The 231,554-nt window shown below is 39.4% G+C and overlaps 12 protein-coding genes, 1 long non-coding RNA gene and 1 pseudogene across 17 annotated transcripts; 9 read left to right on the top strand and 5 right to left on the bottom strand.

Moving 5' to 3' along the window:
- Positions 1-7,454: 7,454 nt before the first annotated feature.
- LOC131687978 (uncharacterized) lies at positions 7,455-16,010 on the bottom strand. Its single transcript, XM_058972085.1, has 9 exons — positions 15,959-16,010; positions 12,932-13,107; positions 12,715-12,869; positions 11,145-11,244; positions 10,950-11,085; positions 8,236-8,450; positions 8,034-8,148; positions 7,838-7,962; positions 7,455-7,781 (listed from the first exon to the last, which is right to left on the bottom strand). The coding sequence occupies exons 1-9, from the start codon at positions 16,008-16,010 to the stop codon at positions 7,455-7,457; spliced, it is 1,401 nt and encodes a 466-aa protein (XP_058828068.1).
- Positions 16,011-16,376: 366 nt separating this feature from the next.
- Positions 16,377-29,283, top strand: LOC131686940 (BTB/POZ domain-containing protein 10). Its single transcript, XM_058970971.1, has 4 exons — positions 16,377-16,926; positions 23,948-24,483; positions 28,516-28,893; positions 28,952-29,283. Exons 1-4 carry the CDS (start codon positions 16,730-16,732, stop codon positions 29,113-29,115), a joined length of 1,275 nt encoding a protein of 424 aa, XP_058826954.1. The 5' UTR covers positions 16,377-16,729; the 3' UTR covers positions 29,116-29,283.
- Positions 29,284-29,343: 60 nt separating this feature from the next.
- On the bottom strand, positions 29,344-35,687 carry LOC131686939 (glycerol kinase). Its single transcript, XM_058970970.1, has 4 exons — positions 35,437-35,687; positions 34,439-35,120; positions 33,393-34,274; positions 29,344-30,158 (listed from the first exon to the last, which is right to left on the bottom strand). The coding sequence occupies exons 2-4, from the start codon at positions 34,928-34,930 to the stop codon at positions 29,979-29,981; spliced, it is 1,554 nt and encodes a 517-aa protein (XP_058826953.1). The 5' UTR covers positions 34,931-35,120; positions 35,437-35,687; the 3' UTR covers positions 29,344-29,978.
- A 1,321-nt stretch (positions 35,688-37,008) lies between these two features.
- On the bottom strand, positions 37,009-59,640 carry LOC131687976 (uncharacterized protein K02A2.6-like). The gene is made up of 3 exons (XM_058972084.1): positions 59,491-59,640; positions 38,921-41,242; positions 37,009-38,808 (listed from the first exon to the last, which is right to left on the bottom strand). The coding sequence occupies exons 1-3, from the start codon at positions 59,638-59,640 to the stop codon at positions 37,009-37,011; spliced, it is 4,272 nt and encodes a 1,423-aa protein (XP_058828067.1).
- Positions 59,641-68,752: 9,112 nt separating this feature from the next.
- LOC131688475 (uncharacterized) lies at positions 68,753-69,684 on the top strand. Its single transcript, XM_058972752.1, has 2 exons — positions 68,753-68,863; positions 68,949-69,684. The coding sequence occupies exon 2, from the start codon at positions 68,999-69,001 to the stop codon at positions 69,527-69,529; it is 531 nt and encodes a 176-aa protein (XP_058828735.1). The 5' UTR covers positions 68,753-68,863; positions 68,949-68,998; the 3' UTR covers positions 69,530-69,684.
- A 4,112-nt stretch (positions 69,685-73,796) lies between these two features.
- LOC131692507 (peroxisomal multifunctional enzyme type 2-like) lies at positions 73,797-75,204 on the top strand. The gene is made up of 2 exons (XM_058979596.1): positions 73,797-74,741; positions 74,800-75,204. The coding sequence occupies exons 1-2, from the start codon at positions 74,012-74,014 to the stop codon at positions 74,895-74,897; spliced, it is 828 nt and encodes a 275-aa protein (XP_058835579.1). The 5' UTR covers positions 73,797-74,011; the 3' UTR covers positions 74,898-75,204.
- An 84-nt stretch (positions 75,205-75,288) lies between these two features.
- Positions 75,289-77,378, bottom strand: LOC131692506 (FACT complex subunit Ssrp1-like; annotated as a pseudogene).
- A 3,134-nt stretch (positions 77,379-80,512) lies between these two features.
- Positions 80,513-99,861, top strand: LOC131692509 (acireductone dioxygenase). Its single transcript, XM_058979597.1, has 4 exons — positions 80,513-80,853; positions 81,173-81,378; positions 81,433-81,529; positions 99,573-99,861. Exons 1-4 carry the CDS (start codon positions 80,731-80,733, stop codon positions 99,699-99,701), a joined length of 555 nt encoding a protein of 184 aa, XP_058835580.1. The 5' UTR covers positions 80,513-80,730; the 3' UTR covers positions 99,702-99,861.
- Positions 81,537-85,367, top strand: LOC131692510 (uncharacterized). The gene is made up of 2 exons (XR_009305990.1): positions 81,537-84,600; positions 84,657-85,367. It is a non-coding gene; the product is annotated as an uncharacterized LOC131692510 (long non-coding RNA).
- A 17,307-nt stretch (positions 99,862-117,168) lies between the features above and the next one.
- On the top strand, positions 117,169-129,617 carry LOC131687975 (uncharacterized). The gene is made up of 4 exons (XM_058972083.1): positions 117,169-119,239; positions 125,572-127,753; positions 127,821-129,520; positions 129,580-129,617. Exons 1-4 carry the CDS (start codon positions 117,169-117,171, stop codon positions 129,615-129,617), a joined length of 5,991 nt encoding a protein of 1,996 aa, XP_058828066.1.
- Positions 129,618-132,889: 3,272 nt separating this feature from the next.
- Positions 132,890-162,797, top strand: LOC131692505 (transcriptional repressor p66-beta). Of its 5 annotated transcripts, none has more exons than XM_058979595.1 (10): positions 132,890-133,133; positions 145,799-146,474; positions 146,531-146,735; positions 146,964-147,056; positions 147,120-147,221; positions 147,442-147,676; positions 147,771-148,090; positions 152,077-152,527; positions 152,585-152,689; positions 157,868-162,797. In XM_058979595.1, the coding sequence occupies exons 2-10, from the start codon at positions 145,828-145,830 to the stop codon at positions 158,059-158,061; spliced, it is 2,352 nt and encodes a 783-aa protein (XP_058835578.1). In that variant the 5' UTR covers positions 132,890-133,133; positions 145,799-145,827; the 3' UTR covers positions 158,062-162,797. The 5 variants fall into 5 exon arrangements, with proteins under 5 accessions (XP_058835578.1, XP_058835577.1, XP_058835575.1 ...); XM_058979594.1 differs by having other exon boundaries at positions 146,958-147,056; XM_058979592.1 differs by having other exon boundaries at positions 146,904-147,056.
- Positions 162,798-175,513: 12,716 nt separating this feature from the next.
- Positions 175,514-183,181, top strand: LOC131691246 (uncharacterized). Its single transcript, XM_058977487.1, has 3 exons — positions 175,514-175,691; positions 175,760-175,949; positions 183,045-183,181. Exons 1-3 carry the CDS (start codon positions 175,617-175,619, stop codon positions 183,083-183,085), a joined length of 306 nt encoding a protein of 101 aa, XP_058833470.1. The 5' UTR covers positions 175,514-175,616; the 3' UTR covers positions 183,086-183,181.
- On the bottom strand, positions 183,118-183,866 carry LOC131691245 (NADH dehydrogenase [ubiquinone] 1 alpha subcomplex subunit 5). Its single transcript, XM_058977486.1, has 3 exons — positions 183,709-183,866; positions 183,439-183,600; positions 183,118-183,383 (listed from the first exon to the last, which is right to left on the bottom strand). Exons 1-3 carry the CDS (start codon positions 183,727-183,729, stop codon positions 183,195-183,197), a joined length of 372 nt encoding a protein of 123 aa, XP_058833469.1. The 5' UTR covers positions 183,730-183,866; the 3' UTR covers positions 183,118-183,194.
- An 11,230-nt stretch (positions 183,867-195,096) lies between these two features.
- LOC131688903 (tax1-binding protein 3 homolog) lies at positions 195,097-210,854 on the top strand. Its single transcript, XM_058973515.1, has 3 exons — positions 195,097-195,378; positions 206,972-207,100; positions 207,305-210,854. Exons 1-3 carry the CDS (start codon positions 195,325-195,327, stop codon positions 207,491-207,493), a joined length of 372 nt encoding a protein of 123 aa, XP_058829498.1. The 5' UTR covers positions 195,097-195,324; the 3' UTR covers positions 207,494-210,854.
- The last annotated feature ends 20,700 nt before the right edge of the window (positions 210,855-231,554 follow it).

Genomic DNA, 231,554 nt, shown 5'->3' with positions numbered 1-231,554 from the left:
GAAGTGATTTAGCATTGATTTTTTAAGAATGCATAACTCGTATCAAAATGACCTGGTCTTTGAAAGCTATTTAATAGAAATGATCTTTAAATTGAAATGAATATCCGATGAATTCGCACCACTGTACTAATCTATTGAATTTGAGTGGTTTCATCTTTAATTACAATTGGTACCAAAACACTAACGTCTTTAACCGATTACATTACGTTCGTAAATAGGAGCAAAAATGGATAAGTTGCATTTCCAAAGTAATGTAGAACGTACTTGTGGATAATGTATGCAATTATCTATTCTCAGGTAACATTTATAATGGGATATGCCGTAAGAAATGTGTATATAGTTGAATGTAGGATCAATCAGAAGCAATGTGCAACTCATTTCAAATGGAAGTGTTTTGCTGTTGATTTCGTAGTGCTTTGATATGATCTATTCCAATAGATTGACACATCGCATTGAAATGTTGGGCAAGTAGTGCGAAATCAACTGCAAATCACTTTCCATTAGCGTGACGATTTTTTACCGTGGGTGATCACCTACTCGTCAACTGGCACTCGGCAAACCATTCGTAATCCTAAATGGAGTCAGGATGCATCCCGTCTCAAATGCAACAACCGACTCCGAAATCGATTGGGTGGAATTGGTTGTTGCATTGAGTCCTTGTCGCCCGGTCTTACGAACACCAATGTAGCTTCTTGGTTGAAAAAACCCCATTTGATTTTCCCATCTTTGTATATTGTTTTCAATCACGTTTCGATGTAGTGTTTGTGTAATGTATCGTGTGCGCCGTATAAAAGTCTATTTGAGCTGCAATCCATACTGAATCCATTCCGAATTCCAAGCCGATTACGGAATGTGTTTAACTGCATTCCCATATGAGTGAGAACTATCAAGATCTGGTACACTGACAAAAATCCAAACGGTAATTCTATTTGCTTCAAACCACTTAAAATCCATATGAAGAAAAAATGCTAAGAGCATGTTCAGGAGTGTTTCAGTTCTAGATTCATAATTTTGACAGTTCTATTATATAAAACTGAATATTTTAAAACTAGAACTTGCTGTCCCCAGCAGCAGTTTTAGCAGATGTTCTATTCAGTTTAAAATTCATGTCTCGCCATTCCTTCAGCGTTACTGCATTCAAATTTATTTTTCCCCAGTCTATCGGGTCTAAGTGTCTGTGCTGAAAACTTTGCATGCATTTAAAACACAGTTCTAAACGGGTTTTAAAATCAGCAACAGATAGTACGGAGGCGTATAACAGTTTTAAATTTTGAAACAAAACTGTTCGAAATTATAAAACAAAACGCTCTGCTGGGGATCTGAATGTTTCAGTTCCAGTTCTACTTTAAAACTCCTATACAAAATAAAACACTCCTGAACATTCCCTAATGCTATTACGCGCACATATACCTTCTATGTGTCAACTGTATGTAACCTAGGGGCAGATCACTCTATAAATGTATAACAAATTTGCACCACATTAGAAAAAATGCATTTAATTTCTATTTTTGCATCAACTTTGCAGAAAAGTTTGTTTAACAAACGTCCTACGCTGATTCACTTTGTTCGACGTTTTGTTGAATGTAGGGTTTTGACGTCTTACCCGGTCAGCGTGGCAAGCAGAAAGTTAGCAAAAGTTGAGCAAAGCGATGAGTAATGATGCATGCAAAGTTTTTTCAGCAACCTGTCGCACATTCACCAAGCATATTTCTTGCTTTGTCCTATTCTTCCGTTCCATAGCTTACACTACTGCACCGTTCAAGCTCATCGGACAAGCTTACCGTGCCAGCTCATTGAGTTAACTCGTGCTAGCTCACTGAGCTAGCTCACCGACTTGCAAATATCACGCAAAATGCAGTCATTTGAATTACGGTGGGTGGAAACTGCTACGTCGTCATCATTGTCCGGTATACCATTTAGGGTCTTTCCGCATGTTCTAGCATATACCTGCAGTGCAATGATAACAATCGTAAAATTTCATTTCTTTTTCTGGAGTACGACGAAAGCATCCTCATTAATGACAGCAAAATGAATCGGCAGTCGAGTTTAATCGAAATCATTCGCACGAAAAATTAGTCCAAATACAGGAAAGCTGCTTGCATTCTTTTGAGTATTAACAGTTGTAAGGACAAAAATTGACCGCAAAGAGAATTTTAGAGGTTTAAAATACACTATTAAATAGTTAAATTTGAAACAATACTTTATTATTTTTTTCACCCTGGATACCTACGAAGAATACCGAACGTTCCAAAGTTTTATAAACAAACGGAAAATCAGCATGCTTTGATCAGGTAGCGTTGCCAGTTTCGTTATTTTGAGACGATTCTAATCCGTCAAGACGAATCAGATGAATTGGGTAGACTAATTCGTTTGTTCGGTGAGCCAAAAAGTGATGACTCATTTGTATGGGACCTTGGCGTATTTAATTTCTCGACAAACATATGATTACGGCCTAAAAGCCAACTGTCAAAATCCACTTTGAATGGAAATTCCAGACAAACCGTTACTAGTCGAACACAGTTCACAACAGTTTATGAAAGAGAAAACTTTTCTCTTTCGTTTACTACCAACATCTGTGATTGGCGTGTAACGGTTTGTCCGGAATTTCCATTCAAAGTGAATTGTGACAGTTGGCTTTTAGGCCGTAATCATATGTTTGTCGAGATTTGTATTTGGTTTTATATTATAGAACTGTCAAAATTATGAATCTAAAACTGAAACACTCCTGAACATGCCCTAAGTGTCTGTGCTGAAAACTTTGCATGTATTTACCACAGTTCTAAACATGTTTTAAAATCAGCAACAAATTGAACGGCGTCGTATAACAGTTTTAAATTTTAAAACAAAACTGTTCGAATTTATAAAACCAAACGCTCTGCTGGGGATGTGAATGTTTCAGTTCCAGTTTTACTTTGAAACTCCTATACAAAATAAAACGCTCCTGAACATGCCTTTAGACCCGATAGACTGGGAAAAAATAAATTTTAATGCAGTAACGCTGAAGGTATCGCGAGACATGAATTTTAAACTTAATAGAACATCCGCTAAAACTGCTGCTGGGGACAGCAAGTTCTGGTTTTAAAATTTTCAGTTTTGTATTGTAGAACTGTCCAAATTATGAACCTAGAACTGAAACACTCCTGAACATGCTCTTAGCATACTTTCTATTTCCGTCTCTTTTATTCTGCTGTGATTTTTGTGCATTTTCTAGCATATACTTCTAGTAAGCACTCAATGAGTGGATAGACCGAATATGTCCAATGCATAAAATTTACAACAGAAGAAACGAGTGGCAGATAGAAAAGTATGTGCTATCGATGCATAAATAAAATTCTGCGTATGTGCAAAATTAATAGATACTACCTAGGATAGGATCCGCCAGCTGGCTTCTTCTTATATTTTACTAATCCCTGTTGAAAACGACATACCCCACTCGACCAATGTTGCCAAAATATTTGTTTTGTTTCGGTTGTATATTTGTTCTGATTAAAATATTCTATATTATGTACCAATTTCATGCTTCTGGAAAAATCAAAGATTTAGTCTTTATATCCGCATTTAAACGATCATAACGCTTTTTTTCCATCGGCATACAGAAAAACAAAATAATCAGTTGAAAACTGTAAAATTCAACTGTATCGATAATACCAAAGGAAGAACAAGAAGCGACTTCTGGGATAACTTTCTCCCTGTTTGCTCAGTACTTCCAATTTACTCGGTACTGGAACAAAGACAATTTTTACATGAAGTTCAAAATATTGTCATACTTACGCTACACAGCCTGTTGATTTCGAAAAGCGGCATTTTTGCATTATTCCGCACACAGAACAGAATCCACGATAACCGCGCTACCGGATCTCTCGGGAACTTCAGTTCTGGATAATATGTTTGATTTCGTCTGCCAAATAATGCCTGCATTTCATAAAGCGGTATCTCGAGAAAACAAAAAAATCAACACAGTTAACAATCGTCGTTTTATGTTTGATATCACAATATGACAACACTTCCAAGCAGCCCTTTAGTACTTTTAGTTTCCAAGCCGAAGGTTTGCCTATGTCACTTTCATCCAATCACGAGCTGGTTCAAAAACAGGGGACAGAGCTGGCGGATCCTATCCTAGGATACTACAGTGATATTTTAATCAGTGTAGAAGGAGGTTGAGTAATCCAAACTGGTCACCCTACACAAAATGCCCATACGGCCCAAACTGACGTTAAAATCATTCTTCATTCATCATTCACGCTCGTAAAAAGTTACTCAAAAATGAGTTTAATCCCACCCATTTCCAGATAAAGTGGAACAACCCTTAAATTGAGTAATTCCGGAGTTACTCAAATTTGAGTAAGCCAGCATGAACCAAAAACTGAGTAATTATTACTCGGTTTTTGAGTACAATATTATCTACACTAAACCCAAAAGTGCTTCACTAGTACTCAGATTTTGAGTTCAACATTGCTCAAATTTTGAGTTCAGTACAAATTTAACAAAACCAAAAATTAAGTAATTATTACGCAGACTTTGAGTTGAACATTACTCAAATTTTGGGTTCAGTAGAACTTCAACAAAACCAAAAATTGATCGATTTTTACTCATATTATGAGCAGAAGCTTACCCAATTTTTGAGTAGACAACAAAGCCAGTTGTAATTCCTCAGTTTTTGGGTAGAATATTACCCAATTTATGAGTGCAATATTTCATTAAAACCCAGTAAAGTTCAGCCGGAAATGAGCCGGAATTCCAGCTGTTTCCAGTCAGTATTCCGGCTCCAGTGACACAACCGATTCTAGTTAGAATAGGTTGTGTCACTGGAGCCGGAATACTGACTGGAGCCAGCCGGAATTCCGGCTCATTTCTGACTGAACTTTACTAAGAAACATCCGGATTATGACTTGCAATTCTGAATGGTTTCTGTAAGAAGAAATGCAACAACCGATTCCTATTTAAATTGGTTCATGATCGATTGTCGAGATTTGTATTTGGTTTTATATTATAGAACTGTCAAAATTATGAATCTAAAACTGAAACACTCCTGAACATGCCCTAAGTGTCTGTGCTGAAAACTTTGCATGTATTTACCACAGTTCTAAACATGTTTTAAAATCAGCAACAAATTGAACGGCGTCGTATAACAGTTTTAAATTTTAAAACAAAACTGTTCGAATTTATAAAACCAAACGCTCTGCTGGGGATGTGAATGTTTCAGTTCCAGTTTTACTTTGAAACTCCTATACAAAATAAAACGCTCCTGAACATGCCTTTAGACCCGATAGACTGGGAAAAAATAAATTTTAATGCAGTAACGCTGAAGGTATCGCGAGACATGAATTTTAAACTTAATAGAACATCCGCTAAAACTGCTGCTGGGGACAGCAAGTTCTGGTTTTAAAATTTTCAGTTTTGTATTGTAGAACTGTCCAAATTATGAATCTAGAACTGAAACACTCCTGAACATGCTCTTAGCATACTTTCTATTTCCGTCTCTTTTATTCTGCTGTGATTTTTGTGCATTTTATAGCATATACTTCTAGTAAGCACTCAATGAGTGGATAGACCGAATATGTCCAATGCATAAAATTTACAACAGAAGAAACGAGTGGCAGATAGAAAAGTATGTGCTATCGATGCATAAATAAAATTCTGCGTATGTGCAAAATTAATAGATACTACCTAGGATAGGATCCGCCAGCTGGCTTCTTCTTATATTTTACTAATCCCTGTTGAAAACGACATACCCCACTCGACCAATGTTGCCAAAATATTTGTTTTGTTTCGGTCGTATATTTGTTCTGATTAAAATATTCTATATTATGTACCAATTTCATGCTTCTGGAAAAATCAAAGATTTAGTCTTTATATCCGCATTTAAACGATCATAACGCTTTTTTTCCATCGGCATACAGAAAAACAAAATAATCAGTTGAAAACTGTAAAATTCAACTGTATCGATAATACCAAAGGAAGAACAAGAAGCGACTTCTGGGATAACTTTCTCCCTGTTTGCTCAGTACTTCCAATTTACTCGGTACTGGAACAAAGACAATTTTTACATGAAGTTCAAAATATTGTCATACTTACGCTACACAGCCTGTTGATTTCGAAAAGCGGCATTTTTGCATTATTCCGCACACAGAACAGAATCCACGATAACCGCGCTACCGGATCTCTCGGGAACTTCAGTTCTGGATAATATGTTTGATTTCGTCTGCCAAATAATGCCTGCATTTCATAAAGCGGTATCTCGAGAAAACAAAAAAATCAACACAGTTAACAATCGTCGTTTTATGTTTGATATCACAATATGACAACACTTCCAAGCAGCCCTTTAGTACTTTTAGTTTCCAAGCCGAAGGTTTGCCTATGTCACTTTCATCCAATCACGAGCTGGTTCAAAAACAGGGGACAGAGCTGGCGGATCCTATCCTAGGATACTACAGTGATATTTTAATCAGTGTAGAAGGAGGTTGAGTAATCCAAACTGGTCACCCTACACAAAATGCCCATACGGCCCAAACTGACGTTAAAATCATTCTTCATTCATCATTCACGCTCGTAAAAAGTTACTCAAAAATGAGTTTAATCCCACCCATTTCCAGATAAAGTGGAACAACCCTTAAATTGAGTAATTCCGGAGTTACTCAAATTTGAGTAAGCCAGCATGAACCAAAAACTGAGTAATTATTACTCGGTTTTTGAGTACAATATTATCTACACTAAACCCAAAAGTGCTTCACTAGTACTCAGATTTTGAGTTCAACATTGCTCAAATTTTGAGTTCAGTACAAATTTAACAAAACCAAAAATTAAGTAATTATTACGCAGACTTTGAGTTGAACATTACTCAAATTTTGGGTTCAGTAGAACTTCAACAAAACCAAAAATTGATCGATTTTTACTCATATTATGAGCAGAAGCTTACCCAATTTTTGAGTAGACAACAAAGCCAGTTGTAATTCCTCAGTTTTTGGGTAGAATATTACCCAATTTATGAGTGCAATATTTCATTAAAACCCAGTAAAGTTCAGCCGGAAATGAGCCGGAATTCCAGCTGTTTCCAGTCAGTATTCCGGCTCCAGTGACACAACCGATTCTAGTTAGAATAGGTTGTGTCACTGGAGCCGGAATACTGACTGGAGCCAGCCGGAATTCCGGCTCATTTCTGACTGAACTTTACTAAGAAACATCCGGATTATGACTTGCAATTCTGAATGGTTTCTGTAAGAAGAAATGCAACAACCGATTCCTATTTAAATTGGTTCATGATCGATTGTTGCATTTGAACTGGAACTAAACCGGTTTACATCCAGTGAAGAAATTGGCCGTCAAAATTTTGTTTTGGATACAACACAATGCAGTCTTTCTTTTCTTATGGAATATTTTTACAATAATAATTAAAGAAACTTCTGTTTATTAAATTTTATGGTTTTTAGTAAGTATTGTATAAAAAAGTTGTCCTTTTATTTGTTGTCAATACGTGCGCGGGAAACTTCAATAAAAGTTTGGACGAGTCTATTCACAGTTGTCCTCTGACTGTGCGGAATTGTATTATATATGGCACATGCCAGAAAGTCCCAAAACATTCTAAAATTAGGTGGCACCTCCACTCCGAGAACTGCGTAGCATTTGAATAAAATTTCCACTGCATGAATAGAATTGTTAGTCTCGAATATAACTTTTTTCTCACAAATGACGGCATAATTTCCTCTTTTCATCGGGCTTGCTACGCACACCATGTGTAGTTTGGAATCAGTTGCGGGGGATGCCACGTATGTATCTAAGCACTCCTAATGATGATATAAAATCATTACATCTAACCTTATGTATATTATATTGCATTTACCCCAATCCAACGAATTAAAATTGAAGCCGAATGTTCTTCGCCTACAGTTGGACAGCCTACCAGCGTTCTTTTTTGTCCGCGAATTGGCATATGAGAAATTATTCTCAAGCATCCTCGAATGTGATCTGTGAATAGTTTGACAAATTTAAAATTTTATGACAGACCTTTGGGCTAAATTAAAAAAAATATATCTCACCATCTTCTACTCTAGAGAATCTGGACGGTGAATAAGATAGACACTGAGAGAAGACATCCTCGATTTTGAGACCTTCTGTTCTGTTAGGATACAATCTCTCAAACATTTGACGAATCTAGAAAAAGTGATATGATATAAATATTCATATGTTCCGTGAATACCATAAAGTGAAATAGTAAATAATAAAAAATAAACATGTTACCACCAATCCTTCATATGAACACAGGTGTGGAAACATATCCAAGATATCATTAACGGGTTTCTTTTCTTTTAATAACAGTTTGAGGACTGGAAAGCATCGGTCCATTTCATCACAAATATGTTCTGCTACTGATGCCGATGCAAGCATTACTCGGAGCAATTGAGCCCGCTCTACAAGTTCAGTTGAAACGGACTCTTCTATGTAGTAGATAAGACCTGCATAGAAAAAAATATATAAATTGAGCATACAAAAATATATTTTCATTTAATATGGCTGGCAAAAAAAAGAAAATAGTCATCTCTATTATTTGTAAACGACACGATTCGAGCATAAAGTACGAAGATGCCACCAGAATAGAACTTCAAGACGTTGTCCCGTTGTAATGTATGTGCTTTGTAAAGCGTAATTTCGAAGCTTTGGAAACGAGAGGGAGAAACTGAGCGATAAAACGACAGAGCGATAGGTGTGCGACGGTGTGGGTTGCAGTTGAACATATTTACCTAAGCGAGCTGTCCCGTGAGTAAGAGTGTGTGGCTGACGGTTTGAAATCTTATGGGAAACGAGAGGGAGAAACCGAGAGAAAAATAAAGATTGATGGATGCGAGACTGGTGGAGTGGTGGCGTGCTTTATATTGTCAACTGAGCGAAAGCTTTGTCGACGTATATGTTTTTAGTTGTGAGAGTTGGAAATGAGAGAAGGGAATAGTAAATCCTACGGTTTTGTGAGCAAGTGTGAGTGTATTGAATGTGGCAAAGAAAGTAGGCACGCGATTATTAGGCAGTTTTTCGAGCACAGCTGGTGGGTCAAGACGTTTTGGCCGGCGGTTGCAGAGAAATGATTCGCAAGGAATGCGACAATGGCGCAGTGGCTCCCCGTGACCGCGGTGCATTGCTTTACGGAGATTTTGCAGCGGCCATGTTGGTCTTTATAGAGGAATGCGTAGAGGGTTGCAGATGACAGTGATTGCTTGTGTGGTACTGCTGGAGACTGCGCTCACATTTCGTGTGGTGCTTAAAAGGATCAGCTGGCATATGGTAGGGAGATAGTGCTGTTTGTTGTGTTGTTTTTTTGGCTTTCGTGTCAAGTTGTGATAAAAAAAAAAACTTTAAATGTTTTAGTGTTTCTAAATTGATTCGCGCGGGAGGTCGTGAATTTTATTGAAAATTGTAGATTCGTGCGAGAGGACGCGAATCGGTTCGTATTTGTTTGGATTCGTGCGAGAGGACGCGAATCGGGTTGTATTTGTTTGGATTCGTGCGAGAGGACGCGAATCAGGTTTTTGACTCGTGCGAGAGGACGCGAGTCGGGTAGTATTTGTTGAGATTCGTGCGAGAGGACACGAATCTGGTTCTGTTTTGACTTGTGCGAGAGGACGCGAGTCGGGCGGTATTTGTTGAGATTCGTGCGAGAGGACGCGAATCAGGTTTTTGACTCGTGCGAGAGGACGCGAGTCGGGTAGTATTTGTTGAGATTCGTGCGAGAGGACACGAATTAAGTTTGTTTTGACTTGTGCGAGAGGACGCGAGTCGGGCGGTTTTTGTTGAGATTCGTGCGAGAGGACGCGAATCGGGTTGTATTTGTTTGGATTCGTGCGAGAGGACGCGAATCAGGTTTTTGACTCGTGCGAGAGGACGCGAGTCAAGTGGTATTTGTTGAGATTCGTGCGAGAGGACGCGAATCAGGCTTGTTTTGACTTGTGCGAGAGGACGCGAGTCGGGTAGTATTTGTTGAGATTCGTGCGAGAGGACACGAATTAAGTTTGTTTTGACTTGTGCGAGAGGACGCGAGCCGGGCGGTTTTTGTTGAGATTCGTGCGAGAGGACGCGAATCGGGTTGTATTTGTTTGGATTCGTGCGAGAGGACGCGAATCAGGTTTTTGACTCGTGCGAGAGGACGCGAGTCGAGTGGTATTTGTTGAGATTCGTGCGAGAAGACGCGAATCAGGCTTGTTTTGACTTGTGCGAGAGGACGCGAGGCGGGCGATATTTATTGAGATTCGTGCGAGAGAACGCGAATCTGGTGTGTGTATATATCAATAGAGTGGAGGTACGAAAGGATGTAGTAGATAAGACCTGCATAGAAAAAAATATATAAATTGAGCATACAAAAATATATTTTCATTTAATATGGCTGGCAAAAAAAAGAAAATAGTCATCTCTATTATTTGTAAACGACACGATTCGAGCATAAAGTACGAAGATGCCACCAGAATAGAACTTCAAGACGTTGTCCCGTTGTAATGTATGTGCTTTGTAAAGCGTAATTTCGAAGCTTTGGAAACGAGAGGGAGAAACTGAGCGATAAAACGACAGAGCGATAGGTGTGCGACGGTGTGGGTTGCAGTTGAACATATTTACCTAAGCGAGCTGTCCCGTGAGTAAGAGTGTGTGGCTGACGGTTTGAAATCTTATGGGAAACGAGAGGGAGAAACCGAGAGAAAAATAAAGATTGATGGATGCGAGACTGGTGGAGTGGTGGCGTGCTTTATATTGTCAACTGAGCGAAAGCTTTGTCGACGTATATGTTTTTAGTTGTGAGAGTTGGAAATGAGAGAAGGGAATAGTAAATCCTACGGTTTTGTGAGCAAGTGTGAGTGTATTGAATGTGGCAAAGAAAGTAGGCACGCGATTATTAGGCAGTTTTTCGAGCACAGTTGGTGGGTCAAGACGTTTTGGCCGGCGGTTGCAGAGAAATGATTCGCAAGGAATGCGACATTCTACAGGCATAGTTCCTCGATTATATTTATGTTTTCCTGCAGGTAGCTGTTTGATGACATTCCGGATGCGATGAAATATCATGCCAGTATGAGCACCCTTTTCCTTGCCTCCGTTGCGCCAAAAGAAAAATGACTAGCATGAAAATAATTATAATTATATTAGAGAAATTAAATAAGCATAGAATAACAAACCTCATCAGGACCAGTTGGTGTGACTCGCGTATTACTAAGTTGTGGAAATAATTTTACGATTTGAACAGCTGCCGCATGCTGTTGATCAACAGAAGGATACCTGCGCATTTAGAGATCATTGGTTCGTTACTCCGAAAAAGACCAAAAAGATTCCGTGAAAGATTAAGTTCTAAATTTCTTAAAAAAAATCTAAATGGTAAAAGTATGAACGGTATTTGATTCGTAATTCTTTGCATGCTGGGACACATCTATTATTTTCTGAAGAAAATCGGTCAGTTTATTACTGTTTTAAAAGTCTGTAAATGTCTGGACCAGGCATACGCAGAACTTTTTTTTAATCACCGATATCATACTTTTTGATCTGCCTCTCGTTTCTTCTGCTGCAAATTTTGTGCATTGGACGTATTCGGTCTATCCACTCATTGAATATTTACTAGAAGTATATGCTAGAAAATGCATGAAAATTCTCGACAAACATATGATTACGGCCTAAAAGCCAACTGTCAAAATCCACTTTGAATGGAAATTCCGGACAAACCGTTACACGCCAATCACAGATGTTGGTAGTAAACGAAAGAGAAAAGTTTTCTCTTTCATAAACTGTTGTGAGCTGTGTTCGACTAGTAACGGTTTGTCTGGAATTTCCATTCAAAGTGGATTTTGACGGTTGGCTTTTAGGCCGTAATCATATGTTCGTCGAGAATTACAGCAAAAGAGACGGGAATGAAAGTATGCTAATTCTGCATATTTTTGTTTCTCAGTGCAGCAAATCTGTCCACAGTCTGTAAATCTGGCATCGCTGTTGCTCGATTCAACGACATTGCGGCTTAGTTAGACCCTTTGGTCGATTTACGATTGAACTGTATATGTAAACAAATAAACACGCTCGCTATAAACAGAAATTGTATACCTTTAAATTCTGTTGGTTTAAATGTTTAAGTTATTATAATTCGTCGTCGTCGGTCGTCTTTATAATTTTGTGCCGGAACATGACGAATTACGCTTTCTAAGTACCACCGTCAAAGACGCATGTACGTTCTTATGCCGAAGTTTATAAATCGAACCAGATTGAAGATGTGTAAAGAATGGTCAATATTGAAATCAGGATGCGAAGAACTGATAACTATGTGGTTTCCTCTAGCAGTTTGTACTGTGTTTCATACATTTCTTTATATTTATAATCAGAAGTGAAGTTGTTTGGCCGTGCTTCATTACGATGTTTTTTGAAATAGAAGCTTCACAACGAAAGGCATTGCTTTTCTCTGCTCATAGACAGTGTTAGATCACCTGCATATTTGCTCGAAGGACTACTAAGGGCCGATTTCTTCATTCTCGCCTAACGTCTTAACCAGGTTTAAACGTACTGGTGAACCCGGTTTAAAATTTAAGCGAGGATAAAGAAACTGGCCGTAAGCCCTATAAATATGTATAGGCATTGCGCATTTCGCCGCAAGGTTGCTCTAGCGGAGAGACTCGTGCGGTTCAATGTAAACAATTCATTCTATCACACTTTAAGGAGTGTTCATAGTTTGATGCACTAGTAGAGTAACAAATAAAACTTTCTACTTGCCTTTGACCGTCCATTATTTGAGTCTCCATTTGCTTGCATGCGACTCGTGTAAGATGATTTAAACCGTCCTTATCTGGTACGATCCCTTGATCCAAAATTGGATACAAAATTTTCATTCGGAATTTTGCGTCATCTTCGAATGTCGAACGGTTAATCTGAAAACGTTAAATATGTATAGTACGACAAGCGCTTACAGTAATTATAGTAGAAAGTTTACCAAATTTTGAACATTAGTGGAAGTCTCATCAATTTTATCTTTGGTCGGATTAGCTTCAGAACTATAGTTTTTTATTATGTTAAGAATTGTTAGACAGGATCCTTTTTCGATTATCCCCATTTCAACTAGGTCGGCATCGTTGAGCAGAACTAGGTTCTGAGCGTTTATTTTTTGGGCTGAAAAGAGCGAATAAGTATATATAAAGGTTTAAAGTGACATCTCAAGTTGTTTGCACTACCTTCTTGATTGTTGTTTATTTTATTATAAATTTATTTCCAAGTTTATTTCCCTACTAACTATCTACATATTTCAAACTTATATAGTAGTTTTCTTCTGAATCTCCGTATATACTCCATAAGTTGTATGTTTTTTTCGTTTGCAAGTTCTTGTGTGATATGCGAATAACTTGACTGTCAGTTTTGAGTTTGTAACTGTTGTATTGTAAACAATATTCGCATTCGAGATGCTGTATTAGGCAAACAATTTGATTATCCGATTGCAATATATCTATTATCAAACCATAGGACATTTCGTTGCATACTTGGTATTTCGCTATCAGTCCCGGCCGAAAGCTTGTGTTATTTATTTTCATATGGTTTATATATTTGATTGAATCTGGTAGATCCCGGATCAGGAGTAAATTACTTAGAGATTTTTTGTGTATGTGCTTTGACGAAACGATATCTACCGTACCAATTTCGTATGAATGGTCAAGAATAGTGGTTATCTGTGCTAGATTCAGGCGCTTAGCAAAGCTGTTTGTTAAATTGATGAAATTGTTGCATGTCTTCGCTTGGGATTTCGACTCCTTGAATTTCGCTTCGAAGCGTAAGCAACTATGATTAACAACTGGCCCATCCTGACGAATTATGTAGGGATAATGAGAGATGTGATGGAATTTATTGGTAGGGTTGATGGCAGGGAAGCAGGATTTGAACAACTTGTAAAAACATTCGATTTCGTTTTCCAGATCGTTAATCTGATTCAATGTTAGCTTATTGGAGAAACTATAATAAGTTATTTTCATGAGAGCTCTAAGCAATGATGATAAATTTGAATTAAATCCGAGAATCTGGTTGAACATAAAAGGGAATGCTCGAAGGAGAAGCCAACATTGCGAAGCTGACTGAGGAATAGCATGTCCACGTGCTTTTAACTTCTCGCAAGTAAAATTAGCGGTAGGTTTATCAGCCGATTCAGTTATACCGTATTCGTAATGCTGTATAATTTGGTTGACTTGACTAATCGTTATCACTTTATGGATATTTACAGCTTCGTTCAAAACACATTTGATTACGACCATGACGACGCCTTCCAAAAGATCATGCATTGGATCAAACGTGTTATTTTCCGCTATGTTGAAATATTTAACTTCATTCAGTGCTGATTTTCGAATGATTCCGCATTGTGAAGGTGGTTTAGTTCCGCTTTGAAGTGCATTTAAATCACATTGTATGCTTTCTTCAGTGCGATGAGGGAAGGTATCACCAATGTTTCCACAATGAAGTGCAGTACGCGTCGCATAGCACATTCTACAGAATAGACTTGATTGGGGCCCCATTAACTCGAAAATTTCATGAATTGCCAGCGTGTCCCCCAAAACATGCACTAGAACTGCCCTCATCGTAAACTTTTCACTCCCATATTGTACTACAACACCATCATCTGATTCAAGCTCACGCAAATCTTGAATCAGCGGTTTCATAACGTTATTGTAGCCATATTTTTTTACATCTCTTGAGCGAACTGTAAGCGTTAGATATATCCTGTTGGAGGATGAATTAATTGCGGGGTGGAGATTCTCAATTTTAACACTGAAATTGGTAAGTTTTTTTTTTGATTTGCGTGATCCCAAAGGGTTCAGATATTCGACATCGTCCAGATGAAGCGAGAGTCGTAATGCATCGGGAAACCGTGTCAGGAATGGGTGTGTTTTGAAACGTTGACCATCTTTGAAACCGCACAAGATATCGTCATTCACTGCTTCTTCTGCTATCATCTTGCGAGCTCCGGGATTCTTCATAACCAGTGCTAAAATGCTGGTTAGTGGAATATAGTGAGCAACGTCTTTCACTATTTGTACACTTTTTCTTTTGCCTAGTTTGGTAATCGCGGGGACAGTTTTAGTGATTCTAGTTCTTCCCAAGACTTCTTCCCTAGGGTTTGGCACAGCACAACCCGCAACTCCAGACAAATATGCTAGTTTGTCTTTTGGAGAAGCTACGTCTGCAAAAATTCCATCCAAAGATGCGTCGTTTATAAATTTCAAAGCGTCGGTATCGTTTAATGGGATCGACTTCGATTCCAAAAATTCTCTGAATAGATTCAACATGTAACACTCGTAATCTTCTATAAGATTCGAGGTAACCTGTAAGAACTTTTTGATTTTTGTCTCGGGAAGAGATACATCTTTTCGCAAATCTGTGGCGAATTTACTAATTTTCTTAGTAATTTCATCCAACGACGGCGCCGTTTTAAAGAATATAGTATTCGTTATTCTCAACAGATAATCATCATCTACGAGCATATTTTCCGGATGATTATTTTGAATTTGTTCAACAGCGTCATGGTCGTATGAAATATTTGTAGAATTTTCTGGTACAGTGAACCACATTCTGAACAAAGGAAAGGTTGAGCGGCTGCTTTGCTGGTGTTCAAATTGTGTACCAACCGGAAGTGTTCCTTTAATTCATCCAATTCATCTTCCCACAATTTGGCACATGGCATGAGAAACCTGAAACCTTACACTTTTTTTCCAGTATATATATATATATATATATATATATATATATATATATATATATATATATATATATATATATATATATATATATATATATATATATATATATATATATATATATATATATATATATATATATATATATATATATATATATATATATATATATATATATATATATATATATATATATATATATATATATATATATATATATATATATATATATATATATATATATATATATATATATATATATATATATAATATAATGTGAATATTACCTCGCAACTTCATTGCAGTTTCAGCATCCACCTCTTCCGAAATCTTCTGCATGCTGGTTGTTCAAATCCACTCTTTCAATTAAAATGTATTTTACACACTACAACTCTAGCTTCAACTATTATAAATATTTGAACAAATTTTTATTTGTGAAAAAGTGATGAGCGATAACTAAACGAGCGTGTACCTATAGTATACTAATGGAAAATGGCGGATGACGCTTGGAATTTTTAACTTGGCGAGAAACGGCTTTTCCGTTTGGTAACTCCAAAACGGTTTCTTGTGTAATACCCAAAAATAGAGTCAGAGTTACTCAGAGATATTATACATGACAACTCAATTTTTGACGTTTACGAACATCATTCAAAACTGAGTTAAAAGTACTCAGAATCTGAGTAACTTTTTACGAGCGTGTTGGTAAAAAAAACAGAAATTATTGTCAGATAAATTGTAATCGCAAGAGTTTCTTTGGTAGTGTCACAAGTTTTCTCGGGTATTTGACAATATTTCGAGGCGTACATTGGTAAAAGCGATCAAAATTAGCACAAAATTTGATTGTTGAAACAAGGACGAGCCGAATCTTGAAGCTAGTTCCGAGATCGCGTAAAATGAACTAGTAGACAGTGCATTAACCTTGGACATCATTCTACAAAGGAAAAAAAATACACCTGATTTCACAGTGACTGTTTCTACTGAAGATCGCAGTGGATAGGCTTAAATCAATTGGTTCGCGATATTTTAGTCGAATTGCTGTCTGGTTTAAACGTTTGGGAATGGAATTGCAACAGCACCCACGCAAACAAACTTCGACATCCTCCTCATCCTCATCTGGTGCTTTGCCTGGAAACATAGTAGGCAGTGCGGGTACAAGCAACAAGAACGACTACGACAGCTCCCATAGTAGCAGCAACACAGAGGACTACACGGAGACTGACGAAAGGCGCCGTCGGATTATGAAGAACCGCGCTAGGTAAGTGGCGTTTCTTATGAATCTACTATATTTGTAATCTGCTGTTTTATTGGTTAAATCTGGTTAGTAGGGTAAATGAACCATTATTCATCTGATTAATCATGATGTCACACTATTGCGCTGATAACTCAGCTTAAAGTAATTGAATTGCGCTTAAATAGGGTTCTGCTGATAAATAAATTATAAATTATAAAATTATAAATAGGTTTCAACATCTTTGCTTCGTTCCTAAGAAACAGATCAATAAAAAATGTGGCTTGGACGATGTAAAATATTAGCGTTTGGGCGAAGCATAAAGCTGAGGACAACGCACCACTATTTATCCTACCATTTGAGCTAATGCGTTGGATAGAGATAGCAGACACTGCTCTAACTAATGTGTTCAAATTGGTAGTATGAATAGAGGTGCTAAGATGAACTAGGGTACAGTAACCCTATATGACCCTTAGGGATTTTTTCTGGCTCCTTAGGGAGTGCACCTACTGTCGAAAGATATGAATTTTATTTCGGCTCAATCCAGCTATACACATATGTGCTGTCACAATACTCGAGCAAATGCTCGATTGCGATATTCGCATGGAAACGTTATCCGACATTCTCGCATGTAGGATCATGGATTTGCACTAACGTTCGAACCACATACATTGTAGATAAGGCATCAAGACAACTAGGGTTCATCTTCCGGATAGCAACAAACGTTAGGGACGTATACTGTCTTCAATCACTTTATTGTGCGTTTGTCCGCTCAGCTTTTCTCTATCTTTAAATGTAACTAAACCAAGTAAACAACCTTGAGGCCAAGGGGTCTGTTGGTGTAGATACAATATAATTTATCATTTAATAAAATAATAGTACAACCTCTCTTGCCTAACACAAACCAATGTTAAACGCAGAAGACTTCTAGCTAAATCAGCATTATAGGTCGCTTTGCTTATAACTGATCATAAATGGTGTGTTAAATGAGCTACAAAAAATAACACGAGGGGCAAGTAACAGCTAAAATTTAGCAACGACTATTAGACATAGAATGTTTTGGTCTCTTGTGCAGTTTGTGTATGTGTTTTTATCGTATGTTCGCGGGATCAAAACCTGCTGACTGACAGTTCACAGCTACCTTTGCGAAGTTTGTTTTTTACCGACTTAGTACTACGTAATTCTTTATTGTTTATTTTCCTTTATTGTATTATTCATCCATATTTTCCCGATGGTTGGTGTTGCTAGCTTGTTCCTATCTCCAGTTTCGTTGACTTTCAAGCTATATTAGTACCGCTGCTCTGCTGACTGCACTCCATGTCGACACAACTCAACAACGAAACATTCTTCTCTAAGCGAGAAACTCCCAGTTGCTGCGATTCTACAGCTAACAATGACCACGTGCTCCGGTGTTTCCTCGTCATTTATACATTCTGAACAGAACGGTAGGCGGCTTTTCCGAACTGATGTAGGTACTATCTGAAATAACCATGATCGGACAGAATATGTGTTATATAATAACCGTTTTTCGGCAAACTTAATTTCTACTGCAATTTGATCGTCGTATCAGTTTTTTCCCTGACCGTAATCGACTTATAGCATTTGCTATTATTAGAATGACGTCGATAAAGATCGCTGGAATGATAATGCAGGTTGTTTTTCATGAGATGACAATGAGCCTGAACGTCCGGCTTCGTTCGACTCTGTTGTTTCCAGCGCCGTAACCCAGACAGGATCCCAAGTATCGAAGATTATTCACTAGTCAGTAGATCGCCCCTTTTGCTTGGGGCCCGGCGTAGCACAGTGATGGCTCCCCAGCTAGCACTATTGATTTCGTTTGTGATGGCGTAGTATCGACGCACCTTCTCGCCTCTTTCGATGCACCCTCTCTTCTTTCAGTAAACCGAACTGGTTCTTTGACAACCCGTGATCGCTCCCCGTAAATATCACCAGCACCTTCTTGAACATATATGTTTCTTGTTTTGACGTGAGTCTTTGTTTTTTCCGTTTTCCAAGTATTTATTGGAAACACCGATAAAAGATATGTCCTCAAGCAGGAATCGAACCTGCGATCTTCCAGTCTCTAGATGGGTGCGTTAACCCCCCCGCCATCGAGGAACAGTATCGTGATCACCACCACAGCCTCCAATACCACCTAATTGACCTATCGACCCCCAATATCTCCTATGAGCAGATCGTCTTCTCATCGATCGGGCAAAATCTCTCTCGTTATCTATTTTTAGGTCCAGTGGACTGCGCTCAAGGCTTGAGCTTTTTTACTATCACTGTTTGTCCGCTTAGCTAACTCAGTCGCCGCAAGACTTTGGCCAGTCTTCTTGAACATGCCCGGGAATGCCTGGATTGCCGTTCACAAAGCGATGTTAAGAAATTCAACAGGAATCTTATGAAATATTTCCGATTGCTGTTGAATTTCGCAACGTCGCTTACATACATTCCAAAAGTTTGTAAAGGGTGCCGGTGGTTGAGTAGTAAGCAAGACCGCTTCTCACACTATATTCAATCAAATTTAAACCTGAGAATTTTAAAATTGAAGAACCTGACCCGAAACCGGTGAATGTCGGGTCAGATCCAGATTACGGGTTCAAAAACCCTTGACCATCTCCAATGCACGTACGTGTTAGAATCGAAGTGTGTATAACTGCACGCAGAAAAATGTATTGTGAATACAACAATATTCTGGTTCAAACTCAACAATAATTATTATCTCAGGGCTAATAATATTCAACATTTCAATATTAATTCGCAAAAGGGCGAAATTGTTTTTTGTAAGCAAACTTGATTCGCTCACTAGTCTGCTGCAGAGTGGAATTTCATGAAAAATATGCGTTAATGTAAATTTTTACCCTTCGTAGAAGTAATTTCAATTGTTTTCTGCTTTGAAATTATAGTAAATTAAGAGACACCAGCAAAATAAAAGTTTGTTTACAAATCTTTTTCGCCCTTTTGCAAATTTAGTATGGATTTGTTTCAAACCGTAATATTGTTATTTCTGCAATAAATTCTGGTTTTGATATTTCTAGATTTCAATCACAATATTGGTTGTTTCAACAATATTGTTGAAACAATTAACAGTATTTTTGATTTAATAATGTGAACGTGATTACTTCAACATTATAATTTTATTGAAACAACAGAGAATAGATGTTTGTAAGAAAAATATACATTTATAAATAAAAATGGAATAAAATATTTTTTAAACAATTTATTTTTAAATTGAATTGAAAATGTTAATATGTTGCAGGGATTCTGTCACGTTCGCCCGAATGACATTCGCCCGAAAGCCATTTACCCGAAGGACATTTGCCCGAATGTCACATAAACCCGAATGTCATTCACCCGAATGCCACGAACACCCGAAAGAAATTCGCCCGAATGCAACATAAACCCGAATGCCATTCGCCCGAATTCCATATACCCGAAAAACATCGAAATGTCAATCGAAAAAAATTAATTTATTAAGATGAAATACAAATTTTATTACATTTGATGCTATGAAGAAATTAACACTAAAGCTATACCAGTCAAATAGTTAATCCAATCACCTGGTTTGTATGATTTAACTAGGGTTTCCAGTTTTAGATCGTTTCGTGAGTTCTTTTTAGACTTTTTAGCTGTTGGTACCGCTTGTAGTGTACGTAAAACGTACGTAAAATACGTACTAGGGTTTTTCTCTTCAAGCTGCAACTGCTTCAACACACCATAGAATTTCCACGGCTGAACAAACCGTTTCATTTCTTGTGTTAGTCTTCTACATTATTGATGGTTCTAGGAATCTTTGTCGATACATTTTCGAAAACTGACCACGAAGCGGGGGGCAAAGAAGGGTTATCGCAAAACTTTTTGATTAGTTTCCTTCCTACCAAAAATACAATTTTTACTAATGTAATACAAAAAATCGTCGAGAGCCTTTGGACAACTTTTCCTCAATTCTTCGAGTGCCATTGGAATACCTTGATGGGGTAAGAAAGCCAAGGCAACAACTTGTTTGTACATTAGTTGTATTCTGTGATCTTCCGAATATTTTGTCTGAAGACCAAGTTGTTTTATTTTTCTGAAAAAACTTTGGTTTAGATGGAAGAATCATCCGTGAATTAGGTGGAAGAATCATCCTGTCTCGAAATCCAATATTACGTAGAGCTATTTGGTATATAGATTCAAGAAATTGCTCTTGTTTTAAAAGAAGGAATCAACCCTTATGTTTGAGTATACCGGGCAGACGAGTGGATCAACAGTTTCTTTGCAAACTTATTTGGCATGCAGATCCAAGGATTTGTTATGTTTGAAAGAAGCAATAAACTCCTAATTGTGGGAAAAGAGCTGCTCATGTTTAAAAGAAGGAATCAATCCCTAAGTGTGAGTAAACCGGGCAAACAAGTGGATCACCGGTTTGATTGCGAGGGCTATTTGGTATACAAACTCAAAGAACTGCTCATATTTAAAGAAGGAATCAACCCCTATATTTCAGTAAACCAAGCATACCAATGGATCACAGGTTTGCCGAGTAGGGACCTCCGCTTCGGTTCCTCCACCTCGTTAATTGTCGCAAAGCCGCATCACACTAGCTTCGCCACATAACATTTATGAGCTACTATTTACTAACGGTGTTGTACCAAATGGACTTCCACCATGCAAGATATAATTATTAATTTAGTTGATTCAATTCGTTAACGGAACATCTAAATATATATTTACCTCGATCGATGGTGTTTCCGAAAGATTTCTTATTATTTTGTCCGGTTTATCACAAGATTTCACCGCTCGAGCTGACAACTGCGTCCTATATGCATCAGCACCTGAAGAGCATTTGTGGCGTTGGCAACAGAACCTCAGTGACGTCGGATAGTACACCTAAAAGCGATATCGCGTAGCCACATTGGTCAGTGTACGGTTGACTAATGTGGCTACGCCACATCGCTTTCTGGGGCACTGTCCGACTTCGCTGCCGCTCAGTCGGCTTTAAACTAGCTATAGCCCCTATGTTTGAGTAAACCGGGCAAACAAGAGGATCACAGGTTTGCTTATAACTCCGGCGACGGGTGGATCAACGCCTCGTCCAACGGAACCTCAGCGGCTTTGCGCCGCTTCGGATCCTTGGCCTCGGATATGCGGCCAAGCCGCATCAGACTAGCTCTGCTGTATAAGCTCACCTGTTATTGTTCAGTTTATCAAACTTTGGTTAAAGATTTTACATTTCCCGCTCGGATTTGGTTTATTTAGGTTAAAATACATCCTTTTGGCAAAAAACCGCATTAAAGTCGGACTTCTATCACTAAAGTCAGTAAACTAGACAATGACCCATTTTATATTATGCTTATGAGTGAATGTGGTATTCGGGTTAATGACATTCGGGCGAGTGGTCCATTCGGGTTGATGGCATTCGGGTAAATGGTCCATTCGGGTTAATGACATTCGGGTAAATGGTCCATTCTGGTAAATGGTTTTCGGGCGAACGTCATTCGGGTAAATGACTTTCGGGCGAATGTCATTCGGGCGAATGTGATAGAACCGTTGCAGGATCCCTCTAGTTTCGGCATTTTGGGTCACGTTGTTTTGGGTATGTTCTGAAAGTTTCAAAGGTTATGTTGCTTTCAATATTATATTAATGATTTTAACATGTTGGCACTTACCATAAAGTATCCTCAATGCCAGTATGATGCAATCGTGTAAGTCTGTTGAAATCCAAATTATATTAAGAAATTGGACATTGTTTCGTTTTTTGCAGTTAACGAACGGTACATAACAAACACACGAACAAATATATTCAATACACGCTGATTTGCTCCAATGAAAACTAACATAAAATAAAATTTGGTTCGAATGACAATAATATTGCTAGCTCAATAATAATACATTGTATATTTGACAATCAAAGTGTTTCAAATCAAAAACAAACTGTCAATTGAAATCAAATATGAATTTTGTTGGTTTAATCAATAGAAATTTCGCTGCGTGCAGTATAAATTCACTTTTGGCAAGAATTAGCTTTCATTTCGAACAAACACAACTTTGTACGAAGTGGTTTTATACTGGTTCAGAAAGAAAAATTTAAAAGTATGCTATATTATCCCTGTTTTACATAATAAATTTATTACCATCTTGAAGGAAATTAGCTTTTTTCCACTTCACTTTCATTTTTTTATACAACCAAAGCCAACTTTTTTAAAAATGCAAAAATTACGTAAACTTTTACGCCCAATTTCTTCACCTGGATTAAAACCGGTTTTCGTTGAAAACCGGTTTTCGTTGAAAACCGGTTTTCGGCTAATTGGTTGCCAGCAACCCGAAAACTGGTTTTCAGCGAAAACCGGATTTCGTCCAGTGCTACTGATCTGACAGTTTATTCGCAAAACATCCACCCCAAGGCACAAGGCACAAATCCCAGACTATGTACGGGGAACGTGCCATTTGAGCCAATATATTCTGATTCCCGATTTCTGCGTAAAGATGCCAATCGGTACCAAAATTTGCACAATTACTAAGGGCCATAAAGAGAATCAGTAGAGCCTGGTGGAGCTAAAAGTTAAAAATTGAACCAGTCTACTGCAATGTGGTACATATAGGTGTGGCAGAACACACGGTTTGCTAGTATTGGCAACCAAAAATATGTAAACAATCCAGAAGCACATCGGGTCGACGTCATAGCGTTCACACGATTCCATGGGAGCAGAACGAACGGTATGACGAAAGCAAGTCGATTTATTGTATGATCACTCGCACCACTCATGTAAGATTCATCTTACGAATACCAAAGTGCCCTCTTCGCCATACCTGTATATGATATTGATTCTGCTGTACACCTTTCACTTGGGTTCAGTGTTTTAGGAGAGCATATTCACCAAAACATAGCATTTTTGAAGTTGCATGCGCGCACACGTTTGTGTGGAAACTTCCTCGTAGTTCCGTAATGAGGAGACGACTTGCGGAACATCACTGTATGAAACTTTTGAATCATCCTGACATCCATTTAGATAATTATTACAGCTATTATTTTTTGTACAAATTAACTCACATTTTGTTATATTCACAGAAACAATCGTTTGATGCAGCAACAAGCGCAACAGCAGAGCACGGTTGTTTTGGTGAAACCGTCGCCTACCGCGAAAAAACACTTGGACGGAGAGGATCGCATCACTTTAATCGTAGACAATACAACGTTCTCAATAAATCCATCGTTGTTTACCGCACATCCGAACACGATGCTTGGACGTATGTTCAGCTCGGGAATGGAGTTTACTCATCCGAATGATCGCGGCGAGTATGAAGTTGCTGACGGTATTTCACACACTGTATTCAGAGCCATACTTGAATACTACCGGAACGGGGTTATCCGTTGTCCTCCCACGGTTTCAGTACAGGAGCTGCGTGAGGCATGCGATTACTTGTTAATTCCATTTACAGCCGATACCATCCGCTGTCAGAATCTGCGCGGTCTGTTGCATGAGCTGAGTAACGAGGGAGCTCGTGAACAATTTGAAGTGTTTCTCGAATCGTTGATTTTACCGCTAATGGTTGCCTCGGCAGAGCGTGGCGATCGCGAATGCCATGTAGTGGTGCTTTCAGACGGTAAGTCAAATTTTGAATTTGCTAATATAAAAAGTGCAAATGATCGAAATCGTAATATGATTTCTGTCACTTGTTTCCTATCTAGTGTAGTAATTCATTTCTTGTTATTTCGATGCATTAGAATGGTTATTTTGGCCCAACTCTTACATACATACAGAGCTTCAAATTTTCAACAGGTTGTTAAGGACTTGAAGGAGGAACAAATCTCAAATCATGCCCTACTATGTTCAATTCGCAATTGTTTGATTGCATCATTCATTCAAACAGCCGATGTGCTCAATCATTTCCCATTCATTTTCAATGACTCTGTGAATATCTCTCTACTGGGGTATTGACTGGGATTTGCAAGCTAAACACTGAAGATGTAAAATAATCCTAGTCTAGTCTAGTCTACACATACACAGCCAATACATGTAGGGATCCTGGAAAATTGCAGACGTTCGTCCACAATTTTTCTTGTCACTATTAATGTTTGTGGCACATATTGAATGACACAAGCATTAAAGCGGCCAGGCCAACTGTGCAGCGCACAAAATAAAGATGATTCAAAATTATGCGGCAATCAAATTATTCATTCAATGAATAATTTAATCAACGGATTATTTTTAACATTGAATAAGGAAGAAACGTGAACAACCGTACACAACCGTTTCAATTTGATGGGAGTTTGATAAATCGTTGGGAGTGACTTTGCTAAGAGGGTTAATGTCATTCCTTTGGTCTTTTGGGATGGGACAGAGGTATTTACACCTTGCCCTGACAAATAGGCCTAAGTTATAGCGCCTTTACTCGCCCTACTGAAGATGTAAAATAATCCTTATTATTAACTCAGGACAATTTTATCAACGTTTGTGTGCGTACAGTTGCATCACGGAGTGCCGAAAATTTTTCAGCAGAACATTAAAATTTCGTTTTTTTAAATTGTTCGATTTTTTTTGGTAAACCATGTATCGGTTGAATAGCTGGGACCTTTTAGAAGGCATTCTGATCATGAGCACTGTCAGCCATAATTTCAGAGAAAAACATCGTCGTGCGGCATCTCTCCCATGCAATTGGGAGAGATGCCGCATCAAAATTGCGTAGGTAAAATGTTTTTTTTCACCTCGGTATGTCATTAAAGGAGCATTTGCGTCAGGTATACGTTATTAATAAGGTATATCCACAAGCTAACGGACCTAACACAGTGACATATAGGAATATGTGTCTAATTATCTATACATTTAAACGGGCGATATGTATCTAATATTAGTTACATCGGCTTATTCTTTAAAGTTTCAGGCACTAATTTTAGTGAACGCATTGATTTATAGTGATGTCAATCTTGGGATAAAAATGAAAATTTCAACGAATTGATGCTTTTTAAAAATGAATCTTTCAAGAACAAACCTAAGCTGTATAAATTCATTGTTGGTAGAAACAAACCAAAAACAGCTTTTAGGGAAACCACTTTTAGATATATATCGCTCGTACAAACACATAAATAGTACCCTCAATAAAGTTACTCCAACTTAACCGTTACACAAGGTTGCAAAAGAAAAATATTTTTTAAATGTTAAATAAAAAATGTTTCTAGAAATGGTATTACCCCCTTAAGAAAAATGAAGGCCGATTTATAGGTGTAATCAAACTTCATGAAACTCAGCTGAAGATTCCTAATCACAAAAAACATCAACGATAGCAAAAAAATACTTTTGTTCACCATATTTCAGTTTGTGACCATGGTGCGGCGTCTCACCCGCACATGCGGCATCTCTCCCGCAATGACTTTTTTTTAAATGTTCATGGAAATTTGATGAATTTGTTTTCATGAAAAAAAACAATTTCACAGTATTTTAGAAACTTGTCGCAATAGATAGAAATGATTTCATCAAATATTGAATGGTTTAATTTGATGCAGTATCGATTTTAAGAAATGTGCGGCATCTCTCCCCAAATTACCCTAATTTATTATTTAGGAAACTCCCCTACCTTTCTGTGTGAAACCCGTTGCCCAGCATTGAAACGTTTAAGCATTGAAGAACAAATACTTAAAATGTTAAAGAATACATACATCATTATTTAAACCCGAACAATTTCAACTACTATTTCGTCAATATTTTTTTTACGTTCGATTGGGTCTTGTGCGACTTTTCTTTTGTCGGTCCTCGTGGTAAATAGGGACGAATCGTCTTATGTTAAGTGACATGTCGGTAGACTCGAGCGATCCACGGTAACTTTACCTTTGCTCGACTTCTGCCAGCATAAGACAGAAGATGACGTAAGATGATGATACCGTCACTTCTGGTTTTCCGATAGTATATTGCAAATCCTTGCTTTCATTACAGTATTATGGACCAAGGCTTTTCACAACTTCCCTAGTTAGTAATCTCTGGCCAGTAGAGTGCCGGGGTGAGGGAGAGAGAAGTGTTATTAATATTGAATATTAAATAAGGAGATCGGCGTAAGATATAATAGAAAAAGGATAGAAAAATATCGGATGGCCATTTTCCGTCATCATATTTTTTACGATGATTGTATCCACAAAAAGGCGTTTAAAAACTTAATTTTTATTTTCGTTGGATTTTTGATTTCTTCGGTTCTCGGAACTGTTTTGGTATTTTTGTCATTATGTTTAATACTAATTAACCGATCCCGCTAATTATCTCTATCAATGTTTCAAAGAGCGAGTAAAGGCGCTATAAGCTAGGCTCATTAGTCAGGAAAGGGCTAAATACCTCTGTCCCATCCCAGGAACCAAAGGAGTGACATTAACCCTCTTAGCAAAGTCACTCCTAACGATTTATCAAACCCCATCAAATTGTAACGGTTGTGTAGGGTTATCCACGTTTCTTCCTTATTCAAGGTTCAAAATTAAATGAATAACTTGATTGCCGTATTATTTTGAATCATCTACATTTTGTACGCTGCACAGTTGGCCTGGCCGCTTTAATGCTTGTGTCATATTCCATATGTGCCACAAATATTAATAATGACAAAAAAAATGGTGGGTGAACATCAGCAATTTTCCAGGATCCCTACATGTATTGACTGTGTATGTGTAGACTAAACTAGAAAAAAATCCAAAGGTTAATTCTATTTGCTTCAAACCACTTAAAATCCATATGAAGAAGAAACGCTAATGTTATCACGCGGACACATACCTTCTATGCATCAACTGCATAAACTATGTATGCACACACATAAGTTATATGTGCGTATTGTTATAGAATCGGGCTTTATGTGCCTTATAGTTATGAAATGTGAATGTAAGATTAATATTTCTTGTAAATACACACATTAGGTTTATGTGCCAGCAAATAGTGTCTATCTGCCTACGCTTATTGCAAAAATCTATGTGTCAAATCAATAGGCATAACGTTTACATTTTTTTGAGTGTAGACTAGAAAAATAGTCAATAGAAACAATAAATTCAGTAAAAAATGCCGGTATCATCTTGTGCATCCCAAAATTTGCAGATATACAGCTTAAAGTCTAAGTTTCAACATTACCGAAGACTGCCAATAGATCCGATTTTGCAGTAAAAAGATATTTTCATATAAATTTATGTGTTTACTCTCTCTCTCTCTCTCTCTCTCTCTCTCTCGCATATGCTTAGAAGAGGAAATTTCAGAAAAAAAAAATCGGTTAGTCTTCAAAGTTCAATAAATTAGTCAATAGTAAATCAATATGCATTTTTTTTTTTTTTTTTTTTTTTTTTATTTCAATTATAGAGGTTTTAACCTTAAGGTCATTCGCCTCTTCGGGTTAGAAAAATCTCTTAGGAAAAATTTCTAACCCTATGTGCGGGGTCGGGACCCGAACCCAGGTGCGCTGCGTACAAGGCAATCGATTTACCAATACGCTACGCCCACTCCCCAGCAATATGCATTCTTCAACAAAGCTGTTCGTTATAAAATAAACTACGCGACCATAAGTTTTGAGATATGCAAAGTTATTGATCGGGGCTTAGAATGAACAAACATTTGAAATACCGCCGCTGTTATAAATAAATAGATTGGTACTTCTGATATTGTTAACTTTTGTCACCCTCAGATGACGTTGTCGACTGGGATGAAGAATATCCTCCTCAAATGGGCGAAGAGTACTGCCAAACCGTATCTAGTACGGCCATGTATCGCTTCTTCAAGTACATAGAGAATCGTGATGTGGCTAAGCAAGTGTTGAAGGACCGGGGTCTGAAAAAAATCCGTCTTGGTATCGAGGGCTATCCGACTTACAAGGAGAAAATAAGAAAACGAGCCAGCGGCCGAGTAGAGGTGATCTACAACTATTTGCAGCGTCCGTTCATACACATGTCATGGGAAAAGGAAGAAGCCAAGAGCCGACACGTGGACTTCCAGTGCGTTAAATCTAAGTCGGTAACCAATCTGGCAGAGGCCACGGCAGATCCGGCCCTCGAATTGGATTCAGGTAAATATACTACCACGATTGCTGAAACTGAAAACAAATATTTTTTACTATTTTTTAGGTGGAAATCCTTTGCCTCAACGTCACTTTGATATTTCCAACGAACCGGACGTGGATGCTATTCGCCCAATAGTTGCCGCGGCAATTGCTATTGACGGAGAAGAAGGAGCTGTTGGTGGAATAGTTAATCCGGAGGAAATTGGTGGATCCGATGATGCGCAGTAATTTATCATTGCTGTTACTAAATTTAATTAAAAAAAACTACCAATATCTTGTTAGACTGCTATATCCGTCACTATTTGAAAACTACCACTGCATAGCTGTGCTAGAGATTAACGCATATTTCATGATTGGGCCACGTATAAAATAAAGAACATTGTCATCATTTTTAAATATTCGCTTAAGTTCTATTGTATTGGATTTTAACGGTTATTTTTGACAAATGACTAATAGAATTAAAAGTTTTGAAAAAAAACGACTAGCTATTCTAGAGCGCAAACGAATCAATTATAAAATTGTAACAGCAAACTCAAACTAAGAAGACAAAAGGCAAAGTGAACCTCAAATTTGCCGAAAATAATCTAGAAAAATCGATACAATGGATCCTATTCTCACAGTCACTTCACCTAGTGACTAGAAGAAAATTTTGTTCTCGTCACTAGGTGACGGACTGTGAGAAATGGACGCAATATAGCGCATTAGAAAAGAGCATAGTCCTTCGTAATTGAATTTTTGTTGGCTATTTCTACAATTCAAAGTCGTAGCGTTTCGAAAAATATTGAAGCAGAAAATCAATAGCAAATGAATCCTCAAATTAAAAGAAAAGCGTTTGAGATTTTGTTCATGTGAATTTACATTTGGAGTTTTCGTTTATCATATTTAACATGATTTTACAATATATAGATTAAACTACTTTTCAATGTTGTGATAAAGAATTGCGAATACAACAAAAATCCTCCTCATTTGTCCTCGATGTATTTTTTTAACTTTTGTAATCTTACTACTTCCCGCAAAGCGCAAAAAGTCAATAAAATGTGTTATTGAAAAAAATGTTCCTCTTATCATAGAAATCCAAAGCCATGTAAGCCTCATACCATTGTGTTTCCTTCCCAGCCAAACGAACGTTCTACCGCCATTTTCCACATGCTATATCTCATGTCGCGTTCGTCTTCCGTTATCTGGGGTTTAAACGAAGTGCAATTACTTTCCACAGAAACGTTATCGATGTCCCAGCACCCGACAGCGCGTCCAGCAGCCATTGCGGCACCCTGGAACATAAGAGAGAAAGGGTTTTGTGTATAGATCACCTTGTCACTATGATTTTATATGGTAAATTTGTTTATTTTTGTTTACACCACGAGGCCCCTTGGACCCAATGGTGATTGGAATGCGGGCTTTTACGAAGAGTAGAGCAATCCACTCTGGCAGAGAGTAAATTCGAGACGAGTAGGACTCGAGAGCAGTCCCTCCGGATGCTGAAAGTGTCAGTGTATATTAACTGACGTTTTTCGTAGTTCACCAGTGGGGCCCTATTCTCACAGTCACGTCACTTAGTGACTTGAAGGAAGTTTTCCTCTAATCACTAGGTTAAAATAAACAGATAATTTTATTGTCTACAAGTTTGTTGAAGATCGCAAATCAATTCAACTTTCTTGGCAAAAGTTATTAAACTTTTAATGAAGTGATGTCTCAGTCAGTTTTGCATGATGCCTTACAGCACATGTGGTGATTCAGTTGTCGAGCACGAACTTTGTTTTGTTGCGAAATAATGGTTAGGTTTAACCGAAGACTACATATTAAGAAGACTCCCCCATACAAACGAGAAGCGACAGAGGTTACAGCGCCTCTATTGAAGGAAGGTAGGAGGGTAGGACGCTTAATATAAAAGTGTATATGTGTGTGCATCACTATGGGAAGTATCACCTTTACCCACAAGTGGCGTTGTTGTTACTGTCTCCAAATTCCAAAGTATATGTAAGCCGTGATTATATATATTTTTCGCCTTTTATCCCTGGGTTTCGGTAATGAGCCTAAAGTCGCACTCTTGTTTGTTGGATGAGAGTGGGAGATCCGAGCGAGTGCTGGTTCATTGATCTCCGAATCTCATCATTAATAATCATTAGATCGAGTGTTTTGGCGGACAGCTGATATGAATGTTTCTACTTTCGAATGGAGGGATATATTGGTTCAGCTGGTCGAGAACTCATTTGATCTTGGGCATAGTGATCAATTCATTCGATTCAGACCAATGGATTGTCATCTGTAAGGGATAATCAGTGTGTTTTTATCTCTTAACTCGCTCGAACTGTCAGTCTGGTTCGTGAAGATGGCGAATAACACTCGTCTATAACGAATCGGATTCGCTGCTTTCAGAAACAGGGATGACATTGACAATCTCTTATGGATGGAACTTTTTCTTAAACATACTGTTCAGCCACTAGATAATGCTCAGCTAGCTCATCATAATAAACTGAAACTCGTAGTTTTTAAAGAAATCCAATCCACTCGAACCACATCACCAATCACCTAAAAGTAGATTAGATCAGTGGTTTTCAACCTTTTTCGTTCCATGTACCCCTTTCCGAATATTGATCCCCATGATGTACCCCTTTCTGAAAATTGTTTACCATCATTACCCTGCAGGGTTGCTACCCCTCCGGGTTTGACCCGGAGACTCCAGTTTTTGGAGAGGATCTCACGACCTCCGAGTTTTGCGTCTATTTCTCCGAGTATAGTGATACGATGAATAATTTTAACTCAATATGTTCAAATAAGTTCCTCCGATGTTAATGTTGATTGCTCCAGAAGCGGACCTTAACTGTTGGTCAGGTACAAAAGATGTGCTACTTTATTGGAACCTTCCTAGCGACTGTGATGACGAATAACCGAATATTTTGTGCCCAGCAAAATTTCGGAAGACACCGCAGTGTGCTTCACAGATGCTACCGCATTTCTGCCTGCTTCACGGACGGTACTTAGCTGTGGCAGAGAGCAATGGTTGTTCGGCTGCTCCTCCACAGCGTGAGTGGCCGGTGCTTTTGGATTTTTTCGTTAGCCAGCGATAATAAATTTCACACCTATCTAAGTGGACAATACGGTTTACAAACGCAATAAATTTACAGATAATAAGAAAAGATCAAAGTAGTGGTGCGCATCATGCTTTGCCAACACAAAACAACAAACGGTCAATGTGAGTCAATATTGGTGATTGATACTTCGACGAGTTACAAAAAGAATGAAAGAGTTTATACTTGTCTAATTTAAACTAATCTGATTGGTTCAAAGTGATTCTATAAAAACCTATTCTAGGTCAGTAAAAATTTCCGGGTGAAAACCTTACCAAAGGTGGTAACCCTATTACCCTGTAAAAAAGATTTTTAATTGAGTGAATGCCACAATTTTACAATAAGAAACATGTTCCAGGGCACTCTCAGTAAGCATCTCAATTCTTGACATACTGACATAATATATAAAGACAAATACCCGACGTATTATCATCGCGTCCAAATATAAATCAAAGCTATATGCTAAATACGCGTCGATTTCTTCCTTTCGGGAATTAATCGAAAGTTTTACTGTAATGTTAAAATCCAATTGATACAAACATTACATTAAGGTGGGGCTGGTTGATGGAGCGAGAATCTCGGAACATGTCTATCGCTATACACGAAATGGGTCATCGGAAAGTCAATTGAGCTAACACCTACCTAAATCCAAGAAGCAAGTTATTTGCATGGATATGTTTAAATACATGCAAACATCTTAACGACCTTCAATTAACTAGAGATTACTGGGTAGGGAAAGTTATGAAAATTAGAGCCATACCCTAGTAACAATTGAGGTTTTATGACGCTCTTGAAGCCCTTCTTAAAGCTAATCACGCACTTGTAGTGTACTATAAAACTAGAAATGCTACTTGGGTAGAACTCAAGTGAGAGCAAACATGTGAAGTATACAGATGGGAAAACTAGAAGTGGCAGGGTCATTAGAATAGGCTCTCATCTTACGGGCTTAACTTTTGTCTTCTGCTGATGAGGGTCGAGCTTAGGCAGCGTAACTACAAATCACTCGAGCTCACCAGCATGTCTCTTAGCAAAGACAGACTTGTCCCTCTTTACCGTGATATTCGAAAAAAGAAAAGCCACGCAAGATCGCCACAGAAAACCTGTCGACGATTCGACTAGAAGTCGGACAGTATCGCGTGAACCAAAAGACCTTTTTGAATACGCTACGCTACTAGTGATTCCGAATAACTGAGGCCGAAACCTCAAAAGTGTCTGTGAAACCCGGGTATTTACAACAAAGGGAGGAGGCGAGTAAGACACTCGATTCTGTTGACCAGTAAAAAAAAGTCTCATTGGTACTTTGTTGTACATAGCGACGAGAGACTGGCCAGATGTATCTATTACGATCTCGATTTTATCTATTGACTTAAGCAATTCAATTCAAACCCGAGAGTAGTGGGTATTGTAAATGTGTATTATATTATATTATACTCTTACCAGAGCCGTTGTCTCCACAACTATCGGTCGTTGTACTTCCAGCCCAATCAAATCCGCTTGCCACTGCATCAAGAGCGAGTTTACTGTCATTCCACCATCGACTTTAAGCTTCACCAGAGGGAATCCACAGTCCTTGTTCATAGCATCTAGGATATCGCGTACCTGAAAGCACACCGCTTCAAGACTTGCCCTTACGATGTGTCCTCGCTGTGTGTCTTCATTTATACCACAAATTACCCCTCGAGCTTCCTGATTCCAGTATGGTGCATACAGTCCACTAAAAGCGGGAACAAAATATACATCACCGTTATTTTCAACGGACAAGGCCAATTCTTCCGATTCTTTGGCACTTTTGAGAAGATCCATGTTGTCACGTAGCCACCCTAGGGCAGCTCCTGCAACAGCTACCGATCCTTCCAAGGCATAGATTGGGGGCTCATCTGGTCCCATTTGGTAGGCCACGGTTGTGATTAGTCCGTGTGTCGATTCGATCAGAGCATTTCCTGTGTTATATAGCAAAAAACACCCTGTACCGTAAGTTGCCTTTGCTTTACCTCTACTCAAACATTCCTGGCCTACCAAGGCGGCTTGTTGATCACCAAGACAACCACTTAGTGGAATATTTTCTAGTGCTTTCAAGCGTATCAAACCGTATACTTCAGAGCTGGATCGTATATCTGGTAATATATCGAACGGGACGTCAAAGAACTTGCCCAGTGTTTTATCATACCGAAGAGTTTCTATGTTCATGAGCATGGTACGCGATGCGTTGCTCACATCGGTCACGTGAGCTCCTCCATCAGGACCACCAGTAAGGTTCCATATTAGCCATGTATCTACTGTACCAAAAAGGCAGTTTTTGTTTTTGATAGCCGTTTTCACCTTGGTAGAAAATAAAAAAATGGAACATCGTATATATTCAATAGGTTACAAAATAAAACACTTCTAGACCAACATGTGAAATGGGCGGAAGTCCAAATGAGAGTTTTATTATCCCCGCCCATTGCACATGTTGGTCTATACTTAATATTCCTTTATAAGTTTACCTTTGGTGCATTATCAATCAACCACCGTAGTTTTACAGCAGAAAAATATGGCGATAATGGAAGACCGCAGAGTGGTTTCAAGTAATTTTTGTTCCGTGTTTTATTGGGCACCGTCTCCAACAGTTGGTCCACTGTGGAAGAAGTTCGCATATCCAGCCATACAATAGCATTATACAGAGGTTCGCCCGTATTCTTGTCCCAAACGATAGTTGTTTCCCGTTGATTGGTTACCCCGACAGCCACAATGTCTACGACGCTTCCACCTAGCTGGTGCAACTTTTCAATAGTTTTTTCAATGCATTCCTCAACAACCGCTAGAATTTCCTTGGGATCTTGCTCAACCCATCCTTCTTGAGGATAAAATTGACGAAGTTCTTTCTGATGGAAACACACGATTTCGGTGGTCTCCGCTCGGAACAGAATAAATCGTGCCGAGCTGGTACCTTCATCAATGGATCCGACCAGGTCGCCAAATTTTTTACTACGTGACATTATGTGTACTAACTATTAGAACGACGTTATCAATGCGAAGCAACTCAATTATTGAGTTCTGTTCAAGAAATAATGTGATTGCACTACCTCATACTTCTACCTGACCTTCAAAGCAAAGCGAACGGTTGATAGTCGATAAAATTTGGTGCTTATCTTATATATTAGGTACACCAGGAATTTATTTTAATCGCTTGTAGGAAAGAGAAAAAAGTTTGCTGATAATAACTGATAAATAAAAGCTCAAAGGTAACTTACTCACAATGAGGTATATATAGGTGTGGCAGAACACACGGTTTGCTAGTGTTGGCAACCAAAAATATGTAAACAATCCAGAAGCACAACGGGTCGACGTCATAGCGGTCACACGATTCAATGGGAGCAGAACGACCGCTATGACGAAAGCAAGTCGATTTATACTGTGATCACTCACACCACTCATGTAAGATTCATCTTACGAATACCAAAGTGCCATCTTTGCCAGACCTGTATATACGACATTGACTTACTCAGGCATTCCATGAGACGTATATACGAGACATACGATCAGCTGTTTTTTTTTGTTATTTGTTTATACCAGCTGCTGTCAAGGACGACGTCTCTGTATAGCCAGCATCACTGCCATGAAAGGCAAAACATTGATTTTGAACTGAATGATTAGAAGCTGTATTTAGTTACAAAATGTCGATTTTCTGAATGATATGATTTTAAATCATCCCACAAGATGCAAAACGTCGTGTGGAATGCTTGAATATCGAGCATAGTGCCGAACATAATTCTTTGTTTGGGGCTTTATAGCTATAACGCCCCATATATGTCGGTCGCTGTCAAACTCCATACGATGGTATAGGGTTGCCAGAAAGCTGGTTTATACCAAAGAGAATAGGGAAAGAGGCGAATAGTGTGAAGCCAAAAATACCTTATTGAGCAGACCAATCGTGCAATGTAAATAAACATTACTCATGCCTGAGTTGGAGGAGATAAGTATTGTACTTCTATCAAAAAAGAAATTTGAATTTTCGTCAGAATTTAGCTCAATCGTGATTGTAAGGTGCATTCTAGAGTATATGTATGAGTAAAAATAAGCTTTAGAATTATTTCATCTCTTTGTTTCGAAATGCACATCGTTTGATAAACAAATCCATCGATCGACATACGGTTTGTTTTCAAAATATAATAGGAGTCATTTAAAGTGCTGCCTGTAGAAGCGGTTGCCAAAATTCTAGTGTTGAAATCATCATAAAGGGAGTGTTGCCGTTTTGACTGATTTTCACTCTTCGTCTCTTTCACTATTCTCTTTGGTTTATACCTTCTGACGTTTCTACGTTACGTTAAGTTCCCAGTAAATATAAAAAGTTTCCAATAGACTTTTCTACGGCTCATGTACGTTGTTTTATTGATTGTGGCAGTAAAAACTGGATTCTATCCACACTGCGCACTTACTATTCTTCTATTGAATTCTTCTCATAGACTGGTTAGCTCGACTGGTCTGTCCATGAAAATTCCATCTCTATCACTTGAAATACATGTGATTTGACAGCTCGCAGTTTTCAGTAGCAGTTTGATCACTCGCACTTCGAAAGTGCGGAGTCCAGGTTGGTGGGAAGTGCGCAATATTTGGTCATCAAATAAAATACTTCTCGACAAACATATGATTACGGCCTAAAAGCCAACTGTCAAAATCCACTTTGAATGGAAATTCCGGACAAACCGTTACTAGTCGAACACAGTTCACAACAGTTTATGAAAGAGAAAACTTTTCTCTTTCGTTTACTACCAACATCTGTGATTGGCGCGTAACGGTTTGTCCGGAATTTCCATTCAAAGTGAATTTTGACAGTTGGCTTTTAGGCCGTAATCATATGTTTGTCGAGACTTTTGTCTTTGGATCACAACTCGCTTTATTTGTACATCCGTATTGATACGCACTCAGAAACAGAATGAATGAAAATAGCGTGCATCAATGAGAATGCGCGCTTGAATGAATGACGTTCATGAGGAGTGTCCACAAACTCCGTACTAATGTAGTGGTAGCAAACTACGTAATACAACATCCTCCCTGTTTTATAGAAAGAGAAAAACTAATCAAGACAGTAATCTTTGAAACGAATCGGAAGTTTGACACTTCGCTTGGATCTAGTATATTTATCTTCTTCGATTACTGGATCGCTGGATGGTCTGTATATTCTGGGAGTTTTCATCGGTTTTGGTGTTCTAGTTTCTTCCAGAAATATAGCATCAGGTATACTGGGAATTGATGTTCGATTTGGAATTGTATTCTCAGTAACTGTCGAGAACGATGGCTCGTTGAATGACTTCTCTGCAGCAAGTGGCTCGACGTTAGGAATAGTGGCTGGATCAGGAATAACTTTTGGCGTTTGAGGTTCGTTACGTGGTTTCAAGTTCACTAAATCACGTCGATATTGAGCACCGTTTACATCAATAACATATGACCGTTCGTTCAACTTGTTACTAATCATGGCAGGTGTCCACCGCTTGGATATCTCTGGATTTAGCTGCACGTATACCGGAGACCCTGTCTCTAATTGAGGAAGATTTTTTGTTTTCCGATCATATTGAAGTTTAGTCTTCCGTCTTCTCTCTTCGATCGCTTGTGGCACTCCTGCTACCAGCTTTGGCATCAGATTGTTGGCAGACGTAGGTATGCCACAGCGTGTGTTGCGGGAGAATAATCGTGTAGCAGGGCTGGAACCAATTTTGTTAGGTACATTTCTCCAGTGCAACAACGCGTACCAAAAATCGCTTTGCGCTTCCTCTGCCTTCTTCAATAATCGTTTTGCTATTTTCACTGCTGCTTCAGCTTTTCCATTGGCTTGTTGATGATGTGGTGCAGATGTAGTATGGTAAAAGTTCCAATCTCTCGCGAACTGTTTCCACTCTCTGTTGACAAAATTTGTTCCATTGTCTGAAATGACCTGCTGTGGTTTACCATGTCGTGAGAAATTAGATTTGCACACAGCAATTGTTGACTTTGGGGTTAAATCTTTCAGTTGGTCAACTTCAAAGAAGTCTGAGAAGTGGTCCACGGTAACTAGCCATTTACGATTCTTTCCCTGGTATTCCGCGAAGAAAATGTCCATTGAGACCAATTGGAATGGGTACACAGGGATAGGGTGGCTTTGCATCGGTGCTGGCGATTGAGACGAACCAAATTTGGCGCAAACGCTGCATTGAGAAACTACTTCCTTGATCTGGGCACTCATTCCAGGCCAAAAGAGATTCGCCCGTGCCAATTTGAGAGTCGCTTCTATACCATTGTGGCTTACATGGACTTTTTCAGTTAACTTCCGACGTAGCGAATATGGTACCACAATTCTGTCGTTGCGATAGACGATTCCATCTTGAGTGCTGAGCTCATTTCTGTATTTAAAAAACACTTTTGCACTGTCTGGCACTTTATCAACGGATGACGGCCAACCATCCTGAACGAATCGCACCAGAAGCTGTAAAGACGGATCTGCTTTTGTCTCCCCGATGATCTCGTTCAGCTGCTCATCTTTGACTTCCAGGAAACTTGATAGGCTCACTTGCTCAATTTCACGAAATACACGAAAGATGTTTCGCTTATCGAAACTATCATCAGCTCGATTTTCATAGGATGGTGCTCTGGATATCGCGTCAGCCACCACATTTTCCTTCCCAGTCACAAACTCTATTGTTAATCGATAGCGCTGTAGGTTTAGCAACATGTGCTGAAGACGTCGCGGTGCAGAGAGTAATGGTTTCTGGAACACGTTGACTAACGGTTTGTGATCAGTTTTGATGGTAGTTTTAGGGTTTCCAACAATAAGTTGATCAAAACGTACACAAGCGAAAAGGATGGCAAGTAGTTCCTTTTCGATCTGCGCATAATTTTTTTTCTGTTGGTGTGAGTGTACGTGAAGCATATCCAATAACACCCTGGCTCTGGAAGACAGCTGCGCCTAAACCGAAAGAACTAGCGTCACACTCTATAACTATCGGCTTGTTTACATTGTAGTACTGCAGTGTGCCCGTGTCTGCTACTAACCGTTTCACACGATCAAATTCTTCGTCTTCCTTTTCCGACCATATCCAAGCCTCTTTTTCCGAAATCAAACGCCGAAGAATTGTAAAATTTGCGCTAAGATTCGGAATGAAACGGCTTAGGTAATTTACCATGCCAATGAATCTCTGAAGTTGCTTTCGGTCTGCTGGTCGCGGAAATTTTTTTATGGCTGTCACTTTACTCTCATCTGGTTGGATTCCTTTGTTTGTCAACATGTGCCCATAGAATTTTACCGACGTTTCAAATAACTTAAGCTTGCTCAGGTTCAGCTTCACGTTGCACTTCTCTAAGCGAACCAACAACTTCTCCAAGCAGACATTGTGGTTCTCCAAAGCTTCCTCCAGCGTGTCACCGATTCCATAAATCAGCAAATCATCGGCAATGCATTCTACTCCATGTAGCCCTTCAATCACTTCCAGTAGCTTCATTTGGAAAATATCCGGAGCAGGAGCGATTCCAAAAGGTAGGCGAGTCCACCTGTAGCGACCAAACGGAGTCCAAAAGGTCGTCAACCGGCTACTACGTTCGTCCAGTACCACGTGCCAGAACCCTTTACGAGCATCCGCTGTTGAGAATACCTTTGCCTTTCCCAACTCAGGTAAAATTTCATCGATGGTAGTGAACTGAAGATGGGGACGTTTAAGCGCTTTGTTTAGTGGAATCGGATCGAGACAAATCCGAACGGACTCTGACTTCTGCTCCTTGCGTTTCACCAAAACGATGTTGCTGACCCAGTCGGTGTGTTGAGTCTCCTTCACAATTACCCCATCGCACTCGAGGTTCTTTAGCTCCTCTTTCAGCTTTTCTCTCATCGCAATTGGCACTCTTCGAGGAGGTTGTATCGAAGGTGTAATGTCTGGGCTTACCTCCAGAGAGACGGTTCCAGAGAATTTGCCGATACCTTGAAAAACCTCTTCGTGTTGCTTAACGATATCCTGAGCTTTCACACGGTAAATGTTCAACAGTTCTTGTTCTGATTTTGGCGCCGTGAACTTCACCGTATTACAAAACTTTACAAAACCCAGTATGCGGCAAACATTTGCCGATAGAAGTGGTCCATGGCTGACATCAACTACTTGTAAAACAAGGTTATACTTACGACCTTTTCTCTGACATGGAATTTTCACCTGCCCAATAACTGGAATGTTGCTGCCACCGAAACCTTGCAGGCGATACGTGGATGGTAACAACTCGATTTTGCTGTTTTCGGTCATCTTTTCCAACCAATCGTGTCCCACAAGGCTTGTATTCGCGCCAGTATCCAATTCGCATTGTACTACCTGCCATTTGCCAGCAAGGAATAAATCCAAATCCGCTAAAACATGTCCGCCACTGCCGGACCTGTCGATGATTTTACCGATAGACACATCTTCACCATAGTCTAATTCAGTGTTTTCATTTCCACTACTTTCTGGCGATTCACTGCCGGAGCTGCTATCTTCATCCACTTTCTTAACACGGAGCTTCTTCTTAAACTGCTTCTTTCGCTCAGCTCTGCACACTTTTTCAAAGTGGTTTTTTCCACCACATCGGTTGCACCTTTTCCCTAGTGCCGGGCAAACACCTTTAGTAAAATCGTGCCTACCACCACAGAATTTGCACTTCATTTTTTCTTTCTTCACCATATTAACCTCTACACTTGATTGACCCACGGTAGCCGGATGCCTTTCTGTGATTTCCTCAGCACGACATAAATTCATAGCACTTGCTTCCGTCAAGTTTTGGGTAGTGATCAACTTCGATCGAAGCTTCAAGCACTTGATCGATGTAGCTAGCTTGTATTTGATCATGTCTTCTTCTAACACACCGAATTTACATAACTTTGCAAGCGATTTCAAACGGCATAAATAATTATCAATGCTCTCAGCGGCGTCTTGCAACAACGAAAAAAAATCAAACCAATCGACAAACTTGTTTCGTTCCCGTACAACTTTAAGCTTAATTGCCGCCAATGCGAGATTTGGGTCGTTTTGCTGCTCATCGTTTAGTTCAAAATTAAAATATTTTTTCAACGCGTCTTTTCCAACAACGGATAACAAAATGCTTGTTTTCTGCTTGTTCTGTGTCACAGGCCATTCATCCATGCCGACCGCACTGGCATAGGTTTTCCAATTCATTTCGAAAAAATTGTAGTTCCTCTCCATGTCACCCTCCAACTCCAACAGAGGCGGACGAGGTACAGACGATGCGGCAGTATATCCAGCCGCTGGTGCTACAGGCTGATTCACTTGTACGTTTCGTATCGTGCCTATTAGCTGTTCCATTGCCTGCTTTTGCAAGTGCATAAAACGAGAAAACTGATTTTCATCCATTTTTTATGTTTTTATATTTGCACTACCGGGAAAACACTCAAAACCGACACAAGAGCGAAAAAATATGACGCCAGACAGGATCAAACAAGTTCACACTTCACTGCGCAACTTTTCTGCGATCCCCGCTGCTAATGATTTTTCGTTGCTCGGATGGAACTTTTCCTCACTAAACCTCCGCGATATACTAATGACGCTGGAAATTAATTTAATCCACGAGCACTTCTGACACCATGTTTTATTTGGTCATCAAATAAAATACTTTTGTCTTTGGATCACAACTCGCTTTATTTGTACATCCGTATTGATACGCACTCAGAAACAGAATGAATGAAAATAGCGTGCATCAATGAGAATGCGCGCTTGAATGAATGACGTTCATGAGGAGTGTCCACAAACTCCGTACTAATGTAGTACGGGCAAACTACGTAATACAACATACGTATACGTCACATGACACAAATACTACATTATAAGCTGGTGGAAAATAATAAACAAAGACGGCAAAAGTAAATGGGAATGTTTTCAACCAGGAAACTTCATTAGTGATCGTGAGACCGGTCGCAAAGAACTCAATATGGTCACTGCACAGTGACGTCATGCATTAAATGTGACAGGTGGTGGTCCTGTTGATTATTTTGAACTTAGAGCACGGCTTACATATACTTACATATATTAGGCAATCCATGAGACGTTTCTGATCAGCTGATTATTTCTTTTTTACTTCTTCTGACGTTACTCCGAGGGGTGCGACGTCCGACAATATCGTTCATTCGAACCAACATCAAACGAATCGGATTAACGAAAGATGTTTGTCGGACGAGTTTTTCTGTTCGCAGGAGTAGACTTGTTTACGCTGGATTGTCAAACAAACGTCTAATGGATTGCCTAATTACCTTTCTGTGAGCCGTGAACTGAGAGATTATTCGTATTCTCAAAATGATATATTGGGAAACATTTGAAATATATTGGGAATCATGTTTTGGAAGTATAGATGTACTCTAGAACGCCTTACAATTAAATTGTGCTATTCCCTATTGTGTGGAAATGTATATGAAAGATCCTATAAGTGAACTAATGATTTGTTTATCAATTACTTCTAGTGTTCTCTGAATCGGTTCTGCGGTAAAATTTCTTGGGAATTGATTATTAGCACTAAGCTTATGTTAATGGAATTTAAATTTGTTAAGTCCAAACTGTAAACAAAAGGACCAGCACTTGTCAAACTTGTGAGGTTAAGGCATTTCATACAATGGTCAATATATGAAAAAAGTACCCAAAATTGGGTTCGCACTATTGGCGAATCAAAGCGCGATTGGCTTATAGATGGCAAGTATGTAAAAATGATGATAGGAAATTTGACATCCGTCAAACTATCGTGAATTTTTTTGGTATTTACGAAACCTTCTCTAATATCTTCAACACGTAATCCAAAACGGCAAGAAAAACGTTAGGTAAGTTATAGAAATCTATCAAAGATATAACTGCAAAAATCTGACGTTACTTAAATATTTTTGTTTTAGCAACCGCTGACATTGGGTATTTTTCAGAAAAGAAAAAAATGCGTTATTCACGAATGCCTGAGCTATTTTGGTGCATCCGGAAATTTTACCACCTTTTTTCAAAATTCCCTATCCAGTGTTTCATAAATGAAAGCAGCTCTTGCACTTCTCCGTTAAGCGCCGAAATTATATGTTCAGCTCATTTTACTTCGGCGGATATTATTGCAAGTAAGAAAAGCTGCGAAAACCGCATATCCTTCCTTTATTGGACGAATGGATTCTCCGACGTAATGCAGGATATAGTCGCAATATGGCAAAAATAACATAACCTTTTATAATTCAGAGTAGGTTTTGCAATACTTCAAAACTTCATGAACTGTAATTTTACCAAATTGCGCAATAAAGTAAAAGTAATTTCTTACCATCACTTTTATATTCCATATTAAAATAATTTGTATTCACCTGTAAGAATATCGTTTAGAAATTCACTTCCTTTATAAAAATTAACCCATCATCCTTTTTGTAATTGCAGGCCTAACAGACAGGTGTCTCACAACACGTTTTAGTTTTGCTTTGATTCTTCAATCCCAGTGAGCAAATTTTCTGGCAGAGACCGCTCTGCTAGATTTCTGTGTCTTCCCAGTGAGCAAATTTTCTGGCAGAGACCGCTCTGTTAGATTTCTGTAAGTCTTGGTTTGGCAGCCAGATTTCTGCGCGTATCCTGTCGGGTTAGGCTGAGAACGATTTGGCGATTTTTTTTTAACCTTTAGTTAAAATTTGACGGTTCGAAAGTTATTGTCTCTTGAATGGAAAAATTTAGCCGACAGAGCTAAATTGACATATGGATAGTTATTTACAGAGATGGCAGGTACTTTTTTCAAATGTCTGCAATAATAATTTTAAAAGTCTGAGAAGAACAAAATATGTCAGGAAAGCTAGTGTAACCAAAAGCCTTCATATTCAAAAATCTGTAAATATCTGCAACCAAACTAAAAAATCTGCAAATATCTGCAACCAAAATAAAAAATCTGCAAATATCTGCGCCAACGAAAAAAACTGCAGCTTAAATTAAAGGTCTGCGAATTTGCAGACTTGTCTGCAAATCTGGCATCTCTGGTTATTAAGAATTGACAGCTGCGATGACCACAAGTTGGTAGAGGTGTGAACATTTATCAATATTTTAAAATTAGTTTTTTTCTTATTACATTAAGTATGACAGTCATAGCCTCGAAAAGTAAACAGTCAAATCATGAAATAACCCAAACAAATCTTGACACAACACGTTATCGTTTCCATCTTTATCCCTTAATTTTGTTTTGAAAAATATTGACAACCTCAATTGTTTCCACCTTTTTATTCTGCATCATGGGCAAAATTTTGACCATCGAGCTGTCAAATTGAACTATCTTTCTCTCAATTTTAACCATGCTCCAGAGAGTGGGGTTATTTTGCAAATAACTTTCGAAGTGTCAGATTTTAACTAAAAAATAAAAATTTCACCAAATGGTTCACAGCCTTATGGCGATTTCGCTTGAACCTGAAACTGCCCACTTTCTGCTGAGGCATGATGGCTAATGAAATTTTGATTTCGTCCGCCATGGCTAGTAAACGGCGGACGAACATCGTAATAGCAAAGATAAACTCAAGATAGAATGGTCAAGGATTTTCCATGTACCATTGAAGAGGGACCCCTCACCTAAAGCAGTTCACTGTCATATTGACAAATAACAAACGGCGTCCATCGGCGTCGTTTCTATAAACAAAATGATTGTTGTTACAACTATAACTGAAACCGGTAGCATTTATGATTTGCTATTGAAGTAGGTAAGTTAAGGCAGCAAGGACAAGTTTCCAAATTGAAACCCTAAAGCAAAAGCATGAAGCCATCCAGAGCCAACTCCATGCTTTCGTCCTATAGCAACAACAACATCAGCAGCAACCACAACTATGACCAGAGCCACTCCACGTATACCGGAGACATAGCGTCAGCATTGAAGACACCCGAAACTGCACACACAGGCGACTGAATGTATTTCGCGAAGTAGGGACTTTTTGTTAGCCATGCGAGGCCTCTGTACATCATAGAACATTTTAATAAACTCACTTCAGTTTGTACGCTCGACCATTGAACACGCATTTCAAACCTTTTTTAAAAAGCAATTTCCTAACCCACAGTTCTTAATTTGTATACTGTAAAGGTTTCTTCAGATAGTTTTAATCTTGATGGGCATGTTGACCAGGCGACTCCAGTTCAATGAGGGCCACCAATTCAATATTTTTCCATTGTGCCCTTTTATTCCGTTGAATTTTTGCAAAGATATCTAATTAATTTGTCTAAATACTAATAATGTACCAACCTGATTTTGTTCTAATCCTCTACTGAACTGAAGATCAGAATTTGATTCAAAACTTTCGATAGAAACATACGCGACGATTTCGGCTAAATATTTACATTATAAATTTTCGCAACATTGTTTGATACATGTGTATCCATGGTATTTTGCGGGCGTGATCGACGCCTATTAACGAGGGGACAGCAAAGGCATACTATTGTTGAGCTTACCGTTTCACGGCTGCTGAACCACATTTTTATAATGGCTTGTATGAGACCTAGTAATCTTGAGTTTATCTTTGGTAATAGCGCAGCCCGCTTTTGGGACTTGTATTTTTTCATCGACGGCTGACACTTAGCCGTTTTCGCGATTTTTTCGGGACTTGTGTTTTTTCGGGACATAGTTTCTTTTCGATTTTTTTGTTATGGGACTTTACGGTATTTTACTGGAGATGTACAGCAGTGAATTTCGGTGGTGTTTCCTCCCGTTCTCGGGGGAGCGGATTATACTGATAGTGCAAGTGATTTACGGATCAAGCCGAATCTCCGCAATCAAAAGTGTTTTCAATAAGAAAAGTTTCTGTTGTGCAAAATAGTGATATTCGATCATAGATGTTGATGTCGTTGTCAAATTCTTCTGCATGAAAATACTTGTTTCTTCCAAAGGTGAGCGAAGTATTATATTGATAGTAAAGTAGCCAGTTCAGCTTTTTGTTGGAGGCTGCGTTCCCAAATGCGCACCCCACTTTGACAAGTCGTCCGTCCAATGTCAATTTTGACAAATCATTTGTCTTGTCAAATTTGGCAAACCGTCCTTCAGATTCAATTTTTTGATCGTGGTAGGTATTCACTTCTGCTCTCAACTAAAATTGGAACGTCAAATAAAAATATTGTTTTTCAGTTAAAAAAAACTAAACTGATTTCGGTACGGGTCCGCATAGTCAACTGTAGTCCCATTCAACAGCGGCACTCAACTCTAAATGAGGATACAGAACATCTGCTATTCGAAACTATTCGCTATTCGCAATCGGCATACAAAAATCTGTCGACCAACAATGTAATTGGGCGATTATACTGAGGAAAACCAATCAGCGACACTCCATCTCGTCGAAACTAATAAGTCAGGTGAATTGCAATCAATTTCTTCGGTAAACGCAGCTGCAACTGTAGCTGACAATTATCAATTTTTGGTGGTAAACTTTGCTACAAATTTGTATCCAAAATCAGATGTGAACAAACATTGTTTAGGTCTTGGTTTAGGTACTGTATCGTTAGAAGATGCCTTTCCGGGTGGTTTGAAAGCATGCTTCATATGTGCTATTATTGGTCATTACATGTGTGATGAATTTAGGTAAGAGCAGAGGCTCTAATCCCATAATTCTCTCGATACTTTCCAACAGCTGTGAATATATTTAGAAATAAATTCGCGAAGAAATTGAAATCATCGAAAAAGGCGTTTGAAAATAAACTAACAATTTTCAAATTTGACGTTTAATGTTTGAATTGAGAACATAGCCATAAAACTCAAGGCTGATGAGACCGCTTGTCAAAATCGACACTGCTGACGAGGTGTCAAAGTTGACACTGTACAGACGACTTGTCGAAATAGAGTGCGCATTTGATAACGCAGCCACCAGCAAAAAGCTGAGTAGAGCCAAGAGTATTCAGATGTTGATTCGGCAAAGACATTTCATTGTGGATTGCGTGTTGGAAAAAAGCAGTCGGTAACCACTTGCTAGTTCACGGAGTGTTGCAAACTAAATTGTATCCACTGATTATTGCATTCGTTTGTCATTTGCTTTGCTCTAAAATATTCACCTTGAGGATTTGTGATCTAGTACCCGGAGGGTGGACTGTTCCACCGCGCTGCTTCGTACATCAGCAACCCTCGCTGGAGGTGCTGCACGATGTATTGTGGAAATTTTTCGTTTCACGCCTTTTTGTCCGGTGAGTAATATTGCGTAGAAAGTGTTAGGTTTGTTCCAATGCCAAGAGAAACTTGAAGTACTCCGGAGGAAACAATGAGAAAATCGTTCCTGTAGTCTCTTCTTTCTCTTGATAATTATCTAGTTTAGAAAGTGAAAGATGTCCAATTTTAATGAAGTTTTTTGCTAAAAGAATGTATTTCAATCTAAATAAACCGAATCCGAGAGCGTAAATGTGAAATTTTCAACCGTAGTTAAATAAACTGAAGAAATAAGTTGTGCTTAATAACAGTCTTAACAATAGCAGTTCTTTAACAAATGAGCTTACACAGCGGAGCTAGTGTGATGCGGCCTGGCCGCATACCCGAGGCGAAGGATCCGAAGCGCAAACAAACCTGTGATCATCTCGTTTGTCCGGTTTACTTAAACATAAGGGTTATAGGTAGTTTAAAGCCGACTGAGCGGCAGCGAAGTCTGACAATACACCAGAATACGATGTGGGGTAGCCACATTAGTCAACCGAATACTGACTAATGTGGCTATGCCACATCACTTTCTGGTGTACGAGCTTTCAACTAACTATAGCCCCTATGTTTGAGTAAACCTGTCAAACGAGAGGATCACAGGTTTGCTTGCAATTCCAGCAACGGGTTAATCAATTCCTCGTCCGGCGGATTCTCAGTGGCTTTGCGCCTCTTCAGATCCTTCGCCTCGGGTATGCGACCAAGCCACATCACACTAGCTCCACTGTATAAGCTCACTTGTTTAAGCACTGTTATTGTTATGAGTGTTATTAATCACAACTTATTTTTTCAGTTTATTGAACATTGGTTAAAAATTTCACATTTCCTCTCTCGGATTCGGTTTATTCAGGCTAAAATACACCCTATTGGCAAAAAACCTCATTGAAAATGGACCTCTATCACTATAGTCACTAAACTAGACCATTACTTTTCTCTTTTTTCTTCCTCTGCTAGCAAACCGGAGTAAAAAGGAGTAAGTATGTGTTGCTCCGGAGCAAAGCATTCAAAAATTTTGAGATTTGAAAATTTATTAATTTGAAAACCTAAAAATTTAGAGATGTGAAAATTTGAGGATTGGAAAAATTTACAGGTTTAGAAATTTAAAAACTTAGGAATTCAAAAATTTGGGAATTCAAAAATTTTAAAATCTTGGAATGTAAAAATTTAACTATTCAAACTTTTGAAATTAATTTTTTTTATTTAAAAGTTTAGAAATTTAAAGATTTTAATGTTTAAAATTTCGAAACTTAAATTTTTTGAAATTTTTGAATTTAAAGGTAATTTCAAAAACAAAAATTTAAAAGTTAGGAATAATCAAAATTGAAAAGAATTTGAGGATCAAAAAATAAAAAAATATGAATTTAAAAATTTTCAAGTTTAAATATTAAAAAATTGAAAAGTAAAAAAATCCAAGAATACAAAAATTTGAATTTAAAAAGTTTAAGGATACTAAAAATTTAAAAATTCAAGAATCTAAAAATTTATATATTCGAAAATTTAAAAATTTTAAGATTTAAAGATTGAGAAACCTAAAAATTTTAAAAATTTAATAGTTTAGCATCTAAAATTTTAAATATTTAATAATTAAAAGATTTCAATATTAAGGAATGCAAAAATGTAGATTTAAAAACAAAAACTTAAGAAATTTGAATATCAAAATATTTTGAAATTTAAAGATTTCAATATTAAAAAAAATTCAAATCAGAATTTAAAAATTTTAGAATTAAAAGTTTAAAACATTAAAAATTCATAAATTTCAATATTTAAAAATTTAATAATTTATAATAATTTTTAAAAGCTTCATTTTCTGATATTTCGAGCTGTTGAATTTTGGAAATTTTCAATTTGCGTATTTTTGAAAATTTGTATTCAGAGTTTTTAAATTTTTAAGCTCTTTGACTTTAAATTTTTGAATTTTTGGTTTTTTTGAAAATTTTGCTTTTTTTAAATTTTTATCTCTTGAATTTTTGTACTTTTTATCAATTTGTATTTTTGTATTTCTAAATTTTTTGTTTTCTTGGACTTTTGTATTTTCGTATCTTTTATATTTTTGTAATAAATAACACATAATTGTGTTTTTGTATTTGTGTACTTTACCATTTTGTATTATGGTATTCTCGCAGTTTTGTATTTTTGTATTTCTACATTTTTGTATGTTTGTGTTTTCGTATTTTTGTATTTTGGTTTTTTTTGTATATTAGTATATTTGTATTTTTGTATTCTTGCATTTTTATATTTGTCTATTTTTGCATTTTTGTATTTCCAAATTTTCGTATTGTTGTATTTTTGCATTATTGAATTTTTGTATTGCTGTATTTTTGTATTTGTATATTTTTGTATTTAGAATTTGTATTTTTGCGTTCAAGTATTTTTGGATTTCTGTATTTTTGTATTTTTATATTTTTGCATTTTTGTGTTTTAGTTTTCTGCGTTGCTGTATTTTTGAATTTTTACATTTTTGTATTTTGCATTTTTATTTCGAAGGAGGGACCCCATGAAATTTCAGAAATTTAATTCGTATTTCCTTTAATGTCCTTAAAATTCATGAAACGTCGAGATTTTATGTTACACCGAAAAAAATGTTTTTGAGAAAAATAGACTTTTTGGAACTTTGCTGATTTCGCACCTTTTTGCTTTTCTTATATAGAAAGGTTATGCAATCGGTCGGAATTTCGACCTATTAAACGAGGCCAGCAGGGCCGAGTCTCTTATACCATTCGATTCAGTTCGAGATAGCAAAATGTCTGCGTATGTGTATATATGTGTGTGTCAAATAATTTAACTCAATTTTCTCAGAGATGGCTAAACCGATTTACATAAACTTAGTTTCAAATAAACGGTATAATGCTCCCATAAGCTGCTATATAAATTTGAGTTGATCCGACTTCCGGTTCCGGAGTTACGAATTGAAGAGTACGGTCACACAGCAAATTCCCTTATAAACTGGTAACACCATGATGACCGAGTGATATAATACATATTCAAATAGGTTCAACATTACTTGGATTTGCGGTTCAATATCAATAACCAATCAAAGTAGTTTTGACCACATTGGCCACCTATGACGGTTATTGATACCCCAAGTTCCTAAGCTAATATCCCCATATTATCCAGCGAACTCTTAACCGATTTTTGCAAACTTGATTTCAAATTAAAGACATAATACTTCCATTGACTGCCAAGTCCTGATTTTTGGTTCCGGAGTTACAGTTTGGTTATTGCGGTTACAAAGGAATTTATCATATAAACCGGTACAATCGTAACACCTCATAGTTTAAAAATCTATTGAAATGAACATCAAAATACTTCGATTCGCTTACCTAGATTCTTGGAATATATTGTCCACTATCGATAATTCCGGAAGTCCCGGGTTCCGGACATATTTCAGAACTAAAGCCACTTCGGTGATGACTGAACCAATTTTCACTAACCTAGTCTCAAATGGAAGGCATAGTATGAAGTTGCACCCCCCATCTACCCCTCCTTCCACTCACACCCCTTTCCAACTCTCTTACCTTCACCCCCTCCCCCTCTCTTTGACAAACTTCACAACCCGCATTCCCTTCACCATAAAAATGTTAGGTTTTTCCTAACGCATCCTCCCCTCCCACTAATTATGCCCCTACCCTTTCCCACCACTGCGCATTTCAAAATATGTTAAAGTGAAGACACATTTGAACTCGCGCTGTTAAGCTAATTAAATATTATATTTTTGTTTGTCTCAAGTGTGTCAGAGTCGACATGTTGCTCATCAGGTTCGTAGCAGTCGTGCACTTACCAAGTGTAATAAGAATGTAATAGCCATTTCCTCAATGTTATACTGAACGTAACCAGCTTTGATAAATGAGAAAGACACAATTACACCACTAGGTGGATTAAAACAGGTTTTATTGCATTTTTGTGTTTTCCTATTTTTGTATTATTATATTTTTGTGTTTTCGTACTTTTGTATTTTTAAATTTTGTATTTCTGTATTTCTACCTTTCCGAATTATTGCATTTTTGTTATTATATTTTTGCAATTTTGGATTTTTTGTCTGTATTATAGCATTTTTGTGTTTTTGTATTATTGTTTCTTCATATTTTTGTATTTTTAATTTTTGCATTTTTGTATTTCTGCATTTCTGAATCATTTCAAATTTGAATTTTTATTTTCATTGTATTGTATTGTATTATGGTGAATTTCTGAAATTTTTATTTTTGAATTTTGAAATTTTTCTATATTTAATTTTTTAAATGATTGAATGTTATAACTTTCGAATTATTGAATTTTTGAAATTTCTAAAATTCTAAAATTCATGATTTTTTGAAATATTGAATTTTTGAATCTAACTTTTGAATTCCTAAATAATTTAATTTATAGATTTTCGAATATTTGATATTTTCATCTCTTGATTTTTTTATTTATTGATCCTTTGAACTTTTGCATTTATGAATTTTTGTGTTTTTGTATTTTTGTTTATTTGAATTTTGGTGTTTTATAGTTTTGTGATTTTGTGTTTTTATATTCTTGTGTTTTTGTATCTTTGTGTTCTTGTATTTTTGGGTTTCAGTATGTTGAATTTTTCTATTCTTGTATTTTTGTATTTTTTAAGTTTTGTATTCGTAGTTTTGTATTTTAGTATAATCGTATTTTAGTATTTTGTTATTTTTGTATTATTAAATTGATGTATTGTTGGATTGTTGTATTTCTATATTTGAGTATTTTTGCATTATTTTATTCTTAGAATTTTAGCATTTTTGTATTGTTGCAATCTTGTATTTTTGCATCATTGAATTTTTGTATTTTCATATTTTCGTGTTTTTGCATTTCGTTTTTTGTGTTTCAGTATTTTTGTATTCTGGTATTTTTGCATTTTTAGTAATATCGTATTTTTGTATATTTGTATTTTCGTTTTTTTTACTCTTTTGTTTTTTGTATTTTGGTATTTTTGTGATTTAGAGTTTTTATATTTTTGTGATTTTGTATCTTTGTGTTTTTGTATGTGTTCTATTATTGCATTCTTGTATTTTTGCATTTTCTTATTCTTGTATTTTAAAATTTTTGTATTTGCCTATTTTAGCACTTTCGTATTTATACATATTTGTATTTTTGTATTGTTGGATTGTTGTATTTCTGTATTTGAGTATTTTTGTATTCTTGTATTTTTAGTATTTTAGTTTTTTGTATCATTGAACTTTTTGTATTTTTATATTTTTATGCTCTTGTATTTTTGTATTTTGGTATTTTTGTGTTCTCGTATTTTTATATTATTGTGTTTTTGTATTGTTGTGTTTTTGTATTTTTGTGGTATAGTATTCTTGTATTTTTGTATTTTGCATTTTTTGTATTCTAGTATTCCTGTATTTTTGAATCTTTGTATCGTGCATTTAATCTCTATCTGAACACGAACGGTTAAAGTATTCGTTCGGTCGAGTAGTCGCGAGAATAGTCGCTGACACTTCATTGTCAACCAGTTTGTCAAAATTAATCGAGTCATTCACTGTCTGTGAATTGCACACAGATATAATGCATAAAGGCGTGGAATGAGTATGTTATCCTTCAGCTAACTTAACCTCAACCCCCAAGGTCCAACAACGTTTAACCTCAACTGTCGCACTAACACAACCACGCATGAATTAGACTATACGAAATGAATGAAACAGCCGCTAGTGAGTGATAATTGTTTTGGTTTGACTTCTACCGCACGGGGGTGACAATACCGGCAATTATGAGAAGCATTATCAATAAAAGCATTATTCTAGGAAATAAATTATGTTCACATTAAATTTCATTGTAAGCATTTTTTTTATCTAAAAATACGTTTATTTAGGCCCAAATGCTGTAGCTTAACGAGGCCGATAATTCATTTTTTTTATATTACCTGTCACATGTTAGTGGGGGAAGGGAAAGCCGTATTTAGGGGCGGCTTGCTCCCCTCTTATGTAAGTAAAGGAAAAAGGTAGGAAGTGGGATACATATTGTGTAATTGACATCGTCGTTTGCTGATTGATCATTGTGTCGGATATGCACACTTTGTTGTAGTGTTGTAGTTTCCAGCCTGTAATCGCAGGGGCGAGGGGAAGGTCGATATTTCGGATAATTATTGGCACTCTATATCATCTGCATGTGCGGTATGTCATGATGTTCTGGATAGACGGTTATCAAGAAGGGTATGCACCGAAGACTCGTGAAGCAATGCCATATTGTAGATACAGGGATAGGTTGGTGAGATTCTACTGTGAATGAGAGAGGGTAAAATGTATTAAACTTGGACATCAATGGTTTTCAAAAAGATATAGATAAGAAAAATATAGGGGTGGTCACGGCTTGCCAGGGCGTCCCGGACTGGCACATAGGGTGATCTACCTCGGGCCCGAAGGGAATCTATTAGTTGGGACCTGGCAACACAGTACTCTGCGCACAGCCAAACAACATGCTCGATGTCGTGATAGCCGTTCTCACAAACACAATGATTACTTTCAGCAAGCCCCATACGACGGAGATGCGCGTCAAACGAGTAATGGTTGGACATGATCCTTGACATCGTACGAATAAAGTCCCGGTTCACATCCAACCCCTTAAACCAAGCATTCGTTGATACCTTCGGGATAATGGAATGTAGCCACCGTCCCAGATGCCCATTGCTCCATGAGGTTTGCCAACTATCGAGCGTCCTCTGACGAGAGATACTGAAAAATCCGTTGAAGCAAATTGGTCTTTCGTAAGTGTCGCCTTCTAATGCGCCCACCTTGGCTAAAGAGTCCGCCTTCTCATTGCCCGCAAACAATGTGACGGGACCCAAACCAAGGTAATCTGGTAAGATTTTTCAGATAAAGCACTCAGATATTCCCGTATTTTCCCCAGGAAATACGGTGAGTGCTTTCCAGGCTTCGCCGCACGGATGGCCTCAATGGAGCTGAGACTATCGGAAACGATGAAGTAATGGTCTGAGGGCAGGGTGTCAATGATCCCGAGAGTATACTGCATGGCAGCTAATTCTGCGACGTAAATTGAAGCAGGATCATTGAGTTTGAATGAGGTAGCAAGATTTTCGATACCGAAGCCTGTGGACCCGTCGAGAATTGATCCGTCAGTGTAGAACATTTTGGCGCAGTCGACTTGATGGTATTTGTTATAGAAAATATTTGGGACCACTTGTGGGCGAATATGATCCGGAATTCCACAAATCTCTTCCTTCATGGATGTATCGAAAAATACAGTTGGATCAGAAGTATCTAAGAGATGAGCACGGTTGACGTTATATGTAGATGAATTGATGTTCTGTGCCATGTAATCGAAGTACAAGGACATGAATCGGGTCTGAGAATTAAGCTCGACAAGCCTTTCGCAATTTGCAATCACCAATGGGTTCAGAATATCGCATCGAATGAGCAATCGATATGAGAGGTCCCAAAATAGATTTTTCAGCGGAAGAACGCCCGCCAGCACTTCGAGACTCATCATATGGGTCGAGTGCATGCAACTCAAGGCAATACGCAAGCAACGATACTGGATTCGCTCCAGTTTGATGAAGTGTATGTTCGCAGCGGAACGAAAGCAGAAACATCCGTACTCCAACACTGATAATATCGTTGTTTGGTACAACCTGATTAGGTCTCCTGGATGGGCACCCCACCATGTTCCAGTTATTGTACGAAAAAAGTTGATCCTTTGTTGGCACTTCTGTTTCAGATACCTAATGTGACATCCCCAGGTACCTTTAGAGTCGAACCATACCCCGAGATATTTGAATGTTGAAGCCTGAGCAATAGTTTGATCCATTAATTGAAGCTGTAGTTGCGCTGGTTCACGCTTTCTAGAAAATACGACTAGCTCAGTTTTCTCCGTGGAGAACTCGATACCCAGCTGGAGAGCCCAAGCAGACAAATTGTCCAAGGTATCTTGCAGTGGTCCTTGCAAGTCGACGGCTTTAGGACCTGTAATAGAGACCACACCGTCATCTGCAAGCTGCCTTAGCGTGCAGGAATTGACAAGACATTCGTCAATGTCATTCACGTAAAAATTGTAGAGGAGAGGGCTTAGACATGAGCCCTGGGGAAGGCCCATATAGCTAAATCGTGATGTCGATAAATCGCCATGTGAGAAATGGATTTGTTTTTCAGATAACAGGTTTAGCAAAAAGTTATTTAAAATTGGCGAAAGACCATGCTGGTGCAACTTCTCATAAAGAATGTTGATCGAAACTGAATCGAAAGCCCCCTTAATATCCAAGAATACTGATGCCATCTGCTCTTTGTTAGCATATGCCATTTGAATTTCTGTTGAGAGCAACGCAAGGCAATCGTTCGTCCCTTTGCCTTTGCGGAAGCCAAATTGTGTATCTGACAGTAAGCCATTTGTTTCGACCCAATTGTCGAGCCGAAACAGGATCATTTTCTCGAACAACTTCCGGATACAGGACAGCATTGCAATCGGACGATACGAATTGTGGCTGGTTTTCCTGGTTTTTGGATGGCGATGACCCTCACCTGTCTCCAGTCATGTGGGACAATGTTACCCTCAAGAAACCTATTAAATAAATTCAACAAGCGTCTTTTGGCAGAGTCTGGCAGATTCTTCAACAAGTTGAATTTGATTCTATCTGTCCTCGGGGCTTTATTGTTACATGATAAGAGAGCAAGTGAGAACTCCACCATCGTAAACGGTGTTTCGTTCGCGGTATTGTAAGGCGACGTGGCGCGGTAGATTTTCTGTGCCGGGGCGGAATCCGGACAAACCTTCTTGGCGAAATCGAATATCCAACGGTTTGAATATTCCACGCTCTCGTTAGTACAGTTTCGGTTTCGCATACATCGGGCCGTGCCCCAAAGAGTGCTCATCGATGTTTCTCTTGTTAACCCGTCGACAAACCGGCGCCAGTAACTGCGTTTCTTAGCTTTCATTAAATTTTTCATTCGCTTTTCTAATATCGCGTACACTCGATAACTAGCAACTAACCCGTCGTTCCGGAATGTTTTATACGCGGCAGCTTTCTCCGCGTACACGTCTGAGCACTCTTTGTCCCACCACGGGTTGGGAGAACGTTTTTGGGTGTTCACGTCGGGTACTCGTTTCGTCTGAGTTTGAATCGCGCTATCGAGAATCGAGTTGGACAAAAACTTATATTCTTCCTCCGGGGGAAGTACCTGTGTTGAATCGATAGTTTTGGATATCTCAGCAGCGTAGCTCTTCCAATCAATGTTTCGTGTGAGGTCATAGGGAACATTGATTGGTGCCGATGGTCTTGAACCAGTGGTGATTGCAATTACAATTGGTAAGTGGTCACTACCGTGGGGATCAGATATTACCTTCCACTTGCAATCTAACCGTAGTGATGTCGAGCATAAAGATATGTCCAGTGCATTTGCTTGCGCAGGTGGTCTAGGAATCCGTGTCATTTCCCCTGTGTTCAGAATTGTCATATTGAAGTTGTCACAAAGGTCTTGAATTGTCGAAGATCGATTATCGTCGTATAGACAGCCCCACCCCGTACCGTGAGAGTTAAAGTCTCCAAGAAGCAGGCGGGGCGAGGGAAGGTGTTCAATCACGTTGGAGAATCTTCGATATCCCATCATGGCCCTAGGAGGAAAGTAAATAGAAGCAATGCAAAGATCTTTGCCTTTGATTGTTGTTTGACAAGCGACTTCAATGCCTGGCGTCGAAGGGAGGTTGATTCGATTGAAGGAGTAGCATTTTTTGATCCCTAAAAGTACCCCCCCCCCCCCCATATGAGTCTTCTCGATCCAAGCGGATACTGTTAAAATCGTGGAAGTTGAGGTTTATATTAGAAGTTAGCCATGTTTCACATAGGGAAAATGCATCACAATGATTGTAATTTAGCAAGTGCTTTAATGAATCAATTTTGGGGATAATACTTCTGCAGTTCCACTGTAAAACAGTGATCAGATCCCTGATTCCGTCTAATAAGTTAGCCATCGAAGGATACGATCGCTGTAAGGAGGGGCCATTGTTCAGTCAACTGTTTTAAAAATGTTCTTACTGTTGGTAGAATAGCTACCAGCAAACTTTTCATAGGATCGGTAATGTTGAAAGCTGTGAATATCCAGTCCACAATGTCAGAAAATTTAAGGAATCCCGTTTTAGGTTGAGTTTCTGACTGTAAAATTGGAGCACTTGGGATTTTTGGTGCTCCTGGGAGTGCTGGGAACTCCTGGTTGTATCTCAATTGCCCAAAACCAGGAGGTATTATCTTCGGATTTGTACCAGCACTTCCAGTTGATGAATTATTTTTTATTTTGTATCCTTGTTTGGGACAACCTAGGACCCTTACGAGGAAGTTCAGGTGAGTTTTTATTAGGTCTTTTCCTAGAGTTTCCAAGCGGAGCCAAAGAATGCCCCTCGCAAGGGTCGTTAGAGGCGTTATCGTCAGCTGGCAAGAGAGCGAATGGGTTTTCGGAGATAAGTGGAACAGCTCTTTTAAGCATTTCTGCGTAAGAGCGTATGGAGCGATCTTTGGCGGATCGCTTCAGTTTATCCGCGCGAAGTTTGTACGTTGGGCATGTCAAAAGTGCATGCGGATTCTCCCCACAGTAAACACACTTCTCAGCGGGCCTACTGCAAGTATCATCCGCATGGCGTTCCCCACATTTACCGCACCGTTGCTTGTTGCTACAGTAGGTGGCCGTGTGACCTAGCTGCTTGCAATTGGAACAATTCATGACCCGCGGTACAAACAGTCGTACAGGTAGACGAGCTCCTCCCACTTCAACGTAGCTCGGAAGTGCAGATCCGGCGAAGGTTACGCGAAACGAGTCTGATGGATAGTAATTACCATCTTCGATGGACTTTGAGTGCAATTGCTTGCACTCCAAAATCTTAACTGATTGAAGGTTAGGGTCCTTAAAGCGGCCAGCCCCATCATTCATCAGATCATCGACAGTTAGACCCGCATCACTTACCACACCGTCGATCTCCACATCACGAGAAGGGATGTAGACGCGATACTCCAGCGTAAAGAGGCTATTGCTAACGATATCATTGGCCTGTTTCAAGTCAGTAACGACTACGCGCAGTTTATCTGACTGAACCTTTTTAATCTCGGTTACGGCCGAGTAACGTTTTGTCAGCTCCCGTGCAACAGTTATGCTGTTTAACGGTTTATTTTTGGGCCGAAAGTATACCACCCAAGGACCAGCGGATCCATCCTGGTAAACCTTGACTCGGGGGGGCTGTGAGACATTGGGGGGAAGTGGATCGACCATAACATTATCTGTCTCAGTATCAGATATATGTTCTTCTTCCCCATAATATTCGTCTTCGGAGGGTGATCCTTCTGTTTGTTCCATTTTGTTGCGGGAGCAACACGCTCGACCGCACTGTTTAACTTAAATCAAAATAAAAAATCAAAAGCAATAAAAAGAAAAAAAAATATCGATAAGAAAAGTAAAAAACAAAACACTTCACCGGTTGGTTCCTGACGAGCTGGTAGGTGAATTGATCCTTCGTTTGTTTGTTATATCGTGATATAGCTCGTCTAAACAAAGCCGTCTTTCAGGCAAGAAAACTGTTTAGTAACTTCACTGCACCGATATCGCAGGTAATAATTATCACTCGCGGGACTGTTTATTACTAATGCTTTACTGCAGCCTCTGCCACAGCAAGCACCTTCGTACTACCGAAAAAACTAAACCACACCGGAGAGAACAAAAAGCACTTGTTTCCCGGTACAAAGTTGGGTTACGAATGTTGGCTAAATTAAGTTTGGCACCCGAAACTCGAGAGAAATGTGTAAACAGAGCGTGTATCCTCTCAGTTTTCTCAACGCTCGAAACGATGACGGTTATATCATCAGCATAGGCCACGACCAGATCGTTTCCGCATACACGTTCTAGTTGCGTTAGTAGTGGAGCGAGGTATAACGAGAAACAAAGCGGCGATAATGGGTTACCTTGAGCGACCGATCGTTGTATCAGGAAGGGTGCCGATAGATGACCGTTGACGAGTAAGCGGCACGTTGTCATTTCAGCAAGTTGAGATAGGAGATCCACTAACCTACTATTGATCCCGAGTGAGCACATGTTGCTGAACATAAATCGTCGTTGACACGATCGAACGCGTGGTCTAGGTCGAATGAGATCAGTTTCGCTCCCTGTTTACCTGGCGATCCTGTCCTTCAGCGAGAGTGTGGCTTGGAATATGTTTCTCTCGGAATTGGAGCATTTTTGTATTTCTCTCAGAATCCCGTGGGCGCTCACGATCTTCTCCAACCTCGCCTTGAGGATGCGAGATAGAAGTTTGTAGTCGAAGTTGATGAGCGAGATCGACCTGTATGAGCGAGCAGAGCCGCCGGCTTGATTTTTCTTCGCCAAAACTATAACACTCTCAACGAAGGCAGCGGGGAAATGTGACGACAGGTCCTCATTCAAAATGAGATTTATTTCCCTGTGGATGATGTCGAATGTTTTAGGGAGGCCATCCAAACTTGGGGATTTTCTCGGAGCGCTAGTTCTATTGCCGAGAGTATTTCGGCTGTCGTTATCTCGCTCATACAAGCATCGTTCGCTTCATCGTTTTCGGGTATCGCTCTATCGCATGTGAAGTCCTCATCTATCTCGTCGCCCGTTTCGTCCATTGTATATAGTCCTCTAAAATATTCCAGCATGTGTTGCTCGATATCTTCGGAGCGATCGAGGATTTCCTCTCTTTCATTCTCGATTTGTGTGATCGTGGTTCGCTTTCTTCTTCTCTCTCTCTCTCTCTCTCTCTCTCTCTCTTTCCTAGTTGAAACGTGGAGAGTGGTTCTCCAGCAATATACGTCTCGTTGACGCGCACAAACATGTGCGTGAAATCGCGCTGGTGTGTCAGCATTTTTGCTTTCAGGCGGTTGTTAGTAGTTATCATCGTAGGATCTCGATAGTATCCATCGTACGCCATGCGCAGCTGGGTATACAGGCGCTGTTGTTCACGGTGAAAATCGTCGAATGTTGATTTTGAGATCCATCGGAAGAACGATTTTATTCGTGGCTTTGCGTATTCCAGCCAGGGATGCCAACAGTACCGGTAAACTACATTTTTTCGTTATATTTACAGCGACGCATCATTACAGATCTTGCCAGAACGGTAGCCAAACCGAGTACATTTTCCCGTACAGCAGTAGAATACATTTTCGTTTTGCTGCTGTACTCCGACTGCTCGGTAAGAGTGTGACGTAGTAAAGTTTGTTCTCTGCATAGTCAAAGGGAGAGGCCCGCACACGAAAGCGTTGATGCCGATCGTGGCGTAAACGAACCGCATTAATTGTCGTCGTTTGTGATTAAAAATATTGAATAGATTAAAAATATTAAAAAGTGTAAAATAAGGAAAGTGAAGCTGTACCGCTCGCGTCTGGTGGCTGTACTGGGGGCAGTATTTTTTGTCATGTTACTGCTTTGCTTACAGACTGCCGTACAGCGCTGGGCGTCCTGCATTAGCGAACGACAGCAGCGTCGAAAGAGAAATGAGAATGTAGGCAGAAAAATTACAGCCGCAGAAAAGGTAGGCATTTTGCATCGTTGATTCCAGCTACCAACTCATCCATGAATGGAAAAGCCGGCGCTGGCGTGTCCAGTATTGCCAGCGGATTTGATACTCGTCAACGTTATCAGCAGTCAGCAGATGAGAACGAAGGGACCAGAAGCCACGTCCTGGCTCCCTGCCGAGGTGAGGAAGGCATATTCGGGCGGTGACAGCTTTGTGGTTTGTGAAACAGCAGACATGGGTGTTTGCGTTTCTCAGTTGATTGCATAGACCTGTAATTGCATCTGTTGGATGGTTGCTTGGAGGGAGGGACTCGTGTTATCACCCGTCGTATCACACTGCCGAAGTACGCAGTTGAGGTCTCCTGCTAAAATCACGTGCCTAAGGTAGTAGGCTATCGTGTTGTTGAAAAACATCTCCCGTTCGGCTCGCATTGCATTGCCGGACGGAGCGTACACATTGCAAAGTGTTGTGTTCTGTATTCGTAGCGATATTAGGCGACCATCTAGACTTTTCTCGATGTGAGAAAATCGTATGTGCTCTTTCAGTGCTATGGCCGTTCCTCTTCTAGCATGATCAATGTTGCAGATCACATTGTAGCCAGGCAGGGAGAGTTGCTCGATTTCCACTTCCTGCAGAAACACGATGTCGAGATCCACTGTTCGGGTAAATGTTTGCAGGGCATTAAGCTTGGTCGATTTCGTGATCGTATTTATATTGATTGTGGCGATGTTGTAGCTGGTGTGCTGCATTATAAGACTAAATCTTCGTCAGCCGTGTCTTCGTATACGTCTTGTCGTTGCTTTTTGCCTGGCGGACGACGGAGTGATCGTCTGCTGCCATTAGATGTCGTGAATCGATCGGTATCTTCACCACCGTTTCTGTATTCATTCGTCGCTGGTCGTCTTTGCGTTTCGCCGCTGGCGATCGGTGGCGGTAGTTGATGGGGAGCTTTGAACGCGCCGTCATTCGGCGTGCCTTTATGGCCTAGAGGGAGATCACTTGTGATGCATTTTTAAAAATCAGCGAAAATAAATGCATTTCTTTCCATCAAAATAGAAATTCGTAATGCATTTTGCGTTGCGTGCAATGTATTTTGCGTTGCGTGTAAGACGTCAAAACCCTGCAAAAAAACCGCCCTACATTCAACAAAACATCGAACAAAGTGGATCAGCGTAGGACGATTGTTAAGTAATCTTTTCTGCGAGGGAGTGCAAAGTTGATGCAAAAATGGAAATTAAATGCATTTTTTCTAAGTTGATGCAAATTTGTTATACATTTCTAGAGTGATCTGCCCCTAGGGGAGATCAGATTCCGACTGTTTATTTGTTTGTTGGGGTCTGCTTGTGTGTGCGAGAGCAGTCGCAGGTACTACTGTAGCTTGTTTCAGCTGAGATACCGATGTATTCGGAGACAGCAGCGGTAGCGAGTGTCTCGAGACCGATGGCTTGATCATTAGTAGCTTTTTGCCATCGGTTGCGGCTTCGGTCTGGCTGGTTGCTTTGCGACGTTTGCGTATGAAGCATTGTCCTTGTCGGCGGCTAGTTTTGCCTCAGAAGTTTTTTGTTTTGTATACACGAGATGCCACTGTGTACGAATTCGCTACAGTGGCGACACGTTTGCTGTTGGCCATAGTATGGTAGAGCAGTGCACTCTCCATCTATGGTGACAAAGGATGGTATATTTGTTTTCACGAGCATTTTCGCTACCGTCGGTATACCACCGAAAACGTACCTTTCGTCCCACATCATTTCGTAAATCGAAAGAACGTCATCATACGTTCGTAGAAACTCGACAATTTTCTCATCGGTAACGTCTTCGGAGAGATCAAACAATTTCACTTCCACTGCCCTATCCTCCATCGTGATCCTTATTTTGCACGTCGATCTCCGTCTCGTGCTTGTTGTCGTGTTCCTGGACGACTCTTTGTGCCACCGACAGTTCACTGACCTTAACGAAGGCGCATCCAAGACTTCGGCTGGGTTGAATAAGAACCACTTGTTCCTTCTGTAGCTCGAGAATCGTACTTACAAAGCTGTGTAGCTCTTCATAAGATGGTTTCCGTGGAAGATTTGCATAATCTATGCGGAATGTGTTTTCGCGCCGTCTCATCACGTAAACGCTCGCGACGACCTGAACTCAAGAGAAAATTAAAAGGGCCGACGTTACCCTGATAGCAACTTCGAAAGGCATAAAATTCGAAAATTTGCTCGTGCACGACTTCTCAGCAATAGTAAACAAGTTTATTCGACTCAGAAGTTGAGTGCTAACTAATTATTCACACCTAAACGAAAACAGTTGATAGTCTGACCAAATACAATTCAGCCCCAGTGACGCCAGTTTTAATAATATTTCAGTGTACCTTTATCGGTGTACCTGGGTTATAAAATGTGTCCTCGAAAAATCATCAGAGCATTCCGTATTAACATATTTGTATTTGGTGTGACCTAGAAAACCTCTAGAAAGAGAGCTGCGGAGATTCCATTTTGGATCGATTCGATTCGCGTTTAGCTGTCCAAAAACGAATCTAATCGAACATTACCTATCCTTATAACATTGGACTTGTTGTCATACAATGCCGGGGCATACGGTGCCAAAAATGCTGTTTTTTCTCTGCAGTTCTCTTACTAGAGTTTTTCTAGTCTCACCCAAAACAAGATATTAAATAAAAGGTATTATTATAGAGTTCTTACTACAAAAATTCTAGAAAGAGAACTGCGGACACTCTATTTTGAATCTATTGGATTCGGGTTTAGCCTTGGACATTGGACGTGTTGCCATACAAAGACGGGACATACGTTGCCAAAAATGCTGTTCTTCTCTCCGCAGTTCTCTTTCTAGAGTTTCTCTAGTTCTTACCCAAAACCCAAGACGTCAACAACGAAACTACTAAGCTAGGGCTTGAAAATTTGCATGTGTTTTGTTTTATTTTGATTATAGAGGTTTTAACCTTATGGTCATTCGCCTCTTTAATTTGCATGGGATGCCAGTGTTTTCTTCCTGAAATAGGAGCTGTCAGTTTTTCGGCCGATGTATTCGCCTAACTATGAATGTACTAACTATAATCCAGAAGGATCCCGGTCAAACCATCCGGAATTTGATTCGGAATCCTGAATGGAGTCAGTATGGATTTCAAATCAAATGCAACAACCGATTCCGACTCAGAATTCTCTGTGCTGACTCCATTCAGGATTCCGAATGGTTTGACCGGGGTTTGGCTGCAATTTTTGACACTTCGCTAGTCTGTGTACCAAGTGTCTGTAATTTAACAGCGTTTTTATTCCCAAAGGGATCGTCATGTATCGGAAATTGTATTGATGTTTTCAGGTTTCTGGGCTAAGGAAACCAAATCCGGAGTTCCAAAAAAGGTGGAGCAAAGCAAGGCTCATTGCAATCTAATCGAAAACAGCGGAACAGGTATCGGATCACGTATGAAAGATTGGCCAACATAAAATTACTACATACCACTCTCATTTTGTTTTACTTTATTTGTCGTGGCACCTTGATTAATCAGGACAACCAACATGACTTCGCCTGCAGAAGGCAGCAGCAGCGAGATTGAAGATTTGCACGTTACTGATGACGAAGAGGACTCATTTTCTAAAGATCACACATCGAGAGAAATCATTTATAAAAAACCGGAGACAACACATGACACATCTGCGAATTCAAAATATCAAGGCTGCTCCATCAAGGATGACGAGGATATCTCGTTTGAGCCTCGAGAAGCTATGAATGGCATACAACAGACCATCGACAGTTTCCAGTCGGTATGTAGAAAACCAAATATATGCAAACGGCAGAAGAAAAAGAAAATAGAGCTCGAAACAGTTATTAGAAAAACCGTCAGAGAGGAACTGCAAAAGCATGTTAAAATTCTCAAATTGCTTACTAGACCGCGCAGACATTGGCCGTCAGGTCCGCCAAGACGAGTCATCGTTGAAAAGTTGATTGTTCCAAAACGCAAACCAACGGAAAACAAGGCTATACAGTTCGATGGTCCCTTGACTGTAGAAATCGGTATCAACTCCGAAAATCCTTAAAAATATATAACCAAAAAAAAAAAGCCGGTGGGAAGTGATAAAATTTATTCGAAATGGGTACAATAATCCGTCAAGCTAGGAACCAAAACATAATCTAGTAACTGGAATTTTAGCACCACCTATGACCCAAACCATCAAACTTCACGACAAATAAACCCATTTGAAATCATAATTTCTGTTTTGTTTGTTATCATTCAGAATCAGAGCTTAAAAAATTGTCATCGCTGCATGAACTTGAAAAAAACGAAATTCAATTTATGCCCGCTGCCATGAATGAATGAAATTTTTGGTTCGTTTCCATCGTCATTCGTTCTCCCGACGCAGCGCTTCCAGGTACGGACATGTTAGGTTTCAGAAGCAAAATGAATTTTATTTCTATTCCAGTCCTGAGAGGGATTGATCAAAAGTGCACCAGATATAGATTACGCAGTTCACTTATGCTCGAAAATGTAGAAGATGCTAACTTCTGCCTTCAAACTGTCGACATAATAACAAATGAATGCTTTGGTTGGTGAATGAATTTATATTTCCTCCTCACTCAAGCATTCGATTTTGCATGAAATTTCAGTCAGCTGGAAAGTGAATGAATGAGGGAGTCGTTGAATCTGAATGTCGGTTTCGGTAAATGCAAGCAGAAACCCGCTTGGAAGAAAAACGGCCAGCTAGCAAAAATCCGTCAGGATTCCGGCAGCTGTCAAAATTATCAAAATGGCGCTGCCAGAATTCAGCTATACTCCTTCCAGTTATGGCAGGCAGATTCGCCTCACCGGTTTTGTTTTGTTTATCGTTGTTTCATTTTCGCCATATTTATATTTTTCCAAGAAGAATAGTTTTGGCAGATGAAAAAATAAGAAGAAACAAATATTTTGGTTTCAAACAATGTAAGTAATATGAATTTAATGTCTCCAGACATGTTTTTATTATAAATTTAAATAAAATTTAAAAAAAATTAAGAAAAAATACAAGCAAAACCTGAAGCGGTAAAAAACCGGTCCTGCCGGTGCGTGTCTGGAAGAAATCCGGCAGAAAAAACCGTTAATAACCGAAAGGCGAAAAATTCTGCCAGAAACGGTTGTTGCATTTGAGCCGGCCGGCTGGGCAGCGCTCTGCCAGCCAGACCCCCAGAAATTCTGCCAGAGTTTTTATTTCGCTGCCGGCTATCTGGGGGGAATCCTGCCAGGCACGTCCGAGCGGGTAGGTTCGATTGGTACTTTTGGCTTCAGTCTTCGCACATCCCCGCTCGGACGTGCTTGGCACACTCAAAAAAAAGTAAACGTTATGCCTATTGATTTTACACATAGATTTTTGCAATTAACGGAGGCATATAGACACTATTTGCTGGCACATAAACCTAATGTGTGTATTTACAAGAAATATTAATCTTACATTCACCTTTCATAACTATTTGGCACATAAAACCCCATTCTATAACAATATGCACATATAACTTATGTGTGTTCATACATAGTTTATACAGTTGACACATAGAAGATATGTGTGCGCGAGATAACAATAGCATTTCTTCTTCATATGAATTTTAAGCGGTTTGAAGCAAATAGAATTAACGTTTGGATTTTTTTCAGTGCAGGATTCCCCCCAGATAGCCGGCAGCGAAATAAAAACTCTGGCAGAATTCCTGGTGGTCTGGCTGGCAGAGCGCTGCCCAGCCGGCCGGCTCAAATGCAACAACCGTTTCTGGCAGAATTTTTCGCCTTACGGTTATTAACGGTTTTTTCTGCCGGATTTCTGCCAGGCACGCTCCGGCAGGACCGGTTTTGCACCGCTTCAGGTTTTGCTAGTATTTTTTCTTATTTTTTTTTTAATTTTATGTAAATTTATAATAAAAACATGCCTGGAGACATGAAATCCATATTACTTACATTTTTTGAAACCAAAATCTTTGTTTCTTCCTATTTTTTCATCTGCCAAAACTATCCTTCTTGGAAAAATATAAATATGGCGAAAATGAAACAACGATAAACAAAAAAGAACCGGTGAGGCGAATCTGCCTGCCATAACTGGAAGGAGTATAGCTGAATTCTGGCAGCGCCATTTTGATAATTTTGACAGCTGCCGGAATCCTGACGGATTTTTGCTGGCTGCTCGCTTTTCTTCCAAGCGGGTCTCTATACAATCAAGGATCCAGCTGCCGGATCGGGATCCTGAACAGTGTTACGAAATTTCAAATTCAGTTACCCATTCCCGCTCGGACGTGCCTGGCAGGATTCCCCCCAGATAGCCGGCAGCGAAATAAAAACTCTGGCAGAATTTCTGGGGGTCTGGCTGGCAGAGCGCTGCCCAGCCGGCCGGCTCAAATGCAACAACCGTTTCTGGCAGAATTTTTCGCCTTTCGGTTATTAACGGTTTTTTCTGCCGGATTTCTTCCAGACACGCACCGGCAGGACCGGTTTTTTACCGCTTCAGGTTTTGCTTGTATTTTTTCTTAATTTTTTTTAAATTTTATTTAAATTTATAATAAAAACATGTCTGGAGACATTAAATTCATATTACTTACATTGTTTGAAACCAAAATATTTGTTTCTTCTTATTTTTTCATCTGCCAAAACTATTCTTCTTGGAAAAATATAAATATGGCGAAAATGAAACAACGATAAACAAAACAAAACCGGTGAGGCGAATCTGCCTGCCATAACTGGAAGGAGTATAGCTGAATTCTGGCAGCGCCATTTTGATAATTTTGACAGCTGCCGGAATCCTGACGGATTTTTGCTAGCTGGCCGTTTTTCTTCCAAGCGGGTATAAACACTCATAGTAATAGACTCGCGGATATAAAAATCGCAAAACTGGCAACTAGAAAAACAAGCATGTTAAACTGGCATCACCCAAAAATGTGCAAGCTCGAACGTGTTCGACTGTTTTTATCAAAATAATTTTTCAAGTGGTTCAATATATGAATCAAAAGAGAAGTTATATGTTTGGTACTGAGCAACAAGAAATTGAGAAAAGAAAGAAACAAATCTAATTTCTTCAGAAACACAAAGTTGATTAAAAAGAGCATAAGTAAAATGCTTTTTGTGTAGTTATATTGAACACAATAAATATCTTTCTAAATAACATTGTGAAATACTAATACGAACACGAAAAGTGAGGCCTACTGTGAATAACAAAATATATTTTTTTAACTAAAATCGCAATACTTGTTCTGCTTGTTTGCATTGAATGACGTCTGCTCGTTTGGCTCCGGATTTTGACAGTTCGTTTGGCTCGATAAAAGTACCTTCGCTGGTCTATTACTATGAGTGTCTATAATCGAACCCAAAACAACGGCAATGTAGTATATCGAGGTGTATACAGGTGTACACATTTTTTTCTATGTGTGCCTCAGCTGTCATTTTTTTCGGGCAAACAAGAAGAAATGAAGAAGAAAACAGAAGCACGTGGTCCCATACTTCATTCTGACTGGTTAGTGATGTAAACATTTGCTCTTTTGTGATCCCGGACGCCATACTTATTTTTACCACGTGCTTACAAGCTTCGTTTCGATTGGTCGGTTTGTTGATTATGTGCTTCGCGGTCCTGGGCCGCCATGATTAATTTCACTAGCAACAAACCAACACACTCAAACATGACGAATGTGAACACCTATACCACAGATAACAGACGTTTAGGCTCGATTTGAATCGTGTGTAAATACCCGCTACTGAAATTCCGAATAAATTAGACGTCTGAAACACGTTTGGAAAACGTTTGCAGATGGCGCAGTGATCGATACAATGCAGTTAGAGTGCGGCTGTCAAACACGTGTAGCAAACAGTTGCGCAGATGGCAATAGTGAAACACGGATTTCCAACGTTTATTAATTTGAAAGTTTACACAGGTTTTTGAAGAAATTTTGTTCTAGCCTAAACGTTTGTTATCTGTGCCTATACTATAATGCATCTCGGTAGTATATATACACCTCGATATACACGGCTCACAGAAATGTATATGTTTAACACTTTGCCAGCCTGTGTATAAAGTGTCTGTAGTCAATATTGCATCGATATCAGTAAAGTATCACGCTTGAAGTATCGATACAAAAAATCGAGTATCGGAAACAGAAATATCGATTCCGTACTAGTATCGAAAGTATCGTAACGTTCCTATACGGAGAATTCTGAAGGGCGAGATCACATTGCGACTTAGGCCCTAATGAAAAATCTGTGTCGTTTTTTGTTTTAATAAATGGCGGTTTGCTGCGTATGCAGTTTTGATGTTCTAAAGAAGATTTGCATTGATCAACCGAAAAGGCTACCTCGAATAACAGCAGAGCAGAAGTCGTGCCGCATAAGAAAGGTTTGTCAATCTAACGAATACTATACCTTGTACTAATGAATGAATAATTCGTTTTTTGTTGCAATGGATTTGTTTTTTGTTGCAGTTGTTTCTGCATGTAAAGTTTCCGGTGGCACCTCAACCAAAACAACGAACATGACTTCGCTCGCAGCATGCAGCAGTAGCGATGTTATCTATCTTAGTGTTGACGGGGATAGCAGCTTTCAAACCGTACTTTCCAAAGAGCACACAGCAGTTGTTTCTGAAAAATCGGATACAGCAAAGAATGCACCGTCTGCTGCATCCAAAGATCAGGCGTGTCCGGACACGAACAAGGATATGTCGATTGAGGCTCAAGAAATTTCGGATGATGATTTAAACAATGAAATTCAAATGTTTTTACAGCAGACCATGGACAGTTTTCAAAAAGAAGGTGAAAAAACGAGAAAAACAAGCAATTCCAAAAGACAGAAGAGAAAGGAGGTCGAGCTAGAAACAATCCGAGAAACCATCAGACAGGAGCTACGAATCCATCTAAAGTATCTCAAGTCGCTTACTAGACGGCGCAAGTATCGGTCGCCAGTTTCGCAACCTCGTCGAATTATTAAAAAGGTTAGCGTTCGAAAACGTAAACCAATGGAAAACAAGGCTACACAGATCGATGGTCCTTTGACTGTGGATATTTAGAATTCGAAATACCAGATACACCTCAGCTGTCTATCAGTGGCACGGTGTAGCAACACAACAAACTGGAGAGTTCTGCAACGCCGACGCGACGAACTATGTATTCGTAGGCGAAGTGCAAATGGGGTAATTATTTGAAGGGAACTTTTTTCGGAACCACGCCAATGAAATATGTTTTAAGTAATATTTTCATGAACTGTTATTGAATGTAGTTTAAAGCGAACAACGAACGAGGCAACATTTAAAAATTACGGCTTTTGTTTTACACTAAAAGAAATTCAAGAGTATATATCACTCTGGGATGGCCAACCTCACACCCATACACATCTTCTGTAGTGTGGAAGGTTTACGAGCAGATATCTTTCGATAATAGTTTTCACTCATGAGAGATTCCCTCAATCTTACTTCACTTCCGTGTATGTCCATGCATTGAAAAAGATTTTGCTTTCCAGTCCTGCTACCGGGTATATCCCGAAAGCATGGCGAGCAATAACTGTTAGATTTATTCCCAAAGGGGGGCGCTCAAGCTATGAAGATACCAAGAGTTTTAAGCCTATCAGCTTAAGTTCTTTTCTTCTGAAAGCTTTGGAACGGATAATCGATCATCACATCAGGAACGTTAGTTTAGTTGAATATCCACTGCACAAAATGCGACATGCATATCAGTGTGGGAAGTCCACGATCACTCTGCTTCACGATGTTATTTACAACATTGAGAAGGCCTTCTCGCTCAAGCAATCTAACTTGGGTGTATTCCTACACTCAAAAAAAAGTAAACGTTATGCCTATTGATTTTACACATAGATTTTTGCAATTAACGGAGGCATATAGACACTATTTGCTGGCACATAAACCTAATGTGTGTATTTACAAGAAATATTAATCTTACATTCACCTTTCATAACTATTTGGCACATAAAACCCCATTCTATAACAATATGCACATATAACTTATGTGTGTTCATACATAGTTTATACAGTTGACACATAGAAGATATGTGTGCGCGAGATAACAATAGCATTTCTTCTTCATATGAATTTTAAGCGGTTTGAAGCAAATAGAATTAACGTTTGGATTTTTTTCAGTGTAGATATTGAGGGTGCTTTTGACAATGTGTCCTTCCAGTCTACACGCAGAAAAATGTATTGTACACGCAGCGAAATTTCAAACGCTTAAACCAACAATATTCATTTATGATTTAAATCTTCACTCTATTATTAATTCAAAACTCATTTATTGTTAAGTATACATTGTTTTATTGTTGAACTAACAATATTATTTTTACTTCAACCAAATTTTGTTTTATCTTGGTCTTGCATAGTAGCAAATCAACGTGTATTGTGTATTTTTGTGTGTATTCTGTGCACCGTAGGTATTTTTATTCATACATGTAAGTAAGAAAACCAAAGCAAAACCGCGGTTTCATAATTATTTCTTTACTAAATGTAAAATTTCTGTTTTCACAGACTTCCCAACCCAGTTGCAACATACAGGACAGTTCCGGGGTAGTGCTACAATTATATACTGACGTAAAGGATACTCTCTGGGTAAGTGCAAATATTAAAATAATTTAAATATATTGAGTCATATTATCTTTCTATCTTTCAGAACAAATCGGAAATGATGAAACTTGTCTGACAAATGAACCTGTAAGCACAATTTATTATAAATAAAAATTCAATAAAAAATGTTTTATTTTTATTGAAAATAAATAAACATTTAAATAGGAATTGTTTACCACATTATTTGTTGCTTCAAAATCAGAATATTGTTGAACTAATCGTGCTTACATCATTCGATCAATAACACAATGTCAATTGTTTCAATAATTTTATTGTTGATTCAATCGACAATGTGGTTTAAATCTAGCAACGTCAAAACCAGAATTTATTGTAAAAATAACAATAATCTGAATTAAATCAATTATTGAATATGTTTAGCCCTGAGATAATAATTATTATTGAGTTTGAACCAGAATATTGTTATAGCTACAATACATTTTTCTGCTTGTGTGGTTATCTCCAGATGATTATGATGAATTTTGAGTACAACACCAAGTCGAGCGCCAGGAGGTTTGTCCTAATTGATTCGTCGTTCTCGACTGGTAACATGGTGATTTGTCTTGAAATTTGATGCTTATGCAGAAACTACTTTGTACGTAATGGTAATATGACTGCCTGTGTGCCGGGGCACGAACGTCCATCAGATGTTTATGCAGCACGTTTTTTTTGTTTTACGGATTTTCTTGAATAGCGAAGAAATGAACGATTTGCGTTGAAATATTGTCGTTGATTGAAGTGCTCCACTTTGTCACGGTGCCAATAGCATATTTTTTGCGTATTTTCAAAGATAAAGTGAATTTTACCTTTGTGCTTCCAAGGAAGTGAAAAAAAGTTTGAACAATCCTGCGGAACAATCCCGTGTACTGAAGTGGCGAGATTTCGAAAAAGAGGACGACGATGCGGACAGTTTGCGAATGTTAATGGCCAAGATGCCGCGAAAAATCGAGTGGTGTAGCGGAAGATTAGGAAGACATGTTCGATGCTTGCTGGTTAGGAATTTAAAGAAACAGTTCCTACGATTGGTGCTGCTGCTGTTAGCGTCGCTAGTACCTAAGGAGAACAATAAATGTAGTCAATCAATTGTTTTTGGTATATCAGTTTTTGTATAGTAGGCCACTTCACCTTGTCGCACGGATGCGGAAGGAGCGACATAGTAATTCGTCACCATTCAGTACACGATATTGCCCAACTTGATTTACATGGCGATCGCCACGTTTCTGCCATATTCTGAACAAAATAAACCGTTTAAAAAGCTCCGATATCGAAGGTTGAGGTATTATTTTGTTGAGTCAGTTTAGTCTAAATATGTGATTTTTTATGAATTTTTAAAATATAATAAATGTATTGCGTGTTTTCTTGTCTGTTGGTTATTCGATGATATTATAAAACACAATGACACTGAATATGTACGGCATAGTTAGTTATACTCAGTATCGAAACTTCCGATGGGTAAAAAACGATTTTTCTATATCCAGTACAGTTACCTCATTCTTGTTCGTATTTAAATCGTTTGGGGTTTTTGGTTGATATGCACCGGGTTAATTTGGCAGAAGTGCAACACTTTGAAGTTTTTTAAGAGGGCAACACGAGGGACCCTATTCTCACAATCACACCAGTTCACGGTATTACACCAGTGCATAACCATCGAAAATATATTACAAAAATAGCATTGTTCAGCTTCGCCGGTGTTCGGCAGGCGGATCGGTTTATTTTAACACCGCTGAGAGAACCCGATGAACCAAGTAATCGGCATAGAAATGAACGGAACTAGCGATATCGGTGTGCACTGTGATTCTTGCAAGAGTGAAAAAGAATGCCGTTTTTGCTTCAGGCGAAACTGATGGGGTTTTCGATTGATTGACACCGGTGTAGTGGAGTGCACTAAAACTGCACCGTTTTTTAACTTTCTAGTAGAAGTGCAGAAAACTGGGTATGTTCCATTGACACTTCTGCTAGAAAGTGCAAAACCAGTGCAATCCACTACACCGGTGTCAATCAATCGAAAATCCCATGAGTGAGGTTCTAATCTCAACTACGGCTAAAATGTAACACAAATGTGTACACTAACAGTGGTTGGGGTTAGAACCTATCTCAGTTTCGTGATCAAGCTAAAACGGCTCTTGATGGGGTTTTCGATTGATTGACACCGGTGTAGTGGATTGCACTGGTTTTGCACTTTCTAGCAGAAGTGTCAATGGAACATACCCAATTTTCTGCACTTCTGCTAGAAAGTGCAAAAACGGTGCAGTTTCAGTGCACTCCACTACACCGGTGTCAATCAATCGAAAACCCCATGAGAAACAAGAGCGTATTTGGATTATCCGCTTGGCAATCATTAAACTCCTTGCAGAATGAATTGCGTACCGTTAGGAACTTGTAAAAAATAGTATAAAGCGATCTATGTTAATGAAGCATTCCGGAGTATGCCTGGCAAGCTGTTCATATTCTATCCATACGATTTTGTTTACGAAAACTGATTTCGCATTAACACTGGACTTCAAACGACTACGTAGGCGATTACTTTGATTAGCTGTTAATGTGGTCCGCGATAATTTTTTTTAATCGCACGGGTTAAGTTTTATTCTTAAAAGGATTAAGATCAGAAGAAACCTAGGACTGGCAAAAAAATGACATGAAATCAAGCATGAAATTCATTCAATTTGTTTAATGTCACTAATGAATATTGTACCAACGACACGACTAGACACTTGCATTCCGAAACTGTATCTCAAATCTGACTACCCCTCAGTGACTCAGGTAACTGGAAATGTCAAATTTGATGTTTGCTTAAAATATTCATGAAACTAGCAGCTCTGACGAATCTGTTGCTATATTTTTTTTTCTAATAACAGTAACCCATGGTTACAATATTGTGACTATAAATAAACTGGTTGGAATATTCAATTCTTTAAAATTAATTTTATGATTATTGGTGAACAAATAAGCTTCCCGGCGCCGAATTTGCTCATTCCAGAGGTCAATCAGCTTGGGTGCGGAGAGAAAATGGTATCAGCTAACGAGAATCAACTGCGCTACGATCGCCGAGTGGTGGTCGTTACCGGTGCCGGTGCTGGTCTAGATCGCGAATATGCCTTGCTGTTCGGTTCCCGCGGTGCAAAGGTTGTGGTGAATGATTTGGGTGGCAATTTTCACGGTCAGGGCAAATCGAATGCAGCCGATAATGTGGTACAGGAAATCCGAGCGGCTGGCGGAACCGCGGTTCCAGATTACAACTCCGTAGTGGATGGGGATAAAATTATTCAGACTGCAATGGAAGCATTTGGCCGTGTTGATGTTTTGATTAACAATGCTGGAATTTTGCGAGACAAGAGTCTTGCTCGCATTTCCGATGAGGACTGGAATCTTATTCATGATGTGCACTTGAAAGGTAGTTTCCTAACGACGCGAGCTGCCTGGGCGATCATGAAAAAACAGAACTATGGTCGAATAATTATGACATCCAGCAACTCCGGTGTCTATGGAAATTTCGGCCAAGCCAATTATAGTGCCGCCAAACTAGGATTGGTCGGGTTAGCCAACACAGTCGCAATCGAGGGAGCTAAAAATAACATTCAATGCAATGTAATCGTTCCAACGGCTGCGTCAAGGATGACCGAGGGAATACTTCCAGAGGTTTTGTTCAATGAGCTTAGTGAGTTTCATTGAATTTAAAACTGGCGAAGTAAATTCATTTTTTCTTTGATTTTCAGAACCTAAATTGATTGCTCCGGTCGTTGCTTATCTGTGTCATCAATCCTGTCAGAATACGGGGGCAATAATTGAAAGTGCAGCTGGTTGGGCCACATAGGTCCATTTTGTTAGGGGAAAAGGATCAATTCTCCGTACATCAATCGATGATGATGTTACACCAGAGTATGTTAAGAGTGTTTGGAATAAAGTCACTGACATGTCGGATGCGAAACATCTTAATGCCATCAGTGAAGCCAGCATATCTTTAGTAGACGTACTGGAAAAGTTACGCGAGGGAAAGCATGCCGAAAATTCCGTTACAGAAACATTTAAGTTTAACTTTAAAGTTGTTATAGCGCATTGCGCACATAATAAGTGCGACTAAAAGTGCGGAAACGTAAATAAAACTGCGCTTTTACATTGAATTGTCTTGGTGTCTATTACGCACTTATGTATTATCCAACTGTGCAAACGTGAGAATATTTAGGTCAAAGAGAATCCATTTTTCGCTCCCGATAGTTTAGTCGCTGTTTGCTTCATTCGCTTCCTCCTCTTCCTCGGCGGATTCACTTGCCGACGCTTCTGATTCAGGTTCCGAGTCGGATTTTTCAGATTTCTGTTGAATAAAAATAATCAAATAAAACATTTCGAGCACAGTTACACTACACTGATGAAAAAAGGCTTAAGAATTTCTTAAGTCAGGACTTATGAACCTGCACAATATTGATTCCATTAGACGATTATGTATTTCATAAGTATGGCTAATGGAATTTGTTTGCGGGTTTTATGTTTATCTTATTGTCATCGTCACCGCCGCTACTGGAGTCATCGACGGAGATGTACTCCTTACTCTTGAAGCCGCTTCCCTTCATTGCCGTAGCCGAAGCAGGTTTCTTGGGGGAACTTGCTTCCTTCTTGCGCTTCTTGGTCGCTTTTCCACCATCATCTTCGCTTGCTCCGCCCCCTTCATCGCCTCCTGCTTCCTTGTAGGCTTTCAATGCTTCTGCATACTCCTCCTTTGCCTTGGCTGCTTTCTGTTCCCATTCATGCTTGTCCTTCAAATCCTTCCACATCTCACCACCCTTTTTGGCAATTTCGGCGACGGAGATTCCCGGATTGTCCTTCTTTATCTTCTCCCGACTTGCGTTCAACCACATCATAAAGGCCGTAGCCGGTCGCTACCAGCATCATCCGAGTCGTCATCGGAGGTAGATTCCACATTTGAATCAAACTCGTCCCCCACATCCGATTCTGCCTGGTTCGGGTTGAAGTCCTCATCGGTCGATTCTTCCGAATCATCATCGTCATCGTCATCATCTCGCTCCTTTGCTTCGGGCTTTACCCTCGCCAGATAGGCATCCGGTTCAGCCTCATTATCCGAATCGGCAAAGTCCTCCTTGTAGTTGCTTTTGCCATCCTTTCCAATGTTCTTCACGTGCAATTTCTTGGACGAGATGAAATCGAACAGTTTCCCGTACTCTTTCTTCTCGATACTGCTGAACGTGTAGATGTTGCCTGCTTTTAGCTCGATTTCAAAATCAAAACTTCGAGTGGAGCCACCACTGCGAGCAAAGTTCACCGATGTGATTTCCTCGAAACGAATGTGAACCGGTGGCTTGTGGACGTAGATGAATCCTCGTTCCAGTGGGTAGAGATAACCTGCAGCTGCCTTGAAAGAACATCCAATTGCAGGAGTTCCCGAATGACTGAAAACGAGGCAAAATATATTTAAATTAAATTAACCCGACTTAAGCCGTTAGGGATTGGGATTCAAATAAAGCAAAGCTCACCCGATAAAAGTTCCCGGTCCGATCAGCTTTCGGTTTATGATGACTTTCATAATCTTTCCGAGTACTTCGTACACCGGTCCAGCGAGCTCTTTAGTAAGTTTATCCTCATACCTGGAACAGCGTCACCAGAAAGTGGTAACGAGTTTGACCCTGCTTTGTCGGCGGATCCAACGAAATGACGAAAAACATTTGCCGGTTGTCCTTATGCGGCAGCAGGAACAACCGCAGCACCGACGACGTCGGAATCTTAAAATCATACGTCTTACCGTGCAGCTGGAAAAAGCTCTGGAATACGCGGTGTCAGGCAATGTATCTCTCGGAATATAGCAATTGCGTCACCGGCGTCACCAGACGCAGAAATTACGGAAGCCTGTCTCATCACCTGCTCCTGGAATGCTTCGACAGGGTCAATTTCAGCCGATTCCGCTGTTGGAATGTGGAACCGCATTTCCATCAAATTCACCGGAGCTTCATCGTTCCGGTGAAATTCGACTGTAACTTCGTTCTTTCCGGCATTACACTGGGAAACGATTCAGCGGGATTTCAAAGCTTGTCTTTCCTTCCACATCGAACGAAAGAACGCTACCTGTAAACATAAAATGGTTGCTATACAGCAACAGAAAATAAAATAAACAAAAAGTAGGTTTGTTCCAGTACCAGGAGAAACTGGAAGTACTCCGGAGCAAACAGGGAGAAAATCGTTCCTGTATTATCTTCTTTTCTTTTTCTTCTTCTGGTAGCAAATCGGAGTGAAAAGGAGCAAGAATTTTTTGCTCCGGAGCAACAGGGAGTGACTTCCGTGTACTGGAACAAACCTAGTGTTGCTGAAAAAAATATTTTTTGGTCGTATCGAGGGGCGACTCAATGAACTGGTAACTGGCGGTAAATTACTCGCACACTTTCTCTTCAAAAGATTTCATGAAGTTTCAGGTCGTGTCGTTGATTGTACCGTGGCCCACCACTTCATTTGCAGTGTTGCCGATAACATAATCCGAAATATGTAAAACAGTGCTGCTTAAATAGATTTTTTGGCTCCCACCATTCTTGATTTGGTGAAAAAAATATTCAACATTCTTGCATTTTGTAATTTTTAAAAAATCATAAAAAAATGAAGAACTGTTTAAAATAAGTTTTTTTAACGGAATTGTTCTTAAAAATGTGAACTCTTTTGATAAAATTTAAGAAAAAATGGGGGTTAGGTCTGACAAGAAAGGTCTATTTTGAAAAATTGTGCCAGTTTTTCGTATTTATTGATAGCCGGTGTGCTTACGAGTGCACTTATATCATTCTTAAACCGTAATTATTCTTTTCTGATTTTTAAATTAAAAAAAAACAAATTAAATTCAACCAACAGTTGTCTGACTAAATGACGTATCTGCAAATATCTCGTTCGCCTCATTGTTAACCGGGACAGCACCTCACACAGCCCCAGTCAAAAAGGGCAAGTTGCTGGCTAACGGGGGGCTATTTGCCAACACCGATGCGCTAATTGCCCTTCAATTTGCCAATTGACCATTGTATCAAATGCCTTAACCTCACAAATTTGACAAGTGCTGGTCCTTTTGTTTACAGTTTGGACTTAACAAATTTAAATTACATTAACATAAGCTTAGTGCTATAATAATCAATTCCCAAGAAATTTTACCGCAGAACTACTTACCGATTCAGAGAACACTAGAAGTAATTGATAAACAAATAATTAGTTCACTTATAGGATCTTTCATATACATTACCACACAATAGGGAATAGCACAATTTAATTGTAAGGCGTTCTAGAGTACATCTATACTTCCAAAACATGATTTCCAATATATTCCAAATGTTTCCCAATATATCAATTTGAGACTACGAATAATCTCTAAGTTCACGGCTCACAGAAAGGTAATATATGTAAGTATATGTAAGCCGTGCTCTAAGTTCAAAATATAATCAACAGGACCACCACCTGTCACATTTAATGCATGACGTCACTGTGCAGTGATCAATTGGCAATTAGGGGGCTATTTCAGATGCAACATTTGGGCGAGTTGCTACCGTCATTTTTTTGCCGCCCAACCCGCCGTTAAATCGCCTAATATGAAAATTACTAATAATACTTATTTTCACTATCTACTCACATTTACTTACCAGTGTACTAGGTAATCACCACCAAACTAGAGAAAAGAATTAATGGTGAAATTGGTATTGCACACCAAAACTTATCACAATCTGACGTTCATTAAGTCTTTAGGTCACAGATCTTGTTCTATATACTTACACACGATTCCACAATTTTCTACATTCATTGAGAACACGCCAATTGTTCAAAAAACAATTTTAAGCTTAAACCAAACATGAACCGCCATGTTATAAAAACGCGAAAAATAACCAAGTCCATTTCAGCCGCCAGAAAATTTGTCTAAGTATTGAAATCGCCTTTAAATCGCATTCGCAAATTGTATTTGTTCCTAGGGGCAATTAGCACATGCGAGTTGAGTCAAACTGTTTAAGGTTGCCCGAATAGAAATGTACAGTAACAAAACCTTGATTTTCACTGTGACAGTACAGTATTTTTACAATAATTTACAGTAAGTTTTAGTGTTATGCTACAATACAAAAACAATAAACTTTAACGTTTTTATAGTAAATTTCAATGTAAAATAGATTTTTACAGTGAAAAAGGGGGGTGGTTATGTATCTTAACATTAAAAAAAATCAGTTTTTCTCCATACATTTTTTTCTCGAAAACAGTAAAATTTAATGTGAATGCACTGTATCAGTTTTTTGCTGAACAGTGAAATTTATTGTTACATGAAATTTTATTGTAAATCTACTGTGAGAACTTGGCATCGAACAATGTTGAAACAGTAATAACTATAATATTTATTATTTTATGATAGTTTGTAGGGTAAAAGTAGAGTTCCTATATATAGAGTTAGGCGGACACAAAAGCCGGAAAACTGGCAGCTCTTATTCCAGGAAGAAAACACTAGCAACCCATGCAAATGTTCAAGCTCTAGCTTAATGATTTCATTGTCGTCGTGAGTACGAACTTTACATGTACGAATAGAAAACCAATTCGAAGATCTGATGTTATGATTTCATACTTGTGCGAATATCTCTTTGTGTTACAAAAAAAATCTTGATCTCGTTTCTCTACACTCGATAACACAAGAAAAGAGTAAAATAATTATGACCATAATTACAATACCTTTTCCATATACATCCAAAGAGAACATGTTATGTGACGTCATGCTCGATTGGCTCCGCCTTTTGACGTGTTCAATTGGCTCCGCTCAGTGTCTCCGCCTAACTATGAATATAGTAACTATAGGTAAAAGCTACCCAGTTAAGCTCAGCCGGAAATGAACCGGAATTCCAGCTGGTTCCAGTTCGTATTCCGGCTCCAGTGACACAACCGATTCTAGTTAGAATCGGTTGTGTCACTGGAGCCGGAATGCGAACTGGAACCAGCCGGAATTCCGGTTCATTTCCGGCTGAGCTTTACTGGGTATTGTAAAATTCTATCCGGGTGGACAGAGAAAGGATAAAATTCGCAAATGAAAAAAGCAGTTTTTTCCACATCGTATGTCAGATCTTAATAAAAATCAATCAGCAGTACTGTAACAACATTCTACATACGCCGATTGATTTTTATGAAGATCTGACATACGGTGTGAAAAAACTGCTTTTTTCGTTTGCAAATTTTGCGCATTCTCTGTCCAACCTTAAATCGCCTGACCAGTTCGTCCGCATTTTTTTTGACAGAGATATTTGAAAAACATATCTGGCATCTCTGCTCAACTGAGATAATAAAAAAAAACAAATCACCTGTCAGAAACGTCTCATGGTGGTTAAAGTACGATTTACACGATAGGTCAGGCTTCCGTCGCCGGTACAGTACGTCAATGGAACGTCAAAATTAGTTACTAGCGATTACAAATTTTAATTTTATTTGATATAGAGGCATTAGTACACAACATCAAAGACACAGAACGTTTCGGCGTGCAGAACGTGTGAATGAGCAAACGAGAAACGCATTCAACTCACCCAGACGCGATTCCGCTGACTGAAGCTGATGTATCGTCTGAATCGGGCTTAAATCTTACATTATTTTGAATTTGTAATTATTTTAGTCTTTTGCGTTGCTACAGCTACTGTAATATTTGTAAATATCACAATATGGTGCGTGCTTGGTTTATGGATAACGAAACAACGGATCAGCGACTTGAACATCATCTGAACCCACCGGAATTTCTAAATCTTAATGAATTATTCAATAACACTGGCGTTGAACATTTTAAGGTACTGTTTTTTGCAATACATATTTCGCTCTGATTATAGAATCCTTTATCTTCCGATTATTCGCTTTTGGATTAGAATAATCTATCGCTATGTCGTACCAACTAAACGTTAACCGCGCCCTGCATACATTCGAATATTATCTCTATTGTTACTCTTCCACGATCTGAAATACAGTGCAAACTAACAAAATATCGTACTCAATAAAATTACAGAATTATGTCTATGTCCCAAGGTTTGCACCATATGATTACAAATTGGCATCATGAAATACCAATATTCTCATATAACAGGTACATTAAGGATTATTTTACTTACATAGATAAACATCGCAACATTCCAAACTGATGGAGTACTAGAGAAAATTCGTAAGGATCGGGGGTACAGTTACGAAGATGAAATAATTTGCTCCAAGGAGTGCTTGCAGGACTATGAGAACAAACTGAAGAGCTTTTTCACCGAGCACCTTCATACGGATGAGGAAATTCGTCTAGTCATTGATGGTTCTGGATATTTTGACGTGCGCAAGTAAGATTTTCTTCATCCTTGAGCGTAACACGATTGTTGAAATGTTAATTTCAGTGGCAAAGACGACAGATGGATCAGAGTTGAGGTCATTTCCGGTGATATGATAGTGATTCCCAGCGGTATCTATCACAGGTTCACATTGGATGGCAAGGTGAGTCAAACAATTTCAATGTCGGATTAATCATCATCTCAAGTTATTTGTCGCCGTCAAAAAAAGATGGCAATGCGCTAGTAAGGAGACCACTCATAAATTATGTAACGCAAAAATTGGCTCCCCCTTCCCTCCATGAAACAAATTGTCACTAATTTCCGAGAGGAACGACACTCCGTGAATTTTTGATGAAATGAACTTATAAATTTAAAATCCTGACTAGATTGATATTGGTTAATTCGGAATTCCAACATTACTTGCTAATGGTTTGGAATGGCCGAGGATGGTTTGAAAGGCGTCATGAAAAAAAAAATAAGGGGGTCTTCTACTCGCGAGGCCTAAAATTGAGCACTTTTTTGGGAATAATTTGTATAGCATCTACTCAATGGATTTAGAAACTTGAAAAGAAAAAATCTCTCGTGACCTTGAAACTTCATTGATGTTGAAACTGTATGTGTCCCGCTTAAGTAAAGTGGCAAATTGGGTAATCTGTAATCAGAAGACTCATATTTTTTATAATCATAGATTTCTTTATTTTATAGCTCGTAAAAGTTATGCAACGATTTGTGAAATTTTCCAACATTTACGTTATTTTTTGGCCTATTAGGGGCTTTGAGTGTGAGCTCCTAAGCATCTTTCTAATAAAAAAAATATTTGTTTTTTTAATTCTGCGAAAAGGCGTCACGAAAGATAGACTTTCGTAGATCCTGACATGTTCGAAAGTTTCTAAAGTTCTTTTTACTTCAGCCTGACGCCACTTGCACCAACTGTCCTCGTCGGTTGAACACTTTGAGTGTTGGCGATTTTTGTTCGATGACGAGCAGTGTTCAAGGGAAACCCAGATTGCATTTCGCATATGTTTTACACAATTTGAGGTTCTCCGAATCGCCTAAAATATTGTTAGCTCGCCGATTAATTTGTCCGTCAACTTTCCCATCGATACCTTCGTATTATTTCTTCAGTTTTCGTAATCGCGTTCTCATACGCTTCTCAACATGTCCGACGCATTCTTTCTTCCGTACGATAATCTCGTTCCGAAAAAAGAAACCATTCACAGACGCTCACATATACATGAACCGTCAAGAATGGACCGGTTAAATCTTTAAACAATGATTTTTCCATACACAAGCGACATCGTGGTGCGCCGCGCTTAGTATCTCAAAACGGCGAGAGATGGGTACCTTTCGGTTCCCAGAAACATGCCAAGGAATATGATTTTCACCAAATCCTTTCTGTGGCGTATTCTCAAATACATATAGATTGAAATTAAACAGAAAAAAATCGATTTTTTGAAACCATAAGAGTAGACCCCCATAAGACCCCCTTAAGTGCTCCAAATTCACGTTTTGACAGTTTAGTGCTCGACGAGATCAAAACGAAGGCTGTTCGCAACGCTGATGTATTCTATATGGGATGTTCTATTTTATATCGCCGACTAAAACAGATCGATCGCTATGCTGAGACGCAGTTCCATTTTTCGAGCACTTTTTTGGATTACATTTACAACAGCTCGACTATTCTGTTTTAAATTTTCCACAATTTAAAACACGAATAGAACACTGTTCTAAATTTGTTTCGTTGGTATGTGTGACAGCAGAAAAAACAATATATGTTACATAAGACGCAAACAATAACAAAATCAAATGGGATTTTCGATTGATTCACACCGGTGTAGTGGATTGCATTGGTTTTGCACTTTCTAGCAGAACTGTCAATGGAACATTCCCAGTTTTCTGCACTTCTGCTAGAAAGTGCAAAAACGGTGCAGCTTCAGTGCACTGCATTACACCGGTGTCAATCAATCGAAAACCCCAAAACAAACAACATTTAGAACAGGTGGCCAAATAATCGCATTGGGAACACCGTGTTCTAGATGTATTTTGATAGATCCAAATTATCCGACGGCTTGTCATTTTGAAACAAATTTGCATCAGAGCATTGCGTCGTCACACATACTAGTGAAAAATATTGAGAACAGTGTTCTATTCGTATTTTAAATTGTGGGTGAACGGAGAACAGCGAGTCTAGTTATGTACGGTATGCAAACAAGGTTCGATGGCGGATCAAAGACATAGTGTCTCGATCATATACATTTGGAACAACAGATCACAGAGAACAGACATCCATGATCGAACAAAAATATTTGAAAAACGTGTGTAAACATTTGAATTTTATATACGATAAACACTAGCGCCGCCACACCAACCTATCTCAACTATCCGTCAAATTCATTCCGGAACCGGTTCGAAATCCTGAATGGGTTCAGTATGGAATCTTGCTCAAAGAAAACAACCGATTCCGACTCTATCGGTTGGTGCATTTGAGCTGGAATTCATGCTGGAAGTCCGAACCGGTTCCAGACTAGTTTGACTGGGTAGAGGAATAACCGCTGTCAATTCTGTCGAACTCAGACACAAAAAAACATGACGACAGTAGCGCACCTGGTTTGGATATCCCAACTACCTTCGAACCCGTTGGAGATTTTATACAAGTTGAATGCTGAAGATGGACGTCTGTTCTCTGTGATCAGATGTTGTTTCAAACTGTTCTCAACTCCTATTCGACAGCTCTCACAACGTCACCCATGTTACGGCTTGGTAAGGCCAAACTGGTGTCGAAGGAAGTCAATTAAGGTTGTCTGACGTATTCTTGATGGTCACATCATTAGCATCAGAATCGTCAGACAGACTTAGTTGATTATAAAATTAGGGAGTTTTTATAAACATTTTTATATTATGTACTATTTTTGCTTCAAGTAGTTGACATTCGAGCTTGTAGAATCTCTTGAGCGCCTTGGAAATTGAGGATTCGATAAAAGAAATCTCTTCTATGAGACGGTTGACCGAGGGCGTCGAAATGCCGAAAGAGATGAGCAGCACAAAGCTGAGAAATAAGTTTCTAAAGGTCATACAAATCAGCGCATTCGTCGGAAGGTTAAGTATGGAAGATCTATTGAGTAAGTGCTCCGACGGAAATTGAGGATCCGATAGAGATCCTTTCTATGAGACGGTCGACCGACGGAGTCGAAATGTCGGAAGAGATGAGCAGCGGCAAGCGAGTTTAACATGAGAGTATGAAACTACCATTGAAATGAAATCTGTAAGTAACACTAAATTCTTAATTTCAGGAACTGTACGAGATGGCGCTGGGCTTGTGGCCTTCGACTGGAAAGGTCCATTCTCATTGATTCGGAAGGCTTCTTGGCTGGTTGGTAGATATATGCTCCTCCTTGGGTGGGGAACATGTGGATCCTACTAGTTGTCGACTCTTTTGATCGTGGGTATGAGGCTAATTCAGGAAGGAGTGCAGGACTGGCATCTAAGAGATAATTAATTATTCAGGACTTTTTCTTACGATTACTTAACTCCACCGACCAAGCACACCGGCTCTCAGAAATGATAAGCAAATTTATGCCTGTATGCATGGATGTGTATATATGTGTATATGTGTGTGTATATCCTATAGGAGCAATGTATCCCTAAGCAACATGGAAGGACAGCCTCTTAGGCACCAAAACGCTCATGGGAAGCTGGGTGCGCGATCGTAGGTGACAATAACGCACCTCACACACTGTCAAGTGCAAATTCAGCTCCAGCAGGCTTTTCCCTGCTCTCAAATAAGTAAATAAATAAACGGTGAGACGGTAGGTGTACAGTTAATACACATAGGTTGCAGAAATAGGTTGTTGAAACAGCCCGATTGCACACTGATAAATAACAATAACAACAGTGTTCTATTCGTGTTTCAAATTGTTGAAAATTTAAAACAGAATAGTCGAGCTGTTCTAAATCTGATGTAAAAAGTGCTCGAAAAATAGAATTGCATCTCAGCATTGCGATCGATCTGTTTTAGTCGGTGATGTGAAATAGAACAGCCCATTGAGATATCTGACGTTTAAAATACGCACACCGAGATTTCGCATTTTTATACTACCGTCCTCCCCTTAAGCCCACGAGCGGTTTGTTTTCCTCCCAATTCGCAGTGCAAATGATTTGTTTTCCTCCCAACTTAAACGTCAAAACGACACAATACTAACGCAGCGGGATAAGTCTACACTGTATCAAAAAATTGCCCGTACAGCATTTACTCCAATAATAAATCATTAGAAAAATGTATTAAGGGGACTCTCCTCAATTGATAGTTTAGGCCATTTGGTGCAGATTGCAGTCCGTTTTGTAGTTCAAATGTCAAATTATGCTGAAAACCAATAGCTTTGTTAAAATATTTGCGAGCTTCAAAAAAGCAACGAAACCGACGTCAAAAAATTGCCCGTACACTTACGACCGTTTCAAAACTTTGTGAAGTAAACAAGTATGTGTCAAACAGGTAGAAACAAGCACCCGCGTCGTGTCCTGTAGAATAAGTTTCTGGTGATTTTTACAGCATATTCGATAAAATCTTTTTTTTTTTAGTTTTTTCGTGCAATTTAAAGGTGTTAGACAATTTTGTCCGTATAATGACCGATTCTCACACTAAAATTCCGCCGGCCATCCAAAAATTGATTGTTGATTTGAAGGAAGATGGTAAAAGCCTGTCCGAAATTGCAGTAACTGTGAATCGCCCACGATCTTCGGTGCAGTATGTACTTCAGAGCTTCAAGAAAACAAAATCTCTTGAGACTGCTCCCGGAAGAGGTCGCAAACCGAAGCTTACAGATCGTTACGTTCGCATACTTTTACGTGAAATCAAGGAACATCCTAAACAGAGTGCTCCTAAGCTTGCAGATAGCCTGTTGCGGTACGACAACATTAAAGTTAACCCACAAACAATACGCAATGCCCTCCACGATAAAGGATATCGAGGATGCGTAGCGCGTAAAAAACCGTTCATTTCTGCTAAAAATATCAAAAAGCGGTTGGAATACGCTCAAAAATTTGTAGTAGAACCAGAGGATTTTTGGAACAACGTTCTATTCACGGATGAGAGCAAATTTAATATTTTCGGGACTGACGGATTGGTTAGAGTGTGGCGCAAACCGAATACTGAGTTAAATCCGAAAAATCTGCGGCCGACAGTAAAGCACGGCGGTGGTCATGTTATGGTGTGGGTGGGGTGCCTTCAGTGCAAGTGGTCCAGGAAACTTGACATTTGTCGAATCTACCATGGATAGATTCATGTATCTTGACATTTTAAAGAATAATTTAAAAGCAAGCGCGCGGAAATTGGGCCATGGAGATAATTTTCGCCTTATTCAGGATAATGACCGCAAGCATTCCTCGAAGATTGTCAAGGAATGGTTGCTCTACAATGTAAAATCGACGCTCCCACATCCTCCCCAGTCACCGGACCTAAATCCCATAGAAAATTTGTGGGATCATCTTGAACGAAAAATCCGGGAACATCCGATTCAAAATAAGAACCAGCTGAAGAAGGTTCTAGTTGAAGAATGGCAGAAAATTTCACCTGAAACAACCCAAAAACTGGCTTCCTCGATGAAAAGACGTTTGAAGAGCGTAATTGCAGCAAAAGGTGGTCATACAAAGTATTAATTTTGTATTTTAAGTCAGTTCAATAACATTTCTTGTCGTGTACGGACAATTCTTTGACATTGATTTTGGAAGAGATGTTTATTTTATTCATTTTTTTTACATTTGAATGAATTTTTCTTATATTTATGTCTTGATAGAATTAAGGAGTTATTTTAGTTCATAAATAAACAAATTTAAGGTTTTTATTCCTTAACTTGATGTGTTTAATGTACAACTGCGCATGCGAGCAATCCCTGTACGGACAATTTTTTGATACACTGTATATAGAATACATCGACGAGAACATTTCAAATGGGCCGATAAACAAAACGTAGACAATTCCGGTTAATACTTAATTCAAATGGACGCTAACAAAGCTTTATACATACCTTGAATAAGCCGATTCTGAAGCCTGGCTGTTGGCGAAATAATGAATTATCGAAAAGGCGCATAAACAAAATAACTTGTTTTGCTTATGTTCCCTTTCACTTCCCCTCAAAAATTTACGGTTCATATACACCAAACAACAAAACGGAAAAATTTGTTTATGGGCCCTTTTCTTAATGAAGAAGACTATACTTGAAAAGGGAACAAAAACATCGCAACACCAAGAAAGGGATCAAAATAAACGTCACATAATCATTTGCTGTAAACAAAAGGGCTCACCCGCACGCACTATAAGCTAACGTCTCGCCGAAAAGGGATTATGGGAGAGGGCACAAAACCAGTGTGATGTTTCAAAAGGGACCAAAACATTTATCTGCAAAAATCGTTCAAAATATATTTTTTTAATAAATCTGGTATATTATTCGGAAAAAAATGGTTAATTTAACACGGCATTGAGTTGTTTGGTTCTTAAATGAATGTTCATAAATGGGAATATAAAGTACGAGGTGATTTTTCAGACGCCATTTTCTCAACATGAGCATATTGCATATAATGCCTTATGAAATGTTGACGTCGACATCAGCTTTGCGAACAGCCTAAGCATTGCCACGCCGAATACAGTACATTGATTCTTAACGGGGTGTACCCGTTAAGGTGGCGTAAACGAATATTGTCAAAACAAGGGCCAATAGCGTATTTCGAACTAACGATGTAGCATGCCATTATGACACGTAAAAAATGAGTGAGTAGTATCAGAGACATAATCGGAATGAAGTAGAACACACATTTCTAATGGAAACACCGAAATATCGGTACACGTACATCGAAATCTAAAATATTCGAACACATGTATCCTCATATGGTAACCCTGAAAAGAGAATGTAATGAGAGTGAAACAATTCATTTGGCACAGCTGAAAATCGGATATACTTGTACCGTTTTTCGGCATTTCCATTAAAAATACCGAAATAACTTATTTTAATAAAACCATTCAGAAACTAGTAAAAATTTCAGCATTCGTATTAATAGCCTAAAGTGTATGCTACTTCATTTTGGTTATGTCTCTGACATTACCTACCCATCTTTTTAATCTAAAACAGAAAAAAACTGTTCTGAAAACCTAATAATTGCATAACCTAAGGCGATTTAAAATTCCGACAGAAAATAAAATTGCGTTTTTTTCAACCAGCTTTCTGTTGTTGTTGTGAATTATGCCTCCTAGTTCTGGTGAAGTTTACACTCGCACAAGTGCGTTTTGCCCTGCCGATTTTTTCCAAAGTATTATTTATAATGATTTTAAAACATTGTATTTAAATTCTCTCCATTAATATTCTATAGTTAAGCTATGATCATACTTCCTTAGGAAGCGCGTTTTATCTAATCTTTTCCTAAATAATAATATACTCAAACCTTAACCAAGCGGGTTCCTAGGGTTGCCACCTCTGGAGAGATTTTGACCCGGAGATTTTTACTGACCCGTGTGGGGGGGGGGGGTGTATTTTGAGTGGAACTAGCCAGAACTTGGAATCAACGCGATTACTCGACATTTTAAAGCACTTTAATAGCTTTTTATTACGTATTGAGTGAAAAAGAGACAAGTATGTACTCTTTCATTCCTTCTGTAAATCGTCATGGCTTTTAGTACTGAGTGATTGAAAAATTACCAAAATTATGTCACAATTACCGCAGTGCGTAAAGTTTTTACCAAGCTTAGTGCGCACCAGTCTTCCATGGCGTTAAAATAAAACTATAAATTTTTCATGTCTGAGAACGGTTTTGTCGGTTTTATTAGGTATACATTGATGATTCGCTGGTTGGACATTTTTTAACTGGACCGCTTTTTAGTTGGACCTCCGCTAGTTGGACCATTGTCCAATTAAAAAGCATCTGAACGCCAAAATCTCATGTCAAATTAACTTTGACAATCAATCTGACAATATTTAGAGATGTGAATAGATGAATTTACACTGCCAACATATCCTTTGGAGAGTTTTTGACATTTGTCAGTCGGTCCAACTAGCGAATCAAATTCGTTAGTTGGACAAGGCTTAGGCTCAACCAGCGAACTGTAGTATCTCCTTTTCCCAGCTAAGTGCCAAGAATACAAAAACTACAGCTACTCTCGCTGTGGAGGATAAGTCGAAGGAGGATTGCTCTCATCCACAACTAACAAAAAAGCAATGCAAAGTAGGCGGGTCAGCGGCATCACGTGGGAAGCACTATGTGGTGTCGGTTATTCATCATCAGAGGTCCCAACAAAGGGGCGAAACTCACTTCCTTTGCCAACAGTTAAGGATCGCTGCAGGAGTAGCAACAACACCGGAAGTATTCGTTTGATGTTGACCTAGCCAGTTAAATTAGAACAAATCTGCCATACCTTAGTGCAGCTGCAGATACGCACCACCAACAGTGAAGTGATTTGGTAAAATTGCAACAAAATAACTTTTTACACCGTTTTGAGCGACTTAGTGGGATGCAAAATTTTAATTGTAGCATATAGCGATATATCACTTTCATTAATTTGTAGTATATTTGATTTGTTTTTCATTTTCATTATTTTGCGAACGAAATCAATATTTGGCGAATCTTCGCCGCCTTGAAACGAAGGGTTAATCAGGAAAAATAAATCTGAACCAAAGAATCAATTAATTTCAAAAAAATGAAATATGCTTCTTCCCGGAGAAATTGATGTAAAAGCCGGAGGTCCGGAGATCGCTCCCGAAAACTGGAGACTCCGGGTTATTTTACAGGTTTCTTAGAGTGAAATTTTCGCAATAACCCTGCAATTGTCACGTATGATAATCGACAAAGAATGTAGTACTAGGACATTACTTTTATTAGAACTTTTTATTTGATGAGCCGCGATATTCGCAAGCAAAATAAGTAAAATGCCTATTGCGTTGTTTAAAAACATGAAATAAGCCGGTCTTAACGAAACAACCAATGCTTATCAAAACGTCATTCGCACCCACACTACCGCTTGCCAGAGGAAAACAACCCAAAGAGCCCACGCCAGTTCACGCTTCAATGTATACACCGCAGTGCACTCTGGAACGCGCGCCGTGATGAATTTACCTAAACACGCACCTGATGCCACATATAATTTAAAGAGCAAGAAAGCGCGGTTCTCTCGTACCAAACCACCCCATCCCCAATTGGGGAATTAAAGCGTCGTTTGGCTGTCAAAGAAAATTCAGGTAACTCCTCACACGAACGGGAATCGTATTTGATTTAAAACCATACGTGTACACATTAGTCAGAGTGAGAAAGGCTATGTTTCATGAAAGAAGAGCGTGGTGGTTAAAATATCGCGGAAAAACACTTACCGAAATATGTATAATTTACATATTTTCTTGGATCTACCTAATTATAGCTATAAGAAACCGATAATAGATACTTCTGAAATGTTTATCAGTCTGAATTGCCACCGTTTACAGTCAATTACCATTTATAAATTCCATATCAAAGAATGTAAATGGGTCATTCCATGCGAAGTGATCAAGGCACGTGTAATCGACCTCCACGGATTTGAACAAAATTTAGAGGAATTGTTCATCTAGGGCCAATATATAAAAACCCAAATTTTTGTGACAATTGAACCACCGCTCGGGTCATGGGAGCACCCCCCGTTTTGGCAAATTGTCAAAACCCTTGATTTTCTTTTGATCATATCTCCGGTTCTATTTACTCTAGAATCAAACCACAGGATGGCTTTTGAAAAAAATTGTTCAAGGAGTCTATAAAAAATATTATTTTTTGCCGACAGTGTTGCCAAGTATGCAATTTTTTCAGTTAAATATTAAAAGTTAATTTTTCTCAAAATACGTATAGTTTAATTTTGAAAATTTTAATGCCATCGCGTTCCTCAGACATTTTTACATAAAAAACACTTATCATCTCAATATAATATGAGCGCATCCTGAGATACACCGTTTTGAAGAGAAAAAACCGCAATTTCCCATATAAAATCGCAAGCGCACAACACTAAAAAACCAACTTGAGTATTCTGAGTTCAAACATAATTTTTCGTGAAGTAGACGAGAAATGATGAAAAACTACGTATTTGATTTGCTTCTAGCAGATCAGGGTCGATTTTTATGACAGTTTGAAGATTTTCTCAATTTTGGCCAATAAAAATGGATTTTTATATGAGAAAATCGGAGTTTTTCCCTTCAAAACGGTATATCTCAGGATGCGCTCATATTATATTGAGATGATAAGTGTTTTTTATGTAAAAATGTCTGAGGAACGCGATGGCATTAAAATTTTCAAAATTAAACTATACTTATTTTGAGAAAAATTAACTTTTAATATTTAACTGAAAAAATTGCATACTTGGCAACACTGTCGGCAAAAAATAATATTTTTTATAGTCTCCTTGAACAATTTTCTTCAAAAGCCATCTTGTGATTTGATTCTAGATTAAATAGAACCGGAGATATGATCAAAAGAAAATCAAGGGTTTTGGCAATTTGCCAAAACGGGGGGTGCTCCCATGACCCGAGGGGTGGTTCAATTGACACAAAAATTTGGGTTTTTATATATTGGCCCTAGATGAACAATTCCTGCAAATTTTGTTCAAATCCGTGAAGGTCGATTTCAAGTTTGCATGTTTTTTTGATCACTTCGCGTGGAATGACCCAAATATTAGGCAACTTCAGTGAAGGTAACGCTAAATTTTCGCTACTGTGCGCTCTCTTTATCTTTGACTGACAAATGGATTGCAAAATATGGTTCAAGACCAATGATTTGACGATAATACTAAGAAAAACCTAAGTTTTTCGTAGAGAAAGTATTTGAAATCCCGTGATGAAAATTTTTAATAAAGTGTATGATGTTTGTTTACATTTTATTGATTTTACTCTAAACTTTTGTAGAGGACACCTCAGTACTCTTGAAGGTCCTTATAGATTTATTAAGCTCCTGCTTGTTCTGTGGTGTGTCATCATTGTATCTTCTGTGTATGCATGAAACTGGCACGCCAGTGCATCATTGGAATGACATGCTATCAGCGCCGGGCGACAATCATGGGATGTATTACCTACCACCGAAGAATGCAAGCTGACATGAAACGCAGCAGCTGCTACGCCTACAACGTCAGAACACAAGCTAACGATTTTTTATTATGTTCCCTTTTTATACGTGTCGAGGTTCATTGGATGACAAAGGGCAGTCCTACACCGAGCAAAATATACATTGAATTTCCATAAAACGAGTTATGACTTCCAGACATAAGGATTATAAATGGATTTTATAAGCCTGTCTTATTATTTGGAGGGGAAATTTCAAATGTCAAAAATGCTAACCCACGTGGCTAAATTTACTGTCAAGGTAAAACGATAGTGTCAAACAAAGACGTGTTTATATATATTTTTTTAAATCAATTAAAAATCATTCTGAAGTTTTAAAGATTGAGCATGTATATATAATTATAATTACAAAGATGAGCTCTATCAGTGTTTGAAATAAAAGAATAATTTTATTCTTGCTTTAATGACCCAATTATGAACTTTTCACAAAAGTGACTTTTACGGTCGTGATTCGCTGGTTGGACATTTTTAATGTAGAATACATTTAAGTTTTCAATATAGGGGTCCCGTTTCAAAATATCGGCTGTGGCGCCGCGTCAGATTTTGAACGTTAATCTTTTATCATACTTAACAGAATGATTTGATTTTTGGACCAATTTGTTGAAAATATGTTCCTCTATGCTGTAAATTTAAAATTTGAAGTATGTATAACATGCACTAATAATAAAAAATTGTGTTTTGAAAAATCTTTCGAAAACGACTCGGAAAAGAGAAAATTTTCAGCCCATCCCGCACAGAGCCGTCAATATGGTGGACCAACCGAACAATAAAATAATGAAAAGTTTATATATAGGTCTACTACATGTTTGTTCCTATGATTATTCGAATTGGGTTGCTTGACGAGAGCAGTTGGTGGGGGAAAGACGGCATATTCCTTTGGTTAGGCCATTAGAAGCCGGACGGAAAGGAAAGGCTCATGCACGGCACGAGAATGAGCGAGAAAGCGTTAGTAGTGCATATTAGCGCGATTATATAAATATCTGTCGGTCGGTTTTTCTCATCATTCGTATTCGTTCAAGCACTAGCAAGCAGCCAGTCCACCGGAGGTAGGCAGTTGGCAATGATGAAGGTCCGAAAAAGTGCCTCAACTACTGGTGACCCACCGCAACCAACTACCGATCAGGAACTGTCCAGCTTCTGGTTCGTGAGATTGTACAGGACTGCAAAGTCGAGCTACGCTTACAAAGCTCAGTCGTAATGATGCCCCGAGAAACCAACGATGCCTATTTGGTCGGTTTGTTCGAGGATGCAAAATAGTGCGCCAAGCGCATAACTTTCAGGCCAAATACATTAAACTGGCTCACCGTGTCCGCGGGGAGTGCGTCTGAATTATGCTCCCGCAATAAAACAATAAACGGTTCTTTACAGGACCAATTAATTGTGTTCTAATAAAAGTTAAACTGAAATTTACATTTTATGGTGTATAACAAATAATTTTCAGAAAGCTATATAAGAAATACGATGTGTGGAAAGAAAGAAAGATATTTTAATTATCATCTCTCGCTCGTTTTCGTGCACTGCTCTTCCATTCCTTTCTGCTGCTAATACCATCATAACTAAAACGAATGTGCGTGTTCCCCCACCATCCCATGGCCAGTGTTGCCACAATTACATGTCGCTATTACAATTTAAATTATTTTATTGATCTTCTCTAGTATTGATAAAATATAGAACGTGCAAAGTACACTAGTCGCATGCTTTTATTCGAACGTTTTGGCAGCTTCCGTTGATTAACTGCATAAATCGATTTGTTTGTGCAGCTCCTTGCTAGTAGCAAACTAAATAGCCTTTATCAGCGCTAACAAATAACACAAAAGAATTTAAATTTGTGAAAATCTTTTCCTTCCTTCTTTTCAAATCTGCAACATTCTTTGAAAATATTGTTGGAATGTTGTTATTGAAAAACTGAACATGCAAGTTTGCTAGCACTGGCCACTAAGGCGATGGAAAGACAGAATATTTGTTTTGGTTATGCTAGTATTGGTAGCCGAACGGAAAGGAAAGGCACAGGAATGGCACGAAAACGAGCGAGAAAGCGATAGTAGTGCTTTCTCGTGCGTTCATATATGAATATTGGTCGGTCGGTTTTTCTCATCATTCGTATTCGTTCAAGCACTAGCAAGCAGCCAGTCCACCGGAGGAAAGCAGTTGGCAATGATGACGGTCCGAAAAAGTGCCCCAGCTACTGGGTGCCCATCGCAACCAACTACCGATCAGGAACTGTCGCCATGCCAGTATTTCGCCCCAACTAAAGGGCAACGGAGCAACTAATCCGCTGGCTAACATTCCAGCGTCTGGTACGTAAGGTTGTGTATTACTTAAAAGTCGAGCTACGCTTTCAAAACTCAGCCGTAATGAAGCCAGTGATGCCTACTTGGTCAGTTTGTTTGAGGATGCAAAATAGTGCGCCAAGTACGTAACTTTCTCGCAAAAGAAATCAAACTGGCTCACAGTGTCCGCTGGGAGTGGGCGTAAATTACAATAAAAGCAACGGTTCTTTTCAGTACCAATCAATTGTGTTCTAGTGAGAGTTAAACTGAAACTTTCATTTTAAGATGTGTAACATATTTTCAACAAGCAACATAATACGTTGTGTGGAAAGAAGTAGCTTGCACACGGAACAAAAATTTAAATTATCCTCTCGCTCGTTTCGTGCGCTGCTTTTCCATTCTTTTCTGCTGCTATTATCAGTATAACCAAAACTAATGTGAGTGTTCCATCACCATCCCTATAGTGATCAGTGTTGCTTCAATTGCATGTGTTTAAGAGAAACATTGAAGTCGCATGTTTCTATTCGACCTTTTTGGCAGCATCCGTCCACTAACCGCATTAAATTATTTTTTTGTGCAGCTCCGTGCTAGTAGCAAACAAAATGGCCCTACCAGCGTCTGATTCATGAGATTGTGCAGAATTTCAAAGTCGAGCTAAGCTTATAAAGTTCAGCCGTAATGGTACCCGAAGAAGCCTGTTTTGTCGTTTTGTTCGAGGCTACAAAACAGTTCGCTCGACACGTAACTATCATGCCAAATATATCCAACGATCCAGCGCATCACCATCAACACCAACGCCGAAACCAAAGGTTTTTTCAGAACCATCATTATTACCATAGAGAATTATTTGAAAATTTCGCATTCAAACGTGATTCTGTTGAATATTATTAGATTTAAATTCGAATTGAAGTCACGACGCTCCGGTTAATGTCACAGACATTACCCACCCATCTTTTTTATTGTGACCACGACTAACGGTTTAATATAGACACCCCATTTCAATATTTCGGAAGGAACAGAAGGTCGAGTTTGGAAAGTTTGTAACTTTCATTGTACTTAACCAAATTACACAATGTTCGCACCAATGATTCAGAAATATGACCAGGAATCTTCTATTAGATTTGTAAGTATGTATAATTTACATGAATAAAGAACAATTGATTTTCAGGAATCAATTATTATCTGTTCTGCCAGTACTATGCGACTTCCTCATGCTAACAATTCATTTCATCGTTAGCCATCTCCCTCACCAAGGCCAACAAAAACGGTCCTTTTCAGGACCACCATCATTTTTGTAAAGAATAATTTGAAATATTCCTCGCCCAAATCACCTTTTGTCCGAAAATTCCAATGAGTATCAACATATTTGAAGAACGTATTCCTTATGTATTCTACATCTCTCCGGTTATGTCGCAGACATTACCCATCCATCCATCCATCTGCTATTGTAAAATTCTATCCGGGTAATTTTGCAAGTATAATACTAATACACTCAAAAGTGTCACATGTTCCCACCTTTTTCTCCATCTTGGGTACTGGATCTATTTTGATTGTAATTCTAGCCAAACATGTCAAATGGTCCCAAGTGAAAATGACAGTTTCTCTTTGTTTACGTTCTCTTTCAGCATTTTTTTGATATATCCTGAAAAAATATCGAAAAGTTTTATGCTGACGCCGTAATAATCGAAAGAGAAAGTAAACAAAGAGAGGCTCTCATTTGCACTTAGGACCATTTGACATGTCCGTCGAGAATTGACAATCGAACAGTGAACTTGCGTCTTTTGTTTTTACTCTTTTCTTCAGCGTTCGCAACTAGTGTACAATTGTACATGACGAGCAAGTGCTCCACAATGTACATAAGATGCGCATTAGTTACCCACACTACAAAAAGGAAAAAACGATTCAGCTGCAACCAGTACTATACATGGAAGCCAACTGGAAAAGATATAATGTTCGTGCGAAACATTTGAAAGAATAGTGAACCGTAGATTAATCACGACCCCTCGAGCAACATGACCTGATGAACATCCGTTAATACGCCTTCCGCAAGCAAATGGGGACCGGAACGTTCCTCGGTTCGCTTGGGTGGTTCCTAGTCAGGTAATAAAGGAATGGCTTCATCTGGATATTGTGGCACCTAAAATAGACAAAGGATATCACACCGTTTGGAGGGAAGCGTTCTCCGGCAAGTGAACAACCACATTTTCGTTGAGCTGTCAGCCATACAGCCCGTTTACAAAGAGTGTTTACAAATAGCCACCAGCTATTATCCAGAAATTTTCATTTTTACTTACGCCATGCCTGAACTTTCGTCACTACGGGTAGAACTCACTCCGAATCTTACTACCCACTTGGGAAAAAAGTGTTCCGCCGGCGTTGAGTGTAAAGTTAATGCAAAAATGGACACTAAATGCATTTTTTTCAAATTTGATGTACATTTCTAGAGTGAACTGCCGCTGATATCAAGATGATGCAAAATTACGACGGTTCTTGATAACATCTGAAAAATGTCCAAAATGGTGAATAAAGGAAATTTTGGAAACCAAATTTGTATTTTTGATGCAAAATGCCTTTAAAATGCATGAAACGTCGATATTTGATATCTCGAAAAAAATGATTACTCACCCCCGCTTAGGGCTTAAGCCAGGCTTAAAAGTACTGGTGAACCTGGTTTGAAAGTTAAAGGCTAGTTTACCGTTCGGAAAACGTGTCACTGGATTTGGATCACTGTGTATTTTAAATGGAGCTCGGGATTTCAAATCCCGTGACGGGAAATGAGTCTACACAAAAATGACAGTTTTCCTGAAGTGTAAATCCAACCGCGGGAAACATCACGGGATTTTAAAACCCTCCACACTGAAATCCGGCCGGGAATAATTTTATTTTTAAAATATCCAACGAATTTCGGGATCCTCTATGCTTCAAGGCTCTTTATTGCTCATTGGTGCGCCCGCAGTTGGAATTTGCAAACGTCGTTTGGTGCCCGTATCAAGCTACGTGGAGCCTTAGGATCGAAGCAGTCCAGCGTAAATTCATACAATATGCGTTACGGGAATTGTCGTGGAACGATCCATTAAACCTGCCACCGTACGAGGACCGTTGTCGTCTTTTAGGACTTAATACTTTAACACGCCGGTGACATGCAGCGCAAGCTACCTTCGTGTCAAAGATTCTGCTGGCTGAATATGATTATCCGGAGCTACTAGCGCAAATCAACCTCTACGCGCCTACCCGTTCTCTTTCTGAAATGCGCAGCACTAACTACGCTACCAATAGTCCAATTTTAGCAATGAGTCGTCGCTTCAACGAGTTTGCTGAAGTTTTTGACTTCGTCATGAACTCTTAGCAGTTTCGTCGTCGTGTATTGTCACTATTTTAATTATGTTTAGTTTACCTTAGTTTAGTATAGTTCATTAAGACAAATTGTCAGTTGGACTTTTTTATACAAATACAAATACAAACACAAATTGTTTCCGACGTGGAAGATAGTAGGAGAGCCCGGGGCTAGTTGGCGGTTGGGGTAAGTTGGCGGAATCCCCTTTTCTCCGTTTCTATTAGACATAAAGCGCTGTCTCTCGTTGTGAACCTCAAGTAATGTGAAACACATTATCCAATGTGTTTTTGTTGTAAAACATTTTGTTTTGTTGAAGCTGTGGGCGATCTTGTGTTTTTGTGCATACTTTGTAAATTTTCTTAATTTTAAACATTTTTTGTTACTTAAGGTGGCTTTCAATATATACCCCGAATGATTATATTTTTCGATAGTGCGTGAAAAGAGCTTTCAGTATCGGTATATTACACCTATCCATACACAAAAGTAATTTTTTAAATCCTTTTTTATAAAAAGTGCGGTTGGGGCAAGTTGGCGGTAACGCACACGGGCCAAGTTGGCGGTACTATTTACAGTGCAAAAATAGTCATCGAATATTTTCATTTCTAGAATTCACTCCAAAGTAAGAGAAACTTTTTCTTGTGTCTCTCGTCAATGCAGGGGACAATTATTTCGACCAATCACCTGAAGAATTTCGAAAATTTGCTTTTGAATATGGAGTACGCGTCGAAGTCAAAATGACGGGGTATTGAGACTTAAATATAATGAAAAGTGTCGAATAATATACAGTTTTATTGAAAAGACAATCGGCATATTTCAAAAGGACCACTGATGTAATCGACTTTCCATTTGATTGCTTATTTTTTGGCATTCCGCCATCTTAACCAACACATACCGTCAACTTACCCCTGGGCTGGGGTAAGTTGGCGGCTTTTCCGCGTCACATATTTTTGTCTCTAGAAATAAAGACAACGTATGTAACATTTTCATAAAATTCAGAGATGTTGCCAACAGTCTGCCCTTTCATGCAACGTCTATTTTGCAAAATCTACCAAAATCAAAGCGGTAAAAAATGAAAACTGAAAACACCGCCAACTAGCCCCGGTCTCCCCTATTTTTATAAGGTTTGCAATTCGCTACAAGTGTGATACTGTTTGTATTTTTAAAAAGCAGCAGAGTTTTTGGTTTGACAAGTTTGGAGAGATCTCGGCGGGAAATTTTCCCTGATCAAATCCCGACGCAAATCCCGTGCGAAATCCCGTGACCCATTTTCCGAACTGTAAACTAGCCTTAAGCGAGGGTGAAGAAATCGGCCCTAAGGTGGGTTTTGGGAACTTCAACAGGGCCGTAGGTGGTTGAAGCAACCCCTCTCCCGCATACCACCCACCTCCTCCTGCCTCATTAGTTTCGCCCGGGTTTGTCATTGGGGAATATTATTTTATTTTTATTATGAATATCCAAAAAATCTATTATATTGTAATCATTGCTCTTTTCCAGAACTACATTCGTGCCAAGCGGTATTTCGTAGGAGAACCTGTTTGGATGCCATATAATCGTCCATCTGATGATTTACAGTGTCGCAAGGATTATTTAAAGAAACTAGAAACTGGGTTTGCAGCGGTTTAAACACGCACGATCAATCATTATAAAAACGAACTCTATTTTTTCTAGAAAAAGTTTCTAAATAAAATAAAAAGAATCATTCCTTTCAATATATTTTTTTTGCAGATGCAACGACATTAATTGTTAATTTACAGTATACTGAAGTTTTGTTATGAATCTATTGGAATAAATCTGCATAATCATATAGAAGAGAAAGGAAAAAAAGACTTTTTATTTAATTTTTCTTTAAGAAGTTAGACTCAACGGTTCGACTTAGTCTCAGCAGTGTATGGCAGTCGACTCGACCATTGCATAGTAGGGTGGGACAAAAATTAGATTTCTGCTCTGCGCAACTTTTCGGTCCTAGAACAACTGTGCAAATTCTTAGCTCAATATCTGAAACTATATTTTTGTGCCCACTGTTTAAAGTTTCCATGGGATTTTGTATGGGAAAGTTAACTTTCACAAAACAATTCCTCCAGAAGTCGCCCATTGCTTCCGAAAAATAAATCAATATGTGGCTTTTACAGGAAATTTAACAAAGAAACAAAGTCTCGAGGACCACGAAACGATCTGACGCTTGAGAAAAAAGTTATTAAGCAGAAACCGATTGATGATCTTGTGAAAATACCATCGCACTGCGCTAACTAGAAATCCCCCATCACGGTGATGCGAGTAAATACCGGAGGCTGGAGCACGTCTTACCTGTGAGGCGGTCGGGAGCGAAAAGATGACGAGTCGGGGTAACTGTCGTCAACGAGGCCTTCGACTCGTCGTCGCTAACGCTTAAGTGCGTGTCGAAGCAGTGCTCCCAATTCATGATATTAAACCGGAAATAAGCACAAGGTTATATAAATCCCAACATAGCGTTAGCGTGTGCCACACATCTCCCCTTCTCTTCAAAAAAAAAATCTCAAGAATATTAGTTTTATACATCGTTCCAAAACTCTGAATAAGTGTTGTTCCTATCGCTCTTTTGCCTCCTGTCACAAATGAGAGTAAACGGGTGCATTGTCTGCTCTGAAAAGTGATATGCATGTTCAAGCAGTGCTAGAACAAATCTTATTTGTAGGCCCCGGCATAGTAGGAGTCTTCTCCCATAACAGCTTTCCAACCATGTGTCAGAAATTGCAACCCATTCGTGCCACCGGCCTTGATGTAGTCTGGGAGGGTTGAGTAGAATCGCGGTAGGCGTAACGATCCAAACCCATACTTACCGAAAACGTCAACAAGCATAAGATAAAGAATGCCAGAGAGGATTTTGTTGTGGCATTTCGTTCATTATTTAAATTAGTAAAACTTCAATAAGAAAGCATCAGGTATATAATGCGATATTTATGCATGTTATTCATGAATTTTATTTTTAGGACGTAGTGTTTTTATCAATAGACCGGACGTATTGCTTTAAATATTCCGGCGCGTTTCTTGTACGTTCTCCCCGGCGATTCAAACAGGATTCCTCTACTATCTTCGGTATTTCACCCTCGGTTGCTCTAGGTGTGTCGGGTTCCAAGCCGTGCAATATTTTTCTCGTTTGTGAGACGTGCCGTTTTATGGTTTGACCATCTGAATCTTTCAGAACTAAGCTTCCGTTATTTTCATCCGTGACTTCATATCTTTTGGATGAAAATCTGGATTGCCCTTTGCTTCGAACCTGCCGCTGGATAATTACGGTGTCTCCTGGCTTCACACGACACTTTCGAGCTCCTCGGCGAGAGTCTTCCCTCAGCTTTCCGTCCAGCTTCGCCTTGCGATCTCGGTTATTAAGGAGTTCATCGTCAATTATTGCTCGTCGGTGGTCAAGCAAAGGTAATCCTCGTTTAATTTTCCTCCCCAGCATAATTTCCTCGGGTGGAAGCTTAGTTATGCTGTGAGCTCCTGCATTATACGCATGTACTGCTTCACATAGCTCGTCAATATAATTTGTTTTATTGGATGAGGCTGCAATCATTGCTTTGTTCACTACTTTCATAGCACTTTCCACCATTCCATTTTGTTGTGGAAATAGCGGTGTAGAGAATATTGTTGCTATTCCTCGTTCTGCACAATATTCCTTATACTCCGTGCCGTTGAACGGTGGTCCGTTGTCGGATTTAATGCTTTTTGGGTATCCCTCTTTCTCGAACACTTCCTCAAGAATTTTCCGAGAACATTCAAAGTCCGTAGACCTCACGGGTCGAGCAATAAGGTATCTTGACCTGTAGTCGATAATGACCAAGATGGAGATACCACCAAACATTACGTAAGGGCCATTAAAATCGAGTGCTATGGCCTCCCAAACAACCTTTGGGGCAAAAATCCGTCGCATAGGTGTAGGCTTTTCCGGTTTGCCGTTTGTAGCACAAATTTCACACGATTCTACCCATCTTTGTACCATGTTTGTCAAACCTGGCCACCAGACGCGCTGTCTAATTATGCTTTTCATTTTCGCGATAGATGGGTGTCCCTCGTGTGCTACTCTGAGAGCTTTATTTTGCAATTCTGTTGGTATCACAGCACAGCCTGTTTTTACTATGATACCATCGCGGGCGGATAGATCGTCCTTTACTTTGTTATAGTTGGCATCAACGTTTGACCATTGTCCGGTTTCTAAAGCAATCAGAACAAGTTGAAGCGTTTTGTCTTTCGATGTGGCATTTTTGATTTCTTCTTCGGTTAGGATGTGCACTGAATTAGCTTCAAGTACTGCTATTTCCCATGGACTGATTTCGTCGTTGAACGGTTCGTCTTCACCATCATACAACCTAGATGAAGGGTCGGCTATGTTGTCCCTCCCGCGCACGTACTCTACGTCGTAGCTGTACGGACTTAACCTGAGTGCCCAGCCATCTGCACGAGTTAATGCCCGCTTGGATTCCTCACGCGACCTATTTAGAATGAAAGCTACTCCTTGCGCATCTGTGCGAAGGGTAAACTGTCTTCCGAGTAGGAAATATGAAAAGTGCTCGACCCCCCATACTGCACCGAGTGCCTCTCGTTGGTTCTGAGCATATTTCCGTTCAGTGACCGTAAGAGCTTTGGAAGCAAAACTGATTATTCTCGGTTTCCCGTCGTTGCTTTCCTGTATTAGTACTGCCCCTAGTGCGTTTGGAGAGGCGTCGGTATATAGGATGGTTTTATCACTATGCGAGAAGAATCCAAGGGCGATTGTGCAGTGGACTATACGCTGTTTAATCTGCTCAAACGCCTCTTTTTGTTGCGCTCCCCAGTTCCATATCTTCTTTGTTGTGGCCTCCCACAATGGATGGGATATATCTGCGAAGTTTCTCACGTACGGGCTAATGTAGGACGCTAAACCTAGGAAACTTCTTAGTTCAGAAATTGTTGTAGGCTCTCTAAAATTTTGAACGCTTTTAACTTTTTCCTCATCGATGTGAAATCCTTCGGCATCTAGTTTGTGCCCAAGAAACTTTATTCTATCCTTATCGAATTCACATTTTGCGTTGTTGAGGGTTAGGTTGTTGGCTTGTAAGATTTCGAGAACACTGCTGACAGTAGTTCTCAGTTCTTCTAGCGTTTTCGCAAAAATGAGGATGTCGTCTATGTAGACAATTACGTTTTCTAAGCCAATGAACAAGCGTACCATTTCGCGCTGGAAAATTTCGGGAGCGCAGTTGACCCCGAACATCAGTCGTGTGAAGCGGTACATGCCGTTTTCCGCGAGGAAAGTGGTGAGTTCACGCGACTCTTCAGCTAGCTCTAGATGATAGAAGGCACTGCTTAGATCTAGTTTAGAGAAGTACTTTGACCCGTGAAGCTTGACCCGCATTTCCTCAATCAAAGGAAGCCGAAAGTATTCCCTGTTTATGGCTTTGTTTGGGGCTCGCATGTTGACAACAAGTCGAAAATCTGACTTGCCTTTTGCCACAGCTGACATGCCGCTTATCCAGCTAGGCGCGGACGTCACCTTTTCGATGATTCCGCGTTTTTCCATATCATGCAACCTTAGTCGTGCTGCTTCCCTGAACGCGGCTGGAACGTTATAGTACGCATTTTTAGTAGGTGCAACAGAGTTGTCAACGCTAAACTTGACTTTTCCACCCGGCATTTTAGGAAATAAATCTTCGTCAAGAGTCTCGAAAGTGTTCACGCTCTTTCCTACCTGCAATAGTTTCAGGTCGTTTGCTGTAGATCGGCCTAAAAGTGATCTCGCTCCATCGGAAACAACGTGAAACGTCGCAACCACTGACGGTTTCGTTGATCCTAGTACCACAACGTTTCCTTTGAATGTACATTTTATTGCCATTGGTTTGGCGGAAGCGTAAGCGTGCAATCCTGGGGTCAGTCTTTGAATGATTTCGAATTTTGCTATACCCGCTTTGAGTTCGCGCTCTAGGTATAACCAATCCTTGCCACCAATAACGTTAACATCGGAACCAGAGTCGATAAGAAAGCATATGGGACTAGACTCTCCAATACTGCAATTGATTAATGCGTCATCCAGCGTAAGAGCATTTACACTCTAGAAGGGAATGAAAGAAAGTTGTAGTAGAGAATTGGATTGCTTGTATTATACGTATATTTAACTGTTTAGTTTTGCTATAAGTGACAATTATGTTTGTTTTACCTGTTTCGTGTCGGTATGCATTTCTTCGCCAGAAGATTCAGCATCAGAGCGTCTTGTGCGCACCATCCTTAAGCGTCCTGTTCGGCATGTAGCGCTGAAGTGTCCTCGTTGACCGCAAGTATTGCACGTTCTGGACAAAGCAGGGCATTCGAGGTTCCGGTGGTAAGCGTTGTTGCACCTTGGACAACGTTGACGACGCCCTAGTGTTTGTGAAGTTGAGCGGCCGTCTTTTATTTGCTTACGAAAACTGTTTCCGCGATTTAATGTTGCTGCATGTCGTTCTTGTTTTTGTGTGAAGCCTGGGTCCATTCGGCGGTGCTTGCCATAGCCAGGATCAGACCACTGATAAGAACTACCTCTCTTATTTAATTTATACCCTTGACCAATTTCAAAAATATTGGGTTCAATCTGCTGATCAGCTGTTTCTGCTTCATATGCTTCACAACGGGTGGATGACTGCACGATGAAATTAGTGTCATATCCATATGTGCGCGCTGCTTTAACCAACTCTTTATTTCTTAAACCGTTGAGCAATTGTGCCCGCACAAACCGACTTTGATCATTAATGCTATAGCCACAAAGTTTAACGTTTCTCACTAATCGAGCATGGAATGTGACTGTAGATTCACCTCTCTCTTGTCTCATGCGCAGAAATGCTTGGTGTTCGGCAGCTGTGTCCGTCATTGAGCGTAGGTGGCTTTCAATGTTTTGAATGAATGCTGCATAACAGTTTGTATCCTTTAAACTGGGTCGCAAATTAGAAGCTTTGACAATTGCTTGTAGTTCCTGACCAAGGGAAAGGTATAACAATTTCGACCTGTACGCGGGGTCATTAGCGTTGTGCAAAGATATCGCAACTTCGAAATTTTCGATGAACTCAAACCATTCCGCCAACATTTGATTGGGGCGAACGCCGCTGGGAAAAGGCTTGATATGTTCGGGGCGAACATTCGAGTATGAGCATTGTGGTTTAGAAGGGTCATGGCTGAAATTCCAACTTTGTTCAGCATCATGATTCGCTGGTTGTTGAGTGCCTGATTCAAAGCGGCTAATGGCCTTTGTCAGGTCTGCAAGGACTTGTTCAATTCGCTGCATTCGATCACTTCCACAATTAGCTTCATCCACTGGTTTAGTGTTCGTGCTGACCTGAATCTCAGGATTCGTGTCTGTGGTTCCTTTACTATTTTGTGGGAGATTAGGTGACCTAGCTTCACAAAGAGAGCGGACGCTTCCAGAGCTAGTTATGCTGTTTCGGTCTTTAATGCTTTCGCTATCCTCGCTGTTCTGACTCTCACATTCGCTGCTACAGTAACTCTCACTGTTTGAGCGTTTGCTACATTCATCACAATCGTCATTGTTGTTTCCAACAACGCTACAAGAACTCGCTTCCTGCTCTAGTTCTACATCATTTGAATGCGGTTCGGATTCGTTCTTTGCCAGCACGTATTTTCCGTTACTTGCCATGTTTGGATTGTGTTGGGACAACTATCAGAATTTCTATTTTCTACCTGCAATTATTAATGGAGTTCAATCAATAGGATTATAAGCATGTTACTGTGTGACTAAAAGCTTGCTGAGTGGCGATACCGCCGTAGTAGTGAGTGGATTTGTGTTGGAATAAAGCTCATTGAAATGTGTGCCATATGGTTTTGTTGCTATTTATTTATTTTATTGAAATGCATATACATACGAGCAATATGTTGTTTGCGGGTTTGTTCCTGGAATTATTTAAGCGATTTGTTTTTGATTTGCAATTGCACATTTATGCTCTGCTGTGATAGACACAAAAAGGAAACCTATTATTTAGCTGAATACAGTGCGGTTGTCCCGATCCGCCATAGCAAGCGTTTATAGCGGCAATATTTTATGCTAGCGTCCATTTTAATTCTGGATTGCGAATGATTATGTACATTTATACGTTGCAATAATGCAGTCACAAAAATATAACTTCGCTTAAGCTATATTTCGCTGGATGTAATTCGGTCGTCCCGATCCGACATGCCAAGCTTTTAAAGCGGAATTTTTTTTTGCGGACTTAGGCGGCCATTTTGCTTTTGTACATGCGTTTTTGCTGCGTAATTTTGCTGTTACACATTTATGCGGCGTAATAATGCTGTTACAGGAGCTTGTTAAGAAGAAACGCTCGAGGGAGATGCTACTTATGCCCGGAAAAGTATTTTTTTTCGATTGCAAAGTAACATTATTTTGTTAAATATAACGCGGACGTCCCGATCCGCCTTACTAAGCATTTATAGCAGCTTTCTTCGCATGCGATTACACAGCCATTTTACTTGATTGAAAAACAAAAACTTGCAGTTCACACGCCTTTACTGAACATATAATTTTTCCTTCGGGCGGCCATATTGTTTTTATGGAAGTCATTCAGTTACACACTTTTACTGTTATTTGATTTGGCTACCGCGTGGGGGATTTACACGGGTTCTTATTACAATAACCGGCAGGATCGCCAATGTGAAAATACCATCGCACTGCGCTAACTAGAAATCCCCCATCACGGTGATGCGAGTAAATACCGGAGGCTGGAGCACGTCTTACCTGTGAGGCGGTCGGGAGCGAAAAGATGACGAGTCGGGGTAACTGTCGTCAACGAGGCCTTCGACTCGTCGTCGCTAACGCTTAAGTGCGTGTCGAAGCAGTGCTCCCAATTCATGATATTAAACCGGAAATAAGCACAAGGTTATATAAATCCCAACATAGCGTTAGCGTGTGCCACACAGATCTGACGATTGATCAAACATTCATTTTTTCTAGCACCACTACTGTTGGTTGTCCAATTATATTCAATTTTGTTTTGATCTTCTCTTAATGTGTCTAAATCAATTATCTGTGCCAATTGATCACTTCACTATAGTTTTGAAGGATAAATTGAGGCTTGTTTTGTACATAATAAGTGAAAGTTAAAAAATTTGCATATAATTCGACAGTCATAGCAGTGATGCTATCAGTCGGTTTTTGCTTAATAACTTTTTTCACGAGCGTCAAATCGTTTCGCAGTCTTCGAGACATTATTTCCTTGACAAATTTTCTACAAGGATCAGACATCTATTTATTTTTAGGAGGTAACGGGCGACTCTTGGCAGACTTATTTTGCGAAAGACGATTTACACATACGAAATCTCATGTAAACTTTAAACCGTGGGCGCAAAAATATAGTTTCATCGAACGAGCTCAAAATTTGCAGAGTTGTTCTTAGATCTAAATGGGACCCAAAAAGTTGCTCGGAGCAAAATTTTTTTTTTTTTTTCATATAACCGTGTCCTAGGGGCAGATCATTTGTGATGCATTTTTAAAAATCAGCTAAATTAAATGCATTTCTTTCCATCAAAATAGAAATTCATAATGTATTTTGCGTTGCGTGTAAGACGTTAAAGCCCTACACGCTCATTCAAAACTACTCAAAATTTGAGTTCGGAGCACTCAATTTCAAAAGTAATAGCAATATGTCAAAAAATGAGTTTTAATTTGAGTAGAACTAACTCATTTCATGAGTAATCATAAAATCTTCAAAGTTCTGAGTGAAAAAAATACTCTCAAAAAAGTGTGCGGAATTAGGTGTTGATTTAAATTTTAAAAAGAGCCTGAAGTTAAAGCCGATGATCGTTCATAAAACTAGAAGGTAAGTTTCATTGAGTTTTGCTTGCTTTCAAATCTTACTTCCAGTTGTGTTTTTGTAGTTTCGGCAATTTATACAAGATGCCGATCGGCATGAAATAGATGTAGAGAACGACCCTTGGATTAAGTTCCCGAACATCGCAAACACCTGGACAACGGTCTGGAGGATCAGGTAAATGATATTTGAAATGCCAATGAATGTCTTTGTAATTTTATTAAAAATGCGGAATGATTATTTTCTGTATTTCCCTCTTGAGTAAAATGTACTCAAATTTGACATTTTTATCCCAAACTCAAAACTGAGTAAACGAGGAAAACTCAATTTTTGACTATGTGCACTTTTAATGAAATTGAGTGGCTGGCTACTCAAATTTGAGTTGTTATGGATGAGCGTGTACACAAAATTAGCCCTACATTCAACAAAACATCGAACAAAGTGAATCAGTGTAGGAAGTTTGTTAAACAAACTTTTCTGCGAGGGAGTGCAAAGTTGATGCAAAAATGGAAATGAAATTTTTTCTAATTTGATGCAAATTTGTTGTACATTTCTAGAGTGATCTACCCCTAGGCCGTGTCCCACTCTATTGCATAGATGTTGACGATCCCAACCCGTATAAATACCATTCCAGAAATCTTCGGAACCATTTCCAAATTTTCATATAATACTCACCATATTGGGAATACTATTGATATATTCCACCATTATAATTGAAGTTATACTACCATACCCATTTTAGTTACCATTTGCAATACCTTCCGTGTGTCCTATATTGGAGATTTCGACGTCAACATTTCATAAGGCATTATATACAATATGCTCATGTTGAGAAAATGGCGTCTGAAAAATTACCTCGTACTTTATATTCCCATTTATGAACAGGAGCTTGATTTAAGGACCAAACAACTCAATGCTGTGTTAAATTAACCATTTTTTTCCGAATAATATAACAGATTTATTAAAAAAAATTGTATTTTGAACGTTTTTTGTAGATAAATGTTTTGGTCCCTTTTGAAACATCGCACTGGTTTTGTGCCCTCTCCCATAATCCCTTTTCGGCGAGACGTTAGCTAATAGTGCGTGCGGGTGAGCCCTTTTGTTTACAGCAAATGATTATGTGACGTTTATTTTGATCCCTTTCTTGGTGTTGCGATGTTTTTGTTCCCTTTTCAAGTATAGTCTTTTTCATTAAGAAAAGGGCCCATAAACAAATTTTTCCGTTTTGTTGTTTGGTGTTTATGAGCCGTTATTTTTTGAGGGGAAGTGAAAGGGAACATAAGCAAACAAGTTATTTTGCTTATGTGCCTTTTCGATAATCCATTATTTCCCCATCAGCCAGGTTTCAGAATCGGCTTATTTAAGGTATGTATAAAGCTTTGTTAGTGTCAATTTGAAGTAAGTATTAACCGGAATTGTTTACGTTTTGTTTATCGGCCCATTTGAAATGTTCTCGTCGATTTGTATACTACATTGTACTTTTGTGCCAGAGGGTAATCAGCTTTATATATAAAGCCACATTCGATGGTCGAGACAAAATAAAACTGGCAACACTAGCAAAGGGCCCATATTATTGGCTCGAATCAAAACTCGTCGAAATGTCAATAGTGACCCTTACACGCGCAATAAAAGTGTCATTACTAAGTAGTGTCATTACTGGAATTGTATGGGAATTCCATCATTACTCGCCTTACATGTTCATTAAAGTGACATTACTGCTCAGTAATGACATTACTAACGCCTCGTGTACCCGAGATGCATTATAGTATACACCTCGTCGTGTACCGGGCTCTAAGGGATCATCCATAAATGACGTATGGGGGAGGCGGGAGCTTTGTATTTTTTTTTAAATCAGCGAAATTAAATGCATTTATTTCCATCAAAATAGAAATTCATAATGTATTTTGCGTTGCGTACAATGTTTTTGTGTTGCGTGTAAGACGTCAAAACCCTACAGAAAAATTAGCCCTACATTTAACAAAACGTCGAACAAAGTGGATCAGCGTAGGACGTTTGTTTAACAAACTTTTCTGCGAGGCAGTGCAAAGCTGATGCAAAAATGGAAATTAAATGCATTTTTTTCAATTTGATGCAAATTTGTTATACATTCTTAGAGTGATCTGCCCCTAGACGCCCCATCACTTTTGCGCGTGCTGTCCGACTTCGCTACCGCTCAGTCGGACTTAAACTAGGGATAGCCCCTATGTTTGAGTAAGCCGGGCAAACGAGTGGATCACAGGTTCGCTTGCTTCCGACGGCGAGTCGGTGGCCACCTCCCCCGACGGATCCTCAGCGGCTTTGCGCCGCTTCGTTCCCTAGGCCTCGGATATGCGGCTAAGCCGCATCCAAATGGTTCCCCTTAAACAGAGGTTCCTGAAGGGTATCGGATGGTTACCGGAACCCAGTAAAGTTCAAACGTACATAAACCGGAATTCTAGCTGGTTCTAACTCGTTTTCCGGCACCAGTAACACCTAAGATAAGACAACTGGTAAGCGATTTCTGGAGCCAGTGTGGAGCCAAAGACGTCAGTCTTCGAATTTGACTAAATGGATACCGTTTTCGTTACCACAGGGCTCATTTCGCAGTGTTGGCATCATGATCAGTGCAAGATGTCTAATAAAATAAGTTGAATTCGTCAATTCTGTATCGTAAATATTTAGGGTGTCGTTGGGATTTAGAACCGACTTGGTTCTAGCTTAGCAACGACGTGTTACTGAGCTTCGCACTTGCTTCCTTAATGGATTTGATAAAGAATTTATTTTATTTTTGGTTTTTAAAATTTCTTTTACCCGGAGGGAAATCTAGCAGGTCATAAGCCGGAAGTACGACTTATGATGACTACGGTTTTCCTAGCGGGTTGTACCTTGGAAAGGAGAAAAGAGAAATAGATTATATGATAAAGGATACTTCACTACCAACTCCTCTGTTGGTTTGATTGACGTCTGCTGGGCGCTGGTAGGGACCTCTTTAACTGCGAATCACTACAAAGGAAAAACGTGTCATCGGTTTCTACTTAGAAAGAAAAACGACTAAACTCCTGCTATGGGAAAAAGCGACTGAACGACTGATTTAATTTCATATTCTTAAAACTATATATACAAATTCCTAATCTAACTATTCACCTACCTACTTAGTTCTAGCTATCCACCCTTTTCGCTCACTCCTACCGTGATGTGTTTTTTATTCCCTACCGCCGTCCATTCGGTACGGCCGGCAAATTATGTTCCTGCCTTCTAGACTGTTTTAGGGTGGGTAAACAATTCAAATCCTAAACCCTTTGCGCTGGTAAACAAATCAATTCTATATCTTTCGGCGCGGGTAAAATTATCTATTTGGTATCGGTCTAGACCGGATACCTTTACGTTGGATTATTTTCCCAGGACCGTCGCTAGATCACTTTATTATTATTTTTATCTTTTACGGCCTTCGTGGCGGTACTTGTGCCTCGCCGGGATCGCCTACGTACACAATGCTGTATTATTTGGCAAACGTCTGAAAGTTTTATTACTATCGTCCCTTCTAGACGATAATTGCTTTCTTAGCATTTCCTCATGGTCCTTGCCAAGTAACTTACTATCATAAATTTCACCAGTTACCTGGAGTCTCGTCCCTGGTGGAAGCTTAGACCACCGTATGAATGGTGCAATTAATGCAGCTTGGGACACGAGCGTCGATGAGTAATTACGGCTATCATGAGGCCTTTTGTTATTATTGGGTAATTCGCCCACTCTCAATATATGCTTCCTTGAGCAATTTACTGGTTGATACATGAAGGCTTTCAGCCAACTTCAAACGTATGCATATATGTACCGTGAAGCGATCCTGAGCTCGACATTCCCGGCCCCGTAAATCTTCCTGAAGGTTTACTACTGTTTATGATCGAGCGACTGTCGCAGAATATAAAAATAGTTATACTTTTTTTTTCTTTGTCTAATTTGTTTGTTAATTATAATAATTATAACTCGTTATTATTGTTTACAATGAGCTTTCTGTAATATTTCTAGAAGTGGAAACAGATGATCCACTGTACTTCTGGTTTTACATTGTGGTGCCAGATATACAAACATGGCTGTATTCTACAGACTTTTGATAGTCTGATACAGACGCGGCTAGACATCTACAGGATTTTACACTAGAATAACTGTATTTGAATATTTGATTTCTTTAGTTTAAATCTACTTTTATAGCAATGTTCCAAGATATAAAGGCTTTACATAACCATCTAAAGACTTCTACATACATTTTAATTATTCTTCTATAGTCACCTAAACATGTGGAATCCCTGATTGTAGCACAAGTTTTTTTTTCTTTTTTTTTTAACTCGTAATAAATGAAAACAATTTTTTTTTCTTCAAACCTACATACTTCAACAATATAATTCTTATCAATTCTACATACTCCAAAATATGATACTTATCCATTCATTAATAGATATTTCAAATATAAATTCTACATACTTCAAATCTGCTACTTATCAATCCTGTACTCATTACATATTTCAAAACAGGTTGATCTACATCTTGCTCTGTCAATCAGCTGGGGATACCTATCCATCTGACGAAGTCTTAATACTTAATTGAAACAGCAAAGTTTTATAATCTGTCTTTTAAATCAATAGGAATTTTCACGAAATTCTAAAACGTCTTCTTCTACAGTGAAAGAACGTATCTGTCAATTTTTCTTCTGCTAACTGCTTTTGTATTTCACGTGACACATTCTGTCACGATTTTCTGGTAATTTTCTTGTTGATGAGAACTACCATTGTTGATGCTGCCATTGCTGGTGGAAGAGTAACTTCCGGTGCTGGAACATGTATGATACTGGTTCGTTATATCCAACTGCGGTACGGTGAAATCTGGGCTGTAGTAGGGCAACTGATCTCAGTGGCCTTTGCGATGCTCTGAAGTCCAATAGTGATAAAAGACACGAAGAATCCATCTCTCCATTGTTCAATTTTGCGACAAACGTTGCCTGTTGTATTTGCCGGCGGCGCTTCAACATATCAAGCTTGCAGCGGTGAGGATACGGTTGAAGATTTAACGGATCACGCCACGGAAGATTCCATAATACCGTCCGGATGAATCTTCTCTGGACACGTTCAATTATTTGACTCCAAGTCAATTGGTACGGCCACCAAACTAGAGAGACGATCTCGACAATAGGATGTACAAGCGAGCAATATAAAGCATATATCGTGTTCATATTGGTGCGCCATTTATCCTGTTTCATCAGACTCGTGCCTATGTGGTCGATAAATACTCCATCCTGGACGACTCTGACCAACAATGAATTTGCCATACTGAGAACTGTTGCCGCAGTTACCATAGCTGTGAATATAGAAATTGGAGAAAAGCGAATGAATGGCCTAATTACCTCATTTAATATATTACTTTTTCTCCTCTCTGCTTGAGAAATTCTCACAATTTCTCGTTTCATTTTAATTCGGTGATCTTTAAAAGTAGGATCAATGGATCCAAGTTCAGATGCATGCATTACACCATGCTCTGATTCCTGTCTATTCTTCGCCGATTTTGGGATTAAATCCTTTCCTTCGACGTCTAAAACTGCTAGTTCAGCAATCGCGTGTTCACAGATTGCCCCATTGCTTAGGGTCTCAGCCTGTCTAACTTCGCCTGCCATTCCTAAAATCGCATAGAAGGAAGTCAAAGATTGATCATTCACATCCTTCAATGTTTTATGGATTAGTGGTCGCGAACTGACAAACCACACTGCTTGAATGAAGGTTGATCGCAACACTTCACTTATAGGTGTCTTTTTATACATATCGTCTATCTTGGCACAGAGCACTTTCTTTATAGCTCTGCTCAACCTTTCCCAGACGGCTCTAAAATGTGGAGCTGCTGGAGGGTTGGAAATTTCAAACTCCGTCGGCTCTCCTCGTTTCACTGTTGAATTGAGATATTGGGGAAGCCGCTCTAAATCTTCTTCGGTCTCAACGAAGTTGGTTTCGTTGTTGCTGTAAAGCTGAGTTACTTTACCTCTATGCCACTTGAAACATAGGAAAAAGGCATTGCTACTAATATTACCTCCCAATTCAATATGCTTCTCACGAGTAATTAAACAAGCGAAAATTACTCCCCATTTATTTTCTTTGACATTTCTAGCTTTTTGAAAATAGAAAGGTCCAAAATAATCCTTTCCGCTATATTCATACAGAAATGCGTTTAAATTAGTTCTTATAAGCGGGATATGAGTCATCCCTGGAACTGTTACATGAAAAATATTCACAATACATTTGTATTCCAATCTACTTCGCGCTCTCATGACTCCAGTGTTGATGTCAATGAGGGGATATACTTTTTTAAAATAATCATCTTTGGGCACATAGTCCCTTATTTGCTTTCTTTCTTCATCATTTTGGATGTCATATTTTAGCATCCTTTTAATTTCTTTCGCAAATGCTTCTATTTGAACATTTTCCATCTGTGCGCGTGACGGCGAACTAATCGACTCGAAAATCATTACTTGCATTTCGTATACATCACGCTCTTTGTCGGTTCGGCATCTCTGCCATAAAAATCGTTGAACTTGCTGATCAACCGATTTTATATGGCCTTGGTGGAACATTTTCTTAATGTCTCCACAAACCGCCACCTTCAATAATACTTCGTATAGAGAAGCATCTGGTCCGGACAACAAATTGGAGTTACACAATATACCTTGAACCCTTTGTGCCGCATCAAAATCTAATCTTAATTTTGGCGGAATGTTACTAAAATGAGGTATACAAAGTACTGGTTCAAACGGATACTCAATTTCCTCCTTACTCAATTCTCTAATGAATCTATTTGATTCATAGTTATTAAAGGATGCCATTGCCCATTCCTTTTTGTTAACATTCACATTTTGTTTCATTATGTTGAGTTTGTTCAAGGCATAACTCTTTGGAAATTTGACATCATCCTTTTTCCAAAGCTGTCCAATTTCATAAATGCTCTCCTTCTTTTGGAGAGAGAACTTCGAATTATTTCCTTTGAGCGCTTAGGCTCTTTAGTTTCAGGCGTATTTGGAATTGCTGTAACTCCGAAATACCCTGTGGAAAGTAAACTTTTTACTATCTTCCTACTCTGAAAGGAAGGTTCGAGAGGTGATACTGTCCTCTCGTTTGTTCGCATCAACGTCTCGCGTATTTGCGTCAGCTCAGCCATTGCTTCACTGTTTCTATCTTGCGCTTGGAGTGTTACATTTTTCATCTCCAAGTCTTTTGCTCTTATCTTATTCTGAAAAGAGTTCATGATGGATAACAAATTCCTCTCATGAATTTTCAACAGCTTAGACATAGATTTGCTACCATCTAATGCTAATGCTTGAAGTGCAATATCATTCATCTTCAAGTCTTCCATCCCTCTCTTATTTAGAAAGGAGTTCACGAGGGATAACGTTTTCCTCTCGTTCTTCTGCATCAGCTCAATTATCATTTCGCTGTCTTGGATGGCCTTTTTAAACATCTCGATGCCTTTCTTCAGCTTAACCTCTTCTTGGTTGCGCTGCTGGCATTTTACACAATACCAAACATCTGGTATTGCGGGTCGTTTATTCATCTTTACGCAATATTTATGAAAATATCTATCGCAATCGGAGCAGGTTATCATGTCGACCTTTGCTCGATCTTTCCTTGTGCAAAGCCGACAATGGCCGTTGGGATTCGACACGAATTCCATATTTGCTTAGAGGTATTTATCAATCAATCTTTCCAACTGTAGAAAACGTAACTTAAATACTCAATTTTAAATAGTTGAAAACTATTCAAAATACTTTTAATAAAATTTTAAGGAAGATTGTGCTCCGCTCCTCTCTGGAGCCACCAAAATGTCGTTGGGATTTAGAACCGACTTGGTTCTAACTTAGCAACGACGTGTTACTGAGCTTCGCACTTGCTTCCTTAATGGATTTGATAAAGAATTTATTTTATTTTTGGTTTTTAAAATTTCTTTTACCCGGAGGGAAATCTAGCAGGTCATAAGCCGGAAGTACGACTTATGATGACTACGGTTTTCCTAGCGGGTTGTACCTTGGAAAGGAGAAAAGAGAAATAGATTATATGATAAAGGATACTTCACTACCAACTCCTCTGTTGGTTTGATTGACGTCTGCTGGGCGCTGGTAGGGACCTCTTTAACTGCGAATCACTACAAAGGAAAAACGTGTCATCGGTTTCTACTTAGAAAGAAAAACGACTAAACTCCTGCTATGGAAAAAAGCGACTGAACGACTGATTTAATTTCATATTCTTAAAACTATATATACAAATTCCTAATCTAACTATTCACCTACCTACTTAGTTCTAGCTATCCACCCTTTTCGCTCACTCCTACCGTGATGTGTTTTTTATTCCCTATTATTTTTTTCGCCGTCCATTCGGTACGACCGGCAAATTATGTTCCTGCCTTCTAGACTGTTTTAGGGTGGGTAAACAATTCAAATCCTAAACCCTTTGCGCTGGTAAACAAATCAATTCTATATCTTTCGGCGCGGGTAAAATTATCTATTTGGTATCGGTCTAGACCGGATACCTTTACGTTGGATTATTTTCCCAGGACCGTCGCTAGATCACTTTATTATTATTTTTATCTTTTACGACCTTCGTGGCGGTACTTGTGCCTCGCCGGGATCGCCTACGTACACAATGCTGTATTATTTGGCAACCGTCTGAGAGTGTGACGACTCCTTGGTCAGCGCGACTCACTGTAAGGAACAATGCGCTGTTCGTAGCAACACGTCATGCCGAGAGGTAAATGACGTACTAACAAACTGTCACTACGAATGATGACTGGCGCAATTTTCGGAAACCATGAGTAATCTACTTGGCGACGAAGACGAATAGTGCATTAGTTGTTTTCCGCTAGAATTATACGGTTCATTAATTGTGAAGTTTCTTCAGCAGCAGAAATTGGCTTTCGGACGGATGTGCATTGAGTAATGTTGAGAGGTTAAGATTTGGAAGAAAGGAAGAACTAAGATAGTAAAGAAGGAAGAAGAAAACAGAAATAGACTAAACGTAAGTGAATTAATTATGTGAAATAGGGATGAAATCTAAAAGATGGTGAAATTTCAGGATTTTTTTAACGTGCAATAATATACGTTACTGAATTGGAAACCCGTTTCTTCTTCTACTCCGTTTCGTTGACCGGCGCGTCAACAATTTAAAAAAATCGTTTATCCACGACACGGAGATCATTCGGAAGGTTCAAGATGCCACGGCGAGGTGAACAACAGCTAGAACTGGCCGCCCCAAACGATACAGCCACCAACCAACACTGCAAGTTGTGCACAAATGCGGACGATAGTCGCATGGTCCAGTGCGACAAGTGTGTTGATTTGGTACCACTTCGTATGTGTGGGTGTTACCGAGGACGTTCAGCATCACGATTTTATCTGCCCTCCATGCGGAGCCGCCAAGGAAAAGGCTAATAAAAAGCGCAAGTCATCAAAGGCTTCATCGAAAGTCCCGTCACTAAGTACGAATGTGAATGTTCCGGCGAGCATTCAAGTACCAGTACAAACGGCTCAATCAGCATCCGAAGCAGCGTTGCTAGACCGTTCCGCGTACATCGATACAACTACCGCGGTTACTACAAGTATTTTGACGACTGCTCCTGTTATCCCAACAACAGAATTAGGATTAGCAACTAATATTCCACCCTACAAGTATGCCCCCACGGTCCCTCAAGCTCCAGTTGTATCGTGGAGTACCACCATACCCTCAGCCAACTCGTTTCCGCCTCTAGCGTATGGACAGTTTAACCAGATCCCAACGTCTAGTTTATCGTTGCCCTACCCAGTTCCACCACCCGCTCTGCCAAAGCCCTCGTGTGCAATTCTACCGCCAAATACGTGCGAGTCGAGCTACTATCCGGGAGTACTTGCAGCTCAGAATTTCGCAGTACCTTCCTGTGGCAATCAGCTGATTCCATCCCTGCATTATAGCACTCCTCTATCGTCTCGAAATGCGCCAATCACTACTTTGCCCAACAAGACAACCCAGAACACTGCAATCACGTTTATAGGAAATAAACCATCTGACACCAAGAAACAAGGTCGGGAGGAGATTCTCAGTCAGCGTTCCGTTGCAGCTAGTTCCAGAAAGTCTAAGAAGGATGAAAGGCTTCAATTGGAGCTGCAAATTCTTGACGAAGAAAGGAAGTTGCAGGAAGAAGAACAGGCGAAGAAACGTGAATACCTTCAAAAGAAACATACACTGTTGAGAGAGATGGCTAACGATTCGACGACGGATGACGAAAGTGAAGGATACGATGAAGATAAACAAGCACTAAATAATAAGGTGACCCAGTGGATACAAGAAGTGCCGCAAGCCGAAAACAATCCTATCCAGAATGACAGAGTGCAATCAACGCAACCCCCCTTGTATCGCAACCAGCTATTTAGTCAGTTTGTTCCCGAATTTCGACAGCTAAGAGTAGGCGAAGCCACCCAAATTCCATCGAGGATTGAGAACAGTGGAGCTAATATCGGTATGTTTAACCCAGCACGGCGTTCGACACCGCGACAAGCAGCACTGGTGGACGACGATGAAAATAACCTCTCACGTAGTCAAATAGCTGCACGCCAAGCAGTATCACGCGAACTTCCAACGTTCACTGGCATTCCTGAGGAGTGGCCATTATTCTACTCGACATTCATCACCACGACCAATATGTGTGGGTACACATCGGAAGAGAATCTCGTTCGCATACAGAAATGCCTGAAGGGGAAAGCGTATGAGGCAATCAAATGCAGATTAATGCATCCTTCAAACGTCCCCGGAATCATCTCTACTTTGAAGATGCTGTACGGTAACCCCGATGTAATTGTACACAATTTAATTGCGAAAATAAAGTCCACTCCCCCACCGAGACCCGATAGATTAGACACACTTATCGAGTTTTCTCTAGCTGTCCAGAATCTATGCGCCACAATAGAAGCCTGCCAGTTGGACGAATACTCTCACAACGTTGTACTTCTTCGTGAACTCGTTGAAAAGCTACCATCTTCGGTAAAAGTTGATTGGGCAAAGTATCGGCGAACGCTTTCACACGTCAACCTCACCATGTTTTCGGCATGGTTGTACGAGCTTGCGGAGACTGTTTGTCCTATTGTTTCGCTGTCAAGTATTGAGTCGAAAGTAAGTCGGGGCAAAAGGGATTCCGCTTACCTCAACGCACATATGGAAGACATGCATGATTATCAGAACAGGTCAGATCAAGCCGTCAAGTTCGCACCACGAAACTCGACATCGAAGGCCTGTGTGCTGTGCAAAGGCAGCTGTACTAGCATTGATAAGTGCACTCGATTTGCTGAATTCAGTTACAACTCGCGATGGGCAACTGTTAAAGAGTTTGGGTTGTGTAGAAAATGCCTAAAAAAACACAAGGCATCATGCAAATCTCAACAAGTTTGTGGAAAAAACGGATGCCAATTCAAACACCACCAATTACTCCACAAAAACCAACGAGATAGCGCTACGTCGACCAGCGCGCCACCACGTCAGGCCCCAACAGCGGCAGTTTTTTTTTTTTTTTATTCATTTCGTTTATTTGATAGGCACAAATGCGTTAGCTTGGCGGTGCCAAATACTTATGTTTTTACATTTTGGATATCTTAAAACTAGGAGGTTACAATGTTGAAATATTTTTTTTTACAAAGGAAAAAAAAAGTTTACAGCTATCTTAAGACTAGAAATAAGATTCAATATACAAGAGAGGGCCAAACGATTTTTTTATGAAAAAATTTAAAACAAGGGATTCACTTTGATATACAAGAGGGGGAGTAATAGTATTTTACGAAATATTTTACGGTTATCTTAAAACTAACAATATAGTTTAGTACACAAAAGGGGGGAACAAAAATTTATGAGAAACTTCACAGAAATCTTAAAACTAGGGATTCAATTCTATTTACAAGATGGAGGACAAGAGTTTCAATAAAGAGTAAAAATTATAGCTATCTTAAAACTAGGAATACAGAATACTAATTTGAATTTTTTAACTAAAACTTATGCTTGGTCAAGATATTCAGAGGGTGGCTTATTTCCGCATCAGTGTAGCAGCAGTTGTATCAAGGACAGGGGAGAGACAGGGAAAGAAGAGCAAAACTTGCAACTTTCGCTCGAACGGGGGGGGGGGGGGGGGAAGGGGGATCAGCGAAACAAATTTGCGCCTCAGTCTAGTAAGTCGTCGAGTACCGGATTGGCGGATGGTATTCTTCGGACACGCGGGGAATCCTTCAAAACTCATCGGAACTCGAGTCGCTCTCGCTTCAGTTTCCTTCTATGCAGGAGTAGTGGTAAGGGCGACGGCGGTTACATAGTGGCACTCTGGAGCTGATCGGTTCCACAAGGCAGGAGGAAACTCTAAAAACGAGAAATAAAAGAGAGGGGCTAAATTGGGATATTTATCGTTTTTATGAAGGTATAAATAAGGGACATATAGGGGAAATCACGAGTTGCCAGCATATCTCGGACTGGTACATTGGGTGGTCTACCTCGGGCCCGAAGGGATTCCTTTAACTGAGACCTGGCGTCACAATACCCGGCGCATACCCAGACAACGTGCTCGATGTCGTGATAGCCCTCGTCACAAGCGCACAGACTACTCTCCGCAAGTCCAATACGCCGCAAATGCGCATCCATGGTGTAGTGATTGGACATAAGTCGGGACATTACGCGAATAAAATCCCGACCCACATCCATCCCCCCGAACCAAGGCTTCGTTGATACCTTTGGGATAATCGAATGTAGCCATCGTCCAAGTTCCCCGTTGCTCCACGAGGTTTGCCAACTGTTGAGCGTCCTCTGACGACAAATACTAAAAAATTCGTTGAAGCAGATTGGTCTTTCGTATATGTCACCATTTAATGCGCCCGCCTTTGCTAATGAGTCGGCCTTTTCATTGCCCAGGATAGAACAATGAGAGGGAACCCAAACAAAGGTAATCTGATAAGATTTTTCAGATAACGTACACAAGGACTCCTGTATCATCCCCAGAAAATACGGGAGTTGCTTTTTTGGCTTCACCGCACGAAGAGCCTCGATAGAGCTGAGGCTGTCCGAAACGATAAAGTAGTGATCTGTGGGCAGAGTGTCGATGATCCCAAGGGTGTACTGAATTGCAGCTAACTCTGCGACGTAAACTGAAGCGGGATCATTGAGCTTGAATGAAGCGGTGATAGTATTGTTGAAGATACCGAAGCCAGTGGACCCATCGAGATTTGATCCGTCAGTGTAGAACATTTTGTCACAGTCGACTTCTCGGAATTTATTATAAAATATATTGGGGATCACTTGCGGGCGTATATGGTCCGGGATTCCACGAATCTCTTCCTTCATGGATGTGTCGAAGAATACAGTAGAATCAGAAGTATCTAGGAAACGGACACGGTTGGGATTGTACGAAGAAGGATTGATGCTCTGTGCCATGTAGTCGAAGTACAAGGACATAAAACGGGTTTGAGAATTAAGCTCGACGAGCCTCTCGAAGTTTTGAATTACCAACGGGTTCAGAATGTCGCATCGGGTGAGCAATCGATATGAGAGTTCCCAAAATCGATTTTTTAGCGGAAGAACGCCCGCCAGCACTTCGAGACTCATCGTATGGGTCGAGTGCATGCAACCCAAGGCAATGCGCAAGCAACGATACTGGATTCTCTCCAGTTTGATGAAGTGTATGTTCGCAGCGGAGCGGAAACAGAAACACCCGTACTCCATCAACGACAATATCGTTGTTTGGTACAACCTGATCAGGTCTCCTGGGTGAGCACCCCACCATGTTCCAGTTATTGTTCGGAGAAAATTGATCCTTTGTTGGCATTTCTGTTTCAGATACCTAATGTGACATCCCCAGGTACCTTTAGAGTCGAACCAGACCCCGAGATATTTAAACGTGAAAACCTGGTTGATCGTTGCACCCATTAATAAAAGCTGGAGTTGCGCCGGCTCACGCTTCCTAGAAAAAACAACCAACTCAGTTTTCTCCGTGGAGAACTCAATACCCAGCTGAAGAGCCCAAGCAGACAAATTGTCCAAGGTATTTTGTAATGGTCCTTGCAAGTCGGCAGCTTTGGGCCCTGTAACAGAGACCACCCCGTCGTCTGCAAGTTGCCTTAGCGTGCATGAATTGGCAAGACAATCGTCAATGTCATTCACGTAAAAATTGTAGAGCAGGGGACTTAGACATGAGCCCTGGGGAAGACCCATGTAGCTAAATCGCGATGTTGTTAAATCGCCATGCGAAAAGTGCATGTGCTTTTCAGACAACAGGTTTAGCAAAAAGTTATTTAAAATTGGCGAAAGACCATGCTGGTGCAGCTTCTCTGACAGAATGTTGATAGAAACTGAGTCAAAAGCCCCCTTAATATCCAAGAAGACTGATGCCATCTGCTCTTTGTTAGCATAGGCCATTTGGATTTCTGTAGAAAGCAACGCAAGGCAATCGTTCGTCCCTTTGCCTTTGCGGAAGCCAAATTGTGTATCTGACAGTAAGCCATTTGCTTCAACCCAATTGTCGAGGCGAAACAAGATCATTTTCTCGAACAACTTCCGAATACAGGACAGCATTGCAATCGGCCGATATGAGTTGTGGTCGGAGGCTGGTTTTCCTGGTTTTTGGATGGCGATGACCTTCACTTGCCTCCATTCATAAGGGACAATGTTACCCTCAAGAAACTTGTTAAATAAATTCAACAAGCGCCTTTTTGCAGTGTCAGGCAGATTCTTCAGCAAGTTGAATTTAATTCTGTCTAACCCTGGGGCGTTATTGTTGCACGATAAGAGAGCAAGTGAGAACTCCACCATCGAAAACGATGTTTCGTTCGCGGTATCGTGAGGAGACGCGGCGCGGTACGTTTTCTGTACCGGGACAGAGTCCGGACAGATCTTCTTGGCGAAAGCAAATATCCAACGGTTTGAATATTCCTCGTTCTCGTTGGTACTATTACGGTTACGCATACGTCGAGCCGTACCCCAAAGAGTGCTCATCGCTGTTTCTCTCGTTAACCCGTCGACGAACCGGCGCCAATAACTACGTTTTTTGGCTTTCATTAGACTCTTCATTCGCCTTTCTAACGACGCGTACTGTTGATAGCTAGCGGGTAACCCGTCTTCCCGGAAGGCCTTATATGCAGTGGACTTTTCCGCGTACAGCTCTGAGCACTCTTTATCCCACCACAGGGTGGGAGACCGTCCATGGGTATTCGCGCTGGGTACTGGTTTAGTCTGAGCTTGATTCGCACTGTCGAGAATCAAGCCAGCCAAAAACCTGTACTCTTCCTCCGGAGGAAGTTCTTGAGTGGATTCGATTTTAACGGATATCGCGGTCGCGTAACTCTTCCAATCAATGTTCCGTGTGAGGTCATATGAGACATTGATTGTTTCCGATGGTCTTGAACCGTTAGCAATTGAAATCACGATAGGCAAATGATCGCTACCGTGGGGATCAGGGATCACCTTCCACATGCAATCTAACTGTAGCGATGTCGAGCAAAGCGACAAATCCAACGCGCTTGCGCGTGCTGGTGGTGTAGGAATCCGCGTCATTTCTCCCGTGTTTAAGATGGTCATGTTGAAATTATCGCAAAGATAATGGATTAATGTTGATCTATTATCATCATGAAGACAGCCCCATACCGTACCGTGCGAGTTAAAGTCTCCCAGAACTAGCCACGGTGCCGGTAAGGATTCCGTGATATTACAAAGCGTTCGGTGCCCTACCGAGGCTCTAGGAGGAATGTAGATGGAAGCAATGCAAAGGTCTTTACCTTTGATTAAAACTTGACAAGCGACAATTTCAAGGCCTGGTGTCGAAGGGAGGTTAATTCGGTTGAAAGAATAGCACTTTTTGATCCCCAAAAGTACTCCTCCATAGGGGTTTTCTCGATCCAGACGAATTATATTAAAGTCGTGGAAGTTGAGATTTATATCGGAAGTTAACCAAGTTTCACATAATGCGAAAGCATCACATTTTAAACTATTTAGTAAAAAATTAAAGGAATCGATTTTCGGGAGGATACTTCTGCTGTTCCACTGTAGAACAGTGATCGAATCGGTGACCTCGTTCGATGACTTAGCCATCGAAGGATACGATCGCTGCAAGGAGGGGCCATTTAGTAGTCAACTGTTTCAAAAATGTTTGCACCATAGGGAGAAAATGTATCAGAATGCTTTTAAGAGGATCAGTAACATTGAAAGCTGTGAAAATTAAGTCCACTATGTCAGAAAATTTCATTAGTCCGCTACTGGACTGAGTATCTGTTTGAAAAAAGGGGACACTTGGGGTTTTGGATGTCCCTGGAAGTGGTGGGTACTCCTTGTTAGAATTAATATTTCCAAGTCCTGGAGCAAATTGCTTCGGCTTTTGTGCATCACTTCCGTTGGATTTATTGGTTGTAGATGGCGCACTCTGAGTGGACGACACCTTGGCACCCTTACGAGGCAATGTAGGGGAGGCTGGATTTCTCCTCTTCCTGGATTCCCCTGGGTTAACCAAAGATGTTCCCTCTCGTGGGTCGTCAGATTCTTGCTCAACGTTAGCCAAACCAGCATAGGGATTTTCGGACAGGACAGATGGCGAAGCATTCTTTAGCATTTCTGCATAAGAACGCCTTGAGCGTTCCTTAAGGGAGCGCTTAATTTTATCCCCGCGCTGCTTGTACGCAGGACATGATTTAAGAGCATGTGAAGGGCCCCCGCAGCAAATACACTTTTCAGTTTCTTTGTCGCAAGAGTCATCCTCATGCTCTCCTTCGCATTTGCCGCACCGTTTTTTATTGCCACAATAAGTGGCTGTGTGGCCCAACTGCTTGCAATTGCTGCAGCTCATGACCCGCGGTACAAACAGGCGAACTGGTAGGCGAACCCTGTCAAGGAGGATGTAGTTGGGAAGAGAGGACCCGGCGAATGTCACCCGAAGCGAGCCTGATAGAGAGTAGGTAGTCTTACCTCCTTCGGTGTTTGCGGTATACAATTGTTTGCATTCTAAGATCTTAATCTGTTCAAGAGAGGGGTCCTTAAAGCAGCCAACCCCGTGCTCCAACAGTTCTTCGCATTTCAGGCCCGGTTCGGACACTACCCCATCGATTTCACAGGCCACACAAGGCACGTATGCTTTAAATTCCCGCGTAAAGCGCTCACAGCAAGCAATCGCGTTTGCCTGGCCGAGATCACTCACTAGAACACGTATCTTGTTTGCCCGAACACGTGTTATCTGAGTTACGGCCGGGTAATTAGCAGTCAGATCTCGAGAAAGTTTTAATATATTAACCGGTTTCTCTCCGGTCCGAAAATATACCACCCATGGCCCAGAGGAACCTTCTGGGTACTGCTTTATACGGGGAGCAATGCGAGTAATAGGGGGATCAGGGACTTCCATGATTACATCAGATGGTATTTCGCCCTCGGCCATTTAAGCACGAGGGCAGAGCGTTATATAAACGAGAATGTGTCTTATTATTTGATTACAAGGTAGAGTAAAAGTAGGGAAAAGGAAAGAAAGGCAACGAGGAAAAAAATAAAGCAAAACTTATCTGTAAACAACGTCGATTGTTCCGCACCAGCGAAAACAATGTACTGGATTTACTGCCGGCACCAGCAGAATGGTAGCTAACGAACGAACAAAGGATGACCTTGAATCACTGAATTTACACACCGAACACCACTGTGAAATATAACGATCCGTTCCGTTCAAAGGTTGGGAGACGTATGAAACAGCGGCAGTTACTCTACAGAGTACGATAGAACGAGAGTGTAACACACATCTGAAACAAAAGAACAAGATGCTGTTTCGTGTCGTTCCGGTCATTCTGTACGGAATCCACAAAGCCGTGAAAACCTTTGCATTTCTGGACGACGGATCGTCGCTTACGCTGATAGATGCCGCACTTGCAGCCGAGTTAAACCTAAATGGAATAGCAGAGCCTTTATGCCTTCGCTGGACAAGCACTCAAAGTCGCTCCGAGAACGATTCGGTACGACTGAGCATTGAAATATCGGGTACGGGGGAGAACCACAAGAAGTACCGCCTCCAAGAGGTACACACAGTCTCCAATCTCGACCTGTTTCATCAGTCCATCAATATGAAGGAGTTAGCAAAGCAGCATCCTTACCTGAGAGGCATTCCAGTTGAATCCTATCAGGATGCCCAACCACGTATTCTTATCGGTATGGACAACGCAAACTTGACACTTCCATTGAAAGGAAAGGAAGGAGGATGGTGTCAACCCATCGTCACAAAAACACGGTTGGGATGGATCATACACGGTGGAACTGAATCACAGGAAGAACTTGTAGGCTATCATAGTCCCCAAAGGTGTCTCTGTAGCGGAATAAATGATACTGTACTGCAGCAGACGGTGAACGAGTATTTCTCACTTGAAAACGTAGGAATTTCCAAACCAAAGCAGTCTCTTGCATCAACTGAGGACCAACGGGCTGCAGATATATTGAAGACTGTCAAACAAACCGAAAACGGACACTACGTTTCTCGGCTGCTCTGGAAGTATGATGAGTTCCACCTTCCGAATAGTAAACCTATGGCTTTACAGCGATTTCGTTGCCTAGAGTCGCGTCTGAAGAAAGATCCTGAGTTAGCAGCAATACTCCGAACGAAAATCGAAGAGTACCTGGAAAAGGGTTATGCCCGCAAGCTGATGGAGGCCGAATTAGCAGAAACGCGGCAACGGATATGGTATCTCCCGATCTTTCCGGTCTTCAATCCGAACAAGCCGGGGAAGGTGCGCATCGTTTGGGATGCAGCAGCTAAAACCAATGGTGTGTCATTAAATTCGATGATGTTAACTGGACCAGATCAACTAACATCCCTCCTATCGGTACTCATCCAGTTTCGAGAAAATCGGGTAGCGATTTGCGGTGATTTAAGAGAGATGTTCCACCAGGTTAGGATTTCGGAAGAGGATCAAAACTGCTTACGTTTTCTTTGGAGAGAAAACCCGTCGGATGCAGAACCCAGTACCTACGTAATGCAGGTAATGACGTTCGGGGCTTGTTGTTCTCCCAGTTGCGCCCAATACGTCAAAAACTTAAACGCTGAGAAGCATGGAGGGCAGTACCCGAAGGCAGCTAATGCAATCATCAAGAACCACTATGTGGACGATATGCTAACGAGTACGGAGTCAGAGGAAGAGGCGATCCAGTTAGCTCGTGAAGTACGACACGTCCACGCTCAGGGCGGATTCGAGATACGTAACTGGATATCGAACTCACCAGTGGTTCTCAACGCTTTGCAAAAGGAACGGATCGATGAGAAGAGCCTGAATCTAGGGTCCGAACTAGCTACGGAAAAGGTTCTTGGCTTGTGGTGGTGTACCGCAACGGATACGCTCACGTTCAAACTTTCACCGAAGCACGATGAGGATCTGTTATCGGGAAAACGTCGACCTACCAAGAGAGAAGTGTTGCGGACCTTGATGACCATCTTCGACCCTCTGGGATTGCTGTCGCACTTGTTAATCTTTCTCAAAATTCTACTGCAGGAGATATGGCGCTCAGGAGTTGGCTGGGACGACGAAATTCCTGATGCTCTTAATGAGAAATGGGAAAAATGGTTAAAGGTTCTTCCATCGGTACGGGATGTACGTGTACCGAGATGCTACCGACTGCTCGTGTCAAACGGTCCGGAAACAAATGTGCAGTTGCACACATTCGTCGATGCCAGTGAGGATGGTTACGCAGCCGTAGTGTATCTACGATTCCAGCAAGGCAACCGCATAGAGTGTTCAATCGTTGCGGCGAAATCACGGGTGGCCCCTCTAAAATTTGTTTCGATACCGAGGCTTGAACTTCAAGCGGCGGTTGCAGGAGCGCGGCTAGCGAATATGGTGACCAATAGTTTATCATTCAAGGTGAACGAACGGTACTTTTGGACTGACTCTCGTGACGTGCTGTGCTGGATCCGGTCCGATCACCGACGATATTCGCAGTTTGTCGCCTTTCGTGTCAGCGACATCTTGGAAACCAGCGAAATTGCGAACTGGAGGTGGGTCGGCACAAAGCAGTGTGGCGGATGAAGCAACCAAGTGGCAACGTCTGCCGGATCTTGGAAATGACAGTCGATGGTTTAAGAGTCCGGAGTTTCTATGGCAAGAACGCGACAATTGGCCAGTTGAACCATTTACAACTGGAACTACTAAGGAAGAGATACGTTCCAACTTATTTCATCATAGAGTTGTCATGAAACCATGTATCAACGCAGAGTACTTCAGCAACTGGAAACGATTGGTTGGTACAGTAGGTTTCGTGTTTCGATTTCTGTGTAACTGTCGGAGCAAAGTAACGGGAATCCATCGTAAGCTCGGCCCCCTATCCAGCATGGAATTACAGCAAGCATCGAACTACCTCTTCAGAGAAGCGCAGAGAGAATCATTTCCAGAAGAAGTGGCCATTCTTTTAAATAGAAATGGTACAACAAAGGCGCTCCCTAAGCAGAGCGCAATATACACGATGAAACCATTCTTAGACGAGAATCAGTTGATGCGAATGTTTGGTAGAATTAGCAGGTGCGAGTATGCCACAATGGACGCGCAGAATCCTGTCGTTCTCCCGAAAGATCATCACATCACGAAGCTACTTGTTCGAGACTACCATGAACGTTTCCATCATTGTAATCATGAAACCGTGATTAACGAACTGCGACAGAAATTCAGGATACCGAAACTGCGAGTTGTATATCGAAACGTGAGGGCAAACTGTCAGAAATGCAAGAATCAGCGAGCAATTCCCCAGCCCCCTCCGATGGGCGATCTCCCAAAGGTTAGGCTGGCGGCCTTCTGCAGACCGTTCACGTTCGTAGGCGTGGATTACTTTGGCCCTATCATGGTAGCGCTAGGGCGAAGATCGGAAAAACGATGGGGCGTACTTGTGACATGCTTGACGACACGAGCAGTGTACATAGAGGTCGCACACACACTAAATGCGGACTCATGTGTTATGGCGATCAGGAATTTTATGGCCAGACGTGGCGTTCCGAATCAAATATTCAGCGACCGTGGCACGAATTTCACGGCAGCAAACAAGGAGCTCGGGGCGGCTCTGGCAGAGCTAGATCAGGAGAAAATTGTGCAGGAAATTGTCAGTCCCAACACTGAATGGTGTTTTATTCCTCCAGCGTCTCCCCACATGGGTGGGTCGTGGGAAAGACTAATCCAATCTGTAAAGCGTAACCTAGAACAAATTCGCCCACGATGTTATCTCAGTGATGAAGTCCTTCGGAATCAGTTGATCGAGATAGAAGGCACAATTAACTCACGTCCACTAACACATGTACCGGCAGATGATCCAGATGCTCCTGTTCTCACGCCAAACCACTTTATTCTGGGTTCATCTAGTGGGCTTAAACCGGCTACTTTACTCGACGACAGTGCTCTGGCATTGAAACGTTCTTGGCGTAATTCGCAGGTGGAGGCGAACATCTTTTGGCGTCGGTGGGTTCGCGATTACATGCCAGACCTCACAAGGCGCACAAAATGGTTCAGCGAGGTAAAAGCAATCGAGGTGGGAGACATTGTGGTCATTGCAGATCCAGACCATCCGCGGAACTGCTGGCCCAAGGGGCGGATCATCTCCGTGAATAGAGGCAAAGATGGCAAGGTGCGATCGGCGGCTGTCCAAACAGCGATCGGAGGTGTGTATGAACGTCCAGCGGTCAAGCTGGCAGTGCTTGATGTTCGACGCGATGAGCAGGTAAGCCACGACTGTGGCGTACCCGGGGGGGAGTGTGACGACCCCTTGGTCAGCGCGACTCACTGTAAGGAACAATGCGCTGTTCGTAGCAACACGTCATGCCGAGAGGTAAATGACGTACTAACAAACTGTCACTACGAATGATGACTGGCGCAATTTTCGGAAACCATGAGTAATCTACTTGGCGACGAAGACGAATAGTGCATTAGTTGTTTTCCGCTAGAATTATACGGTTCATTAATTGTGAAGTTTCTTCAGCAGCAGAAATTGGCTTTCGGACGGATGTGCATTGAGTAATGTTGAGAGGTTAAGATTTGGAAGAAAGGAAGAACTAAGATAGTAAAGAAGGAAGAAGAAAACAGAAATAGACTAAACGTAAGTGAATTAATTATGTGAAATAGGGATGAAATCTAAAAGATGGTGAAATTTCAGGATTTTTTTAACGTGCAATAATATACGTTACTGAATTGGAAACCCGTTTCTTCTTCTACTCCGTTTCGTTGACCGGCGCGTCAACAGAGAGTTTTATTACTATCGTCCCTTCTAGACGATAATTGCTTTCTTAGCATTTCCTCATGGTCCTTGCCAAGTAACTTACTATCATAAATTTCACCAGTTACCTGGAGTCTCGTCCCTGGTGGAAGCTTAGACCACCGTATGAATGGTGCAATTAATGCAGCTTAGGACACGAGCGTCGATGAGTAATTACGGCTATCATGAGGCCTTTTGTTATTATTGGGTAATTCGCCCACTCTCAATATATGCTTCCTTGAGCAATTTACTGGTTGATACATGAAGGCTTTCAGCCAACTTCAAACGTATGCATATATGTACCGTGAAGCGATCCTGAGCTCGACATAGGGTATCCAACCAATTTTGGACCCCTAGAGGAAGTGAAATTACGTGAACGTCAAAAAATATTTGCTTGCCTATGTTTTTTAATGCAATACGTGCACGAGTCTGCTCCAAAATTACTGTTCTTGAAAGAAAATTGTCAATGGATGTTTTATACATTAACATAAACTCGAAAATGACATTTCTTCACAGCATGAATTTTTCACATTTCGGACCCTTCCACACTAATTTGAACAGTGTTCCAAGCATATTTTAGACACACTGAATGTGACTGAATATATTTTGGAAACAGTGAAGTTTTTTCTACTAAACTGACCTACTGACTCGTTCTCTTTGCAGTATATTTAATGCATAGAACATAAGCAAATCAGTGACTGCCAATCAAAAATGATACATTTATCTTTATATGGAAGGCTGACTGCATGAAGTATTTCTTTAGTTCTATCATTTTGAGAAATAGAAAAACTTTCGGTACAATTAGGTTACTGCAGACTTAACAAAGCAGCATTAAATGTTATGCAATAGAGTTAACAAAAATATATTTCGTGTAACAATTCATCTGTAGCAGTATTATGGAGTAACATCCTCAAGTGGATGATAAATCAAGGTTCAAAGTTCGTCAGGAATCTTCTTGTACTAAATATTAATTTTTAATTCTTTTGTTTACGAGGTGGCTTCTTGTTATTCTTTCTAAGCTTAATTTTTCTTTGTTTCTCTTCCTTTACTTTCCTTTTTTCTTCAGTTTTTACCTTGTGGTATTCAACTGTTCGACACAATGTTAAAACAGCAGGACTACGTCGCTTGAATCGTGATGTTCCTGTTCGTGTGTGTTTCTAGGAATTCAGCAAGCACACTCTTATCATCATTATATAGCTGTGATATGTCTCTTAGATCTGTCAACATATAGCTCGTCGAATTCAACAAATTCGAACTACAAATGTTCTTCAACATGGATTTCAGAAGTTTCCCGATTTTCTTTCTTGACAGCTATCTGTTTATCGTCTTCAATGAAATGTTCCTCAATCGTTTGAATTTCGACATCCATTGGTTTGAACATTTTTAAATAATTTGACCAAAAAGAGCAGGCGACCTACCGTTACGAAATTTTTCACTTTTTGATTATTCTAACTCGATAAACAAATAGCTGTCAAGAAAGAAAATCGAGGGGTGTCCAAAATAAGTTGATATCAATTTTTTAAGACATATTGTGGACACCAGTTAGTTATGATTTTTTAGATAAAACATTACGACGAAACCTTTTCAAACACGTAATATGCATAATAATCAGACAAATCAGACAAACTAATTAAATCGATAAAAAAATATTATAATTGTACATTTAAATCCAATTTGAAAATGTATCTTTTCCACCGGTTCCTCTTGGCTATCGTTGAAACATGAAACGTTTTCGGTGATATTTATGAAAACTGTGGATTCTGTTTAATTTTAAACAATTAGAGATGAACTAATCATATTGAAACTTAATAGACAACCCAAGGAATGTAATTGCTGCTTCAAACCAAACAAATGCAGAGAAACTTGACAGTGTAGGAGGCAAATACATTAACAGGGTCAAAAATATGTAGGGGTCCAAATTAGGTTGGTTACCCAAGCAACCTAAAAACCGTCTAAAAATTATCGCATTGACGTGACGTAGCTGTTAGACAATTTTCACAAAATTCTAACAAAATGATTTGCGCCTTTATGGGTTAATATATTAAATTACGTTAAATATTTGAATAAAGACGTGACATATCAATCATTTGTTTACCACGAGGGGCAAGCACTAAATCTTAAATACGACGCATATTATTAGTTTCCTTCCGATCGAATACCCGTCGATAGGATTCATATCAAGCAAAATCTTTTCGAATATTTGTATTTGTATGTGTATTTGTGACGTTAGTATTTGTTATCTTTAAATTTACTATTCTCGATTAGAATGATTAGAATGTCACTGACCTATGTATAGAAAGAAAACAAAATATAGAGATGTCGAGTCATTATCCAGTGATTCTACGTTTTTATGTAAATCTACTAAATAAAAAGTGTGTAGTAGTGTGTTCTAGCTAGAATCGGTTGTGTCACTGGAGCCAGAATTCGAATTAAAACCAGCCAGCATTCCGGCTGAGCTTAACTGGGAAGTTTAGTAAAATTTAATCTGGAAATAAAAATTTTCTGGCCACGCTCCAGCACCCCGTTGGATTCTAGCGATTTCACCACGTGGGCGCCAGGTTGAGTATATGAAATGAACTTTGTTTACTTTCGACAAGTTTTGATTCGAGCCAACAACATCCAGCCCACAACCTATCGTCAATTGACATTTCGATGAGTTTTGATTCGAGCCAATAAGGCCTATTTTTGACAATTCGACGAGTTTTGAGTCGTACTACTAGAAAATGCCCCCTAATTTATTTTTCGGAAATCTCGCCTGACATTCTCACTCGCCAAAATGAGGAGTTTTGGGTGAACGTGTATCACGGGAGAATGATTGAAGGAAAACAAGCAGCTCTTCTGTGAGAGTATTATTTGCAAAATTATCGTACCAAAAGTGTTAGTTTTGACCGAAAAAGTGATTAATATTGTCAAAATATAAATACTGAATCTTGTGGGATAGTTGATTTTTGGTTTTGTGTGTGAATAATGTGAAAAAATGCGTGTATAATACATACTGTATTCTACATAACAGCAGCGGATAGGTAGGCTTTCTTGCAGAACGATGGTTTTCCTTGGTAGCATATTTTTTCGTCGGTGGCGGAGCTCTGGGATTTCGTTGAGTTTATAATGGGGTGGGAGAGATAACGATGAAAAGCGTACACGGTGTTGACCTCAAATAAGCGCTCGCGAGATGTATCCGCGGGTTGAGCAGCATTTTCTTCGACATGGCGACTACTGTTTTTCAATGCGGGCAGTGAATTTTGCAAGCATGATATTTTAATAGTATACGACAGTCCTCAAGTTCTGCTACGTGCACCTATGTTCAATTTCGTTTGTGTCTAAAACTATTCGTTTCAAATAGTCATTATATCTCAATATTGACATTAGTGTTAGCGATCACAGAGCAGTAGAAAAAAAACTAAGAAAATTATAGACAATGTTTTGTCGAGTTGCACTTTGTCGTGGATTGATGGAAGTCTCTAATCAACACCGAAAGGTATCGAATGAGTGCAAATTGGCTATTAACACAGAGAAAGTAAATGCTACTTTAAAAATTGACTATCAGACAAGTACCTTGTTTAAGTTTTGCATTCGAAAATGTTTACTTATCAAATTAGTGTTAATTGCGCTACTTGTGTTTATGTAATGTTGAATACCACCGATTGTCGATTTTTATTTTGTAGAACGATGATAATATTCAACACAATTTTAAATTGGGTGAACTACACTCAAAAAAAAGTAAACGTTATGCCTATTGATTTTACACATAGATTTTTGCAATTAACGGAGGCATATAGACACTATTTGCTGGCACATAAACCTAATGTGTGTATTTACAAGAAATATTAATCTTACATTCACATTTCATAACTATTAGGCACATAAAACCCCATTCTATAACAATATGCACATATAACTTATGTGTGTGCATACATAGTTTATACAGTTGACACATAGAAGGTATGTGTGCGCGTGATAACAATAGCATTCCTTTTTCATTTGAATTTTAAGCGGTTTGAGGCGAATAGATTTAACGTTTGGATTTTTTTCAGTGTACCTAATTGCATAAAATTTCATATCGTGTTCGATTTTAATGTCAGATTTATTCGATGCGTTGACAGTCGCATAAAAATGATAGTATCGCCCTCCTGGTGATTGCTTACTTTTTTTGGATTCCACGTACCACCATTGAAGTAGGGTAATTGTACCCTAATTTATCTTATATATCGACGTCAACATTTCATAAGGCATTATATACAATAAGCTCATGTTGAGAAAATGGCGTCTGAAAAATCACCTCGTACTTTATATTCCCATTTATGAACAGGAGCTTGATTTAAGTACCAAACAACTCAATGCCGTGTTAAATTAACCATTTTTTCCGAATAATATAACAGATTTATTAAAACAATTGTATTTTGAACGTTTTTTGTAGATAAATGTTTTGGTCCCTTTTGAAACATCGCACTGGTTTTGTGCCCTCTCCCATAATCCCTTTTCGGCGAGACGTTAGCTTATAGTGCGTGCGGGTGAGCCCTTTTGTTTACAACAAATGATTATGTGACGTTTATTTTGATCCCTTTCTTGGTGTTGCGATGTTTTTGTTCCCTTTTCAAGTATAGTCTTTTTCATTAAAAAAAGGGCCCATAAACAAATTTTTCCGTTTTGTTGTTTGGTGTTTATGAGCCGTTAATTTTTGAGGGGAAGTGAAAGGGAACATAAGCAAAACGAGTTATTTTGCTTATGTGCCTTTTCGATAATCCATTATTTCCTCAACAGCTAGGTTTCAGAATCGGCTTATTTAAGGTATGTATAAAGCTTTGTTAGTGTCCATTTGAAGTAAGTATTAACCGGAATTGTTTACGTTTTGTTTATCGGCCCATTTGAAATGTTCTCGTCGATATATAGCCCACTTATTTGAATACATTAGAGCAGTTTCTGCTGACTATTCAACGCATTACGACAAATGTTAGGATGAATAAGGGTGTGTTGTACTCGTCATTTTGTTTCGCTCAAACGCGAGCATTATCTATACCGTTTATTCAAAACGTAATATCTAACAAATGTAAACAAACTGAGTTTATTATGCCAAATAAAAGCTAAGCAATGACTCTTTATCGTCCACAAATAATAGAGAAAAATGATAAATTTTTATATGTTAATTTAATCTTAAGTCAAAATGTCATATAGCATATCAAAGCTTTGCTAATATTTTGTAGATGTGATGTTTTGCGTTGTGATGTTTCTCCAAGTCGACTGTAGTTAGTATGTTTTTCCAATGCCAAATCTCAAGATATTATCTACACTCGGTTGCAATACAGCACATGAAATATATTACAACTACAAGCCCGTCTCTCTAAACGTCACAGCAAGATGTGCGATCTACAAACGGAGTCGCAAAGACCACATATGTAAAAGAGCATAATAGCAAAAGTGATCGGTAAAATGTAATAAAATAATTGTTATCACCCTATTATCTTCGCGAAAAACATGTAATATGCTTATACGATCCTGCAATGAGTAAATGCAGAGGTGATAGTAGAATTAATAGCCTTCTGTGTGCTTTAATTGGTAAATAATTTGAAACTTGCAAGGAAATTTTTGCACGCGATTTTCTCCGTTTGACGTTTCTGTTAGATATGATGTAATGAAAAAATGCTCTAGAATGATCATTCTAGTCAGGATTTTAAATTTATAAGTTCATTTCATCAAAAAGTCACGAACCCTCCCGCAGGTTGATGGGATTGACGGTATTGTAAACATCATCAAGCCACAATATATTCAATAGAGTTATCTAAATATAAGGACCTTCGCTCTTTTTAGTTTTTATTTGCACCAAGTTCTACTACTAGAAATTAATTAGTTCTCATGTTAATAATCCACCAAACATTATGACTACTGAGGATGTGATTTATATAAGAAGCCCGCTTCAAGATGTTGATTACAATACGCCTCGATAGTGGTGTGTCGAGGAGGCCGGGAGGGCTGATATGAGCCTTTTGTCTGTTCTATACCTTTCCTCTATTCACCAGCTCATAACCAACAATCAACCAGTAACAAATAGATAATTGAGAAAGGATGTGCTATGTGTGGTGATTGGCTATTCAAGTATTAGTAGTGTTTGAAGTACTAATGTATGTCTCATGTGATGATCATAACTTCAGCTGTATCTTGTACCTATCTAATCTATTACGTCTCTCATATATTGTCTTTTATTTCTTCTTTTCGAGTCCTATACTGCCATTCCACACCCGCCTTCAGCTGGGTCAACAAAGATGGTGATAGTGAACGTCTTAACACTCACACATTCTCAAACGCGGTCTCAGCGGGAACCTACAAAAATGCCATCGTGCACGCGATTACGAATCGGTCACGTCCGAAAGTCTATCCTTGATCCTAGAAGCCTAGGTCCATGTCTTCAGCTGGACCAATTAAGAAAATACGCCCTTACCTATTAGACAACACGTCTCATGGTGACATGACCGGGAACCCTATCGATATAAACGATCCCACTCTCTGCCAGAATTCAAACCGCGCACTGAAAATTTAATATTAGACTCACGGTTCGCGCAACCATTCAAGAACACACGTTACAAAATCACGTCAGCGCACAAACGTTAGAGCCCCTCGCGATTTTCCAAGCAACATACGAACTCGCAAACATGATTACACCCCGGTGATAAGGTGAAAATCTCAGCACTCATAAACTTACCAACACGATCTCAAGTGTCAACCTACAAACTCCCGCGCTCGCGCCATCATGAATCGGGATCGTCCGGAAGTATCTATCCTCGGTACAAACAATCTAGGTCCTTGTTAATTATTAAAAAAATTAAATTGAAAAATAACTACCATATCCACTAGACAAAACGTTCCATGGCGACATGACCGGTAACTCTAGTGATATGGGATAACTCTCTCCCTGTCAGAATGTGATCCGTACACCGAAAACTAAAGATCAGAATGACGGTCCGCGAATATATGAATTGCCGCAAGGTTTCAAAATCGAATTTATACACGCGAAGTCACATACACGAGAGCACACGCGACAAACACGTCAACATACGAACGCTTAAGCCCTTCGCGATCATCTACGCACACCTATGCCCGCGATCGCGTAAACTTGATAACATTGCGGCAATTGTGTGAACGTTTTAGTACTTACGAAGTTACAAACGCGATCTCAAACGCCAACCCGCAAATGCGCGATCATGAATCGGTCACGTCCGGAAATCTTTAACCTTTATTCTAGCAATTTAGGTCCATAGATTCAGTTGGACCAATCAAAAAAAAAATAAAGCTCATATCCACTAGACCACGCGTTCTACGACGACATGATTGGGATCTCTAATGATATGGAAGAGCCCACTTCCTTCTGGAATCTGAACCGTACACAAAAAATTAAGTATCAGATTCACGGTCCGCGCGCGATCATTCTAGAACACACGCGAATATGCGAAAGGCACACGGTTATGAAATAGAATTTATGCACGCGAAGTTACACGTTAGCACACGCGACATACAAACGCACACGCGATCGAGCACATTAACGTACAAATATTCGAGCCCTTCGCGATGATACACGCGATTCCGAGTCCTTACGCCCGCACATGCCTGAACCGTACAAAGAATATCACATTCAGAATCACGGCCCGCTACAATTGGCCTATTGCAGTGTTTTATTGGGCGACATTGCCTGTCTCGTCTGCAAATTGTAGTATGTGATTCTGACGGGGAGCCCTTCCGAGAACCTAGCTCTACAGCTCCAGTAGGACAACTCTCGAAAAAAAAAAAAAAGTTCATTTCATCAAAAAGTCACGAAGTGTCGTTCCTCTCGGAAATTAGTGACAATTTGTTTCATGGAGGAAAGGGGGAGTCAATTTTTGCGTTACATAATTTATGAGTTACATTTTCCAGAACAGGTTTTTTTATGTTAATGCTTCTTAGAAACGAAGCAAGGATGCTGACGCCTATTGGCACATTCCGATCACTGTAAGCCAATTTATAATTATGAGATGAATAATGGCTTTCTTACCCCACAATACCGCCTTTGTGTTATTACTCGTTTTACAAAAAGATTTAGCCTATGGCTCTTAATATTGAAAAATATTTCATACCTTCCAGTCCCTTGCTAATTAAATGTCTTTACACCATAAAAAACGCTTTTAATCCACCTAACAGTGTGATGATACATTACTTATAACTCTCATCGCTTTCTTCGGGTATTAGATCGATTGAGAACATATAGAACTTGATGCTTCGCGATGTTTTTGATAACACATACTATATGGGATAGGGGCAGGACTTGGAGAATCGCTCAAATTAGCATAGGACAATATCAGTGCAAGAAATCTCAAAGGTTAAACCAATTTAATGGAAAAGCGAAAAAATGGCCCATAAAATAGAAATACAAACGAATTATTGCTAATGCTCCGTTAATAACATATATAAATTCTTCAATCAATGCATTGTGTAGGGAACACTGAATTTTCCTAAAGGGGTTATGTATGTTGTGCTGAGTCAAAAAATTCGAAAAAACAAACTTTCGAATGGATTTGAAGTTCATACTCAATAGCGTTGACCCATGGGGTTTTCGATTGATTGACACCGGTGTAGTGGAGTGCACTGAAACTGCACTGTTTTTGAACTTTCTAGCAGAAGTGCAGAAAACTGCGTATGTTCCATTGGCACTTCTGCTAGAAAGTGCAGAACCAGTGCAATCCACTACACCGGTGTCAATCAATCGAAAATCCCATCAAATTCCCAACGCGGCTGAGAACTAAGCACTAAAATTTCAGCTCTTGATATCTCGCTACCTCTGAAGTGCATGCGTGCATAGTTCAAACTTCGACATCGACTTTTTCTAAAAATGGCTTCCCCATAGTATCTTTAATCTGAATTATTATCCCTAATCCTAATGCCAAAGAACAAATAAAAAACTCTCCAAACCCGTTAGGGAAAATCATTATCATTACTGGAGTTTTCTTTTTCACTAAACTTTTCGATAACCTTCCGTCACTTCTATTAAAAAATTTCAAATACTTTATAATTTACATAATCTTATTAGGAACAATTGTTTAGGAAGCTTTTAATATTGTGTAGGAAAAGCTGAAAATTTATGAATTTTCTCTATCTGCAACATATAAACCCTTAAATATACCAATTAAGTTAGGATATCTTTTTAACATAAACTACCGCACGAATGGGAATAGGTTCGCCGAATTTTGGAGGAAGTCGATAAAATAACCCCTTGAAAATTACCTAAAAATTGATGTAGTTCGATGCAAATGAAAGAAAATATCCTCAGAAAATGTAATGTACCTATTACTGTGCGTAATACAGTAATGTTTCGATTATATCACTATGCGTTTATATCAAAACTCGTTTATATCACCCTCGATTATATCACGGTTTTGTCTCGATTATATTACGCTTTTTGAAAAAAACAGACAAGGCACAATACGTTTTGACGGATTTTTTTACAATTGATTCACTTATTTACATGTGGGTTTATATATGATAAGGTCGGTCAAAAAGTCAAACTTTTTTATTCTTTTATCTTAGGGACCATCCATAAATGACGTAGCATTGTATGGAGGAGGGCGAGTTTTGCATTTTGTGATAATGTGTGACGACAGGGGGGTAGGGGGTCATGTCATGCTACGTAGCTTTTTTAAAGGGGAATAGGGGTTGACCTGAAGTCACGACAAGCTTTGCCGTTTTATCTAACTAACATCGTTTTTTTATATTTTTTTAAAATGTCAAGCTACGTAATTACATGGGGGTATCTGAAATTTTTATAGAGATCTAAGTAGAAATAAAGTTATAGCGCTGTTCATCTTGTCCCTTTACGTGAACGGAGGGCGAGGCGCAAAACTTAAAACGTGAATGATCTCGAAATCATATTTTACCAAAAATATTGTTGCAATGTCTAGGAGTGCCGAAACATTTTTCGGCCGATTCCAATTTTAGTTTTAAATTCTTATTTGCCGTGTCCTTGAGGGCCCTCTGGTGTATTTGGTAAACAAATCGACTTCTTTTTTATTCGCTTAATTGTTAGTTATCCACAGGAAAATCTAACAAAATAATGAGAAAACCAAAATGCGCAAGATAAGGTAGGTATACCGAGATATGCATTTTCTCTTGAATTGATTACCTTCTCTTTTGAAAGGACAACATCAACAATTGGAGATGGCATTATTTCTATGGATGTTGAAACAACTGTTGAGAACTGAATCGGTGTCTTTTCGAATTAACTGATTTTAATAGTCATGATATTTGTCCAAAACCTTAACGTGCCAGATTCCTTCAAGTTTAGCTTTGGGTGTTTCAACAACTTTATGAAACGGTAAAGTGAAGCTGTGTGGGGAAAAAATTATTTGCTCATGCCACATCGTTTGACCCAATGCGTTGAACAAAGATGGCAGACGCTTCTCTAACCAATGGTTTCAAATGGGTAGTGTGATAATAAAAACATGGCAAAAATGGGCCCATTACCCTACTATGATTTATTCTTTTTGACTAACTTTAACTTTTTATAACTTTTTGTTTATAGAAATACGTGTAATAATGCATGAATGTAATTTTTTGTTTTGTTTTGAATATATCACGCTAAAATACAGACCGACCGTGATATAATCGAAACATTACAGTAAATACAGTAAAGACCCGTTTTGGTGCATTTTAGGCTGACAAAATGGGGACATTGACTAAATCGCGACATCCATAATAAGCTAAAGCTGTTAAAATATTCTTCCCTTCCCTTCATGTAAAATAACTTTTAGAAATATCTGCTATTTCGCCGAACAGAACGCAACCATGCTTAGCAAAACCACAACACGAGCGGTAGATTACCGCCTCATTTCTTTTTATTTCGCCACAAATATTTTAAACATTGTTCAGATACCTTTATTTCAACTGGAGAATCTATGTATGGTTAATTCACTGTAAAAGCACTCGTTAAATACTAGGAAAGGCCTAGTGTTATAAACCGTAATTCAGGAATACGATGGTTTCATTTTTCGCCATGTTTACTTTAGGTACATTACCACAATCGACAATCAGAACAATCTCTCTGCATCCAACACACAGGAAAGAATCAACAGTGCGGCCAAACTAAAACGTAGATTAGGAAATATATTGTAAGGTAATGCAATTATTTCAAATTATTTAAATGATTGCTGATTGCGGAGGTTTTATTTTCATCTGCATGTAAAATCGGCCTGCGACAATGCGGTGCAACTAGTGATTACTAGGCTTTGCATGGTTATTTTATACAAACGCCATTCTGCGAGCTCTTCTTACAGCTGATGAGGTTCTTTCAGCATCTGTTAGAAGAGCTTTCGTGATGTTTATATCTGTTTTTATCGGGGGAAAATAGTAGAATGATTAATTTTACAACACATGCGATGGCGCCCATAATTTGGCTACCTAGAAAGAAATTTTTCGGCGGAATGGATTATAAGATTACATATAGCAAATATTATGCGTATTTTTAATACCAATTTTTTAATGACATCACTGCACTGAGCCTGAAATTATTGTTCTCAGAAGTCTTGAATCATTTGGATAAAAGAGTTGGAATATTACACCGGATTAAATTCTCTCAAAATTCTTCCACTTATTTGTTTAACAGAATTTTGACAGAGAATCCTTCATTTATTATAAAACAAGCCCAAGAAAATGTTGGGATCGAGACGGTTTACCCAGAGAAACCTAAAAATTCCAATTCTACAAAAAATTAAATAACTTCCGCAATTTTCATCCGATTATTAGTTTAAATCGCTTATTTTCATTGGTTATTAGCAAGCTTTAATTTGCGATAAAAATATATATATTTTTAGATTTCTTTATCTTGCCCAAAAACTTGACCAATCGCACATTTTTCTTTAAAAAATGAGGAAAAATTAAGAAAAAGTTCAATAAACTCGTAAAGTCGTAGATAACGTCAGAACCAGTATTCGCACGGGAACAAAATATTGAAACGACTGAAAGTGCATTCCTTTAACTTTAACATAATAATATTTCATATCGATGCACTATAACTGAAGATATGTGGATTTCACTGAACGTACTTTTTTTTTTTTTTTATTTCAATTATAGAGGTTTTAACCTTAAGGTCATTCGCCTCTTCGGGTTAGAAAAATCTCTTAGGAAAAATTTCTAACCCTATGTGCGGGGTCAGGACTCGAACCCAGGTGCGCTGCGTACAAGGCAATCGATTTACCAATACACTACGCCCACTCCCAACGTACTTTTTATTTTAAAGGTTAAATTCATTTTTTACTCTAACTCGGAAAACTGCTCTACTGTAAATTTTTTTGGTTTCATTTTCGGATTCAGCATAAAATTTTACATCAGAAATGGTGTTCGAATGTTGAAGTTCAGTTTTAAATAGGTTCTGAAAAACCTATCTAAAATCATATTCAATGGGAGAATCGTGTTTTTGACTGCAAGTGGTATGAATTGTAGAGTCATGTTGAAGGATGTTGTTAGAAAAACTATTTTAGTGAAAGTTTGATGGATTCCATGAGAAACCGACCAACCGCCAAATATAACCATCGTTGATTCGAACGAAACTTTGCAGTTGTGTTCGGTTTATGAATCTCCATAATTTTCTCTGCCAATCGCAATATTTTATACAAGAGCAATTTTTCAAAAGGTCGTAGACGTTTCTACGTGCATTAATTTGTGTCATTTTTAACAAAAGCAAAAATTTATGTTAAAAATTTTAATTGTGTGAAACCCACTTTTTTTATATTTTGTCAATAAAAACCTAAAGAGAAAAGAAACATTTTGAATGTGAATGCATGATGGAGAACTTATCCGTAAAAAAGTTTTTTCAACAATAGCTTTATACGTGTTTTAAATGTCATACTGATTGGCATACAATACTGCAATTTTACTCCAAAGTATTATTCTAAGTGTCATTTCAAATCAAAATCCATTTAACAAAAATCTTCCAAAATGCGATAGTTTTCGAGATATTTGGAATTTTGCTTTAACAAAAACAATTAATTCGTGTAATTTATGCCCTTTTTAAAAGTTATTCGCATTACCCCATCATAAAATGTCAATAATCTAATTTTTATCATTTTAAAGACGTAAAAGAAACTTTTTTATGGAGGGGTTCTGCATAATCCAAATACATTGGTATTTGGATTATGGAGAGCCTTTCAATAGAAAAGTTTTTCTAACAACAACTTTTGACATATTTTTAGGTCGTCAAACGGTGGGATAACAAAATTCTCACAAGTTTCCTATCTCATGCCTCCACGCGAGTCTAAGTCTATTGATGACATTTGGTCCTTAAACGACTGGGTGCTATCAGCCTTCTGCCGATAGTAGCAGAATGAGAGCGTGCGAACAGATCTAGTCGAGAAAACATTGCCGTTAAAATGAATAGTTGATCGGAAAATAGCCCCAATAAGACTTTAATCTGACTAGTATCGATGATCACGGGACAATACGTATTGAAAATTCACCGCGTTTGTTTTTATAGACCTAATTTCAAGCTCCGTTAATGCTAACAAACCCACGCATCAGGTTAACAATCCTTTATATTTCCATTCAGTGTTCGTTATTATCGCTCGTATACTTGTATTCCACAAACAATCCTATATAATATTTGTTAGACGGGTGCGTTTCGGCTTCGCCTCATCAGAAACCGACACTAACTTTTAGTCGGAATAGATTAGCGCCGGATTGACGCAAATCCCTTAAAACCAAAACACAGTTTGTGTTTCAATCGAACGACTGATCAAACGTGATGTCCCGTCCGAGCAGAAGTTCTGTTTATGCCGATGAGACACAATGAAGCCGGAACTTGTCTTGGCTTAGCAGGCCTATGTGAAAGCACTATGCTATATTTCATCCTAAGGAGGAAAACAAATATAGCATAATCCTATATAGAAAATAATAAATACTTTCCTTGATTTATAACATCTCGCGCTATCATAACTCTTTGCCTATATATAGTGTTATCACTCGGTAGTTTTCAACCCAATAAATATATCGTAGAGAAGAAGTAGCGAATTCTGTCTAAATACTGTTGCAATTAATAGTGATCCGGCCCATGACGCAGATAAGATTAGCTTTTCCAGGCAATACTCCTGCGGTCGGACTTGTGTAGTTGAAATTGCTTTTGTTTAGGGAACATAGGATACTCTCGGTGGTCGGCTGCCCAGAGTTTAAAATGAACCAAAAACTAAACAAGATCTCATCTGTTTCGAGTGATCGTGTACTCGAAGATTAACTAAACAACTACCTAATAAAATATGCTTTACAGGTCGCATCGCTTGCTTGGAGCGAATCCTAGACCTTATACCCTACCAATATATAACTCGGCGAACGCTATGGAAGAATCGTCGTCCTTCCGTTAATTAGGTGGAGCATCAACACTTATCCACTACCTTATCCTTTATCCTTCCCCGTGAACGATGGAGATGGGGGCGGCCGTCAATGATGGGTATCATGTTGTTGAGGTTTTAATATGGGTCGGATTGGTATGAATTCCAACTTACCATTTCCTAAGCAACTCTTATTAGATAATCAGCAGTCAAACATGATGAAGTCGGCGTGCAATCCGCCAAAATCATCGTCACCACGCAACGCAACACAATGGATAAGATTACATATAAGTCGTTCGAATCAGATTTTTTTCGATGTTGAGAAATTTGGTACGCCAAGAAGGCGATAAATTGATTATTGCTGTGAGAATAGATGATGCACAGAATGGAACATTTATATTTATTTATGCTGAAAATTGAGACAATTTCGCTAAATAAGTATTATAAAGTACACTGATACTTTATTCTGAGGAAAGTCATAGATAATATGGCTTCTTATAAAAATTTCAAAAATATTGCGATCCTCTCCCTAACCGGATTAAAATAGGCGCATTACCCTACAACACTCTTGTGTGATACTTTCCATTCTAAGTATTTGAAAGATATTGTTATATTTGAAAGATATTGTTTGACAGATAATTGCTTTAACATGGTTATTGCATTACGCCTCGATAGTGGCGCATCGAGGAGACCGAGAGGGCTTATGGGTCTCTTTTATGTTTTGTGTTTTTGCATACTCTTCGGCTGCCTATACTAACGCTCAACCACAAGCCCTGTGCGCGGTGCCGTGGGCGGCTGGCTGGTCGACGTGGATTGACTTTTTCTGTGGGCCGTGTTTGATGACATTGTTACACAGTTTAATGGCAGTGTTAGTTAACGGGGATCACAGTGGGGGTCATTGTGTGTCCATTTATCGGTCGACTTCGTCGTCGTCGTTAATTAATTAAATTATCTTCTAGCTAATTAATTAAATTGATTTAATAAATCCATAGAAACCTATTAGTTGTCATTTGTATTGTAGTTTTTAGTGTACAATTGTTATGTGCTAGTCGTATGTTGGATCAGGGAATGTGTGTGATTCTGACGGGGACCACATCCGAGAACAGCTCCAGTAGGACAACTTTCGAAAAGAATATTACCAAATTGGCACTTTTATGTTCTAATTGAGAATTGCCTCTATTGTACCTTTTACAACATGGAACAATTGCGATTATAGACAGTCTATGTCTTATCCAAGTTACGTGAAATGTAGGAATATAACCACTTGTTTTGCACTTATCAGCGCACTTCTCCATTCGTGCTGCCACAGCAATATATCGAGCGCGATTTTCAATTTTATTTTCTTGCTTTAATTTCAGCCATATCAAAAGAAAAATTTCATCTAATCATGGAACAAATGGAAGTGGACGATGCGGTCGTTGATCTGAGTGTTGGATCAGGCAGAGATTTGCTCTCAATCACCCCAGCCACGGCTCGTGACTTGCGCGCATTAACACAAAACTCGGGCCTAACCATCACTCCGGCCCTACCGCCACAAGTATGCTCTCCTTCGGCGTCCGGCAATACATCACCAGTTCCCGGCAGACGCGTGCTGCGTCCTCGCACTGAGCCAAAATCTTACGCTGAAGTGCCGGATATAGTGCTTCTGCCGGCTAAAGTTAATGGTCGTTCTTACAACGGTGCTGCCGTGACTGGATTATCCGAATCTGAAGACGACGAAATGCCACCCGTGTTTCCAATTAAAGAACTCACGGCAGCGGAAATTTGGGAACGGGAACGAGGTCTTCGTAAACTACGAGAAGAATTGCGCAGCGAGGAGACCAAGCTAGTACTGTTGAAGAAATTGAAGCAATCTCAGCAAGTGATGATGAAAGAAAATCTGATTGTAACGTCGAGTAATTCAAACATCAATAACCCATTGGCTGCGATTCCAGCGGCACTGACCAAGGGATCACTCAGTGTTACGCCAACAAATGCTGTTCCACTGCCTGCTCACTCGAAATCTTCCAAAGTTGTTACGGCGACGCCCGTTAAGTACGGTTACGGTTTCGTTATGTTACTCTCTATTTATGACATTTACATCATTTCAGCCGCGGATCGCCAATCAACATTACACCTGTAACAAAACCTTTGCAGCGACAACCATCTCTTCCCGGAGGAGCCACACTTACGCCCAGTACTCCTGGACAGCGACATTCGATGGGGCTTCCAAGAACAGGTTCCAATCTTACTATAACACCGTCTGTCACGATCACTCCCACCAATGCTCCTTCCAGCAGTATCAAGCAGCGTAATGTGAGTCCTAGACTGTAAAGTTTCTCTCTGTAATTAGGAGCAAATGAATAGTATTACAAATCTCATTGTTTACAAACTTTACTAACATTTGTCTATTTCAATTTTGCATCTACATTATTTCCTAAAAACTATTTCGCCACGCGAATGCTTATAACTAACACCAAGCAGCCACAAAGCAATAGTTTAATTGGCGGCAGTAATCTAATGGATACTAATTTGAAGGTACAGTCGGGCCAAATCAGCAATTCGGTGTCTATCACACCAGCCCATCCCATCCCTGCACAAATCAGCTGCACAACGGTGGAAGCAGTTTCACTTAAAGTAAGGAGTACGGTAGCATGGACCTTAGTTGGAATTTTTATCTTGTCTCATTTTGCATTGCAGCGTGACCGTGAATCGGTCAGAGAAGACCCACAGACTCAAGCCCAACGCCAAGCAGCGGCGAAGCTAGCACTAAGAAAGCAGTTGGAGAAAACATTGCTGCAGGTAACGTGGATTTTTACTTCGCGTTATCAGTGTGTAATCACGGAGAATATCGTGTTTGCAACGATAGCGCATTTTTCATTCTACCTCTCTTCTTCTGTAGTCAATGTTAAAAATATTGCCGATCGATCTATCCACCTATTGAATGTATACTCCAAAGTCTAAACTCCAGTAGAGTTCTGCATATCTGAATTTATCCATGTACTATCATTTTAATTTGCAGATCCCACCACCTAAGCCCCCGCCACCAGAAATGCATTTCATTCCCAACCCGAGCAATACTGAATTTGTATATCTGCTTGGGCTCGAGTATGTAGTGGATTATCTGACCAAGGACAAAAAACTTTGCTTACCACAACAGCCGTACCGCTGCGCTCAGTGCAAGATCGATTTCACGCCAGTCTGGAAATGGGAGAAACAGGGTAAAAGAGGAAATCCCACTTTTCAGAACAGTCCAGGTTTTGTGTTGTTTCATTTTTCATTATTTTATAAATTTGTCCTCTTTTTGCACTTAATCTTTATACCTTTTCTTCCGTTGTACAAATTTTATAGCTGGCAAAGATGCAAAAGTTATCTGCGAGCAATGTGTTACTAGTAACGTCAAAAAAGCCCTCAAGGCAGAACACACTAATCGGCTTAAGACTGCCTTTGTTAAAGCACTTCAACAAGAGCAGGAAATCGAGGCGCGGTTAACGACCCAGAGCAGTCCCTCACCGATAGACATTCGCCCAACACCGTCCTCTACACCGAACCTACGAGAGCAGCGTGAGTTGCAATTAGAACAACAGCAACAACAGGAACGACAGCAGGCCCAAGAACGTCAGCAGCAACGAGAACGCGAACAGCAACAAGAGCGACAAGCGGCAGCACAGGTGACTGTTTTTCGCTTTTGACGTAGGACTTACGTCTTTCTTTACTATACTGGGTGTCATTTCAAAATTTTCAAAACGGATGCGTTACGTACACTTTGAACTCTAATAACTTTTCTCCTACTCAAGGAATTACTAATTTTGTTTCATAAATCGAAAGGAAAACGTTCAACGCTTGCTATTGATACCTTGTTTGCTATGTAAAACTTGTTTAAAAAGTTCAAAAACTACTTTTAATGCGAATCAACATTAATGCTAAAACCTATAAATATGGGTGTCACAGTTTTTCTTAAAGCGTGTAAGCCACAGAGCAGAACACACGTACGTGTGCTGCTCAACGAGAAGCTGCATTTTGACCACCAACCAAATCATAGCTACTGCCTTATCGCTGCCAACCAAGAACAGTCGTCGCCCTGCGTGAAATTCATTGCTCTCAGAAGTGGACAGAGTTACTAATTCGCAAGCTGCTCTTCCAGTGCCTGGTCCGTGAGATTGCACAGAATTTCAAAACCTACTCTTCCGGAGCTCAGCCGTAATGGCCCTTTAAGAAGCCAGCGAGGCCTGCCTGGTTAGTTTGTTGGAAAATACCAATCTGTGCGCTATCCATGCCAAGCGAATAATCATCATGCCGAGCGGGAAACGGCGAAATAATATTCACAACAAACGGTCCTTATTAGGACCACAAAATCGTTCTCAGAAGAATTACAATTGAAATTTCCATTTCGTGCTTTGGAAAATAACTTCCCTCTTATCGGGTTAGTTATTTTCTATAATAATATCCGAAAAATGTGCGATAAAACCAATAAACTGACCAATTGGACGGAAGCAATAAAATACCTACAACAATTTGAGTCAGAAAAGTGATATTAACGGAAAAATGCTTCGATCGTTTCTAAGTGTTTGGCAGCGGAAGTTGCCGATTTGTTTTCCAACGTCAATTATTTGCGCTGTGCTGTACGGAACAGATTTTTGCGCGATTTGTTGGGAAATAATTAAAACAATTGTGTAGTAGATTCCGTAGATTTTACCGTAAATTTTGATAGAAATGATTTTGTAAAAGCATTAATTAGCCGTGCTTTGAATGGTGGTTTTTGCAAATCTTTCTAGAACATTAGTGAATGTGGAATGATGAAAATATTTTCATTTGTCGCACAAAGGGATGGACTACCATCTGCACTAAGAAGTTTATAAAAGAGATCGCATTCCGATATACAATGCTCATTCGATGTGAGCTGCGAAAGGGGAATGTTCGTGTATGTACGCAGCAGATGCGAATTCGGGCAAGGTTCGAATCGTTAGCAAGGATTCTCGTCTGGTATCACCAAACATAGTTATCTACAAACCGTTCTTTTTAGGATGAAAACATAATGGAGAAAGAATTGAATTAGAAAGTTCCATTTAATAACTTGCATTGAGTGTGCGCCTGTCAAGTCTGCTGTACTTTAGCAGTGACACATAAACCAATGTTTATCGAATTAATCTACAAACCCGTAGGTTTTTGCAAATCTTTCTAGAACATTAGTGAATGTGGAAACCCTGCTACTAAGCGAATGCCACGCCAAAAAGAATGATGAAAATATTTTCATTTGTCGCACAAAGGGATGGACTACCATCTGCACTAAGAAGTTTATAAAAGAGATCGCATTACGATATACAATGCTCATTCGATGTGAGCTGCGAAAGGGGAATGTTCGTGTATGTACGCATCTGGTGTATGTAATCGTCTGGTATCACCAAAAATAGTTATCTGCAAACCGTTCTTATTAGGATGAAAATATAATGGAGAAAGAATTTATTTAGAAAGAATCTACAATGCAAATCTTTCTAGAACATTAGTGAATGTGGAAACCCTGCTACTAAGCGAATGCCACGCCAAAACGAATGATGAAAATATTTTCATTTGTCGCACAAAGGGATGGACTACCATCTGCACTAAGAAGTTTATAAAAGAGATCGCATTACGATATACAATGCTCATTCGATGTGAGCTGCGAAAGGGGAATGTTCGTGTATGTACGCATCTGGTGTATGTAATCGTCTGGTATCACCAAAAATAGTTATCTGCAAACCGTTCTTATTAGGATGAAAATATAATGGAGAAAGAATTTATTTAGAAAGAATCTACAATGCAAATCTTTCTAGAACATTAGTGAATGTGGAAACCCTGCTACTAAGCGAATGCTACGCCAAAACGAATGATGAAAATATTTTCATTTGTCGCACAAAGGGATGGACTACCATCTGCACTAAGAAGTTTATAAAAGAGATCGCATTACGATATACAATGCTCATTCGATGTGAGCTGCGTAAGGGGAATGTTCGTGTATGTACGCATCTGGTGTATGTAATCGTCTGGTATCACCAAAAATAGTTATCTGCAAACCGTTCTTATTAGGATGAAAATATAATGGAGAAAGAATTTATTTAGAAAGCTCCTTTTAATAACTTGGATTGAGTTTGCGCCTGTCAAGTCTGCTGTACTTTATCAATGACACATATAAACCAATGTTTATCGAATTAATCTACAATGTAAATCTTTCTAGAACATTAGTGAATGTGGCAACCCTGCTACTAAGCGAATGCCACGCCAAAACGAATGATGAAAATATTTTCATTTGTCGCACAAAGGGATGGACTACCATCTGCACTAAGAAGTTTATAAAAGAGATCGCATTCCGACATACAATGCTCATTCGATGTGAGCTGCGAAAGGGGAATGTTCGTGTATGTACGCATCTGGTGTATGTACTCGTCTGGTATCACCAAAAATAGTTATCTGCAAACCGTTCTTATTAGGATGAAAATATAATGGAGAAAGAATTTATTTAGAAAGCTCCTTTTAATAACTTGGATTGAGTTTGCGCCTGTCAAGTCTGCTGTACTTTATCAATGACACATATAAACCAATGTTTATCGAATTAATCTACAATGCAAATCTTTCTAGAACATTAGTGAATGTGGCAACCCTGCTACTAAGCGAATGCCACGCCAAAACGAATGATGAAAATATTTTCATTTGTCGCACAAAGGGATGGACTACCATCTGCACTAAGAAGTTTATAAAAGAGATCGCATTCCGACATACAATGCTCATTCGATGTGAGCTGCGAAAGGGGAATGTTCGTGTATGTACGCATCTGGTGTATGTACTCGTCTGGTATCACCAAAAATAGTTATCTGCAAACCGTTCTTATTAGGATGAAAATATAATGGAGAAAGAATTGAATTAGAAAGTTCCATTTAATAACTTGCATTGAGTGTGCGCCTGTCAAGTCTGCTGTACTTTAGCAGTGACACATAAACCAATGTTTATCGAATTAATCTACAAACCCGTAGGTTTTTGCAAATCTTTCTAGAACATTAGTGAATGTGGAAACCCTGCTACTAAGCGAATACCACGCCAAAAAGAATGATGAAAATATTTTCATTTGTCGCACAAAGGGATGGACTACCATCTGCACTAAGAAGTTTATAAAAGAGATCGCATTCCGATATACAATGCTCATTCGATGTGAGCTGCGAAAGGGGAATGTTCGTGTATGTACGCAGCAGAAGCGAATTCGGGCAAGGTTCGAATCGTTAGCAAGGATTCTCGTCTGGTATCACCAAACATAGTTATCTACAAACCGTTCTTTTTAGGATGAAAACTTAATGGAGAAAAAATTGAATTAGAAAGTTCCATTTAATAAGTTTGCGCCTGTCATTTCTGGTGTACATTTACCAGTGATTCATATAAGCAAATGTTTATCAAATTAATCTACAAACCCGAAGGTTTTTGCAAGTCCTAGAAAATCAGTGAATGTGGCAATCTCATTCGACATGAAATTTCCAGTAAACATTCATTCAAAAAGTGCATTGGCTCAAATTATCCATGAATGTCATATGATATGCCCAAGTTTAGTCCTACGTCAACACCGCGGTTACGTCCCGGACATTACCCACTCCTAGTTTTTTCTATTGTAGTTAACTTCAAATTCTAATACTTACAGCGCCAGAAAGAACAGCAAGAACAGCTCCGCCAGCAACAATTGCAGCAGCTACAACAACAGCAACTTCAACAGCAAATCCAACAACAGCAACTGCAACAATTACAACAACAGCAGCAACAACAACAAGAACAACAGCAACGTCATCATCAGCTTCATCAACAACATGCTCACATGCAACAGCAACCATCGAAATCAAAAACACCGACACCGGTACCGAGACCCACACCGACTCCACCAAGCCAACATACACCACCGCCAGCATCTTCTTCACGATCCAGTCGTCACAGTGCTACGGCGAACGCGGCAGCCGAAGCGGCAGCTGCTCAGCTGTCGGCTCTCGCCGGTCTTAGTGGTCTTGGTCAACTAGGTGCCCTGGGTAATCTGGGTAGTTTGGGCAATACATCGGCAGCCGCGGCTGCAATGCAGGCTTTTCAGCAACAATTATTCAGAGGTAAACTTTGTCAAACTCTTTTTAGCGTTGATTCATTAGAACAACTGTTTCATTCAGGAATTCAACAAGGCTTGTCGACTGGAAATCTCAATAATCTACAGCACATGATGCAGTTCTCGCCACTACTGTACTCGTATCAACTTGCGATGGCTCAAGCAGCAGGTGAGTTGTGATAAGTTGCTTTCTAGCAGGAGCTGGCTGGTTTGTCACCAAGAGGCTCTTTGGCCACAGTTATGGTTACTTTATAGACTATTTAATCCAGAAATTGATAAAAAAAAATGCTTTAAGCGTATTTCTCGTCAAGTAAAAGATAGTGAACATGACACTTTTCAAAATATGCCCGTCAACAGCGCTGATCATCAGAAGAGCGGACAACAAACTAAAATTCGGGTTTTACCGTAAACCGACATCCGCAGACCGATACATAACTTCTGACTTCAACCATTTTGCCGCTCAAACACAAGCAGCTTTCTATTCCGTCGTCTGTTCAATGTACCAACGGAAAATGAAGACTTAAAGGCCGAGTGGGGTAAAATATACAAAGCACCTGAACTGAACGGGTATGAAGAGGAATTTGTGAACAAAATCTTAAGAAAACAAGAAAGGAAAAAACAGATAGAGCGCAACAACGGTTGAGCCGGATAAAAAACAGGAACCAAGAATCTGCTTGCCGTTTTACCTCAAAATCACTCCGTTAAAACCACCCTAAAACACCATGATTACCAAATCACATACAAAAGTAGTAATACGCTGAAAGACCTCTTTTGTAAACCTCAAAGACAAGGTTCCAACTGATTGAAAATCGGGGTTCTACCAAATCCCCTGCAAAGATTGCTCCGCAGTATACATAGGTCAAACCTTCTGAAAGTTCAAAGCAACCGAGAACACAAACATGCTGTTGACCACGGTCGTCCAAAAGGGTATTTTTAATCCTTCTTAGTGACTATCCATAAATGACGCAGCATTTTTTGAGTTTTTTAACACCTCCCTCCCCCATCGTAGCTTTTCGTCACCAACTTCTACATACCTTCGCTGGTAATTACGTAGCTTGACGGTAAACCTCCCCCCCCCTTGTCCCCGCAAAAAAATAAAAAAAAATAAAGAACGATGTTAGATGAAACGGGTAAGATTGTCGTGACATTAGGTCAACCCCCATTCCCCTTTAAAAAAAACTACGTAGCAGGACATGACCCCCTACCACCCTACCGTCACACATCATCACAAAATACAAAACTCCCCCATATAATGCTACATCATTTACGGATGGTCCCTTATAGTTAGTAAGGAAAATAAGGGCTGTGTCCTGTCTCGCGTCGCTTTTTTGTCAGTGTGAATCGAGTCCTTACATTGGCACAGCCCCGAAAAACAAGCGTCATTGAATATAATGATGTTTTGTACAGCATGTCAGCATAGATAGACGATGGCACTATTGGAGAAAAGTTACATAGCCTGGTACCGTGTTAAGGAGAGCGTCTGGTGTAAAATGCTCAAAACGAAAGTTATTTAGTTTTACGATTTTGAAGGCAAGGCAACAATAGATCTGTTGTGTAATGTTAGGATTTCTTTATACATTCATTGTGCACCAAAATATATTTTCGGTCACACAGAGCCATACATACGAGCGTTCTAAAAGTAGACGCCCAACCATTTCCACGTCGAGGAGCGCCGCGGCGAACACGATAACTTTTGATAAAATTGTCTAATATGAGAAATTCAATAAGTTTTGTGAAGCTTAGACTTGTAGTTAGTCAGTCAATGAACCACAAAAAATATAAAGAAGTTTTTATTGAAAATAATTGGGAGAAAAAATGTTTTATTCAGTTTTCTGTGGTTCATCGACAGGCTACACATATTGGGCATCTTCATTAAAAAACCAAGTCAATTCGTTGATTAGTTTTTGAGTTATTGTGTTCGCCAATTTGAAAAAGCTGTTTCGAGAAAAACGCTATTAAAGGGCGTCCCACATCAACTTACATCACGGAAAAAACGATGTAGAAAATGGCCCATTGGGTATTTTCTCTTGAAAATTTGGGTAGAAGTAGTTTAGAGTGTACCGTTTACACTGTACTTTTATCGCTGTCAGTTTTTCGAAAATTGTTGCCGAGATTGAAATCTGCGTGTGTTATGGCAAACACGCGCGTGGAATGCACGGCTGTTTAAAACAAAGGAATTTCAGCGTGGCCACCGAGATTTCGGAAGACCTTTCTAGAGGTCTAATACTAACAATTAAACAGATAAAAAGACGATTATTTTTGCCCTCTACCCCAGACGCCCCCTTAATGTTAGAGCTTTTTTGCAGCGGTGTTCGTGAGGTGAGAATGTCAAGAGTCACTCCAAGTGCCTCCAAACCAACCACCAGCATAACCAATGAACAAGCAAATGGCGATTTACAACAGCGACCCGTACACTCAAAAAAAGTAAACGTTATGCCTATTGATTTTACACATAGATTTTTGCAATTAACGGAGGCATATAAACACTATTTGCTGGAACATAAACCTAATGTGTGTATTTACAAGAAATATTAATCTTACATTCACATTTCATAACTATTAGCGCAAAAAACCCCATTCTATAACAATATTTTTTTTTAACGGGCTGATAGGGCTGCAGCTTATAGCTTGAGGGATCTCGGTCCGTCTCGCGAGACAAAATTTGCAAAATCGGAAGGATTAGCGACTGTCCGCCAATTAAACACCGGTCCTCGGGAGGAGGACTAAATTTTGCGCCTGTTTGTCTCGAAGTGTGTAACGTCAAGTTCTCTATTTTGTCTGGTCCAATGTATCCTGCTCCTAACAGCGCGTGCTAAGTCGTCAGTGATGCAACTAAAACTTCGCATTGATTCCGCTTCTATTTTCTTCTTGATCTCATGGTTTCCCTAGGTCAGAAGCGGATCAATCGACTGTTAAGTAAATTAGAGATCGCAGTCAGCCGTGATGTCCACGAATTTCATACATATATACAAACTATTTGGCGTAAGTTCAGAGCGTGTAACGTCGTGTCATTAGTCTGTCATCCTATGGAAAATCATCCTACCATCGCCTTGGGGTCAACGTCATATTGGCAAATTTTGCATTGAATCCGCTTCTGTCTCTTCCTAATCTCCTTTTTGTCTCCTAGGTCCGAAGCAGATCAATCGACTATTAATTGAAACGGTAAACATACTAGCAGTATTAGTCCTTACTCGCGAATACTTTTCCTTCAACTGTGATGTTTCTTCTCTATCTTATAACATAACTCGATTATCCCTGTTCTAGTCAATATACATATTCATTACATTATGGACCAGGCAAACCCTTAATTTTTCTATTTTTATTATCCTGAGGAGCTATACCAGTGAAGGTATTTTAGGATTTCGCAAAAAGAATCTCTGCCAATAAAGGCGTAAGAAATATTTATCCACTATTAACCATAAAGTTTGCTCGAACCGAATGTTCGCCTGGTTCGACTCGAATAGACCACACCGACCCGAAAAGGTTGCTTATCATTTCTGAGAGCCGGTGTGCTTGGTCGAGTTTAGTAATCATAAGAACAAGTCCTGAATAATTAACTATCTCTTAGGTGCCAGTCCTGCACTCCTTTCCTGAACTAGCCTCATACTCACGATCAAAAGAGTCGTCAACTAGTAGGATCCACATGTCCCCCACCCAAGCGAATTGATCAACTTGCAAGTAGGAGTACATATCTACCAACCAGCCTAGAAGACTTCCGAATCAATGAGAATGGACCATGCCAGTCGAAGGCCACAGGCCCAGCGCCATCTCGTACAGTGTCATTGTCATTTCTCAAGATGAGAACCTACAAAGCCTAACTGTTCGTATGTGCTAGTCCGTATAGATTTTGGTTTGCTGAAACGAAACAAGAAAAGCAAAACAATTGTGATTAGTGTCGTAGCTATAATAAATAAATAAACGATTTCTCCTCTGTTGTCGGTTTCCCTGTTCGCAGTCCTCCATCCTGTTCCTGATCTGTTTGGGCCACTGGCTTTCCGTTTCCTTGGCCGTCCCGCTCTCCCGCACCGATCCGCACACATCGTAGCAGGAGAAACAAATGAAAAGACAAAACAAAACAAAATGAAAATAAATGGACGTCTGCTATCTGTGCCTAAATTGATGTTGCTTCTCAGTTTTGCACGACCCAGGGGGGACTTGGCCTTGATCCCAATGCTCTGTCACCGATGTTACGTGATATTCGTTGTGGAATATTCTTTGTTTGGGGGCCATTCATAAACAATGTTGTACGTTTTTTTATCCCTGATCCGCTGATACGTCTAAAATTCATTTGTAGTTTTTATCTTGTTACGTGACGCTCTTCCCCTATTGTCAATATCCAACATCATTTATGAATGGTCGCCTGGTGATATATTTAGAGCAGACAATCCAATGAAAAATAGGATTGACAGGATTTTAGCGCGCTCTTGGCGCCTTGTGTCACATCTTCATGTTTGTTATACATACTAACAATACCAAAGCATGCGATGTGATGACCGGAAGATTAGAGAAGCAACTCCTCCCCTTCCCCCCAAAACCCCATTCTATAACAATATGCACATATAACTTATGTGTGTGCACTGTGCATACATAGTTTATACAGTTGACACATAGAAGGTATGTGTGCGCGAGATAACAATAGCATTTCTTCTTCATATGAATTTTAAGCAGTTTGAAGCAAATAGAATTAACGTTTGGATTTTTTTCAGTGTAAGAAACAAATATGAAAATTTAACCAAATACAAATATGTATTTGATTTAACCATGAAAAGCAACAAAACAATACCGATGACATAAACGTGAATGATAACGCGAAAGACGGCAAACCGAGTGCCCCTCAAGTTGCGGTGAACAACGCAACTAATATTGCGTCGTCAAGGAAGCGGATTTCAACACGCAGCATGGGAGATATCGAAAAACAAAGCGTATGAATCAGCGTTGAATAGGCTCGATTCGGTCGACCCTGTTCTGAATGTACGGATTCCAGACTGCAGAACGGAGTAATGCGCAGTAGTGATTTGAAACAGTACACATAATGACTCAGTCTAAAGCCGTGATGTCTTTTGCTGTATTAAAAAGGCGTATCTAGTTAACTCGGTCAATGGATGTTTGTCACCAGCCTCGCAAGCGCAAAACATCAATCCCTACTTTAGTTCTCTAAGTTACAAATTCACCAAAAATGCTTTCTCAGGATACGCTATTTTGATAAATGATGTACAATCGCAAAGCATAACCCTTATGACAGATTTCTTCACTAACTTTTAAACCTGGTTTAAATGGTAACTGTGGGTGGATAAATGGGCGCTTAAAATGATAAATTGCCTATAAACATGTTTAAATTTTATTACAGCACTATCAGCGGCTGGAAAAAGCGGTAATACTGGCGGCGGCGGAGGCGGCAGTAGCAATTCAAATGCGGCAGCAGCTGCCGCCTCATTGGCTGATATGCAACGTGCGATGGAACTCCAGCGTCAGCATATGGAAATGTTGCCTCAGAGCGGACCAGGATCAAGCAACAATCGGCAATCCAACTGGAAATCTTAAGCAACGTGATATTTAGTAAGTTTAGGAACTATGCTGTCGAACCGGCAGGAGCACTGATTGAAGTGTAACAATGTTTCACTTTATTCGAATTGTGGTGCACACCGTTTATTATTACCATTTAATTCTTTTTTTGTTTTGTTTTGACATCAACAGTAATAGTGGTAATAGTGAAAAACTGTAACGTAAATGAGGTGATCAAACGATTGTGAAAATAACACTAACGAAGCATCAGATATTATAAATTTAGTTTAGATTCTTAGAGGGAGCTACATATTTAGCACTGGCGTGCTAATCGTTGTCGTTTGACATATATTTTGTAATTTCAAATCAATAGTGGTCATGACATATTTTTGGCGTTTTCAAATATTTAGTGTTCATGAAAGATGTCTTAGGCCACATTGGTCTGCCTTGCTGGTTCAAAAACTCTGGTGGGTGGCAGCGTTTTTTCAAAGTAGTTTTCAGTCAGGTCGATATGTTTAGTAAGTTTTGGGTACGATTATGAAACGAATTAAATGATTGTTTCATTTGCAGTTATTTATCAAACTGTTTTAAATAATTTCTAGTGAGACGAGGCTCTGCACTTTTTTTTTCTTAGCACTTTCTAAAAAACTTTCAATTCTTACGTCTTGAGATACTTTATTTCTGAGATTGGGTAGCATATGCTCGACAAGCTTGAACTATAATTGATAGCCTTGTTCTGCATTATCAAGGATTCTTTTTTTGGAACAAATATGATTTGCTTTCCAAAAGAATCTATAACATAAGGTTGAATGTAACTAAAAGTCGTATGATCAAATAGTTCAATTTCACCAAAGGTGGAATGCAATAGTGGTCTTATGTGACGAAAGGTGCAACAAATAATGTCTAGAAAGACTATCTTGGGAAATATGCCAAAGGATGGTACTAGGTGGTTTGAAAATTTCCGGATCTGACGAATATATATGGGATACAAAAACCAACAGCATATTTTTTGACATTTTCTATCCTTAAAAATCCACATGTGCAGTTTCATAAATATTCGTCAATTATTTTTTATCATGAGTGTTTCTTAAAAGCACGGACGCTAACACCCTAATGAATTTCATCATCATTATTTAACTAGAAAATCTTAAAAATGAAGGAGAAGCTTATTACAGTCTAAGACTTACAGTAGCAAATCCTCGCTTTTGTGCTATCTTATGACATTTTGGGGTAAACTGAGTTAGATATGCCATGTTACTGAATTTTAAAATCTGTACAAAGTGGAGTTTTCAGAATGTTTAAATTCTGCTAGGTTACTGAGATATAGCGGAACACGATTATGGTAAGCGCCAAATTTCTCGATTGATCGAAGTGTGCTATCTTGTTACAACAAAAAGCCAGACAGCAATCCTATCATCAAGTACATATTGAAGCCAAAAACCCAACAGATGTCCTTGATAACATGCATAATTCCTATGCGCATGTACTATAATCATTAGTTAGGTTCTTGTCTTGGGAGCAAAACTTTTCCACCCATGGTTTTCTCTGCGCTTGGTTGGCTTTAGTTTTCATGATTATTGAATAAATTTCCTTTCGAGATTATTTTGGAAAGTGTGCCGAAATGTAAGATTTTTTTAGCCTGTCAACAATAACATTGATATAGGAGAGATCGGGGCTAGTTGGCAGTGTTTTCATTTTTTACCGCATTGATTTGGGGAGATCTTGTAAAAAAGAACATGTTGCATAAAAGGGTAGACTTTTGGCAACATCCCGACCCCGGGGTAAGTTTGGTGGACAATAAGCAATCAAATGGATATTCAATAACTTCTGGGGTTCTTAATGTTTTTTTCAATAAAACATTTCAGTATCAATACCCCGGCATTTTCACTTCAACGCGTACTCCATGTTCAAAAGCAAATTTTTGAAATTCTCTGCCCGATTGGCCAAAGTAAATGTGCTATGCATTGACGAGATACACAAGAAAAAAATTTCTTTGAAAAGAATTCCAGAAATAAAAATATTTGATGACTATTTTTGCACTGTAAATAGTACCGCCAACTTGCCCAGCGTGCGTCACCGCCAACTTACCCGACCGCATATTTCATAAAAAACTATCTAAAAAAAACTTTTGTTTGTGGATAGGTGTAATATCTATACGGATACTGAAAACTCGTTTCACACACTATCGAAAAATATAATCATACGTGGAATAAATTAAAAATCACCTAAAATAACAAAAAATGTTCAAAATTAAGAAAATTTAGTATGGTCGAAAACACATTATCTCCCACAACTTCTACAAAACAAAATGTTTTGCAACAAAAACACATTGGATAATGAGTTTCACATTGCTTGAGGTACACAACGAGAAGCAGAGCTATATGTCCAATAAGAACAAAGGAAAAGGGATTCTGCCAACTTACCCCAACGCCAACTAGCTCCGGGCTCCCCTATATTGTCTCTAAATTGTTAATGACACCAAGTTTTATTTTTTGTTTTTCCCGAATAAAGGAGGAAAATTGTGAAAGCTTTGTGCCATCATTTGGTAATCTGGTATTGGTACTACCGCATGGAAAAGTATAATATTGGGCATAGTGATCTATTACGCTTATGCGTAATATACAAATCACTTAAGGTCCTTTTTATAGGAAATCTTCTGTGCACATTTGTGACACGTCATACATATTTTATCATCAATACACACTTATGACACGTATTCGACCGACTTTGGCAAAAACTGTCAATATAGTGAACCGATTTTCCCATAAATCGAGTGATTACTACTGAAAACATAGAAGCATCAATTGCCTTCTCCGAAAAGTTTCGAACATTTTTTATAAATATTTCTTGAAAGGTGCTAAATGTCATTTGTCATAAGTAAGATAGCACAACAGCGACGAGTTGTCTTACACAAACGAATCCGCTTTCGGATGTTATGACGGTGTCGTAATGTCTCGGACGCATCTCCTTCGGACGTTTGTAGTATAGACACTCATAGTAATAGACCAGCGAAGGTACTTTTATCGAACCAAACAAACTGGCAAAAGCATGACGTCATACAATGCAAACAAGCAGAACAAGTATTGCGATTTTATTTAAAAAAATTATTTTGTTATTCACAGTAAGCTTCACTTTTCATGTCCGTATTAGTATTTTACAACGTTATTTAGAAAGATATTTATTGTGTTCTAAAGAATCTTACTTATGCTCTTTTTCATCAACTTTGTGTTTTTGAAGAAATTGGATATATTTTTTGCTTTTTTTATTTCTTGTTGCTCAATATCAAACGTATAACTTCTCTTTTGATTCATAATATTTTGTCATATTCGAGCACATTCGAGCTTTTTTGGGTGATGCCAGTTTAACATGCTTGTTTTTCTAGTTGCCAGTTTTGCGGTTTTTACGTCCGCGAGGCTATTACTATGAGAGTTTATAGTTTGTAGCTCCATTAAGAGTAGGTGGCATCAACTTCAGTCTCCTATTCAAATTGTTTAAATTCTGTCATATGTGAACAAGTATTTGGACAAACATAGCCTTTAATTAAATCTGTGAATGTGGTAAGTCTGCCAACAATGCAGAAGCCGCTGAAAAAATATGCAAAGCTCTGAAACCACAAACTGCTGAAACACTTCTGTTTTCCTGACAGCACCTCTAGTCAAATTTTCTAGATAAAAATTGGAATTGCAATTATATAATAACATCTCACCCAGTATTTGTAACAAAGAAGTTACCAAATAACTGGAACTAAGGTTCGAATTCGATCAAACCTCATTTGTTAAAAAAAACAATCCATCGTAATGCAAAGCGAGCATGTGTATTTTAGGTATTCATCTTTATGATTTTCTTCCTTCCCAGTCACTGTCGCTAATGCAAATACTACCGATATAATTAAATGCTCAAACCTTAAAGTTATAAATTAATGGAAAAATAATCATTGCGCAATGATACAGAACGAGCAAGAAATACAACCTGCAGTTTTTTAACGATATCTACTTCAAGATAGATGTATTTAATCACTCGTTACTTGTCTGGACAGCTGAAGGCGATTTGAAACTGACATAAGCAAGGGACAGTAAAATTAATAATATACTAATCCAAGGAATCAGTCAAAACTTTACTGTTAATCGTACTCGATAAAGAAGCACGTAAATCTTTGCAAATTGTTTGCGATCTAATAAAAACTTTCGTATGTCAACTCAAAGGTCCAGAGACCTAGCGTTTTTAAAACAGTAAATCTGATCTGATATCTGATGTTTTTGTTTCAAAATTCTAGTTCTAGGTATCCAATAAATTTAGGCGAAGAAAATTTTCGGAAAGATAGAATAGTAACACATTTTTTGGATAGGTTAAAAAAACAGCTGCAAATTTCAGGGAAAACTACAAAATTCTAAATATAAGAGAGAAAAGCGTACAATTAAGACGAGCGGCAAAGAAATTATATAAACATTTAAAAGAAACAAAAGTTGTGAACCATTTTGTCTGACAAGTGATAATCTCATTTTTTCCAACGGTTAAAGTAAACTACAATAATCTTACTAGTACAGGAATGTCGAAAAAATATCTAAACTACACTGATCTGCTTTGTAACCATAACAACACGTTTTAGTCACGTCAGCACATCATTCATATTTTGTATGAAAACTATTTCTATTATTTGTCAAACTCACTATCCGTATGTAATAAACAATAAAATGCATGTGAACATACATTGTTTCTCATTTTGACTACATCTGTTGTTCCGTGCAATACGCAATCTTATGCCATTATCATGAAAACAGTCTTTTTAATTACTCCTAAAGATGACTTTTTCCTAGGATCCGATGGTAGGTACACATTTTGGGGGGGGGGGGGGGGAGACAATAACTTGGGCACATTAAATAATGTCAGATTCAAAGATACCAGATTTACAGGTTCTAGGTTAATTAACCGAAAGCCACAACTCACAGCAAAAGCAAGTGATCACATGTCGAGCTCAAATCGATGAGCTCAATATTGTCAATACTATTCAACCTCATGGGCATACCCGAACATTCTTGTGTTACTGGTAGAGGAATTGGACAGAGAAGTCGCAGAGGTTGACTTCATTGATTCTGCTTTACCAATTTCGATTGAGCTTGTGCGACCACCCCTGGCTGCTATTCCGTTCTCGATCTGGAATAACTGAAGCTGCACAGGGAATCAGTAGATAATTATACTTGTGAGTAGCGAAACATCTTTCGATGTGGAACTCCTGCTAATCTCAAAGTTTTTATTGTCGAATACCGGCGCCGGCCAGGCCCGAACTAGGTCGCGGATGAAAAGGGTAGGAATGTTAGTCCGATACTTGCTTTTGCTAAAGGCCGTTGATACTACTGCGCACTCCACAAGTATCACGGGAGGAGGATATCAGTTAGTAAGTATAGGGGTTCGATAAAAGATATTCTGACAAGCGCGCGCGATTTAAGATATTCGAAGACTCTGGGCACCAGAAGACTTAGTGACTAGCATAGCATAGCAAATACGACCGCACTCATCATGGGTGGCTGATATAGAGAAATCTTTTTATACAATAGTATAATTCACTGCACACTTGGCCATGTCCTTACGATCGCCAAAGGGAAGGAAATGTTAGTTGAATACCTATTTAAGAAGATATGGGGAATGTTAGATTTTGTTAGTAGGGAAGGAAAATGGGTTGAGGATTTGGAAAATATGTAAGTAATAAAAAATAGGTATAAATTGGATTTATCTCATCATATTTGCTTATTTCAAGCAGTTCCGTTCCGCCCTGCTTCTAGCATCATGTGCCAAAAACACCGTGAATTTTCTCATTTTCATTTTTCCTCATTTTCATTCTTGCCAGTGATATAACCTTCGTTATCACGCTTCAATCCGTACAGAATTTGTCGTTCGAAGGAACTATTATCCCGAAAATAATCAAGATCCCGGCCACCAGAAGACTTAATGACTGTCCGAAATCACCATAGATAAACATACTAGTTTCGAGACCATAGAGCATATTAGTTTCAACCATAGAGCATATTATTTTCGAGGGAATAAGATGAAGCATACGACTCGCCCCTTATTTTCGTTACTCTTATCAAATACAAATTTGTATTTGCTCTTATGCTGTTTTCGGTTTTAGAATCGAGTCGCTCTAATGTTTACAATATCCATGCAAAAGTGAGTTATTTAAAGAAAAATGAAAGTACTATTATCAGTTTAAAATAGTCTTCAAACAAATTACTTGAAACGACAATATTCACAATACGACATACGCTTTCGCGTCGTTAACATGATTGTAAGAAACGAACGTTAACAGTACCACATACGAATATCGTCGCTGTTGTGACAAACACCATTTTGGGGTAAAATGAGTTGGATATGCCATGTTACTGAATTTCAAAATCTCTACAATGGGGCGTTTTCAGAATTTTTAAATTCTGCTGGGTTGCTGAGATATAGCGAGACACGATTATGAGAAGCACCAATTTCTCAAGTGATCGATTAGTGCTATCTTGAGACAACAAAAAACTAGACAACAATCCCAGTTTGCTGGCATGCTATAAGCTAAAAATATTATAGAAAGCCAAGAGTCGATGTTTATCCGTGGGGGTCCGCAGCAACCCAGGGTGATTCCTAAGGGGTCTGTGGTACGGAGTATTTCTACGGTTAAGTTCAAATTTAATTTGTTTTCTTGACATGGAAAGGTCGATTATTGTACAATTTTCATTATAATGACGCATCATTCTATTGATGAGGCTATTTTTAGCGTAGTTTGGATTGTTCTTGGAATAAATTACAAGTTCTTAGTTGACGAAAAGGCACATAAAATTTTATTTGCGAATGTAATGATGCGGATTGTACACGTTGAGAAATAATGTCGTTGATAAAGCACATCAAGAGTGTTTGTATGTTAAGGAGCATGCAACGTGCTTTATGCGATGGAAGAGGAAATGTCGTCCAGCTTAGTTTACGAAGTGCATTTTTTTTCTTCAATTTGTTTATTTGATAAGGCAGGTTTGCGTTAGCTTAAAGGTGCCAATCTTGGTGGGGGGATTACATACTGATTTTTTTAAATTAAACTAAGGGGAATTTATAGCTATACATATACACAAGGGGGTAAGGTTAGGGGGGTCTTTTAGTTTTTATGGCAATATGGTTTCACATTTTTACCATTAAGATTATTGAAGAAAATTATTTTTAACTAAGTGGGGCAATTTTTATAACTATCTTAAAACTAGGAATAACTAGAGAGCGTGATTTAATTTTGTAAAGATTCGGGGAGATTAATTGGAGTTATTTTATGTGGTTGTAGAGTTGGGCATTTTCAATGAGATTATATAATATAATAGTTAGAACTAGAAGAGACAGAAGGGGGGGGGGGGGGGGGGGGTAAGGGGTGATACTTCTGGGTATAAGAGTCAGGGGAGGGAGGGTGGACAAAGATGGCAGGGAAGAAAGTTGTTAACTTTCAGTTGCAGGCATCGGGAGATCAACGCCCAAGTAACCATAAGCATTAAGCCATTGCACTATATTGGCTATACATTTGCACTAATGTTGCATTGAAACTCCATTACAGCATTAACAACGCATCAATCAAGCATCAATAATGCATAACTGCACAGCCGACATATAGCATTATAGCTTGCTCTATATGCGTATATAAAGCTGATATAACGCGTACATGCTTCAAGGATCTTTAAGGCATGTAAGCTTTACAAGTGCATTTAATGCCATTATAGAGTATATAAAAAGCTGATATAATGCTATTGTAATGCTGTGGGTTTATTTGTTATGCAACTCTTTTTGAAGATTATATTCGGCATATTTCATTCCAATCGAACATATGCAATATAGTCCAGTAAGCAAACGCAGCGCACTTACCGTGAAGGACGAGGCAAGGTACCTCAGTTCGAGACTTACTAAAGGTAATTTTCGTAATATCATGTGAGAACGAAAACCCATTAAGGATATTCATTACAATGCATTAGAACAGAGTCAATTACGGTTTTAAACAGAATATTTTATTTTAAAATTTTTCCTTTTTGCTCATCATACCGAAAGGAAACATAAGAAATGGTTTTAAAGGCATGGCGGACAATGACAACCAACTGAAGCTTTTTAATAGCATTAGTAGTGCCAATATAAGGCTTTCAAATTTGACATTTGTATGCTTTTGCTATATAATAGCATTAGTACTACAGAAACGAGCTGTCAATCTCCGCACAGTAATAGCACTATATTTCGCCTTTTCTGGCATAATATCGGCATTAAATAACTATTTAGGGCTTCACGGCTTTTTAGGACAGCTGTATATGTGGATCTAAAGCAGATATTAGGCTACGTTATAATGCTTATTGGTTTGCCAGTTTTCGAGGGTTCTCTGATGAGTAAAACTGAAAAATTCGTGGAAGCAAATTGGTCTTTTAAAAACGTCACCTTCTAGGGCACCCACCTTAGCTAAGGAGTCCACCTTCTCATTGCCCGGAATGGAGCAATGAGAAGGGACCCACAACAAGGTAATCTGGAAAGATTTGTCAGATAAAGCACTCAGTAGCTCCCGTATTTTCCCCAAAAAATACGATGAGTGCTTTCCATGTTTCATCGAGCGAATAGCGTCAATAGAACTCAGACTATCCGAGACGATGAAGTAATGGTCTGCGGGTAATGTGTCAATGACTCCAAGGGTATACTGAATAGCAGCTAGTTCTGCGACGTAAACTGAAGCGGGGTCACTGAGTTTGTAAGAGGCGGTGAACTTTTGATTGAAAATACCGAAGCCAGTGGACCCTTCGAGGTTTGATCCGTCAGTACAAAACATCTTAGAACAGTCGACTTCTCGGAATTTATTATAAAAAATGTTTGGAACCACTTGTGGGCGTATGTGGTCAGGAAATACACTAATCTCGTCTTTCATGGATGTGTCGAAGAAAACAGTAGATTCAGAAGTATTTATGAAATGCACACGGTTGGGATTGTAAGAAGAAGGATTAATATTTTGCGCCATGTAGTCAAAGTACAGGGACATAAAACGGGTCTGAGAATTGAGCTCAACAAGCCTTTCGAAATTTTCAATCACCACCGGATTCAAGATATCGCATCGAAAGAGCAATCGATATGAGAGTTCCCAAAATCGATTTTTTAACGGGAGAACGCCCGACAGCACTTCGAGACTCATCGTATGGGTCGACTGCATGCACCCTAAGGCGATACGCAAACAACGATACTGAATTCTTTCGAGTTTGATGAAATGTATGTTCGCGGCGGAGCGAAAGCAAAAGCATCCGTATTCCATTACCGACAGTATCGTTGTTTGATACAACCTAATTAGGTCTCCAGGGTGGGCACCCCACCATGTTCCGGTTATTGTACGAAGAAAGTTGATCCTTTGCTGGCATTTCTGTTTCAGATACCGAATATGGCATCCCCAAGTACCTTTCGAGTCGAACCAGACCCCTAGATATTTTACTGTGAAGACCTGAGCGATAGTTTGACCCATTAATAGAAGCTGTAGTTGTGCTGGTTCACGCTTCCTAGAAAATACAACTAGCTCAGTTTTCTCCGTGGAGAATTCGATACCCAGCTTAATAGCCCAAGCAGACAAATTGTCCAAGGTATTCTGTAATGGTCCTTGTAGATCGACAGCTTTGGGTCCCGTAACAGACACCACGCCATCGTCTGCAAGTTGCCTAAACGTGCAGGAATTGTCAAGACATTCCTCAATGTCGTTTACATAGAAATTGTATAAAAGGGGGCTTAGACATGAGCCCTGGGGAAGGCCCATGTAGCTAAATCGTGATGTCGATAAGTCACCATGCGAAAAATGCATGTGCTCTTCCGACAACAGGTTTAGTAAAAAGTTATTTAAAGTCGCTGAAAGACCATGCTGGTGCAGCTTCTCTGAAAGAATGTTGGTCGAAACTGAATCAAAAGCCCCCTTAATATCTAGGAACACTGATGCCATCTGCTCTTTGCTAGCATAGGCCATTTGAATTTCGGTTGAGAGCAACGCAAGACAATCGTTCGTCCCTTTGCCCTTGCGAAAGCCAAATTGTGTATCTGACAGTAAGCCATTTGCTTCGACCCAATTGTCGGGGCGGGATAGGATCATTTTCTCGAACAACTTCCGAATACAGGATAGCATTGCGATCGGTCGATACGAATTGTGGTCGGAGGCTGGTTTTCCTGGTTTTTGGATAGCGATGACCTTCACTTTCCTCCAATCGTGTGGGACAATGTTACCCTCAAGAAACTTTCTAAATAAGTTCAACAAGCGTCTCTTGGCAGATTCTTCAACAAGTTGAATTTGATTCTGTCTGGCCCTGAAGCTTTATTGTTACACGACAAGAGAGCAAGTGAGAACTCCACCATCGAAAAAGGTGTTTCGTTCGCGTTATCGTGAGGGGACGTGGCGCGGTAGATCTTCTGTGCTGGGGCGGAATCCTGACAAACCTTGGCGAAATCGAATATCCAACGGTTTGAATATTCCACGCTCTCATTAGTACTGTTTCGGTTTCGCATACGTCGGACTGTTTCCCAAAGAGTGCTCATCGATGTTTCCCTCGTTATCAGTCGACGAAACGGCGCCAATAACCGCGTTTTTTGGCTTTCATCAAACACTTCATTCGCTTGTCTAACGTCGCGTACTGTCGAAAACTAGCGGGTAACCCGTCGTTCCGGAAGGTCTTAAACGCGGCGGCCTTCTCCGCGTACACGTCTGAGCACTCTTTATCCCACCAGGGATTGGGAGAACGTTTTTGTATGTTCGCGCCGGGTACTGGCTTAGTCTGAGCTTGATTCGCACTGTCGAGAATCAAGCCAGCCAAAAAGCTGTACTCTTCCTCCGGAGGAAGTTCTTAGGTAGATGCGATGTCGGATATCGCGGCCGCATAGCTCTTCCAATCGATATTTCGTGTGAGGTCATACGAAATATTGATTGATTCCAATGGTCTTGAGCTGTTGGTGATCGAGACTACGATTGGCAGATGGTCGCTACCGTGAGGATTACCTTCTACGCGGAATCTAACTGTAGCTAGGTCGAGCAAAGGGATAAATCTAATGCACTTGGGCGCGCTGGTGGGGGAGGGATCCGTGTTTAGAATTGTCATATTGAAGTTGTCGCAAATATTGTGAATTAAAGAAGAACGGTTATCATCATAAAGTCAACCCCATTCCGTACCGTGAGAGTTAAAGTCTCCTAAAACAAGTCGCGGTGCAGGCAGGGATTCTATGATGTCATGTAGCCGGCGGTGCCCAATAGCGGTGTTGGGGGGAATATATATGGAAGCTATGCAAATATCTTTGCCTTTGATTGTTACATGACAAGCGACAATTTCAATGCCTGGTATTGAGGGAAGGTTAATTCTGTAGAAGGAATAGCACTTTTTTTATCCCCAAAAGTACTCCTCCGGAGGGGGTATCTCGATCCAAGCGAATAGTATTAAAATCGTGGAAGTTAAGGTTTATATCGGAAGTTAACCAAGTTTCACATAAAGCAAATGCATCGCATCTCAAGCTATTTATTAAAAATTTGAAAGAATCTATTTTTGGGATGATACTTCTGCAATTCCACTGTAGAACAGTGATCAAATCCGTGACCTCGTTCGATGAGTTAGCCATCGAAGGATACAATCGCTGAAAGGAGGGGCCATTTCGCAATCAACTACTTTAAAAATGTTTTTACTGTAGGTAGAAGAGCTAACAACAGACTTTTAATAGGATCAGTTATATTGAAAGTTTTTATTATCCAGTCCACAATATCCGAGAGTTTGATAATTCCAGTGCCGCGATTATTCTCGAACTGAAACAGAGGAACACTTGGGATTTTTGAAGTTCTGGGAACTCCTCTGAGTTTATTCCTCCGAGACCAGGAGCTATTTGCTTCGGCTTGGTTGCAACACTTCCAAGAGATGTCACTTTCGGAGCCCCGTCTAGGACACCTTCTGGCCTTTACAAGGAACTTTAGGAGAGGAAATGTTCTTCCTCTTCATATAACTTCTAGGCACCCTAGTAGATGTTCCCTCTTGTGGGTCATCAGTCTCGCCCTCGTTAGGAGGCAAGTGAGCATAGATGTTTGTTGAGGTTGGTGGCGTAGCTTTCTTTAGCATTTCTGCGAAAGAACGCTCGGATCGTCCCGCAAGGGAACGTTTTAGTTTATCCCCTCGTAGTTTGTACGCGGGACATGCCGAGATATCATGCAGAATCTCTGCACAGTAAGTACACTTCTCTGCATTCTTACTGCACGAATAATCCACATGATTCTCACCGCATTTTCCACAACGGGCCTTATTGTTACAATGGGTGGCTGTGTGGCCCAATTGTTTACACTTTGTGCAATTCATGACCCGCGGCACAAACAGACGCACAGGCAGACGAACCTTGTGCAAGAGGACGTAATTTGGCAAAGCGGTACCAGCGAAGGTCACCCGATAAGAGTTTGATTAGGGGTACGTTTTTTAACCATCCCCCGCAACTACTACTGAGTGCAAACGCTTGTACTCTAGTATTTTCACTGGTTGAAGTAAGCAGTCTAAAACAGCCAACCCCGTACTCCAGCAGATCCTCGCATGTCAAACTCTCATCGGTGACAACGCCTTCAGACTGTACTTTTACAGCTGAAATATACACATAGTAGTCCTTCGTAAAGTGCTCGCAGCAAGCAATATCGTTTGCCTGCTTTGAATTAGCCAACACGACCCTGACCCTGTCTGAGCGGACCTTTCTTATTTCGGTCACAGCCGAAGACCGTTCCGTCAGGTCTTTTGAAATCTGTAATAGATTCAGCAATTTTGTTTTGGGCCGAAAGAAGACCACAAAGGGACCAGTCGAGAGCTCTGGATATTGTTTGGGTCGGGGGAGAGCCTTGGGAGTCGATTCGACCTCCATTTGGCCGTCCGGGGAGGGAGCCATCGACACCGTCGACGCACGGGGTTAGCACCCGCGCAGACGGGAAAAAGCCGTAAATGTGTCAAAAGAGGTAGATTTTACTTATCTGTAAATTTGTTTCCCACGACGCACCAGTCCAGTTTATATAGCTGGCTATTGTTCAATCCTCATTACGCGAACAAAAGGCTGGTCCAAAACCTCGAGAAGTAGAGGATGTGCAAGATAACCTTGAACGGGGATTAGTACGAATCTTTATCTAACACTGACGGACTGGAAAAAACACTTGCTTCTCGATAGACCGCTCGTAAACGAATGACAAAATAAATTGTTTTTGGACTGATTCGATGCGTTCTTCGTACAGGACAGTGTATGTGTTCCATACTATGCTGCAATATTCCGAAATCGGCCTGACATATATATTGTATAATGATTTAATTGTGTAGGGGTCTTCAAAATTATAGCTGAAGCGTTTAATAGAGTCCAGCATACTATTTGCATTATTAATTATTGCATTGTAATTTTCCCCAAATGTGAGCTTGGAGTTTAAGATTACGCCTAAGTCTCGTACAATTTTGCATTTTTTACAAGTTTCCTAAGTGTATGTCTATGGGAATATTTGAAGTTTTTCTTCTGAAGGTTACATTTCTTTACGTTAAGTTGGAGTAGACTTTTGCTACACCATGTGTGGAATAGGTTGATTTCGTTTTGGAGTACTCCAGCGTCTTTGACATTTCTTATTTCCGTGAAAAGTTTCATGTCGCCTGCATATATAAGCACTTTTAGATATTTGAGTATAAAGGTGATGTCATTTACGTACAAAATAAAAAGAAGAGGGCCTAAGTGGGAACCCAGGGGTACGCCAGAGGTGTCACGAATCGGTTCAGAAAGTATATTCTGAAAGAGAATTGTTTGTTCGCGTTTCGTTAAATAAGATTCGAGCCATTTTAAGAGTTTATTTTCTATGCCATATTTTTGCAGTTTGAGGAGTAATAAAGGTATGTCAATACGGTCGGCTTTACCACAGATAATTATCTGTGGCTTTACTCAAGTCTGTGTAGAGAGTTTCCACATGTCCGATTTAGCGCCTGATTTAAAAATTGGCACTAAAAAGGATGATTTCTATATTTCTGGGAATGTTCCATTTTTCAGTGACATGTTGAAAATATGTTTAATGATAGAGTAAGTTCTTCTGTTAGATTTTTTAAAAATATTGGTGCAATTCCGTCAGATCCAGGCTCTTTAGATGGGTCTAGGTTTTTTAGTGCAGGAATAATTTTGTGTTCAGATAGTTCGTGGACGGAAATGTCATTCGAAAATTCAGGTATAAATGAAAAGTAGTCGCGGTCGCGGTCTATTTCGGAATATGAAGTATACACTTCTTTAAAGAGTTTTCCAAATAAATTGCGGATTTCAGTACTGTTATTTCCACTTTTCAAATTCGTTTCCACGTAATTGAAAAAATTCTTTGGACAAGTCTTGATTTCATCCTCGATTTTACGATTATATTCTTCATGTGTAGTGTTAATGGCTATGTTGAGTTGGGGGCAAATGTCCAAATAATTTTGTCGATTTTCTCCCCACACAAGCAGCATGAACAGCAGCTTCTTCGGCATATGCCAGCACATTTCCACAGGCGCTTGTTGTCACTAATTTCACACTGGCTTACATCAAACTTTTCCATTCTAACGCGACGGTACGTGGTTAAATCACAGACTAACACACATAACACTTAAAAACAAAGCTTCGCCCGCATTAACGGTCAGTTTAAATATATTTGTAGTTGGGACTGTGGCCACATTTGAAATTATGGCGCCACTGACATATGAACAAGCATATGGGGAATAGACCACTAGTGAAAAATTGTTCCCAAACCTGAGTGGTAACCCGCCACTAAATGAATGTTTGGGACCGTGAATAAAAGGTGGTGCTAGTGTTTTTGGAAAATTGTCAGATCGATGTTTTTTGAGGAAATTCTTTCATAGTGTTTTGTCTGTTAGTTTGTGGTTAAATGTCGAGAAAAAATATAAATGAAATTGTGTTTACTTGCACTTACGCGTTAGCGGGTTAAAATAAAGAAAGTTAAAATAAAAGAAAATGCGCGCGCGATACTGCAGCGCAAGTCTGAGAAAGCGTTCGGACGGTTAAATATGCAATGATTTCAACTAGTTTTGGAAAGTATGCCGAAGTTTAATGATGGTTTGTGCAAGAATAAAAGAGATTATAACTACTAGAGGTCGCTGCCAACACTGATAATTTATTTTCTCGCTCTTACATATGCTAGACCCATTAGTTTGACACATATGGCCCCGGGTACATACATGTCAAAGTAATGGGATACAATGTGCTAGGGCGAGACCCCATGTTTCAGTCCGTGAATACGTGGAGACAGTAGCGCTTTGCTCCCTCTAGTAGTTATAATCTCTTTAGCAAGAATAATATTCGTTTCGTGTAGTCACCTGTCAACAATAACATTGTTTGATACATATTGTCTCTAAGTTGTTAATGAAAGCAACTCTTATTCATTGTTTTTCCTTACTAAAGGAGGAAAACAGTGAAAACTTGTTCCAATATCATCATTTGAACATTTCATGCTACCGCATGAAAAAGTATAATGTTGGGCATAATGATCCATAACGCACAATATTGCGAATCAGTTATGATTCTTTTTATATGAAATCTTCTGTGCACATTTGTGACACGTCATACATAGTTTATCATAAATACACACTTATGACACGTATGCGAGCGACTTTGGTTTACATTTTAAGCAAAAACTGTCCGTATTCACATATTTGTATTTGGTTCAATGACCAATCGTCGCTGTTGTGCTATCTTATGACAAGCGCCATTTAGCACTTTTCGAGAAAAACGATTTTTAAAGTTTGAGATTGAATATCTTAAAATTTATAAATGTTAGAAGCTTTTCGGAGAAGGCATTCGATGCTTCTATCTTTTCTGAAGTAAACTCTCGATTTGTGCGAAGATCGGTTGACTATATTTACAGTTTTTGCTTAAAATGTAAACCAAAGTCGCTCACATACGTGTCATAAGTGTGTATTGATGATAAAATATGTATGACGTGTCACAAATGTGTATAGAAGATTTAATATAAAAATGAATTATAACTGATTCGGAAAATTATGCGTTATAGAACACAATGTCCAATATCACACTTTTCCATGCGATAGCAGCAATATCAGGTTACAAAATGATGGTATTAGAACACAAAGTTTTTCCAATTTTCCTCCTTTATTCAGGAAAAACAATGAACAAAAATTGGTTTCATTGACAATTTAGAGACAATGTATATCAAACAATGTTATTGTTGACAGGTGACTAGACGAAACAAATGTTCTTCTTGCATAATCCATCACTACATTTCGGTATACTTTCCAAAACAAGTGGAAATCTCAAAAGAAAATTTGTTCAATAATCATGAATATATAAGCCAACCACATCTGTTGGCTTGCTATAAGCTTTTCGACTTATAGCAAGCCAACAAACTAAGAATGTTGTCTCTTTTTTCTTTGTCATAAGATAGCACAACTCGATCACTCGAGAAATTGGCGCTTGTCATGATCGTGTTTCGCTATATCTCAGTAACCCATCAGAATTTCAAAATTCTGAAAACGCGACTTTATGGAGATTTTAAAACTTAGTAACATGGCATATCTAACTCAGTTCACCCCAAAATAGCGTTTGTCATAAGAGCACAACAGCGACGCAATGTTATACTTTTCCATGCGGTAGCAGCAATATCAGGTTACAAAATGATGGTACTGGAACACAAAGTTTTCACAATTTTCCTCGTTTAATTGGGAAAATCAATAAGTAAAAGTTGGGTTGATTAACAATTTGGAGACAAAATATATCAAACAATATTATTGTTGGCAAGCGACTGGACGGAAAAAAAATTCTTCTTGCCCATCCCATCATTACATTTCGACATACTTCCAACACTAGTGGATATCTCAAAAAGAAATTTGTTCAATAATCTTGTAAAACATAAGCCAACAATTCGCAGAAAAAAACTATGGTAGGAAAAGTTTTCCTCCCAAGACAAGAACATTGAGAATGATTATGGTTGATCGGCACAGGAATTACATATGTCATCAGAGACATCTGTTGGCTTGCTATAAGCTTTTTGGCTTATAGCAAGCCAACAAACTAGGATTGTTGTCCATTTTTTGTGGTCACAAGATAGACCAATTCGATCACTCGCGAAATTGGCGCATGTCATAATCGTGTTTCGCTGTATCTCAGTAACCCAGCAGAATTTAAAAATTCTGAAAACGCCAGATATTTTAAAATTCAGTAACATGGCATATTATCTATGAATCTGAGCCTGCTTAATGACAATTTCGATGTGTTGGATAACACGGCACCAATATCTGACTTCACATGGCGAGCATGCCATTTAAGCCAATTTATCCTGATTTCTGATTAAAATTATTGCTACAAACGTTTAACAAAATCCACAAAAATGTATAAAACCCCTTAATCTACTAAACTAACCCATAGCTGAGGTAGTGTGTCAACAGCTTCATATTGAACGAACAATAAATAAAACTGCATGTTTCATTTGGAGAGAAACTCTTATCAGCTGTAATAAAGAAGAGTACGATTTCACGAATATACAGAAGAATATTAACTAATCAATCAGTTTCTGTTTTCGTTCTGTGTACTGTTCTAGATCAATTGAAGGGCTTGAGACAAGTTGTTAGAAAATGTCTAAATTATTGTTCATAGTATTACTAGCTGTTCTTAATAATTACAGTGTGTGCGATCCAATTAACAAAGAGGTAATGTTCGAGCCTTTTTCGATCCAATCAAAAATATGATTTGAATCTTTTTTGGTTTCGTCATCAAGCATTCTTCGCTACGCTATGAACGAATCAAGCGCCAATTCACGGCCAATGTAGGCGCAACGCACTTGCAGGGCGAGGGAACGGATTTTACGGCCGAGGCAATAGCTCGATTATGGCGGAGCCAGAGCGGAGCAACAGAGATACAAGGTTCGGCCAGTTACAATCAACATTTTGGAGCATACGACGGAAATGGTAAAGCCAAAATCAGTGGGATGCTTACTCTGACGCATAATTATTAAACTGTTAATTTTGGGCATAAATTAGAGAAATGGCTGAATTTAGAACCTAGCAACTTTTCATTACACATTTCTTTTTATGAAATTTTAGAAAACTAAGATGCGGCCATAATCGAAAATAAAATTTTTGAATGCTGCTCTGCGAATAACTATACCACGTTGGCTGTAAAAATCCAACCGATTTGGATGCTACTCTAATGGGAATCTTCATCATCATCGTGACCGAGCAATCCGGGTACTCCGAATAATGACCGAATGATTTCCAGGTTATTCGATCTTGTCCGCATGTCCAGTCCTTTTGAACACCTGCCGCACGCGCCATCTTCGTCGATTGCAATTAACCTGCGAGTTAGAGGTGTGCGCCGATGCATTTTTAATCGGCGGCGGCGTAAGCGACATTTTTGGCCGGCGGCGGCGGCCTTGGCGGCGTCACACCGTTGGACCCTAACGGCGGCGGCGCGCCGGCGTGACGAATATTGACGCCTATGTAACTAAAAAAAATTCTTGGCTGTACAATTCCTTTCCCAAATTTTCGGTTTCTATTGTAACAGACTTCCCGAGCAAAGTCGAACATCAAAATTACAACAACTAGAAATCATATTTTGATAATAGCATCAAATTGAAATCTAATTTTGCTATCAGTTTCTGATTTTTTAAATATGATATCAAATTTTGATCCCCTCTTGCTATCCTTGTTTCTTAGAAGAATTTTCTATGTTTATATTTCTTTGGTGAAACATTAAATTGAATACATATTTTGTTATCAAAATTTTTTGAACATCTCAATGAGCTTTCAATTTACTCTCACTAATAGCAGAATTAGTTTTCTGTTTGATGTCATAGGACAATTCTGTTGCTCTCCATTTTGATCTTTTAACCGTTAAAACGACCAGAACGACAACAACCTGAGTAATCATTTGCCGAATATCACAACATCATGTTTAGTATTCATTTTGTTGTCAGACTCTGCTCGGGCTCATACATACAAACAAACGTTACAGCTTAAAGAAAATCTAAAAAAATCATCGCCCACGATGTACTAGCGACATCTGTTGAACACATTGCATAAAATGTAATTCTCGCAACCATATCGAATTTTTTTTCAACTGGAGCTTCAATAGTGGCCACCCTGCTTGCCAAATGCAGGATAATAAATGAAAGGTGGAACTATTTTTACAGTTGTAAAATTTGAAGAACGAAATAGAAAAATTGTCGATGTCGCATACTACGACTTCGCATGAAATAATGATTGCAATGGACAAATTTGAAGAATGCAGAGTAACGACTGTATTTCAATGACCCATAATAATTATTTATTGTTCTATATTTGGGAAATTAAGCAACGGTAAAAATTTTTTTGTTTTGTTTGAGGAAATTAATTGTTGTTGTCGTTTCATTGTTTTTGTTTCTATTTAGTCATCTTTACCGTAAGCCCGGGGACAATTGACAGCGCCAATATATTGAATTCATAAGCAAATTTTGGGGGTGATATGGTGATTTTTTTTTGCTGCTAGAATTCTGATAAAAACACAAATTCTATTCAAAACGAATTGTTAAGCTTGGTGGTGATGTACTTTCATTGGCCAAAATGTTTTTCATTTACGATTCTCGAGATAAAAAGCACCAATGATTTAACGATTTCAAACTTCACACAACAAGAAATTCAAAACATGTTTAGGAAGGAAGAGAGCCGGTTGTTAAAAACAGACTTCCAGCTAAATATTAATAAGATTTATGTAACTTTGCTGATGGTTTTCAGTTAGGGATAACTTTATTCTCTAATAATAGTTTTCTTTATTCACATTTTGGAATAAGGTTTTTCTAAATGTTGTTCTAGCCGCATTGACGGCGTTCATAACACACGTAGCGAAACACGCTTTTCTCTTGAAACTTTTTCGTTTCGTTGTTCGTGGTACTCATACAGAGAAGGCATACTAGCGCCACCATCAAATCGGTGGTGCATATATGAAACAAGCACTATCTTTCAAGTTGTCTCTGGGTTGTTTACCATCGCTCTTTTAGAATCCCGCAGATATCAGGTACCCTAACACGAGGCGTTATTATTGGTATTACTGCGCAGAAATGTCACTTTTAATGATCGTGTAAGGACACCTTTCAAGGTAGACACATTACTTCATTTTCCAGGCTGGTGTTTACTTTTACTTCTTGTAAGTACAAAATCGCCACAATGATAAGGAATACGATTCCCTGGTACTACATTTTCTTACAACGTACGATCTGCTTCTATCTTGAGTGCAAAGTATGCTCGATGTGCTGCAATCATACATTTCTACACCCTGACGAAACCTAAATATACAGTTACTATCAATCATAATCATTCCACGACTTGACGTGTTAGCTCCTGTTAGGTTGAAACTGATCACTAAACAAGTCTGATTGAAAATGGCCTGAGCGTATCTCTAGTTTTCGTAGCACCTGCATCCCGCCAATTTCTCCAGCAGTTCCGGGGACCAACAAATTCTAATCCATTGCATACATTCGATACACCGAATCAATTAAATTACTAACATACTGTTATGTGCTTAGTCATCGATTGGCATCGTGTTGTAACTTAAGAATGGGTTGTGAACAACTCCCACCTTGGGCACTGCGACAAGAATGAATTTCACATTTCCGGCCCATATTGTTTGTTTTGGTTTGCATTAGATTAAAACGACCGTGCGGAAACTAAGTAACGCATTTAGCTCTGTGTCAAAATCTCTTCACTAACGCCACTGATTTGTAATTGAAATCGACCTTTTTTTCTACGAGTGATGAAAATTCATCTCGTATTACGTCTTATTTGTCTGTGATACCGGGCTGGTGCAAATCACTGAAAATCTTTCTTGAGTGGGGCTAGATCATACGATGCATAATTTATGAGACTAGAAATCTTACCCTCTGCATCGCCACATCTGTGCACCAGCGTCGCGAAAAGTCAAGATCACTTTGCTCAACTATTCTTCGAGAAATTTTTTTTAAAAATTGGTAACGATTCAATCAATTATAAATAAACCACGTATTGAAAATAATTTTTATGTTTTCACAAAACTAGTTCACGCAAAAAAAAAATGACATTATACTCAAATGTTTAGTAGGTGGTTGTGTCTGAATATGTTTAATATTTTTATGATTCTAATTCAAAACTCGATGAAACATTGATTTGTATTAACTTTATTGACTAAAATAGTCAAGAATTGAACGACGTGCAAGGATTTTCGTAAATTCTCGTCGTGTTATCGTGATATTTTAGTCTTGAGCTTACCGTTGGATTTTTTACACAGAGTCACATGTCTTATAGTTTTCTAAATTATTTCACGGACATGAATTGTGGTTAGGTAATGTATTTTGCTCAGCGCAGTTTCATTTAATTCCGAACATTTCTCTGAATTTTAACAAAGGAATGTCTTTGTATCTAATGCTCGTGCCTATGAGACTGGTTGCTAGCAGTTGTACACAATAGCTCACATAGAAATTTCAAAACCAAAAAGCAGAGCGAATAATCCATGAATAATAGTCTGAGTTCCTTGTATTTTTTACGTAAGTATAATAAAATTATGTGGAAAATTAATTACTTCATGAATTACATCATGAACAGTTTCACGAGCTCGACTGGTGAATCGTGTGTAGCATATTAGGAATTAAGAATCGGTTAAAAAATCAATGAATAATACACTGCGTTTCAATGAAATTGATTAGGTGCAAAGATTAGGATCAGGCACATAATCGTAAATTTCAGGCACATATATCTTGAAAGTGGAAGTTTTTTTTTAATTTGTGGACCATTTCACGCACACGAATGGTGAATTGAAACTTATATGCTCACAATCATAACCAGTTGACGAAGCAAGAATGGATCTTTGAATTATATAGCGAGTGTCGTGTAGTGGTTTTAGAGAAAATATCAAGATTATTTTAATTTTGTAATCCAATCGACGACCACTAATACCAAATAATTATCAAGACGTGATAAATCATGAATCAGTTAACGTCGTATATTCGGTCCATAGACAATGTTCCTAGATTTGTGGATAAAGTTATGAACCAATAATATTAGAGCTCGCGAATTGTCGGCGCAAGAAAAATGCATCGGCGGCGCGCCGCCGATCTACCGTTCGGCGTCGGCGTACGTTAAAAATTACCTGCGGCGGCGGCGTGGCGCGGCGGCGCACAGGTCTACTGCGAGTACGCTACATGTCCAGCTAGTGATTCGATCCCTTTGCTCTTCTGATCTTCTTATTGCACCATCAAGCGCTATGTTTACTATTAGATTAGAGAGTGCATCACCCGAAATCAATATACTGGCTCGATTAGTAAATTCCCCATGCTATTCGTAGATTTGTGCCTTCACTCTGCTTCAATCCTTCTAGCGTCACAAATGAGACGGATGTCACTCCGGCTACTTTGGCGCTTGATTTGACCCATCCAGCGTCATACGAATCGGTTTAATTAGTTTTGTTGGAAAGCCATGTTCAAGCATTATCTGCCATAGTTCGTTTCCTTTCACTGAATCGTGCACAGCCTTGAACTCTACAAACAGATGGTGAGTCCGCTAGGGGCATGATGCCATTTAACCAATCCGATTGCGTTTCTTCTTCTACCCGGATCATACCTATCACGCAATGGATTGCTTCGTAAACCCGATCACTCCAGACTTTTAAAAGTTCAATCGGGCTTCCGTCCTTCCCAACAGTCTTGTCGTTTTTTAGCTCTCGAATAACCTTTCGCACTTCGTTTAGCGTGGATGGAGCCACAGCTTGTCCATCACACCCATTCCTCATTCTGTTTGTGCCTTTTCTACTTATTTGTTCGTTTAATAGCATCTCAAATTGACGAATCTATATCTCCTTGTTCCTAAAATATCATTGGTGCGGTGAAAAACGGTGGAATCTAGAATTATGTTTTTTCCACTTAAAGGTGGGACTTTGCTAGCATTCAGGTTCTTCTGAGCACACTGTTAAAACAAGGCAGTCCATTTTTTTACAAATGAAAATGTTTTTGGAATAAACCTTCCCTACCAATAGGCCCCGTGCGAATCTAGAAACTTTGATAAAAATTTAATAGCTTTCTCTGGCGATTTTGGATCGCAATGTAGTTTCATTGAAAAGTTTTCACACAAAAAAAACTTTAAAATAAAAAGTTATTCTGGAGCCCCCGAGAGAATATTTTAATTTTACTTTCAAATGAAAGGGAAAAGCCCATTCTATCACATGCTGAAGTTTTAGCAATGTCGATTTTTTCTAATAAAATTGTTCTTTCCAAATACACCGTGACAGATACTGCGTCATAACGTCCCAAAACAGTGAGCGGCATAACATCCGGGACATTATGACGTACGAGAATGTATCATAAGATCCGAAACTAAGAATGGGTCATAACAACCGAAGTTATTCTCGTCACAACGTTCGCGAGTAGCTCTGCTTCATATAATGTCTGGGATCTTATAGCGCACACTGATATTGGAATGTTATGACGCAGAACTAATGCGACATAAAGTCCAGGATAATGTTATAATATCATTATATGACATTATGATGCGCCCTTCTTTGGGACCTAATGCCTTGCGACGTTATGATGCTGTTCTTATGCGTCATGATACGCGAAACTATCAGTGCATCAAAGGATTCTGGACTTTATAACGCAGTTTCTGCATCATAACACCCCAATATCGTGTGAGCCATATAATCTGGGTATTATGACGCACAGTACGGATTTCGGACGACTCTGTGACAGGAATCAGGAATCAGAATATATTGGCGTAAAAAGCACGTGACACTAGGATGGCTGCGTACTTTAAAACGTACATTTATTTTCGGACCTTATTACGCACCCTTGTTGTGATGCATGTTCCGGACGATATGCCGCACATTATTGGGACATTATGACGCAGTTCTTATGCGTCACAATATCCGAAACTATAAGTGCGTTCCAGTGTCCAGAACATCGACTGCGGAATTAGATCCCAAAAAGAATGAAAACGGACTTAGGACAAATTCCAAGTCTAAAAATATCAAAAAAAAAACTTCGAAAAAACTTAGTGAATTTCACTCGTTTTCAGCATATAATGACTACAGTAGACTGCCCAGAAAAACGATCAATTTTTGAAAACTCAATCGGCCCACCCTGAAACAATTCCTAGTCCAGGCAGGAGTTTTGTACCAAATTTCCAAATCGGGCAAGTCTGGATGGATAAAACTCACTATTTCGCATTTACACCGTTGGGTAGCACTGTGTGCATCAGATTATCACTGCAAATAAAAATAAGGAAGAAAATTTAATTTTCTACAACTTTGTCGAAGACTGTAAGTAAATCCGACTATGCTAGAAGAAGTTATTAAACTTTTAGCGAAGTGATGTCTGAGTCAGTTTTTGCATGAGGCCTAGCAGCGCATGGTTGCGTATTAGTACTCCCACGAGCTACATATTTTTGTGAAATAACGGATAGGATTAGCTCAATACTACTACTTTGATATTCAGAAGAAAATTAATACATAATACGAGTCATGTTTTGATTATAACATTTTATTTTCACCTGCGACCGCATCGACTCGAACAGACCACATCGACCCGAAAGGGCTGCTTATCATTTCTAAGAGCCGGTGTGGGAATTAGGAGGCAAACAAACCGCGCCTAGGCCTGAGGGGAGTGCGGTAGTAAAAAATGCGAGATCTCAGTGTGCGTATTTTAAATGTCAGATATCTCAATTGTAGAATCAACTAATGCTGTCCGCCGATTCTAATGCAGAAACGGTAATGATGGGACCATCAAGAATTCGTCAGACAACCTCAATTGATCCCCTTCGACACAAGTTTGGGCTTAGCAAGCCGTAACGCGGGTGGCGGCGTGAAAAGTTCCGATCAGGGGTTGAGAACAGCTTAAAGCAACATCTGATATTGCTCCAAATGCATATGATATCCAAGTCTGACTTGGATAGTACTATCGCGCCTAGTTTGCATACCTCACCAGATTCACGGTTCTTTATTCACCTACAATTCGCCACGGAATCGTAATTTGCAAAAAAAATTAAACAAATTTTAAATGTCTTTCATAGGGCGCGACTACCGACTTAAATTGAAAATAGTGTTCACCTAAAGGGAAGTTCTTTGAACTAGAAATAACACGAATTTGTTGTACTAACCCGCAATCTATTTACAGGACAATATAGCTAGCTCCGAGTGTAGCATTAGATAAACATAAGGGATTACTTGAGTTCATGGATTTTTGCCGGTGGCCACGCCCATTGTGTAGCTGGCGCATGTTTAATAAGCGGCTCCCACGGTTTCCAACCCAACATCTTGCGGGCTAAGTTCAGTTCGTTTTCAGCTTGAATTATTAGTTCTTCAACCTGACCGCAATTTATTTTTTCTTCAATTTCACGTACAGTTGGGGACTAAAAATTCCTGGTTCAATAAAACATTCCATTAAATAAACGTACATTTACTTACCGATGCAACACATTTGACCCGCTCATTGACGACCTGCTCCGTATATCGACGATAGGCCGCATCTTGGGGCATTTTGGCAACAGCTCGTAGGATCTTATTGTACAACGCCGTCAAAGTATGGTGTGGATTTTTGGCCACGGCTAATCCGGTTAGTTCCGTCGCCTACAATGTTAAAAAGTTCTTTATGACATAATCGTCTAGATTCAAAGCAACTACAAAAGCATCAGTTCTTAACATTATCAATATTTTGCTTTTACAACAATTCCATACCTTTTTAATAGCACCAGACATCTTTCTGTGATATTTAATATGTTAATTCTTCTGTACGTTCTAAATTAAACAAAATTGAAAATATTCCAAAGTTCTCCTTGAACGTCAATACTCAATAAGAAAGAAAAGTCAATAAGTGAGAAGTTCGTAACTCAAAAATTAGACAAACTGGCAACCAATGCCCGCTAAGGAGCCGGTTTGGTGCTGCGAATCAAAACTGATAGAATTTTAAATTATTAGAGCTGTTTTTCATTACATCATATCTACGAGAAACGTCAAACGGAGAAAACCGCGTGTAAAAATTCCTTTGTAACTTTTAAATTTATTTAACGATTATACCACATAGAAGGCTATTAATTCAACCATTCACTCTGTATTTACTCATTGCAGGATCGTATAAGCATATATTACATGGTTTTACCGCTGATAATATACACTAAGGCAAAATGCATAGCGAAATTCATAAGATTCATCTTATGATGACTAGAAAAGTAACAAAACTATGTTTTCATAAGATTAGTATGAAAAACATACGACTTTTATGATTACCTTCACATTCTATAAGTTATTGCATATGCCTGTCGTTCGAGTTTCATACGAGCATCTTATGATTCTCATAAACATAAAAGAAATGTATAATATTGTCTTATGATAATTCAAAGATGCCTTATGGAACATGAAATCATAGCAAACCCATTTGACCAAATAAATGCCGTTTCACAAGATAATCTTATGATTTACATACGTGCTACTTGTGGCTAAAAATTATGCGATATTCCTATGGAATTCGCTGTATTTTTGCCTGAGTGTAGAGATAATTGATAATAATTATTTTATTACATTTTGCCGATCGCTTTTACTATTATGCTCTTTTACATATGTGGTCTTGGCAACACCGTTTTTAGAATCCCAGTCAAAAAGGGCAAGTTGCTGGCTAACGGGTGGGGGGGGGGGGTATTTGCCAACTCGTGAAGTGTAAGTGTATGTAAACGGTTGCTGCTTTCGTGCTCTCGCTAAATGTTTAGTTTTTGCTCAGTAATCGGACGATTTTTTTTATTTCGAACTATTGTAAAAAGTGAAAAATTCGTAGAGTTAACGTTTTACTATCGTATTCAGCCCGAATAATTGAAAGCTAGTTAGAATTTCCATAACTAAATTTGTATCTTCACATCGATTGCTTCTTTTGTTCTGCTGACAACATACGGCTTGCAAGCGCAATTTTTCGTGCTGTTTTGTATCCTTCACCAAACGAACACAATGAATCGAATGGATCAAATATGCGGCAAGTGCAAATCTACTATTGGATGTGCGGATTCAACATTCTGTGAAGGATTCTGTGGTTGGTTGGTTTTGTACCACAAGCAATGCACTGGACTATCAGATGAGGAGTTTATGGAATGCAGTAACTCAAACGTAGTGTGGATGTGCGATAGATGTCGTGATCTGATGGAAAACGTTCGTTTTCGAAACTGCATTAACTCAATTGATTCTCTTCAAGAACTGCGAGAAATAGAACGTGGAAATGAGATTAATGCACTGAAGGCCAGTATTACTCAACTAACTGAATCACTGAACAGCTATAGTGTTTTGGCCAAATCGAATCTTTCTCCAGAGCGTATTAAAACTGCAGATGAAGTAATGGATTCGTTATCGTCTACGTGGAAAAATCAATCTTCTAGTATTCGAGAACAATCAGAAAGCAGATTTAAATTATTTCTTTCGAACATCGCCAACGACGTCACCGAAAAAGAAGTTTCTGATCTCGTGACCTGCTGCTTTGGACTAAGAAGTGCTCCAACTGTCCGACGACTTGTTTCGGCATGGCAAGATACAACGTCACTGGGATACATTTCGTTCAAAGTAGAGTTAGATGCGAGTGTTAAACTACGGGCTCTTTCTGCTAGAACATGGCCACCAGGAATACGATGTCGTGAATTTCGTGACCGTGCATCTGTTGTTCCATGGGCACCAATGGCACATTCTTCACATTTGTAGCATTAGTTAGTTTTCCCGTTGCGTGTCAGTACTGCAAATTCGATTGTTGAAAAGTGTATTCTACATGTTGATTCGTCATAGTTGTTGTATAATGTTCAATGTTGTGTTACTGATTAGTTTTAAGGAAATTTCAATAAGACTACAAAGTCAGTTGGAAAATAAATAAATAAATAAACAATAAACAACAATAAACTCGGATGCGCCAATTACCCTTCAATTTGCCAGCAAATTGCTGGCAATTAGGGGGCTATTTCAAATGCAACATTTGGGCGATTTGCCGCCGTCATTTTTTTGCCGCCCAACCCGCCCTTAAATCGCCCACGGAACGCGCCATTTAATCGCCCTTAATTGCCTAATATGAAAATTAAAAATAATACTTATTTTCGGATTCATTATCTACTCACATATACTTACCAGTGTACTAGGTAATCACCACTAAACAATAGGATGAATCAATAGTGAAATTGGTATTGCATACCAAAACTTACTACAATCTGACTTTCATGACTTTAGGTCAGAGATCTTGTTCCACTATACTTACACACGATTCTACAATTTCCCACATTCGTTGGCTAAATGAAGTGCACTAGATAAACAAAATACAAGCGAGATCACGCGAATTGTTTAAAAAACAATTAACTTAAGCTTAAGCCAAACATGAACCGCCATGTTTGAAAAGCGCAAAAACAACCAAGTCCATTTCAGCCGCCAGAAAATTTGACTAAAGTGTTGAAATTGCCTTTAAATCGCATTCGCAAATTGCATTTGTTCCTATGTAGATATTCTGGTTGCAGTTGAAAATCGAAATAGTGAACTTGCGCTTTTCGGTTTTTCTCCTATTTTCAGCGTACGCAACTGGTGTAGAAGATGCGCAACTTGATTATCTAAAGCGGACCCTACACGTGCAGAAATATTGTCAATAAATCGATTTTTGATCAATATATTGATCGTGTAAGGCTATCTTGAAAATATTGATCATGTAGAAATCAAATGGGATTGACGGATTGAAGCAGTCTTGTCAATATTTTTATTGGCAATATTCTTGTCTCGTGTAGGGTCTGCTTAACATGTACACAAGATCCGCATTACTTACCCACTCTGCAAACAGGGAAAAAAGCAAAAGGCGCAAGTTCAATATTTCGATTTTCAACTGCAACCAGAATATGAGGTTTGGTATTTGAAAAAATGCTAACTACAGTCGACTTGGCAAAACATCACATCTACAAAATGTTAGCAAAACTTTGGTACACAATATGTGACATTTTGACTTAAGAGTAAATTAACACGAAAAGAGCTATTATCTTTTTGTATTATTTGTAGATGATAAAGAGTCAATCCTTAGCTTGTATTTGGCTTTGTATAGTTTGTTTACATTTACATTTGAATAAACGGTATAGTATTGTCAATTGGCGACAAGATGAAGAAAATGAAAGATGGATACATTTCTAGACAAACGATTAAACTGTCCAAACTGCAAATGAGAGCCTCTCTGTTCACTTTCTCTTTCGATTAGACGGCGTCAACACAAGTGCTTTTTTAAGTCCACTAGCAACTCAAAGGTATTTTGTTGCGGGAGAATGAAGCGACGCTTGGTTAACAACGCTTGTTTATGTTGCACACTGGTTTTCAGAAAGCTCAAAAACTTACCGTTCAGTGAGCCTTGATGCTTTGCTCAACGAACGAGAATCGAGCGGAAGGATATTTTGCACACACCTAAACACAGCGGCTATTGTTAAGTTGATAATGAATAGGCTTCGCTCCCGTGATTTGCAATACAAGCGCCAATGAGTGCGCAGCTTTGAAATTAAACAGTTAAAATTTAATGTAATGTACCGGTTGCACTTGAAAATCGATATATTGAGCTTGTGCATTTCGTTTCTTCCCATTTTCAGCATGGGCAACTAATTCGGATCTTGTGTACATTTTAGAAAATCAACTTGCTCATCATGTACACTAGTTGCGCACGGTGAAACCAAATACAAATAAATTTGTATTTGGTGAAACTAAGAGAAAAAACGAAAGACGCAGGTTCACTTTTAAGCTTAAATTAGAGAATCTTTCTTTCGTCGTGGACTACTTTTAATATTTTTTCAGCTGATTTCAGCGTAGGACTGATCAATAGAGCAGCTACGATAATTGAAAAAATTAATTTAATCTGTATTTAAAATGAACAACCATTTTAAGTCATACCGTGTGTGCGTGCACTCATAGTTTCGGACAATACATCGCATATGAACTGCAAACTCCCCAGGTCATACATAAAGTATTAAGAGGGTAAGACATTAGACCAAAGATAAACTCAAACCAAATACAAATTAAATACGCCAAGGTCCCATACAAACGGGTCATCACTTCTTGGCACACTGAAAAAACAAATTACAATACCCAATTGCTCTGTTTCGTAGTGACAGGTTAGAAATGTCGAAATAAATTGAAACTGGCAACGCTACATGATCGAAGTATGCTGTTTTTTCATCATAACAAACACTGACAAGATAAAACTAAAAAGTTTCACTATTTCACAGCAGTTTTCGACATTTTCCTGCAATCGTGCCAAACTAGGAAAGGATATCATTACGTCAACAACTGGGAAACATTTTTCGTATCAAGTATGTGTTTAGTTGACAAAAATGTAAATACTTTTAATTTATAAATTCTAATCCAGCAGTACAGCGAAAATTTACGATGCCGGAATTCTAACAATCACTAGAAATTGACAGTGAGATGCTGTGCTCGACTTCAATGAACAAAAAGTGTTCACGTCTCGTTGAGAACTATGGTTCGCACAGCTGGTCAACCATCTGATGTAAGCATGCCTAGGTGCAACAGGTTTGTCCCAGTGCACGCTGCTTGCTCTAGTTGCTCCGGAGCGAACAAGAGCGAAAAAACACTTCTTTTTATTCCGGTTTACTACCAGAAGAAGGAAAAATAGAAGCATAGGATACAGGAACGATTTACTCCTTGTTTGCTCCGGAGTATGTAGTTTCTCCTGGTCTGGCACAAACCTAATGCTTGCCAACAATCATGTTCACCTGTGGTCGAACCAATGGAAATGCTGAACAAATCGGATATCATATGGCTCAGAATGTGTCGATTGAGCATGTGAAACAGACATGCCCCTGCGCGTGGAAATAGAAGCATCACACATGATTGATTTACCTCGTCAATTGTACATTGTCAATAGCGAGATCAATAGAACGAACGTGATCGGTAATCGGGACCAAACACAACCAGCATTTATGATTAGTTGGTACATTTTCTTCTTGTTACAATATGAAATGATTAGATTCAATATCCAAAAAAAATCGTATTCGTGAATCGAAACGTTGTGACTTGATTTTCAATCGAAATAGAAAATACAAAAACAAAATTGTGCTTTAATAAAGAATAGTTAAAAGCAGTCATTTAATGATTCACAAATGTTAACTCAAGGAACACGTATGCTGGAGAAAGCACAAAAAATGTTAAGCCTGTATCAGAAATTCACCAGGTGAAACACCAATAATAATAATAATTCTTATTAGTCTATGTCAGAGAGTAGGAGCACACCTACGAGTGACGTAACTAGCATTTCAGTAAATTTGTTGAATTTGTCGTTTTCGTTTTTGATAGTGCACTACACCGGTGTAGTCGGTGCTACACTCATTCAAACTTGGGTGTAATCAGTCTGTCTCTTTTTTGCACTGCACCGGTGTAGCACCAGGTAAAAACAAAAACGCTATAAGAAAACAATAACAACCATCCAAAAGAATTTTTAGAACCAACATTAACGCATCAAAAACGATTACTAGGTGGTTTTGTAATTCGCTAAAAATTATTTACCATAACTATTTCCATCCAGCCTATTTCTTACAATTGTTTGATATGTTGGGTATTTAGATATAACAGCAGCCATCGTTTTTGGGCTTACGTAGTGCTATGTGGATTTCGGTCCGCTTCACGAGAATAATTCGCAAATCGTACGAATTGGCATTACCAGATAGGCACGCGCGCAAGTTTATTTCAAACAGTGTGATGTATCCACTATCTGGATAATCCTATGAAACATTCTCCCGTCTGCGCGTTTGAGTCATTGATAACCCACTAGAGAAAATTAAAATTGAATCTGCTTATGTCTTATCTACGACCTTTATTTTTAATTGTTTAGGTCTAAAGCGGAACAATGGATTGTTAATAAAAATAATCAAAGATGCCCAATCATTCAAGCACACCAACTGTGTTATAATTAGTCGATGTTGGTAGTTGTTATGAAGTGGATTGGGGAAATAATATTCTAGAGTAATACAAGTCAGTAACGAGAGGAGGAACTTTATGATGCGCTGTCGTATCCCATGACGCACAACTTGTCCCAGCTGGTATTGCCCACCACTTTCGTGACATTATGCTGCAGTACCTATGTGTTAAAATATCTGACACAACGAGTGCATCATATTTTATGACGCATTACCTCGTGACGGTACGGAAATCCTGGACCCTCACATTTCTGAATATTGTGATCAATGAGAACTATGGTTGCGGGATTTTAAAATGAATGAGCTTTCTAAAGTCTGAGTCATCCTTTTTCGAACGTTGTAACCTCAGTCGTTCGGGTAGTGGCAGTATGATCTACACGATCAGTTAGTTTTTATTCGACGGTACTGAACATTGAAAATAAACGCATGAAGTGCTGATAGAGACATAACATAATTGCAAAGTTTTGACGTACAGAAAAAGTGACTGATCATACACCAAATGGACATAACGGACATAACTTATTATGACGGAACGGTTACGTGACGTTGCGTTATGTATTTAGAACTTGTGTTATCATCGAGCCCCCATGATTTGCTGCACTATCCATGTACTTATCGTTTCATCACATGAGTCGAATATCCAGCTTTGCGTATCCTGATCCACTTCTGAGAATAGCTTCTACTATGGCGATCACTACATATTGATCCAGCTATAACCGTTGATTAAGTAGACTAGAAAGGAGAACTTAGAACAACCTTCTGAATTTTTATCTGTTCATTGTTAGATTTGGTTTTATTGATTTGATGGAATGACTTCGAATCCATGGATTAGTTTGGACTAGTGTCGCTTTCAAAACAGCTGCCAATCACAAGCAAATCGATTGCAAATCTACGGAAAAAGGGTTAAAGGATTACCACCTAGAACTCGTTACCTATCAGATTCAACCAGATTGGATGGTATGATGAAGTAGACATCACGAGAATAATTCCACTAGGTAAACGCACAAGATCGAGAACATGGAACGTTAAAAGTCATTTTTGTACTATAACTTTAGCTTCGTATTCATCAAGCTGGAAACCAGTCTCGGATTTAGTTGTTACAAAGTAGTCTGATTCACTGACCCAAACGTCCAGGTGCCGTTTGGAAAAATCGTGACAGCACCTCAACATGTAGCACTTGACTAGCACCGTGGAGATCTTTTTTGTGCTTCGTAAACCGGACACTGTGAACAAGTTTTCGCTGATACCACCGAATTTTAAGGTTTCCATCTTGAAGTAAACCAACATGTTGGGAAGCTTCGAATGCATTTGCCTAAAATGGAAACGGGTCCCTCCACTGAATTGTTATGTGAAGACACTGCAATATCCTGTACTTGTCGTATCCTGATACCTTGGTTCAGCTACAGCTCATCCTCGATAAACTCCAGTTCGTTGCCAAGTCGCCACCGTAGGCACCATTTCAGTAGGTAATTATCGAAAAAAAAATTCATTTGTTGATTTATCGCGACTTTTTCTGCAGCAAACTTGTCAGAAAAATCAACAAAAAAATTACCAGGGCAGCCAGTTTTAGCACTATGCTATCAAAGTACACTGTCATTCTGACACTGTACCTTTCCAGGTACAGGGTAGCGTAAAACGAGTCCTCGAAAAATCATCAGAGCATTCCGTATTAACATATTTGTATTTGCTCAAACTATAGTGGTCTGGGATTTTTCATGTACCGTAGAAGTTCGACCCCTCGATGCACACGGTTCACCGTCAGAGTGACAGATCGACAATAATTTGAAGCGAAACTTTACGCAACAGCAATCAGCGTCGATTTAGGCAGCGTTTCCATGGCAATGTTTGTTGTTATAAATATTATTTATTTATTTCGGTTGAAAATATGGTTTTTCCGGTTTTTCAAACTTGTAGATTTGTTTGGTTTTTCGCAATATTGTTTATTATGTATCTGTGGCATTTTATCAATTCATTTAAGTATGAAGAAACGTAATCGTTTCCTATCAATGAGGGGGTATCAAATGCACACTTTTACTAGGTTCATTGGTTCACGGTTGCTGAACCATAGTTTTGCAATCGTTCGTATAGGACCTAGTGATTTTGAGTTTATCTTTGTTATGACACACATGACATGCGTGAACCGCTAGTCGATCATATGACACTGGTTTCCATCCCAAATAATAAACTGCAAAATTTTTATGTATACGGGGTGTGTCGAAACATCCCTAACCTTATGAAGCACATTCGTTTTCTGATCTTAAGACGTACCCATTGTGCAATGTAGTTTAGTATCAATGTCCTAGGCGCCAATCGCTTCAGTTAATAGAGAATGGGATTTATGAAAACGTACACGCCACGTTAAAATGTCAATAGTAACCACATGAACTATTTATTGATTCATGTGTACAACCGGCTTGCCAAAAACCGAAAATCCCTGTCACTTTCAGTAAAACACGATGATGAGTTATGTTCTATCGACGACGCTTCCTTTCGATCATCTCCATATGAGCCTACCTAGTCCAAGTTTTCCGTTCTAACTTTATAACTGATTCGCTCTAGAATACCTATCCATCTTTCAATTGCATTGTTTTCGTTTCTCTTAGTTTTTGCTGAAAATATCGAACAAAATCGAAACAGTAGAACCTTGCGGCAATCAAAACATATAACCAAATAAATATACTTACGCGTCCAACTGCTCCAGAAAATAATTCAAGGATATTAAACTTTGTTTAGATTTATTTGTCTACATCTAGGCTTCCGTTGATGTTTTTCGTTCTTTCACTCTCAAAAGACACTTCAAGCTGGAGCACCATCAAGTGATGAGTGTGTTCAAAACTGACGGGAGTTGAAGTCGCTCAATCTAAAATTGTAGAACAAGCCTCATATTTTCGAGACTTGCTTCGTAAGTTTTACGTTTATATTATTTGTCCTTGGTCGTATTGTCATGTTTTGCTCAAAACTCGTAATAAACCTAATATTTCACTACTAAAGCACATGCGCAATCAAAACTTTCAATATTTTTATTTTTTGTATTTAAAACTGTTGTGTTTCCAAATTTGCTTTCACATTTAGCTCGCAACCCGAATAGAAATGTACAGTAACAAAACCATAATTTTCTCTGTGACAGTACATAACGAGGGGCAAGCACTAATAATATTAAACACACGCAGAATTTTATTTACGCATCGATAGCATACTTTTCTATCTGCCTCTCGTTTCTTCTGCTGTAAATTTTATGCATGGGACATATTCGGTCTATCCACTCACTGAATGCTTACTAGAAGTATATGCATAAAAATGCATAAAAATTACAGCAGAAGAAAAGAGACGGGAATTGAAAGTATGCTAACTATGCATATTTTTGTTTCTCAGTGTACGACGCAGGCCAACACACAGAAAAACAATGTTGGAAAAATATGAGTTTTTTAATCTTAGCAAAAACAACCAACGCATACTCTTAGTTAGAAAATAAAACTTATTTTGATTACTATTCTTCATTAACTTAAAAAGAAAATTTTTATTTTGATTATTATTCTTTATTTTACTTTCAACCTAATAGTAGGCGTTGGTTGATTTTTGCTAAGTGCGAAACACTCTTGCCTTTACCAATATTTTTTCCGTGTGGAAAATCTACATTATATTACATTAAGTAGGGTAACAGGGGTATTTTGGACTGCTTTAGGAAGTCATGAGAAAAAAAATCTGAAAAATACAGTTTGGCTACGTAATCTGGATCATTTAATAGGCTAATACGTACGGCATTTTCATTTTTTTGATATGTATTTTTCTTATTTTGAACCACTCAACTTTATTTTGGACCGTAAACAAAGCACATTTTGGACCATCGATAATCCTTTGTGCCATTGTTGCAATCTAGACTGCAAACATATTTTGGATCGATCTCGAAACAGATTTTGGACCATCTAAATCTTAATTTGTATGATGATGTACAAAGCATGATTGACTAAGAAGTGCTTTTCTGGGAACAAAAAGTGAACTTTTTTTAATGCAGAGTAGACGTGTAAAGAGGTGTCAGAGTTAATTAGGAGCATGGCGGTAATATTTTATCGTTTGGAAATAGCTAACATATTTTGGACATACCCAAAATAATAATTTTAATAAATCTGATTGCTTTTTCAACCTAAAATCGATTTCTTATGTATTTTATAATCATAATAACGATATTTGCATGATTGAAATGTATACATTTTAGAAATAATAACTCTTCGATGTTGGTTACAACAATGCCACTTCTTCCTGATTTTGGACTAGTTCAACTGAAATGTGAAAACACGATTAAAAATTTTCAATTAAATGCTTCCTATTAAACCATTTCACTCACAACATAAAGGGAGTTGTTTTCTAGCAGAATAATTTCAGTGTTACATTAGCAATATTTCAATTTTTTATGAGCGTTTCTACAGTAAATTTCAATGTAAAATAGACTTTTACAGTAAAAACGGGGGGTGGTTATATATCTTAACATTAAATAATCATTTTTTGCAATGCATTTTTTTCTCAGCAACAATAAAATCACAGATAACAGACGTTTAGGCTCGATTCGAAATGTGTGTAAATACCCGCTTCTCAAATTACGAATAAATTAGACGTTTGAAACACGTTTGGCAAACGTTTGTAGGTGGCGCAGAGATAGATGCAAAGCAGTTGGAGTGCAGCTGTCAAACACCTGTAGCAAACAGTTGCATAGATGGCAATAGAATAACACTGATTTCCAATGTTTATCAATTCGAAATTTTACACAGGTTGTCAAGGAAATTTTGTTCTAGCCTAAACGTCTGTTATCTGTGGTAAAATTTACTGCTAATGTACTGTATCATTTTTTACTGGACAGAAAAAAAATTATTGTTACCCGTAATATTAATGTAAATTTGCTGCGAGAACTCCACCAAATACAAATTATTATTTGTATTTGACTCTACGTTGGACAATGCTGAAACAGTAATAACCATAATATCTATTGTTTTATGATTGTTTGCAGAATAAATGCTATTGTGAATTTCTATCTGGGAAAACATCGAACTCATTTTGCTCTGTCCATTCGACGAGTTTTCAATCGCGCTCTTTTGCATTACCCCCAGAAAAATACATATTTTGATTTATACACAAAAATGAGTAGTTTAATATTCGCATGTACATACATCGCATTATTGTCTACTATCGTATCGTAAGTCGGGTTGTGCATTTTCCGGCTGTTGCGGTCCGTGGTGCGTATTTCGTCAAACGTGGAATAATTATTCTCGGATTTAAAGTATTAAGCTTTAAATAGAAGTGGTGAGCTGGCGTTCTTCCGATAATTGTTGGAGTAGATCTCCCAAATTTAACATTTTACCACGAGTTGCAGCCAAAGGCTGAAAATTACGCTTCAATCATGGCAAAAATGGCGTTCCAGCACCAAGCGGGCACCGCGATGGAGTGCTTAAGCGTAAGTACAATAGAATTTTTTTTGCATAAGTGCTGCCAGAATGCAAAACGAGGTGTGTTTTAGAACAGAACTTGCTTTCTCTTTCTGAGGAAATGCATTCTGTACACTACGATCCTGCTATCAGCGAATACAGAAACAGTTTCTCAGCTCTAGTTTTCGATTCCTTCAGATACCTATACGTGAAAAATTTGAGAATTTGGAGAAAATCTGCCCCTCAATTCATAACAAAAAATGCCTTAATTTGAACATTGAATTTTATCTTTAGGTACTTGTTGCTTTATGCTAAATTATGTACCTATTTCCTGGTTATGTGGGACTGTTAAGCACTATTTACACCTATCTAGGCAACTGGCGTCACTATCTCTACATACAGAGTTTGACAATAGGCAACATCGTTTTTCGTTTTTTCACCGATCAGTGGGGGTTAGTTTGACAACGTCAATACGCTTCAAATGTCATCAACAAACAGCAGTAGCAGTAAACAATAAAACCTGTTTTAATCCACCTAGAGGTGCGATTGTGCCTTTCTCATTTCTCCAAACTATGACTTAATAGCTGGTTCGTACAATATAACATTATGGAAATGTCTTTCATTCTTATTACACTTGGTAAGTATATATAAGAGGATTCTGTCACGTTCGCCCGAATGACATTCGCCCGAAAGCCATTTACCCGAAGGACATTTGCCCGAATGTCACATAAACCCGAATGTCATTCACCCGAATGCCACGAACACCCGAAAGACATTCGCCCGAATGCAACATAAACCCGAATGCCATTCGCCCGAATTCCATATACCCGAAAAACATCGAAATGTCAATCGAAAAAAATTAATTTATTAAGATGAAATACAAACTTTATTACATTTGATGCTATGAAGAAATTAACACTAAAGCTATACCAGTCAAATAGTTAATCCAATTACCTGGTTTGTATGATTTAACTAGGGTTTCCAGTTTTAGATCCTTTCGTGAGTTCTTTTTAGACTTTTTAGCTGTTGGTACCGCTTGTAGTGTACGTAAAACATACGTACTAGGGTTTTTCTCTTCAAGCTGCAACTGCTTCAACACACCATAGAATTTCCACGGCTGAACAAACCGTTTCATTTCTTGTGCTAGTCTTCTACATTATTGATGGTTCTAGGAATCTTTGTCGATACATTTTCGAAAACTGACCACGAAGCGGGGGACAAAGAAGGGTTATCGCGAAACTTTTTGATTAGTTTCCTTCCTACCAAAAATACAATTTTTACTAATGTAATACAAAAAATCGTCGAGAGCCTTTGGACAACTTTTCCTCAATTCTTCGAGTGCCATTGGAATACCTTGATGGGGCAAGAAAGCCAAGGCAACAACTTGTTTGTACATTAGTTGTATTCTGTGATCTTCCGAATATTTTGTCTGAAGACCAAGTTGTTTTATTTTTCTGAAAAAACTGGTTTAGATGGAAGAATCATCCGTGAATTAGGTGGAAGAATCATCCTGTCTCGAAATCCAATATTACGTAGAGCTATTTGGTATATAGATTCAAGAAATTGCTCTTGTTTTAAAAGAAGGAATCAACCCTTATGTTTGAATATACCGGGCAGACGAGTGGATCAACAGTTTCTTTGCAAACTTATTTGGCATGCAGATCCAAGGATTTGTCATGTTTGAAAGAAGCAATAAACTCCTAATTGTGGGAAAAGAGCTGCTCATGTTTAAAAGAAGGAATCAATCCCTAAGTGTGAGTAAACCGGGCAAACAAGTGGATCACCGGTTTGATTGCGAGGGCTATTTGGTATACAAACTCAAAGAACTGCTCATATTTAAAGAAGGAATCAACCCCTATATTTCCGTAAACCAAGCATACCAATGGATCACAGGTTTGCCGAGTAGGGACCTCCGCTTCTGTTCCTCGACCTCGGTAATTGTCGCAAAGCCGCATCACACTAGCTTCGCCACATAACATTTATGAGCTACTATTTACTAACGGTGTTGTACCAAATGGACTTCCACCATGCAAGATATAATTATTAATTTAGTTGATTCAATTCGTTAACGGAACATCTAAATATATATTTACCTCGATCGATGATGATTTCTTATTATTTTGTCCGGTTTATCACAAGATTTCACCGCTCGAGCTGACAACTGCGTCCTATATGCATCAGCACCTGAAGAGCATTTGTGGCATTGGCAACAGAACCTCAGTGACGTCGGATAGTACACCTAAAAGCGATATCGCATAGCCACATTGGTTAGTGTACGGTTGACTAATGTGGCTACGCCACATCGCTTTCTGGGGCACTGTCCGACTTCGCTGCCGCTCAGTCGGCTTTAAACTAGCTATAGCCCCTATGTTTGAGTAAACCGGGCAAACAAGAGGATCACAGGTTTGCTTATAACTCCGGCGACGGGTGGATCAACGCCTCGTCCAACGGAACCTCAGCGGCTTTGCGCCGCTTCGGATCCTTGGCCTCGGATATGCGGCCAAGCCGCATCAGACTAGCTCTGCTGTATAAGCTCACCTGTTATTGTTCAGTTTATCAAACTTTGGTTAAAGATTTCACATTTCCCGCTCGGATTTGGTTTATTTAGGTTAAAATACATCCTTTTGGCAAAAAAAACCGCATTAAAGTCGGACTTCTATCACTAAAGTCAGTAAACTAGACAATGACCCATTTTATATTATGCTTATGAGTGAATGTGGTATTCGGGTTAATGACATTCGGGCGAGTGGTCCATTCGGGTTGATGGCATTGGGGTAAATGGTCCATTCGGGTTAATGACATTCGGGTAAATGGTCCATTCTGGTAAATAGTTTTCGGGCGAACGTCATTCGGGTAAATGACTTTCGGGCGAATGTCATTCGGGCGAATGTGATAGAACCATATAAGAGCACCTTTTTGTATTCATCGCGGTATCGGTTTGAATCGGAGTTTTCTATGTGATCGCACTCCACAACCCGTAACTCCGGAACCGGAAGTCGGATCAACTAAAAATTCAATAGCAGCTTATGGGAGCGTTATACCTTTCAGATGAAACTAAGTTTGCGAAAATCGGTTCAGCCATCTCTGAGAAAATTGTGTGAGTTTAAATGACACACACACATACATACACACACAGACATTTGCCGATCTTGACGAACTGAATCGAATGGTGTATGACATTCGGCCCTCCGGGCCTCGGTTAAAAAGTCGATTTTTACAGTGATTGCATAGCCTTTCTTTATATGAGAAAGGCAAAAACAATGCGCACTATCTCTAATTTGTATTTGTTTGTATTTAGGCAAATTTCGGTTATTTTTTTACAAAGTTTTAATGTTGACTACACCAATATGACGTCATGTCATCCTCTTGCACATATCCGATCCCTTTCAGTGCCGGTTCAGTTCCGTGCACGAACCAGGGTTACCACATATACAGATTATTCTGTATTTTACAGATTTTTCAAGATAATTTGCGACCAAGATTCTGTATATACAGATTACAGAATTTTCACTAAAATACAGATTTTACAGATTTTCGGTGTAGTTTAGTAGAGAACCCAGTCCATCAGAATTCAGACCTTAAGTAATCGCTAAAGGCTAGTTTAAAGTTCGGGAAACGAGTCATGATATTTGGGTCCCTGTTTAATTTAAATGGATCTCGGGATTTCAAACCCCGTGACGGGAAATGAGTCAACATAGTTTTCATGAAGGTTAACATCACGGGATTTTAAAACTCTCAACACAGAAATCCGGCCGGGAACAATTCAACACAAATTGTTTCCAACGGGGAAAATTCTATTTTATTAGATTTAAAATTCAGTGCTATTTTGATACTGTTGGTGTTTTTAGAAGCAGCAGAACTTTTGTTTTGACAGTTTGGAGAGATCTCGACGGACAATTTTCTCTGATCAAATCTCGTGACACATTTCCCAAACTGTAAACTAGCCTTAAAACATGGAAAAAACGCCAAATTTAGATATCATGGGCCCTATTCTCACAGTCACGTCACTTGGTGACTAGAAGGAAATTTTCTTCTAGTCACTAGGTGACGTGACTGTGAGAATAGGGCCCCATTTGTTCTCCGGATAAAGAATAAAATCAATCTGATTGTTATATTTGTGATCGGTTATCACAATTAATTTTTTATTGTCAAAATATTGTTTTTGGGAAGCTTCTAGTTAATTTTTGAATACAGATTTTCGATTCAGAATTTTTTTCTCGCTATACAGATTTCCAGATTTTTTCACGAAAAAATACAGATTTCAATGTGGCAACCCTGGCACGAACGCCAATATTCTTTCATACGAATCAAATGCGAGCATTCACACTTGTCCGACACGGCACCGTTCTGGACAAGTGTGAATGCTCCCATTTGAATTGTATGAAAGAACATTGGCGTCCGTGCACGGAACTGAAACGAATCGGAAAGGCTTTATACGTATCACGGCAGTAAACTGATCAGATATTTTCCTAACAAAGTACGGAACGTGTCAAAAAGTATCCTACCACCGAGAATATATTTATTGCACATTTTGTGGGATTGTGGCTTGCGATTGTAAGTTTCTTTCGATTTTTGAAAGTTTTATTCGTTATAAAAGTCGTTACATTCTTTGAACTTAATCCACTGAGAATTCCTACAAGCGCCTTAAAATTGTACGATGAATGTACGTGCGTGTATATAGGTTTAGCACAGAGCAACTGGCTGGCATGCTGCGTCATAACATCCGAAAACTGATGTGCGTCATAATGTTCCGGATCTTATGATGCACATTTATTTTCGAAACATATGACGCACCCCTTGTGCTTCATAACATCGGAAAAGTTATTACGCACAATCGATTTCGGATCTTATGTCACAGTCGATATCCTGTATACTGATGCACCTATAGTTCCGGATATTGTGACGCAAAAAAATTGCATCATAATGTCCCAGGTCCTTCGTCCCGAAATAATGTGCGTCAGAACGTCCGGCACATTGTGACGCACAAGAATGTGTCATAAGGTCCGCAAATAAATGTACGTCATAAAGTCCGCTATCATTCTAGTGTTACAATGTTCGAAATCCGTACTGCGTCATAATATCTGGAATTATATGATGCACATGATATTGGGATGTTATGATGTAGAGTCCAGGATTCATAGCGCACTCGTAGTTTCGGATATTATGACGCATAAGAACTACGCAATAACGTTCCAGGTCATAAGGTCCCAAAGAAAAAGGCGTCATAATGTCGAGGACAATATGACGCAATAGGTTGCGAATATCCGAAAAAAGGTGCGCGTCATAAGGGACCATTAATAAATTGCGTAACGCGAAAATTGCCCGGAATTGACTTCCCCTTCCCCCATGTAACAAATTGTCACAAATTTTTTTATATCCCCCTCCCCTATTACGTAACAAATTCCTCAATTTTTTTTTTGTTCTGTGAAAACATGTTACGTAACAATCTAGCTTACTCCTCCTCCCCCATATGTCACAACATGTCACAACTTCTCGCACCCCCCCCCCCCCGCTAAACGCGTTATGTAATTTATGAATGGTCCCTAAGCTTCGGGACATTATAACGCATGTTTGTTTTCAGATCTTATGGCGCGCCCCTTGTGCGTCACAATGTCCCAGACGTTATGACGCATATCCTTTTGGGAGCTTATGATTTGATGACGTTATGACGCAGTGCCTAGTTTCGGACGTTGTGAACCCGGAGTGGTTTCGGATCTTATGATACAATCTTCTACGTCATAATGTCCCAGGAGTTATGACGTTGACTGTTATGGGATGTTATTACGCAGTACCTGTGCTGCCGCTAGAAGCATAATTGTCCCATGTGTATAGGGATTCCCATAGCACATGGGACAGTTATGCTTCTAGCGGCAGTGTGTGTCTTAATATCCGACACTATGAGCGCGTCACAGAGTCCAGGGCGTTCAATTGCGACATACAATCCGAAACGTCAGTGCGTCATACCGTCTGCGATTTCACCAACATTACAACACCCCAGTAATTAAGTGAACATTGTAGTACCTATAAACTTACAAACGCAGTTTCAAGCATTAACCCACCATGAAGACATGACCGGGAACTTGTATCCGTATACCAAAAATTAAGTATCAGATTCACGGTCCGCGTGCGATCATGGGGGAAGGGTTGCTTCTCTAATTTTCCGGCAATCACATATTTTGGTATTCTTAGTATGTATAACAAACATAAAGATGTGAGACAAGGTGCTAAAAACGCACATAAATCCTGTCAATCCTATCATTGGATTGTCTGCTCTAAAGATATTACCAAGGGCCGTTCATAAGCCACGAATTACCGAGAGAAATACTTAAAATTTTTGACGTACTAGTGGAGCGGGGTTAATAAAATCAACTATTTTTAGACTTTTTCTGCAAGACATTGTTTATGAATGGACCCCAAACAAACAATATTCCATAATGAATATCAGGTAATATCGATAACAGAGCAGTGGGATTAAGGCTAAGTTCCCCCTGGGTCGTGCAAAGCAGCAATTTCAGTACAGAGAACAGATTTCCATCTCAAGCGTAAAAGTTTAGTAAAAGGCACATCCAAAGGTAATTGAAATGTCATCCCAAAGGTGGTTCTGTCGTCATTTCATTTGGACAATTGTTGACCCCCGCCCACTTCGAATTTGAAATTTTTGATATTGGTACTATGAGAAAATATGGAGGAAAAATATATTAAATTCTATAACTTTTTAAGTGACGCTCAGAAAATTACAATTGGTACCTCATTTTAAAGAAAATAGCCTTAGTATTTGAATGGAGATATTCTTGTCTCTCGAAAAATACGGGAAAGTGGGGTACTGGGTCAGTTTGTCTCCACAATTCCCTATTTTTAATAATTTTTATGACAAATCATACATATTTTGCAGTTTTTTTATGTGAGAAAATCTCAGAAATCTAACGAAACCTTTTGTCAGAATGCGAGAAGTTGGGGTTATAGGGCCATTTGTCATTCATGTTACATTTCTCGACAAACATATGATTACGGCCTAAAAGCCAGCTGTCAAAATCCACTTTGAGTGGAAATTCCAGACAAACCGTTACTGGTCGAACACAGTTCACAAAAGTTTATGAAAGAGAAAACTTTTCTCTTTCGTTTACTACCAACATCTGTGATTGGCGTGTAACGGTTTGTCCGGAATTTCCATTCAAAGTGGATTGTGGCAGTTGGCTTTTAAGCCGTAATCATATGTTTGTCGAGATTTTAGCATATTCTCGTGCATATATAGGGGAAAGTGTTCGGTTGCCGGCCCTGGTCGGTCGTCGGCACCCCTATGTAACTTTTGATAGAAAGCAGACATGGTCGAAATGACAATTATTATTTGTGTATTACATCAGCACGATATTTTTATCCCTCTCGCAGGTTGATGGGATTGACGGTATTGTAAACATCATCAAGCCACAATATATTCAATAGAGTTATCTAAATATAAGGACCTTCGCTCTTTTTAGTTTTTATTTGCACCAAGTTCTACTAGTAGAGGTTAATTAGTTCTCATGTTAATAATCCACCAAACATTATGACTACTGAGGATTTGATTTATATAAGAAGCCCGCTTCAAGATGTTGATTACAATACGCCTCGATAGTGGTGTGTCGAGGAGGCCGGGAGGGCTGATATGAGCCTTTTGTCTGTTCTATACCTTTCCTCTATTCACCAGCTCATAACCAACAATCAACCAGTAACAAATAGATAATTGAGAAAGGATGTGCTATGTGTGGTGATTGGCTATTCAAGTATTAGTAGTGTTTGAAGTACTAATGTATGTCTCATGTGATGATCATAATTTCAGCTGTATCTTGTACCTATCTAATCTATTACGTGTCTCATATATTGTCTTTTATTTCTTCTTTTCGAGTCCTATACTGCCATTCTACACCCACCTTCAGCTGAATCAACAACGATGGTGATAGTGAACGCCTTAACACTCACACATTCTCAAACGCGGTCTCAGCGGGAACCTACAAAAATGCCATCGTGCACGCGATTACGAATCGGTCACGTTCGAAAGTCTATCCTTGATTCTAGAAGCCTAGGTCCATGCCTTCAGCTGGACCAATTAAGAAAATACGCCCATACCTATTAGACAACACGTCTCATGGCGACATGACCGGGAACCCAATCGATATAAACGATCCCACTCTCTGCCAGAATTCAAACCGCGCACTGAAAATTTAATATCAGACTCACGGTTCGCGCAACCATTCAAGAACACACGTTACAAAATCACGTCAGCGCACAAACGTTAGAGCCCCTCGCGATTTTCCAAGCAACCTACGAACTCGCAAACATGATTACACCCCGGTGATAAGGTGAAAATCTCAGCACTCATAAACTTACCAACACGATCTCAAGTGTCAACCTACAAACTCCAGCGCTCGCGCCATCATGAATCGGGATCGTCCGGAAGTATCTATCCTCGGTACAAACAATCTAGGTCCTTGTTAATTATTAAAAAAATAATAAAATTGAAAAATAACTACCATATCCACTAGACAAAACGTTCCATGGCGACATGACCGGAAACTCTAGTGATATGTGGTAACTCTCTCCCTGTCAGAATGTGATCCGTACACCGAAAACTAAAGATCAGAATGACGGTCCGCGAATATATAAATCGCCGCAGGGTTTCAAAATCGAATTTATACACGCGAAGTCACATACACGCGAGCACACGGGACAAACACGTTAACATACGAACGCTTAAGCCCTCCGCGATCATCTACGCACACCTATGCCTGCGATCGCGTAAACTTGATAACACTGCGGCAATTGTGTGAACGTTTTAGTACTTACGAAGTTACAAACGCGATCTCAAACGCCAACCCGCAAATGCGCGATCATGAATCGGTCACGTCCGGAAATCTTTAACCTTTATTCTAGCAATTTAGGTCCATACATTCAGTTGGACCAATAAAAAAAAAAATAAAGCTCATATCCACTAGACCACGCGTTCTACGACGACATGATTGGGATCTCTAATGATATGGAAGAACCCACTTCCTTCTGGAATCTGAACCGTACACAAAAAATTAAGTATCAGATTCACGGTCCGCGCGCGATCATTCTAGAACACACGCGAATATGCGAAAGGCACACGGTTATGAAATAGAATTTATGCACGCGAAGTTACACGTTAGCACACGCGACATACAAACGCATACGCGATCGAGCACATTAACGTACAAATATTCGAGCCCTTCGCGATGATACACGCGATTCCGACTCCCTACGCCCGCACATGCCTGAACCGTACAAAGAATATCACATTCAGAATCACGGCCCGCTACAATTGGCCTATTGCAGTGTTTTATTGGGCGACATTGCCTGTCTCGTCTGCAAATTGTAGTATGTGATTCTGACGGGGAGCCCTTCCGAGAACCTAGCTCTACAGCTCCAGTAGGACAACTCTCGAAAAAAAAAAAAAATTACATCAGCACGATATTTTTATGCCAATAGACGAAGCAAACGAACTCCTATGTTTGATTCTACAAACAAAATATTTTTTGAGCAAGTGAAAATCAGAGAAATTAGTATTCGTGGACATTACTGTTATCAGCGCTCTCTGAATTAGTTAATAGTCGATTGATCCGCTTCAGACCTAGGGGACCGAAGAGGAAATCAAGAATCAAACAGAAGCGCAATCAATGCGAAGTTTTAATTGGATCACTGACAATTTAACGCTCGTTGTTAGGAGCTTGATACATTGGACTAGACAAAATAGAGGATTTGACGTTACACACTTCGAGACAAACAAGTGCAAAATTTAGTCCTCCTCCCGAGGACCGGTGGTTACTTGGCACACAACCACTCAAAACCACATTTTTGGAGCTTGTCGGAAACGTAACTCAAACTAATGATTTAATCCTACGTACGTCGCTTGCTATTGTTATAAGAAATCACAAAAACTTTAGTTTTAAGTTCTAGGTTAAAAATTACGGGAGATGAGTTTCCGACTTGGAGTCCTTTCCAAAAAGAGGTGTCCTCGGGAAAATGTTGCACAGCTGCCATCTTGTGACAAAAATACTTGATAAAAATTATTTTTTGTGCTCTACTAGTACTATAAATCCCATTTTTCAAGATTCCGATTCACCTCATTATTGCGTCCAGAAAAAATCCCGAAATATGCCCATTTTTTCGTGTTCTACAGTGGTATAATCCCTTAAGCAGTGTTTTGTTTGGCGAAATTGCCTATCTCGTCTGCAATTGTAGTGCGTTATTCTGAAGGGGAGCCTATCCTAGAAACTAGCTCTACAGCTCCAGTAAGACAACTCTCGAAAAAAAATATATTTTTTATTAATATTAACATGATCAGTGATAAGTTGTCAAGGGAACCAAACAAACATTTGAAAAGCAGGAGCATGTCATTGATTTTAATGTGCATTCCAATCCTGTCAATGATGGCCTTTTTATCTTTTTTTAAAGTTCGAAGCGTAAAATCTAATCATCTCTTATTTTTTTCAAGATGCGCTCAGATTTTTTTTACGCAAGAGATAAGGCCGCGTAAATGAAAACCGCGTAAATTTCAAAATCCGCGTAAATGTAAATCGTGTAAATTTTAAAATCCGCGTAAATGACGACCGCGTAAATTTAAGAATCCGCGTTGATGGAAATCTCGTTAATGGATTCCGCGGAAATTCAAAAATCCGCGTGAATAAAAACCGCGTAAATTTCAAAATCCGCTGAAATGAAAACCGCGTCAATTTCAAAATCCGCGGAAATGAAAAGCGCGTAAATTTAAAAAAAAAAAGCGTGAATTCAAAAATCCACGTAGATGTAAACCGGGTAAATTCAAGAATCCGCGTAAAAAATACCGCGCAAAAAAACCGCTTAACAAAAACCTGAGTGTAGTCCAAAATGCATCGTTTCTCAAAGTTTAAATCCATGTTTACTTCAAATTCCAATGGTATAACAAATTATCAAGAAAAAATACATTCCGGAAAAAGGTGCATTCCGAGAAATGATACTTTCCGGGTAATGTGTAACCGGGAAATGGTATCCCGAGAAATAGTTTTCCAGAAAATTGTATTCTGGAAAATGACGTACAATCATAATTAGTAATACGAAAATACCAAGAAATTAAAGTCCACGTAGACTTTTGCAATAACCCCCCCTCTGGTAGACATAAGTCTACGTGATTTTTGAACGGCCCCTTACATTGAATGCATCTGACAAATACAGTAAAGACCCGACTTTATCAGCTTTTTGACCCGATTTTGTCAGCCTCATATGAAAATTGATAGTTAGTAGTTTGATGGGCTCTAGCAGATGAACCTACTTGAATTGGAGTAAATCCTTTCTTGAGGTTACTTTTCTTATCTTAGAGATCCGAAATATGCAAAAAATAAAATTTATAGGATAGGACTATGCAGCTACATTTAGGGATTATAGAAGAATATTTTAAGAGCTTCGGTTTCTTAAAAAGAAGGGAAAATATATGTCTCGATTTTGTCAATGTCCCCATTTTATCAGTCTAAAATTTACCAACGTGCTGATAAAAACGGATCTTTACTGTATTATTTACATTTACAAGCATGCACCTGAAGCATGCGAATAAGTTCAACAAGCAGATGATAACAAAGCAATCTATTTTTTCAGATCCCGATAACGTTGCATAAAGAAAAAGACGTTGATGAGGAGGGTCGAGAGGTACTCAAATGTGGTTTCAAAATTGGAGGTGGTATCGACCAGGACTTCAAGAAAAGCCCTCAAGGATACACGGATTACGTAAGTATTCAGTTTTCTTTTTAAGGTCTAAATGAACAGTTTAGAAGGCTAGCATGGGCGAATGGTTTGGTGTTAATACTCGATCAGTATCATCAGACTACTATTAGGTCAATGTTTATCCACCATGGTTGCTTTCTTATATATTTCGAACTTGAGCTTGTAAGCTATTATTTTCTGCTGAACATTCAACATGTTTGTTTTTAGGGTATTTACGTGACGGAGGTTCATGAGGGCAGCCCTGCGGCAAAATCTGGTCTACGAATGCACGATAAAATTCTGCAATGCAACGGGTACGATTTTACTATGGTTACTCATAAAAAGGCAGTCAGTTACATTAGAAAAAATCCTGTGTTAAATTTGCTCGTGGCGCGGAAAGGTGTGACGTCCACCTAATATCGCTGCTGATTTGAAATAAGTAGAAACCGTCATAGGGTATTTCATTTGACGACTGTCTCGGTTCATCGTTATCACTAGTAGTACTATCGCTATCAGCACAGGTATCTTTAGCTTAATCTTTAAGGGGGTTGGATATGTTGCAGTACAGTATAGAACGAGCAAATGTTCAAAAGGCAGTGATATAGTTAAGAATTGACGCAAATCTGCCAAATTCCATCCATAAGTTATAGTTGGTTTTATGTTACTGGGTTCAACGTTATTTGATATAATGTTTTATTCCTTTATTTACAATGTGTTATATAATACTAGTTTTTAAAACATACAATTAAGAAATCCAATTTATGATTTACGGTAGGTAATCGTAGGTCATGTAATATTTCCAATACTGTATGCTAGGGTGCATGATTCGTCAAGAAGTTACTGATAACTAGCGGTCACCATTCGACTCTAGACTAAAAACCATGTATGATGGTAGTATAGGATTCATTCTGTTCTGTTCAAAAATGTCATCCATCTTCAACTGTAATGTCATTTGAGAAATAAGGTAGTCAGGGATTTGGGAAACAGGCTCTTCGAATTCGAGTTTGTAGATTTTTGAATCCGTAATCCCTACGGAAATGAGCTCATAATTGTAAATAACATTGAAGAGATTCGAACGTCCATTTTCGGGGACACACTTGTTATAACCCATTGCATCGACGCTTAAACCATAACATTATATCGTAAGTAATGTTTAGAAAATTTAAGTTTTCCAGCACGAGTATATTGAAGTTCTCGAACAAATTCCAAAGCAAATTCTGAAATCTCAATCAATTCTTAGATGCAATTGTTTTTGTTGGGGTATAAATGGACGATCCGGTAGTTATTTGCAAATGTTGATGAAATGGCCCAATGTATGCGATAGAAACTAATGATAATTCGATTTCTGTTGACATAATTTATCTATCGCCTACACAGGGATTCCATTGCAAATGGGACTATTTGACAACACGACAGAACACTGATAAAAGAACATTTCTATACAACATATGTTATATGTTGTTCGGCTCTAAGTTACTGTTGTGTTACGATGTTACATGGATAAACGTATCTATCTAACACGTTGTGAGTTGTACATAGATATATATTAAACAATGTGCAAATGCACGTAAATAAATCGTTGCGCATTATGTTAGTTACGTCTTTCACTGTGATGTATCTACAAAATACTTCATATTATTTTATGATTTTTGCTTGCTTTTAATGATAAAACATGCTGCTAAACGTATCTGTACAGTCGCATAGGTACAAGACGAATTAGCTGGCACGACTTTATTAATTTACTCATTTTTCGCTTGTGATGCCTTACCGCATTGCTCTATTCGCTGTGGTCGGAAATGCAGTGTGTAACACTATACTTTCAAAGTAGAGATGTTTGTGTTGCCATTATGTTTACTACCATAAATTTCAAATATCGTTATTATACATTTTATACATTTACTGCCCATTAAAGCATAACAGTCCACTATGAGTTTTCATGTGAATTATATTGTGGATCAGCTTATAATTGCAATCTACAATTGATACTAACAGCTTTGTTAATATTACGAAAAATACCAAAACTAGTTTGTCTTATGCATAAGACTCAATGAAAAAATAAATTTTCGGCAGCGGTTTTTTCTCGGTTTGCTGTGTTTCATTGTAGGACTTATATGCATTAGGCAGTTTAGGTACTAAACATTTACGACCAGTTACCTCATTGTATTTTCAATTTATACCGTGTACGTACCATACTCTGCGCAGTTTAGAAATTTTCAAGTTTTTTTTCCTATAAAATTCATCAAAAATATGTAACGCTTCTGTAAAATTTGTTTTCACAGTAGGATTTTGACTGCCTAATTATATAGAAGTGATTGTAGGTAAAATATTGCACAACAAAAAAAAATTGAGAGATGAGTCAATATCTTGTACCTAACTTCGCGCGGAGTGCACCTAACCTTGCGCATATTTATATATTCCTTGTTTTGACGTGAGTCCTTGTTTTTTCCTTTTTCAAGGATTTTTATGATCGTGTCCACTAGAAAAGGGACAGAGAAAGAATGACCGGAATGGTGAGAATGAAGAAACGGTGAAAATTCACCTTTTATCGGAAACGCTGAGAAAAGATATGTCCTCAAGCAGGAATCGAACCTGCGATCTCAGTCTCTAGCTGGGTGCGTTAATCACTCCGCCATCGAGGAACTGTGATGATGTCATCACAAATTCCCAACAGTATCGTGATCACCGCCACAGCCTCCAATACCTCCTAATTGACCTATCGACTCCCAATGTCTCCTATAAGCAGATCGTCACCTCTCCCTCTCATCGATCGGGCCAAAACTCTCTCGTTATCTATTAATCTATTAATTATTCCGCTTAATGCATGAGTTTTACTGACATACATCATTGATGTCCCCGTGACCGTCATCATTATATTGCGATATGCTAGTATGGTGGCCGTAGTGTTCTAGCAGATTTTTGTTCAAATTATAACACAAGTATTTTAAACATGTTGGTTCGAACTTGGATAGCGGAATAATAACTGGTAGAAAAGTTGCAGGGAAATTAGTATTCGCGGACATTACAGTTACCAGCGCTCTGATTTGCTTAATAGTCGATTGATCTGCTTTAGACATACGGGACCCAAGAGGAGATCAGGAAAAAAAACAGAAGGGGAGTCATTGTGAAGTTCTAGATGCATAACTGACGACGCTGTACGCGTTGTTGGGAGCACGATACATTGGCCTATACAAAATAGAGATCTTGGCGTTACACACTTCGAGACAAACAGGCGCAAAATTTAGTCTTCCTCCGAGGAGCGGTGTTTACTTGGCAGATAGTCGCCACTTCATCCGATGTTGCAAAATTTTGACTCGCGGGACGGACCGAGATCCGTAAGCTATAAGCTGCAGTCCTATCAGCCTGCTAAAAAACAAAATAAAATGAAAAATGTGCCAGAATATGCTTAAATGTTACCTGCAGTGCTCAATCACTGAAAAATATGACGGAATAAAGGTTTTTTTTTTTACAAAAAGAACATTCTTAGTGAAGTGTCCACTCACTATTGTTCATATGAAAAAAAAAAAAAAATGTTGACGTGGTTTATTTATTGATCTTATATGAATGATTGTTCATGATACATACACGTCAAGTATTATTGATAAGTAAACATTTTTTTGTCATAGGTGATATTCTCTCTTACTGTTTAATTGTTTATGATCGTGATAGTAAAAATGCGCAGAAGTTGGAGCTGCGCGAAGATAAGTGCGTGCACGGTAAAACAACTATAAAAATTAGTATATACATACTCTGCCGCTAGAAGCATAACTGTCTCATGTGTATAGGGTTTCCCATAGCACATGGGACAGTTATGCTTCTAGCGGCAGTACTTCTGTTTAAACAACTGTGACAAGACCAACTCGGTCGTCATATTTTGTTTATTTATACATATTATATGAGAAATTGCTTGAAAGTTCGTGATTAATCACGGAAATACAGATTCTCTCAGAAATACAGATTCTCTCAGAGTCCGAAATATAAATTGACTAACCTCGTCAATTTATATTTCTTCTACCAATTGGGTTAGTTGTCTGGTCAAGCTAACTCGACAGCCAGACATTACAGGTGTTTAACATGTAAATAAAAACATATTTCGAAAAAAAATCAGACTAACCGGGTTCTTAATTATCAGTCTTCAAATGGACACAGACAAGAAGACAGTCCGATCGTACCACTAGCCCTGTAATTTCCTACTAATCAACTGATAAATCTATTAAATCAGGAAACGAAATGGATTGTAGTGTCTAGGATTCATTTTTATGTATTTTTCAGTAATTTTGATTTCGCATTTTGCCGACAAGGAGTAAATGAAGAAATATGCGTTTTTAAGTAGTTTTAATCTTGACTGGAAATATATGAATGCCAAAGGAATGGTGTTCCTTTTTATTGATAGAAAATCTGAGAACACTTTTCCCACTGAAAATCTACACTCGTCAAGAGACCGCGGCTCTCTCCTAAGTTCCTAAAACTTGAGCTACACCTAATACTTTGCTAATATCCTTTATCATTGAAAAGCACCAAGAATGGATCAACAGTAGAGTGAAGGGAATTGCATTAGTACACGTACAGGTGTGTTTTTTGAAAATCTTGGTTAACGATTTACTTCACTTCCTCATTTAACCATTTTGTTATATCTCCTTCTATTACAGGTCGGACTCGATTATCCGGGGATTTGATTATCCGAGTGCTCCGAAAAAAAAATCAAATTTTAACTAGAATGTCTGATTATAGTTCTAATTCGATCATTGCAATCAATAGAATTTTTTTGAGGAATGGGGGCTCGAGGGTTAACTTCTTCTCAAATTTTGGCCTACCTCAAAAATCGCTTATATATGGGTTATTCCGCGCAAAGTGACCGAAAAAACCAAAAAAGTGACCGAAAAAAAAACCAAATTAGTTATCGAATTTGCGTTGCGACTTCGTCTCATCAGAATTTGACAATAACTTAGTTAACGGACTAAGCAAGCACCAGATTGACGCTAGCTCCAAAAAACGGGACACAATTTGTGCTCCTGCGGAAACCCCTATTCAAGCGTGATGTCCCGCAATAAAAGAAGCTCATTTTAAGGTTGAACAGAGAATGGGCAAAAATCTAAAACGAAAAAAGGCAGTTTTTATTCCATACCGTGTGTTAGATCTTCATAAAAATCAATCAGCAGTACTGTAACAACATACTACATAAGCTGATTGATTTTTATGAAGATCTAACACTCGGTGTGGAGAAAAACTGCTTTTTCGAATTTTGCCGATTCTCTGTCCAAACATTTGGTTTGGCTTAGCAAGCCAATGCAAGATGCAGTATGCTATATTTCTCCTGAGTGGAGAACCATTTTGGTAAAAACTGATTGATGAGTCGAAACGCAAATTCGATAACTAAATAAGTTTTAGGTTTTCTGTAATTCACTTGCAAAAATGGCACGGTGTACTTAATAGAGCAAGTTAATTCGAAAAATCGGCATCCCTAAAACTTCAGTATCTGATAGAATGGACTTTTCTCTTTAATTTGCAACCAAAAGTAAAATAACCGGAACAACTTTTTATTTAAAAAAAATTTTGTTTGAAAACTTCGGTTTTGCAATGAAAGTGTTTCACATTGTTGCCACTAGGTATTGCTATAGCCATGCAAATATTACTAAAAGTGATAGTCTGATAGGCTATTTTATTGTCTACAGCTGTGTAGAAAACCCTAAATCGATCCGGAATCGCCCGGGACGGTTATACAAACTTTGTCAAAGTTTTAGATTTACACGAGCCTGTTGGTCAATAGCCGATTTCAAAAGAACAATTAGTACCGATGAGCACCCTCCCTGGCAATCAAGATAAGACACTTGCATTACGAAATCACTACTTTCAACTCAACCACGAATACAAACAGCAAAGCAGACGCGCCTTTTTTAGACGCCAGCGAAACGTCGAGCGTCAACTGAAATCCAAGCCCAAGTCGTTCTGGAAGTATGTTAACGAGCAGCGAAAAGAATCCGGTTTACCATTTTGTATGTCGTTTAATGGAGTTTTGGGCATCGACACTAAAGAAATTTGCCAACTATTCTCCGACAAATTTCCAAGCGTTTTTTCCAACGAGCGCCTGCCACCACAACAAGTTGCTGCCACCGCCAATTTAACTCCTCTACGACCAACCATCAACCGAATTTGTGCCATTCTTGCAGCAAATGCCAAATTGAAAGCATCCTGTTCCCCGGGTCCCTCGAGACCCAGCGGTCTTCTTGAACCAATTCGGCGAGTCACATAATTCCAGATTCCACCGGTTCTTGCGCACCAATGATATCTTATGACCAAGGATGTATATAGAAGAGTCGATAATATTTGCATGAAATTGGTACTTTTTTCAAAAAATGCTAGGTAATGTAAAAAAGGAACAGTTTTTTTTGAGTCATAACTATATTCGTATTTTCTTCTTCATCTCTTCTGTCGTCCTGGAGGACGGCTGATATAATCTTGAATCAACCTCATTTTACATCAACATCTTGTAAGATACATTTGGCTGAAATTTAATTTTGTTTTTATTTGAACTCGATTAGATATTTATTCAGTCATTTCAAAATTAGTATAAAAATAATGGATGCAAATATAATTCTATGAGATTTAGGTTCAAGTTTGTTATTTAAAAAAAAAATGGAGGATTTCTGTTCATGGAGAGCAGGTATCTACAAGGCATTTCTTGTACTTCAATCGCATTTTGACTTTAAAAGGAACAAATTTCACGTAACCTAGGAGAAAGGTGTTAAAGCCTACTGTCATAATTCTCTTGGAGAAGAAATTCCGGAATCGCTATATGCTGAACATAAATCGCAATAGTCAATGAAAAATAAAAGTTTTGTCTATTGTACGGAAATAGGGAGCTCAATATAAAGGTAGATATAGAAATTATCACCATTACCCGAAAGAGGTGTTGCTGTTACTATCTCCAGATTCTGGACATAGTTTCCAATTTTTTGATTAACGGTCTTCGCTCTTATCCTATACACTCAGGATTTTTTACACGGGGGATACAGGCCGCGTTAAAAACAGCGTAAATTTCAAAATCCGCGTAAATGAAAATCGCGTAAATTTCAAAATCCGCGTAAATGAAAATCGCGTAAATTTCAAAATTCGCGTAAATGAAAACCGCGTGAATTTCAAAAACCGCGTAAATCCAAAAATCCGCGTAAATTCAAAAATCCGCGTAAAAAATACCGCGAAGAAAAACGCGTGAAAAACCTGAGTGTATTGTGCGAGAAATTTGCAATGAGCAAAGTTAAAATACTAGGAGAATTTACTGAATGTAGGGTTCAGCTTTCTTGTTCGTTTACTGTTGTGATCTGCGTTCTGCGAGTAACGCCTCCGGAATTTCTTCTTGAAGGAAATAATGAAACTTGGTTTTGATGCCATTTTGTCACTTTGTGAAATGTATTTCTTTTGAGAATGAAATGCGATTTGAGTGCAAGCGAAACCCTACATTAATAACTTCTGATGGATTAAAGCTGCACCAAAAGTTATCAAACATATACCCATAACTCAAAGTTTTTTTTTCTCATTCAATCATCTTTCTTTGAATATTGAGAAGGACTAACAGGATTTCCAATTAAAAGTTGCAATAAAATCATTTGTTGCAATAACTCGAATCGTCTGATAAGTTCATTCAAATAGAAAGTTTTGAATTCAAGCCAATTGTTTTTTACCAGGCAGGATCTGATCAGGAAGGAGGATAATTCTACATTACGATGACTTTTGTAATGTAGAATTATCCTCCTTCCTTTTTTTGGTTCAGTGTATTCCTACCGATTAGTTGTTTACATAAATCGCTCCAACTATTTTTACTTTTTGACGAGATTTGTGAAGTTTTTATCGTTGTTTGTCGTGTTAATCGATTGAGAATTTTGCTTTTAACATTGTTATTGTGCTGTTTGCTTTTGTGTTGCGAAGAACGCAATTGAGTGAACTTCTGTGACTTAACCACCAAAACTTTCCACTGAACGCAGCGCCATCTATATTTCATTGTTCGCATTCTCGAATCGAATGTATGGGTTTTTGCAAAAATGTGGTACATATGCAATGTGGGAAACAACTTAACAAGCCGTTTTTGAAAAATCTCGCGGAAAACCCAAATTTGTTTTGGATGTGTAATGAATGTGTCAAGCTGATGAAGTTTGCTCGCTTTCGCGACACCGTTTCTTCACTTGGATGTGTTATCGCTGGGAAAACGGATGACGTCTGTGCTGAACTAAAGGCCGAGTTATCCAAAATAACCAGCAAATTTCGCGCCTCGCTAGAAAGGTAGATGTTGAAACCCAGTCCGGCCAAACTCCGGTACCTCTCGACCATCTCAGAAACGTCGTCGCGAGGATGGTCCTGATCCGAGCAATATTCTTGTTGGTGGTCGAAAGCTAGTCGATAATACCAACATTGTTACGGTTTCACCTCCCGCGCCGTTGCTCTGGATGTATCTTTCCCGCTTTCATCCTAGCGTTAGCAAAGAGACTGTCGAAAAAATGTCTAAAGAAGGACTAAATTGTAACGAGGAGATAAAGGTTATTCCGCTTGTTAAAAAAGGCATAGACGTCAGTACTTTGAACTTCATTTCCTTCAAAACTGGAGTTCACCCAAAGTACCGTGATGCAGCTCTTAATCCTGGCACATGGCCGCAAGACATACTGTCCAGGGAATTTGAAGACAACCGTGCCCAGAACATTTGGAGCACGCCAACTGATTTTCCACCGCCTCCAAAAGAAGCATGTACTTCTCTAATGCAACCCGGCCCATCAATGGTCTTGCAGAGGACTCCGCAACGATTGGCCATGCCACTATATCAATCTACACCGCCCTTGTGAAGGAGTATCGATGCCGCTCGCATACTGGGATGTAGAGGAGTGCGCGCGCCGCCGATTTCAGGTAAGAATCGACGGCGCGCCGGCGTTACGCCGATGTGCCTACTATTTTTACATGCAATCGTCGGCGTGGCGCGGCGGCGGCGTGGCGCACACCTCCACTGGGATGCAACGCAGTTGGTACTATGGAAGCCCTCGATCCCCCCGCTACAGTCGAGCCCTTGCCGCCAGCGCTCAGCAGTCGTTCCGGTCCTGTATGTGTGGGTGGAGAAAAGGTCTTCCAAGCCGCCTTTCTCGGCAAGTATTATACAAATTGTAACGATACAACGGTTGAATCGATTCACGCTTCTAGCTTATCGTACGACTCTCGCTGTAAGCTGCTACCACCCCGTTCCTGCTCTCCGCATTCCGCCATCGGGTTTCAACGCATACTGGGACGCACCGCAGTTGGCACTATGGAAGCCCTCAATCCCCCCGCCACAGTCGAGCACTTGCAGCCAGCGATCGTCAGTCGTCCCGGTCCTCTGTGTGAGATGGGTGAAAGGGTCTTCCAACCTGCCGCAAATGGCAAGTATACATCTGTTCCGAACACTTCAAGCGCTGATGCATTCTTCGCTTCCAGTTTTTTGCCTTTTGCTCCTACATCTTGTTATTAGATGCCAACCATTTCTCTCGACGACGACGATAGTCGTATTTTGTGGCGCGACGCAGTTGATTCGGGATGCCTCGAATCTCTCACCACAGTCGACCAAGCGACCGTGAACCGTTCCGATACTGTTCGTGGGATTGACGAAAGGATCTTCCTACACGGCAACATGGCTTCGCTTTCTGCTGTACCTGATCCGTTCTCTAACAACATCGAGGTTTACTATCAGAATGTTGGTGGATTAAATTCATCAACGGACAGCTATTTGCTCGCGACCACGGGTTGCTGTTACGACGTTATCGCCCTGACCGAGACGTGGCTCGACAACCGTACTCTGTCTCGTCAGGTCTTTGGTTCAACATTCGATGTGTATCGCTGTGACCGCAATGCCTTCAACAGCCACAAGACATCAGGCGGTGGTGTGCTTATCGCCGTGGTATAAAAGCCTGAGTGATCAACGATGCCCGGTGGGCGAGCTCCGAACAAGTCTGGATATCAGTGAAACTTGCCGATCGCAATCTGTTCCTGTGTGTTGTGTATTTTCCACCTGACAGAATTCGTGATTCCAGCCTGATCGATGTACATCTTTCCTCCGTTTCTTTTATCGCCTCGATCGCCGCCCCGTCTGATGATATTGTTATGCTGGGCGACTTCAACTTACCTGGCTTGTCGGGGTGCCAGGCAAGTAATGGTTTTCTACGATTGGATATCGAAAAATCATTTTGGACAACTACAGCAGTGCAACTCTTCGGAAAATTAATAATGTCACCAACGAGAATGGACGCACATTGGACTTCTGCTTTGTAAGTGCCCGGGACTACGCTCCGTACTGCTGCACTGCACCGACTCCTTTAGTCAAGCAGGTGCGTCATCATCCTCCACTACATCTTGTATTCGCTGGTAACCTAGGAGTGAATTTTGAAGACGTCTCAAGCTCTATCGTCTACGATTTTAAAAACGCTGACTACGACAGCATCGTTAGCACGCTGTTGGATATAAACTGGGACGAAAATCTTAACAATGACGACGCGAACGAAGCAGCGATGACGTTTTCTAGTATTCTTAACTATCTTATCGACCGCCATGTGCCTAAACGAACAATTAGTACCGATGAGCACCCTCCCTGGCAATCAAGATAAGACACTTGCATTACGAAATCACTACTTTCAACTCAACCACGAATACAAACAGCAAAGCAGACGCGCCTTTTTTAGACGCCAGCGAAACGTCGAGCGTCAACTGAAATCCAAGCCCAAGTCGTTCTGGAAGTATGTTAACGAGCAGCGAAAAGAATCCGGTTTACCATTTTGTATGTCGTTTAATGGAGTTTTGGGCATCGACACTAAAGAAATTTGCCAACTATTCTCCGACAAATTTCCAAGCGTTTTTTCCAACGAGCGCCTGCCACCACAACAAGTTGCTGCCACCGCCAATTTAACTCCTCTACGACCAACCATCAACCGAATTTGTGCCATTCTTGCAGCAAATGCCAAATTGAAAGCATCCTGTTCCCCGGGTCCCTCGAGACCCAGCGGTCTTCTTGAACCAATTCGGCGAGTCACATAATTCCAGATTCCACCGGTTCTTGCGCACCAATGATATCTTATGACCAAGGATGTATATAGAAGAGTCGATAATATTTGCATGAAATTGGTACTTTTTTCAAAAAATGCTAGGTAATGTAAAAAAGGAACAGTTTTTTTTGAGTCATAACTATATTCGTATTTTCTTCTTCATCTCTTCTGTCGTCCTGGAGGACGGCTGATATAATCTTGAATCAACCTCATTTTACATCAACATCTTGTAAGATACATTTGGCTGAAATTTAATTTTGTTTTTATTTGAACTCGATTAGATATTTATTCAGTCATTTCAAAATTAGTATAAAAATAATGGATGCAAATATAATTCTATGAGATTTAGGTTCAAGTTTGTTATTTAAAAAAAAAAATGGAGGATTTCTGTTCATGGAGAGCAGGTATCTACAAGGCATTTCTTGTACTTCAATCGCATTTTGACTTTAAAAGGAACAAATTTCACGTAACCTAGGAGAAAGGTGTTAAAGCCTACTGTCATAATTCTCTTGGAGAAGAAATTCCGGAATCGCTATATGCTGAACATAAATCGCAATAGTCAATGAAAAATAAAAGTTTTGTCTATTGTACGGAAATAGGGAGCTCAATATAAAGGTAGATATAGAAATTATCACCATTACCCGAAAGAGGTGTTGCTGTTACTATCTCCAGATTCTGGACATAGTTTCCAATTTTTTGATTAACGGTCTTCGCTCTTATCCTATACACTCAGGATTTTTTACACGGGGGATACAGGCCGCGTTAAAAACAGCGTAAATTTCAAAATCCGCGTAAATGAAAATCGCGTAAATTTCAAAATCCGCGTAAATGAAAATCGCGTAAATTTCAAAATTCGCGTAAATGAAAACCGCGTGAATTTCAAAAACCGCGTAAATCCAAAAATCCGCGTAAATTCAAAAATCCGCGTAAAAAATACCGCGAAGAAAAACGCGTGAAAAACCTGAGTGTATTGTGCGAGAAATTTGCAATGAGCAAAGTTAAAATACTAGGAGAATTTACTGAATGTAGGGTTCAGCTTTCTTGTTCGTTTACTGTTGTGATCTGCGTTCTGCGAGTAACGCCTCCGGAATTTCTTCTTGAAGGAAATAATGAAACTTGGTTTTGATGCCATTTTGTCACTTTGTGAAATGTATTTCTTTTGAGAATGAAATGCGATTTGAGTGCAAGCGAAACCCTACATTAATAACTTCTGATGGATTAAAGCTGCACCAAAAGTTATCAAACATATACCCATAACTCAAAGTTTTTTTTTCTCATTCAATCATCTTTCTTTGAATATTGAGAAGGACTAACAGGATTTCCAATTAAAAGTTGCAATAAAATCATTTGTTGCAATAACTCGAATCGTCTGATAAGTTCATTCAAATAGAAAGTTTTGAATTCAAGCCAATTGTTTTTTACCAGGCAGGATCTGATCAGGAAGGAGGATAATTCTACATTACGATGACTTTTGTAATGTAGAATTATCCTCCTTCCTTTTTTTGGTTCAGTGTATTCCTACCGATTAGTTGTTTACATAAATCGCTCCAACTATTTTTACTTTTTGACGAGATTTGTGAAGTTTTTATCGTTGTTTGTCGTGTTAATCGATTGAGAATTTTGCTTTTAACATTGTTATTGTGCTGTTTGCTTTTGTGTTGCGAAGAACGCAATTGAGTGAACTTCTGTGACTTAACCACCAAAACTTTCCACTGAACGCAGCGCCATCTATATTTCATTGTTCGCATTCTCGAATCGAATGTATGGGTTTTTGCAAAAATGTGGTACATATGCAATGTGGGAAACAACTTAACAAGCCGTTTTTGAAAAATCTCGCGGAAAACCCAAATTTGTTTTGGATGTGTAATGAATGTGTCAAGCTGATGAAGTTTGCTCGCTTTCGCGACACCGTTTCTTCACTTGGATGTGTTATCGCTGGGAAAACGGATGACGTCTGTGCTGAACTAAAGGCCGAGTTATCCAAAATAACCAGCAAATTTCGCGCCTCGCTAGAAAGGTAGATGTTGAAACCCAGTCCGGCCAAACTCCGGTACCTCTCGACCATCTCAGAAACGTCGTCGCGAGGATGGTCCTGATCCGAGCAATATTCTTGTTGGTGGTCGAAAGCTAGTCGATAATACCAACATTGTTACGGTTTCACCTCCCGCGCCGTTGCTCTGGATGTATCTTTCCCGCTTTCATCCTAGCGTTAGCAAAGAGACTGTCGAAAAAATGTCTAAAGAAGGACTAAATTGTAACGAGGAGATAAAGGTTATTCCGCTTGTTAAAAAAGGCATAGACGTCAGTACTTTGAACTTCATTTCCTTCAAAACTGGAGTTCACCCAAAGTACCGTGATGCAGCTCTTAATCCTGGCACATGGCCGCAAGACATACTGTCCAGGGAATTTGAAGACAACCGTGCCCAGAACATTTGGAGCACGCCAACTGATTTTCCACCGCCTCCAAAAGAAGCATGTACTTCTCTAATGCAACCCGGCCCATCAATGGTCTTGCAGAGGACTCCGCAACGATTGGCCATGCCACTATATCAATCTACACCGCCCTTGTGAAGGAGTATCGATGCCGCTCGCATACTGGGATGTAGAGGAGTGCGCGCGCCGCCGATTTCAGGTAAGAATCGACGGCGCGCCGGCGTTACGCCGATGTGCCTACTATTTTTACATGCAATCGTCGGCGTGGCGCGGCGGCGGCGTGGCGCACACCTCCACTGGGATGCAACGCAGTTGGTACTATGGAAGCCCTCGATCCCCCCGCTACAGTCGAGCCCTTGCCGCCAGCGCTCAGCAGTCGTTCCGGTCCTGTATGTGTGGGTGGAGAAAAGGTCTTCCAAGCCGCCTTTCTCGGCAAGTATTATACAAATTGTAACGATACAACGGTTGAATCGATTCACGCTTCTAGCTTATCGTACGACTCTCGCTGTAAGCTGCTACCACCCCGTTCCTGCTCTCCGCATTCCGCCATCGGGTTTCAACGCATACTGGGACGCACCGCAGTTGGCACTATGGAAGCCCTCAATCCCCCCGCCACAGTCGAGCACTTGCAGCCAGCGATCGTCAGTCGTCCCGGTCCTCTGTGTGAGATGGGTGAAAGGGTCTTCCAACCTGCCGCAAATGGCAAGTATACATCTGTTCCGAACACTTCAAGCGCTGATGCATTCTTCGCTTCCAGTTTTTTGCCTTTTGCTCCTACATCTTGTTATTAGATGCCAACCATTTCTCTCGACGACGACGATAGTCGTATTTTGTGGCGCGACGCAGTTGATTCGGGATGCCTCGAATCTCTCACCACAGTCGACCAAGCGACCGTGAACCGTTCCGATACTGTTCGTGGGATTGACGAAAGGATCTTCCTACACGGCAACATGGCTTCGCTTTCTGCTGTACCTGATCCGTTCTCTAACAACATCGAGGTTTACTATCAGAATGTTGGTGGATTAAATTCATCAACGGACAGCTATTTGCTCGCGACCACGGGTTGCTGTTACGACGTTATCGCCCTGACCGAGACGTGGCTCGACAACCGTACTCTGTCTCGTCAGGTCTTTGGTTCAACATTCGATGTGTATCGCTGTGACCGCAATGCCTTCAACAGCCACAAGACATCAGGCGGTGGTGTGCTTATCGCCGTGGTATAAAAGCCTGAGTGATCAACGATGCCCGGTGGGCGAGCTCCGAACAAGTCTGGATATCAGTGAAACTTGCCGATCGCAATCTGTTCCTGTGTGTTGTGTATTTTCCACCTGACAGAATTCGTGATTCCAGCCTGATCGATGTACATCTTTCCTCCGTTTCTTTTATCGCCTCGATCGCCGCCCCGTCTGATGATATTGTTATGCTGGGCGACTTCAACTTACCTGGCTTGTCGGGGTGCCAGGCAAGTAATGGTTTTCTACGATTGGATATCGAAAAATCATTTTGGACAACTACAGCAGTGCAACTCTTCGGAAAATTAATAATGTCACCAACGAGAATGGACGCACATTGGACTTCTGCTTTGTAAGTGCCCGGGACTACGCTCCGTACTGCTGCACTGCACCGACTCCTTTAGTCAAGCAGGTGCGTCATCATCCTCCACTACATCTTGTATTCGCTGGTAACCTAGGAGTGAATTTTGAAGACGTCTCAAGCTCTATCGTCTACGATTTTAAAAACGCTGACTACGACAGCATCGTTAGCACGCTGTTGGATATAAACTGGGACGAAAATCTTAACAATGACGACGCGAACGAAGCAGCGATGACGTTTTCTAGTATTCTTAACTATCTTATCGACCGCCATGTGCCTAAACGAACAATTAGTACCGATGAGCACCCTCCCTGGCAATCAAGATAAGACACTTGCATTACGAAATCACTACTTTCAACTCAACCACGAATACAAACAGCAAAGCAGACGCGCCTTTTTTAGACGCCAGCGAAACGTCGAGCGTCAACTGAAATCCAAGCCCAAGTCGTTCTGGAAGTATGTTAACGAGCAGCGAAAAGAATCCGGTTTACCATTTTGTATGTCGTTTAATGGAGTTTTGGGCATCGACACTAAAGAAATTTGCCAACTATTCTCCGACAAATTTCCAAGCGTTTTTTCCAACGAGCGCCTGCCACCACAACAAGTTGCTGCCACCGCCAATTTAACTCCTCTACGACCAACCATCAACCGAATTTGTGCCATTCTTGCAGCAAATGCCAAATTGAAAGCATCCTGTTCCCCGGGTCCCTCGAGACCCAGCGGTCTTCTTGAACCAATTCGGCGAGTCACATAATTCCAGATTCCACCGGTTCTTGCGCACCAATGATATCTTATGACCAAGGATGTATATAGAAGAGTCGATAATATTTGCATGAAATTGGTACTTTTTTCAAAAAATGCTAGGTAATGTAAAAAAGGAACAGTTTTTTTTGAGTCATAACTATATTCGTATTTTCTTCTTCATCTCTTCTGTCGTCCTGGAGGACGGCTGATATAATCTTGAATCAACCTCATTTTACATCAACATCTTGTAAGATACATTTGGCTGAAATTTAATTTTGTTTTTATTTGAACTCGATTAGATATTTATTCAGTCATTTCAAAATTAGTATAAAAATAATGGATGCAAATATAATTCTATGAGATTTAGGTTCAAGTTTGTTATTTAAAAAAAAAAATGGAGGATTTCTGTTCATGGAGAGCAGGTATCTACAAGGCATTTCTTGTACTTCAATCGCATTTTGACTTTAAAAGGAACAAATTTCACGTAACCTAGGAGAAAGGTGTTAAAGCCTACTGTCATAATTCTCTTGGAGAAGAAATTCCGGAATCGCTATATGCTGAACATAAATCGCAATAGTCAATGAAAAATAAAAGTTTTGTCTATTGTACGGAAATAGGGAGCTCAATATAAAGGTAGATATAGAAATTATCACCATTACCCGAAAGAGGTGTTGCTGTTACTATCTCCAGATTCTGGACATAGTTTCCAATTTTTTGATTAACGGTCTTCGCTCTTATCCTATACACTCAGGATTTTTTACACGGGGGATACAGGCCGCGTTAAAAACAGCGTAAATTTCAAAATCCGCGTAAATGAAAATCGCGTAAATTTCAAAATCCGCGTAAATGAAAATCGCGTAAATTTCAAAATTCGCGTAAATGAAAACCGCGTGAATTTCAAAAACCGCGTAAATCCAAAAATCCGCGTAAATTCAAAAATCCGCGTAAAAAATACCGCGAAGAAAAACGCGTGAAAAACCTGAGTGTATTGTGCGAGAAATTTGCAATGAGCAAAGTTAAAATACTAGGAGAATTTACTGAATGTAGGGTTCAGCTTTCTTGTTCGTTTACTGTTGTGATCTGCGTTCTGCGAGTAACGCCTCCGGAATTTCTTCTTGAAGGAAATAATGAAACTTGGTTTTGATGCCATTTTGTCACTTTGTGAAATGTATTTCTTTTGAGAATGAAATGCGATTTGAGTGCAAGCGAAACCCTACATTAATAACTTCTGATGGATTAAAGCTGCACCAAAAGTTATCAAACATATACCCATAACTCAAAGTTTTTTTTTCTCATTCAATCATCTTTCTTTGAATATTGAGAAGGACTAACAGGATTTCCAATTAAAAGTTGCAATAAAATCATTTGTTGCAATAACTCGAATCGTCTGATAAGTTCATTCAAATAGAAAGTTTTGAATTCAAGCCAATTGTTTTTTACCAGGCAGGATCTGATCAGGAAGGAGGATAATTCTACATTACGATGACTTTTGTAATGTAGAATTATCCTCCTTCCTTTTTTTGGTTCAGTGTATTCCTACCGATTAGTTGTTTACATAAATCGCTCCAACTATTTTTACTTTTTGACGAGATTTGTGAAGTTTTTATCGTTGTTTGTCGTGTTAATCGATTGAGAATTTTGCTTTTAACATTGTTATTGTGCTGTTTGCTTTTGTGTTGCGAAGAACGCAATTGAGTGAACTTCTGTGACTTAACCACCAAAACTTTCCACTGAACGCAGCGCCATCTATATTTCATTGTTCGCATTCTCGAATCGAATGTATGGGTTTTTGCAAAAATGTGGTACATATGCAATGTGGGAAACAACTTAACAAGCCGTTTTTGAAAAATCTCGCGGAAAACCCAAATTTGTTTTGGATGTGTAATGAATGTGTCAAGCTGATGAAGTTTGCTCGCTTTCGCGACACCGTTTCTTCACTTGGATGTGTTATCGCTGGGAAAACGGATGACGTCTGTGCTGAACTAAAGGCCGAGTTATCCAAAATAACCAGCAAATTTCGCGCCTCGCTAGAAAGGTAGATGTTGAAACCCAGTCCGGCCAAACTCCGGTACCTCTCGACCATCTCAGAAACGTCGTCGCGAGGATGGTCCTGATCCGAGCAATATTCTTGTTGGTGGTCGAAAGCTAGTCGATAATACCAACATTGTTACGGTTTCACCTCCCGCGCCGTTGCTCTGGATGTATCTTTCCCGCTTTCATCCTAGCGTTAGCAAAGAGACTGTCGAAAAAATGTCTAAAGAAGGACTAAATTGTAACGAGGAGATAAAGGTTATTCCGCTTGTTAAAAAAGGCATAGACGTCAGTACTTTGAACTTCATTTCCTTCAAAACTGGAGTTCACCCAAAGTACCGTGATGCAGCTCTTAATCCTGGCACATGGCCGCAAGACATACTGTCCAGGGAATTTGAAGACAACCGTGCCCAGAACATTTGGAGCACGCCAACTGATTTTCCACCGCCTCCAAAAGAAGCATGTACTTCTCTAATGCAACCCGGCCCATCAATGGTCTTGCAGAGGACTCCGCAACGATTGGCCATGCCACTATATCAATCTACACCGCCCTTGTGAAGGAGTATCGATGCCGCTCGCATACTGGGATGTAGAGGAGTGCGCGCGCCGCCGATTTCAGGTAAGAATCGACGGCGCGCCGGCGTTACGCCGATGTGCCTACTATTTTTACATGCAATCGTCGGCGTGGCGCGGCGGCGGCGTGGCGCACACCTCCACTGGGATGCAACGCAGTTGGTACTATGGAAGCCCTCGATCCCCCCGCTACAGTCGAGCCCTTGCCGCCAGCGCTCAGCAGTCGTTCCGGTCCTGTATGTGTGGGTGGAGAAAAGGTCTTCCAAGCCGCCTTTCTCGGCAAGTATTATACAAATTGTAACGATACAACGGTTGAATCGATTCACGCTTCTAGCTTATCGTACGACTCTCGCTGTAAGCTGCTACCACCCCGTTCCTGCTCTCCGCATTCCGCCATCGGGTTTCAACGCATACTGGGACGCACCGCAGTTGGCACTATGGAAGCCCTCAATCCCCCCGCCACAGTCGAGCACTTGCAGCCAGCGATCGTCAGTCGTCCCGGTCCTCTGTGTGAGATGGGTGAAAGGGTCTTCCAACCTGCCGCAAATGGCAAGTATACATCTGTTCCGAACACTTCAAGCGCTGATGCATTCTTCGCTTCCAGTTTTTTGCCTTTTGCTCCTACATCTTGTTATTAGATGCCAACCATTTCTCTCGACGACGACGATAGTCGTATTTTGTGGCGCGACGCAGTTGATTCGGGATGCCTCGAATCTCTCACCACAGTCGACCAAGCGACCGTGAACCGTTCCGATACTGTTCGTGGGATTGACGAAAGGATCTTCCTACACGGCAACATGGCTTCGCTTTCTGCTGTACCTGATCCGTTCTCTAACAACATCGAGGTTTACTATCAGAATGTTGGTGGATTAAATTCATCAACGGACAGCTATTTGCTCGCGACCACGGGTTGCTGTTACGACGTTATCGCCCTGACCGAGACGTGGCTCGACAACCGTACTCTGTCTCGTCAGGTCTTTGGTTCAACATTCGATGTGTATCGCTGTGACCGCAATGCCTTCAACAGCCACAAGACATCAGGCGGTGGTGTGCTTATCGCCGTGGTATAAAAGCCTGAGTGATCAACGATGCCCGGTGGGCGAGCTCCGAACAAGTCTGGATATCAGTGAAACTTGCCGATCGCAATCTGTTCCTGTGTGTTGTGTATTTTCCACCTGACAGAATTCGTGATTCCAGCCTGATCGATGTACATCTTTCCTCCGTTTCTTTTATCGCCTCGATCGCCGCCCCGTCTGATGATATTGTTATGCTGGGCGACTTCAACTTACCTGGCTTGTCGGGGTGCCAGGCAAGTAATGGTTTTCTACGATTGGATATCGAAAAATCATTTTGGACAACTACAGCAGTGCAACTCTTCGGAAAATTAATAATGTCACCAACGAGAATGGACGCACATTGGACTTCTGCTTTGTAAGTGCCCGGGACTACGCTCCGTACTGCTGCACTGCACCGACTCCTTTAGTCAAGCAGGTGCGTCATCATCCTCCACTACATCTTGTATTCGCTGGTAACCTAGGAGTGAATTTTGAAGACGTCTCAAGCTCTATCGTCTACGATTTTAAAAACGCTGACTACGACAGCATCGTTAGCACGCTGTTGGATATAAACTGGGACGAAAATCTTAACAATGACGACGCGAACGAAGCAGCGATGACGTTTTCTAGTATTCTTAACTATCTTATCGACCGCCATGTGCCTAAACGAACAATTAGTACCGATGAGCACCCTCCCTGGCAATCAAGATAAGACACTTGCATTACGAAATCACTACTTTCAACTCAACCACGAATACAAACAGCAAAGCAGACGCGCCTTTTTTAGACGCCAGCGAAACGTCGAGCGTCAACTGAAATCCAAGCCCAAGTCGTTCTGGAAGTATGTTAACGAGCAGCGAAAAGAATCCGGTTTACCATTTTGTATGTCGTTTAATGGAGTTTTGGGCATCGACACTAAAGAAATTTGCCAACTATTCTCCGACAAATTTCCAAGCGTTTTTTCCAACGAGCGCCTGCCACCACAACAAGTTGCTGCCACCGCCAATTTAACTCCTCTACGACCAACCATCAACCGAATTTGTGCCATTCTTGCAGCAAATGCCAAATTGAAAGCATCCTGTTCCCCGGGTCCCTCGAGACCCAGCGGTCTTCTTGAACCAATTCGGCGAGTCACATAATTCCAGATTCCACCGGTTCTTGCGCACCAATGATATCTTATGACCAAGGATGTATATAGAAGAGTCGATAATATTTGCATGAAATTGGTACTTTTTTCAAAAAATGCTAGGTAATGTAAAAAAGGAACAGTTTTTTTTGAGTCATAACTATATTCGTATTTTCTTCTTCATCTCTTCTGTCGTCCTGGAGGACGGCTGATATAATCTTGAATCAACCTCATTTTACATCAACATCTTGTAAGATACATTTGGCTGAAATTTAATTTTGTTTTTATTTGAACTCGATTAGATATTTATTCAGTCATTTCAAAATTAGTATAAAAATAATGGATGCAAATATAATTCTATGAGATTTAGGTTCAAGTTTGTTATTTAAAAAAAAAAATGGAGGATTTCTGTTCATGGAGAGCAGGTATCTACAAGGCATTTCTTGTACTTCAATCGCATTTTGACTTTAAAAGGAACAAATTTCACGTAACCTAGGAGAAAGGTGTTAAAGCCTACTGTCATAATTCTCTTGGAGAAGAAATTCCGGAATCGCTATATGCTGAACATAAATCGCAATAGTCAATGAAAAATAAAAGTTTTGTCTATTGTACGGAAATAGGGAGCTCAATATAAAGGTAGATATAGAAATTATCACCATTACCCGAAAGAGGTGTTGCTGTTACTATCTCCAGATTCTGGACATAGTTTCCAATTTTTTGATTAACGGTCTTCGCTCTTATCCTATACACTCAGGATTTTTTACACGGGGGATACAGGCCGCGTTAAAAACAGCGTAAATTTCAAAATCCGCGTAAATGAAAATCGCGTAAATTTCAAAATCCGCGTAAATGAAAATCGCGTAAATTTCAAAATTCGCGTAAATGAAAACCGCGTGAATTTCAAAAACCGCGTAAATCCAAAAATCCGCGTAAATTCAAAAATCCGCGTAAAAAATACCGCGAAGAAAAACGCGTGAAAAACCTGAGTGTATTGTGCGAGAAATTTGCAATGAGCAAAGTTAAAATACTAGGAGAATTTACTGAATGTAGGGTTCAGCTTTCTTGTTCGTTTACTGTTGTGATCTGCGTTCTGCGAGTAACGCCTCCGGAATTTCTTCTTGAAGGAAATAATGAAACTTGGTTTTGATGCCATTTTGTCACTTTGTGAAATGTATTTCTTTTGAGAATGAAATGCGATTTGAGTGCAAGCGAAACCCTACATTAATAACTTCTGATGGATTAAAGCTGCACCAAAAGTTATCAAACATATACCCATAACTCAAAGTTTTTTTTCTCATTCAATCATCTTTCTTTGAATATTGAGAAGGACTAACAGGATTTCCAATTAAAAGTTGCAATAAAATCATTTGTTGCAATAACTCGAATCGTCTGATAAGTTCATTCAAATAGAAAGTTTTGAATTCAAGCCAATTGTTTTTTACCAGGCAGGATCTGATCAGGAAGGAGGATAATTCTACATTACGATGACTTTTGTAATGTAGAATTATCCTCCTTCCTTTTTTTGGTTCAGTGTATTCCTACCGATTAGTTGTTTACATAAATCGCTCCAACTATTTTTACTTTTTGACGAGATTTGTGAAGTTTTTATCGTTGTTTGTCGTGTTAATCGATTGAGAATTTTGCTTTTAACATTGTTATTGTGCTGTTTGCTTTTGTGTTGCGAAGAACGCAATTGAGTGAACTTCTGTGACTTAACCACCAAAACTTTCCACTGAACGCAGCGCCATCTATATTTCATTGTTCGCATTCTCGAATCGAATGTATGGGTTTTTGCAAAAATGTGGTACATATGCAATGTGGGAAACAACTTAACAAGCCGTTTTTGAAAAATCTCGCGGAAAACCCAAATTTGTTTTGGATGTGTAATGAATGTGTCAAGCTGATGAAGTTTGCTCGCTTTCGCGACACCGTTTCTTCACTTGGATGTGTTATCACTGGGAAAACGGATGACGTCTGTGCTGAACTAAAGGCCGAGTTATCCAAAATAACCAGCAAATTTCGCGCCTCGCTAGAAAGGTAGATGTTGAAACCCAGTCCGGCCAAACTCCGGTACCTCTCGACCATCTCAGAAACGTCGTCGCGAGGATGGTCCTGATCCGAGCAATATTCTTGTTGGTGGTCGAAAGCTAGTCGATAATACCAACATTGTTACGGTTTCACCTCCCGCGCCGTTGCTCTGGATGTATCTTTCCCGCTTTCATCCTAGCGTTAGCAAAGAGACTGTCGAAAAAATGTCTAAAGAAGGACTAAATTGTAACGAGGAGATAAAGGTTATTCCGCTTGTTAAAAAAGGCATAGACGTCAGTACTTTGAACTTCATTTCCTTCAAAACTGGAGTTCACCCAAAGTACCGTGATGCAGCTCTTAATCCTGGCACATGGCCGCAAGACATACTGTCCAGGGAATTTGAAGACAACCGTGCCCAGAACATTTGGAGCACGCCAACTGATTTTCCACCGCCTCCAAAAGAAGCATGTACTTCTCTAATGCAACCCGGCCCATCAATGGTCTTGCAGAGGACTCCGCAACGATTGGCCATGCCACTATATCAATCTACACCGCCCTTGTGAAGGAGTATCGATGCCGCTCGCATACTGGGATGTAGAGGAGTGCGCGCGCCGCCGATTTCAGGTAAGAATCGACGGCGCGCCGGCGTTACGCCGATGTGCCTACTATTTTTACATGCAATCGTCGGCGTGGCGCGGCGGCGGCGTGGCGCACACCTCCACTGGGATGCAACGCAGTTGGTACTATGGAAGCCCTCGATCCCCCCGCTACAGTCGAGCCCTTGCCGCCAGCGCTCAGCAGTCGTTCCGGTCCTGTATGTGTGGGTGGAGAAAAGGTCTTCCAAGCCGCCTTTCTCGGCAAGTATTATACAAATTGTAACGATACAACGGTTGAATCGATTCACGCTTCTAGCTTATCGTACGACTCTCGCTGTAAGCTGCTACCACCCCGTTCCTGCTCTCCGCATTCCGCCATCGGGTTTCAACGCATACTGGAACGCACCGCAGTTGGCACTATGGAAGCCCTCAATCCCCCCGCCACAGTCGAGCACTTGCAGCCAGCGATCGTCAGTCGTCCCGGTCCTCTGTGTGAGATGGGTGAAAGGGTCTTCCAACCTGCCGCAAATGGCAAGTATACATCTGTTCCGAACACTTCAAGCGCTGATGCATTCTTCGCTTCCAGTTTTTTGCCTTTTGCTCCTACATCTTGTTATTAGATGCCAACCATTTCTCTCGACGACGACGATAGTCGTATTTTGTGGCGCGACGCAGTTGATTCGGGATGCCTCGAATCTCTCACCACAGTCGACCAAGCGACCGTGAACCGTTCCGATACTGTTCGTGGGATTGACGAAAGGATCTTCCTACACGGCAACATGGCTTCGCTTTCTGCTGTACCTGATCCGTTCTCTAACAACATCGAGGTTTACTATCAGAATGTTGGTGGATTAAATTCATCAACGGACAGCTATTTGCTCGCGACCACGGGTTGCTGTTACGACGTTATCGCCCTGACCGAGACGTGGCTCGACAACCGTACTCTGTCTCGTCAGGTCTTTGGTTCAACATTCGATGTGTATCGCTGTGACCGCAATGCCTTCAACAGCCACAAGACATCAGGCGGTGGTGTGCTTATCGCCGTGGTATAAAAGCCTGAGTGATCAACGATGCCCGGTGGGCGAGCTCCGAACAAGTCTGGATATCAGTGAAACTTGCCGATCGCAATCTGTTCCTGTGTGTTGTGTATTTTCCACCTGACAGAATTCGTGATTCCAGCCTGATCGATGTACATCTTTCCTCCGTTTCTTTTATCGCCTCGATCGCCGCCCCGTCTGATGATATTGTTATGCTGGG

This window comes from Topomyia yanbarensis, chromosome 3 (assembly GCF_030247195.1).
Source record: "Topomyia yanbarensis strain Yona2022 chromosome 3, ASM3024719v1, whole genome shotgun sequence".
In the NCBI taxonomy this organism is placed as follows: Eukaryota; Metazoa; Arthropoda; class Insecta; order Diptera; family Culicidae; genus Topomyia; species Topomyia yanbarensis.
Note: the sequence above shows the minus strand (reverse complement) of the source record. Positions and strands in the feature narration are given on the sequence as shown.

Bases quoted from the DNA above. Each gene is read 5' to 3' on its own strand.
- LOC131692507 (XM_058979596.1), top strand. From the start codon at position 74,012: ATGATTATTGGTGAACAAATAAGCTTCCCGGCGCCGAATTTGCTCATT. The intron at 74,742-74,799 runs GTGAGTTTCATT...TTTGATTTTCAG, and splicing joins GGTTTTGTTCAATGAGCTTA to AACCTAAATTGATTGCTCCG.
- LOC131688475 (XM_058972752.1), top strand. From the start codon at position 68,999: ATGACTTCGCTCGCAGCATGCAGCAGTAGCGATGTTATCTATCTTAGT.
- LOC131691246 (XM_058977487.1), top strand. From the start codon at position 175,617: ATGTCTAAATTATTGTTCATAGTATTACTAGCTGTTCTTAATAATTAC. The intron at 175,692-175,759 runs GTAATGTTCGAG...TTCGTCATCAAG, and splicing joins GCGATCCAATTAACAAAGAG to CATTCTTCGCTACGCTATGA. The intron at 175,950-183,044 runs GTAAAGCCAAAA...TGTCTTTCATAG, and splicing joins TGGAGCATACGACGGAAATG to GGCGCGACTACCGACTTAAA.
- LOC131691245 (XM_058977486.1), bottom strand. From the start codon at position 183,729: ATGTCTGGTGCTATTAAAAAG. The intron at 183,601-183,708 runs GTATGGAATTGT...TTAACATTGTAG, and splicing joins TGTCTGGTGCTATTAAAAAG to GCGACGGAACTAACCGGATT. The intron at 183,384-183,438 runs GTAAGTAAATGT...AGGAATTTTTAG, and splicing joins GGGTCAAATGTGTTGCATCG to TCCCCAACTGTACGTGAAAT.
- LOC131692509 (XM_058979597.1), top strand. From the start codon at position 80,731: ATGGTGCGTGCTTGGTTTATGGATAACGAAACAACGGATCAGCGACTT. The intron at 80,854-81,172 runs GTACTGTTTTTT...TTACTTACATAG, and splicing joins CTGGCGTTGAACATTTTAAG to ATAAACATCGCAACATTCCA. The intron at 81,379-81,432 runs GTAAGATTTTCT...TGTTAATTTCAG, and splicing joins GGATATTTTGACGTGCGCAA to TGGCAAAGACGACAGATGGA.
- LOC131686939 (XM_058970970.1), bottom strand. From the start codon at position 34,930: ATGTCACGTAGTAAAAAATTTGGCGACCTGGTCGGATCCATTGATGAA. The intron at 34,275-34,438 runs GTAAACTTATAA...TTTTCTACCAAG, and splicing joins TGATTGATAATGCACCAAAG to GTGAAAACGGCTATCAAAAA. The intron at 30,159-33,392 runs GTAAGAGTATAA...CTTATGTTCCAG, and splicing joins TTGTGGAGACAACGGCTCTG to GGTGCCGCAATGGCTGCTGG.
- LOC131687976 (XM_058972084.1), bottom strand. From the start codon at position 59,640: ATGGACGAAACGGGCGACGAGATAGATGAGGACTTCACATGCGATAGA. The intron at 41,243-59,490 runs GTTTGGATGGCC...TTGCAAAAGCAG, and splicing joins CGCTCCGAGAAAATCCCCAA to GCAATGGAACAGCTAATAGG. The intron at 38,809-38,920 runs GTAAACAAGCCG...TCACACCAACAG, and splicing joins GCACACTGCAGTACTACAAT to AAAAAAAATTATGCGCAGAT.
- LOC131686940 (XM_058970971.1), top strand. From the start codon at position 16,730: ATGGAATTGCAACAGCACCCACGCAAACAAACTTCGACATCCTCCTCA. The intron at 24,484-28,515 runs GTAAGTCAAATT...TGTCACCCTCAG, and splicing joins TGTAGTGGTGCTTTCAGACG to ATGACGTTGTCGACTGGGAT. The intron at 28,894-28,951 runs GTAAATATACTA...ACTATTTTTTAG, and splicing joins GGCCCTCGAATTGGATTCAG to GTGGAAATCCTTTGCCTCAA.
- LOC131687978 (XM_058972085.1), bottom strand. From the start codon at position 16,010: ATGCAGAAGATTTCGGAAGAGGTGGATGCTGAAACTGCAATGAAGTTG. The intron at 12,870-12,931 runs GTAAACTTTCTA...TAACGTTTTCAG, and splicing joins CCACTAATGTTCAAAATTTG to ATTAACCGTTCGACATTCGA. The intron at 8,149-8,235 runs GTAACATGTTTA...CACTTTTTCTAG, and splicing joins GTTCATATGAAGGATTGGTG to ATTCGTCAAATGTTTGAGAG.
- LOC131688903 (XM_058973515.1), top strand. From the start codon at position 195,325: ATGGCAAAAATGGCGTTCCAGCACCAAGCGGGCACCGCGATGGAGTGC. The intron at 195,379-206,971 runs GTAAGTACAATA...CTATTTTTTCAG, and splicing joins CCGCGATGGAGTGCTTAAGC to ATCCCGATAACGTTGCATAA. The intron at 207,101-207,304 runs GTAAGTATTCAG...GTTTGTTTTTAG, and splicing joins CTCAAGGATACACGGATTAC to GGTATTTACGTGACGGAGGT.
- LOC131692505 (XM_058979591.1), top strand. From the start codon at position 145,828: ATGGAACAAATGGAAGTGGACGATGCGGTCGTTGATCTGAGTGTTGGA. The intron at 146,475-146,530 runs GTACGGTTACGG...ACATCATTTCAG, and splicing joins GTTACGGCGACGCCCGTTAA to CCGCGGATCGCCAATCAACA. The intron at 147,057-147,119 runs GTAAGGAGTACG...TTTGCATTGCAG, and splicing joins TGGAAGCAGTTTCACTTAAA to CGTGACCGTGAATCGGTCAG.
- LOC131687975 (XM_058972083.1), top strand. From the start codon at position 117,169: ATGCGGACGATAGTCGCATGGTCCAGTGCGACAAGTGTGTTGATTTGG. The intron at 119,240-125,571 runs GTAGAAAATGCC...TTCCGTTCAAAG, and splicing joins TGTTAAAGAGTTTGGGTTGT to GTTGGGAGACGTATGAAACA. The intron at 127,754-127,820 runs GTACTTTTGGAC...CGATATTCGCAG, and splicing joins TCATTCAAGGTGAACGAACG to TTTGTCGCCTTTCGTGTCAG.